This window comes from Typopeltis vanoorti, chromosome 13, assembly GCF_054136105.1.
Source record: "Typopeltis vanoorti isolate ZY-2024b chromosome 13, IOZ_Tvanoo_1.0, whole genome shotgun sequence".
Taxonomy (NCBI): Eukaryota; Metazoa; Arthropoda; class Arachnida; order Uropygi; family Thelyphonidae; genus Typopeltis; species Typopeltis vanoorti.
This window is the reverse complement of record NC_143561.1, coordinates 111990973-112279330: the sequence shown is the minus strand read 5'-3', so window position 1 is coordinate 112279330 and position 288358 is coordinate 111990973. Positions and strand designations below refer to the sequence as shown.

The 288358-nt window shown below is 35.7% G+C and overlaps 1 protein-coding gene and 1 non-coding gene across 2 annotated transcripts; both read left to right on the top strand.

Moving 5' to 3' along the window:
- Window positions 1-73378: 73378 nt before the first annotated feature.
- On the top strand, window positions 73379-250985 carry LOC150100475 (uncharacterized). The gene is made up of 8 exons (XM_090402662.1): window positions 73379-73424; window positions 94311-94516; window positions 136054-136189; window positions 169798-169931; window positions 213949-214162; window positions 233674-233822; window positions 248013-248241; window positions 250963-250985. Exons 1-8 carry the CDS (start codon window positions 73379-73381, stop codon window positions 250983-250985), a joined length of 1137 nt encoding a protein of 378 aa, XP_090258788.1.
- On the top strand, window positions 153356-153518 carry LOC150100476 (U1 spliceosomal RNA). Its single transcript, XR_016549317.1, has one exon. It is a non-coding gene; the product is annotated as a U1 spliceosomal RNA (small nuclear RNA).
- Window positions 250986-288358: the final 37373 nt, after the last annotated feature.

Below are 288358 nucleotides of genomic sequence, written 5' to 3'. Positions count from 1 at the left end.
TTAATCTATTTAATTTGTAGAGTGCACAGAAAGCATACGTTGTTATAGCGTATCTTAGTATATTTTGGCATAGTGCTTTGTATATTAGTGTTTTTAGGCGTATGGGAACTATGTCTTTTAACCTGTAGAGTTTGCCACTTATTGTTCGGAGTTTGTTGTGTAGATGGTTTATGTGGCTATTCCAGTTCATATCTGCATCGAAGTAAATTCCAAGGTATCGTATTGTTTCAACCTGAGTGATTGTAGTGGTTTTGCTGTTCTGTGTGTTTTTTATGTTGGAAAGTGGATGTTGGATGGTTATATATTTGTTATCAACTGGTCGAGTCAGTGGATTTCTGAATATCATTAATTTTGTCTTTTCTGAGTTTAGGTGTATTGGAGGTTTTCGTGATCCAGTCTATGATCAGATTTATATCATGTTGCATATTTGTTTGGACTATGCTTGCGTTGTTATGGATGGATATTATTACTGTATCGTCTGCGTATTGGAATATCTCACCTTTGAGTGGTAACTGATTAATATCGTGCGTGTAAATGTTGAATAGAGTTGGGGAGAGTACTGCTCCCTGTGGCACTCCACAGGTCACTGGTAGCTCTCTGCTTCGGTTTGACCCGATACGTGTGATATGCTTTCTATTTTGGAGGTAGTTTGTAAACCCCTGTGAAGAGGCCCGTCTATTCCAACATGCCTCAGCTTTTCTAACAAGGTTTGATGCGCAATTTTGTTTTTGTCTAAGACGGTATTAATTACGTCTGTAAAGTCTTCCAAGAGAGATGTTGTTCCCTTATTTTTCTGCAAACCATATTGTGTTTTGGGGATAATATGAAAGATCTCAGTTTATGCTGTGAGTTTCTTCAGTATGATCCGCTCCATAATTTGATTGATAATTGGTAATGTTGCTATGGGTCTGTAATTGCTGATTAAATTTCTTTTTCCTTGTTTGTATATGGGTGTGATTATGGCGGTCTTTAGCATACTTGGTATCTGTCCTGGTTTAAATATTTTATTTATTAGTTTTAGTAGGATAGGACTTAAACTAGTTGCATGTTGCTTTATATCTTTAGGTCTGATACCATCTATTCCTGGGCCTTTGTTTGGTTTGATTTGATGTATTGCTGAGAGAAGTTCTGCTTCTTTTATGGTTGGGAACCATAATGTCTGTTTTGAGTGTGGCCCAAGTAGAGGGTCTCGTTTTGTGATTGGGGGAATATTTCTATGCAGTTCTTGGATGGAGTCTGCAAAGTATTGGTTAAAGTCATTTGCTAGTTGTTGGATAGGTTTTGCGTCTTTCATGAAGCTGTGTTTTATGGTTTCGGAGGGGGGGAGGTGTTGGGAGCAAAATCTAGCATCTCATTGATCAGATGCCAGGTTTGTTTCATGTTGTTTTGTGCGGAGGTTAGTTTGTCTCTGTAGTAGCTTCATTTTGCATTTCTGATTTGTGTTGTAAGGCGATTCCTTGTTATTTTATATTTAGTTTTTAAAGCTGTGTTATTTGGATATCGCTTTAATTCTTTCCATAAAGTGTCCTTTCTTGTATTTCTAGGATTAAGTTTTGTGTTATCCAAGGATTTTGTGTTGTTTTTGAACGAATTCGGACTTTCTTTGTAGCTTTCTTATATATTTCCTCCAGTGTGAGTTTAATGTTGTTGTATAAGATATCTGCTGAATCTGATGCCAGGTGTTCCCAGTCTGTTTTTCTTATTTCGTGGTTGACTATTTCTTCGTCTATTATTGTTCATCATCATCATCATCATCATCAAATTCCTGTCATGTACCCTCAAGGGGTGTACAGGATATGACAGCACTACATGAAAAAAATTACATCATTACTAACTTCCTATCTACAATTTTCCTCCAAATCAGTCTGTTACTTGTCAAGACTCCAACATTATCAGATCTTATATTTCTATCGTCTAAGGCACTTTGTACCGTATTAATCCACCTATATCTTGGTCTTCCTCTGGGTCGTTTTCCTGCCAACCTGGCAGAGAACACTTGTTTTGCTAATCTTTCCTCTCCCATTCTATTTAAGTGACCATACCATCTGAGATTAGCTCTGCTAACGCATTCCTGGATGCTGACAATGTCAAGTTCTTTCCTAATATCCTCATTTTTAATATGATATTGCCATTGATGCCATCTGTTCACGCCTCTAATCTTTCTCAGGACTCTCATATCTGCGGTCTCTAGTCTTTGGTCAAGTGTTTTACTTCTGACCCAGCTCTCAGATCCATAAGTTAAAATTGGTTTGAACACAGTCTTGTATACAGCTAATTTAGTGTTCCGACTAATTTCTTTCTTATTCCATATGAATTTATTCAATTGACTTCCCACGATACCAGCTTTGCTTATTCTGTTGTCTATTTCTATATTTAGTTTACCATCTTCAGTAAAAATTGTGCCTAAGTAGCTGAAATGTTTTACTTGTTCCACAGGTTCTCCATTCACAACACAGTTGACATTTTCAATGATTCTGCCTATTTTCATTGTCTTTGTCTTTTTATTGCTGACCTTCATACCATATCTATTACAACAGCTATTCAATTTAGTCAGAGAATCTTGCAGACTTGTAGCGGATTTATTTAGAAGTATAACATCATCCGCATAAAGCAAAGAGCTGACATTAACATCTCCAATTTTGATATCAGGTTGAATACCACATTCCTTCATAATGTGATCCATATAGATAATGAATAACAGAGGGGATAATGTACATCCTTGTCTCACACCAGATTTAACATTAAACCATCTTCCTGTACTTCCTTCAATTCTAACTGCTGACTTGCAACTCAAATAAAGACTAAGTATTGCTTGGTATAATACCCCATTGACACCGTATAACTGCAGCGTTTTGAATAGCTTCTCTCTTGGCACCTTGTCATATGCCTTTTCCAAATCGACAAAACTTAAATACAGATCTTTGTTATATTCCCATGCTTTCTCGACTATTTGTCGTAAAGTGAAGATCTGATCCTGACAGCCTCTATTTGGCCTGAATCCAGCTTGTTCTTCACCAAGCTTTTCTTCCACAATTCTTCTCAACCGTTTCTCAAGTATACTTGCATAGATCTTGCCAGGAACACTCAGTAGGGAAATACCTCTGTAATTCTCACATTCAGTTTTATTTCCCTTTTTATATATGGGTACTATGAGAGCTCTACTCCAATCATCGGGAATTCGTCCCTCTGTCCAGGCTTTCTGAACTATGCAGTGCAGCCACTGTAAGACTCTTATACCACCATACTTCAGCATTTCTGGTCGAATATCATCTACTCCTGCTGCCTTTCCACATTTCAAGCCTTTGATGGCTTTTTCTACTTCAAGTATGGATATGTACTCCTGACTGCATGCCTGGTCAGTGTTTTTTACCACTGTGCTGTCATCACTGCTTGTTTCATTTAGCAGTTTTTCAAAGTAATTACTCCATACTTCAAGGATATCTTTTTCTCCTGTTTTCATTTCACCTTTATCATCTCTAATTCCTTTTACAGCACTCTTTCCTCCATTCCTAAGCTTCTTCAACAACCTCCAGAATATTTTGCCACCTTCTTGATATTTATTTTCTATATTCTTGCCAAAGTCCTCCCATGACTTTTGTTTAGCTAGTTTTACACACTGTTTAGCTTTCTTACATTTGTCTCTGTATTCTGTAAGAGTAAAAGCTGACTTATTTGCCAGGAACTTTTGATATGCTTTCTTCTTTTCCTTCACTGCCTCTTTGACTTCCTGTGTCCACCAGGGAGTTCTAATTTTTTTATCCTTGCACACAACCTCACCACATGCCTCTCTGGCAGAATCAATCAATGTTTCCTTCAGAGTTTGCCACTGAATCTCCAAGGTTTGATTCCTGTTCTCAAACTCTTTCATTTTCTTTTCAATAATATTTCTGTATTTTAGTCTACAGTTCACATCTGAGAGCTGCTCAACTTTTATTCGCTTTAAAACTTTCTTACATGTTATTCTTTTCAATATGAAATTCAATTTTATCCTGCTCAAGACTAAATAGTGATCACTTCCAATTTCAAATCCTCTGTACACTCTGGTATCCTGCACCAGGGAGAAAACATCACTATCAACAATAACATAGTCAATGAGACTTTTCTTATTCCTAGCCTCTTCTCTCCATGTGAATTTGTGCACATTTTTATGTTGGAACATGGTGTTAGTAATAACCAGTCCATGTCCTGAGCAGAAATCCAACAGATATTTGCCTATTATTGTTTTCTGTCGCTTTTCTTCTGTGGGACATTGCATTGATATTGTCTTGGTGTGCAGGTTTAGAACGGTGAAGTAATGGTCTGCTACTTTGCACTTTATGACTGATGCAGTGTAACTATTTGGTGGTGCTCGGACGTTTATATGATCTAGACAGGAGGCAGTGATAGTATTTCCGAATATTTCTTCTCTAGTACATGATGTTATTGTTGGTATTAGATTATACATGGAGAGTGTGTCTAGGTATTGTACAGTGTTGTTCTGGTTTTCATTTGCAATATTTATGTTTATGTCGCCAATTATCATTAGGTGTTCGGTTGAGCATATTTCTTGGCTTGAAAGCCAGCAATTGAGTTCGTGCAAGAATTTTATCATGTTTAGGTTTGGTGGTCTGTAAATAGCATTTAGTATTATAGGATGCCGTGTATTAGTGGTAGTAGTGATTTTGAGGCAGAGGGTTTCAGCATGCTCAAACTGATATGCCGTTTCTTTTGCTATTAATTTTTGTTTGATAAATATTATTATTCCACCCCCTCTTTTTGTTTGGCGGCATGATCTATGTTGTTGGAAGCCTGGAATTTGGAAAGCAGTCGCTTCGTCATTAGTTATGGATACTTCTGTAAGAATCAATATATCAATAATATCAGTGTAATTCCTCATATAAGCCTGTAATAATAACCAATGTTTTCGGATGCTTCTGATGTTAATATGCAAGATTGAGAGACCTCTCGCATGTACTGTGTTTTGTTTCCATGCATCAAGGGATTCGAAAGTACAATTACTGATGTATTCTGGTGTAATTGCATCTATCTGATGGTTCACATTCATTTTTGTTGTGTTGAGATCTTCTTATTGAACTAAGTTGGAGTCTTTTGTTTCACTCTGGCAACCTGTCTATATCTTCCGAGATTTTTATTTGTATAGACTTTGAAGTCTGTGACTTTCTCAAGAATATTTTGCCGTCTTTGATCCATAAAAATTGATACTTTTTTTCTGTTTTTTCTTTTCTTGCTTGGTACAAAAGATTCTGATTGAAAGATGTTAAATACTCAGATAGAAAGATTGGCGTATTGTCTTGCGATGCATTTAAATCCTTGACTACTGGTTTTTTCAGTCTGCTGGCTTTTATGAGATTGTCTCTTGTAGCCTTGCTTGTCAGACGAACTATGACTGGTGCGGGTCGTGGCGAGCCTTGTTTTCTTTTCTTCCTGGGAAACCGATTTATGGTCTGAATATCATTATGCTGTAGGGAATGTCAATTGCATGGCCTAACTTTAAAACTACGTCTCTGAGATTTTCTGTGGATTCGGTTTCTGTAAGACGACCGTTTATGACAACGTCTTCTTTTTGTTGTTGTTGTTGGTTTAAAACTTCGTACTGTAGTTTCAGCGAATTAAATTCTTGACGGAGTTCCGATGTGTCTTTTATCAATTTGTGCTGCCTGTCAATTAACACGTTAATGCTGATTTTAATGTCTTTTACTGTTTGTAAAACTTCTTCGACTTTTGAATTATTAAATTGAACAAACTCTTCATATTCGCTATTTTTTTTTGTTATTTCTTTATTCTGTTTATCAAATAGTTCTTGGACAAGATCTACCAAGCTGGCTTTTATAATTTCTAAACTTTTTTCTAGTAATAAATTTACGGAACTCAAATTATAAGACTCACTGGTATTTTGTTGTCTGTTCAGTTCATCGTCCGATTCTGCCTCCGGCGTAATCAGTTGCGTCGTGGGTGGTCTCGTTTCTTTGTTCTCTCTGCAGTTTAGGCACTTTCATTCTTCTCGTTTGGCATTGGATTTGCGTTGCCAGGTTGCTTCTGAAAGTCCGGAACATGTAAAGTGAAGATTCCTATGGCATTTCCTGCAGGTTATATAACATCCGTCGGAGACGGTAATTCCTTCTGACACTTGTTGTACTTCATGACTCACCTTTCTTCCTTTGGACAGCTGCAAAGATGGCGACGTCCTTTGTTCTATACACGTTAGCAACCGCGGTGTACGCTTCAATTTTTAGCACACTCAGATTTTGGATTCCACTTGGCCGATTTCGATGAATTATATGTCACTGTTTTCAGCGTGACAAGTACAGTATTTTTGTTTGCTTTATCGAATTTAATATCGTTTCAGTTCAAAAACGCCACGTCGTTTTAAAAGGCTTTTTTTCCTCGTAAGAAACCGAACGTACATAAATATATCCTAATTGGAATGAAGTTATAAGTATACTCTTGAATTATGAAATTAAATCTTTATCCCATATGATTTAAAGGCAGCATAATACAAATGGTACCGAATAAAATTCCTGAACTGGTGTTGGGTATAACACCGCCATGAAATTCATGTACGTATATTTTCTTCAGTTGATAAAAATCTTCGGGTATCGTTGGATATGCACTGGTTGATTCCCAGACTATGGTGTCTACTTTTTTGTTTTTCTTAGTAATGTTTTAAATTTGAATTATTTTCATCGCTAACATGAGAATATAAGTAAACACGATTTAAAAGACTATTTTAGTGAATTTGATTGCTTTACACAGTATTTATAATATGTGAAGTGTCGCTTTTAAAGCTAATGTAATTTAACGTCATTGTTCGAGATTCCTGCTTCAGTTCAGAAGGGCAATTATGCCGAATTTCTAATTATGTCAGTTGGAAACTGTGTGGTTGTAGAGTAAAACTAGAGCCGACTGCAGACATTCCTGAAAGCTGTGGTGCAAGACAGACATTAATATTCTCTACTTTGTTTGCCAAGCAGACAAAAATGTAATGAAACACGTGATGCTCTTACTGCAGAAAGAGCAACACATGATGCTCTTTCTGCTGTACTTACAGGACTTAAATTGAAACAAAAGTTTAGGAAAAGGTTCATCATTATTTTCATTATTCTGAGAGAGAGCATTAAACCTTGCAGGCATTTCTTTCTTCATCGTATGCTGGTATTCGAACAATTCAATCTCAGTGACTCTTCGAAATACCAGCATTACCTGCGCTCTGCTTCGAATTAGTATTTTAGAAAACAAGTAGACAGAAATTGACTTGAATAAAAAAATAATTTCTTAGAATTGAATCCAACTGAAGTTACCTTTTCATAATGCATAAATTTTCTCTTCGTTTACTTTTATTGATTTATGGGAGTTAATATTTCTAACTACGTCTTTCGAGAGCAACGTGCCATCTGTAAACCCCATCGTAATCTCCAGGTAACCAGTTTGTTACGTTGTTTCTTGGCTGTTTTATTTAGTACCCACTTTTTTACTTCTTGGCGATAGTAGTCAGCTCTCCTTCCCACCAGATGATCTATGAAGGCGCAGCGAGTGCTCGATAAACTTGCTGCGGCTGTTTCGGTCAGCGAATTTAAAAGTCCAAGGTTCAGTTTTGTTGTTTAACATAAAGTGCCTAGCGGATTCTGTGTTTTTATCCAGCATTATTGAACCATATTTCATATTTACTAAAATATAATTAAAATATCCCTACGTGTAAGATGTTTGATGTGCCTACATCATTTACTGACTAATAAGTACATTTTAATTAGGAAAACTACCAATGATTCATTCATCTTTCTCTTTGTAGAAAACGCATAAAGAAGTACATGTATGTGCATTACTTAGTGCATTCAAAAAGTAAAACAATTAGAATTTGCAGTAGAACGATGTAAATCAAGAACAGTCTTATTCTCTTTGCCTCATTTTGTATGGAAAGACTGAAAACATTCCAGCCAGATTGGAATCTCACATCTACCGCAGATGTATCTTGTTTTACTCTTGCAATGTCCTTCTCTGCAACGATTGTCATTAGCACTTGTCTTCTTTGGGAAGTGTTCACCGCCGTCAAAACGTTTCTCATGCGGCACAGGGTGAGTTTTGCGTTTCTTTATTGCTGGTGGTGTCTGACTTGAAGGGCGTCCTCGTTTCTTTGTACCTAGCCGAGCTAAACCTTGATATATATCAAAGCAGTTGCCACTCTCGATTTGAATTCCAACAAACACAATTTTTCTTTTTCTTCCTATTTCCAAATGATCCGTGCATTACAAACAAGTACGTTCAACATATGGTAAAAAAATTCTCATATACTATCGTTTGTTCCTGGTATCATTTCGATACAAAGCCACAAGAGAGTCCATAAGATCCACTCCACCCATGTTTGTTATAAACAGCTATGCTGCGAGGTAGTGGAATTTCAACCTACTTTTTTCCTTTTCGGCTGAACTTTTGACATACACTGACAGGCTCCCACATGTACTGAATTATCAACCCATCTAGTGACAGTAATGCCATCAGAGGACGTTGTAACTGACATATTTCCTCGTCCCATCTTCTGCAAATCCTTTTCATTTTTCAGTTTCTTGTCAGCACCTTGAAATCGATTTCTTCTGCATGCACCCACATAATAAATATCATCTTCCTTTAGTTTCTTAATTAGGGGGATGCTCGTGAAGAAGTTGTCTGCATATACCTTGAAGTTCTTACCATCAAGATCACGACAAAGCCTAAGAACTACATTTTCACTTGCCCTTAATGAGTCTGTATTTTGTCTTTCAGAATCTGCACCTACATAAAGATCAAAACAGTATACATAGCCTGAAATGCCTGCCCTCACCCACATTTATAAACCCAATTTTTTTGGTTTCTTAGGTAAGTATCGTTTGAGTTGTGAACGTCCCTTGAATGGAATCTTCATCTCATCTACACTCTGAATTCTTCTGGCTGACAGCAGCGTCGAATGTTTCATGTTTGCAGCACTGGTCTTGTATGTATTGCTTTGTCTTTATTGTTGGTAGGTGTTGTGTCTGAATGGACAAAATGCAAATATCACCTTATGTCCTCCCATCTGTTCACTGACATTGCATCAGCTATAACATCCATGCACAGTCCATGTTCAGAAGACCAATACTGCCTTACACGTGGGTATTTTATGTATTTATGACAAGCACAATTCCAAGGTAAATTTTGAGTTCAGTCACAGTAAGTGCTAAATTATCTTTGCCTTTACGGCATGCATACAGATTAGTTTGTTTCACAATTTCATCCATTAATTTACCTGGAAACAGCTGTGAAAAATAATCTACAGGGCTCTCTTGGTGTTTTCCTTTAAACTGTGGTTCAGTACCAGCAAATGGATTATCTTTCTCACAAAACCACACGGGTTGTCTCTGCAATGGCATACGACCAGCATCAGCTGTATTTTGCACACTAGCTGGATTTGAACGTCGTGAGTCTGACCAACAGGGGAAGGTCACTAACATCACTGTCTTCACTTGAACTGTTATTCTCTGTAGGATCATTTTGTGGCTTCGGGTATGTAGGATCATCATCAGAATCACTCAGCTCCAAACTATCTTCAGATTCCTCCAACAGTTTTTCAATCTCCTCTTCAGTCAGTCTCTTGTGGTAATAGGCCTGTTTTATGCCTAATAGACCTGGCTTTTGGTTATCCATCTGTAAAAGAGATGATAATACCAATTAACACACTTACTGTTCATTTATATTTACAAAAATAAAATAAATAAAATTATAAAAATATTGTACAAGAACTTTCTAACCTCAAACTATTTGCCGCATAGATTACCTTACAAACATATTGTCCTCATGTGAGGACAGATTGTTTTCAAGTTCGTTTTGTGAATATGTAATAAACATGAACAAATTAGATATTCACACTTCATCTGCAAGGTATAACAATATATACAACCATACTAACCTTTCCAGAAGACTCATAAAATCGCCAAATTCAAATCAACAAAACATCAGCTTCTCATTTCCTCTTGGATGCTACCATGTACTGCAGAGATATTGGTATTCCTGTAACTCTGTTGAAACTCCTGCCATCTGGTGTGATTTCTAAGAACACTTTGGTCTCCCCAGATGAGGACTACATGAATACAGTAGCACTAAATTATGAATGAATAATTATTATGAGGGAAAATATATGTGTCCTCATATGAGGCCCTTATGCATGAGAGGATTAATTGTTAAAATGCTATTAATTTAAATCATTCACGATGTAACTTACCAGAGTTGACAGTACTATTTTGGGAATACTTAGAGCCACTGCGAGTTCTCTTTAACAAGAATGTAATGAAAAATAGCAATGATAAACTTATAAAACTTGAATTTAAAAGCCATCTTAGAAAGACGATGACTTCTCCTTGTGCAACTGATATCTTGGACTTGCTAAAGCAATCTGAAAGTTATTCGTAAGTATTTTAGTGTCCATTGAATGTTTTTCGATTTCCGATTTGCGCTTAATATTACAATAGTAAGATATAGAAAGAAGAAGTAAAAGAAATCTTCTTACGGTACTGTTCGTTTATTTTTTCGCATCATTACTCTTGCGTCACTTCGATACTTCAGATAAATAAGCCAGATAATGCCGCAACTCTCATACGAAGTTTGATATAGGAGAGCGGGGACATATTTGATCGTGCTTTACAGCACCCGATGAAATATTTTAACTATAGACGAAAATAGATATAATGTATTATAGGTTCAGAACCTTTTCTAGCCAAATTTATAAAAATAGAAATAAAAAAATGATGTAAATAAAAATATATTCATTAATTAATAATAAATTAACTAGATATTTTATTTAAAATAATAAAAACGAAAATAAGCAAATACAGTAATAGAAAAAAGTATGTTAATTAAATATAAATGAACTAAATGATTGCAGTTATTGAGGAAATTTAGAATCGACCGTGAGATGCGGTGATTAATTAATACCCTTGGAGGGTAATGGATGGCAATGCTGTAGCCAATGGAGTTCTAACTGAGGCTCGGCTATTGCTGTTACCCTCCTGCCATGATCAGAGCTTTAATAGCTCAATAACACCTTATCCCTACACTGTCCTCTACAGATAACGGGAAAAATGAAAAGTATTCTTGTTTCGCCCCTTTAAGCCAGTCCTTATAAGGACTATAAGCAATTATTGTTGAGTGCATTTTGGTATGCAGTCTAGAGTCTAAACTTGGTCTATTGAATGCTCCAATCATAGTTGAAATAACTCGAAACATTCTTAACAGAGATAATAAATATATAATTTCGTAAAACTTCATTCAACTAGAGCACAATAACAATCGTTTCCAACCATTTGAAACACCAAAACGTCAGTCGGCTGAATTAATTTTACATAAATCCTAACAACAAATTTCATTCTATCAGAGTTTTTAATTTCTATTATTTTGAAACATTACCGAATTTTCTCTCAGCAAATGATCGCATTGAAACGGAAACAGTTATGGCCGGAAAAGTCTAAATTAGCATTCTTGTCATTGTAAATAATACTTAGAAATAAATCACTGAATCAGTCCGCTGTACTTTTATATTATAAGAAAATCGATGCCAGGAATTTAGCTGCAGTACTAATTCCGCTCATTGCCAATCTCGAGCGTGAAATCGATTTTAAAACGGTCCGAATTTTGCTTCCTTATACAAGTAAGCAAATATTTGGTGGTGCCACCAACTCGGTGCTGATCAGAAACTGAAGTAATAATTTCTTTTGGTTGTGCGCTACTTTTATTTCTGTACTCTGTGACGTGTCGGTTAAATATACATAACAGTATTTCCCTTTTTTATTGATCACTGCGCTTACTGCATTTTTCGTCCTGTTGAAGAGATGATCGAATACGTTGTATGAGTGACAACGTCTATTATTTCGCAGTTATTGTTTATTTTGTCAGTTTATTGACAGGTGCACAGGTGGAAGAAGCGAGTGGATTCTGAATACACCCTAACAGGTGGTTCGTCTTTATGTGAGCTGTTCTTTGTGTTTTACCGATAAGTGAACACGGGTTCGTATATATTAAAAAGGAATCCCTCCGATGTTCCACTGGATTTTTAGAAAGGTGGGGAGGTAAAGAGGAGGGGGGGTAGACAAGACACTATTCTGCTCAATGATGGATGTGTTTACCTTTAACTGGAAATGAGGAGACAATTGGCTTTGAAAAATATTAAACAAATGGGAAATCGTTAACACTTGAGAGTGAGTGACGTCGGTAGCAAAAGTCTATCTCTTCTTTATACTTAGATAAACATACCTGAATATTCTGCTAAGAGCTTCTTTAATAAGAAGATAAGATTTGCATTTAAAATTTCAAAACCATTCTGTTTTTCTAAAACTATGCAAAAAATCAGAATCATGTAAATTGCTAAAGCAATTGTTTATGTTAAATTCACTCGGAAAAGCGAATTTTTATTTTTTTGTGAAGCCGATTTTTAACGTGGGTTAAATTTCATTTGCATTCTCTTACATCGACACATTTTAATCAGCATATAATTCTTTAATTATTGCTATTAATTATGTTATTATTATTATTTTCTTTATTTTGGATATTGGTTTGATTCGATTAAAAAAATGTACTTATAACTGAGAGGGAAAAAGTTCCAGAGTTTATTTTTATTGTCTTAAGTATGGGTCCACAGACATACGAAGGATAGTACAGTTGTTACTGTGTTGGTAGAGTTTTGTTTGTGGCGAGTAGACAAGTCTGTAGGCAAAAAAAACGCCATTAGTGAACAATTTTTGTTGTCATCCCAACTATTTCGAATCTTAGAAAAACTTGAATTGAAATAAAGGCATACAAATCACAGCATAACTTCAAGCATAACATTTTAAGAACTCCCTTCCGGTCAGTTGCAAAATACAACGATTCTTCTCATGCCCTAAAATTAGAAGCACAAACGCTTGCTTTGTCTAGCAACCAGTTTCCGGATCAGATTTTCAAGCGTGTGACATCCTAATACGTGTTTTAAAATTGTATTTCAATGTTATGGAATTACTGATTACGTATTTTTATGCATTAAATCAATCAAATAAGCCTTGAGTTTTTTTGTTGTCGGTATATTAAGCAAGTGAAGATAAATTGTAAGTTAAAATAAACTAAAGATATTGAAGTGAAAGAGAGAGAGAGAGAGAACGGGATTAAGGTTTTTTATTACATTGCAATCAGCAGTTGCAAGAAAAGTGTTGCTAATAAACATTTTTTGTTTCTTATGCAGTTTGCAGTAAATTATATTCACTTACATGTGCAATGCTGTAGGTGATATCGATGCTTGTCTAAGTCAGTGTTTTTCAAACTTTTCTGACCGCCACCCACAGTAAAAATAAATTTTACTTCTCAACCCAGCGTACACTATACAATATATATTTTGGCCGAGAAGCGATATCACACGTTTATTATTATTATTATTATTCAGAGAGACCTCTAGGGAGTCAGGGACTCATCGAGGGAGGTCTCGATGAGTACATCACCAGCTATCATACTTATTCTTGAATTCATTCACACCGCGTGCACTCAAAACATCCAATGGCAATCCATTCCAATCACGCACGACCCTCTGAGAGAAAAATCTGGCCCTTACACCCTTCTTGGCAGCCTTCATTCTTAGCTTCCAAGGATGCCCTTTTGTCCTTTCCCCACCCTCCATAAATTGAAAACTTCCATCAATTGAAATCCGACATAACAATACCAGACGTTTGCAAGTCTCAATCATATCACCCCTCTTATGTTTTCTAGTGTCTGCAGTCAACAAATTCTCAATCTGTCTTCATAATCAGTGTATCACAATCCTGATATCATTTTTAACACTCTCCTTTGTACTGTCTCCTCTATATCAGAATCACAACGGAAACCAGGAGACCAGACCTGCGCACCATAGTCCAAGTGAGGTCTTATCAAGGCCTTGTAAAGAGGCAAAAATTGTATAATATATAATAAATATTCGTATGAGGTTTCTTCATCGTCCATTTGGGGAGGGAGGTGAGCTCTCCTAATGAGGGATTAAGTATATATATATATACTGTATATACATTTATTATGACTATAGATCCGCGTGTGATTATGGGGTTGGTTTACCTGTTCTGTGGGACGAAAAAACCCGAGTTTTCGAATGCAAAAACCTTATCTCGGTATGAGACCAGCTAACTCACCTTTAGACGAAAGATACCAGATAAAGTCCTCATGTCTTGGACGGGAATTGAACCCAGGTCTTTCCGATCAAAGGGCTTCGTTTATACCGACTGATCTATGAAGGCGCTACTATAATTGTATAATAGCAGGCAACTCACGGAAAACGTGAAGCAAGCCCAGAGAACTTAACCGCGTTTCAAAAATTAGGTTACACTCCTATCTTAGCCAAAAGTCCGAGAAGAGAAAAGTGCAGCATCTGTTCATATCAGTTTAATGTCTTCTATGGGCTATATCAGCCCCGAAGATATAAAACTGATTTTTGGAAGGCGGCTGTTTACACATAACTTACTCTACCTTCGCCACAAGTTGCACTACCTCTGTGGTCAGCTCCATCCATCTATATATATATATATATATATATATATATATATATATATATATATATATATATATATATATATATATATATATATATATATATCCTTTAGATACAACAGAAAAAATTAACAACAAACTGCGGATTCCCCATTAGCGGGTCGCAACCGCAGTTTGAAAAATACTGGTCTAAGCCATGCAACCGCATCTCCCGTGCTGTACTATTTTGGTGCTATTTTGTTGCCCTTAATATTAGTATAAACTATGCAGAAATTGAACTAACTGAATTGCTACTAATTATAAGAGCATGCATATAATATCACGCGAGAAGTAGGTTGGTTTCAAGCCACACCTATTTCAAATATTATACACAAATGTACTTATAAAACATACAACAATTGCTTTTACATTTCTCACTATACAGGCTTGATTTTTTGATTGTACGGATAGTAATAGTAATAGTAATATTTGAGATGGGGATTGGGAAAGGGAAACTTTTGAATAATATTTGCAGAACGGGTGTCTATATATTCAATGTCTATATATTCAATGTCTATATATTCAATGTATTCAATATATTGAATATATTTGGGAAATGAAGCAATTTGTTGAGGTCAACATATTCTAATAACCATTCCGTTGAGAAATGTCGTCAGAACAAGTTGTTTACACCGTTGCGCGCGCACACGCACATGTCGCATATACGTTAACCATTTATGTATTGTGAAAGCGATGGTATGATTTCGAGATATGCAGTTGAATTCTAGTAATAAGATTTTTTTTGTCTTTATCTTTCTCTCTTTCGTCAACAAAACTGAAAGCATTGTTTCAGTTTTGCAAGCAGACGAAATATGCTTGGCAAGTTTAAATAGACGTGAAGAATACTTCTTAACATTTGTTTGTGTTCGCATCTGCTGCGTTCACATTGATGTGTTCCGAAGCGGTTTTGGTGAGAAGGAAAGAATCAGTTCTGCTCTGTTTTAAGGAAATATCAACTATAAAACGGATGAGTAGCGAAAAGATTAAAATAGTTTCGCTCTTCCGAACGATTTTGTATCTGATCAGGAGTTCTGCGTACTTCTTAAATGTAGCTTGCTTTTCTTTTACAATAAAACAAACAAAAAAACTTGTTCATTTATTTATTCGAAATTTCTGACGAATGAATAGATTCACTGCAATTCTGAATAATGTAAGGGAAAATCAGGACTCTGCGAAATTGCCCATTGGCGCTGCACTGACTCTTATTTTGGCTTTTATTTAATTTGGATGAAGTTTAAATTTTAGAATAAAAAATGAAAAATTAATTGAAATTCTCCTACAGTGAGCATTTCTTACAAGAGAATTATGAGAAGATCCCAATTAATGAGGTTTTTGCTAGCTTGTTTACTTTCCTGGGAGAACTAGTGAAATTTAATTAAAAAATTAATATGAGGATCAACGAAGCTAAACAAAGGGAACCGGAGTTTGGTTCTAGTGAAAGATAACGCCTAAGAGTGTTATTATAAATTGTAATCTTTGGAATAATAAAGTGTAACTCAAATTTCAGAGAGGGCTGATTTGTTTATAATCCGGATGTTTGAGCACTTCCACTCTTTTAAAAAATTAATGTTCGGTATTCTTTTCGAGGTACTTCGGTAAAGACGCAGTGCCACCTGTAGGCGCACTTTTTAAGAGTTTATGAATAATTATTTATAATTTCATGTTCTTAATTTATAGTTTGGTGTTTTCTTAAATCTTTATAATAAATAATTTATTCTTAAAATACTTAAATTCTGTTCTTAAAAATAATTACTAATAATTCTTTCTCGACGATTTTATTAACAAACAATGAAAAAAGCCGAAAGTAGTGTATAAAATAATTTTAAAGTTTTAAACGATTCTATATTTATATAATTGATATTTTTTATTTAACCGAGTATGCGTCGTTTGATTCCACAGATCAATTATTATTATTATTATTATTATTCCTGACACCTCCAAGGAGTCCGAAGACTCATCGCGGGAGGACACCTACAACTGTCAACACCTACAACCACTACACCGAACCTCTACTACGAATCATCTCCATCAACACCATCTACCACCCACCTCCACCACCACCACAACTGGTATTCTATGTCTGTAAATTGCGTGTGTTCTGAAGGGCCGATTTGTCTGTATGCTGGATGAAAAACCCGAGTTTCCGGGAGAAAAACCCTGCTACCTCCGTATGAGATCGGCTAACTCACCTTCGATTGAAATCGTCCAGATAAAGATTCCTCCCGTCGCGACGAGAATTGAACTTAGGCCTATTCCAATCGAAGGTCGCAATGTACCGTCGATCTTCCAATTGCGCTTCGAATCATATAATACAGTAGCGAACAAATTAATACGAACAAGACGAATTTTCGTTAAGTGTTTGGTTTTTGTTTTAGTTCTGGTTTCAGTTTTACTTCACTATTTCGGTTGAGTGCTGCGAGTTTTGTCTCTGCGATGTTTATTAATGGTGTTGTGCGTTTTGAATAATGTACATAAGTTGACATTCGTGTCAACTTATTTACATTATAACTTAACATTACAACTTACAACTTTACATTTGCATTACAACTTAAGTGTTTTGTTCAATTTCTGTAGCTATAAAATGAATACATCTCCAAGAAAGCGTTCAAAAATATGTATTCTTTCTCAGCACATACGAATGACTAAATACGAATTGCTAGTGAGTGTTGGGTACAATTTGGAAGAGGTTTCGGGAGACAGGGGCCTTTTCTCCTGACAGAAAAGGAAAATATGGGCCAGAAAGGAAAACTACACTTACTCAAGATTGTTTACTAGCTAAGAAAAGCAAAATGAATCCAAGATTATTTGCTGTAGACTTAAATAGACTTGGCAGCTAGTGTGGTTAATGTTTCTGACATGACAGTTCGTTGAAGATTGTTGGAAGCAAGAAGAACTGACTAACCACAAAACAAAAAGGAAACAAAACTGTTGACGAAGGCTATGCAGAAAAAGAGGCTCCAGTGGGCAAAAGTGTACAACGACTAGACTGTTGAGAAGTGGAAGAAGGTCATATTCTCATATGAGATCCATTTCTTTCATCAAGGAGAGCGAGTACCCTATGTTCGCAAATCAGCGGCTGAGAAGACTTCCTGTCTATCTTCAACAAGCTACTAAACTTTACTTAGCTAAAAAGATGTTCTAGGGTTGTTTTACACATGAAGGTTTTACACATCATTTGTGCCTGTTGACGGTACGATAAAAAGTGACCAGTACATAAAAATGTTGGAGAAAAGAGTGGTCCCGCAGATCCAGAAAGAGAAAGAACTCATCTTCCAACAGGATCTCGCTCCATGCCGCACTTCAAAAAAAGTGAGAGTTCCTCAAAAATCACAACATCCAACTGCTTCGGGGAGCAGGTAACTCTCCTCGCATTAACCCAATAGAAAATATGTGGGCCATAGTGTAAAAGAGAGTTGAAAAATTAAATTGTGAGGCAGAGGATAACTTAACACCATCCAGTATAAAAGTATGGTTTCGAGATGCAGAAATAAGAAAAATGTGTCATACGTTGGTAGAATCCGTGCCTAAGCAAATTAATGAATTTATTAAGAACAGAGGAGCACATAAATTATTAGGTAAAGTTGGAGTTTAGTGTTTGTACTTATTTCTTGCGAAATTATAATTTTCCTTTAAAATGTGAGTGTTCGGATTAATTTGTTCGCTCCTGTACTAGCTGTAATTTATTTTTATTAACTTGTAACTTATACAAGAGCTCTCTCAACTAGGGACAAAACTGTACGCAGTTTACGTTTGCTTGTAACTTATAGGCTAAATGACCAGGATTTTTACCAAGTAGTCGTGCCGAAGACAACTCTTTGTATGCGCTACTGAATCCCTCTGAGGTGAACCCTGTTTTCATAATCTGTGCTACACCGATGCAAGCTTTCCCTGTGAAACACGAATGCTAAGAAAGACGACTGCGGGGGGTCTTTTCAGGTCCTTTCGTGTGCATTCTATTCAATTCGGTATTTCTTCTCACATTTTTCGGTAGTTCAGGAATACAGATGTACAGGAGTTGAATTAACGTGAGATAATCACTGGCATTTCGAAGTGGTTTTCACTTTCTTTCGGGAAAAAATGCATAAAAAACGAAACAAATTTTCTGAAGATAAGCTTTTTTTAAAAATATAATTTTTGTTTATCTTTAACGAAATAAAGAAAATAAATCGAATTACACCTAGCGGTCAGTTGAACAATATCTAACATAAGCATCTATTCACGGAACGTGAGCATTACTAACATTATTATTTATAAAACTAAAGTATCACCTTAAATATAAACCTGGATTTAATCCATTTCCCAAGTAAGCAAACAGACAAGTAAGTCAAGTTTGCGCCTGCACGTAGTGCCAGTCTAGGCAACTCGTGGTAAAGGTGGAATAAGATCTCATCACTATTTTTGATATTTACCCTTAATGCAAAACACATCTCCTTGAGGAGATGTATGATGCTATGCATTAAAGGCAAGGGGCCACTACCCAGACCGGTTTCGACCTTTATTGAGTTATCATCTGTGGGAGCCAGGCTTAGAAATACTAAGGTATTTCTAAACCTGGTATTTCTTAGTATATCATACTAAGGTATAATATATGTTAAAGATACCAAGCTACTTTAAATATAAACCTGGTTTTAATCCATTTCCCAAGTAAGCAAACAGACAAGAAAGTCAGGTTTGCGCCTGCCCAAGGTAAAAAAGTTTACCGAAGTTAAAAAACTTTCTATCTCTATCTTTCATCCGGAGATTTTTATTTAATAAGGTCAAATCACCTTATTGTAACTTGTTCTGGTAAAATACTTATAAGCTCTGTATTACTTAAACCTTGGTATTTTTAAGTAATACAGAGGCTCCCACTGATGAGAACTCAATAAAGGTCGAAACCGGTCTGGGTAGTGGCCCCTTGCCTTTAATGCATAGCATCATACATCTCCTGTAGGAGATGGACTTTGCATTAAGGGTAAATATCAAAAATAGTGATGAGAGCTTATTCCATCTTTACCACGAGTTGCCTAAGACTTGCACTACGTGCAGGCGCAAACTTGACTTACTTGTCTGTTTGCTTACTTGGGAAAAAGGATTAAAACCAGGTTTATATTTAAAATAGCTTGGTATGGTATCTTTAACGTATATTTTTTTACCAAAGGTAAAAAAACTTTCTAAAATATCACCTTTTGTCATTAATATTAAGTATCCATGATTTATAACACTAGTTATAAATCATGGATACAACTTGGATAAATTTATCCAAAATTTTCACTAGCATTTATCCAAATCATGGATAAATTCTACTGCACTATCAAACCATTCTCGGACAAGAAGAGAAACAGACCAAGACGTTTTTGCCTCAGTCTATTCGCAGCTATGAAACATCAGAATCGCCGGTGATGGGTTTAAGACTGCCCTTATAGCACAATACACAAGATTATCCACATTACTGTGCCCAAAATGTAAGAAATGCAGAATTGTTTACCATATTCGGTAATGTTAAAACTTAATTTTGATATTCAGAGAAAGATTTGAAAGAGGCGTTGTGATAGGATGCTTGTTGCAGGCCTGTCTGATCGGCAAATTGTTGACAAATTGATCATCTAATGAGATGGAAGCGCAGGGAGTCAACCGCAAACGCTACTCGCAGTGGAGATCACCACACTCACAACCTGACCGTATATACTACGAAGGATAATATGAAAAAGTCATTCGTCGGCAGGACACGTTGAAAATAGAGTTCCGGACATCGACTAGAACACGAATCTGCACAAAAACATTCGGAGCCGAGTCTCGCAAGATGGGTTTCCATGGTAGCGCTGCAACATTCGAACCCCACATTACCCGACCCAACATGCAGCGTCGTGTTCAGTGGTGCAAAGAACGTGTGCAGTGAGACGTGGAAGCTTAGAACGCTATGTTATGGAGCGACGAATCACGCTAAACCCTCTACCGAGCAGATGGATGGTGTGGGTGTGGCGGATGCCCGATGAACATCTCTTACCACAGTGCATAACCCCAACTATGAAATTTGGAGGTGGTGGTGGTGGGGTGGTATGGTCCTGCTTTTTCTGGTTTGGCCTTGGACCTGTGTTTGTGGTGCCACATTGAACTTCGAGAGGTATCTGATCATTCTAGACAATGCAATGCTCCTTACTTTGCGACATTTCTACGGAGCTGACCATTGTAACTTTCAGCAAGACATGCACTGTTTCATAGGGCTGCTGCTGTAACTGCGTGGTTTGTGGACACAACAATTGACTGGCCTTCACAGAGCCCTGATCTCAACCCTATTGAATACCATTGGGATGAACTTGAGGGCCGTGTAAAGTGAAGGGACGTCCGTCCCACAACAGTTCAGGACCTCGTTACATGCCTACAGGAAGAATGGTCCAAAATCCTCAACGATCGCTATCGCACGCTTGTGGCAAGTATTCCCCATAGGATTGTTGCAGTCATCGCAGCGAAAGGAGGTCCTACATCTTATTAGAGCCGATACCATGACTGTTTGTTCCTCACACTATGGTATCCGTTGACTTCTTTCCAAGTGGTGTGTTGCTATGGCATTATATTTCAAAGAAATCTACATTACACACGCCTGAAAAATTGTCGGTTCATCTTTTGTGCGTGCTGATCACGCTTTCCACTTTTCTACTCTTCGCCAATCTGTGAAAATATGGGTCAGATGATCTTCTTCAACATAACTACCCCTTTCCCCCAGTCCATGTGCTGTTACTGAACGCTCGGCTCTGATTCAGCAGACGAACGTCCGCTCAATTAGAGTAATACATTCGCAGTAGAGTTGTCCATCCTTGAGTGGAAGAACTGAAGTTTGTCCTAGAGTTGTTCTGCTGGATTGAGATCTGCGCTGCTGACTGCTATATTTAACTTATGCGCAGCTGCCCTTCCGTTCAAATCTTTAGCGTGCAGCCCTTTTTTAAGTGGTACCTTCATTACCAGAGGCGAATAATGTCGAGTACATTGAAAACCCATTAACTGATGTACATGAACTGAGACGGATGTACATTTGACTCGTAGGATTGTCTGTTTAGCCATAGGTGAAATGCCATAGACGTACACACAAATGCACAAAATGCTAATAGTTTTCTTAGTTTTCTTAATATTTACTTTTCTGATCTCTCCTTTATTTCCTTTTCACTTAAGAGGGCTTGTGTTAATTTATTGTTACAGAAAATCGAAAGAATAAATGGAAAACAGAAATTATAGTTGATATTCGTTGATTCTTCCGAATACCTGTAGGTTACTGCCGTAATAAATTAATACAAAACTTATTCTAGACAGTCATTGAAAAGTTCACCATCTAGTGTAAGCCGTAATCCTTTTAATTCGGTGCACCCTATCTGCGTGATTTGCATTTCATAACACTTTGCACGAACAGTATGGGGGTATCCGACGATATTAGGAATTCCCAAAGATGACTTCGGCTTTCTTACAATTCGTAATTATGTTGCGCAGAGTATACTTTTGACTTCTAAGAATCGTTCGAAGAAGGGAGAAAGTTTCATTTAGTTTCATAAGTATTTGGGAAATGATTTATAAAATTAATTCTTCGAAACTTGTTTCGTAGAAAGGATTCTTAGCCCTCCTGCAAAAGAGAGAAACATAAGAAATCAAAATCAATCTTTATTCCAAGTGGTTTCTTCCAGAGATTGAGCGTTTACAAGACTAAAATATATCTGAAGCCATTTTCAGGATCCTCTCCAGTAGGACTTTATTTTCCAATGGTGTTAACTCCCATGTGAAAATATTATATTTTAATCGAATTTTACGCATCGTTTTATCATAAATAATTTCACCGACTATTCTTTAGTATTACGTTGTACGCCCACAGTTCATAGAACCGGGGCTGGCAGATTGCCAAGAATAGTCAATTCAACTCTGTTGTGCAAGAAAAATAGTTACCACTTTAAAAACTAGAATTTTCATAAAAGAAAGCTAATTTTCCGACGTATAATAATAAACACTCATCCCAGGAAACACATTGATTACCCTATTGTCGGAATGGATTCGCCTTCTTCTGACATGCGCAGAAGTGTCAAAGGGTCACGCATCTGTTGGCGTACAGTATATTGGGTTAGCATGTTACTCTTCGCATATTATTTCTTCGGACGGAATTTGAACCAAACCAAATTTTCAGATGTTTTCAAGGATTTCTTTATAATCTAGAAAATTATACCCGTTTTTTTTTTTTTTTTTGTCTTCACGTTTCATTTATAACATATTTTCAATAGTATTATTGGCCAAGTGTTTCCACTTCTCAAAAAAAAAAAATATATATATATATATATATATATTTTAGGCCGTAACACTTTAAACTCGCAACTGTACATTACAAAATTAAGACAGTTTCTGCTTTTCTTAATTGATTTTTGATATTATTTACTGACGAAAAATCGTGAGTTCTCTACAGAGAATAATCGATCGTTCATTCTTAAGGTCTTTTATAGAAAGGAGAAAACAAGGAAGCAACCTGAACAATGGGGAGCACGCAAGAGAATCGATGAAACTCGCGCATTATTCAGGTGCGCTTTTAGGCAGGTGCTTGTAGCAAAAGGCCACCGAATTATCCAATATGTTATGCCCGACTCATCGTCGCACAGGCTTTGGAACTTTTTCGGGTCCCTTGGAGTGCACAAATGAGCCGTAGGAATGCGATGGTATCCTCACCCCTTATAAGAGAATCTCCCCGACAAGAAATGAGAGAATTCTTAAGGACTGCAATAACAACAAACCAAAGCTATTCACTTGGAAATTAACCTGAAATACCGGGATGTTGCTAAGCAGCAGAACAAGACGGTGTTCGCTCTGTTATTGTTTTCACCGAAACGTCTTAATAACAGTGATTTGCCACCCTCGTTCAAGTACTGTCCAGCGTAGAGTATCACTCGATAGACACTGATATTTCCTTTTTGGTCAGTACCAAAATTAAGATCTATAAAAGCAGAGGCGTAGCTAAACAGGGACGGTTCCCCCCCCCCCCAGGCGGCACTTTGAACCTTTTTTTTTTTTGAACTTTTGCAGTTAATTCTAAAATACAGTCTCGAGAACTCATTTCCAAATATTGTAATATTACTGCGAATTTTCCCCACAATTGCTGTAAGTATTGCTAGTTGTGAGAGGAGTTTTTCTAAATAAAATTGATTAAGAATTACCTACAGTACTATGAAATAGACTTCGCTAATGTCATCGGCGAATTTGCTAACAGAAAAGCAAGAAAAATAACATTTTAGAATGTTGGAATTAAAGTTTTACTTCAAAAATAAACACAGTGTTTTAATTTATTTCCTTATACGTCGTTTTTGACTTTTTGTAGTATTTTTGGTGTGTATTGAGAGAGGCTGCAAACTCAGGGACCGCCCCGGGCGGCAAAGCTCTAGCTACACCACTGTATAAAAGCTGCATAACATAAGCGCCGAAGGATATAGATCGTGCAGGATTCAGTTTAGCCAATTAGCATGCTGCGTAGTATGTTCGTTACCAATTTAAATATGCTGGTTCATAACCTCACGTATAACAAGAACTAGAAATAAAGAAAAGGGAGCTATTATATGTCCGCTTTTCACTTTTCGGCAAAAAAATACAGCAATATATATCGAATTCTAAGCCCAAGTGAAAAATCACAGTACCAATAGGTTAGTGGTGAGTTATGATGAGCATTTAAGTGATTGAACATTAAGCTATACTAGAATTCTATCGTACTTAATTCTTCAGTGTATTTAACACCCATAAAAATTTGCTGTATACTTTTCAGAGTAAATAAATATCTCCGTAACTAAAAGGATCACAATATTCGTGTTGGACATTAAGGAAATACATTTTCTAATCTGAAAACATGTCGTTACTTAGTGCAGCAAAACATATGGAATTTTCCCAAGCTCTGTTTTCTTTCTCTATCTTCCATTTTACGTATTAGCAGACCGGCACTAGTCCGTAATAGATTCTTGATCTCCCTGGGTGGAATTAATCCATCTCTCTCTCTCTCTCTCTCTCTCCACACACACACACACACATCGCATTCAAGATAGGAACCTTTATAAGAGCTTTAGAAGCGAATGTGAGTGAGGTGATCTTACAAGGAAGTAGAATAGTTCCCCCCTTCTGAAAACTTGAGTTTGACTTCCGCAAAACATTCAGACTGCTACTGAACATAGACAATTAACAACCATAATATACTTGCTTCGTTGTTGCTGCAATTGTTGTAACCGCAATGCCATAATTTACAATTAAAAAAAAAAACGGTATGTGAACTAACAAAGAAACTGTCTTGAGAAAGCATAATTGACAGACGTAAGAACGAATCGTGACTGTGGTTGCATTTTCTATTATTCAATTAACGGCAGTCACTGTCATTTTTGGCTCCATTGCGATTTGTGTGCATATTTCATCAACTGGTGGGAATAACAAATGCACGAGAATAAGAGAGGAAATGGACAAAAATGAGTGTTAAGGTTGCTTTCTTTAATCGAGCTACTTCGTTCCTTTAGTACTGTTCTGGGAATTCGGAATCTTCGACTATTAGCAGAACATGCAACTTCTGCACGTTCTGACGTGTGCCAGTTTTCTTATATATTTGCTATCAAAAACTCGGGTTTCTCATCCTGGAAACAGGTTAGACAAACACGTACAATTTACACACGTAATTCAATGGCTTCATAGTCTTATTCGCTTGGGCTGTAATTCCTAACCAACCAGCCTTGAGGGGAAAAATATTTAGATCTTCTACAGGACTTTCAATTTTTATATGAAATACTTAAAGAATAAATACTTCTCAAGCCTTCGGTCTCCAGTGTAGCTGTGCTACACACATGATATGTCTCCCAATTGATCCAGACACATTAATTTTTTTTTTTTAGTGCATTTATACAGTCATCTTCCTAAATTACACTTCACTATTGAAAAAATAAATAAAATAATTTTTCCTTCGTCGACTCGTTAGTCAGAAGTTTTTTCAATAGTTAATTATTTTTTGCTATTCATAGGAAGCCGACACACTCGTACACAGTGGAAGATGCCTCCATAAACAGTCACATCATCACACAGCCCAACAACAGATCCATAAAACCGAGACATAAAGCAAGGGCTGTTTGTTGCTAAGACACAGCTCTTGCATAGAAGAACACGGTCATTTGGGCCAGACTTATATTTTATTTTATTTTTACTTTTCGCCAGCAGCTATCACGCATAAGACAAATAAAATACCGTGCATCTCCCTCTCTTGACATACAGTTTACAGCAAACTATTCTCATTCTCTATAGCCAGGGTAGGTCCGAAAATATAGCCAAAGCACTAAATTAATATAATCTTCATACTACCTTTAAACCTCGCACCCAACAAACAATGATTATTCGCTCACGTGAATATTTTGACACATTCAGGCATGTCGAAAATGCCTTATGTTGGAAGAAATACAAACGAGGTTTCTTGAATAAGAAACCCTGCTGCCTACGCACGAAATCGGTTAATTCACCTTCAGTTGAAAAGTCGTTACAAAAATTCTTTATATCCTAGATGGGATGCAAACCCTTGTCTTTCCAACAAAAGAGCATTGTTGCTAGCGATTGAGCTATGGAGGCTCCACCATGCCTAAAATTTATCCTACTATGGACAGATAAGAATTATTAAGAACCCCCCATGAACATAAGAAATACATACGCTAAGTCTGACATAATTGCAGTCCACTTAAGGTGTATGCCCTCTCCTCCCAAGAATCTAAGACACTATTTTTGGATTAAGCATGCGATATCCTCAATAATTCTAGTCGCATTGAATTATTATGAAGTAAATGGATGCGGTTAATTTTAAGATCACCTAGAGTCATACGGCTGCAGATTATTTTGAATCTAGTCCTCGAAGTAGCATAAGATTTTTTTTCGTTTCAATTTTAATTGTTTGCACCAGTTGGTGCTTGTGACATGAGATTTTTTTGTTCTATTGTTGGGATGCTGGTTTTAAATCCAACGAAATAACAACAATGTAATAAATTATCATATTTATGTTATTCTTTTGGTGTTGTGAGTCGATACTGTTAAAAAAAAATGAATGACTCGTAGTAGCTTATTAAATTCAGTAATTCAAGGGTGAGAAAGCTGTTTCATATTTTTTTCTTCATTAGGTGAAATAAATATATTGTCACCTGACGATCCTTGCTTACCCAGTCCTAAAATCCTGTTGTTATTCAGGCATCCAAAGTTTAATGCTTATGTTATATTGAAATATGTCGTGACAAGACTGCTTCTTTACATGGAATGATTGGTGCATGTAATACACACCATAACATCGCAATTTATTCCCCATTCACTTTTATCAGTTTTTATTTATTTATTTTTATTATTTTCGAGTATGTAATTCATCACTTTGGTTATCCCCCGTGTTCGTAGAGGCGATATGAGGTGACGGTAGTCGTAGCCATACATCACTTTCTTGCGACGGCATTCGTCTTATATGACTTCGTTTTCCGCTTTTTCGCATGCTACAGAACAATTCTACACGCAAGGGGGTGTACAGCTTTGGACGTCAGTACAAATCCTTGTCACAGCTAACAGCAGAAGTCCTACATTAGAATCCTTCTTAGTTCGACATGTTTCGTAACTTTTTTTTATGTTTTTTAGTTGTTTCATCACTAAGCAATATATTAGATTTTGGCGTGGTCTCGCTGGCATAACATGCAGCCTTGCGTCCACGACACATGGAACACATGTACGGAGACCATGTTTACAGTAATGTTCTTTGTAGCACGTCATTGAACAGAGATTGTAGTTGAGCAAACACTAAATATTGTTTGCCATTTTTTTGAAACGAAATTCCATTATTATTGCCTTTTTGTCGAATTGAGCTGTGCGACAGCGTATGGAGGTATTTATAAATATTACTTTTCTACAGATCTAAGAAGATATATATATATATATATATATCTTCTTAGATCTTAAGGATTATTATCTACGGAGAACTTTTTCACAAGCCATTTCTGCTTCTGAAGGAAACGACCAGACTCTTATGCAATTCTGGAAAGCATTCAATATTTATCATGCTATTAAAAATATTGCTGTAGTTTGGGACGAAGTGACCTCTCAGTGTATGAGTGTGGCATATGGAAAAAGACATTAAAAAGGTTTGTGCACGATTTTGGAAGTTTTGAAAAAAATGAAAACCTTTGTAAATTGAGTGAAGAAATTGTTGGGCGTAGCAAACAATCTGAATCTCGAAGTGAATTGTGACGACATAGTTCAGCTCATAGGAGGTGCCCTTGAAGAGTTGACCAATGAAGAATTGGTCGAACTGGAGGAACGAAGTGTTGCAGAAGAGGAAGAACGAGAAAAGGAAGAGGGAAAAGAGAAACAAGGAGAGGTGGTTAAACAATTCTTAGTGATGGGTCTTGCAGAAATGGAAGACCCATCACAATTGTTCATTGCTAATGCAGAGAAATGTTCTCTGCATTAGCGATGTTCTCAAATTGGCGGAAATTTGTTTGCTTGCTATAAACAAATTTATGATGAAAAGAAGAAGAGGAATAAGCAAAGCACATTGGAGATTTTCATTAAAAAAAAAGAAAAGGATTACACCAGAAGAGCCACTGCCTGGTCATTCACATAGGGAAGGTAATGAAGATGTGATTGTGGAGGAAGATTTGGATGATTATTCTCCTGTTTTATAGCGGCAGTAACGCACAGTACACTTTTATAATAAGGCTTAAAAATTAAAACGACAGCATACTTATTACGGTGAAGTCCCTAACCCCTATAACTCTGTTGATTTAATGTATCGACTTATGTCCTGCCGGATGGAACGGAACCCCCGACGTAAGTCGAGGGATGGGGAAATCCAGCTTATTTGGTGGTGTATGGGAGTAAAGCGAGACGAACTGGAGATTCATCAGCGATTCATTCCATCATCAAGTCCGCGGCTTTACTGAGTTTATGAAACTGAAGGAAAAAATTTAATATTGCACATGTTTTGTAAGTTTTTTTTTTATTTCCAGTGAATAAAATACTCAAAGTTCACGCCTTAATAAAGTAGATTAGTAGCTTCATTTACTACTGATATCCACCTGGGTGAGTGTACAATATTGATTAAATTCCCATGTTCCATGGTGCGATGAATTCATACGTTTTGTCTTAAATACGAGTTAGTTCCTTATTTCTCTCCTATTTATAAATACTTATAAATAAGACTACTTATAAAGTAATTTATAAGTAGTTTCATTGCCTTTTTGTTTTCTTTGAATTATAATAATTTACCATTCATATCGTACGGTTGTCTATATTTGCATCGTTTTCTTTAAGTGTTTCTTCTGACCCTTCTAATTATATTTGGAAAAATTGAATTTTCACCTTTTTTTTTTTTTTTTTTTTAGTTTCATAATATTCCAGAATAGAACCTTATATTCACTACTGTGAACATAGCTATTCATATCAGACACTTTCCTTATATAACACTGCATCTGGAACACACTTCCAGGTGCAGTGTTATCTAAATGGTCGTATGTAGTGATTTAAAAAAAAAAAAAAAAAAACTTGTCTGAAACATTCATCAGAAACCGTGTACTGAGCCGATAGTCCCAAAGGGCACAATCGCTATTCAGGAGACTGAAGGCCTGTTTCTTTATGAAGATGAAGGAATATTATTAGATATTTATTTTTGCTTGTTTTGCACTACTTCAAAGATTCATCATAATCCAAAGTGTTCTATATTTAACGCTCATCCTTTAGATAGAGATGTTAAGTTGTCCTATAATGAAGATAACATATACATACATTTCCGTATATAATTGATATCTTATTGAGTATTAGCATAATCGCACCATCTCTCAACTACTCGTTCTCGCTTATATTAAAACTAACCGAATAAAAGTACTGTATTTGAATGTCTTACACAACCCACTGTTAACATCCAATGAAACATTGCCCACTGATATAAAATTCAAGTTCCCATTCAAGGACATCGCGAGCCATATTTATTTATTTTTTTAATTCTGAATCATTAACTTCCAAAACTAACATCTCCATCCTACTAAGCACAGTATCCTCAGCATCCAAACACTTCTTGACAATGTGATCCCCATTTCTTCCATCGGGTTCTCTACGGTTATTCTTTTAATACTCCCCACAGATTGTTAATTTGCCATTCATGTCCCTGATCTCTTTTTCTATTCACATGACGTCCATCATCACTGTTTTCTAAATAATAATAAAAATAAATAAATAAACTCCATCCAACCAACGGTTCTATTCCATGTTGAAAGTAGTTTTCCTTCCTGAAAATGGACGGAAGAGTTCTAATTTTTTGCATCTTTCATGCCACGACAGAACATTAGGTCTCTTTCGAAAATCGCAAGAAATCTAATCTGTTTGTCACATTCTTAACCTGAGCTCTTGGTACGACACACCGTAAGCCTCTGTATTTCTTGCGTAGAATCCTTTTCAGCTGCTCCGAAAGAAATGATTTCAATTTAATTATTGCCATCTGCTAACATACTTCATTATTAGATTTGTTATGTGAATGGTCGTTGTAATGAATAACTGTGTCTACTCTCAATGCAGAGAGATTTCTTTAGTTAACAACCTCCTTATTAGACACTCCACTTCCTACCATTTATCCGTAATTATTTTTTAAATAATTAGAGATATTTCAAGACTATTAGGGGCAATGTCCTTTCTTAATACGTAGTGTGCGAATAAATAGTTTTGTTGGCTTCCTCGATTGGGCAATTTCCCTTTTAACTTCATCTGAATTTAACAAGAGTTATTCGTTAAATAATAGCCACATTGTAAGATGAATGTCTGTAAATAGTTTAAGTAAATAATAACATATAATAACATAACCACCTACATATTTTATGATCAACTGACATGCGTTTACTGAAGTCACGCGATGAGTTGATATTTCACAAACTAGTTTAATTCCATAGTCTAACTGGTGTTGACACTGTTATACAGAGTGTCCCAAAATTCACGCAAGAAGTAATTTTGATAGAAAACACAGGTTTTTAATTAAAAATTGTAATTTCTTATTGATTCATAAAGTATACAGTATAGGGTTATGCATGGAATAGCATATCAGGTAAATGGCCTCCACGGCTTTGCTGGCACATACGCACTCTTTTTGTCGAAATTTTCCATGACCGTTTTGCATAAATGTGGCTGAATTTCGTTGATACAGCGCTCAATTTCCTCCTTCAAGGCGTGGGTGGTCGTGGGCTTGTTGGCATAAACCTTAGACTTCAAAAAACCCCAAAGAAAAAAGTCCAATGGCGTTAAGTCACATGATCTGGACGGCCAATTCTGATCACCAAAACGGGAAATTACACGACCAGGAAATGACTCATGCAGTAATTGAATTGTTTCTCGGGCTGTATGGCATGTGGCACCGTCTTGTTGAAACCACATGTCGTCCACATCCATATCTTGCAATTTAAGCACAAAAAAACTGGATTATCATGTCGCGATAGCGAGCACCATTAACTGTTATTGCCTTACCAGCCGGATTTTCGAAGAAGAATGGACCGATGATGCCCCCAGCCCAAAATCCGCACCAAACAGTGACACGTTGTGGATGCATTTGTTTCCCAACAATCACTCGTGGATTTTCTGAACCCCAAATGCGACAATTTTGTCGATTAACGAAGCCATCGAGATGAAAATGAGCCTCATCGCTGAAGATGATTTTGTTCGAAAAATAAACATCCACTGGTTGTTGTTCCATAATCCATTCAACGAACTCTACCCTGTTCAGGGTAGAGTTCGTTGAATGGAGTATGGACAACTGTCCGTTGTCACGCTGTCTTTTTTTCTCGTTGGCAACACTTTACCGCACAAATGGCACTAAATTTAAATCTTGCGTGAATTTTTGGGACACCCTGTATAAACTCAAAGCTGTTTAATTTCCGGATATTTAATATATAAAACAAAAGTTTTAATGTTTAATAATAAACATTAAAACATCACATCTTACACAATTGAACAATGTTACAATTGACATCTTACACTTTTTTTTTCAAAGGAGAAATTATCTTGAATGGTTGTCAGATGGTAGTCTTGCAGTGCAATTTGTTCACGTGTCTTGTAAAGCTCTTGAGCTATAATATACTGCTCCAAACAATTAGGGAAATTTATTTTATTGTAAATTGTAAAGTTATAAAAATAATTTACGAATGTAACACATTTATTTTAAAATATTCTTAATATACAACAGTGTAGAACACGCAACTGCATACAAAATCATGTTAAGACTTGTCGAAACGTTCTTAGCCGTATTAGCGTGTTATCACATACCACCCATTATTTTATTAAAAATGGCAGAGCAACATGATATCCCGGAAGAGCCATTGGCCGATTAGAAGCTGGACAAACGCAGCCAGTTGTCGCTCAAGCGTGCCATGTATCTCAAAGCGTAATTTTGCAACTTTGGAATCACTTTCTGGAGACGGGAAATGTTGGAAATCGTCTTCATGCCATAGGTTTATATGCTAGAAGACCAATGGGTTTGCATTCCACTTACTGCAAATAAAGAATTTGGGCACAGTAACACCGCAATTGGACAAATGAGGATTGGGCTCGTGTACTTTTTAGTGACGAGTCCAGGTTCAGTCTGCAACCAGATAACCGACGTATCTTGATATGGCGTGAAAGTGAAACAAGAAATAATCCCACAGTGTTCAGAAAAGACCCCGACATCAAGGTGGGAGTTCGATAGTATGGGCTGGAATAAGTATAGATGGCCATACTGATCTCAGTTTTATCAGAAACAGTTCCTTAATAGCCCAAAGGTATCGCGATGAGATTTTGGAATCTATAGTTCGTTCATATCCTGCTGCAATTGGCCAAGAATTAATTTTTATGGATGACAATGCTCGTCCACACCGTGCAAATTTGGTACCAGAGCGGTTTGAGGAAGAGGGTATTGAACGAATGCCTGCCTGTTTACCAGATTGTAATCCAATCGAACCTGCTTGAGATGCATTAGGTAGGTGTTTCTTCTCGACTGGTGCCACCACGATCGCTACAAAGAACTCGAAATTGCTCTCACGGAAGAGTGGGGAAATATCCCACAAGAAGTGTTTGATCATCTTATCCGGTCCATGCAATCAAGATGTACCGCTGTGTTTAATAGGGCGTATGGAGCCCTATTAAAAATTAAAAAAAGCGTTTTTCGCTATTCTTGTTGTTATTCTTGTTAAAATTATTTCACGCTAAAATGTATAATTTTAACAAGAATAACAACCTTTAAACAATATCTCATCAGTCCTATCCATAAGTAAGAAATATTTATTCGTGTATAAAGTCACAATAGTTATAATTATTTATACTTATCGAACAGAAACTAAAATATCCCCTAACTGTTTTGAGCAGTGTATTCTGTCGTTTATATGTTTGAAGGTGCTTACAAATTTCTTTTTATTGCATTGTGCTCAGTTCTAAAAGAGTACTGTGAGAGTATTTTATCTTATCGTTAAATAATTTTCTATTACGCTGTTCCCAGACCAGTCTGCCAGTAATACAATTTCATTTGATCCGATCTAATGCAGCGTGTCAAACTGATTGGACAAGATGTTGTGGCATACCTTAGTTATTTGTATTAAGCACCCCTCGGATGTTCTTCTCTGAATTCATTTAATGTACAGTGGAAGTTAATGAAGTTAATGGAAATAATAAAAAAAAAAAAAATGAAACGCGTCGCTTCATGTGTCTCTTACTGTGCATATTTGGGAGTTAGATGTCAGCCTCAGGTTTCTTAATAGTGGTTACTAGAAAAGTAAGTGTTCTACTTCTCGAAAGAGGATGCATTAATAAGCGTTTGTAGTGTCCGCCGTTTAGGAAGCAAACAAATAAAGAACATAATTAGAACAAACAAGAGAATTTTGCAGTCTCCCAAGATATTCAAGTTCATAAATTAGAACGCCAAGATTTTTCCAAAACGGTTCTTAAAAAAGTGCGTTCTAATCTTTTCTCTTTAAAGTACTCTTCCATGAGGTATGAGATAATTTAACCTTTCCCACGAAGTGACTAAAGGCACAATACACCCGACGAACCTGCAATTAAAGGTTATCATCCTCTCAACAACTAACACTGGATGCAGTTTCGATGCTAACGCCATAAATCCTGCACGTCTTACTGGGCAAATTTTCCGGGCATTTTTTAATTTTTGTTTTTTCCCCCCTACTTTGCAGCGACGCCAGTTTCTCTGAGTAGATTGATGCACACACTGCCTCGTGGCTACGATCTCGTGACTAGGCGTTATACTCTCGAGAGCACGAGAGGAAATGGACTAATAGGCATTCTGTATTCTGTAGCGGAAAAAGTGAAAATCTGCAGGTAATTATGCATTAGTTACGGTGCCGCGAGCGATGTGGCTATGTTAATGGAACGCTTATCCCTTTATTTATAACTTCGGGGTGGTCGTAAAGCTCACTAGGAGGGCACCATAAAGAATTCTTTCTTTAGCTAACAACGCTGCGGAGTTGTTTAAGGTGTGATCGTAAAGCTTGGTAAAACAGATCTGGGTCCATGTACTGTAAGGGGATGGATGGGTAGGGGTATCGTTGACACATCTCCAATAGTGTTCGACAAGGCACTGGAGTGATTAATGACTGGCCCTATTGAAAATGAATACTAAACCATTAATACCTCACGATAATTATTATTGTGCTGAAGCAGTGTCATTGTCATTCTTTGTCGAAGTTTTAGTAATAAACCATGCTAACTCCGACCTGGAGTGAAATACCAAATCCGACAAAAAAAATCCTTAAGAAAAATTGTGAAATATGTCTGTTTGTCACTTTGCAGTGAAAGCTATTCAGAATCAACAGCCTTCCTCCTACAGCAAAATAGACAACCCAGCCGAAAAATACGCTAAACTTCAACAGAGTATAACATTAAATCCTTTTTATGTCTAATGAACTAGTTAATGTACCTGCAAATGTACTACTTTATGAACTGGAGACACGTACACGCACTCTCTCACACGCACGCATGTTTTCGAGAACCAATGCTTTAGAACTGATTCTCTTTGAATATTTCATGTTTTTGATGCGGTTGTTCTCTGAGAGCCGAATTCCACAACATGGAATATTTTCATGAAAGATTTATGAAAACTTAAGTACACTTTAGAGCAGTCCCTTGGGAATTTAATTCTCAATGCAATGCATTCCTTTCCTCTTTGTCTATAACATAAGTAAATGGTGTCCAGTTTGCTTAATGTATAAATAAATTCATCAAATAATTTATTATCGTTAGAATGCGATATTGAAAGATCAAAATAAAACAATGCTTCTGTTGCAATATGATATTGTATAGTTTATACATATTTAGCTTATACATTATACAGAGATGTTAGTCCACTAATCTATCATCTTCATGTTAGGCAAACGTCGTGGATATTTGAGATGAAATCTTATGGGACTTTACAAATGCTGCGCTGACCAAATTCACTCGGTTTAATATTGTCGCTGTTGTTTCATAAATATATCAGACACCTCCATCGAATAGTTGGAAAAACGACCATGTCTCTTGGTTGGACAACCTGAATTCTAGTTTCATCTAGAACATCAAGAAAAGTAAAGATGAGTTACGCGATCTTATATTGAGGTGAAAGGTTTTTTAACATGCGATTAACAGACATGAGATAATCGCCTCATAGCCTTACTTTGCTTTCTAGTAATAATATAAAACAGCCTCACGTCCTGTCTGCGTATGACTGTTTAGTTCAGCTTTGCACATTTCTAGGTTAGAATACTCGTTTGAATCCACTGATTGTGTTCATTCTCCAAGTGTTAATAATTTCGCTCAGTGAAACCGACAAAACCGCGGTTGCTTTGAAAGATTTTTTTGGAATGCACTTCATATAAAAATTGAGTGATGATCAAGGATTCCTTATACACGCCCCCCCCCCATCTCTTGCTTTCGTTTGAGTTCCAGATAACACCCGCTATCAAGGATTTCGATTAAGAAAAAAAAAAAAAAAAAGACGAGCATTTAATTACGTTCGGTTCTTTAAACCTAACTTTTGTTTTAAGGTTTTCATATGAAATGACACTTCTTGATAAACATGTACCTATGTAAATGTCCGCGTGGTTAGCCTAGTGGCTGTGCGCTTCGCAACCATATGCCAGGGGAAGGAGTGTGCGTAGGTTCAATTCTCGTCGGTGACGTGAGGAGCTGAAGGATCTTCCTCAGCCATAGCCAAGTTAGCCGGTCTTGGGCGTGGGCAGCAGAGTTTTTCCTGAGTTTATCCTGGGGTTTTTCTTCCCGCAAAGCAGGATGAAACCGGCCTTGAAAACTCAACACTACAGGACATAGGATACACCGGGGCGTACGGCTAACCACCTTATCCTGTGAACGGTTTGAGGTCTGATGATTAACAAACCCTCGACACCGCAAGGTAAAAAGAAAAATGAGATGAATGAATGAGATATATATTTTTTTTTTTTTCGTCTGAAGTTTCATTTATTATTTTTTATATTCATTTTTACCGTTATGGAATTTGCGTGATTATTTTTTTCATTGTCCCTTTTCGGCATCTGTCCTACCTATCTTATTTCTTTCTTTTTAGTCATATTTATTTTAAGTGATAAAGAAATGATAATTAGTTTACATTATTCAGAATTGATTTGGAGTGTGAAGAGTTTTTGTTGTTGTTTGGTTTTGTTTTTGCAAGTGTTTGCGCTTATCTACTCGCAGTCTATCGTTATTTATATCTTCTAACGTTGCTATTGTGTACGATATCGCTTTCTAAAGTACTTCTGCCTGTATTTGGGAATGCATACCGTGTATATGCTACCGTTTTTTTTTCTCCTGATAATAATAAAAAAAATAAAAACGAAGAAATGACTATCCTTAGAGAGAAACCCTATCACTCTCGTAAGTCCTGTACGGAGAACATCAGTACGAAGAAACAATTGCATTCTTTCTTAATGCAACCAGAATGATGCTGATCTCCTTCGCTCTCTCTCCCTCTATTCTGCACATGTGACTACTCCACATCGTTGTACTAAGATAGCCGGTGTGAAGGGCTGATCATGTGAGAATTCTTTTTAGTTCTATTGTTTTATCGCTTTCAAGAGTAACATTTAGCACGTTAACTGTCCCATGAATCATATATGACACAGAAAGAGAGAGAAAGAATTCGATCGTGAGGTTCGTGTGTCATTTATAATTCACTCGAACAGTTTTATTCGCTGCAAGATTTTAAATAGAGACTCTCAGGTTAGTAGGTGAGAGCGCCTCAGCAGCGGCCTCGTAAGAAATGACATATAAACATAAGGTTGCTAAAAAAGGGGCGTAATGAATGTTTTAATTGTGTTTGCCAACTTAATTAAAACTATATTTATGAGGAGCATTGGACATATGCTGTTACGTCTGATGTAGTGGTCTTAATGTCGTGGTTCAAAGTTTAAAGCAATAGACAGCCAATCCATCCTAAGGATCTCCTGGCCAAATTCATGATGTCTACTGAATATAGTGACTTGCAGAAACCAGAATTTAGAAACATTAGCCCGACACTACGTCTTTGTTAATTAAATATTGAATGTATTAGTAAACCCAAATGCAATTATTTACCGGGAAAAAAATGTCGTGGTTGATATACTGTGGCTGTTTCAATCAGGAAGATAAAAATCCATTATTATTAAGGTACAAGTAAGGCAGGCATTGTGGGAAATTGGGGGGAGGGTAAATTATCTTAGGAGTGGTAGATACGAACTCTATCCAAGGGCTTGCTGTTTCTAACTTATTGAGGCTCATCAGAGACGCGTCTGGTTCATTTCTTCATTAAATATAGGGAATAATATTTGCTGTTTGTGATTTGAAATTACATATAAAAATGCATTTACCATTATTCTACAAGAATGACAGTAAGAATAATGGATGGAGGTAAGAATTTATAAATTTTTTTTAAGGTAGTCATTTGTCAATACTTTAACATTTTCATAAAAAGTAGCAATTGCTGAAAAAAAAATAGAAAAATATTGTTTAAAAATGAGTAAAAACAATTTTAATTATTTATCATAATCCAACAAATAAACTAATTAAATGTTATTTTAATCCAATATTTTGACTACAGTAACTGAGATATTTTCAAGGTAAATGATAACAAAGGTAAAAAAAAGAAAGCAGAATTATTAATTCTGCTTTGTTGATCTCCAGTTCATTTTCCTTTAATATAATAACCTATTTTGTGGTCTTCTTTATCTTTTTTCTAAATATATTTCAGTTTGTAATACAAAGCCTTGGAGGAATTTACTTCCTATAATTATACACCCGTCATATTTTACAATTTATAGACTTGTTTTCCGTATTCTTCTTTTGCCTACTTCCTTCTTTTGCTTTTACACCTCTCCCCTATATTATTAGGGTATTGTAGGGTAAGAGAGTGATTCATGCAACAGTATCCAAGAGACAAATCTGGTGGATTTAAGGTGGAGCATAACTGCTAGGTTCAGTTGCTACATTAATACCACCAGACCTTCCACTTGGATTCGCAATATACATTATTCAGTGAGGTTACAAAATACATTATCCGATGTATTTGCAAATATTATAATGCGTTTGCAAACTCATCGGATAATGAGCTGCGAAATGCATTGGATAATGCCAGTAAAGGGTATAATTGATATTATTCCCTAATATTAGCATTAGTATTAGCATAATTTTTATTAAATATGGAAACACTTAATGTTTAATAAAGAATGTGAAGCCTGAGTTGTACAAAGAAATTATTCAAATATAGCAACAAAATCAGTAATTAAATTTGCTGAGGATGTAAATCTGTTATCCGAACTAGCCTCTTTAAATAATTCAATTTCGCGAGGTTTCACCAGTGATTTCGAGATAATCTTGAATTTGATAGCCGTGAAAGCTGTTCCTAATTAAAGAATATTACCTTTACAACGAACTGTAGACGTCACTGGAGCATCGTCTAGTCTGGTGCATAATTAGTCACCGGATTCCCAGTTAATCGCCTTCTGCTTTTGTTGGTTTAGGTAGATAATCCTTGCACGTTTTTCATTTCCTTGTTAACGAAAGATGTGCAATCAAGGTAAGGATGTAATTTTTATTAAAGCATGCAAAGATACTAATCTTATCACTAATTGATTTGCTCGTAAAGAAATGCTAAAGCCAAGTAGGTTTAAACTTTCGAAGTAAATGGTAGAAGTAATTAGTTTAAAAGTTGTAGAAATGCGAATTAAATAAAACTAAATGAAGAATTCTGATTTTTTTATAAAGAAATTATTTTATATTAAACTTTGCGTGAGAGGTGGAAAACTAAATCAAATTTAATGTGTGACCTCCTACTTTATTATTTATCAAGGGGGGGGGGGGGAAGCTTACCGTAATCAAATTCTCTTTAATATGTACGTTTTTCGTAAGCCATGCACGCTCTCATATAGCTTTAACGAAGGATGCGATATTTCCGCTATAATGCCGTGGGTCATCTCTCAAAAGCAGTGTTCCCTAAAGGGAGATTTACAATGAAAAATTAATGTACCTGCTGCTTTTTGAAACCAAGAAAAATATTAGCACATTTCTATGTAACACTTATATGGAGCATATATATACCATGGCCAATAGCGATATATAATGGAGAAAAAGGGATCCATCCAGTAGAATCCCTTCTCGTCCCTGCTTACGCCTCACTGATGGAACTAGTTAGAGCCAATCGAATATTCCTTCGTCAAAATCTGTGTTTGTTTACGCTCGCACTTTTGTTAGGAATAACCCTGACTGAATTTGCATTCAGAAGAACAGCCAGCTCCTAACCTTACATTTAGGAAGACTTCGACTTAAATATTTGATTCATAATACGGGCACAAAAACATTTTTGGCAAAAATATTCTTATCTAAATGGATATTGAATCAATAATTGCACAATAATGCATTATGTCATGTTTCTTTTCTTTATTTCAAATTCAATCTACTTTTTTACTCAACAAAATATGTTTTTTTCAATACTTTTTTGTTTATGTGAAAGATTTTTTATTTTGTTTATTTAACAAATGACAAAGGAGTCCTTTGTGAAATACTCCTTGAGATATTTCAATATAATTTAGAAAATTATAGTTTAAGTTACAAAAATATAAATTGTTCCATACTTGATGAATAGTTTTAAGTAATAGTTTGGCATCGGAGAATAAGATTACATCTTGAACACACTTAGTCACGAATTATATTTTACGACAGTGTACAAACGCGTTTAAAATTTTACGAAAATAAACTAATACCGTATTTATAGGCGACGTGGATCGGACATTTTCGACCATGTTGGTCGAAAATGTCCGATCTGTTAAAATTGAGTGGATTAAATCTCACAAAATGTGGAGCGATGTAATTACCAGAAAATGTAACCTAAAAGGACAAATATCAGTAACATAAGGCAATATGATGCGGTCTGTTACGATTTGTACTGTATTTTGTGCAACTGTGCTTGTTGTTATAACTCATACTTGCTTGGTGTTTGCTTTTTACCGATTTAATATTAATACCAAAATAATCATGGCATTATGGCCATTCTCTTCCTTACCATTCTTCGATTAATAATTAGTTAAATGAAATCGATTAGGACTGTAAGATTTCAGATAAAAAATTATCTGGTGATATAATAGGTAGTCATTTTATAAGAAGTATTTTTATGACAGTATTAAACAATTGTAAAAAAAAAAAAGAGAGAGAAAAAAAACAAATTCGAGCACAAACTGCTATGCATCAGGTACGACGTATCCCAGCTAATTTCCTATTCCAGTTCCGGTTAGGTATGTGAGTAACGGATGTCTTTTTAGCAAAAGATCCCATTCATGTGCTGTCTGGAAGACATGAGCCCTCTCTTACCTCTTCAGTCAAGGATTTTCTACTTTGAAAAGTTTTTTAATGCGAATCCCACACAGAAAAGGTGGTAAAACTTTAGTGTATTAGTAGTGTCGGTGAGCTAATGGTTAGATAATCCAAATACCTACACTGAAACATTGAACATTTTAAGGTTACTACCGCCTCTTTTAAGCATCGGGCACGAAAATTGTCCATCGTCCTAAGGACATTCCCAAACTTTCATACCTAAGTGGCATTCGAACCCAAGTCTTGAGGATTGAAGAGCAGATATGCTATCCGCTGGGAAAAGAAAAAAAAAAAAAAAAACAGGCTGGCCTTTTTTTTTGTTATTGTTGAAGGAAAGACGACATTAAGGTACATCTCTAGAGATGGAGGTTTCTTGCTAAATGCATAGCGGAAATCATCATACAAATAAATATCGATTAATTAGATAGTTTAGGTTAGGTAAATTTGCATTATTAATTAAACTCTTTAGTTATACAAACCTGATTATCTCGCTTAATTAGTCCTTAACGATTTTCATCTTTTTTTTTTTGCTTTTTTTCCTGCACATTCTCCCCCCCCCCCCGCTAGAGAAATTCGTATCGAGAACACATCCTCTATTCGTATGAGAGTTACTTTAATATCATGCAATACCAAGGAAATTAAATTCCTGTGAAAAATCACGTTTCGTTCACTCATTCTGTTTTTATGCTATCGTTCAAAATCAAAACGATCCTCATCCAAAACGCTAAATACAGTAAATGTTTTTATAAAATTTTCACTGTGTGAACTTAAATAATAAGGAATTATGGAACTAGAAATCGGAAGTTTTTCTTTAAAAACTATGTTTTATTTTTGTTAGGAAGGTTATATGATCGAAATACAGCAGCTTGAATTAGATCGAACCTTTTCCCCATTTTTTTTCTCCTTCACGAGATCGAACCTTTTCCCCCTCCGTAGTTCAGTCATTAACAACGAAGCATTTTGGTTGCAAATACCTGAATTCGAATTCTACATGAGTCTCGAAGAACACTTTTTAAAAGCTTTTCAAGTAGTGAGTCACATAAGGAGGTGGTATGGCTTTTCATCCCGAAACGAAACGCGGTTCTTTCATCCCTCCAAGCAGATAAAACAGGCCGTAGAATTAAATCGACAGGCAGACCAGGCAATACAGACTGTCAGAGCATGAATAAGGTTTCTGTGAGGCCAATCACTTGGCCGTGTGCTTATTTGCAATTACGGCAGAAACAACCGAGACTGTGCGATCAGTTCAGTGAGAACCTGACAATTAGAAAACCGAATCTGTCTTTAACTGCGTGCATTCTTCTGGTAGATCTGCTTGTTTTTCTGAAAGAAAAACTCCGCCACTACCGTATGAGACCGGAAAAAACGTTCTTCGCATTCTAAGCGGACTTCAAATCCAGGTCTTTCTATCCGGATGTTAGGCTTAACATCCGTTAAGCCTAACATCCGTTACATCTCAGAAAACTTCGGTATCATCTTCCCTCATCTCTCGTCCCTTTCACGCTTCCATTCTAAAAGTTGTTTTGGAATCCTTCCGGCCATTGAATTAGAAACCATTTTGCGGATCTACGTAAATGAACATACGTCACTTACACAGCGTATAAGCAAAACACTTTGTCACGTGCGTCACCACGTGTTCCAGGCAACTAAGATGCTGCTCGTCAGTAATCGTCAACAGTGTTCATCACACTGAGAAAAACAAAAAGGATCTTTCTGGCTTATTGTGGGTGCCGTCTAGCTGAAGCCACGATTTGAAAACAGCAGAGCTAATTGGTTTCTCAAAGGGTGAGATATCCTGGGTGTTTAATCAGCGTAAAAATAACCCTTTGCTTGTCTCAGAAGCGTAATTGTGGTCCTAAGACAGTCTGTTAAAACGAGATCACCGTCGTCTGAGAAGGCTTGTACAAACAATGAGAACTTCTTGTGCGCAGCAATTGACCGAAGCATTTAAAGAAGGCTGTTCCCGACGCATATCTCACTGAACTGTGCGCAAGTAATTGAAGAGGATCGGTATTGGCAGTCGCATGACTATACGTAAAATAAAAGTTTCTAATTCACTGGCCGGTATGTGTAGTAGGTTTGTGTATGTGTTCATTTAACTCTTCCATAAGTGTGCATCCCCCCACACACACACACAGAGAGAGAGAGAGAGAGAGAGAGAGAGAATATTAAAACATTTGATTACGAATATTTCTGTGTTGTTCTTCGTTATAACTTAAACAGTATCCCAAATATTTAAAGCTTATCACTTGCTCCATCATTTCAATTATCTGAGCAGATTTTATGTTTTTTACGGGATCGTTTTCCTTAAAAACGTTTTTGGGATTTTCATATTAAAACAATTTGTTATTAAAAACACCTCTAACACATTTTAATTTTCAGAATGAGTAGAACGATCTCTTTAGCTAAGTGACTTTTGGAAATCGGTAGGCAGTACGTAACTACGGACTATTCTGAAACTACGAGTTCGACAAAACGGATAGTCAGTTTCCTTATTATTTGACTATATATTATATATGCAGAGTATAAAACACGAACACTGAGATCTGTGTAGTTGTTACAATAAATAATGCTTCGTTTCTCTAGCGTGGAATTATATTTGTGTTTTGCCAACTGTTTAGTGTTTTATTAGCCAGTTTGGTTGGCAGTAACCCGCTCTCCAACCAATAGGCTGCGGGTTTAAATCCCGCCTTGGGCATGGATGTTTGTGATTAGGAGATGAATGTCATCGCCCGGTGTGACACCACCGCCCTGCTTATTAGAAGTGGCTTGAAAAGTTCCATGCTTGGTCCTAGAGTAGAGTGTTCGGACTAGGTAAAAAATAAATAGTAAAAAAATATACAAAATTGATAAAAATCCTTAGCCCACCCACAGTAAGAAATGTACTATAGGTTTGCAACTAACTTTTCATGGATGGAAGCAACATTAAAAACAAAAAAAAAAAAAAAAAAAAACTTTTCTTGCCATGTCTTCTTTATTAAATTAGAAAATCGATTACAAAAATGCAAAAATGCGCTCGTTGACTCGAAAAGTTCCTGTTTTCAGTTCTTCATATAATTAAATTGCTAATTTTGATTTTTAAATTATTTCCGTAATTAATTTCTACGAAATTGTTCAATTTCATAGAAATTAATTTCATTACTGTACGAAATTTCACTCAAGGATGAAACCGATTTCTTTCTTTCTTTCTTTCTTTTTTTTTTTTTAATTTTTTTATTTCTGGTTAGGAAGCAAAATTTATAGCTTATGAAAAGTTTAATTGCAGAAGGTATTCTACCGTTTTGTAATAAATGACTCTCGGATTATAGGCCGTATCTGCAGAAGATAGCCGCGGCAACTTTCCTTTATAATGGTGATCCAAAACTGGGTAATACAGTTATCACTTAAAGCTGGTATAGGCAGCTTTACACAGAAGAATGACAAACACTGTATAAATTATGAACCCTACGCTGCAAGCTAGTCAACTAAGCGATATTTTAAATATACCTTTAAGACTTTAAACCGTCTTCCCTCATAACGGTTCTCTAGTGATCAGCATCCATCGCCTTTTGTATATTATCGACTTGAGTTGTTGCCTTTCAGCCCTGCTAAAGCGTTACACCCACAACAATGGGAGATGGATCGACTTATCCAAATGATTTATCGCTGGGGTTAACACAAGAGGTCGCCTTTTCAATAAAATGTATTGTTAGGGACTACAGCAAATGAGATGATAAACTTGCTTTTTTTCATATTTACATTGATTGTTTGGCGGGTTGTATCCAGTGCTCAACTATCTAAAGTACAAACATCGTATTTTGCTTAAATTTATTGATGTCCGTTTTTTTTTTTTTTGTTGTTGTTGCCATCAGAAACAACAACAAAAAAAGCTTGCTTCACCATCGTAATCAGATGCGATAAGTAAATAGTTAAGATATGAGAAGGAAGAGCTCTTTCAAGAATGCTCGGTTCGGACAACAGCAGGCTGCTTTTTGTTTTTAATTTATCTATTAATGTGTAATTTCTCTCATTACTCTAGAATCCTTACACCGGCATAAGCATTAATGTGGTACTAATCAGTACACACATTAAGGTCTATGACATCTGGAAATCTCTCATTAAATATTTCAACATCGCGGATTTCAATTTTGCCAACAATCATCTCCAGTCTTTACCTGATGATAGCCAACGCATGGCACGCGACTTCATATTCGTGTTTAGGATGAATTATTTATTTTTATTTTTTAACGAGTATATTGATCTCATATGCATGTCTTTAGTGATCAGCATCTATCGCCTTTTGTAATGATTTTTCAGAATTTGGACAATTTTGTTATTGTGTGTTTGTTTTTTTGTGCTTATTATACACTCTGAAGAAGCCACCAGTTTTATGTGAGCGACAGTTGTTAGTTATAAGTTTCAAATTAAAGATTAATAAAAAGGAAAAAAAAACTTCTTTAATCTTTAAATAACTAAAATAACAACTGAAATTATTCCTTTTATAGTGGCATCATATACGGTGGAAATTGATGAATTACTAAGATTAAAAAATAATACAAACTGCTCTAATTTTGTGAAGAAAAGAGTGCTGAAAATAAACTAAAAACTACTGGGGAGGAGGAGAAGAGCGAGAGAGATTAATTGTTTTGAACTATAAGAAACAATAACTGGAGAAAGACGTTTAAAACACAACTCCATTTTTGAATATGTAGAGAATAAGATGAACTCTCCTTGTTCCTTCATAGAGCATCAATCGCACAGAGATGGCTAAAAGAAAACTAGGAAAACCTACAATCAGATCGATTTGAAGTCATTATGAATTCTTGTTTTTTGAGATTGAGTGAAGGTACCAAAAGATCACCCAGTGTAATTAGCGAGTTGTGAGAATGCCTGTAAACCTTTATTCGCAATTATATCATTAAAATGACTTTCAGAAATAATATCGGTGATAAGAGATATTGACTGTGTCCTCCCCTTGACGCAGATTTTCATCACGAGGAGGCGACTGATCTCATGAGACTTGGGGAATGAGGAGTTTGCAGGCAGTTCCGATGGCAGTGCTAATAGAGCAAGTAACGGCTATTATTAAATTAATATAAGCCCAACTGTGTCACACTTCCATGTCTGGTGTAGGGTACGAATACATAGTTTTCCTTGCTTCTTCTCTTTGGTCTGCTGTGAAAGGAAAGTGCAATCTTGTGAACAATAAAAGTGATATTTGTTGGCACAGAACAGTCGACTAGAACGCCCAGAAGTAAAACCAAACGGAAAAAACAGGCTACTAGTAAAAAACCAATTCGTGAACTTTCTTCCCTTTGTTAACTAAAATCTTTATTTTAATTATTAATTGGTAGATAAACAAATATCATCGAAATTTCTGCAATTTATTTCCCAAATTCGAAAAATCACATTTTAACATAATAGATTTAATTATACAATTGAAAATTATAGAAATATCTATTTTTAGAAATAATTTAAGTAAGATTTACACGGACACCGGATGTACATAGCAATAACGATAATAACTTATTTTGGATTGTGCAAAATTGGAGACTTTAAACAGATAGTTGAACACTATATTACTTTATTTTGTGTTATAGATAATGAATTATTATATTATTTGTTGAATTTTTTACGAAGAAATTTTCATTAAAAATAACGATATCATATAATAATGGGTAGTATCGAGTGATTAACAACACATAATATAATTGAGGAGTTTAAAAATTCCGAGGATGTTCAACAGTAGATTAGTCAGTAATTCCAAAATCGAAATTTAGGTTTTCAAAAGAAACCCGAAAAATGACGTACATAAAGTTTCCTTCTTTAATGTCTTGATTATGCATTTCAAATAAGGATCATCGTTATATTGCACATTTTTCTTAGTTGTGTCATCTTAAATACATAACGTGAAGATAGAAATTAAATTTTCCTAAATAACCACCTTGCCGTTATTTGCATAGACACGCAACGCAGTTACGAGGGAGGGCGCTGTTGGAAGGTCTTTTGCTAAAATAGTTGCTTTCAAGTTGTGTCATAAAATGAACATTAGATATTTTCATACAAAAGACGTTTGTCAGGTAAACACTTCGACAACAATGTTTGTTTTAAAATCACGTTTTGAATAATGCATTTTACCAAACTTAGGTGTATTTATTAAGAAAATCTTAATAGAGTTGTCTACTGTGCTTTAAAACTATTAAACCACGAAAAGTGGAAATCACATAGATGTAAATATGTTCGGCAACGGAAGTAAAACAACAAGAAAAAAAAAAAAAACGAAAAATTTTAAATCTGGAAATGTCACGAAACGTACAGCAAACGCTTTAGCTCGTGAGAACGAGCACGTGTTTAATAACGTCGTATAAAAGCTGTGTTTTCGTCTGCTAGCATTTGAAGTTTTCTTTGCTGCTTTTCGAAAGAAGGGCTCATCCATTTTTAGGGGAAATTAAGCGTCTGCAGAGAGTAGGGTGAAGGAAAGAGGAGATGTGTTTAACTTAATGAGAAGCAATAAAAGCTTCGTTTTAATGACCTCGATAACTGAGACAATATTTTGGAAGAATATAATGATAGTAAACATTAATTTGTCACAAATGGTGTTTCTTTTTATTCCAGTCGTGGAAAAAGGAAATTACGGAACTGTTAAGGAAACTTAATGATCTGCCAGTGGTGTTGTGCTTGACAGCCTTAGAAGTTCAAATTAATAAGGCTTTCAATGAAGTTATAATTGAAGATCGATTTAAAGCAGGACTCATCTGCGCGATACCTATTTAAAGATATCGTTATTTCAACGCGTAATAGCTTTAAAAAAACACCTGAAATTTGGTAAAAATTGTTTGAGCCTCGATAAATGATGATTTGAATTGGCGTTTGTATTTATTATTTAAAATAATAATTTGAATTGATGTGAGTCCCTTCCAAAATGCTTCGGATTACAAGATTAGTTTCCATCTGAATGTCTTTTTTTTTTGTTTGTTTGTTTTGAAACCATTTATATATTAATGCTGAGAACAATTATTTTTGTAAGTCATCGGAGGTCGGTGTATTTTTCTGATAATTAAAGTTCGCATTAAAGTCCAATTTAAACTCCAAACTCCAAATTGATACCAGATAATGCAAACCAAGGCAACTCCTCATGCCGAAAGATCCAACTTCGAAATTTTTCGTTTCTTTTTATATTTGACTATAAAATGTAGATGGATCCGTAATATTGTCTCTTTTCTTTTCTTACCTTTATGCTACTAAAAGTTGTTTTGATCTAATTATTACCAGAAATAACACCTTTCTCGCAGTCATATATTTTGTATGAAATAAACTTTTAACCTACTTGTCCTGCGACGTTTATTTTGGTATCAAACCAAAATGAGCAGCTGTAGATCAGTTAGTTTCTAATTTCAAAATTCGAGTACCATTTGTGAAAAATTCGGACAGGAGGCACAAAACTCAGCCAGCAAGTTATACTCAACGCTAATTGGAAATTTTAACACCTATATCTCGAAATTTCTGCATTAGAACAGTCCTTTCGGGGAACTCTCGCTTCATAAAGTATCGATGCAAGCTAAAAAAGACAGAATTTAAATTTGTCTGACGCTGATATTTGTTTACCTGACTTCAGAATCAGCAAGTAATCCATTGAATAACGTAATGTTCTTAGACGGGGAAAACCCATGAAACTCTGGAGAGAGAAGGCCAATACAAGGCAGATTAATCTTGAGGGGAGGGTGGCTCTTCAAGTTCACGAGCGGCATGCAGGCCATGGCAATTCATACATCAAGAGGATGGAATAAATCAATCGATGATACTTTGTAAGTGGGGTCTCGGTTTAGACCTGTGATGTCCTTTTGAATAAACTGAATCGCTTCTGTAGATCAGTTAGTTTCAGTGATACCCATTGGATGGAAAGATCTCGGTTCGAATTCGGTCCTGGAGGACTTTTAACCTCGAGGAGTTGGCAAGTTTTTTTTCTCCAAAAAAATCGTTTTTTTCTCCGATGTCTTGGAGAAAAACCCCACAAACAGATACAAATACAAATTTAAAGCGTTACCAAGTCTACTGTTTTCCCTTTCTAGCCATTTCAAGTACCATTTCTCGACTTACATTTCTTAGAATCTGATGAAGATATCTGAGTGTTAAATAAGTATATTGGAAGTGGGGAAACAGTTGGTATAATAATAACCCAATTTCCCTCCCCCCCCTTCTTCTTCTTCCTGAAGTGCATAGCCGAAAGGCTTCAATTTTTGGCATAAGTAGGTTATTAACGCGAATAATATTATGGATTCAATCATGCTTTATATTCTGGTTGGATTCTTTCTAAATCCAACCAGATTTAGAAAGAAACTTAAAGAACGGTTTGAAACTTTGTCAGAGAGCTTATATTGATATAATTTTCGGCATCCAAATTGTTTTGGTTTGCACTGCTTGAAAGGAATGCAAACTGGTTTCACTGGCTTGACAGCTGTTTCGAGCTGTTAAGTCCCATCAGATAAAACAAAAACCTAAAATGTCTATCTTTTATGTTTCGTTTATTTAGTTTTGAAATTAGAAATATTTAATATCCTCATTACAAATTACCAATAAACTTTATCGTGCCTCGTTAAAAAAAAAAAAGAAAGAAAGAAAGAAAAAAAAACTCGAAGAGCCTGCTATTCCACCTACCAATGAAAGCGATGCGCTATTCAATGAAATCAACATTTCTCTTGAACCATAACATCGCTGTTATGGATGATAACTTGGAATCGAGTCAACATGATCGTTAGGCTAAATGACATTGAATTTGGTGAATTAAGAAGCCCAAAGCGGCTTTATACATTTTTCGGGAGCCGCATTACCATTTTAACTAAATCGGTTTTTATTATCTTTATGGAAAAACTCGCAGCACTCTCCTAATAGTTCCATCAGGAACTTCGACTAATTAAAGGAATGTGGACGGCAGGAGTTCCGGGAAGTGTTACAAGCCTCAGAGGTATCCTCTTGGGTTACTGCCAGTAATGGATCTACGGTGCTTGTTCCTCTTAAAAGAATCCCGTGCATTAGTTATAGAACTAATCTCTTTACTCGGTTTCTCCTGGGAGTAAGCTAATAATTTCTACTTTGAACCTTCACTGGACACACTCTTGACGACCTCCCTTGTAAACGTGGACAGGTCATTTATCAGAGGATAGAAGAAATCGAGATGCTCACTCATGTACGTGAGCGTTAGTTGGAGGGGTTGCAAACGCATAGACTCCTAATAAATAATGAACAGCAAACGTATAAAGATTGTCTACTTTCACAGCGGCAAGGCTGGAGCTTGTTTTAGGTGTGTCGTTAACTTTTGCCGAGCAGCATTTGATCAGAAGAAGTGTACGAGGCTGTCTATATTCCGATACAGGAGAAACCAGTGTAACCACTCTCTGAAATAAAAGCAGGTAAATTGCTTTGCGGTGTCTACCTGTAGCGTAAAAGTTTCTATTTCCAATTAAGACGTGGTCAAATTACTGTTCTTGGATGACTTAATTGTAAAAGTACAAGCATTGATCGAAAGATGAGGCTCAGGGTTGTCCATTAAACTACTTTTCACTTACTTCTCTTTCTTTAAAAATTACTAAGTGAAAATTAGGGAAAAAAAAGAACTATAACAATAAATATTTCATTCACTAATTGATTATTATAATATTATATTTCATTACAAATCCAAAACAAAGAAAGATAATAACAAATCAGACTGTTGCCAGAAGTAATTTTAGAACTATATTGTGAGAGTTGGATTTGGTCCGTCGTTCGTCAAAAGATGTTTTCTTTCATTTTAAATTGAATTTAGTTATAGTGTTGTCATGACTTTTCTCCTTGGGATATTAAAATGAGTGAAGAGAAATAAAATTTTTACAAGAAATCCACTTACGAGAGAATGTGAACTTGTAGCATATTTCGTGCTCGGGTGACCTTAGATATCTGCACTCAGAGGAACCTCTCTAAGAGACCAAAGAACTTTTTCAAGTCAGTCTAGGCTTCCAAAACACAGTGTAGCCATTTAACCTCTATGATGACAATCATCACTACCAATATACCGTCACGAACAACCATGCCATAGTAGGATTCCGACTTAACCTATGATTTGGAGGGCAGAGATGCTATCCACGAGGTAACCAGGCCAACACGTGGTAGTAAAATAGATTTTAGATTTTTGCGAAGATAATGTACGTGATGAGCAATTTATTCAGTGCATGGAAGCACTGATGATCGCTAGAATAAGAGAAATAATGGTACACGTAGGTGGGAATATAATTCTCTGTTGAAGAGGACCCTGGAAAGATTCAAGTGTGAACAAAAACGAAATTTAGAGTGAAACGGGATCAGTACAGAATCTATTACCACAAAAGAGTATCTTGGAAAAAGAAATGATATGCGAACAGTATTAAGAAATTTTTGGAATGAGTTAAGTTAAAAAAGACGTTTTGACTAGTATAAAGTGAAATTAGAAGGTGGAAATCAAAGAATGACACACACGCACGCACGCACCCACACACACAATCGATGATAAAAATGAATGTGAAAGGAAAGCAGGCGTAATCTAAGAGACACGTGATCGATAATTCTCAGGTGTACAACGAAAATGTGTGAAAAAGCATGTCTTCTTGGCATTAGACATTTCAAAGACTGCTGAAGAGAAACTATAATCGGTGTGATTGTGCTGGTTTCGGATGCAGGGTGAATTGTGCCATAGTAACTGAAAAGAAATGTAAGTGATGCAGAGAACTGTAAGAGGAAGGATGGTAATAAATAATATGACTTGATGTAAAGAAAGATTTGGATAAGTTTATGGTAAAACGTATGCCAGACTTTGCATTTGAGTGAGCCCTGCTGGAAACATTGCTATTTGCAGGAGAGTAATAGAGTGAGGGATTTGGGGTGAGTTTTCAAGTTGGATGGGAGGATAGTGTTGTGAAGAGGATAACATAGAGAAGGGATGACATCCGATGTATCAAAGGAGAACCAGATAGAAATTTTGTGCAAGAAAGCGAGGATATTACTAATAATAATTATCATTTTAAACTTTCAAGTCTAGCAAGCTTCTGTGCAAGCTTGGGCATTGTACAAATATTAAGAATACTGGGGGAGAGGTCGTGACATTAATTCATTTTTCTTTTACAAACATTGTCGGAATTAGTAAAACATGATGAACTGAGAATGATATGCCAAAAGACACAACGATCGAAGAATGCATCGTTTTTGGATATTAAAGAAAGTCATGAGTGCGAGACAAGCTATGCCAACCGAAATTACTTCAACCTGAGTTAAAAGAAGAAAAAATAATCACGTCAGGGGTTTGAAGATGTTTAGTACAAAGTAGAACTAAATGGTATATAGTGTACTGGTTCAACATTGCTATTGGCCTAGGAATGGGATTGACATTGACGCGTTAACTGGTCGGGATAATTATTTTATAGATCATGTGCTGAAAGCAATGCCACACAACTCTTAATGCAAGCTTTTCTAATTCTAAACTGCAGGTGTGTGGTGCGAGTCTTCCTCAGAGAGGACGTAGTGACGTCCCAGTAATTTCTGTCATAACTGGCAGCCGCAATATTATGTACACGGCACGTTACTTACAGCTCCTCGCTGATATTTATTCATGAATGTCATTTAAATTAATTATTTACGTTAAGATATCTTCGCGGAGATCACACCCTTTAAGTATTAAACTGTAAATCTATAAATTAATTAATTTATTACTTCGAATGCAGATTTTATAGAACAAAATGAAGCAGATCTCATCTTTTAGTGGATTTTTAAGAGGAATACGAGATGCATTCCCACTAGCTATGAACGGGCTCGAATGACCTGTCACAGCTAGTGATTTTTTAAAACTTATCCTGCTAATTTGAAAAGTTTTGGACACTGCTGAAAAATAATTTTATGAAAAAAATAATTTTACAGTTATGAGCGTTAACAGAAACACGCTTTGAAAGAGCCTGTAAGTTAAAATAGTTAAAATATATTTAATACATTTTGTTTGTATATACAGTATTTAATTACATATTTAAATATTCTAAGTGATCAATATGATTAGGCTTACTTGGTGGGCAATCACTCGAAATTAGGAGTCCCATCAGTTGGAAAAAATAGTTCGGCATACTTGGCAGTTTATGTGCGTGTGTGTGCGTGTGTGTGTGTTGGGGGGGGTGATATCTTTAATGTCCCGAAGAATTTTGCGTTAAGAACTTGCTTGTAGAATCTTATCTTACATCAATTCTTATCTATGAATCCAAAGATTCATTGGTTCCACACGCTGGGGGATTCAAAGGGTTTCACTATCATTTTGCAAGCAAATGATATGTGAAACCCTTTGAACTTCCCAGCTTTTTAAGAAATATCAAATAAATTATAAGAAAACAATAAATAGAGAGAATATATAACATTACAAGAAGAAAGTCATCATTAAAATATTAATACATTCGAATATACCTAAAAGAAGCCAAAATAAATAAAAACACAGAAAAAGAATAACAACTTAATAATGGTAATTTGTAAGGCATTCTCTGAAATACCTGGAAAGAAAAATAAAATATTAATAAATAAAAGGATTAAAAATCTGAAACATACTGACAATTATATAATAGAAAAACAATGAGGCAGAGCATTCCTTCAAAAACAAATAAGACATGCAAAAAAAATGCATGTATAGTTAAAACTTTGGTAAAGAAAACATCTCAAGATTACTGGGATTTATACAAAGAAGAGACAAAATATCCTACAAAATAATAAGGAAATTATTTAATGAAAACAGCGGTATAGCGAGACTAGAGAAGATCATGGACAGGACAATAAAAGAATTTATGGAATGTCCGAAATTTGCCAACTGAAAATAAGAGAGAAGATCTCAGTACATGTATAGAACCGATTAGATCGGAAAAACTGAAATTAGCAAAGTATCAAAAAATAGGAAATCAACTGACGTAGATACTCAGCTTTGGAAGAGGGGCGGAAAATATTAACGGAAGGCGTTTTGAGCTACAGTAGTTTGGAACAACTAGACTGAATAACGTCCGGAAGGTCATCGATCTAGCGCAACACTGGCGGATTCTGCTTCTTTCCACAAATATTCCATGGGATTCAAATCAGGAAAATTGCTTGGATATGCTCTTCGAACCATACTTGAACATTGCGAGCCTTGTGACACGGGATGTTGTCTGGCTGAAAGAGTCCAGGTCCATTCTTATCACGTAGGGCAATACCTGTTCCGAAACAATCCCTAGCTAAGAATCAGCAGTCAAGATGTGTTCACTGAGGAGATAAAAGTACTCGGTGGTGTCCACAAGAACAGTCCCCATACGAGGATACACCATCGGACTGTTTCTGGGAACGGTGCCGTCTGGTTGAGCGGAAACATGATGGCGGTGATAATGCTGTGCGATATTCGGGAAAACAGAGGCTGTGCGTTATTTCTTTGTGGTCTGTGTCCTGCCTGTTTGGCCTTTATTCCCATCGCCCGTTTCTTTTAAAATTATCGATATACTGACCGTAGACAAAACTAGAACCAGTTGCTATGTGTGCATCTTTTTGGTGTTTCTACGCTTAATTCACTTCATTTTGTCACAAGGTTACTTTGATTTAGGCGAAGAACCTTACATTTGTGCCTACTGCTTGATAACAGATAATACTCATTGCTGCTCATATGATATAAAAACCGACAGATTTATAATTTATTTATTATTCTCTGTTGCGAAGAATGTTCTACAGATCAGCAGAATTAATTTCAAATAGCAGAGTTGTTGCTGTTATGAAGGCAGCCACTTCATGAATATAATTTGGGCATGTTTTTCTCTTTAATTCAAATTTATATTATGAACCGCTACATAATATTCAGAATGTTCAAAATGCTAATGAAATTATCATCGCTGTTACATAATCACAACATAAAAGGTTTACAGCAGCAGCTTTATGCAAGCTAAAAATATTTTAATGTGATATTCGGCGCTATTTGCTCTATGAATATTCATTGCATCTGTTGAATATGTAACGTGTCAACAAGATGCTAGCAATGATCTTTTAATACTAATCGCGTTATTCTTCTCTCGAAACTGGCAATTTTTTTTTTTTAAAGCAGGTGCGGAAATGCATAACCTAGAAATAGGACAAACGCGTGTTCTTTCGTTCACAACTGAAGTCGTAGTGCTCTGAGAAAGGAACTATTTAATTATAGTTCTTTTCACGTCCGAGATACCAAATAGGTTGTATTTGTCCATTTAAAACGCGCGTGTGTGTGTGGTGCGCGCGCGCCCATGCTTAAACTTTCATGTATGTGTGCATTTCTATATACTCGTCTTCATGCACTTGTTTCAGTCTTTTGAATTAAAAAAAATCTCACGAGGCAAGTAACACCTCTAAGCGCATGTATACTTTTTCTTCCCATTTAAGAAAATTTGGGGGGAAAAAACAGCAAAAAAAAAAAAAAAAAATGAGCCAATCGCCAATGGTGTTCTTTTTGTATACGCTGTCTGTTACACTCAATTCCTCTATTAAACCGAAACAGTGCCGGCTTTAAAATCCATAAAAAGCCCGTTAGCAGACACAACGACTTTATTTGTGCAGAAAAAAGTTAATTTAAACTTCAGAAGAAAACACAAGAAAAACCATCACTGTATGTAAACCGTAAATGATGTTAAGGGGTTTAATCACCACTTTTTTCTGCGCGTAATGTCTCATTCCACGTGATAAAAATGGAAGCGCCTCGAGACTGAGAAAAATGCAACTTGGCGTTGTAAAGACACACACGATACTTAGTATCGGGTTGCTTTGCGCTACTTTGTTGCAATATTTGCATATTAATTTTCACATGAGGAACTCTGGGACATCCAACAGCTCCGAACAACTTTTGTAGATCGTTTTTATTTTCACGTTTCGTGAAGTAGATCGAATTAATCCGTTCCACGTGAAAAATGTGTAAGCTCATAGATAATTATGAAGAGCGAAAAATAAATGTGACTTATGTTAAACAACCCACTTTTGCGCAGAAGATTATAACATTTGCGCTGATCGCATTTCAAATGAATCTAGTTTTTATTTATTAATATTTATATTTGTTTTGTATTCTTTATTATACACTTTGTTTACCATACAAGAAATTATTACTAATACCGGTATTTAACCGAAATTGCAAAATCTGAAAACGAAACAAAGATATCATTTTAAATACGCGTGGATAGGCTTATGTGTTCATCAGACATGTTGTAATAGATTTCACGGTATGATATGAACACAGATGGATAAGAAAATAACTATTTATTAACTTAAACGCTAATATTTCGCTGGTATTATATCCAGCATCTTCAGAGCACACAACACAAAGTTTGTTACAAAGGCAAGACAACCACAATCCGGTGTAACAGTGGGGCTAGTATAAGTAATTGAAGCGTGCAACACAAGACTAAAGTCCTAATAGGGCGCCATCTACGTTGAAGGAAAAAAAAAAAGGTTGTTCAAAGTTTTGAAATAGTAGTCCAAATAACAGTCTTAGAAAGTTTGAAAAAAATAAAATAAAATAAAACAAAAAGTAATAAACATTAATTTGGTCTTAGTATGACTGTCTCCCAAATCTTTGGTAGATTTATACAGCCATACTTGTTAAGGTTTGGAGTATGTTTTAAGGCTTCTGTTGATTCCAGGAACAACCTCTCTGACTTGTAGAAGCTTCTGTGCAGTACTTTTGTTTTTTCCAATTGATCCTGTGTGCTGGGGTATCCAAAGCATGATCTGCCAGACCCGACTTGCCATAGCGAAAGTGTCGGATATATTTTTTGTGTTCACTGAGGCGGTGTCCACAGTTCTTCCTGTCTGTCCGTAGTAGGCTCGATGGCAAGAACAGGGCACTTCATAGACACCTGGATGTGATAAAGGAGTGCATTTGTCCTTAGGTGAACGGATGAGAGTTGCTAATGTTACATAAGGTTTAAATACTGTGCGTAGTTGGTGTTTGTTAAGCACCCTAGATATCTTTTCAGATGCGCCTTTAATGTATGGGATGGTGATAGTTTTGTTGTAGTCTTCTGTGTAGATAGAGGGGATTTCTGGGTAGCATTTAGTATGGGGATTATAACGCTTGGTTAAGAAGGTGTGACGTTGGTGAGAGAGTTCAGCAGTGAGAGCAATGTCATTGCAACAGATTGCTCTAACTCTATGGGTTAATGTTTTTAAGATACCGTATTGTTGAGAAAGATGATGGTGTGATTCTTTGTGTAAATATCTCCCTGTATGTGTGGGTTTTCTGTAAACCGAGAATGATAAGGAACCTTCTAGAAGACGTGTGATTAGTGTGTCCAGGAAGGGCAGGCAGTCATTGGCTTCTAGTTCCATTGTAAAGTGGATTTTAGGGTGGTGGCTATTTAGATACACTAAAAATGTATTCAATGTGTCTGGGCCATGTGGCCAAATAGCAAAACACATCATCAACATAGCGTAGCCAGAGACTAGGTTTGAGAGTGGGTGTGTCGATGGTTAGTTTTTCTAGATGTTCTATGTAGAAGTTGGCTGAGGGGAGGGGGGGAGAAAGGGGCGAACCCATAGCTGTTCCGTCTAATTGTTTGCATTTTTTCCTTTTCCATGTAAAATAACCTGCCTGTACTGTGAATTTAAATAGCTGAAATAGATCAGGGAGAAATTTTGAATTTAGTAAGTTAAGTGTTTCAATCAGTGGTACATTAGTGAATAATGAGGTGATATCAAAACTCACCATTAGGTCTGAACTATTTGAGGTGTGGTTTACTAAAATACTTTTTAGGTGGGTAGAATTTTTAACAAAAGAGGGAGAATTGTTTGTGTAAGTGGTTAGTAATTTGGCTAAATATTTAGCTAGTTTACATGTAGGACTGTTTATACTATCTACAATAGGACGCGAAGGTGTACCTTGTTTGTGTATTTCAGGAGAACCAAATATTCTGGGTGTTTTAACGTGCAAGGGTTTGAGTTTTTTGACAATTTCTTTTGGCCAGGAAGTGACTTTGTTCAGTAACTTGCACACCTTATTCTTTTGTGAGTTGGTGGGATCTCGATCTATGATTTGATATGTAGACCGGTCTTGGAGCAGTGCATGCATTTTGCTTTCATATTCTGTTGTACCCATTACTACAATGGCGTTTCCTTTGTCTGATTTGGTTATTGTAATGTGGTTATTATTGCGTAGTTCTTTTAGAGCTATTATTTCTTTATGTGGGATATTATTTTGGGGAGGCTTAGAATGGATTAGGATATTGGCCACGTCTAACCTAATATTATTGGCTATAGCTGGAGGCAAGTGGTAAATCCCGCGTTCAACGGAAGCCATTATTTTGGTTTTAGGCACATCTTTAGGAGTAACGGCAAAATTGTGTCCAAGACTTAATGCACTCGTGGCCTCTTTGGATAAGGTTGTCGATGATAGGTTCACAACAACGCCATCTTGATGAAATTACGGCCGCTGCGAAATGCGTTGCTGGAGGATTTCAAATTTTTTCCGGTGTCGGTTTTTAACTTTAGCAAATTCTTTATTGGCTGTCGAGTGGGAGATTCTATCCAAGATATCCCATAGCTCCGGGTTCAAAATGTCAGATAATATATCACGTAGTACACTGATGGAGGAATTTATTTTTGAAAGTTCTCGGCGAGTAGTGTATACTTGTTCTCGTAATAGTGCTAAATTCGCTCTTTTATAAATACGTTGGGCATTGGCCGAGTAAAACTTGTTCCTAATTTTTATACACTATTATTTGGACTACTATTTCAAAACTTTGAACTATCTTTTTTTTTAAACCCTAGATGGCGCCCTATTAGGACTTTAGTCTTGTCCTTATAGTCCTTATAAGGACTGGCTTAAAGGGGCGAAGCAAGAATGCTTTTCATCTTCCCCGTTATCTGTAGAGGACAGTGTAGGGATAAGGTGTTATTGAGCTATTAAAGCCCTGATCATGGCAAGAGGGTAACAGTAATAGCCGAGCCTCAGTTAGAACTTCATTGGCTACAGCATTGCCATCAATCACCCTCTATTGCACGCTTCAATTACGTATACTAGCCCCACTGTTACACTGGATTGTGGTTGGCTTGCATATTTGTAACAAGCTTTGTGTTGTGCGCTCTGAAGATGTTGGATATAATAGCAGTGAAATATTAGCTTTTAAGTTAATAAATAGTTATTTTCTTATCCATCTGTGTTCATATCAATACCGTTAAATCTATTACAACATCATTTTAAATATTTCATCATATTATTTTTAATAATATAATAGTGTTACTTCGTTCCACTAATTTAAAGATTAAAAGTTCACGAAGTAAGATAAAATAGCAGGTCATTATAAATAAAATTTTAAAGATAATTTACTAGAAATCTTCTTAAAATACTTAACAGCTAGAAAAATTTTATTAAATATTTTAAATATCAGATATTTCAAATTTTTTCTTACTAGAGCTTACTATATATAGCGATTTCCAGGATAATGGATGTCAATGGAAGAGGTTAGGGGATGAACACCTGATTCCCGGAAAAGTCCTTTTTAGGGCTTCCAGGCTAACAAATGGCAATGCTATAGCCAATGAAGTTTTAACTGCGGCTCGGCTAAGGCCGTTACCCAGCCATGACTAGAGTTATTAGCTCAATAACACCCCATCCACACAGATTTTATTCATTCAGATGACGGGATAAAGAGTCAAGGACTCAGTCCATCGCCCAGTTCTTTTAAGAACTTTAAGATGGATGCTGTAGCCAATGAAGTTTTAACAGAAGCTCTGGTCATGGCCGTAACCCCGCTATGACCAGAACTTATGGATAAATAACATCTCATCGATACATTTTCTTCAATCAGAAGAAGGGATATTTAGTCTAAAGTTTAGACCAATCTTGGGAAGGAAAAAATATATACACATGTATATATACATGTATATGTATATATGTATATGTATATATATATATATATATATATATATATATATATATATATATATATATATATATATATATATATATATATATATACACATGTATGTATATATATATATATATATTTTTTTTTTTTTTTTCCTTCACAAGAATCGTTTAGAGTCTAAACGATTCTTGTGAATGCATAGCAAAATATATTCAATGACTAACCCGGAGACAAAAATGACAAATATGTGTATCGATGTCGAATGATTGAGGTTTTGAAATATCGGTTTTTATAAAATTGGAATAAATAAATCTCGCTCTGAAGTGAATATCTTTGTGTTTTTGTTTCACATTGAAAAAATTATTGGAGAAAAATATCTATATATTTATTTGTTCACTTTCTGAAGAGCTAATATTTTTGTTTATTTAAAAAAATATGCAGTTAAGTTCAAATCTTAAAACTATAGCACCGACGGCATTACGCTGGTAATGGTTTGCTATTCTTTCACTGCCACTCTTGCACTTTAGTGTTCGCCAAGACTGGGACACTGATTGAATCTGTAATCTGAAATGAGAGTCGTATTATTCCTGCTACGTATATAATATAGTCCCATTTACAAAGCTATCAGGTAAGCCAAGGGACAATAACAACAGGAAACCGAAACAACCAGAGCAGTACAAATGTCTTTTTCCTTTCTCCTTAGCCCGCATCAGCTGACGTTACCTGGCAACTGGCGTCATCACATCCTTCGTGCTGGCGCACTTAGTATACTCAGTGTGGCGAAGTTTTTGTCACTACGAAACACTGCGATGGCAATTGCACCTCGGCATACGAAGTAATCACGAGCTAAAAGAAGATGAGAAAATTTTTTTCTGGGGGAGGATATTTCCCAACGTCTTGCCAGTTACGCGTACATGAAATGCTCTTGGCAAAAGGCGACGTGTGTTATTGAATGCGAACCCAATGCGAAGAGTTAGTACGTTGGGTCATCACGTACCCAGCACGACCTCGTGGATATAGAATATACAAATGCCATTGCACGAACTACAAAGTTTTCTGCTGTCCATCTGGGGAGCAACTGTTCGTTTCATTTCTTTTAGCCAGTACAGCGATCCCCCGCTAGTCCATCAGAAATGTTTATTTTTATTTGTATTTTATTTTTTGAGGAGCGCCATTTTCCTTTATCTGAATGTTATAGAGGCAACAGTTCACGTTCGCTACCGTCTCCCCTCGTAAGCAGCAGTAATATACAGCAAGCATATTTTCCATTTCGTCGTTTCTTTATCCTTCTTTATTTCCATTTCTTTCGGTGTGTGTGTGTGCGATGTTTCAGTAAGTTGAATATTTCCACTTCCCTCACAGGCATGCGATAAATAATGTAATCATTTGAAATACTCATTTTTATGTTCTTTTGAGCGAAATTAACATGAAATATTATCGTTTATAATATTTCATACTTGTAATGCGTTCATAGTTTTATCTGGAGTTTATTTAGAGAACTTTTGTTTGTTTGTTTTTTTAATTAATTTGGACTCACCAGTTTTAAGATTACGTTTAAGTGTGTCGGTGGAGTCGGAAATGCTTACGTGTAAACCATTTGAGCCTTATCTCAGAGAGGAGTATTTAAGATATATTTCTGTTTAACCATATTTTTTTAGCTGAGAAGCATGACGCACGCATATCATAAATGGGCGACCAATTCTAGACGACGCACATCACTGAATAGTTTCCTTGAAAATCTGTATGATTAAGAATGGTAATTAGGATGTTTATGTATAAATACACAGAGATTCAGGGAACACTAATGTTCCCTTATGACAACAGCCTACTTACATTAATAAATAGAAATAAAAATAATAATAAGTCTGAGCTCCTCCACTGGTATTTTGTAGACCTTTTTATATATCACATTTCTCTTCTCAGGCAAAATCTCAATATATTTAAATAAAAATTTTTTCCCCCTATACTCCTTTTGGGGGTTATTAAAGAGCCCATAATTATGCGTGGAGTATTGGCAGTTTGTTGATGGCCAAAAAATTTGGACCTAGGATTAAGCCGTCTGCCGATTTAGGATAAAATTCAAATTAAAAATAAATAATTTAAAAATAATATGAATACGTTAAAATTCATAAACACGACAGGAGGGAAAGTTTATTGATAATAATATAAACTTAAAAAAATTGCACATTTTATGATAATTTCTTTCACAATAAAAGCTCAAAACAAATTAAATAAATGTAAATAATTTAAATAAAGGGCGTTATTATGTAAATTTCTTAATATTCTTTCCATATCATGAGTGAATTTATTTGGCTAACCAGTCGAATTTAAACGGATTACTTTTTTTTTTTTTTTTTTTTTTTTTTTTGTAAATACCCTGCTCTGCCTGTTTACTGTGACAAGACAAAGTAATCTTACCAGAAGTCGAGTGGGAAGTACTAAAACGGCCAGCATTAATTTCTCATAAAGGCAGGTCTTGGGCTTTGAAGTATACGGAGGTGAGAGAGAGATTGTTGCCGTTGCATCCTAGACAGGATTGAGTTTCTTTCAATTGAAGGAAGGTTAGCTGGTCTTGTACGGAAGTACGAGGGTGTGCTGAAAAGTTGTGATAATCACCACGAGGGAATTACAAATTACAAATTATGACAATTTGATAAAACATGGGTTTTAAAGGGTTGTAAAACGTCCTTTCTTGTGGTTGCTTTAATATCATTTTTGTTCTAGGTGTTTATCAGAGCTTTTCAGTTTCCGCTCCCTCCCCCCCCCCCTTGTGAGTGGCAGTTTCTCTACAGAAACTCCTGTTTTTCATCCCAAAGAATGAGACATACCGGCTAAAAATAACAGAATTAATTAACGAACATCATACGCTGGCCTCATAGCCTTAGCTGCTTCGACCCTGATTTCAAAACAACTCAAGCCAAACGGCAAAACAAACAGACCAGTTGGAGAACAAAATGCTGTTATTAAGCGGTACCTACTCACCTAAATAGTTTTAGTAGCTTCTTTATAATCCTGAATATGTGTTCTCTGAGAATAAAAATCCCAGTTTTCTGGAGGAAAACCCTGCCATCCACTCCTGCATGAGACACTGGCTAACTCATTTTCAGTTCCAAAGTCCGTCTCTCATCCTAGATAAGATTCAGATCTTGTCTAGGATGAGAGGCGAGAGAAAATTATAGATTTTAAAAAAGTTCCTCTCATCCTAGACAAGATTTAGATCCAAGTCTTACATTAGATATGGCAACTGTCTAAGGTCTAAGGGTTATATAATCTGGAACTTCCGCTGTAGTGATTGAACTTTTTCAAGGTATTTCAGGTCGCCTCCAATCGGTAAGATGGTGATCGCACATCGGCTGAGGAAATCCCATCTACTAACAGACATTCACGTACCTCCATGTGTACGGTGATATTGGAACTTACTATTGGTTGCACAGGGCTACGCTAATCACTCGGCCAACCGGGCCGACAAATACACGTAGCGTTTGGTAAAATTCCTTTGTATTTCGTTATTAAGAAATATGTTGCATTCGATAAAGTTGATTTAAATGGCCGATTGAAATCATTAGGCTTAGCCAATGTTATGCTAATTATGTGGTTATCCTTTAAATAAAAAACAGGTTTTTGCATATTTTTTTAAATAAAAGTATTTAAGAAAAGCAGCTTAAATACGGATAATCGGTAAATGTCTTACAGACCATGCATGTTTCCTAACCTAACTTGTTCACTTTCACCGTGCAAAAACCTTCAATGTACGTAATCAATGTGATTGGTAGAGTGAGACTACGCTTAATTTGCTTGGAATAATAAGAAAAATATTAAAAATATTTCAGTAAAAAAATACGAAACGACAAGCAAAAAAAAAAAAAAAAACGAAATTGTGTGCATTGTGATATGAGCCACGTCCCCGTGGCTGATCTACGATCCGTGTGCCATTAAATTCTAAGGTGATCGAAGATTTCACCACAGCTTCCTTTATCAGGAGGTGGCTCACAGAAAATTTGACCTCACAGAGGAGGAACGTATTCATTTATGTGTAACGCATCAAGATAGCTTGAACGCTTTCCGAATCAGACTCCGTGACGCTTCTCGTAGTAACCTTACCTCCCCCCCCTAATTTTTTTTTCCCTAAGAAACTGAAGAAAATACTTTGTCAGATTTTCTCTGTGTCATACTCCGATATTGGTGACTGAGATACAATCTTTTGTTATGTTATCTATTTTAGGATTCCGCCAATGCATATCCCAGCCTCGCCGCATTGGACTCTTCCGTCTAATGTGGTAAAAAGTACGCAAAACAGTCCTTAAGATTTTCGTATTTTAATTGTTATTTTTAAAGCATATTTAATATAAATTCTTGTTCAATATTCATACTACCCATGAAGTTAGGGAAGGGGGGAGGTAAGGTTACTACGAGAAGCGTCATAAAAATCATAAAAAATAATTAAAATTTAAAAAATTGGAAGCGTGTCTAGTTCGTAAGATCGGTGCAAGAAAACGACTTTTAATCGTTTTGTTTTCTCTTTTTTGTTTTTGAAAATAACTGAACAGCAATGGAGGTACTTTTTTCTCCCAGTAAGTATGAGCTGTACTTGGTTGCAATTCAAACTATTTCTTTCATGAGTAATGTTGTAGCTGCAGCTTGCTTGCGAGCTCTGTTCTCTGTTAATTAAGCGAGCTTCGCCCGTTGAGAGGCTTTCATTTGCGAACAATATTAATGCACGTTCACACCATATTACACTCGCACAAATATGTGCGGTTTACAGTTGGCGCTCACCTCTTCTCCTGGGTTACGTTCCTGAAATAATTCGGCGATGGGAAAATCTGCGATGCTCAAATAAATGAGTGTATTGGGAAAAATGGAAAAGTTGAGGGAACAACCTGTTTCTACAATATTTGTTGTACATCTCTGAGTTGCGGGAGTTATCAGGCAAAGGCTCGTGTACGCGGGATTCCTCTGGATTGGCTGTGGTGTTGGGATGGGATTTTACCAACGAAGGAACTTTGCACTCCAGCCATCCCAGCTTCCGTTACTTCAATGGACCAGCCAGAAAGAGTAACCTATCGTATAGGCTCTGGTGTTTTATTTTTCTGTTAACATCTATTTGAATGTGTTGTCATGGGAAACTGGTGCTGAGAATAAATTCCATACCTTCGAATCTCATACGGAGGTATGAGATTCGATTTTCATCTCAGAAACTTGTTCTCTCCTCCCGCCCTTCATGTTCGTACCAAAACAAATAAGCGGGTGGGTTAACCGACACAATACACTCGCCTCATAAACATAGTCGTATTAGCGTGTTCTAAAACTGCAATCCTTCTTTTCTACCCCATCAAATAATTCTCCCAAGAACTGCAAAACTTCTTCCCTGCCGTCCGGTAACGTAATAAAGCAATCCATTGGATAACTCTGATTGTATAGCAGAGTAATTCTTTTTTCATAGTAAATTGGCTATCATTGGACTTTATGCATTTCGCCATATGCACCCTAAACAGACAATAGGGTGGAGATGATCTCTGACTGTTTTTGGTAAGAGAAGAGATGTACGCAAGATTTGTAAATGCTCACGAGTCTAGAAAGAGACTCGTGATAAAAGAGCCCATTCTTATCCATTCAAGAAGGGGCTGAGTCCAATAATTAGTTAGGAACTTAAGAAAATTTTAATGCAGCAGACTTGCCATTCTTCTGCTGCTCCTAAGGGCAAGTATTTATGTCTGTAGATCTGTGTGCTCACAGGGTGGTTTTGCCTGCTTCCAAGGAAGAAAAATCCGAGTTCCAGGAAGAAAAACCCTTCATCTCTGCATGAAATCAGCTAACTCACCAATTGATTGAAAAGTGTTAAAAGTTACCCTGATAAAAGTTACTCACGTCATACACTGGTTCGAACCCGGGGGGGGTTCGAACCAAAGGGCTCATCTGTACAAACGAACCAAACGGCTCATCTGTACCAACTTGAGCTCCCAGGCTCCATCTGTTGTTCACTTTTACATATTGCATATAAACACTATTGTGTGCATTTTACTTTCCAGCGATTACATTCCAGTTCATCCGTCTTTTAAAATGAGGTCAGTCAGTTGGTCATACGTAGGTAGCAGGAATGTACACCAAAGATTTTTCACTGAGAATATCAAAGAAAAACTAAATTCTTTTGATATTATCATAGAACCAAGGCCTAAGAAAAGAGTTCCACTTCAGAGAGAAAAACTCAGTGTACATTAGAGGGATGTGGACTATTTACATGTATATCCATTTGAAATGCCTACGTGCATTGGATATTTAAGTAGCTTATCCGTCTCTCTCTCTCTTTTCTTTGTTCCCACTTTCTAGATATCTGGGAGTTTATTTAATGGGCATTCCAACCACGGAAGATCATTGTGAAATCCTATAGAACCTTGAGTGGACTTAGGGATGTACCATACAGGACCTCTGTACTAATGAACAGATATACTTTTTTCCCCCAAGCTACTAGTTAGTGAGTTTTATTTTTTGCGGACCTTGAAGGATAAAACGAGTGTTTTATTCATATTATAAATATAACTACGAATAGTTTGTTTTCCCTAATTTTTTTATGTTTTTTAACTCCTTTAATAATTAACACTGCTGATTTCTAAATAAGATTGTCGACGAGCTTCTAGTTTTTTCTTTAACCACAGTACTGTTTATCAGCCCATCCTTCGCCAATAAGAACATACAGGGTGTTCGGGATAAATTTGACAGTTTCGTAAGGAAAAATAAAATCTTCTTTGTATCTATTAAATTTAATGAATTGACAAAAAAACATTACAGGCAGAGTTAATTACAATACTATCAACAAGATTTACTCAAAATAACCACCATTAGCATCGATCACAGCTTCAATTCTGCTTCGGAACCTCGAACAAGCTGATGCTACAGTCTCCCTGGGAAGGGCCGCAAAAACTGTTTTAATTTTATCCATTAACTGGGCTTTTGTATTACTGGAAGTGCGATTGGTGTCTTTTTCAACTGCGCCCCATACAAAATAATCCATGGGGTTAAGGTCTGGGGAGTTTGGAGGCCAAACATTTGGACTGGTGAAGTCGTAGAAATTTTCAGATAACCATTTTTGACTTTTCCCAGAGGTGTGGCAAGGGGCCGAATCCTGCTGCCATACATACGGCCTACCATTGGCTACCCTTGTTATCCAGGGCTTGACTACAGTTAGCAACTCCACGAACAAAGCCCGAATTCCAATGCCAGGGTTCTTCAACACCTGTTCCTGCAGATTTGCGAGGAATTCTGCTGTACGAACGCAATCAGATCGTCTGCTAGGGATCTTTCTTCTTGCTACATCCTCGTAGTCACCATTGCAAGTCTCTAGTTCATGCCTGATTGTTTTTACTGTATTCAGGGAGCATTGGGCAGCAGTCGTAATATCCTTATTTTGATGGCGGGCACGAATCAGCATGATACAAGTTATTCTCTTCCATGATTCAGGTGGGTTCCAGCTATCCATCCTTTCTGACATCTTGTATATGAATGAAGAAGGGTCCAAACTTTTAAATGAAGAGAAGTGTGTGTTAATACATGTAACTTACGGAAAAATATAATTAATTATAAATATGTCAAATTTATCCCGAACACCCTGTATATGCATTGGCGAATCACCTGAAATCTAAATTCATATGTTATATACTGGTTCGTTCACTCCGTAGAAGTCATAGCTCAATCGCACATCGGATGTTAGATTCCATAACAACCAGCGTGTGTCATGACGTTCCTTTTTCGCTTCTTGTTAAAAATCTCCCTCAAGTTATCATCCAGTCGTGCCATTGAAACCCATAACTATTGCAAGAGGAAGAACTTCTTTAAAGTGTGAGCCCAGGTGCATGCCGGTAGAGTGGATGCACAGTATATTATAAATGACCAGGCAGACAGATAAATCTTAGTGATTAATGGTAAACGGATACGCACAGTTTCAGAATCGATTTTCCACGTCATCGGGATATACTAGTGTCGCTTACAGGCACGTTCACTTAAAGTAATATACTATCCATTTTCCGCTTCATCTGAAACGTTATCTGCTACTTTTAAGGGATGCCACCGAAACAGGAAGAGTGAGAAAAGAAAATGGTGGGGAAAAAGAAAAACACACTTCCTTGCCCTTCTGCGAAAGGTAGAAATATCTGCTCAATTATTTTGCTATACTTTCGGGAAGAACGTTTTGATGGATGCCACCTATAAACCAATTTGAGCTCACCATAGCCTACCCGTAGAACTATCCACGTCATTTTAACAGTAGCCATGTTGCAAGTCATTGTGTCTGATGTTTATTTTCATCTCTACTGCATTTTACGTTCGTACGTCCCTTTATTATGTTTTCTGTGTGAAGAGAGGCTCGCCACCATAAATGGAAGTCTTTTTGTTCTCAAACTCAATTTTGTTTTTAAGAACATTGTTGATGCTATTCACAACTTCATGTATTAATTCACCATATCTCTCAAGTGAAAAGGACAGAGAGAGTCCATTAAAATGAATATAAAAAGGAATGCGATCTGTATATATGGATTGTGGAAGCTGTTGTGGAAGACTTTTATAAATTATTTGCGTTGACAACCTGAGAAGTGTCGCCTCTCTGCAGTACCTATAAGTTTCAAATGGAGTTTCGAATCCCACTGTTGTATAGATGTATATGAATTTGCCTTGAGGCGGAGTTAACCGGTCTCAGACGGACGTGGCAGGGACTTCTGTTGCTTTCGCCGTAATTCCAACAAACTGAACGTTATCTCATTTTAAATTGAAAATGCCTCTCCGAAGCTCAGTCGGTTTTGATGAGACACTTTGGTTGGACAGACCTACGTTGGAATCCAGTCAAGGACGCAGTGAACCTTTAAAGTGAAGTGAGTCAGCTGGTCTCACGGAGATATTTTTATAAGAAAATGTATTTAATTTTTATTATTGTGTTTATTTTAATCATGAATGCTATTTTAATCATCTGTGTGAATCCATCATGTGCAGATGCAATGATGTTGCCCAATTCCAAACTGGACCCAGTATCTGTTAATTATGAAAAGTACTGTGATCTCTCGCGCCTTACGCATTCCCAAAACACCTCTGAATATGAACATCTGGAATAACTTTCAAAACTTTTCACGTCTCATGACCTTGGTTCTTAGTTTGTGGGGGTTTTCTCTTCCCACTGAGGGAGAGAAATATTTCAGAACAAAACGAGTTTGCTTCAAAAGTTACACTTAGTTAAGCAATGATGAATTATTATCGAACCACTCGCAACTTGGAGTGTTCTGTGTGTGTTGCAACCTTTTATGAAACAGATTTGAATTTATGGAGGGGTATTTCAAAAGATAACTAGAATGAAAGCTACAAAGATTAAGAATCATTGCTTCTAAGAGAAAAAATGAAGAGCATAAGATTCTCCTCTCCCCAAAACGGAGAATTTATTGAGGCTGCACGGAGTCATCAAAACGTACGCAGCCACATTTCTGTAATATAAGAGAGATGTTCTATAGAATAACCTTTAATTCTAAATATCACTAGAAATATATTCAATAGAAAATTGCGTAACACTTTGAGACAGGCGTTAAGAAATTTAAAAAAAATTAAAATAATAAATTTGTAATTAAAAAGCTAAACAGGTTTTAGAAATTATTAATTTATTAATAAATTAATAATTTCTAAAACCTGACTGTCTCCGAGTATACCGGATCTTAACATATATCCAATCCAAGCAAGAGACGTCCCAAACCCATTGTAATACTTTGAATAACTTAATTCAAATTAATATATTTGTTAAAAGTACTTGAAATGTATGTTTCAATGCATTTTTTTCGCTCTCTTGTTATAGACGGAGTTTGATCTATCCACTATGACTCGTTTATAACACTACAGAACAAATAAAAGAGAGAAATAATCATTCCACTCTGCTTCTTAACTTACAGATTGTCGAGTCCCACGTGTGCTTGTTGGCGGCCTGAAACGCACATTCAAAAAGAAAACTCAAAGAGCTCTTCAGTGTGTGTAAGAGTAGGGTTCTAGAACTATCTGATTCTCTGTCCACTGATGCTAGAAATATGCCGTCTGTTACCAATTTCACCCAGAAGACTGTTGTGAAAAGCGAACGTTTTATTCTCTGCATAAGTTGTGCTTTTCATTTCCCCAAAACTAACCATAGAATACACGGTAGCAGTAATCGTGCTACTGTGTATTCGCACATTCCATAGGCAAGGACGTTTGTAGGCGATTTTAATCGCTCAGTATGAGACCACCCAATTTTGAAAACTGCTATTTTGGACCGTTAGAAATAGGGAACCGGATAAGTTTACAACCATTTCAGGTGTGAGCGGCATAAAATATAAATGAATAAAAATAAACAAAATAGGAACAATTAGAGTGAAAAAAAAAAGATAAAAAGAGAATTATGGAACAAAGAATTAAAATTAAAAAAAAATAAGATAAGCCATTCGCAAGTTTAACGACTGTGGAACGACTTCATTTTTCAGATATGTCTTTAACACGTGACTGTGTCTTGTGACGTTTTGAGGGTCGAGCGGGAACTTGCTGGACCACATCTCTTTTGCAAGAGCACATCTTTACGAACAGGCTAATATATGTGACACTTCAGTTTCAATTGTTCTTCTGTGGAATTCTTATGTAAAGCTGATATTTGTGAACAGTCTTAATACAATTATTAAGCCAGTTCCCCTTCAATTAACTCCTACAATATCGAAGCATCACTGTATATAATTATGAACCGAGAATTATAAACACACATAAACTATGTATCAAATAAAGTCATTGGCATACGTTTCGAAATGCCAGTTTTGAATTAAAAAACAAAAAAACTGTTATTTATTGAGCTAAAAGAATAGATGCATAAACTTTGAAAATTCTTGAAATAAGTTTTCCTATGAATTCGTTTGAGTTCAAAGAGTTATTATTATGAGTTAAAATGTAATTGACTACGAATATTTCTTTTAGAAAAGATAAAATTGTGAAATTATAAAAACACCTTTTTTTAATTTGACAACTGAAAAATGCTATGAATTCACTGAAAGTTGTATGGAAACAAATTGGCAATGCCAAGGAAGTTTCAACTGAAGCTGTTAACCCTGAGATGATGAGATGAGATGAGGGGCTCTGCTCGGGTGGGGTGAGCCTACCACTGGTAGAGCCAACGTCGAAAGTTCTTCTCGGTGACGGAGTGAGCCTTTTACTGAGTGGAACAACGCTGAGTTGGACGATCTTTCGATCACTAGTAGGGCGTGGTCCTGGGGATCGCCTAATTTTTTTAGAATAGCCCTTTACTTAAATATCGGCTATTGCTGTTACCTCGCCAAGACCAGAGCTTATAGCTCAATAACACTCCATCCTTACATTTTCTTCTACAGATAGAGATAAAGGGGAATATGAAAAGCATTCTTGCTTCACCATATAGCCAAAAAAAAAAGAGTTATATTTCAATTTCATTATCAAGTAAGACTTAATAATTTACTGTGCTATCCACGAAGTTATCAGACCCATCGAATTTGTAATATATACCCTGAAGGGGTGTACGAGTCCTGTGAATTTCGAATTTGGTAATCTATGAGTCTCGTATAACACATTCGTTCCGCCGTTATGATAAGGGTTAGATAATGTTTTAATGACTGTTACAACTTAAGCATAATTTGTTTTCTTTCTTCTTTTTTGGGGTGCAATAACTCAAAGATTCCATTAATGTTGTGAACTTGCTCCCATTACCGAGAGCACTTCCTTCATTCACACACAAAAGCTCCCAACAAACTTTGGCCTCCAATTTTAATCTCTTTTACTAGTCTTATGGTTGTTTCTGTTATTACAGTTTTATTCGATGGTGTATATTATCGTTAAACTTCTGAAATTATTTTTATTTCGCTTCCTTTTTTTACTCTTCATTTTATCGTCGACTGTTTTGTTTTCTTGTTCACCCTTTTATTTGTAGGTGGATGATGCACTATAAAAGTAAGACCGTCTGTTGCGGGTATGATATTTCATCCTGCCGGTGAGATGAATGAGAAAGTAGAGTAGAAAAAGAAATCCAATCTCTTTAAGATTGCGTTTTTAGTATGAAAAGCATGAAAGATACTGGCTTTGCAGATAAGATTTATATACTTATATTTGTCTAAGCCTTTGCTTTTGCTTATTCAAGGCACCTGGCTAAACCTAAAGTGTCTGTACGTGGAGTTATGTTAATATCTCATACCTCTAATATTTTTTCAAATAAATACTCGTTTTGTGGGTTCTCCTGAATAGAGTTTGACTGCTTTGAAGATGATGGTTTATTGGAGGTCACCCTGAAATGAGATTACATTTTCAGGATTTGTGAAATGCACATTTTCTCCCTTTTTTCCCCACCATAAAATGTCACATAACCACAACCTTACTCCAAATCAATTTAAAAATAAATCAATAAAATGAATTTTAAGATTTTTATAATGTAAGTCAATGCTTTTCTTGTCTGAAGAATTTTAAATTCTTCGGACACTCAAAATGTCTTGACTTTATGGTGTACATATTTCTAGATGACGCCTCTATAATTTCATTATATGGACAAATGAAATTTAGTATATGAACGAACATTTAGTATATTATCTAAATCCAAAATTTAGTATATGAACTAACTATGAAAATGTTATCGAGAATTTTAAGAAAAACAATTTCGTGTCACCAAGTCCTTGGCATGAACACATCACATCAATAGCATCCTCAGTCTCTAGAAAACTAGGCATTCTTTTTTTTTCCACTCAAGATGCTATTTTTCACCAATCCAGCTACTTATAGTATATAAATCCCAAGTTTGTCCATCTTTACAATACCGTTCACATGTTTGGGAGGGCGCGCTTAAAACATTCCTAAAACTTCTCGAAGGAGATCTATAAGCTAGAATGCTCATTGAGCAATATATAGCTCAGTGCATTTCTTCTTTCTCAATTCTCACCTGCACATTCTTGGCACTCATGTGCTATAGAATCTTCTACCTCTGGTGTATGGGATAATTATGAAAAAAAAGTTACAAATAAGCAGTTTAAAAATTTTTCAACACTTTGTACATTACTGCATTGTACAACTTGACAAAAATAATTTTCTATCTCAAAGTTGTTCATTCTATCTAAAATTTATCCACTTCAATCCAATAATCTGCATTCTTCTGAAAATGTTCAGTTTGTACCGATACTTGATTCCAAACGGGATGATCCGTAACACGAAAAAAAATATGTGCATATTTTAGATGAAGGAAATTTTCTTTACTAAAATAATCTTGTCAATATTATTTCAGCAGCGGAGAATTCATATTGGCTTACCGTGTGGTAAGGTTTGGTGTTCTTATATTCGCTAATTTTAGGTGATTTTAAATTGTTCTATTCTGTTGCCTCTCTTTCTCGTGACACTGCAATAGCACACATGAAAACGCATTAATTAAACATCAAGTCCCTCTCGAGCACAATATTTCAGGTGAGCACAATTGATTTGCCTATGACATATGCAAAGCGTGACAATATTATTCGTGATTTTCATACATTTGTCGTACTTTGTCTGGTCTGGTAGAAACTTTATTTTATTCATTTAAATATGCTTGAAGGACAAATTCGATAATAATAAATGAATTCGAGGATACCGTATCGAGGATAAGGCTAACCACCCTATCCTCGATACGATAACCACCCTATCCTCGATATAGTGAATAGAAAATCTTCGACACCGCAAGGTAAAAGAGGAGGAAAGGAATAATAATAAGAATAAACGAATTTATTAAGTAATTTATTAATTGATTTCTTAACCAACAACCATCACCTCATTTGTAATAGCGCTGATTTACGAAGTTGCTTCTGCATTGAGGTGAACGAATTTGCACTTGAATTCAATCCTGGTCGGTCAGATAGCTGGAACTATCGGCCCAACGGAACTGTGGGGTGTATCAATTACACGTGTGTGGAATGGAGGGGATATTAAGTCAATATCATACTTTGTTTAGGAAAGGCTGACTCATGCGGTAGCAACAGCGGCTGCAAAAGTAAAACTCCGAAAGTAAACAGCGGAGAGGGATTGCCTCACCCTCACCTCCCTGGAGCACACGGAAAGTATATCAAACAATACAAACTGCCTACAGTGCTCCAACCTTCCCTGCCTCTCCTCACTTCAGACTAGTCGACAATCCTATGAACGGATAAATGAAGACTAAGAGCATGGCGGGAGACTCATCACGAGGCACATCGCCTCCCTGCGGATATGGTAGTTCGAAAAAGTACGACACTAAGTAGCGTTCCAGCGTTTACTGACACTAGGCGATGAACTCCACGGAGGACTCTCTCCCCCTCTTCAATTCTAACAACTGGTTGGATCGACTTTTATTTAAGTTTTCGCCAGCGTCTCTCTCTCTCTCTCTCTTTCTCTCTGAGTCATTTTCCGATGTCTTTCTTTTGCGGTGTTAAGAATTCGATCATTCGTTGCCTACACCTCGCATATTCTTCCTTCAAGATTTCTGGCACCTATCAAGAAACTTATTAGGTGAATACTGCGATGCCGTAAAGAATCGTGCGTCTAGTTTGAGAAAGAAGAAAAACCCGGCGGCTGCATTAGAGATTTTTTTTTTTTTTTTGAAAATCCCAATTTTGCACATAAGTTATTAAGTAAATTTTATGTGGGAACAGAATAAGAACCTCAAACATGCTTAAAATAATGTATGTCGCTGAATTCGTGAAGGAATGAATTAATTACGATTGATTTTCTAAATGTAGCCTTAGCACCTTAATATTCAAAGAACGAAGGGTTGATATCATAAATTCAACCTTTTTTTGTACGACTCGTATCTGAACCCTTTCTTTCTTTCAGACTCAGTTGTATTTTTTTTAAAAATTCGTAATTATCTTTCGCATAACATTAAACCCAAGTGGGCTGTCGTGGTCTCCTACGACGTTGTTCTTTATGATTCGGCGTACTCTTCTCTTATTCCCATATCACTTCAAGATAATTTTTTGTTATTCCTAATGATCTATTTCTTGAGGTCAATTCATTCTTTCAGCTGAGGAAATATGTTTTATTTAATTTCTTATATCATCATCGCATTTTTTAAGCAATCAGCATTACAATCTGAAGTCTTCAAGAATTCTCAGTCCAGAAATTTTCATTTGTTTCTCATTTTCTTTATTGTCGTTTTTTTGATGCATTACGGAAGTTGATGAGTTCATTTGGATGGTTTAGCGATGGGAAAACAAAATAATTGAGACGAGTCTGTAAGGCATTACCAGAATAAAAATGCCGCAGGTTCAATATTAGTTGGGAAATGAAATGAGCAACTCCCTCAAGGGAATTACAATCCCTCAACTAATTTCGTGAATGCTACAAGCATACAGTTATAGAGTTTTGATACTTGCATAAAACTTGATATAAAGTAAATTCTGAATTGCCCTAACACGTGAAAAACAATAGCAAAATTCGGAAGACTCATTTAACGCATTCCTCTCTACATATGAAAAACATTTCTGACTTCTAGGCATGAAAGTGTCGATTAAAAAAATGGGCCATTTCATACCCCGAAAAGCTCTTCTCCACAGCATCATCACTCTTCGAGTACCTCGTTTTGTAGTTGACACGAAGTAGTTTTGCCTCACCTGACTACCGCAATATCCAAGTTCTCCCATCTGATGAAAATAGGCTATAGTGGAAGTCCTACCTCCCATTTTCTGTCGTTTAGAGTCGAGGTTATGTGTGCTAAGCGACAGTTCAAAGCACGAACATGTTAACTTCATAATAGTCAAGTCCATTTTAGTTCAGACTGAATGTAACGCGCATACGGACAACTTCTTTGTACGCATAGTTTCCTCAAATGCATTATTTGCATTACCTCTATTTTCCTCATGTGTGCATTATTACACATACTTTTTTATTCTTTTCATTTTTCGTGTATTTCCATTGTATTAGTGAGTTACTTTGCTAATGATTAAACTCAGTTTAAAAGTTTAAACTCAGTCGGCTTTGGTAACTGGCATCTAAATCTGTCTTCTGTACTAATAATGTAGTTAAAGAAGCAAAACGAAGCGTCAGAGAGAGAGAGCGAGAAGAGAGAAGAGAGAGAGAGAGAGAGAGAGAGAGAGAGAGATTTCTGTGAGGAAACAATTATTCCAGTCATGATCCAAAGTAGAATTAGTAAGGAAACGAGTGAATAATGGTTATTTTAAGGTTCCCACTTCTGTGTGGGTTAATTTCAAAATAAAAATAAAAAAGAAAAAGAAAAAAGACAAATCTGCTAGAAGAACGAACGAAATTAGCAGACATTGGCCTCATAGACTGAGTTATTTTGGGTGCAAAGCCCAAACAACCCAGTTTCAAATAAATAAATAAAAATAACGATCCAATTGAAATCAGAAGGTATTACTATTTAGCACATTCCCATGGGCATTTACAGGCCATGAGTTCTGCTTGCAAAGCTCGCAGTCTCTGACCGCCAATATTTAAAGGCCACCATCTGACACAATAGAATCGACGGGAAAGAACGATTAAATATTACAGAAACATTCCCACTTACTAGTCGTCCATTGGCTCTTCAATGATCTGTCCTGTATCTTTCCAAACTACAATTACGTCATGATCGGCAAGCAACCATGATGCAACAATAAAATACTGCGTGTTCAGACATGCGCACTTTAATAAGAATGATAGTTCGCAACCGACCTATTTCTAGAAAAAACTATTATAAAACCAAATGAATTCATTTTAATTATTTTTATTATATATATATATATATTATATATATATATATATATATATATATATATCGATCTCTGGCACGGGCAAGCGGGTTTTTCCTCCCGGAAACTCGGGTTTTTCGTCCTGTAAACTCAAGAAAATCGACCGCAGAACCCACAATATTTTCAGACATTAAATATATTGTGTTAAGGTTAGGGACCACGAGATGGCGGCACATTTGAGCCGTCTCTCTTCACTGTGTACCGCTTAATTAGTGATAGCCTTGGGCCATCTATCTCCGATTGGTACCAGTGGAGATTGAACTGCCCACTCAGTCTCCAAAAGTCAGATAGGGCTAAATGGCCTCGCCTACTCCCGTATACGGGAATAAAAAGGCGTTAGCTGATTTATATTATCACAAACGATTCGTGATAACGCTAACGAGAGATTCCATTGCAAAATTTTGATATTTTGATGAATCACATAATCTGATATTTTTAAGCACAGAGTAAAGTGAAAAGTAATTGTTCGGAATTTTAAATTTTCAAGAAACTTGCGGCATCTAATAATACACGCTAACGTGTAAAGAGGTGTGGATGTCACGCTTCTCCGTTAGAGTTAAATCGGGTTTTAGCGCGAAGTAAGCACATCTGTTCTAATCACTAGTCACTGATCAGGCGCGAAGTACACGAGGTGGTATAATGTGGACTGTTAGGATATCTTCCGTAGTCTGTCGGATGGCATTGTTATTGAATTCTCTAGCAAAACAGACATCGATAGGAGAACATACGCCATTAACAAACAGCATATGCTAGTTTCATGGCTTTGGCCATAATTACGATGTATCCGAACAGCACGTGAAACTAAAAAAAATCTCCTTACTTTTGGACGATAAACAAAGCTAAACACATTCGTTATCAACAGTATTTTTATTCTGTGGGGTTATTCTTAATTTTCGTAGGAAGGAAGCAGTATCATGCGGGGATTCAGACGAAATTTGTAAGGAGTTCTGAGTTTTCAGAGTGTCATGCTCTCTGAAGTGATAGCCCAAATCTTTTTGATACCGTGTTCTTTCAGTCACGCTTGCATTTACATTTCATTTGGGAGCTCGCTGAGTCACTCCGAGTAGTTGGTCATTCCAAGTTGGTGATTGGCATCTGCAATCGGTCTTTAGTTAGTATGCTGCACAGTCATCTTGTCGACAAGTTTCAATGAGGCTTGAAGCAAGAAGAGAGTAGATCCCTTGGTTTCTCGCTGTATTATAATAGTTGTTTGTTTAGCGTGTAAAAGAGGTTTTACATGACGCTTCCATGTTTCCATGGCAACGAGTTCGGTTTACGCAGTGAAGTAACCAGTGTATGTTTCACCTTCGGCAAACGAAGTGTTGTAGTATGATCACGTGCTCGCTGCTATTTTCAGATGTTCTGTACTTGATTACACTTTACACCACAAACAGCCTTTTGAACCAAAAATAGTAATAAACGATGTCTTGGTACTCCAAATGGGTAATTATTTATAATAAATGTTTATGCATTTGGTTCTCAAATAATATGTACGATCAAAATTGAAAATAATGCAGAACTGTATTTCCTTAAAACGCTTTCTAGAATATTATGATTAAAAGATTTGTAATTATCGTAATAATTACACAGATTTAATACACAATGCTTAGAAGTTATTAAGTCTCGGATCATTTCAGCGATTGTTGCATAAATCCGAAGTTTGAATTACCTTGTGTGGCCAAATAATACTTCTCCACTTTCCTATACTTTGTTTGCTATTATTCAAGATAAAAGTAAGTGGCCTGCCTCAATGGAAAGAATGCATCTTGAGTATAACTTCAAAGTCAAATCAAACACGCTAGATACTGCATTCATCAGATTCAAAAAAGAATAAAATTACCATTCCTGATCTCATAAAAATAAAATAATAAGTATGCAAAAACACAGAGAGTCAGCAAAGTTAATGTAGTCGACAAACAAAGAGATAGAAGAAACTCTCGAAAACAGAAGGGAGACTCTAGGGTAAACAGCCTAATTTATTCCGTTAGCTTTTCTGTTCGATAAAGAAATGAGATGCGGAAGGAATAGCAAAGAGATAAACTTCTGGCTTCTATCGAGAGAAAGAGAGAGAGATGAAAAAGGATAAAATATGCCACGTTGACATTTAGTGTCAATACATTATTTAAGAACAAAAAAGATCTTGAAAAATAAAATGACCGAGAATATAAAAAAGAGAGAAGACAGATGAGATAAGAATGGTCAATAAAAAAATAAATTTAATAAAAGATATGTTGAAATCTATGATATCTGACTGCACTGTCAAAGAGATCTTAATTACGCCATCATTATGAAAGAAAACAAAAGAACAAGATAGAAAATTGGAGAGAAAGAATGAAGCTTAACGGATAAAAATTGATAAGTGGAGTGAATGAAAAAAGAAAAGGCAGCTCCAGGTGATTTATTCTCTTTAATTCATGTTTTGCTGCACATGTTTAGATTAGCATATCAGATCCAATATAATGGTGTGTGAGATTCCCATTGGTTAGCTAAAGTTACATTTCGAAACTCCTATCTATAAACCAAACACTGAAGTTTTTCAAGCCTCCAATAAAGAGGGCAGTGATGGTCTCACGCCGGCGATGAAAATGCATCAATCACCTAAAGAATGTCACAAGCATTCATACAAACACGGGGATTCAAACCAATGATCCATTAGTTGGTGAGATGAAATGCTGTACACTCGAGCAACCAGGTCGGCAAACCCTGTACAAAGTAATTACGTTAGTAAAATTAAACCTGCCAATGAGCTGTGTCACTTCAACTTTACGCTCCACTCTGCGCATGCTTGTGCAGTTGTGAAATCGAATTCTGTTACCAAATGGTCTCGTGAAAATCATAGACATCCAAAAATGTTTCCAGCTGTACCCCAAAATGGCTAACGATATATTTTTCGTCATCATCATCATTATTATTTTATTTATTTTCCTTTATTATTCTGTCCTCACTCCATTCCAGTGTTGTTATCGGCTCCTAACCCACATTCCAAAACTTTTTAACTCGTTGTCCTATAGGACAATGCGCTTATTACGCTTCGTGCTCTTCATACAATCAGGAGTTTCAAATTAAATAAATCTAAACTGCTGCTACTTTGTGTATAAGAAAGAAGGAGTAAGATAGAGACATGATAAGGCTCTGGAGAGACTAAAATACTGAACATTAATAGAGTAGTTCACATTCTGGAAGAGGACATTGGTGCTATATTTTCATAAATGCTTGGGGGGGGGACACATGAAATCTCAAAATTAAACTTGGCAATATTATAACTGAAATAAAATCGGAGTCTCGTGCTAATAGTACCACCAGTTACAGAATTTCTTATAGATATACATCGTGTTCTGGGCTTTGAATTGGGCAGACTAGGGTAGAAAGACTTCAGCTTCTTGCTCCAAGGTATCCCTACAGGCCGCCCCGCTCCTGTGATTGTGCATGAATAGAAAGTCAGGGACATCTGCGTCAACATTTTTTTCTCCTGGAGAGAAAAAAAATGCACAATAGTAAGAAGATTGGTATCTCTATGCGAACTTCCGCGTTTTCTCAATCAAACTAGGTCTGTTCACTATCAAAGTCTTTTTCAGACTAGTATAGAACGTTCTTTACAAGGATGGAAAAGACTGGAAATGCTATCGTACTTGTCAATTTTTTAAAAAAAATTCTGGCTTAATTGTAAAGTTCAAATTTAAATTCACTTCTAAGTTAGAAAGATGATATGCATTGAATTGCAATAAAACAGACAACAGACTTTGGGGCGGGGGTGGGGGGGGGGTGACACATGGAATCTCAAAATTAAACCTTGGCAAATTATAACTGAAATAAATTCGGAGTCTCCACCAGTTACAGAATTTCTTATAGATATGCATCGTCTTCTGGGCTTTGAATTGGGCATATTAGGGTAGAAATACTGCAGTTTCTTGCTCCAAGGGAAAGTTTTCTCTTAATGTGGTAGTCAATTCTTGCACTCAGGAATCCTGCAGGCCACCCTGCTCCTGTGATAAGTACTTACTAATAATACAAACGCGACTGTATTATTTCGCTGTTAAATTCTTGGCTACAGATTGCATTCTGTTATGAATCTGAAACACACGGGTTTATTCTACGTAGCCATTATTTTGAGAAAAGTACATTAAAGTACAAATAACACCCACTAATGTATGAAATTACCTTGACTTCTTAGTTATAATGATGTTATAATATTATAATGACTGGAAAATTAACATATATAATGAATAAACAAACATTGAATTTGATAGTGCAGGATGAACAAGTGCAAAGAGTAAATCTCTCTCCTTAATTGAGATATGATTAAGAGGAGGTTCCGAAGTGATCTAGTTATTTCTTGTTAACTTTAATTACGCAATCACAATTGTGTAATTGTTCGGGAGGGGGGAAAAACTATGAAACACCAGCAGATGTTTCGTGCTCATTACGACTAAAATAAAAATAAATAAAATTTTCATGTCGACTGGAAATTATTTGGAAAACGTGTAACTCGTCGAAGAACCAAGAAGTTTAATTAATGAGTTTTTTATACTATATACCAGTATTTCTCAACCTGTGGTCCGCGACGATGGGACAGGTGGTTCGCAGGCAGATTTCAATTAATTAAATAAATATAGATTTTTTAGTTATCCAAACAAATTAAAATTGAATAAGTAAGTAAAAATTATTGAAATCAAATGGAGACTTTAAAAAACAACAAATAGCATCAGAATGTTCAAAGGCGGAAGCAACAAAACTGTATCGTTGTTCACTTCATCCCCTCTTTTATTACTCGTCATTCTGGTATTTCAATAATATGTAGCAGTAGAATGACGAATAATAAGAGGGGTGAAGTGAACAACAATATGGTTTTATTGCTTCCGCCTTCCCTTGCTGTTTTGTCAGATTTGAAACAAACATGTGTTATCCACATTTCAACCAATGGCTTGTTGTTTATTGATTTTTATTACTGAAGGTAATAAAAATCCTTCAACTTCAGAAGTGCTAAGTGATACTTGGACAAAGTGTGTCGTGAGTTAACCCCAGTATTCATATATTTATATATTATTCGGAAACTTTTTTTAATAACGGAAAAGTGGCTTAGAACTAGGACTTTGAAAAGAAGAGCAAATGAAACAGCTCATGCTTACCCTAATTGTGATACACGTGTTTATAACGGCGAGTAAATCTGATACTATTAAAGTAGAAGAAACAAGCAGTTCAACGAAAAATTACAGCAGGAAATATAACAGTTCATATTTGGAATTCGGGTTTACTTGGTGTGGAGATGAAAGTGGAATGAAACCTCGATGTGTTTTGTGTTATGAAGTGTGGTCGAACGAATGTATGAAACCTGCGAAACTCCGACATTTAGAAACTAAACATCATGATGTTATTTAAATTAAGGGGATATTAGATCCCGCATTATTTTAAAACCGAATAAGAAACTCAAAGATTGGAATCAAAGAGTTTCATGCTGATTATAGTATAAAAAACTATAAAAGTATCGGCGAATACTAGCGTGAACCAATGCAAGTAGTCCTAGAGCGTAGTACAAACACGGGCAACTCGTTGCAAAGGTGGGTAAAGTTCTGATCGCTATTCTTGGTATTTTCCATAATGTAAAAACACATTTCCTAGGAAATGTGTTTATATCGCCGAAATGAAGCCTGTTGGCTCTTTATATATATTTAAGCATCATGATGTGAAAAATAAGCAAATTAAAAAAAAAAAGCCAATTTCAGCGACATTAAATCATGGGAAAGATGTAGTTTCGGCCATGGGTTCGATTAATAGCAAGGCACTGGAAGTATCTATCTCTTAAGTTTGTGCATTGCGAAAACAGGGAAACCTCATCCTATCAGGGAAAATTTACTACTTCCAGCTATAAAAGATATGGTAAAAGCTGTGTTTGGCAACAAGTTACTAAAATATGTTGATTTGACTCCTCTTTCAATGACACTGTAGGTCGCAGAATTAATGATATTGGCAGGTGACGTAGAATCTCAGTTAATCGAAAGAGTTAAGAAGAGCGCTTATTATGCGTTACAAATAGACGAGCCTACTGTGTTACAGATGACGGGCAGTTAATATGCTACGTAAGATATGCGCATGATAACAACATTCATAACGATATTCTGTTTTGTAGAACTTTGTCATCCCGAACAACTGGAGAAGAAATATTTTACATTCTCAGTAATTACATAACACACAAAGGGATCCAGTGGGAAAAATGCATGGGCTTCTGTTTGGATGGAGCTCGCATCCCTTACAGGCAGACATAGTTGGGGTTGTTCATATGGTCAAGGAAGTGGCTCCGGATATGAGTCGTGTATATTGTTTCATACATAGGGAAGCGTTAGCCTCCAAAGGAATGCCACCAGAATTTAAAACTGTGCTATACAACGCTGTAAAGCTAGTTAATTTTATTAAGGCTCTACCGATGAAGAATAGGTTATTTTCAGTACTCTGCGATGAAATGGGCAGTGAATATACACAACTTTTGCGTCATTCTGAAATTCGCTGGCTTTCCAGGGGCAAAGCACTAACAAGATAATTTTAAAGCACGAAGTTTTATTATTTGTAAATGAACGTAATTCTGATTTTGCATCACTCCTTGTTGATGAAGCATGGTTATCAACACTATCCTATCTTTCAGACATTTTTTTCGAAATTAATGAACTAAATCTCTCCCTTCAGGGAAATTCTTTAACTGTTCTTGATGCCTACGAAAAAATAAAGGCATTCGAGAGGAAAAAAAAAACTGTTGTTGTGTTATGTAAAATTAGTTATGTAAAAGACAGATAATTTGCACTTTTTCCAACATCCGAATCCTTTTTAGTGGAAAATGATCTTTTTGTTGTTTCGGGATTTCTGGAATGGATTTGTGACAACCTCAAAACTCTGAAACAGAATTTTGAAACATATTTTCCGAATCACTTTTATAAGAAATTTCCGTGGGTTCGACATCTATTTCAGTCTTATAGTCACGAGAACGACCTTTCGTTATCGAAAAAAGAACAGCTAATTGAGCTTTCAAATGACAGTGGGCTTAAAATGCAATTCCGTGATCTTGGTTTGGCTCGATTCTGGTTCTCGCCTTCAGTGAGAAGTGAATTTCCCGAATTTTCTGAAGAAGCATTGAAAATCGTCATACAGTTTTCTACAACCTATCTCTGTGAGAAAGGACTTCTATCGGCTCCTTCAAATAAAAACAAAATACAGAAATCGTCTTCGTGTGTGTGCCGATCTTCGACTGAATCTCTGCAAACGCCGAGAAGCTGAACCATTTCATTAAAAATAAGTAGTAACATAATTAGATCATATTATTTATTTCGACTACAGTTTCCGATTATTCTCGTTACTGATTTTGGAATTAATCCATTTCCAAAATCAAAGATGAAGCGAAAGTTACGCAAAGTGACGTCACGGTGAGGCTCAGCTCTGCTGGCGAGGAGGATAGCTGCCCGCGTCCCGTTTAGCGAAGTTCCGTATCATGTACGGTCGCTAGCGGGAATATGCGGCCGAGCACACCGAATCCGTCGCATGCAGACGACAACATCCATACGGTCATGGATTGTACAGAAACACACTTGACAACGTAACGAAAGCAAGCAGCACACAGGATGGATATAAATAAAACCACCACACGATTAATGAATCTGCCAGATTTACGATGACCACTGTTGGCCTCTGGATAAAACAGGACGGATATAATTAAAATCACCATCATCATAACACGATTAGTACAAATCACATGCGTACGGTATATACGGCATACGGTCGCTGGCAGAAAAATGTGCCCGATCACGGAGATGGCACTTTGCGACTGACATCGTGGGTTGGACTCTTTATAGATATCGGGAATGACCTCACATAACAGGATGTTTGCTAGTCATGGAAAACTCGTCAGGGAAATAAGGCGATTCATATCGGCCCGGAAGTGTGTGTGTGTGTGTGTGTGTGTGTGTGTGTGTGTGTGTGTGTGTGTGTGTGTGTGTGTGTGTGTGTGTGTGTGTGTGTGTGTGTGTGAATGGATGGCGGGAAGGACATTAATAGCTTTGGGATGTTCTGAGTGAAATTTTTGGGTATATGCAGGGGATAGTTTGGACAGGACAAGGGATGTCATCCATGATGGAATTCATGGATGTCAAGTTCGTATTCAGTATTATGATGAAATGAGTAAGATCAGAACAGCATTTTCCCCTCGTCTCACAACGCACTTAGCGAATGGAACAGTTTACAAGGTCGAATCAGAGAGTGCATGAAGATAAAAGTTTTTGTTGGGCTAGCTTCATGACTATGGGCAGAAGAATGGGATGGCATATAAAATATAAAAATTGCTGTGGATAGATGAATGGGGATTAAAGATAAACATTATTGTGGGCAGATGAATGAAGGTCTCAGCGGGACGGTCTGACAATCCCCATTCATTTGCCCATGGTACCAACGGCGCTAAAAAAGTAGTTGTGGGGTGAGCTTAATGAGTGTGGGAAGATGAATGGGGATAACATATAAATTATAAAAGTTGCTGTGGGCAGATGAATGGGACTTTCAGCGGGCGGCGCTGACTTACCCATTCATTTGCCTACAGCAAATCGGAAACTGTTACCTTGATTTGTTGAATAAGAATTCAAACTTTGTTCAGTGATGATACACTTTTAATCGTTTACTTCCAACTTAATTATGTTTCCATATGCATTCTAAACATGCTTTTAGATTTATAATGTTATAAATGGCACAGTTTTTCCAAAATGTTGGTAATCCCCACATACATTAAAAAAAAAATACCTAGTGGTCCATAGAATTGTTTCAGGCATTTTACTGGTCCTTGGGCTTAGAAAGGTTGAAAACTCTATATACTAAACTAAATCTACAAGCAGGAGAAATTTTGGATTGGAATCTAAGGTATCTCAGAATTTACAAAATATTCCCTTTTATTTATTTACTTCCGCGAATAATTTACTAAAAACTTAAGTTGAATATCGTCTTTTGCAATAATGGCAAATAGAAATTTATTCGTTAATTCGTATTTTTTTAAATGCAGTTTCTAGTGATTTATCAAAACAGGAAAACTATCATCCTATTATATCCAAGCCTGCAGGGCCTTGTTTGTTTTCTAAACAACCTAAAATAAAATAGAAAGATAACTGAAATATCAATAAAGATTCCAGTATCAAACGAACATTAAAAGAGTTAAGAACTATCTTTATGTGGAAGAATAAACTCGAGAATTCACCTTGTTCATCCATCTAAAGTTTTGCTTGTTTGTAGTCTTTAAAGAAGTAATCTTCAGCCCTCGAGGCTGCTGCTGGATTTCCACAGTCTTCCTCATTCTTTCATTCTATCTTGCTGCCTCTTCCGTTTACTTCTGTAGTCTTTCTTTCCTAAGTACTTGTATAATTGGCCCCGAGAGTCGCGCTGACCTCAACCTTCCGACCGACCGCTGAAGACGTTCCATCAAAATCGATACAACTGCTGAATCGGATGCCGAAGAAAGCTTTTCATCGCTTATTCTGTGGGACCGTAACGATCTACAGACTAAAAAAATAAAAATAAATAAAAAAAATGCATTGCTATACATAATTTCGAAACTTGCTGTAAGATGGCGCTGTTTATCTACTGAAGATTGGTGCATTTAGAATAATGATCTGTTGCAAGAGGGTTCGTATTTCTGCAAAATAATATCGGGTATTGCTAACTGATTGGTTTTATTGATTACACCAGAAGAGCTTTGCTTTCACATGTAACCACGAAAACAAAAAAATCCCGATCCTACTTTAACTGAATAATAAATTTGGAATTATAGAAATATTTACGTTATCCTGCAGTGAAACCAATTGATAGAAATTCAATACCCAGTAGTAGTGCCGGATTAAACCCTTTGGAGGTCCCTAGGCAGTCGAAATCTCGGGTCCCCCTCGCAAATTATCTCCTAAGACGTTTTTAATTTGGCCAACCAGCAATTTTAATAAACCAATTTTATTACACAAAACAAACATTAACAATTATTAATGTTATTAAACAAATAAACATATGTTATTAAACAATAATTATTAAATATTATTAAACAAAAATAAGGAATTTTTAATTTTAATAGACAAACAAAACTTGTCGCGTTGTCGAGAGGCACCTAAACAGCGGGACTCATCCGTCACTTCGCAGTAGCCAAGTAAGAGAAATTAGATACCCAGTAGCTTTAAATCATTACTCAAAATGTGGTTAAATAACCGAGTTTTTTATCAGTATGATTACAGGGGGGGGTGAAATATGAAAAGAAGAAGAAGAAGAAGAAATGAAAGTGAAATGTATAGCGCAATCCGTAGCAAAAATCCGATTTTGTATTTGACTGTTACCAAAAACAGGATCGTTACTTTCGAGTTGTTTCTGAGTTAGGTTTTAGTTCGTGTCAGTAGTTTAGGGACCACCATCATTCTGAGTAACACGGGCCCAGTCTACCAATATACAGAGGTATACCTAACTTTTGCAAACTAGAAGGTTCAAGTTGGATTCATGGGAAAAGGTAGCAATATATATATATATCATAGAATTCAAAAAAGGACATGATCGTTGGGCTCGAGAGTTGGTCACCGCTAGTTTGAATACAGTCACATTATTGGTTGGTCCCGGTCCTCTCCTTAGGCAAAGATGAACTCAAGAGGAGAAATTACCTCCATTAAATTACCACATTTGTCGTCACAGAGAATGTAATCAAAACATTTGAAATGATGAAGGACATCATCTTCTATGAATAGAACTCCAGAGCCGAAGATCCACAGGATACCCTACCTCATATATATATATATATTCTCGAAATATATATATATATACACAGGGTGGTTCAAAATTCCACGTACAAACTTTGAGGGGAGGTAGAGAACATCAAAATCAACCATATTCACATAGGAAAGCATGGCCAGAAACGCCACCGGAAGGTACTAACAGGGACACAAAGATACAGAAATAACACAAGGCAGTAAGTAGTGTTAAAAAGTTTATTAGGCATAACTGAACAGTTCAATAGTAGTTGGATATGGTAAACGAGGTGCATGTCTGCTATCTCAGCGTTCGATAAATGACGCATGTTCTTTGTACGACGTCGAAAGCCTGAATGAGGAAGTCCCTAATTGCTCACCTGGAGCACTGGCGAACAGCACCACCTATCACTTTCGGGTGGCATTTCCGGTCATGCTTTCATATATGAATATATATGTACTGCACAGTAGAAATATTCGTGGATGGAAACATTCTTGGGCGTTATTACTCATTACTTATACAGTATATGTATACAGTGTTTGTTTACCACGATCGAAACTTTCGGTATAATTATTAACAACAGCTGAGGTCTCCAATGTTCGATGCTGCATGGATGATTTTAGCTACTTGTGAAAGATTTTAGGTGTATTTATGCTGAGATTGTTCCTTTCAAAATAGGTATACGTTCAGTTAATCCGAAAATAAGTCAGTGATGCTTAGAATACATATTATTCATTTGAACTGCTTTGTAGAACATCGGTGAGAATACATTAATTGGTAGGCAAATCTTAAGTTTCAGTTCCATCCACATTGCTGATGTTCTCAGCATTTAAAAGAAAAATGCTCAGAAAAATCTCAGAAACAGATAAACGTACTCATCCCATGTTCTAGAATGACGTAATTCTGCGTCTTCATTGGTTTGGCGCTAATCCAACACAACAACATCTTCAATCGAAGAAATCATTCTGTCTGGGAATGCGCTTATTTTGCAATATGATTTAATATTCGCACGGGAATTTCCAAAGAGTATTCCCTCACTTAAGCTGGTGACTGAAGTAACTTGAACCCTAGCGGCTGACATTGTCTGGATTTACAGATCTGCCTTGAAGACACACTTTCTCTATCTTTATTTGGTAGTGTAGTGTTTCTCGAAATAAAGAAAACATTTTATTATTCTTAAAAATTCAAGCCGAAATAATAAAAAAGATGTCATTGTGGTGGTCAGTTAATATTAAGTGATCCAATCATATTTTTTAATGTTAAAAAACAAAAGGACGTTTTTTTCTTTTTTAAGGGTTAATTATGTACAGTACACGGAGATTGTGTATAGTAAATCTTAATGAAGAATATGTATAAACAACACCCGAATGATTGTAAAGTTTGTGTAGTAAAAAAGGCAGACTTGAAAAGATAAGTGGTTGTCACCCATGATAAGCTGTGGTACGTCCCATAACTACTTTTTCATTAGTTTTAGTTCAGAAAAGCCACGTGTTCTTTGCATCTTCTCAGTAATTTTCCATCTGTGAAATTAATATCCTTTCAATGAAAAGATCAGAGTTAGTTTAAGTTATCAAAAGAGCGATAATTGTTTAAATTTTAAGAACATAAATATGTCGAAATGACGCCATTTTAATATTTTTAAATTTTTGTTTGATTTAGTTAATTTTTATACGAGAAGAAAAAACCAACTCAAATATTGTGTTATCAGGTGAAGTGTCGATTGCCTTAGTTATTCAAATGCTTAATTGAAATTAGTTAGTGATTAAACATTTCTTAGCAAACCTTTAATCATAATACTTTAAATAGATGTTTTCTTACGAATGAAAGATTTAGAGGATCCGCTGTATCCAAAACATTATTTTTAGGCATCGGAACCGATGTCGGAAAGTAGAAACAAACTTCTCGAAATAGAACAATAATAATAATTAAAAAAAAAAAAATAGAGAGGATTCATTTATCTTTCTCCATGTTAAATGTAAATGGAGATTAAATTCAAATTGATATTCGAAGTAAAAACTCGTTGTAACAATAATTCTGAGAAATTTTTGAAATTTTTAATATGAAGATCCATTTTATTACAGCATCATTTATTGTGAAGCATGCTTGAGCATTTATTTATAAGCTAAGTGTAGAATATTCATCTCCGATAGGATTTCTTCAATTTGAATAATCTTCATGGGGTTTTTATTTTACTTTATTTACTCTAAAATTATTAATAGAAAAGAGAAAAGAATTTCAAAAAGAAACACACGTGGCCTTTATTGATTATGAAAAAGCCTTTGACAAAATTAGTAGACAAAAATTGTTTAAAATATTAACCGATTTAAACATACCAAACCAACTTTTACAATCTATTCAAGAAATATATACAGGAAATAAAATAGCAGTTAAATTAGAACACACCTCAGAATGGAAAGATATATCAAGATGAGTACGACAAGGATGTACCCTCTCACCTCTGCTTTTCAATATATCTATTCTATATATATATAAAGATAAGCCGAAATTTGAAACGTCTTTTGTCTTATCAGCTTACTGGCTTACCAGCCCGGAACTCGGGGGGGGGGGGGGGGGTGCCAGAGGGGGCGGAGCCCTTCTAGTATATAAATAAAATTATAACAATCTGGAAATAGTATAACCCATTTGGTATAGAAATAACATCACAAATAGATACATTATTATTTGCAGATGATCAAATAGTATTAGTTACATCAGAAGATGATTTACAAAGATCATTAAAATCATTAAATGATATCTCAAAACAATATAATATGAAAATATATAAAGAAATAACAAAAAAAATGGCATTCAAAGGAGAAAACCCAAATAATAAAATATTAGAACAAGTAAATACTTTCAAATACTTGGGATGTGATTTATCATATCCCAAGTATACGAAGAAGAAAAAGACATAGACACTAAAATATCAAACTTTGTCCAAGTAAATGGCAGTATATATTTAAGCCACTCCTAGTACAAAAACACACTAGAATCAGACTATATTATGTCTTATTAAAACCATCTTTACTATACGGAAGTGAAACATGGACAATAAAAAGGAAAGATAAAAAACGAATTCAAACAGCAAAAAATGAAATTTCTCAGAAACACAGCTGGATATATCAAATGGGACCATAAAATAAATGAAGAAATTTTACAATTCCTGAATATAAAACCAGTTAATTACTACACAAGATAGTATTAAACAAAAATGGATAGAACATTTAAATCGAATGAACAACACCATACTACCGAGAATATGATATAAATATAAAATAAGTGGAAAAAGAAGAATCGGAAGACCAAGAAAGAGATGGCATGGGACCGGAACATGCCGCCTGGCCTAAAATCCTTGTTAGGAAGAAGAAGAAGAAGGTTTTTATTTTACAAGTTCCGTTCAAAAATTGCACGAGTGTATAAAACATTTTTACGATTAAGACTGAATCCACACCCTTTTGTAATATAACCGGTTTACTATCCTTCGGTTGAAATATTCAACTTCAGTCAAAGATGTGAAGAACCTTTGTGTTTCCTCATCAAAAGATGAGTTAATCAGTCTCCAATGATTGACCGTTCCCGAAACTAGTTTTTCCTCCTGCAAAACCAAACAAACCAGCTAGATGGATACACCCCAAGTTGCTTAAGTGCTTCGGCTGTAATTCTAAACAACATTAACCATAATCTGCTTACTCAGTTCATCGGTCTTGATGAACTATACATTAGTGTCCAAAAGCTAAGGACGAACTGCATTTTTACCTGTACATGAAAAAATTGTCATGACTACAGTCAAATGTGGGCATAAATTTATTGCCAGCATACTAATAAATTATATTACACAAAAATGTGTTGTTATAAATTTCGTACAAATTAAATAGCAATACGTTTATGGCAAGAGTTACAAATTTCCTAAGGACGTAGTTAAAGTATTAATGTACACGCTTACAGAAAACTATGCGGAGAGACATTTCAGTATAGAATATGTCCACCCCCGAACTGTGATGCAGCTTTCACACCGTCGTACCTGAAGCACCAAGTGATTCAGGAGTTCTTGAAGCAAACTGGCCCACTCTTCCTCCTTCAGAGCAAGGACAAGGCCTTGTTTGTTTTCTGGAGGGGAATTTCGAGCAGCAGTGCGTCTCTCTATTGCGTCCCAAAAAGTATCGCCACTGCTCTTATACGATGGTGTGGCACTGTCATCAATAAAAATGAATTCTTCGTCTACAGTACCACGGAACAGTCGAATATGACGTTGAAGAACCTCGTTGAATATCGTTCACCAGTCATAGTCCCTTTTTCCAGCACTTGTAGCTCGGTGCGTCCATTAAGCACAGTGCCGCCCCACACAATGATCGCCAGCACCACCTTATCTATCCCTTTCAAGAACATTCTCACGATAATAAGCAGTACCACTTTCACGCCAGATCAAGTGTCGTCTAGAATCAGAGGAAAGCCTAAAACGACTCTCATCTGTAAAAAAAGTATATTAGCCCATTGATGTCTTTTTCCAGTATTTATGGCTACAACACACCACAGAAAACATGCTCTACGATGAGCTGTGAATAAAGAGATGCAGATTACAGGCCTTCTGGCATATAGGCCTACTTGCTGCAGACGTCTTGCCACTGTTTGTCGAGACATCACCGTAGCTTTGTTTGAATGCAGGACTTGCAAGCTGACCTGACGAGTGTTGATTACTTTTTTGCTGTTATAACCAAACATCTGTCTCCATGCTCCGTGGTAGAGCGAAGGCCACCTCTTAGCAGACATCTGGAACACATTCCATCGGTTTGAATTGCTATGTGAGATTCAAACTCTCTGGCAATATCCATTATTCTGCGGCCTTCTTCGAGCTTTCCAATAATTCTTTCCCGCGTGAAATCATTCAGAGGATGCCTTTGAGACATTACAAGATATCGAAGTGTGTAACTTTATTCCTTCACAAAAAGAGCTTCCTTCAAAGCCAATTCACTTAGCGCAACCTTTTGTCTTTTATCCTGTTCAGCGCTACCACGTGACCACTTTGCTCACGCGAACATTTGAATGTGTATCCGCTTACTACTCGAAATCGTCAGTTCTACAAATTGCCACAAGAGCCGATGCTTCTGAATTTGCGATTGTAATCTTCAGAAATAGTGTTTGCTCTTAAGCTTTGGACACCAGAATACTAATAGGATGTGGATCCAAATCCCACTGGGTGGCAATGCTTCTGAAAGTCGTTATTATTGTTGTTGTTGCTATTGGGGATTAAGGCCAAAGCAGTTAAGGCTCCTAGGCCAGTGTGTATTACAGCTGTTAATTATAAGTGTTATTTGGGCTGGTTGCATGTTGTTTGAGGGATGAAAATTCAAGTTTCCGGGAGGGAAACCCTTCACCCACCGTATGAAGCCAGCTAACTCACCTTCACTTGAAATGTCTTAATGAAAGTTCTTCGCATTTTGTATGAGGTTTGAACTTAGATCCTTCCACTCAAAGAGCATTGTCGATACCAACTGAACTGCGAGAAAGTCTGAATAATACACAACGTTCTGTGTTCAGTATATGGTTCCCATCCTACTTATTGGTGAGTGAGCTGAAGCGACTTGAAAAAGTGTCATGTTTGGTTCCATACGTTGCTTATGTTCTCCAACCGATTTGACTATTTTGTCGAACGATAAACACGAGGTTTCACGATGATAAGCTATAAAAATTCAACCTTTAATAGACTGAAGTGTAAATAAAATGAATACATAAGTGCTAGTAACAAGATTTTTATTTTATTGTTAATATTTTATATTTATTTTCTTGCTCTTCATCTTGTATTCCATCCTTATAGTTACCAAACATTTTGACAACCATTGCTAACATCCGTGCTAATCGTCAAAATATCACGTAATCCACCTGCAGTGTGTGTTATGATGTTTGGTTATTCTGAATCTTCTACCCCATTGTTTAATTATAACGAAACGGAAATAGTTCAAGAAACTCGTGTTAAAGGAATCGTATTCAACATTTCATTCTGTTGAGTCAATACGAATCAATGGAACTGGTAAACGCTCGGTACGTTCCGTCTTATAATTTCATGCATAGAAAGAAGGCGAATGAAGCCAGCAAATGTCTATGCTTGTGACGTGCTGCACGCAGTCTTCTGAAGAAACGAATAACCGACGGTCTTATACTGAGCTGGCAGTGTCATTCTGCATAACAGACAAAGCAGCCATAGAACGCATGCAATTAAATGCATTAGAGCCTTACGTGTCTTGTCATAATTCCCAACACCCTTCTGTACAGTTGCCGTTTTATGCATCAGAAAAGCGTACTCAAGAATGCCCATCTTCCCTCCTCTATCTCTCACGCGCGCGAGCAGACAAACACACCTGTAACAAGGAAGAGCATTAACCACCTGTTTCTTCGATCTCAGAGGACTATTTTCTATCGCGGAATCCTGTGATGACGTCCATGCCGTTGTCTCCTAAGAGTTCTGAGTTTTAGAATGTCATCGTTGGCGATTTATGGATCTTTTGCACTTTCTTTTTCTTCTCGTTCATATTTCGCTTGCCTTATATGCATAATTTCTGCAAACATAAACGATATCACTGTTAAGTATCGTTGTTGGTTTTATAAGACGAAGAAGAACTAAAAATATCCGCCCCCATTCATCGCCAGACGTGACCTTTTACTCATGTGAAAACACGAGTGAAAGTCACTGCCTGAAAATTAGAAAGTTGAAGAATACTTTCTTTCTGTATTTTAATTTTATCATTTTATATGTAATCATTTAATTCTAAGGTTACAACTGAAGAAAACCCAAGTGGAAGGCAGTGGAATAATTTGCATATATTGATATGTATTGCAAAATTTAAAATCTTCCCACTGAAGTCTCTGTTGCAGTCGTTCTTCAATGTAAATTATGAAGGATTCCAAAGTGTTAAATATTTGACCTAAATTTATGATTAATTTAAATTGCTTTTTTTTTAAGTATGAAATTCCAATTAATGACAACTCTATGTTAAATTTTATCATACTGCTAGTTTTATTTTAATCTAGAGTCTTATTAGATTTCGGAATGATAAGAGATGAAATTGAAAAGTTTTTTTAAGTAATTTCAATATTAAATATATTAGAAAGAGCTTTCGTAAACCTGGGCATAAGTGTTATATTATCAAAGTGCTTAAAAGACACGACCTCCGAAGAATGCACCTTAACACAAAGTTGCGACTTTGTGTTAAGGTGCATTCTATGATATTATCTCGTTGTTTTGTAGTTAAATAATATTGAAATATGTGCAAATTTGGGATTAATGCAAAGAAACAAAAATACTTGTATTTCGGTATTGTGATACCTGCCCATTGTTTTATTTATCGTAATAAAAATCAGATATTGGCATTTTGGATTAATAAACGATAACATTTATCATGGGGAAATCATCGGGAAACAATAATAATGCTCGTATTATAATATGATGTCTGTTAATAAATGGTGTGTATCGTATTTTACGAGAACAAATGAAAATCACAAAGAGGAATTTTATTCTAAGGCATAAAATTGTAACGATTTTTGTTCCTTTTTATTTTTTTATTTATTTTTGAAACATGGAAATGCGCTATAATAACTAAACACCGAAACTAATTTGCGTTTTTTTTTTTTTATTTATTTATTGCAGGCACGGGAGCAGTCAGATTAATCAGTCTTCACGTTCCAGGTGCCGTTATCCACGGCGAATCTGTTTGGCTAAAGTGCGATTTTGACCTTGAAGGGGACGAACTCTATTCAGTAAAGTGGTACAAAAATAATGTTGAGTTTTATCGTTACCAGCCCCGGGATCGCCTCCATGGGCAGACGTATGATTTACTCGGTGTATACGTTGATGTAAGTGAGTTTTAAACTTTTTTATATATAAATATATAACTTATTTGGATGTTTTATGGAAGCTTATTTGAATGTTTATCGCAATAATGTTTTGGCTCGCTGCCAACGTGCTGCAGTCCTTTGCCGCCATAATAATAATGTCGTTCTTCCATCACTAGATGATTTTCAGATTAAGAAATATGGTTCTTTAAATTTCATGAAAAATATTATTAAATAACCAATCAGAAAAGCAAACAAAATGTTGAATATTTCAGATATACATTTCATATCGCTAAAGAGATTTTGGTGTTCCATTTGATTAAGGAGAAATTGAATATAGTACTGTGTTCTACTCACACCGAATGTAGTTAGATCGAATGTTGTAACAATGAAGAAATTGGCTGCACGAGAAACCTCGGCCTACACGTGAAAACGCTGAAGTGTCACATAGCACAAATACGAGGCAAAGTTTGAATACTGATTAGCATAGCATCTAAAAATATGAAATACATAACAGTTTCAATCCATGACGAAATCTTGCCGTGATAACCAATCGATGAAACAATAAATAAATATTTAATGATGTGTATGCAACGGATATGTTTTTTATATTATTATTTTTTTTTATTAATATGCTTCATTTCACCTATGCTTACATGCTCTGTCTAGTATTGCACCATAATAATGATTGCACCATAATAATAATGAAATAATAAAACTTCACCTGTTACTTACAAAATAAGGGTACTCACTAATACAATGGTCATAAATCGCTGCACTTTAAGTATAAGGTAAAAGAATATGTGATATAAAACTGATTATTTTCTAGTAGTAAAATGCAAAAATTAACATGCGAATAAGTTCCAAATTTAACTGCAACTTATACAACATGAAAAAAGTCTTTCGCAATTTTCAGTTAAATTACTATATCTTGCTAAAGAACTGAAGGTGTATTTTTGCCAAATATTTTTCATCATATCCACATTAAACGGTATTTTCTTTCAAAAATGATCTAATAAAACATGTTTAATAATTCTATAATTATACCAAAAGCATCATCTCGTTTATCTTATTTGCACAAATCCTACTAAGAACTGTATAAAAATAGTAGACTTTCTCCTCTACGATTTTCTTTTCTGATATAAATTATACGGAAGCGAGTACTTCTTAAATGAGTATCTACGACTGTAACAAGAAAACTGGATTACATATAATATTTAGGGAGAAGGAAAAAAAAACCTGTTATTGTGGAAATTAAACAGGGAAAAAATAAAAAACATTACTTAATTTAGCAGTTTTCTTCATAGTCTAATCAGACAATTTTTTATATAATTTGGAATGTGGTAAAAATTATGCAGTCAACTTATTGTCTTTGCTTCTATTTTGAAAACAATAAATCAACTTCCATCTCTCTTTCTCTTTCTTTCTCTCTCTCTCTCGCGCGCGATGCTTTCAAAGTATGTTGTTATAAAATTTGTTCACAGAATTTATCACAAACAAAATGCACCTCTGGCCACTTGAGGTGACACTTTGAAATACGACGCTGAGTATAATCCAATGTTTGCAAACAATCTGGAATGCTGTAGATGTGCAAGCTTGGTAGCCTGCAGGGTTTACTCCTTTTTTTTTTTCTTCATTTTTTGGGGAAGGGATAGTCTCTTTTTGTTGATTCTTTTTTTTTTCTTCTTTTACTCGTTTTATCGATCGATTTCACGATACACGACTAGACCTGCGGGGTCGAAGGTTGTACGTGTCTTAATGCCCTCCCAAATGAGACTCCGGTCCGTGTCGTCCTCGTGCTCTCGTTATACTCCCAGATGTACAACAACTTTCTTCTCCCTCCCCCATCCCCCAATGTTGCTACTAGTTTTCAATTTACTCAAGTTCTTAACGAATGGTGCTGCCCTCTAGGGAGAACATACAAGGAATGCATTCGCCGATATAATCTTACGAACGGCGGGAGGTAGACAGGGAAGAAACAGATTGGTTTCGTTTTCTTTTCGTCTTGAAAATTCCATCTTCTAAAGAGACAGGCCGAGCTTTTGTGGAAATGTTTGTAAAGATTGTAGCTCAGTGTTTGGAAACTAACCACTAATGTTTTCTTTCTTTGAAATCTCCAAACAAACTTCCACTGCTCACGGAATAATTGTAATAATAAAATCACGAATTAAACTTAACAAAATTGCTGACTACCATTTACGATTAGCGTCAAACAAATCTGTTTTGCTTGACAGAAAAATCTCAGCCCTCTATTAATATAAATTCTGAAAATATTTCGTCAAAATTTTATTTTTATATTTTCTTTTAAAAGAGACACACATATTTCTGTAAATATATAAACAGCCCAAAATTAAAAATAATATTGTTGTAATATTACATGGGACAAAATTACTACAGTATCCTGCTACTATTTCAGTACGTTACCTCGAATTAGCATTTATATTATCATAAACGTTAGCGTACAATAAACATCTGGCGCGCATGCTCTGTAGCATTTTTTTTCGAACCAGAACGGATGTTGTGATTTACGAAATAAATAGATGACTGACAATTTGATGATATGAAAAAGAGGCCTTTGGCAGTGGATTGTATGGAATGGAGTGTCCTCCTGCAATGAATCCTCGCAGGTGCCACGCAATAATAATAATAAATTGATTAAAAATTCCATCTTTCTGTGATCCGCACATTTTACATCACACTATATAAACAGTCAATAATGAAGAAATTTAGGCGTAGAGTATAGGAGATATATTCTAATCTTAAGCATCTTTGTTTTACTTACTGCATAAGTTATTAGAGCCTCTATGGTTCAGTCGGTATAGATGAGTCCGCCATGTAGTCGGAAACACCTGGATTTGAATCCGGTCTATGGCGTGGTTGGTCTCATAAGGAAGTGGAGTTATTATTATTTTTTTTCTCGGAAACTCGGGTTTGTCATCCTGTCCATCTTATTCTGCAATCACCATCCCCTAGTAGAATGGCATTGCTACTCCAAACAACCAATCTTCGAACTGAAGAAGCCAAAATAAACAATTTTAGTAAGTGATTTGTTTAAAATTCTAATTTACAGCGGATAGCATTTGATCTTCAAACTGTTGTGAGTGATTTTCTATCAGGCATTGAATTATTAAAATATCAGCTACTGAAACGCAGAATAAGGCTTTAAAGCAACATGAGTTTTACGACAATATTGCATTTTATGTAATTGATATCACCATCTAAATAAAGAGTAATTTACCATCTTTAAAACTGTAATTTATGAAATTTGTGTGCGTGTCTGCTTAGTTTTCTTCACAAGAAAAAAACGGAAGCAATTTTTCACCGCGGCAATCTGAGACGAAGCCAGAATTGAATAGAAAATGTTTCAGAAAAAACTTCTGTAAGATCAGAAGCCGGAACAAACGAGTGTCTTTTTATTTATTTTTTTCTTCTTTTGCTGTCAGCAGACATTTTAGCCAAGAGCCATTTTCATGTCAAAATCCCACATGTAAAACTTGTGAAATCGACTACATCCATAAGTTGGCCATATTTCATGCAACCAGCAGAATGCCGATGCAGTGGAAATCTACGTTTGGCCTACCATTTTTTTAAATTCATGAGCAACCTTAGTTTCACTATTCTGCCTTTCTTTCTTTTTCCTTCTCAATCTATTTTCCACAAGATGTAGGGCAGGTTATCATAGCTTAAATTCTGTTCTAACATACGTAGTCTTAGTTTATCAGTCATAAACCACGCACACTAAATAATGTATGTGTTTTTTGAAGAGTTCTTAAGGATTGAGGGTATTCCCATAATATCTTTGTGCCTTTTTCGTTGGTTGTGTTTAGGTTTGTAGAAAATTTGAGAACGTGTCAGGTGATAATACTATTTGGAGAATTAAACGAAAAAAGATCTTCATTTCAAAGGAGATTTTAGAAGTGACTTCTCAAACATTTACGGTGGTTTGTCCAACTACATCATCTCATTATAATTGTGGGTCGCGTTGTTTGAAATTTAAGAGATGAAGAGATTATATTTTCAATAAGGTATTGAAAGATGTTCGCCTATATCCCTATTTAAAAAAAAATGCATGGTAAAATTTCCTACTACTTTTAACAAGTTTCCCGTAGAATTAATTTACTTCTGCATACAGGAGCGTTTTCAGTTCTGTCAGTGATATTCACCTGCTGGAACAATTCCTGACGCACCGCTTCATTTCGTACCACAAGAGTTCAATTAGATTCAGGTCGGGCTCTGAGATAGCCTTAATGTCTATCGCAGAGTCAATTTATAGACCCTGATCTATATTTAATTGCTATCTTGAAACCAAAATAGACTTTTGCTGTGTGATAACAAGAATTATCTTTCTGGCACAAGTCTTCTCTTTACCATAGAAATCATTGTCGAAATGCGGTATACATGCTTTAATCTGGAACGATATCGTTGGGTCTGCCATGCTTCCAGTTGTCCCATTGGGTGAAAACAGACTGCTGATGGATTCACCGAATCCATTTCCTAGAGATAAATACTGTTATTGCGTTGTAACACACCGACTCTAGTTTTCCGAGTTTAATCACAATTATAATCAAAGCCGACCAATTAATATGAGCACCTTCTTAAAAACACTGTCTACTAATTTGCATAACTTCTATTTTACACGTTCTTTGCATGATGTACCTTCTTCTCGAGTATTGCGATACTTTTAACAAAACAATGCGAGCACATATTGAGTTGTGCTCCCTTACTCTGTGGTCAGCCAAGACTGCTAAACATTCATGCCATCATATTCATCTATAGATGGAGCTGTGGAAATAGAATAAACATTTAAACTATTTTTTTATATTATTTTTTTCTTATGAGCAACAAAATGTCTTCTAATTTGTTATTCTGTTCTTCGGTAACATTCTTCACCCATAGTCAACTGCTTGCTAATACCTAAGTTATGTTTTTTTAGAAATCATTAACCCTTCACCCTTCACCCTTAATGAAGAAATATATTCCCAAACTCGCTGTCCATCAAGTATTATGGTTATCTTCATTTAGTGTTTACTCAATGTAAAACTTCACACGGACAGCAAATATAAATACTTTATTCCGCTACCCCACAAAATTTCCAGAGAAATTCACCGCACTTCGTCATGCGACGAAGATTGATTATACAATGGTCATTTCTGAAATCTCTGAGGTACAAGTAATGCTGTGGTCTAGCTTAATCTAATTAACAGTTCATATTGAAACCCAAGTTAACTGTCGTTGCGTGCTGCACTGTTGCTTTGATTAGTTCACGTGTGGAATGGCTTGTGGAAAGCGCTCGGGGCCAGCAGTACCTGCCAGGTATCTGATAAATCGTATTCTGCATTGGCGGGTGTACAAGCTGAAATGATTTGGGTTCTTATGACCTTTATATCCTTCAGGGTCTTATTCCAATTGAGCAGGGGGGCACTAGGGCATTCGAATAAAGAAAGTTAATAAAATATTGTACTCTGCTGCTCAATAAAGGTAAGGAAAATTATTATATGTTTAGGAAGTCGTCCAGTTTATTTCGAGACGTCGCAAACAGTTAAACATGTTAAAACTATTTCGAAAAAGTGTAATTTGCAAAAAAAAAAAAAAAAAAAAAGCCAGACAAGGCCACATGTAGACCAAGGTTAGGTGTATATTTTTTGCTACGTTAGAAAGGGGTTACACCCCTTCTTCAGTAACTACTAGGCTTTACCAGAGGTGTCATTATATATTACGTTTCCCAATTCACCCATATTTACTAGTCAGGCGTTTCCTCTGTTTGTTTTTTTTTTAAAGCAATTTGTGGTAGATATGGAGTTTGTCGAAATATTAATCAATGAATGTTTTTAAAAATATTTCGACAAAGTCCATATGCATGTAACTGAAATCACATTAAAGCGTGAACAGAAACAGCAAAAGAACAGCCACTGATTAACCCGAACGTGGAACACATTCGAGATTTTCTTTCTTCATCGAAAACTACTTCGACGAAGACATTCACACGAACAGATACTGAAATTAGTTGAGTCTATTACTAAGCAAAAAGTTTTAACTGCGAATATTTGCGACACATGTCTAACCGCACGATGGTCGTAAGCCGTGTACTGTTACAATTTTAACATTTTTAAAACAAGTTACATTTTGGATACGTGCATCTATTTTCGGAGACGTGTGAACATACTGAAAGATTAGGGTCAAAATTTTTCAGTTCTGCAGATAAATATGTCACTTACAGAAAGAAATAAAAGCAAATAAACAAAATAATCTTCTAATGTTAATCCGATTAAATCAAAAGTAATTAAGCTGCTTGCAACCACAACGACAACATCATACGAGAATGAATTTAAGTAGTTATTTATTTTCATTTCTTTAATTTCTCTACAACGACTCCCACCCCCACCCCCCCCACTTACATTCGGTCTCTGTTGTTTTATTTTAATTTTCAAAGCACTTAATACCATTTAAATTATAAACGTGCAAACCATCTCTTTTTTTTTCCCATGTTTTTTTCTCTGATTTTATTAAAACACATCTGGTAAACGTATTCGTGTTCTAAATAGAGTGAGCTGCGAAAGTCCATATATATATATAATGTGTGTGTGTGTGTGTGTGTGTGTGTGTGTGTGTGTGTGTGTGTGTGTGTGTGTGTGTGTGTGTGTGTGTGTGTGTGTGTGTGTGTGTGTGTGTAGAAAGTTTTTTACCTTGGGTGTAATATATACGTTAAAGATACCAAGAAATTTTATACTTGGTTTTAATCCTTTTGCCAAGTAAGAAAAACAAAGTTTTCCGCGTGAAATATATTCTCAGAGCTACTTGTATATAGAGGGTAATGACTTCATATCACTTGCCTTAGTATGTATCCCATAATGCAAAGCACACCCCTTTCAGGAGTGTATAATGCAATGTGTTAATGGGAAGGGCCACTACCCAGACCGGTTTCAAGCTTTATTGAGGTCTCTTCAGTGGGAGCCAGACCCGGGAGAGATACCAAGGTTGAAGTAATGCAGAAATCATATATATCTCATATACAAGTGGACAAAAGGTTTGCTTGACCTTCTTAATAAAAATCTCTGGATGAGAGAAAGATGTAGAACTCATCTTTCTACATGAATATCTACATGAATATATTTCACGCACGAAACTTTGTTTTGCTTACTTGGGAAAAGGATTAAAACCAAGTATCTTTTAAAACATCTTTGAGATATAGATTTTATGTACTACAATATAATATAAAAAATTATTTTACTATCATTATATTATGCTATCTACAAAGACTTTGTACAGCATAACTTATATTGAGACAAAACGCGAAAAAAGATAAATTAAGTTATTGAGTCGGTCTGTCTGTGATACATAAATAGATTTGTTGGCTTTATTCCACTGATATCGCTATGTATTAAATGTTTTTTTTCTTTCTTTCCTCTTAACGTGTTACGCTGAAGAGCTTGTTTTGAACAAGTAGCTGGCAGCGTAGAAATTTAATGAATGCTATGCTAAGACAGTGAATCCTATTTGTAGAGACAGACACTTACATTGTGTGCTATGTAAGTGTCTGTCTGTTAATTAGAATATATTATATATATTATTATAATATATATTATAAATATTATATATTTATAATATAATAAATATATAATAAATATTATATATTTATTATATTATGTTCTGGGTGAATTTGTACCTCTTGAGAGATGAAAACTGAAATTTATGAAGGAAAAGTTTTTCCATTCTATACGAGACCGGCTAACTGAGTTTCAGTTTAAAAGTTGCCAAAGGACAGTGTTGAGTGGCTGTGGTAGATAATTCTTTTGTCAGATTATAACCAGAGCACAAATCTACCTGAGAAAAAACTTGTATAACATTAAAGTTTCAGACCAATGAGTTTGAAAAAGGGAGAAGTGGTTAAGAATATGATCTAGAGCTTTAAGATGTGATCTTGGGGATGGTATGTCTAATATTCCGGTCGGTAGCTGGACCATTTTGTTTTTTATCATTGGTTTACAACGAATACCTCATTTCTTCCAGCTTGGTTAGTCGAAATTGAAAGCCAGTGTTGGATCGTCCTTCCTGGCTTTTGATCCGCCATCTTGCTTTAGCGTTGTTCTTATTAAGGTTAATTAATTGTATGTTGATTACTAATCCAAATATAGGGAAATTTCTATTATACTGCGCCACCTTATATTCAGATTAGTCTATGCATAATAGTGTAATCAAATATTAATTAACTCAGCAGTCTAATGTTTATATATAAGCCGAATTTTACATTAACATTTAAGGTTCGCGCTAGGTCCGATAATTTTATGAACGGTGCAGTGGAAAAGAATCAGGCTAACAATAAATTGAAAGCCATAAAACAAAACATTTAATGCAAGGTTATATAAAATATACATAAGCATACTTTGAATACAAGATAATGCAAAATTAACTGAGTTCAACTACACATAACATTCACTTAACTTTTGGTATTAAACACTGAGCTTCAAAATCTAATTTCTCCTCAATAAGCAAAGATAGTTCTAAAGTTCTTTAACACTGAAATTCACAGCAAATATTTTAACAATAGTATTCTCTATCTATCCCTTATTAACCTTCTAGCTTCGGCTAATTTCGGCATAAACACCACAGTTAATGTTAGGATTTAACAGAAGGAGATAATTTCTTATAACTTCACTCTAAAATGCTATAAAGTACAACTGTTCTTACCGGAATAAATCTTTGCACATATTATTCACTGAGGCACACTTAAAATTTTAGATAATTATCACACTGGAGCTACACATTTCAAAAGTAATCTTCTTTAAATTAACTTAATCTTTAACTTCAGCACATCACAAATGCAGACACACTTGCACTAGAAAATTCACTTATTCCTCATATACTACTTTACAATAGAATCAGCTTTCATTTATCTTCCTTGAAAGCTCTGGAATACAACATTAACTTCAGGATTCCATATCAATATTCTGAGTTGTCAATTTACATTTCGATCCTTCGTAATCTGATCACAGCACTTAATTCTTTGTACTACAGCCTCTTATTTAACTCCGTGCTGCCAATAAATTATTTCCTCATCTCTATTTTACTGTTCTCAGTGCCATTAATGTGCTGAGTGCTCCAGTTGTACTCAGTCCCTAGTTCTAGTGCTAACTCTGCCGACCCACTGCTTTTGTTTATAGTCCTTATAAGGACTGGCTTAAAGGGGCGAAGCAAGAATGTTTTTCATCTTCCCCGTTATCTGTAGAGGACAGTGTAGGGATAAGGTGTTATTGAGCTATTAAAGCTCTGATCATGGCAAGAGGGTAACAGCAATAGCCACGCCTCAGTAAGAACTACAGCATTGCCATCCATTACCCTCCAAGGAAAAGAAAAAAAAAATTCCGTTTATATATTTTCACTCCGTTTTCCCGCCAAAACTTGTTCTCACCGTCTAGCTCATATCAATTCCATCTCACATTCCATAACTCACGCGCTACACTCTCGCGCCTTCTTTTTTTAACTCCGTCTCCATGACAACAATTAGAGCAATACATAAGCATAAGTATTACATAACATTATACCTTCACATACAGAAATAAAATAAAAGGATATTTTTCAATTCAAATAATATATAATTAAATATGATGAACACAAATTCTTCTATATTAATATAGGAATAAATAAAATAATCTGAACGTTATTTTTATACAGAGTCCTTTCCATTATTAATACATATCCTAGATTAAATAATAAAAATAAAAACTCAAAGATAATTATATGAATAATAGTTTATAATAAGAGATTTACATTAAATAATATCTACAAATGTGGCCTTTGATATGGTGGATTATGTTGGATTCTGAAAGGAGTATTAATAATTTTGATTTCTCTTCATTCAGAATCCAACACACCAGTTATAGTTGTGGGGATTAATGTAACCAAGAACGACTTCATTATTAAGGGAGTGGATTGCAAGAAATCAAGTTTAGGGATAAGAAGCCAAAGAGTTCAGAATGATGTTCAGAATTTGGGGCGCTGTAGAAACATCAGATGAATGTTGCAGAAAAGGACTAGAAAAGTTACAAAAAAAAAAAAAAAAAGATTTAATTATTCTGTATGATTTAACATTAGATTAATGTCTCCCATTCTCCTGGCTGAAGAAATTACACAGAATGTAGCATGAACAACTAAGATGTATCACGATTGCTTTAGCTACTCTTTGAGATCGAACTGATGCACATAAGTTTTGTTTCCATTTATTCCAAGACTGTTCACGCGGATGCTAAAGTTACTAATTAGTAAGGTTTATGTGTGTTTGTTCTTAGGGTCTGTCTTCACACCATCCCATCCTCCAATAAAGCGAAGAAACGTAATCAATTCGCTTGTCTTCTTTCTCGAAAAAATCGCTCTTATTGCTAACAATAATACCCATGCTCTCAAGCAACATCGGATGTCTCTGCTTAAACTAACATCTTTCATGCGGACACACGCCAGTCTGTTATATGGCCGATCTGTGATTTTCCGTTCGACGGCTCAGTCAGTGACGAAGATACGAAGATACCCTTTAGTAAGAAAGACCTGAGTTCGCATTCCGTCCAGGAAGCGAGCTGAACCCAGGTCCCAGACATGATTATAAGGATTTTTAACTGTAAGGGGGGTGGTTAGCTAGTCTCATAAAGAGGTGGCAGGGTTTCCTCCAAGAAAATGAAGTTATCATCCCACACACAACAAAATCAAAGAGCCAGAAAAGCACGTGCGGTTAACAGGTGCAATATACGGCCTCATTGCCTTAGATCAGGGGTCGGGAACCTTTTTGAACCAAAGAGCCATTCACCAAAAAAATTAAAACAAAATTTGGGAGCCGCAACTTCAATTCGATTTTTCCTGGTGACTCAAAGTTGCAGTTAGTTCAAACTTTGTAAATTTGTTTTTAATTCAGTACTTCCAGATATCAAATACCACTTTTATGTTTGCATATAAATTTTTTATATGTTCAATAAATAAAACAATATTCAGTTTTTAATCACAAAACATGTTTAAGTAAGTATAATATTGCAAAAAAGTCAGAATTTGTATTGCAAAAAGAATTAGTCCGAACAAAAATACAATATTATGTATTTCAATAGATATTTGATTGTTTTAATTTAAACTTCATTAATGAGACTTTTGATTTTGCATCTTCTCAGCCAATTTATTAAATCTGGATTGTATGTCGTGCACTTTAATAGTAATTCTGCTTTCAAACTTTCATCAGTCAGTTTGTTCCTATACTTATTTTTAATGTAATTCATTGAAGAGAAAAATTGTTCGCAATTGTACGTTGAACCGAAAAGAGTCAAAACCCCAAAAGCAAGTCGCCTGGCATTTGAATAATTAGTTTCCTCATTTTCTTCAATTTATGCTGCCATTTCCTGAAGTTTTTGTACCCAGATGCTTTTATTCTGAATTTCCAGAAGCTCCATTTGTAGTTCTGCAATTGATATTCCAGGAAAAGCTTCAATATCTATTAATTTTAAATTGCAATTTAACGGATGTAATATAAATTTCATCATCTCCTGATGTTTTTTAAAATCCTGAAATCTGCTTGTAAATGAATCTAAAATTACAGTAATCATTCCAGTGAATATTTTACAATCAACTTTTTCTTGATTTAAATTCAATCTATAATTTTTTAGATTTTCAAAATATATAAATTTTTTCTTCAGCAACATCTTCGAAAAACATTCTTAGTTTCTGTTCAAAGGTAAGGACTTCCTCTAGTAATTGTAAGGCTGTGTTTCCCTTCCCTTGCAACTTCAAATTTAACTTATTAAAATGTTCTGTCATATCAAGCAAAAAACAAAAATTTTGTATCCATTCGGAATTACTGAGAAGTTCCACATCATTTACGTTGTAATTTTTAGTGGTTAAGAAACCTATTACTTCTTTCAAGCACTGAAAAAAAAAAACGTTTTAATGCTTTTCCTCTTGATAACCATCGTACAGATGTAAATGTCGCTAAATCTTTATGTTGACTACCTAGTTCCTCTAAAAATGTGTCAAAAAGTCTGTGATTCAACGCCTGAAATCGGATGAAATTGATCATTGGCACAACGACATCCATCACTCTTTTTAGTTGTGGTAATAATCCCAAAGAATTTGCAACTAAAGCTTCTTGATGCAACATGCAATGAAATGAAATAACTCCATGCGGAATATGAGTGGAGAATAATTTAACAAATCCCTTATTTTTCACAATCATAGAAGGCGCGCCATCGGTCGCAATGCATACTATATTATTAATATTTATATTTTTATTCTGTAAATTTGTTAGAAGGTTTCTGAAATATCTTGACTTGTAGTGTGTCCTTTAAGTGTTAGCAGATCAAGACGTTCTTCTCGAATACCGGAAGATCTGATATATTTAACCAGCACATACCATTGTACCATATCGGAAATATCATTTGAATCATCAACCGCAATAGATATAAAATCGGCAGAATTAATAGCCATAATTTGCATATTTGAAACTTCTGCAGAAATTGTTACAATCCGTTCCTTGACAGTTAGTTCCAGCCGAAAGAGGTAAATCTTTTATTTTTTTACGTATCACGTCCTTCTTTTCCATATCCTTAAATAGAATTTCAGAGACATTATACATGCAATTTTTCAGAAATTCACCATCGGTAAAAGGTTTTCCCGCTTTCAAGAGGTAACAAAAAACTTGCTTCAGTAGTATTTGACGAAGATTTCGTCCAAGTTGAGAAATTTCTTTGCTGAAGCAATGTTTTCTATTGTAATTCTTCAGTATTTTTTTTCTATTATCACCCTCAGGATATTTTTTACTGAGGTCTAAATGTTTTCCTCGGAAATGTCGTTCGACATTACTTGATTTGTTATTTTGAAGTCGCAGATGACAAATTAAACATTACGGATCGCCATTTACTTCTATAAATGCAAATTTCTCTATCCACATTTTATTGAATCCTCTGTTTTCTTCGATTATTTTTCTTTTTCTTGAACTCATATTCGGAAGGTTATTATCACAAATTTACCTGCAAGTAAAAACACAAATTCAGCATAATAACATAATAAAAATTAATTTATATACCTGACACTAAATTAAACACCAGTTTAGTACCACAATAAATAAGTTAACTAACAGAATATTTATTTTGAAATATATATTATATTTCATACATACAGTTAAAACCCGTATGTATCTAAAAGCCGTGGTGTTTGACAGGACAGCCGATCAATTAGTTCAAATTTTCGCCGTGGCGCTAGTTACCTTAAGCATACGTAACATGCGCAACACACATCATATGCATAGTATCTGGCGCCACGAACAGGCAGTATCAAAAAACAATATTTAGTTGTTTGTATTAATTATGTATCTTTTAATTCAATATAAAAGAGCCGCACTTTGTTCAGCCAAGAGCCGCAGGTTCCCGACCCAAGCCTTAGATGCTTCCAAAAACCAGGCTTTTTCTTAGACGCGTGATCACTGTTTAATATAAAGGCCATCCAAAATCCTTCAACTTTCCTCTACACCCTTATAAACATTTAGCTTCAGCACCCTACACAGTTGTGTGTGATTAGACAGACCGGTCAGCAAATAATTCTACTGGCCAATGGAATATAATAATTCAGTTGATTCAAAATATTTCTCAGAGTGTTGTGTTATCATTAGTTTTGCTAATTTAGCAGATAAAACTAATTTATAATTAGTTTATCTGCTGAGTTAGTTTTTACCTGCTGCTTCCGTCAGTTTTATATTTTATTTGTTTTGTGTCCCGATTTCACACCATATGGAAATCAGTCATCATTCTTCCCCATCCCTTACTAGCATTTGATAGACACATCTTCCTAGAGCATAACTTTTCCTTACGAAAGTCAGTCAGTTCGGTTATCCTTCGAAAGAAAGAAATCCGAGTTTGAAACAGTTTGCAATCGCAGGTTTCAATTAAATATGCGATGAATTTTTAGAATGTTGCACTGAAAGATTAATCTCCAGTATTAAAATAATAATAATAATAATAATAATAATAATAATAATAATAATAATAATAATAATAATAATAATAACGATCTTTCTCTCCTTCTCTTTATCGCAGAAATTACAATTTCTTTTCAATGTAAATTAAAACCTGATGTTGCATCCTACCACCGCTGTATGGGAAACGTTGATATTTAGAATTTGAGTGAATTTTATTTATTCATTGTGGAGTTGTGGTAGAAAAAATAAGTACGCCGTGTTTAAAAAGCGATTATAATAGCGTGTATAAAACAGAAAAGTCATAAAATGATATGTCATTAACGAAAGTCGTTCGTATTTTGCATTGATTATTTGAAATATGACGATTCACATAAAAAATGTAACAATGCATTTTTATAATTAGAAAAAGAAATCCCTGTTTTGAGAGTTCTTTAAAACTTCTTGGATGTAATTTACTAAAGTACAGAGTCAAAAGGCTTCCCTTTGGCATGCTAAAATAAAATAGAAGATATTAATAGCCAAATGCAGAAGTAACTTAAGAATATGGATCCAGTCATATTTCATATCCAAATAGAAAAAACTTGGAAGAAAAGCTTCGAAAATTTACAAGAGAAAAAACCTTATGCATCGGATTACACTGCTTTTAGGATTTTAGCTGTTTAGCCCTAGTGCGAAAACTCTCAACTTAATAATAATAATAATAACATAATCCTTACAAGGACTGGCTTAAAGGGGCGAAGCAAGAATGCTTTTCACCTTCCCCGTTATCTGTAGAGGACAGTATAGGGATAAGGTGTTATTGAGCTATTAAAGCTCTGATCATGGGGAGGGTAACAGCAATAGCCGAGCCTCAGTTAGAACTTCATTGGCTACAGCAATGCCATCCGTAAAGGTAAAGCCGTCTCTAAAAATTCGGAGGACCCCTAGGCCACTCCTAGGCGAAAGACCGTCCATCTCAGCGTTGGCTCCACTTAGTGATGGCGGCACACACGCCACCACCGAGCAGAACTGCTCAAATTCCGAAGAAAAGCATTCACCGACAAAGCCCCTCAGCGGGCCGTGCCGGAGAACACTTTCCCTGGAGACTCAAATTGCTCACTTAAGGCAAAAACCTTAAGAGAGCGTACTCATAACTCTCTAATCTCAGCGCCCCAGGGGGTAACAGCAACAGCCGAACCTCAGTTAAACTTCATTGGCTACAGCATTGCCATCCGTAAAGGTAAAGCCGTCTCTAAAAATACGGACGATTCCTACACTCAATCGTGGGCGAAAGACCGTCCATCTCAGCGTTGGCTCTACTCAGTGATGGCCTTCCATCCACACGCACCACCGAGAAGAACCGCTCATATTCCGAAGAAAAGCATTCACCGACAAAGCCCCTCAGCGGGCCGTGCCGAAGAACACTTTCCCCGGAGACTCAAATTGCTCCCTTAAGGCAAAAACCTTAAGAGAGCGAACTCAAACTCTCGAATCTCTGCGCCCCAGGGGGTAACAGCAACAGCCGAGCCTCAGTTAAACTTCATTGGCACAGCATTGCCATCCATTACCCTCCCAGGGTTTCATCCATCACACCAATAATACCATAACCTTATACCTTATAAGGACTGGCTTAAAGGGGCGAAGCAAGAATGCTTTTCATCTTCCTCCTTATCTGTAGAGGACAGTGTAGGGAAAAGGTGTTACTGAGCTATTAAAGCTCTGATCATGGCCCTCAGTTAGAACTTCATTGGCTACAGCATTGCCATCCATTACTCTCCAAGGGTCAAATTAATATTAATAATAATAATACCATAACATAACATAAACATCATTGGCCAGAAGGGTGAAGCAAGATGCTTTTATTCCCCGTTGTCTGATAGGGAGGATGAATTGAAGGAAAGATTTATGAGCTGAGAGCTCGCCCTGGGGGGAGGGGAGGGCACGGAGATTAGTCATTGTTGGAAGTATTCAGGATGGCTTTTGGCCTCTTTTATTTGAAGAGGTCAGTTTCTTCATAGTTTGCTGCCTGTTTAACTAGATCGTTGAGGTGTGTAGAGATCTTTGAGAAGAATTTTTCTGCTGTAGTTAGTAGGAAGGAGTAGATGTAAGGGATGTTTGTATCTCTATGCAGTTGGACGTTCCTTGCAAACCACGGTGCATCCAATATCATGCGCAAACACCTATTTTGCACTCTCTGTAGCCTGAGGATGTTGGTGTTGGATGTGTGGCTCCAGGCTGGAGATGCAAATATCACCATGGGGCGGATCGTCAGCAGGTAGTGGAGCACTTTGATTCTGGTATTTAGTTTGCTTTTTCTATTTATTAGAGGGTAAAGTTGTGCAATGGTTTTAGATGCTTTCGCGCATAAGGCTTTGATGTGTGGGTTGAACGTTAATCTTTTGTCTAGAATTACTCCAAGATATTTTGTTTCTGTTTGCCAGGGGATTTTGGTGTTGAATAGATAAAGATCCCCCATGGGAGTTGCCAATCTTCTGGTGAAAAGTATCGCTACACTCTTTTGGGGATTCACTTGTAATCTCCATTTGGAGAACCATTGTTCTGGCTGTAGCAGGTTTTCTTGCAGTTTTTTAGTGACAAGATGTGGTCATAGAGATCTGTCAAGTACTGCTGTGTTATCCGCATAAAGTGCTAAGATGGATGACATTGAGTTGTGTGGGATGTCTGCCATATATATCGATATTAAGAATAAGATCGGTGCCAGTAGGGAACCTTGGGGAACTTCCGCAGAGATCCATTAATACCATAATTAAGTTCTTAAAAGAACTGGGAGATGGACTGAGTCCTTGACTCTTTATCCCGTCATCTGAATGAAGAAAATCTGTGTGGATGGAGTGTTGTTGAGCTAAAAAGCTCTAGTCATGGCTGGGTAACGGCAATAGAAGAGCCTCAGTTAAAACTTCATTGGCTACAACATTGCCATCCATTACCCTCGAAGGATATTGTCCTTAGAATTAATAGAATTAATACCATAATAATCGCATGTGGGTTAATTATATTTTTCATATGTGAACTCTTGATAGGTGCATATTCAAATTTATAAAATGTAGAATAAAATGAAGTAATTTAACAAAATAACTTAAGACAATATTATAGATTCAGTTATATTTTATAGCAAAATGTAGAAAAACTAAGTAAGTTTCGAAAATTTACTATAGATAAAATTATTACTGAGTAAAAACTTCTTGAATGTATGCTATGAATATTTGTGGATTAATGTTCTCTAAGGAATGAAACTTTAATTGTACCAAGGCTGAATACTTAATCATAAACGCTGTGATTCAGCACGCGATTCCCTCTCACTCTCTGTAAATAGAATATGAAATATAATGATTTATGAGATAGAACAACGCGAAATGAGAGAATGCTTATGTTATAAGGTGGAATGTTAGTAATTGTCAAGATGGCCATTACACATGAGAGAGTCTGCTGGCATGAAGCGTCTGTGGGCCTATGGGAAAGGCATGCACTTTACATCTAATTTATGCTACATTTACTACATGGTTTGTGGATAAAGAAAGTGCACGGAAACATGTTTGTTAACACGTAAGCATTAAATATTCTATTAATAAAACAGCTGAATGAAAAAACAAAGTGTATGTAGTGTGCGTTAATAGATTCAGCGTTAACAAGTTGTACAATTTAATCCTTTACATGTTTATCGTGTGTAATTAATAAATTATTATTACGGCAGGCACGGTTCACTGTATGTCACATAAATAAATCTTATTTCACGAATAGGGAAAAAAAGCGATTTAGTGTTTCAAATTGTCTGCGCATTTCTGAATATTGATTTTGTGGTTTTTCTGCTTGCTGAATATTCATTTGCATACTAACGTTTATAAATATGTTGATCTGTTGACGCAAAGAAAACATTTATAAAAATGTTTTTATAAATTACGCCAGCCTGGTTGGCCGAGTGGTTAGCGTATCCGCTCTCTATCCAAAAGGTTGCGGGTTGGAATCTCACCGTGAGCATGGATGTTGGTGATTGTCTATGAAAGAGGTGGTGGGCGGTAGATGGCGTTGGTGTAGTTGCAGTTCGTTGTAGTTGGAGGATTGTGTGAGTGGTGGAGACAAAGTGTTGTCGAGTAGGTGCCCTTCTTCGATTAGTCCTTAGACTCCCTGGTAGTGTCATGCAATAATAATAATAAATTACTATGCCAAAGGTAAAGTATGATGTTAAAATAAATAAATAAATATCACGCAGTCGTCATAATGGACATAGAGGGGTGTGTACGCACAAATTGGTGTCTGTTATCGACTTTAGTTCTGATTTACCATTGTGGTAAATCAGAACTAAAGTGACTTTTAAGTGCGAGTATATCTGCATAAAGGTTACCAGTATGTGTATAAATATTGCATTTGACAAGGCAACAGCGGCCACTCTGAAACATGTAGAAGTCAGTGATAAAACCTACTATGCATTAAAACCTTCAGTAAACAACTGATAGTAAAAGATTCTAAGGCTTGTATGTTCAGTGTCTGCAGTCAGGATTCTGCAATTTTTTTCTACCTGAAAAACGACTAAATATATTTAATTTTCAACAATTAACGACTTCGTTATCCACAGATTGCATTTTGTTTTCCTTTTTGAAATAAATATTATGAATTTTCCTTATCATAACATTATTAACCACAAAATTCTTGCTGTGTGTGTGTGTGTGTGTGTGTCACAGCTGCTTCGAACTCGCAGCCTGTTGGTTGGAGAGCGGATACATTAATCAACCAACCAGATAGACAGATTGTTGCAATAATTTCTGTGGCTCTCACTCGAGAAAGGTTTTTTTGTGAACATGTGGTACATTCGTACATTGGATGGGTTAAGGATTTTTCTATTTTTTATATCAATTTTATATCTTTTTTGTAATATTTTGAGATATTTTTACATAGTCAGAAACCTAGCGATATGGATCAGACATCTTTTTCAAGCCACTTCACGCCTCCAGTAAGCAGGATAATGGTCGCACACCGGACTATAAAATTGATCTCCCACCAAAAATATGACGTACTGTGCACATGCAAAATATTTGAAGTTGTATATATAAAATTTCAAATATATTTATTTTGTATGTATAATACTTCATATTGCGACAGTCTTCCTGTCTTGTCGACAGACTCACACATATGTACGTGTGCGTGTGTGTCACACTTGTTGGCCGATGGTTAACATCTCCAACCCCCTGATGGTTCGAATCCCGTCATGTAATGGAGGCTTGAAGTGGCTTGAAACAAAAAAAGTTCAACGTTTTGTCTCTAGAGCAGTCGAAATTTTCGACATAGCCGGGCTATGTCAAAAAATAAAATAAAAACTATTAAAAATACAAAATTGATAAAAAAAATTTAAAAAAATCTTTAGCCCGCCCACGGTTCTAACGTACTGTATGTTGCTAAAAATATTGAAAAATCCCATCAGACACGGACAAATGTGAAAAAAAAAAAAAAAATCGAGTAGATGGCGTCTAGGAAGATATGTATTTAAGGGAAACTGCTCAGAGATGGTTGCAGAAAATTCTAAACGGGTACTTCGGAACGATGACTCTCTACCGTCTATTTTTACCGGATGGATGAACCTGAAAATTGGTGGCAGCCCGGCGAACGCTACGAGCAAGACGCTTGTCCCAACTGTAAATCACAGGGATGCTACGGGGACGGGGATGTGTGGTATTAGTCCAGTCGTTCGTATCAGAACTACCAGAAATGGATTTGCGTCTCGACTTTTGGGATAACGTCTCACTCCTGCCATTACGTAATTATATAGTTGTCCCCCCCCCCTTGTACCGCAAAGGCTTGTATTTGAGGATAGCATTCGACTCTTCATATTTTTGAATCCTCTGATGGGATGAAAGACTCAGGAAGCTGTAACTGTAGTCATGAGAGGTCACATGACGTACTCTTTTTTTAACCCCACATCAGTATTTTACGATCAACACAATCCTAATCCTTTTACCTGCTGAAATGGTTTTGAAAAGTGCATTTGTCGTTGTTGCAGCTTGTTGCCATTGATCCCATTAGTAGTTTAATTGTTATGAATTGTATTTTTTTCACTTTTATTTGCACGATTTTAAAATTACACTCGACCTACATTTCAAACTTATAACTTGTTCAGGATTAGTTAATGATGCATATGCTTCTATTTAAATAAGCATGTATAATAAATATTCAACTTTATTAATTCTGAATATTAAATATCGTGATAAAACATGATAATTCATATTCAAAACAGTTTGTTTATCGTATTATAAACATATTTATTATGAAATGCGTATACCATTCTCCTGAAATTCTATCGACGCGAAGGAACTTTGGACTTGGAAAGATGAGCAACATTGACACATTAAAACACTGCACTCTGTATTATCCATGACGGGATTCGAACCCGGATCTTCCGGTGAATCGAAGGCGGCACACCACATTTTTAATTTATTATTATTGTTATTGTATACTCTTGAAACTCTCTCTCTCCTTCATTTCTCATCCTGACTCGAGTCTGAAATTTAAAGAAGCTGCTGAAATCTTCTCACAGGCGAGTAACAAGATATTGTTCTCCACAGCATCATTCGCTCTGCACTTAATTACAGACTGTCTAGCAACAAACTTAAGGCCAATACCTCTAACGTCTGAATTAATAATTCAATAATGTGCTTGGGCATTTTCCAGTGCTTTGAAATTATAACCGTTTCACAATTAAATCTCGTTTCGAATTCTCTCTTTATGATTTTGCACCCATTTGCTTTAGGATTTGCTTTGATATCGCTTTACAATAATAATACTCCGTCGTTTTAAATGCATTTTCGTATGTGGTCATTCGTGTCCTGTTCTCACTGCGTGGCCGAGTTTTGTTGAAAACAGAACACTTCATTACAATGACTTTTCGTCATTTGCTAATTTACGAAGGACCAGGTGTAAAGTTTACAAAGAGCTAATCGCATAGCAGAAGTCCATAAATTGTTAGCTGTGAAGTTTAACATTAAAAGCACAGTCTGCAGTGAGAAATGCAATCAAACGTTGAAATACAATATTGTGCTTTTATGTACAGTTGATTAGTTGTAGGCCGTCAGCTGCAACTGACAACTTTAAACACAAAGTTCAGTAATAAAAAAAAAAAAGAAATGTTCAGTTAACAATTAACATTAAGAATTATAATAACGTTTCCGAGGATCCTAGAGAATAATTATGAAATTAAAAACCATGATAATGCTCTAATTATTTTGCATTTTTAAAGACAGATGCAATTTCAGTAGAGAGAAAATCAATTATTTTTATGTTATTATTCAATTAAATAAAATCTTTTACTGATATTTAAAAAATCAATACATTAGTATATACACATTTCCACATTTACAAATATTTTCTGTCGTACAACATTCTCCTGAAACTTGAATTTTGTGTAATGAGAATATTAATAATGACATGGCTGGTCGAGTAGACAGCACATTCTCTCTCTCTCCTGTCAGTACGTCATGCATTCATTGTGTAAATAGCTGTCTGTGGATCTACATGACCACAACGTACGCTTGAAATAGGATGTAAAAGTTGCACGTTTGGTCTGTAGGGCGTAACATTTTTTATTTTTTGTAGAAGCTGTGAAACAAGGCTATTGAAACTACGCTATCGAATAATGACGATGATCCATACACAAAATATTATCAATCGTTAATTTGGAAGCTGTGACCTAGCTAAAAGATATTGTGCTCTTTTCCTGTTGGAAGCACGACAGAAACTTGAACAAATACGTGATTTTAGGATTTGTTAAAGAATATTTAACGTTGTAAATCATAACATGAATTAGAAAGTTAATTTCACTGTGGGATGCTAGATTGCGTGACGGCAAATCGCAGCAGATGATACGATGATATAATTAAAAAATATATATACTCCTAGAATGAAGTGGTTATATGGATTTAATCTGATTTCATTACGTTTATGCATTACCTTAAATTAAGTCGATATTCACATTCATAAGTTTGTTCATTCTACTCGTTTACTTCCTCTAATTTGCATCCACAAATCCCGAAATTTGCTCTTTCTTTATTTTTCCTTTTTTTTTATAAATCTTAGTTTCTGATTAAGACGTAAAACAATCACACGGAACATCTTTCTGTTTATTCTATATGAAGATATCTTATTACTAACATAAACATATTGGATATTTTTTTCTTTCATCCTCAATTTTCAAAGATGAGAATAATTTTTGATTTTTTTCTTGTTTACTTCATATAGAAAGTACTTGGCGTCGAAATATATCAGACTGCATTTTTTTTTTTTTTTTAGTCACCGACCGTGGGATGATCTGCAAATGTAATTTTTGCAGCGCACGGCAACAGTAACGATTTTCTGAGTTAATTTCTTGTAAATGATATTTTCGTGAAAAAAAAAAAAAAAAAAAAAAAGTGTGCGTGTAACACATTTACGAAATACGGAATATGCTGAAGAATGCCCACTTTTTTCATGGCTGAAATCCCAATTATCTCTTCGTTATTTTGTCATCAACTGTAATCTTGAACGTTGTTTATTTGGTGAGTTTTTGTACTGCATTTGCTGCTTCAGTTTTCGAGGAAAACAGAGGTCTCGAGTCTTGGGAAATTAAGGCCCGATTGCCTTTGCTTTCGGGGAGTTGTGATGATTTAAGTATTAACTGGGTTCTCTCAGGACACTCAATACAAACAGTTTCCCGTTCAAATCAAAAGCGTATTTCATTCGTGCACTCCGATTCCACAAATAGCTTATCCAGATTTCTTCTGGGGTATTCACAGTATTTACAGATTAATAACTTAAATACTGAAGAATAATGAAACTTATCCACTACCATTGTCATAAAGGTGTTTTGTTAGTTTTTTTAGGATGAAGTTACTTGGTCTGGGATTGCAGTGATCAGCTGATTTTGCCTTCCGCAAGCACCAGTTTATCGTTGAACACAAAATTTATCACAAGCCCATTTCGAAGCAGTATTATCTCTCTCTCTCTCTCTCTCTCTCTCTCTCTCTCTCTCTCACACACACACACACACACATGGCCTAAAGCCCTCTTTAAGAACGTATAGCATGTTAAGACGTCATATGGAAATTTGCAATATGGTTAGAACACAGAATTTACCTTTATAAATTAGTATAATTACTTTTGAATACTGTATTCTGAAGTCTGATTTGGTATGATTCAGTTGTTGTCGTTTAGCATTTTCCAGAAAAAAAAAAAAAGAAGCAGGAGCTAATATATACTGGTCAAAACAATTACGGGATATTTCTTGTTGTTATTCTTGTTAAAATTATTTCAAGCTAAAATGTATAACTTGTTAAATTTGTAATAAATATCGATTATTTAATCAATATCACCCTATTCATAAGTAAGAAATATTTATTCATGTATCTCATTTAACTCATCTTCCTTCCCCTTTCCCTTTATTCATGTATAAAGTACTCAATAGTTATAATTATTTGAAGAAATGTGTAATTATCTGACAGAAACTAAAATATCCCCTAATTGTTTTGACGTTGTAGTATCTACAGGGTGGCCATAAAATAACTTTCCCTCTTTGGAGGCATATGTATCTAAAACCAATAAACAGAATGAGAGACCAAATTTTATATTGAGACTTTGGAAGGCATGGGGAGATGATTTCCGCGAAAAAAATATTTAGTACCAAAAGTCGCCGATAGGGGAAATTTTGGCGCTGAAGGAGCCCAAAACAAGCGGATAATTACATTAAAGGCAGATAAAATGGAATAATAACATTTCGACGGTGCAAGCGACAGCCGTCACTCATTCCAGCTGGATATGTGGCGCGTTACAATGATAATAAGAATAATAATAATTAAACTAAAACAACAACTTGCGAGCGACACAGAAATTAATGTAGCGATTGAACTTACAGGAAATAATATTTTATTTCATCAGAATCAGGGTGTCCTGGACCACATACACGATTTTCAATGTGCTGATCTTTCTTGTGTACAACAAATTGCATTCGGTGTGCGACATGCTCTACAGCTGAGCGTAAGGAGTCGGATTGGATGTTCCTAACAGCCCGTTTTATGTTCTCTTTCAAGACATGCAAGCTGGGAACGCCACCAACATACACAACGGATTTCAAATACCCCCCCCCCACAGCCAAAAGTCACATGGAATGATGTCCGGTCCGGGGATCGAGGCGGCCATGCCGTCGGAAAGAACTGACTGATAACCCGACAGTCATTCGAATAACTACCTGAACGTTCCCAATCCCTTTTAACATGTTCATTGCCAATCACGCGATATCGCGCGGAGCGAGTTCTCACCGAGCGGACGATCACGCGTTATCGCGTGGACGTCGCTAACTAAATAAAAAAATATAAAAAATTTGGCCACCACACGAAATTCCAATTTTCAGCTTGGCAATGAAAGTGTTAAAGTGGAATTGGTGGCTCTGAATTGGTGAAATTCAGAGTGTGGCTCTGAAAACGCAGGTAAAATCCTTTTTACCTGCGTTTACTGCAAATATTTAACTGCTTTCGGCTCCACCAGCATCAAAATTTCCCCTATTGTCGACTTTTGGTACTAAATGTTTTTTTCGTGGAAATCATCTCCTCGTGCATTCCAAAGTCTCAATATAAAATTTGGTCTCATTCCGTTTATTGGTTTTAGCTACAGATGCCTCCAAAGAGGGAAAGTTATTTTATGGTCACCCTGTACTATGATTTGATATTGCTCACAATCGATTGTTGGCATATATTAAAACCACCTAAACGGCCACACTGATAAAATATATATAAAAAAAATACATGCTTCTTAACCATATTATTTCTATATTATCCATAGATTATATTGATTTCAATAGGCACTTCGCATCCGTGTCATCATGGACGTATATATATATATATATATATATATACACATACACGTCAAGGCCTGTATGGTGGTTAAATGCTGGAAAAGAGATTTGTTTTGGGACCCCACAAGAAAAGAAAACTAGGTGCTAATTTCCGGATTTGCCAGCTCAACATTGAAGGAATCAGCTTTGCTAAAAGTCAATATCTCTCAAAAATCCTTCGAGAAAATGATATAGACATAGCTGCCATTCAAGAGACGCACACATCTAATGAAACAATTGAAATGTAGAGGAAAAATTGCAGGGTACGATATACTAGGAGCTACACATTAGCAAGCTCATGGCTGTGCAACTTATGTACGCAATAATATAGAGAGTGCCCACTTAATATCAGCGAATATTAATCAGAATATACACACTATCATAGCCAAAATTGAAGATCTCACAGTGATTAACATCTATAAGCCTCCCCTGGTAGAATGGCCACCTGAAGTAATTCCCATATTTCCACATCCTACTATTTACATCGGAGATTTTAACAGCCATCACACCATGTGGAATTACAATGATAATGATGAAAATGGTGAAGCATTAACAAACTGGGCTGAGCAAAACAATCTTAGCTTAATATTTGATGCAAAGGACAAAGGAACCTTTAAGGCTGCAGCATGGAAGAGGGAATACAACTCAGACCTCTGCTTTGTTACCCAAAATTTGCAAAATCAACCGATAAACACAACAAGACAAGTCCTTGAAGATTTTCCACAGAGCCAACATCGCCCAGTATTGGTAGAAGTAGGAATACAAATACCAATAATACGGTCTATTCCACGACCAAGATGGAATTTTAGAAAAGCGAATCAATGGTGAACAACCTTGTAAAAATCTCACCAGGAATACTTTGTGGGAAATGCCTACAAAAGTCACGTACGGACGGAAACGACTGAAAAGGAAAACAAGGTCATTAAATATTAGTCAGAATAGCAAAATATATGACGTCTGACACTATGTACTCGCATAGACATTTGTAATTTTTCCGCCCTAGCAATTTGTGGTAATTGATCTTGTAAGTAATGTGCGCTTAAAATTGATATATTATAAGCGCAGCATTTTTGTGCATATGGATAACTTGGACTAAAGTTCAAAACTAAGGCAAGAACATATTTTTGTTTGCTTTAGACAATATGAGGTATGGCATTTTTAAAGATTCCAGGTTGATGCCACATTTGGTCTTTTTTTCCCCTTTTTTTGTATATATATTTCTTAGCATATCTTCGTTTAGCCATGGCGGTGAAGAAGCCACGGCTTTGTTAGCTGTCACTTTATTTATTTATTTATTGTATATACAAGGCATAAATGTGACGAAAGAGCCATATCATTCTTCCGGAATGTTGCATTGCACCATACGAAATTTATTACGTTATTTTATTCATTCACCGAGCCTCCTTAGCTCAGTTAGTTTAGTTGGCTGGTTTTTCTTAATGCAAAATAGGTCAAAATAACACACGCAATTAACAGACATAATTCATTAACCTCATAGTTTTAGTTTCTTCGGCTATAATTCCAATACAACATCAAACATCCTCTCTACAGGATTAAAGAGACTGCTGTTAAGCTAAATTTGAACCGTATATCTAAATAAGCTGTAGTTATATTTCATTCGGTGTGTAGAATGTTAGCATCTCCTTTCAGAGAGGTTTCTGGTTCCTTCAGATTTATGATTATTACAAAGATATTTGTAATAAGGTTTCAAGTAACATTCTTGCGTATTAGATTCTCTTTCCAAGAATCCCTTATTTACGATGTTGTGTGTCTATTCTTTCGCAAACATTAAGCTACATTTGTCTTGTCGTGAAGTCACCTGTTATGTGCGGGGTGATCTTTTCTTCTCTTCACGATTCGCCGACAAGATTTCATTTCTTCACTAGCATTTCAGTTTTCATAGATTTCGCAAATATTTGAATTACAGCCGGTTAAATTTTCTGCATCGTCTTCCGAAAATGCTTCTATTTGCACAGTTGGTTGTAAGCTAATTAAATCCAGCTTGTGTGCGATTCTTCCACTTTTGTTTTTAAATTCGTTATTTATTTAAACTCTTAGATCGTTTTCGTTCTTTATCTAGATTTATATATCAGTAGGCGATTCGATATTTTGCCATTCTCTACAGAATCGCAAAATTGAACATGTGATCTGAAAAAAAAAAAAAAATTAAAAAAATGATCAGCGTTTTATTGATTGTTACATATCTCTTCTTGCATTTTGCATTCGGTTGTCCTTTTTTTTTTTTCTCTCGGAGAATGTGAGAAAAAGGTGGAGTTTTGTTCTCTAATTCCTTTATCAATACCTCAAGCAACTCGTGGCTCTGCTCTTTCTCTCCATCGCTGAAAGCTTCCGGCTCATTCGGTCAACCACGCGACATTTGCGCTTTTAGAAAGACTTGAGTTTAAATCTTGTCTAGGACATGAAGCATGTTTAAAAGGACTTTTCAAATGAAGGTGACATATACAGAGGTAGTTTTTTCTTTAGAAACTGAAGTTTTTCATCTTAAAAGCAAGAATGAGCCGTACAACATACATTGTTAACGGACATACTGGCCTCATAGCGTTAGCTACGTCGAACTTCATTACAACAATAAACGAACATTATGGATATATCAAAGTTCCTTTTTTTTTACCGATTTCAAATCTCATTGCGTTCCTTTCAGATCAGAGTAAAGTATATAATTATGCAGATAATTTAAACCGTACAGTGTTAAAAAAGGGAAAAGATCAAGATATATACACCTTCTTTAAATTCCTATTTCGATACCATTCAGACTGGGATGTTTTTTTTAAAAAAATGGCGCCCACCTACGAAAGATTTTAGTGAACCTGTAGTATATTTGTATTGCGGGTGGATTAAAGTTAAAGATACCAAGCAATTTTATAAGCTAGGTTTAAATCCTTTTTCCCAAGTAAGCAAACAGACAAGTAGGTCAAGTTTGCGCCTGCACATAGTGCAAGTCTGAGGCAACTCGTGGTAAAGGTGGAGTAATCCGATCACTTTCCTTAGTATTTTCCCCTAATCCAAAGCACATTCCCTTGCGGAGATGTATGATGCTATGCATTAAAGGCAAGGATCACTACCGAGACCGGTTTCGATCTTTATTGAGGTCTCGCCAGTGGGAGCCAGACGTAAAAATGCCAAGGTTGATGTAATGCACAGCTTATAAATTTTACCTAAACAAGTTGCCTCAAGGTGCTTTGACCTTATTAAATAAAAATCTCAGGATGAGAGTAAGATGTAGACAGTTTTTTACCTTGGGTATATACCTTGTTTAAGATACCAAGCAATTTTATAAGCTAGGTAAAATTTATAAGCTCTGCATTACTTCCATCTTGGCATTTTTAGGTCTGACTCCCACTGGTGAGACCTCAATAAAGGTCAAAACCGATCTGGGTAGTGATCCTTGCCTTTAATGCATAGCATCATACATCTCCGCAAAGGGATGTGCTTTGCATTAGGGGAAAATGCTAAGGAAAGTGATCGGATTACTCCACCTTTACCACGAGTAGCCTCAGACTTGCACTACTTACAGGCTCAAACTTGACTTACTTGTCTGTTTGTTTACTTGGGAAAAAGGATTTAAAATCTAGCTTATAAAATTGCTTGGAATCTTAAACATAGCATATACCCAAGGTAAAAACTTTCTATATATGTATTTTTATTTACTTTTTTTTTTTTACATATCCGAAAACTCTTTTCTAGAGACCAAACATAGAATCTATTCAATCTGCTTTAGATCTCCAATTAACATCGTCTCCAGTTAACCTCTGTAATGTATTATTTCTATAACACACCGCATTAACTGTTCTCAGGCAAAACGTCCATTACTTTTTGGGGAATCTCGATAACCTCTAATGGACACTCTCTAGACGACTCCATAGAAATGACAGACTATGTATCATTCTGTGAAACAATTTTGTGAAAGTTTCATGCAAATTATTGCATGAAACTTTTTCTCTTTTAGTGATGGTCCCTTGTACAGGATTCCCCCCCACCTCTCTCTCTCTCTCTCTCTCTCTCTCTCTCTCACACACACACACGCACACACACACACACACACACACACACACACACACACACACACACACACACACACACACACACACACACACACACACACACACACACACACACACACACACACACACACACTTTAAAAAGCACAGTACATTAAAAGAGAACGCCTTCATGCATATTCCAGATGGTATGTTTTTAGTGACGTGCGCGGAGATAATTATTTCTCAAGATATCAATAATTAACATAATAATAATAATACCACTAACTGTGTTAAATACGCGTTTATTAATTTGTTGTTTTAATGTTTTTGAATTATTTGTTGTTTTAGTTGTTATTTTATTATTTTAATTAGCTGGCCCCTTCCCACAAAAAAGATCTGTTGGAAGGGACTAGCTAACAAAATTAGACCTATATAGTGACTTGCTATTTATGTTATTCATAAAGTTACATAACTTCACTGTTACATAAATAGCAACATGTTTCAGAATCATTCTGATAGTTTAATATTACATTTCATTTATTTTCAGTAAAAATGTTTAACAGTGGATGAATTCATATTTCATTAATACGAAGAAACGAACGGGGAAAAAAACGCACGCAGTGATGGATGCAACTCACATTTGAACACTGAAGAAGGAAAAAAATGTTACTCCTAACCCATAACGACTGTATGATTAATATCACGGATGTAATTGAGTGCCTTTTTAAGCAACGACTGTCTTCCACAAAAAAACACTGCGCTATATTATCATTAATTAAAAAAAAACGTACAGCTTATCCTTTTGAAACCGCAGTGTCCAATAGAAACGATCATTTGCTTTTGCGGTACCAAAACTAAGTTAGCATTTTTTAATAATTTTCTCTCTTTCAACACAGAAAATTAAAAATAAGCTATTTTTCTGCTGATGCTTTTTGTGTCCGCACAAGCGAACATCTGCTCCCACGAGGTTACATTTACCCCAATATGCTTACTGTGCTGTAGGAGGCGGTAGGAGCTTCACACCAATTACCTCTTCCCTCTAGTTTTCCTCTCTTCGTTCACTCCTTAGTGACGGCGATAAAATTAATATTTCACCAAGAATCATCACTCATGCAGAGACGTAGGCGGGCGCCCTTAATTTTTTCCCGTAATTACATATGAGAATAAATGGAGGACGATAATTTACGGCAGTGCAGCGGGGGAATTAAACTAGTATAACTTATCATCTCCGCCCTATCAACTCATCTTGTAATTCTGTGTACCGTTAAATTAACCACGGACGAGTTATTTTCCCTTACGTTTTTGTCGGGTTTAGATAACATAACCCTTAATATTTAATATACACGGAGTTAAATCAACTAGGATCAATCCCTTTTTCGCCCTCCCCTCTGCCTGCTTCTTCTTATTTTCCGCGTTTCATTTCTATTTGGTAACGTGCAATACTCGGCCACGTCCTTGATGATTTCATTAATTACCGCTGAGTGGCGTGGCAGCACTCGAGTGGTGTGTACATTTTTCGCTTTATTTGTTGCCTTTGCTTGTGATAACCTGTCCGCTGCCTTCTTCAAGATATTAATAATGAATACGATTTCATTTCTTTCCCAGAAACTTCACTCATTCAGCAACTGCCGTGGTGATGTTTGAAAACAGCACCGAGAGACAAGACGTTGAAAAAAAATTTAATTATATTACAGCATCTCATAATACCGATTTCAGTTTCACTTGAGGTTATTGCTTACACGGAAATAGACACATTCTTCTGAGTTATATTTGATGAATTTATTTCACAACGAAATGATGACATTTCTTTTTTTCCGGTAAAGATTCAAGGATTTTAGCGAACGTTTAAGGTTTACATCTTCCATGAAAGAACTTCGCCACGTTTGGGTACATTTATTTTAAAACTTGGCAATTTTTTAAATCTGTTTTATGTAACCTGCTGTCCAGAAGTGATATATCAGTACAGTCATTCATTTTAGTACATTCTGAAGCAATCGGCACCGATGAAGGTGGTGATTGCTTCAGAATGATCTGTTTGTCAGTCCATCCTTATCAACTAGCTTTACAAATAATGACTCGATTTTGATTAAACTGTAAATTTTACACTCGGAAGGAAATGTTTCTCTTGAATTTGTTCCGAAAAAAAAAAAAAAAACGATGACGAACTTGGAGTAATAAGGAATACCACTGTTTTTCCCCATAAAATGTAGCCTATAATCCTACCGGATTACTAGTAGAACTCCTTAATCTCCTTAATATACTAATTTATTCACATTTTCATTTTATCTTGCAAAAATCAAGTGGTATTGCATATTACTCAAAGTTCACTCCAACTAACACGCTGTTAATTCGAATCCTGCGATGGACGATGGCTTTCATTGTGAATTCAGTGGTAAGTGAACTTCATCATCCCATGTGACCCTGATTATTGTCCTTTTTTTTTTAATTCGCATTAAATATTACGTTATTTCCCACTATTGTAAATGATTGAAAAATTTATGCGAGGATATCAGATGCAACATTGCCAACGCTCTGCTATTATTACGTTGACTATAAGAGTGTCTTTCATATAAATATGACAGAAAATTTTACTTCAATGGCTGTCTTCAGTGTGATGCCTCATCTCTTAATGCCAAGATGAATTTCCCAGCACTCTGTGACTATACTTCTGTTTTTAAAAAGTATCATCCTCCTCCTTCGCACATAGTTTTCCGACGTATGACGTTCTACAACGTTTCTACTGCTTGATATCTCAGGCAATACACCTCGTCAAGCCTGAAACATTTCGAATAGCCTTCTTTTTATTACATAAATCCAGAAATAAGGAGGATAAAATCAGCTTCTAGTTGATCACGAGAGTTCAATATTCGCCACTTTCCTCGGCTGACACACATGAACTGAGGATGAAGACCAAAACAATGTGAAATGGAATATTTTAAAGCATACTCGCAACGAAAGGAACCAGAAACGAGGAAAGTACAACTCACTTTATCTGCCCACAGATAATTCTTATCGATTGATAGCTCAACAGAGAATATAAATTCTCTTTAAGATGCTTGTGCCTTCTCATTCTCTGGATGTTTGACAACGACAAAATGAGAAAGTGAATCGTCTATAAAGAAATAGCAAATATAGAAAATTTTGAAAAAAAAGTAAAAGAGGAACCTCCCCTACTTGGTCTATCCTTTCATCTTGATGTTCCTTTACTTGGAAGAGTATTCAACCTAACGGAATCGTTGATACCTATAGAAGTGGAAGTCCAGAGGCTCTGTGCTTCATCTTCTATAAGAATGCCGATAATTTGTTTAGCATAAGTGTAGAAATTAACTTTAGAAATTAACTGATGCCATTATTAGTGAATTGACTGATATGCAGAGATAAAATATACACTGTACGTATATATTTTATCCCCCACTGTTCATCTGTACTGCGCTATTATGATGTATGTCCTGAGGTGTTCCGTAATATCCATACAATTTGTGAATCTAATGAGGTTACATTCTTGCGTTATATGATGTGCTTTGTTAATTTTTTTTTTATTGAACAAACCATGATCTGATGATTAAAAACATAAAACGTGAATTAGAATTTTCCATCCACTTTGTGCGTATATTATTACTGTCTGTTAGTTGCAAAATCAGTTTAAGGATTATTATAGGTAACTCTTTCTCTTATAAATCATGGTTTTTTTTATTTTATTATTTTTTTAAAAGACTGTTTAATGTTCAAAATCCGTTTTTTAATTTCTTATCCCCCCACAAGATCATTTATTGTTGAAAATCTTTTTCTATTTTATTTTTTCTGAAATGTCTTTTAAAAAAATAGTTTAAACTCGCTTGCCTGCTTACGATCAGCTATCATTACTGCATATCTGTAAACAATGTAAATGCTGACTGGTTGGCGGACCAATTCTTTCGTTTCTAAAATCCAACCGTTTTATTATGAAAGTATTATTTTGAGCTTCAGATTATGCGAAATATTTTATTGTAGAGTATTGTCGTAAATGACCTACTATTCACAGAAAAGTAGATTAATAAAATGTGATCAGTTTAAAGTCAACACGCCTCTCAAGATGATATTGCGTCACTCATAAAAATATTCGAATTTTATAATGTAAATAATTCAACAGTTCAGTTCTCTACTGTTAAAGGCTGCAGCTAACTACACATTAGAATCACTAATTTCGATGGATTAAGTATCTTTCTGAGGGCTGAATAGAAATAATCAACACTTCCTTTATTAAATCATCTTTAAAAATAAAAATAAAAATGACGGGAGTGACAAGCAGCTGAATAAACGACGCCAGAGTAAGGGCATCCGTTTGGAGACCCCTTGGGATTAATTTATCCTGCTAAACTAATCATCAGGATTGATTTATCCTGACCATTCTATCCTATTATTGGTTTATCCAGTGCATCCTTAGTGCAGTTTGCAGAACAATAGACAAATGTGGCTTCGATTGGAAAAACCTGAGGTTGATCTCATTATGACGAATCTTTACGTGAGCTTTTTCAAATGATGGTGAATCAGTTGATTTCATAAGGAATCAGGGTTTTTCCTTAAGAAAAGTTAGTGAGCATACGCAATTGCATACAAAAAAAAAAGTGTTTTTCAAACTTTTTTGACAACGACGACAATAGTCAATATAATACAATAATAATACTAGGGCAACTCGTAGAGTGGAGAAAGCTCCGGGCACTTCGCATCTTTGCGGAAATTTATTTGATATCTTGGGCTCTGATTCCTCCAGATATTAAGTGATAAAAATATACTACTCGTTGATGCTAATGAAAAGAACCAGAAGTGAGAAGGATAGTACTGCTTTTATCAGCTTAATATGTGTTAATTACTTATAATTCAGCTTCGAATTTCTTAATCTCTTCTCTTTATTCTGTTTATCTCTATACTTTGCAACAGTCTTCCCTGTACAGTTTTCAGTAATGAACACAGCCTTCAGTAATTCAAGAAACACATTAGCAGATTCCTCTGTAAATAATTTGTGGATAAAAAAAAATAAAATAAAAATTATTATATTTAGCAAATAATTTCTTTTAAAACATCTCTGGACATACAAGGAAATCACAATCTGATAGTGGGCCTCGAGAGGAATACTCACACCAACGAATTTTTTCTACACACACACACACACACACACACACACTGGACAGTCGTTCCTAAAAGTAATTCATGTCACGCATTTGCTCATTACGAGCATTTCTAGGGCGATAAATTCTAGGGGAGTAGAATCCCCTAGAATTTATCGCTTCAATGGTACACCATAACTGTTGTTATGATGCTGTTCGAGGTTCTTGAGATCTGGTGGTTCCTCGTTCTAGTGATGAATTAGCAATTCCTCTATCTGCATTAAACGTCATCTGAAAATGCTTAATCGTTGTCGAAACCTATTATTTCTCTGGTATCGGAAGCACTACTGGAATTCTTTTTTTTTTTTTTTTTCAGATTATATTTTTAGATGTTATGACGCTCTCCCCCTCCTTCCATAGTCCTACTTGAGATCAAATATGGTCTGAATGTTGGTTCAGTTTAATCTTTGGTTTCTCGTTTTAATTTTTACCTGTCACTTGTTTTTTATTTTCAGTTGTTTAAGGATTCAAAGAAATGTTATAATCAAAGACGGGTTGACATACTGCAATACATACAGTGTGCGGAGAATGTAATCAGTAGGTTTTATTTGTTTATTTATTTAACCAAATTTACTATTTTTTTACGACTTTGCGCTTAAAAGAAACCGCATTTTGTTCGTACTTTATTAAAAACTAAGTTTTTTCTTGAAGTATTTTTTATCCAAGATTAGAATTTACTTTCAGAAATAACCACCTCCCCCCCCCTTATCTGCTGACGTATATAACCATGAGCAGACATGGATACAGCACGACTTGCTTTATCTTTTAAAATCAAATCTGTTCCTTCGACCTGCTCTTGTAATTCTACGACTCTGTGGAGGTATTCGTTCAAGGAGCTGATTAATATTTATGTGTAATATTCCCTTCTAGCAATGCCCAGACTTTCTCATTAATATTTATTGAGTTCTTATTAATGATATATTACTTCAGATAAAGCGGTTATGGGTCACATGCTACAATGTTAATCTAACGTATTTATCGTTAGGTCACCAAAATGCAGTGTATGATGTATACATGCCTGCTAGCTGTACAGGAGTCCGCAACTACTGCTACATCGGAAGTCGAATTTCCATAATTTCTTTAATATTTCAGAGTCAGCCGATCGGGTCAATGATTTTTGCGGTTGTTGCCTCCAGTTCAGATTTGATATGATTCATACTGGAAACGCCATTTCTATTCCTACAGAATGAGTCAGGAAGACAGAAACAGACATAAAATATAAACCTTCCAAAAGTTACAATTTTAGTTTATTATTATTATTTTATTATATTTTAATTCTAGAGCACAACTATTTCATTTGACTTCACTGTGATCTACGTATCATGAGTAATTGCTTTTGCAATTACTTATAATAGATCAAATAGTTGTCAAATTGACAAAATAATTGACTAATTTATACTTAAATTATTTCGTAAATTAAAAAATATATATTTTTTGAATTTCTTTTAATTATTTGAAGTGCACGTTTTATTCAGAATTTTAATTAAGTTAGTTTTATTAAATGTGTCTTTTACTTTGCTGCTGTGACAACAGATCGAAAAACGCACATTTAAGCTAAGTTGAATTATGTCGCCATTGCTCTGTGACCTAAAGCCTTATACAGTATGTCAGTAATTTATCTGTCTGATCACGAACTCTTCCTAAACAAGGAGCTAAGAGCGCCGTAGCATACAACTTTGTGTTAACTGAAAGTCTTAAGGCTTTGCCTGTGCTTCGAATGGGAAATAACATGTTTAGAAGAGGACAACACTGATAATAACGGATTACTGGATATATACAATCTTCTTTCTATAACAATGAACCATAGCGCAAAAACTTCAGCATGCTCTGCATTAAATGACTTTTTTTTTTTTTTAAAAAAAAGACATCTTATAAGGACTGGCTTGAAGGGGCGAAGCAAGAATGCTTTTCATCTTCCCCGTTATCTGTAGAGGACAGTGTAGGGATAAGGTGTTATTGAGCTGTTAAAGCTCTGATCATGGCAGGAGGGTAACAGCAATAGTCGAGCCTCAGTTAGAACTTCATTGGCTACAGCATTGCTATCCATTATCCTCCAAGGGTATTGGATTAATGAATCAATCACTGCATCTCACAGTCGATTGAACCCCCAATCCAAAAAACAACTTCTTATAGTGCTTATAAGAACTGGGCGATGGACTGAGTCCTTGACTCTTTATCCCGTCATCTGAATGAAGAAAATCTGTGGATGGAGTATTATTGAGCTAAAAAGCTCCAGTCATGGCTGGGTAACGGCAATAGCCGAGCCTCAGTTAAAACTTCATTGGCTACAACATTGCCATTTGTTATCCGGACTTATTCCTACCGCTTTAGTTCAAAAAAAAAAAAAAAAAAAAAATCATTGAGCTATACCTGTAGAGGATATCTATAGAGGACAGTGTAGGGATAAGGTATTATTGAGCTATTAAAGCTCTGATCATGGCAGGAGGGTAACAGCAATAGCTGAGCCTCAGTTAGAACTTCATTAGCTATAGCATTGCCATCAATTACCTTACCCTCCAAGGGTATTGGATTGAATGAATCAATCACCGCCTTCACCAAAAAAAAAAAAAAAAAAAAATCATAAAGATCCTCTGGAAAAATATAAATAGACTATACATTTTATAAGCTGGTGCTTAAAGCACTACAATAGAAATTATGGAAATAAAATTAAAGTTAACAAAAAATAATTTATGTTTACTTTAAATAATAATTGCCTGTATTATTATATATCTATTTCATGATTATCAGTTTGCATTTTTTATTTTTGTAATAAAAATTATGAATTTAAAATCATAACATTTATTAACCGTTAAGAAGTTCATTATATATAAAATAACTATGCTATACTTTTTTGTATTTAATTATTGTTGGAATTTTTGTCATTTTTATTTAATAAATTATCTATTCAATTCAATATATCAAATGAATTTTTCTGAAGGTCTTCCTGTCTTTTTTGTTTGTAAAAATTTGAGTACTGTTTAATTTATTTATGTTTGTTTAAACGGTGATCTATTTTAGATTAAATGCGAGGGTTGTTTCAAAACTTGCACTTTGTATTCCTGTTGTCAAAGGATTTTTTTTTTCTCCTCGCATCCAACCTTTTTTAACAACTTACATTTACAGGCTTTCAGTGTAATTTTCATTCGTCTTATCACGAATGACCAATGTTTGGACAAGTCTTGTATTCCTGTCAGCAAACCTTTTTTGCTGATATGTTTGACAAGTTGGGTCACTTCAGCAGAAAACGTCGTCGATAGGAAGAGAGCATTTTACACGGAGTACTTCTATCAACTTAAGGAGCAGATCTCGAGAGCGTATATCAGAACCGTGAGTGTGTGGGAGGGGGGAGTGCTTGCTATCCATACTTTTCCCATCAGATCGTATAGTTTACGAGAAACGTGGTCTCGCATTCAACCTAAGTTCAGAGTCTTCCTTCATTTTAAAGCCTTATTTAGCGGATTAAACGTTAAAAAACCGGTTTATTTTTATTTGAATTTGAAAAAACGGGTTTTTTCAAAGAATTTGACGAACAACTTTCGTGAAGGTGGAAATTATTACGTCATCACACTGGTACGCATGCATTGTTTACAGAATTTGGGAATTTGTGCTTATAATAATCCTCACTAATTGCAGCGTTGAGCGTATCTATCATTTTATTCATTCACTAAACCAGCGTTTCCCAGGTTTTTCCTGCGGCGGAACACGTCGCAAATTCTAAAATTTTCACGGAACACCTTGGTTATTTTGTAATGTATTAATAATTAATTAATCAATAATTAATAATTAATTATTATTATTTATTTAATAATTAAATATTGATATATTACAAAATTAATAATTAATTATGGCATAATCATAAAGAGTATTAATACATTTATGTATACGGTGTGACATGTTGACAAATATAAAATTGCATTTAAATTAATCACTGGACTAATGAAATCTTGTAGCGTATTGTAGTTTCATCAGGCCAACATCATTAAATTAATTGGTGCTGATTTTCATTGACATATCCCATTCTGATCACCAAAAATGTATAATATTATTATAAGTACTTACGAGTGAATGCAGACTTTTTCTCCTGTGTGCTGGTAGTTTTTCCCTCCTTTTGTACATCCTGGAGATCTTTGTAGGCTTGAGGTGGATGAATCACTATCGGTTGCGTCACAAACACCTCCAATAAGAGATTTCTTAATAACAAAATTAAACAAAGTGCCTTCTTCTATTCATATTAAAATTTAAATCTGCAGGCCTATTACTTTTAAAAAATCACGGCACTACGGTTACGAAACAAGCACTTTCATCCTACAATACGAACTTGCGAAGAAAGTACTCAGTATTACTAGATTTTGAGAACTGGATACAGACCACCTTGATCTTCAATTTCAGTGTAAAAATTTTCTTTATATTTCCTTGCTGATTGGTCACTAACATTTGCAACACAGGTGTTATTTCTTTCAGTTTTGAGAACAGAGGATACGCCGCCCATTGTTATAATCGGCTTGCAGGCAATTTTTATGATCGGTCATGAACAGCGGTATTCCCTTTCCCAAATGTTGAAAAGTTTCGATGTGTGAAAATTAACGATAATTCACGAATACTTCCACGTTTAAAAATACACGGCTTGGTCACTAACATTTGCTACACAGATGTTATTAGGCGTTCTGGGTCGGAGCTTTTCGATATATTCACGAATATTATTCTCCTCAGAATATTTCCACTATAAAACATGTATTCATGAAAAATGCTTAGAAAACTAAAATGACGAATTCCAGGTGAACTTCTCGCGGAACATTTATTCACCTTCCGCGGAACAGGGTGTTTACTTACCTTCCACATCATATTCATTTTATACAAAATGTTGAGCAGCATTAGTTGATTAAAATTCAAATGCTTCTTTATAGGCTGATTTAGAATCTTCGTCACAGCAGCTGAAGTTATGAAACAGTCTGTTATTTCGGTCAACTACATGCACGAAACAAACACATCCTCATGAGGAAGCATGTAGTTGACAGAAATAACAGACTGTTTCATAACTTTAGCTGCTGTGACGAAGATTCTAAATCAGCCTATAAAGAAGCATTTGAATTTTAATCAACTAATGCTGCTCAACATTTTGTATAAAATGAATATGATGTGGAAGGTAAGTAAACACCCTTAACATCCATAGGGTGGCGATCCTGATGATTTGTCATTCTATCCACACCCTGGGGAGGGGGGGGAGGTTAACGAATATCAGTGATCAAGTCTTTTGACTCTTGATTGAAGTGATTGATCCGATTTTAAAATATTCTGTCTAACATTATTATAACTGAATGGCTATAATTTGTGAGTATTCTTACAGACCTCTATATCGTATATTACACGTTAGAGTTGTACAAGTTAAACCACAGACTATCATCGCCCTAATTTCAAGTCTCTTATCCTTTTGCTTTTCCATTTAAGATGTCCGTTGAGCTGAATAGTAAAACCAGTTAAGTTGTTTATTTACTTTGTTTATTCATCTCTCTCTGTTTGCAGTCTCCTCATTGTCTCGGACTGCAGTCGACAAGTATTTCAATGCAGCATACTGAGGATCATCAAGATATAACTGGGAGCGTGGTCTTTCTCTGCTTTTGATGAATTATCAGCCGTCTGGCGGGGGAAATAATAATAATAATATTAAGAAGGAACATCAGTAATTTCATATCTAATGGAAAACAAATAAGAGTTACTTTAATGGAAAACTTTTTAAGACAGGAATGCATTAAAAGGCGACTACATTAGGATAATATTGCAGCAACGCATGAATGTCTGTAAAAACACACTCTCACTTAAGGCGAAGTTTCTGAAAAAAAAAATGAGAATGGCTGATGTTGAGTAACGACAAGTTGTCGCGAAAACTGCATAAGGAGCGCTACCAACAGGGGCGTTAAGCTGTAAGCAGCACCAGTTTGATTAAGCCGTTGGGCCGTCTGCGCCATCTATTACAGGTGACACCTTAGTAATTAGATCCGACATCCTAGTCTCACGCTCTTTAATGCTACTGGTCGCCAAACAATTGTGTTTCGCAAAGCAAAATTAAACTCTGTTGTTCACACCAATACGTCGCCAACAAGGGAGTTGCATTCTAGTTCCTCTTGCCATGGGCGAAACGCTGGTAAGAAGGGGAATGAAGTAAAAGGTTTGTATCGTTCGTTGTATGGAAGAGAAGAGGTTGGTTGAAGCATAATAATCTGTTTAAATGTAGCGGAAGTGTGAAAAAGAGGACACCTCATTTCGACAAGATTAATCCAGGGAATTGCTTGGTGAGGTCAAATTTCGCAGGTTTTCCGAATAAAGCGAAATTAAATAGCATTCTCAAGGATACGCATGCTGAAGTTATTTCGAAGTCTATTGTAAAACAAATTTCCGAAGTTAAATTCATTTCAGTCAGACTCTCAGTAAAACTAAGTAAAGAAATGAAAGCTTTTGAATCCACTTAATGAATAAATTAAACGCTACGTTCTGTAGACTGTTGTACTTTGTCAGGTTAACAAATCTTCAGACCTGCGTTTACTCAATAGATTGTTTACCATATTTTAAATCAGAAATATGTTGAAAATATGGGATTTATGTACTGCATTCAAAAAACAGTAGAAGAATGGGCACAAAGGAAGAATGAATCGAGGAGATGTGGTGATAAATCGTCAACATTCCAAATTTACATACAGAACTACTTGTTTTCATAATAATAGCAGCAGTCTCACAGTAGGTGATGAAATCACTTATCACCTTAAAGCATTCGTGTGGGTTCGAATCCCATGATGATATGCGATTCGAACCGTCGGAGGACATGAGCGATATCCGCTAGGCAAAACCGATTCGACTGCCTTTTTTTCCCCATTTTTGTAGTTTGAGTTGTTTACGTTTTTTTTTTTTTTTTGCTTTTTTTTTTTTTAGATTTTAAAGGTTCCTTCCCTTTTAAACGCGGATTTCGTTTTCAGACTGCAAGGCAGTTTTATGGATTCTGAAGTTATGAGTAAAAATATAAAATTATTTGTCTTTTTAGTAGTTTTTAATATTTTTCAATTTTTTTTTAATATTTGCAATTTAAAACACACACTCCCACTATTAATGAATGATTGTACAGTTATTTGCTGTGAAAAAAACTTAGAATATAGCAGATGCAACTTGTATGTGTGTATGTCCTATCATTAGCTCCTTATTTTCTTGTCGACAATCTTATCTTAGGTTCGCTGCCATTTCACGACCACATTGACCTGGCTTCGTAGAAACGTAATTAATGCTATGGTTAAGCTTGAGCTGTTTAGGACTTGTTGAATAAAAAGCCTGAGTTTCTATATAAAAAATAAAAAATAAAAAATAAAAATAAAACCTTCCATCTTCAAAAGGGATCAGGTAAGCCTGTCACGTCATAGACGAGTTTCGAAACAGACTTTTCTAGCACAGGATATGGGCAATACCAAAGGTGCTGTGGAGGGTCAAACTATACCTATTGTGTGATTCCATTAATGAATTAGATTTCATCTTGAAGCTAGTATATCTTTTTGACTTTCACTGCTGCTGCTTCTGTTATTGATTGGAAAATTAAGGTGTTATATTATTTATACTGATGCTCTTCGCATTATATTTTAATCGAGTTTTCTTTTCAGCTGTCCAGGTCAAATCTCAGCCACGTTTTCCTACACAGATCTGATCTTAACACAGAGGGTACGTATGGATGCGAGGTATCCACAGAAGCTCCTTCCTTTAAAACAGTTAAAGCAGAAAACGACTTGAGGGTTTATGGTAAGTTTTCGTTGTTTAGTATTTGTCACTGTGATTTGCTAATATGTAAACGTATACCAAGACAAGTAAATTATAATGATATATTTAATCTATTTATATATTATTTAATATATTAATTTATTATTTAATTTAATTCAATTTCAAATTTTAAACTTAGATTTAATTTAATTAAATATTAATTATTAGTATATTAATTAATATATTATTTAATATAATGATATATTTAATGTGCGATTTTTTATGCAATTGCGTGTTGGCAAATTTAAAAAAAAAAAAAAAATCTGGCCTCGTGAAAAAGGCAAATATAAGATATTTTGGTTACAATGTATTTTGTTTTACACAAAGTGGCGGCATGCATAGTCCATCTGAAGAAATTTCTTTAAAAAAATAAAATAAATAAGAGAAGATACCAGAGACCATCTCCCGGTAAATAACAGATCATCACTACGTTAAAAAACGTTTAATTTTCTTGACCAAAAAGCTCTGGAAAAACTTTTATTGGGATTATATTGATCAAGTGTATATAATAAACAACTAAGTTATACCAACTAGTTTCACCAACTAAGTCTGTTGGCATCTTCAGGGTACATAACTGATGTAAGGCACTAAAAAGTAAAAAACTGTTACAAACTAAAATCAACCGATTCCAATTATATTAAACAAAGAACAGAGTGCGTACAATACATTCATAGAGAGTGGATGATCTCACTTGTTATTTAGGAACGTTCTATAGTTGGCACTATAATTCAGTTCTGGCGAGAGTTGAAGGATCTGATAAGGGTCTTCCAGGTCACGGGCAAGATTAGTCCTTGGTTCCTGTTAAGGTTTTGTGTACAGCGAGCAACTGTTGTGGCCTCCTTAAAAATTCGGGAGCGGAAGTCCTCCTCCATGTAAGGAATTGTGCTTCTATCCCACTCATGGTTTGTTCTTGAGAAATGAAACGCTAACCCCGATTTTTCTTCTCTGTTATTATTGGCGTCACCTATATGTTCTTTTTGCCTAATTTCAAGCCTCCTTGAAGTTTGGCCGATGTAATTCAAGCCGCACGAGCATGGTATGTTATAAACTCCAGCATATTTGGAGAAAGGATGAAAGGAGAAAGGCCACTCTTATTTTATGTGGTCTAAGGAGTCTAGCAATCTTATTGGAAACTGTCCCTAAGTATGGAATGACGATGGTAGAAATATAACGTACATCATCTTGTTGTCTTTGTCGGGGTTCAGAGAAAAGTATCTTGTGGACGAGTCTTCGAGGAAATCCATTCATGGTAAGGTTGGTGGATGTCAGGGATAGTTCTTCCTGGAGGTCTTGTTGATCTGTTGTAAGGAGAGAGGCACGGTTCTTCAACATGTGTACAATACTAAGTTTCTGAGAAATGTGGTGTGAGGAAGTGAAATGTAAATAACGTCCTGTATTGGTAGGTTTGCGGTAAACTGAGAGGTTGATACCACCATTCGGAAGCTTCTTAAGGTACACAAAAATGGAATACCACTACGCCCGATTGTGGATGGAATCAATTCGCCAACTTATCTGTTATCTAAACACCTGGCAGGCCTCCTCAAACCTCACATCCATAATTCGGACACTTATATACGATATTCGCAACATTTCGTTGAGAAACTGAACAACATCTCTATCTCCAATACGGATTTACTCGCCAGCCTGGATGTTACATCTCTATTCACTAACATCCCTGTGGAGGAAGTGATCAATAAGGCAGTTTCCAATAAGATTGCTAGACTCCTTAGACCACATAAAATAAGAGTGGCCTTTAAACCCACAGAAACGATTAGACAATTCTTAAGATCCCCAAAAGATAGCCATCCTTTCTCCAAATATGCTGGAGTTTATAACATACCATGCTCGTGCGGCTTGAATTACATCGGCCAAACTTCAAGGAGGCTTGAAATTAGGCAAAAAGAACATATAGGTGACGCCAATAATAACAGAGAAGAAAAATCGGGGTTAGCGTTTCATTTCTCAAGAACAAACCATAGAGTGGGATAGAAGCACAATTCCTTACATGGAGGAGGACTTCCGCTCCCGAATTTTTAAGGAGGCCACAACAGTTGCCCGCTGTACACAAAACCTTAACAAGAACCAAGATCTAATCTTGCCCGTGATCTGGAAGACCCTTATCAGATCCTTCAACTCTCGCCAGAACTGAATTATAGTGCCAACTATAGAACGTTCCTAAATAACAAGTGAGATCATCCACTCTCTATGAATGTATTGTACGCACTCTGTTCTTTGTTTAATATAATTGGAATCGGTTGATTTTAGTTTGTAACAGTTTTTTTACTTTTTAGTGCCTTACATCAGTTATGTACCCTGAAGATGCCAACAGACTTAGTTGGTGAAACTAGTTGGTATAACTTAGTTGTTTATTATATACACTTTATCAATATAATCCCATTAAAAGTTTTTCCAGATCATCATTATGTACTGTTGAATCTGTCATTACTTAATAATATCACATGAACTGCGCAGATAATAGAAAAATTCGAAATTCGCATCAGTTATAATAAATTTGAAAATTACATAAAAATTATGAAATGTCTTAAAACAATATATAAAATGTAAATGAATTATATGAGGAATTTCTAAAAATGATTAAGTATGCAGACAGCAAATCGCAATATCATAAAAGAGTTACTATAAAAAGGATCTTCATACAAACTGGAAAACAGATGAAATAAAAAAAAGGACAAAAGAAAAACTATATTATAAGCATAGGAAGAATCCATACAATTTAATGTTTGGATTTTCTTTAATGCTTAAAGAAAAAAATTAAAGTGCGTAAAAGAACGCTAATCTGTTAAAACGAAATTTCTTTCCTGCATGAACGATAAAAGTAAACAGTGGAAGTTGGTAAACATGATAATTGGTAATACAAAGCAGAAAACACCAGAATTCCCAGATGGCAATGATGTCGCCATTGCACTTAACGAAATAAATAAACACTTTACAATCTATGACAGTTATGATTTTGATCCTACAGACAGGATCAAAATTAAGAATTAAGAATTGAATTCGATGTATCTATATGCAGTAAATGAGAACGAAGTAAAGAGTGTAGTAATCTGATCAAAAAAAAAAGAGAAAAAAAATGGGATGTGATCATATTAATGTTGAAAAACTACATATTATAATTGAACATAAGCTAAAGTTATTTACAGCTTCCATAGCTCAGTATATACAGACGAAGCCCTTTGGTCAGAAAGACCTGGGTTCGATTCTCTTCAGTTTCGTGAGGAACCTTTATTTGGTCTTTTTTGACCAAAGGGAAGTTAGCTGGTCTCATATGGAGGTAGGGGGTTTTTTCGCCCGGAAAATCGGGTTTATCGTCCCCCCAATAACAGGCAAACCGGCCCAGCGAACACACACGGACTCAGAATTATCCCCCATTAGGGGATCAGCAAGGAGTGGCAACCCTGTTGCATTAACCTTCTCGGTGGGGGAGAACTAACCCGTCCTAGGATAGGATGGACGAGTAGATATGATGATGATGAAAGTTGTTTACACAATTTATTAATAAATCTTTAGAACACTTAAAAGTTACTTCACTTCTTCCGTTATTTAAGGAGGTAACAGAAATGAAATCAGGAATTACAGACCAATATATATATTATCTATGGTCTCAAATGTTATTGAAATCCTAATGAAAAAAGAACGATTAAATAGCTATCAAATTCTATAATAAGCGCCTACGCTCCTAAGTGACGTCACAGGCGCTATCGACACGCCAAGTCCACTCCACCCCGCCTTAAAATACCCCACATCGAAAACAACGCCATCTCCCGTTTTCTCCAAAACATATACAGTAAGCCCCTTTTTAACGCTGATTCGCTATAACGCGGTTTTTTCCGGATCTCTAAAAAAGCGCTAAATATTCCATGATTCGATGTAACGCTGTTCTATTCGAACCCAAAAAAAGCACAATATTTACGCTGATTCAATTTATCGCTGTATTTCCCTTGATTCGTATAAATACGATTATTCCCGAATCAATCAGCGAAAGGTTGAAACAAAACAAAATATACGAAAAAGCGTTTCGCTCGAAATTAAAATGCAGGTGCTGAGGCAATTAGAAAAAGGTGAACGTCAAGTTGGCATTGGGGCCGCTTTAAATTTGTCTACTTCTACTATACGAACAGTTTTAAAAAACAAGGACAAAATTAAGTGTTTAGCAACCACATCGTCTTCTGCAACAAAGGTAACCCGATCCAGAAGCAGTGTTTTAGAGGAAATGGAGAACGTCTTTCCATTTGGATTGATGATGAAACCGAACGCAACATGCCATTAAGTCAGGCAATAATCATGGAAAAGACCAGAAGTATTTTTTAATCATATTCAAAAACAAAGAGAGGATACGAGCGAAAACTTTGCAGCTAGCAGAGGTTGGTTCGATAGATTTTTTTTTTTTTAAAACAACCTCTACAACATTCGAATCACCGGAGAAGCGGCGAATGCAGATACTTCAGCCTTTCCATCAACTTTAAGAGCCATAATTGAAAGAGGAAATTATCCTCCCGAACTAGTTTTTGATGTTGATGAAACGGGACTTTTCTGGAAGAGAATGCCAAAGCGTACATTTATATCGCACGAACAAAAGCGAGCACCAGGATTCAAAGCTACAAAAGACCGTTTAACCCTTCTTCTGGGCGGTAACGCCAATGGTGATTTCAAATTAAAACCGTTGCTTTTGTATCATTCCAAAACACGAAGATCCATGAAAGGAAAGTTCATATAAAAATAACTTAAAGTAATACTGGTTTATTCTTGGTCACGTGTCACCTTTTCCCAATTTATTGTGTGTTAAAATGACCCCGTTTAACGCTGTTTCGTTTAGCGCTTTGTCTTCTAGGAGCGCATCCTGAGCGTCAATCGAGGTATTCCTGTGCCCATCACCTCAAAAATCCACCCACCCTGGCCGCCACCTTATAAAACACACTACTGAACACACCTTTCACAACAAATTTCCAACACATATGTCCGCCTGACCAGTTCCTAACATAACACGTATAGACAATAATATTGTATTTACAAACCATTCATCTCAGTACAAGAGCTTAATAAAATTAATATTACAACCAAGTAATATTAAACTTCAAAACCGACACTAAAGAAAAGCACGAAAAAATATAATCCACTAAAAAAAAAAAAAAATCTGCATAATACTTCCTTTGATTCTGGAAGGTGACTCATTATATTTCTTAATCTTCCGCCTGGTGGCATGCATAAATCAGTTTTAACAATAACAACTTAAAATAAAAGCATAATAATTCCATACAACTCAGATAAAACGTATACTACATTGACTATCTTAGCCTAGAAGGGAAAAGTGTAGTATCTGTTCTTACCAGCCTATATCTGATACGGGCCAAGTTATTAACTGATTTGAAGACTGCAGTATTTTGCTGACAAAATTCACTTTATTTAAAATATCATACGAAATCTTTGGCGCCTTTACTATCTGGAGCCTGTGTGCGTCGCACACATTGCACATATGGTTGTGATTGTGAAGATTATTAAGCGAACTTTTCATTCTTACATTCTGTGATCGTTAGTACAATCACAAAAAAAGAAAAGAAAAGAAAAGAAATATATATATATACTGTATATATAAAATGACCCGCGTTGTTGACCCCTGAACAACACGGGTTTGAACTGCGTGGATCCACGTGTACGCGGATTTTTTTCAACAAATATAGTGCAAAACGTTTTGGAGATTTGCGACAATTTGAAAGAACTCGCCGACGAACTGCATAGCCTAAAAATGTTGAAAAAATTAAGAAAAAGTTAGATATATCACGAATGCATAAAATATATGTAGATACCAGTCTATTTTATCATTTATTACCATAAAATATGCACAAATCTTATGAAAAGTTAAGATTTATCAAAACTTACGCACACAAGCACTTACAGACCGTACGTGGCAATTTGCAGTCAAGAGAAATGTGAAAAAGATGCAGTATTAAATCATAACTGTTATTGATTAGCATAAAATAAAAAATTTTATAACGATTCATTCATTGATGTATAGGCTAGACTACCGCGAAGAAATCGTATCGATTGCACCAGGCTGCCATAAAGCAATCGTATTGCTGCTTCTTCATTATCATTGCATGAATCTTTATACTTGTAAATAAATATGAATTTCTTCTTCAAATTATGCTTTTATTTTTGATGTCTAGTGTTAGTAGGGCCACCAGGTGCATATGAGCCGCCTTTGTGCAAACGTTGAAAAACCGTCCCCCTTTGAAAGTCAATGAATTAAAAAATGAAACATTTTTCTAATAATGATAGATATTTATTACAGTAATAAGTACAAGAGTAATCACACAAACAAAACAAGAAAATCACATATGAAAAGTAAAGCATATAATTATATGTATAACAAAATAATTTTGGATCATGTATACATATGAAATAAGTCTCTAAATGACGTCATCTACCATCAAGTATATAATTTTTTGGTATCTTTAATTTAAACTGGTTCTACATCCAAATTATCTGCAATCTTTGCAGAATTAATAACACTTTCAAAATTTTGATCTGTCCTATAATCTGTTAATTATTTTGCCGTTTGTTTAACACATTCAATACATACATTACATTAGCCAGGCGCTATCAGCCCGGGGGGGGGCTTTTGGCCTCAAGCACCACATGTCGCCACTGGGCACGGTCCTCTGCGACTGTCCGCCACCTTCTGGTCTCCAGCCCGACAGCCTGCAGGGTCTTCCTTCTCCTGATCCGCCCATCTCTTTCTCGGTCTCCCTGATCGGAGTCGGGCCTCCCACGCTTGTCTCACAGTCCTTTCGGGGCCCATAGGGTACAGGTGCCCCAGCCACTGAAGATGCCGGGCTCGCAGCTCCATCAAGACGTTTGCCGAGTTGTATAAAGCGTGTATGGCAGCATTGGACCGCCTCCTCCAGCCTCCGTCTGCCATGACCCCTCCAGAGATACGTCGTAGCATCTTGTTCTCGAATACTCTCAGATGATCGGCTTGTCTCGCCGTGAGAGTCCACGCTTCTACACCGTAGAGGAGAACAGGCCTGATCAAAGTCTTGTATAGTCCCACCTTTGTAGTCCAAGACAGCAAGCGCGAGGCGAAAAGGGGACGCACTTGATAATAGGCCACATTCGCAGCATTTACCCGACTCTGGACATCAGCCTCAACTTTGTTGTCTTCAGTCACGAAAGAACCCAAGTACCTAAATACCTTCACCCTCTCAAACTGAGCAGCTCCATCTGGATCTTGAGCAGCATGGCGACTCATAAAAAGGTATTTTGTCTTCCCGGCATTTATTTTCAGGCCAACTTCTTCAATAGCAGTAACCAATGCCACCGCGTCGTCCCGTTGATGCGCCATAACGTTCAGGTCGTCAGCGTAGTCAAGAATCCTAACTTGCGCCCCCATGTCGACTCCACCTGCCACTTGCTGTGTGTTTCTAATTACTTTTTCTAACACTAGACTGAAGAGAATCGGAGAAAGCCCATCACCCTGCTTCACACCGGTCTGTACTTGAAACGGGTCCGAAAGGTCACGTTCTGCTTTCACTCTTGCTCTCGAACCAGCTACGCACACCTGCGCCATTTTTCGAAGTTTTCGAGGAATTTCCATCTCTTCTAACACCTGCCATATTTTTGGGCGTATCATTGAGTTATAGGCTTTAGAAAATTTAAAAATCCGGTTGTGTCTGCACCTATAACACCTTCAAGTTGTAGGTGTTGACGCTATCTCGATCTTCCTTCCTGATCAGCGTTTAACCCACAGGTAGGTCTAGTCCTTTCACAGTTGAAAGTTTTTCTGTCCCCAGGTTGGGGTTGACCTGAACAAACCCGGACTGCGAAGGCCAACATCGAGGTGGTCCCAAGCCCTTTTCAGGGCGGGGTCTTCCGGGCCAGGTCATCTCCCTTCTTTTCCTGGTTATACTGTTCTGGGTTTGCTCGGCAAACTCATTCCTCTATAGAATTGTCTTCCACATAGTCTTTAGATTTATTTACACTTGTTAAATTTGCTTAGTCTCTCCTTTTTTTTTCCTTTTCAGGATTTTTCCTTTTTAAAAGTGAAAAATCAACGACCGTTTTAGAAGCACCCCTGGGGGGTCAACAGCTAAAACAGGTCAGCTGAGGCCTCTTTCATCTACTCTACTACTATGCACTCTATCTTTATTTCCTCTCCTACTATCTGCTGAATCTCAGCCTATCTTACTCCACAGGCCAATGATGAGATACGTTGAACTCACAAAATTTATTTTTTTTTTTAATCCATTTCCCAAAGCAAACACACAAGTAAGTCAAGTTTGCTCCTGCAAGTAGTGCCAGTCTAACTGACCCATACGTAGTGCAAGTCTTAGGCAACTCGTGGTAAAGGTGGAATAAGCTCTGATCTCTATTCTTGATATTTACCTTTAATGCAAAGCCCATCTCCTACAGGAGATGTATGATGCTATGCATTAAAGGCAAGGGACCACTACCCAGACCAGTTTCGACCTTTATTGAGGTCTCATCAGTGGAAGCCAGGCTAAAAATACCAAGTTTTAAGTAATACAGAACTTATAAATATTTTACCAAAACAAGTTTCCATAAGGTGCTTTGACCTTATTATATAAAATTCTCAAGATGAGAGATAGATGTAGAAAGTTTTTTAACTTCGGTATAACCGAAGTTAAAAAACGATCAAGATGAGAGATAGATGTAGAAAGTTAAAAAACTTTCTACATCTATCTCTCATCTTGATCTTTCTCTCATCTTGATCTTTCTCATCTTGATCTATCTCTCATCTTGGTATCTTTAACGTATAATATACGTTAAAGATACCAAGCTATTTTAAATATAAACCTGGTTTTAATTACTTGGGAAATGGATTAAAACCAAGTTTATATTTAAAATAGCTTGATATCTTTAACGTATATTAATCCCGAATTTAAAAACTTTCTACACCTAGTGTTTTGTATCATATATGACAATACGAGTATTATCTTATATGTAGGAACTGACAGACATACGATGCATCTTGTAAACAGACGACGTGAACTTACGGTATCAATAAATACAGTATTTTCACTTCCTTATGATTTCCTATAACATTTTCTTTTCTCTAGCTTACTTTATTGTAAGAATATAGTACATAATATAATACATACTATATGATTTCCTATAACATTTTCTTTTCTCTAGCTTACTTTATTGTAAGAATATGGTACATAATATAATACATACTATATATTTGATAAGTCTTCCAATCAACAGTTGGCTCTTGGTGGTTGTTTTCGGGGAGTCCAGGGTTATACGCAGATCATCGCCTGCACGGGTTTAGGTACTCTTAGCCCATGAGTTGTTTACGGTGAACTTATTATATATTATATATTATATTATATTATATTATTATTATTATTATATCTTTGTTTGTTATAAATTATATTATATTATATTATAAATTTTATGTAAATTATAACTACTAGCAACATTCATAATGCTGCTGACTCGAGATGTATTCAAACATGGAATTAGGAAGCATTTCAGTCTTTTCCCGATATATATTTGAATGCATGTGTTTAATAAAAGAGGTGTATTAAAATATTAATAAAATTTAAAAATCTTTCTAGTTATATTTAATAATTACTTTTTATAATAATTTAGAATTTCACTTACATAATAGTTTTTAATGAATAATTAATATTTGCAGAAAATAGTAATGAGTTTTAACGCAAATATACGAAGTGAATAAGGAACTTATTACTCGATTACAGCGTTTCCTTAACTTGTTTAGTCACGGAATATTCTTCATCTCACGATATATTTATGGAACACTTATATTTAAATAATATTTAGAAATACTGATAATTACTAAAAATATTTATATAAGAAAGCGAGTTTAGTTAGTTATGCTTACTTGTTTTCCGCACTACCTACAGAGATAATTGCGTAATTCTGAAGACAGTCCTCACTGCGCAGCCAGTACTGTGTAAACAGGAAAGAAAGTATCAGGGACTTTCATCCAACCGATCATTTCTCCCCCCCCCCCCGCTCTCAACCCGTACTCCAAGCTAAATCGCATACGCATACTATATTAGACCTGCTACTTTATCGTGGGTCATCACCTCTATGGAGAGCCAGCCAAAATAAAGTGTTCCACGGCCTATTCGGTTATTAGTCTCTGCCAGTATATTAATAACTGAAAAAAATGTTAAAAATTACAATGATACAAAAATGATGTACCCTACAAATATTCAAAATATTTATTATTATTATTATTTTTTAATTATTAATTACGATTTTTCACGGAACATCATTATTCTGTTTAACAGTTTTTGAAACTACTATAGAATGACTACTTTCCTTTCGCATGTTATATAAAATTATGGCAGAAAAAATAATAATAATAAATCGTGTTATTTCATGAAGTTTATAATATACTATTTGGTTTCTAGAGAAGGATTTCCAATCATTTTAATTGTTTTCCTGCCCACTAAACGTATTGTCAATGTCAGTGTTGGGAGTATTTTTTTTTTTACTGAGATATTATTGCTTCTGCAAATCCATAAATAGAAATATATTAAATAATATTCATTATTCTTTATATTAGATATATTCTTAGCTTGTTAAAAACTATTATGTAGTCAATACGCCAATTCATATGCAAACTTAAATTAACTTTTGAATTTACTTTAAAGTTATCTATCTTTGTTAACGTTACTAATTTATAACACGATTACCAATATGAGAGGAAAAAGACATTTCTTAAAAAAATTTATATTTTTTAACATCTCTCTGTCAACATTATTATTATTCTTATAAAATACAAATGAGATATATAATAATTAATTTGTAAGTTATTTTGGTTTATTTTCAATTTACTTTACAGATATGTAGTTTGCTTATACACCCATTTTTGTAGTATATATGTTTAAATATAAGAGAAAAAAAAAGAATAACGTGTGCTTGAAAAAGTTCATGTTTGGGAACTTCTCTTGTCGGCGACATTATTGCAATGTTGCTAATACTAAACGTTAAAAAAAAGTAGTATTATTACAGGTTAAAACGTGATATACGTATTTCTGCCTTCAATAGACGGAAGTTACATCGCGTGTAATTGGTGCACATTTTGCTTTCGATTAGCTGAGTTGTATTTTATATTTTATTTTATATATTTTATTTATATATATTTTATTTATATATTATATATATATATATTTATAAATAAATATAAACGTTTTCTGGCACTACTAAAAGAGTCCAGTTTTAATTTTCTGAAAAAAATTTGACTCCACTTCTTACCTCTGATAATGATACATGGATCTCCAAAGCAAAAATTGATTTTCTATGAATTACGCAATTATGCTAGTTTCGCTATATTAGCTCCCCCCAGGGTTAAACCTCGTATATAAAGTCCCCCCCCTCCCCCACACACACACAGAACAACTCCATATAAATCGCATTAAATTTATAAGAGAACAATGGTATTTTAATATCTCGATGATATAACATAACCATATAACACATTGTATTGTAAAAGAAGAAAAAATAACTTATCAATATAATAAAATTATTATCATAAATAAAATATAATGAAACATATTTTATTTGTTGAATAAATAATAGGGTATGTATTTTATTAAATAAACACATAATCTATTTTTAAATGTAAATAAACTTATACATTCAGCAGTTTTTAATTTAAATTCAACGCTAAATTATTACATTTACTTGGTGTTGAATACATTTATTTAGATTAAGAACATCAGCTGTCATCAAACTGTGAATAGAATAAGAATGAAATATAACAAAAATACATTAATTCAGTTTAGATATTAAAATTTCGCGTTTTTGCTGAATTGTGATGTAGCTATAACTTCTATGTTCGAAAAATTGAATTAATAACTTATCGTGTGCGAGAATTAACATGCCATTGTTTACTTGGAATACACACGTGTGAGATTTCTATTTGTGGATAACATTTGGCAAAATTATTATTTTTATTTTAAAAATGAAATGGCTTAATTTACATCTACCTATTTTCCGATGAGTAAAGTGATTCACTTTGTTGATTAAATACGATTCATTTCGATTTTCGCTACCATCTTCAAAGTGTTTACATTCTTCTGAAGATGCAGTTAGTTTTCTTTACGAATCAGGATTTAATCACTTTTGTTTGAAGAAAAATATGTTATAAACAATTTGTTTTTCTAATTCTGCTCCGTTTCGAGAGTGTTTAGTATCATTAATATAATATAGCATTGCATATTATAACTGTTTCCCTCTTTTCTTTTTTTTTTATATTCAATTATTTCAAATAATTTATTCGGATATTTACCATAAATAAATAAATCAAGCAAACACACGTCGACAGATGATTTTTAATACTGAAAAAGTACATTTTACTTTTAACTTTAAACATTTTTACCGTAACAAATCTTAAAAAGAATCCATCTAACGACTCATGCAGAACAGCTAGAGACGAAGGCTAAGATTGGATTTTCCAATGAGCACAGGAGAATGGCGCGTGTTATTTCTAGCCACTAGGCCTAATCTGTACTAATTACTTGCATCTTTCACGCAGGATATTAGTGGTATGTACTGCTTCGTCTAGAATTAATACATTGGTAAATAGGAATGTTTCAGAGGTAAAAGCTGGATCCAATTAATTCGATGCTAATTGCCTCCAAGGTTAAACGATGCCACGATCCTAAAGGAGAGAATAATAAATGCGAGGAAATCAAGCCACCCCAGTACACCCCGGATAATTGAGATTGCCTTCTCCATTCTAGCGGTGCAGAATCAAACGTGTCATACATTCGCCGTAACTTTCGAGCTTTATATCAGCTCTCATGACCTAGTTTGACTCCACGTGACACAGTTTGCATTGCTTTCGGTTACAACGATCGATGGTGCACGATCGAATGTGGCTTCGTTAACTCAGTGACGTAGACAGCCGACACAAAGGACAGCGGCAGAGCATTGCAAGAGAACACTGTGCAAGATATTACGGATAAAATGGCGAATTCGACTCAGAGGCGTTTAAAAGCGATGATGAACTTTGTCATATGATTTCAATGAATATAGCTAGTTGTCGGATCAGTATCCGACAACTAAGATGAGGCTGGAATCTCTGGGAGTTTCGTGAGTATACTCAAAGAGGTCTGTGTGTTTTGCGAAAAAGAATCCCGTCACTGCTTAATTGGACTTAGTTTGCAAAGAGTAGAAAAGTTCTCTGATCATTAAAGCCTTTGAAACCTTCTGACACTGTTTATTAAGCTAAATCAGTGTGTTTCCAAACTGTGGATCACGATCCGTCGGACAGTGTCACATCCCGCGATTAACTTCTAGAGGTATATTTATGTCCCTTCCGCTTTGAGAAGGAGCATTTTGAGAAAGCCGTAAATACATACGGCATGCTAGTTCGAATCTTTTCGATTATATTTTTACATTAATTGTAAAATTAGTATTGTGTTCATGATGATGTATAGCTGTGGGAGGGAGAAGGATCTCTTTTTTCATTCCAGTGTCTTCAATTCACAGAAATTGTCGATACATATAGTACACAGACTCTAATTGTGTGCGTATTGTATTTAGTAGTACAATAAATCTACTTGTTTTTCTTACATTTGCAGCATGGTGTCTGTTGTAGGAAGGATACCGGGGCAACTCGTAACAATGCAAGCGACATGATCCTCCTCCTTTCAAGTATTTTAGGTCTAGTGACCTGTTACGTTTGTATTAGGCATGGCCTATTACGATTCGAAACCGAAACCTCTTCGAGGATAAGTGGTTAGCCTCCGGGGTATCCTATGTCTGTAGATGTGTGTGTGCGTGTTCACGGAACTCTCCTTTATCGGATCACATCTAGAAAGGCTCCTCACATCTTGGACGGGAATCGAACCCGGGTCATTCCAACCAAAGGGCTTCGTCTATACTGACTGAGCTACGGAGGCTCCAAAATCAGATGATATCATGTCAGATAATAGCAAAGCTTAGTAGTAATGAAGCTATCCAGTATTTCCATTACCTACAAGGCCTTGCTAGTTTTATTATCAGTTTAATATCTTAGGGACTGATGGGCCCCTTATAAGAACATATACCACACTCTTCGTTTTACTACGTTTTGGCTGAATCTAGTATTTCTTGTAAGCTTAATATCTAATACTGGCCACAAGATAACCTGTTTTCTGGAAGGATGTGAAGCGCTTGCTCCACCTTTTCTACGAGTTGCCCTGTATTGTACAACCTCATCCCTTCAGAGTATACCTTCTCGGTACCCCGAGAGTATTGATAACACACACACAATATGTATATTGTATGTGTGTATGTGTTGGGTCGAAATGTAAATGTATTTTTTATTGTGGATCGGCCAAGAATGTGTGAAAACACTGGGCTAAACGATTATGTCTCAAACTTGAACGTTCACCCACCTGTACTTTCTTGTAGTGTAATTTCGAATCACTGAGGGCATCACAGCAAATCAAGAAAGGAGTGCTTTGATATTCTGTTATATTCCTAATACGATAATAAAATAATCGCACACATCCCCCCCCCCCCAAATTGTATTAGCAAAGTCGTCTTTCACAGCAATTCATATCATTATGGGATGTTTTTGTCTTTGAAAACATGTGCCACGTGCTGGACCATTCCAAATAACAAATATAAAATAGCTTTAAATTGATTCCCGATATAATTTTTAATTAGCCTTTTTATTTATTTATTTTTATATTCTATCGAGAAATAGCGGTCTTTCATTATGCCATTTAGCTTTGTGACAATTTATAAATTTTTGCAAAGTTACACGGCATAACGGTAGCTACGTTTACACTTCGTCTAAACCTACTTTTACGTGGAGTGTAAACTTAGAATACAAACGTAGAATACACCTAAAATACTCTCGGACTAGAGTGAACAACTCGGTTTTTGAGACATAATACAATTATGCACATTCTCGGATATACGTTGAAAGAAGAATTAAGATATCAAATATGAAAGTAACTTTTTTTAAAAAACTATTCTGGTTCGTAACATTAACCAAAGCAAGGCTCATAATAAGAAGGTATTCCTGTACAATTCCCACGATTCTAACATTAAGTGTCTTATAAGACGACCACAAAAAAAAAAAAAAAAAAAAAAATTAAATTAAATTTTAAAAAAATCCTAATATTATTATACTCTTAATTAATTAATTTATTTTTTTATAAATGACTTCTATCCGGGAAAAATTGCAAAGCTATAGTACATTAATATCGTTCGTGTGCGGGCTTTGATTATGTTATTTATTTATTTAAATGGCAATTTTCGGTCACAGTTCAGAAAGCACTCCGTATAAAACATAATTAATGCTTTGTTAGAGCGATTAATCATATGATAGGGCGATCAATTTATAAATGTAGTATCCACATAGGATACTACGTTTATGAATGTGTCGATTATCTGGACGGTTTGTCTGTTTTTGAAAGGAGGAAAAAAACGACCATCTCTGTATGAGATCGTCACTTGAACTTGAAATATTCTTCGAGTTCGCAAGGAAACGCAGTTTTTTATTTTTATTTTATAATACGTAATAAATGATTTCAAATAAATTATGTATGTCAACACGACATCATTTAAAATAACAATCTTGTGGTTGTCTTTGTTTTCAAATGAAGAATGAAATCTGCTTTCTGGAATCGAATTGGACCAAATAATAAACTAGTTTTATGTTGATTCAATCACTATTTTTAACGCTCTTTATTTACTGCTAATACTTAAGTCTCATTGTGCCATGCAAATTTCCTTCAGCTTGTTCATTTTATGACAAGTATGGATTCGCCAGTTCGAGGTTTTCAGTTTTGAGATTTTTTCCATAGTTCTGAGTCTATTCTCATGCCCATCTTTATCATTTTGCAATGTTAAAAAGTATCCTAGGTACCTTGAGACATGCATAGATATTAAGGCAATGATTAAACATCTGTTTATATAATATTCAATATAATTTGACTTTAAACGTAATTATATATTTAATAGTTAAGATAAATTAATACTTCATTATTTATGACTTTATTATTAATACTTTATGGTTTAAGACTTAAGAGAATGCAAGGTATAATAAATAGCAATATTCCTATCTAGTACACGATTTATGCATTCACGCGCAGTATTGTTGAGCATACACCTGCAGTATTGTTGCATTCGTTAAATCCTATACAGACGATACCTGATATTAATTTTTGGTTTTTCCGACCATAGTCTTTTTTCCTCTCTTGTTGGATGATGGCGTATATAATTAGGAGAACCAAGGGAAAAGCGTGGAACGAATTCTCCTCTGTTCTCTTGAAGCCTGGGATTATATTTACGACCAAATGGAAATTAATAAACATTTCTTTTTTGTGGCAGTAATGAACTTTTTATATGCCATCCCCCTATCCATAGCTTTAGCTATTTCTGAGAAAACAATCCCTCGTTAATGATGCACTTAAGGAAGCATTTGTCAAACCTGGTTTCCAATAAAAAAAACGAGAAATGAATTTTGATATTCTTCTGGGTAAGAGAGCCCAAAAGCCTCGTTAGTCACACTTGCTAGAGTTGCGAAGAACTAATAAAAATATAAGAAAATAAGTAATTGCTCATTAAAGATTCATTGATGACGATGCACCGAAATTATGTAATGAATTACTATTTGATACGAAGCCCTTCTTTAAGTAGCTAAGGCAACTCGGGTGTTGCCGATGATTGTATTCTAGTAAGCTCTCAGGTCAACTTACCAAACTTTCATAGTTTCTAGAAACATTCGGCTTTGAAATAATGTTGGATCTAATATCCACTTTTCCGTCATTATCGATTTGCCGAATTATAAGTTGTTTATTTCCAGAATTTTCCATTTAATATCTTCAGACTAGGGTTGCCCGCGAATAACTGAAACCGCGGATAGCGAATCCGTGGATAAGGGAGAAATTACTGTATTTTATACTGCAAGCGAAAATCTAAACTAGCGCAATTTAATACGCTTTCCTTTTTAATTCTAAATTTAAAAATACTAATAAAATAATTTTTTAACTTTTAATATAAATAACATAAATGAAAAATTCTTACAAAACACAAAAAATAAAAAAAGAGAATGCTTTTTTCCTTTAAAACACCAATTTTTAATTTATATAATGTTTATAGTATAGGTGTAGTTCGGATACTTTTAGCATACTTACCTGGCGCTGGCAAAACTTTGATCTTCAAGGAAGTTTGCCCAGAAAGAGACTGACCCATTGCACACACGGGCTGGTTGACTTCTGCCACTTTCCCAAACTGGGATAGATGGAGTGTGGAATTTTTGGTAGTGGGGACTGCGTTCGCGCTATCCCTTCCATTGTAATCAAAAGATAGCATTATATTTTGACACTCGGGAGTTGAATTAGGTCATAAATAGCTGTCCATTGGTATGTTACGATATTCCGCACTTTTTTTTTTGCTGTCAGTTTGGTTTAACATGTTTTGTAAAGGTTTATGATGTTTAACAGTAAATGTTATCTGAAAGATACTGCGACCGCCGATGTCAGTATGGTATATTTTAGTTGTTTTTTATTCTTTGTTTAATAATTTCTAGATTGTAACTGAAAATAATTAAACCATCATGTATTACTGAAATAGCCAAAGGCTTATTTTTTTATCGTACATATCCTCTAGGACGGGGTTCGGCAAACTGCGGCTCTTTGGGTACCTACATGTGGCTCTGAAGTAAAATTGAAAATGAAAATAAATCTATCATAGTTTCATTTATAAAATTTTTAAAGGATTTTATTCACATAATGGTGATTTAATAAAGAATATAATTAATATTATAACTTGTTATATATTACTTTAAATTTTCCTTATTTGTAAAAATATATTTATGGCTCTCGAATAATTTTTAAATTGTTGTGAGGGACTGGTTTGGCTCTTCCGTCTGAAAAGTTTGCTGATCTAGGAGATGCGCTTTAGATTTATGGAAAATACTGATGACAGAGTTCTTCAGCTTGCTCCACCTTTGCTCCGAGTTGCCCAGTATGGCACTACTTATGCTTGCATTCGCTGAAACGTTTAGTTTCTATATATATATATATATATAGAAACTAAACGTTTATTATATATATATATAATATATATATTTTGTTAAAGATACCAAGCAATTTTAATATTTATATACCCAAGGTAAAAATACTTTCTACATATATATATTTTATATATATATAATTATTATTATATATATTATAATAATAATTTATATATATATATAATTATTATATATATATATAATATTATATTTCTATATATTTATATATAGAAACTAAATATTCGGCACGAAACTCTTGTAGTTTCTATATTCGGCTATGAAATAATGTTGGATTCAATATTCACTTAATTTGTGCCATCATGTATTATATTTGCAGTGTTTGTTCTTTATTTTTTTTTGCATTTTAACACATACTAGTAATGAATGTTATCTCTCAGATATAACGCGTCCAACACTGCAAAATTACCACCGCGACCTCCCGAGCGTTAACCATCGGGAGCTTGCAGCGTAGGTTGCAGTATATCTGAGAGATATATTCATTACTAGTATGTACATTACTAATAGTATCTGTTAGATCAGCTCGCAGCTGATCTGACCGATACTTCTTATATTTGCAGTGTTTGTTTATTTATTTTTTTGCATTTGAGCACATACTAGTAATGAATGTTATCTCTCAGATATAACGCGTCCTACGCTGCAAAATTCATTACTAGTATGTGCTAAAAGTATCTGTCAGATCAGCGAGGTAATTAACACTCGGGAGGTCGCGGTGGTAATTTTGCAGCGTAGGAAGCGGTATATCTGAGAAATACATTCATTACTAGTATGTGCTAAAATGCAAAACAAATAAAGAACAAACATTGCAAATATAATTCATGATGGTAAAAATTAAGTGAATATCGAATCCAACATTATTTCATAGCCGAATCTAGAAACTGCAAGAATTTGCCATAGGTTCGCTATCTATGTCCTAGAGCATAGATGGTGAACTTATGGCACGCGTGCCAGAGGTGGCACGTCCGAGAATTTTGCTGGCACGTCAACGATTTACAGGTGATATCCTTTTATACGCTTATAAATTATTCAACTTTTTTAATTATTACAATGCGTACAAGTTAAATTTTGTTTTACACGAATGAGCAGCTATGAAGACGTGCATATGATTGGTGCGGTAATAACAAAAGATCACGCGAACCAACGACAAAAGCAACCGACAAGTGTTGAGTTTAAATGCTAATTCTCTTCAACCGAATTCCATAACATCTGAAACTTTCATAAGGACATTCACTAAATATTTCCTAGTTTTAACACATTCACGACGCGGTGTTATATTTCCTAGTTTTAACACATTCACGACGCGGTGTTATGTTATTTATCGTTCCGACGGAACTTCTCATTACCAGCGTGCTGAACTTACACAAAGTTTCAACACTTGGTAAAATTTTATTCCTGCTTGTTTGCGTTTGAGCTGGCAAGCGAACTCACACGCGCAAAAGGACAAATCAGAAATTGTTTCATAATAAATTTTAAAAAAAGGTTGCGTTTATTTGTTTCACTAAAATTTTGATATGAACTTTTTTTTAATAAATCGGGTTTGTGTTTTAAAAATTCATAAAACTGTATTCAATTCATGTCAAAGTTCCATTTGGTAGAAATGCATGCTTTCAATGTTTCGATTTTTAATTGTTTTTTTTTTCCACTGGTCCACATATTTTTCTCTAATGAAAATACTTGTTCAATGGGGAGGCAATAGATCCAGGGGGGCATAAGCAAAATTCAACGATTTTTAAAATGTTTTTAAACGATACATATTTATCTGAAATATTTAAAATATTCAACCCTACTACACCATTGTATTATTAGACACCTCCAGGGAGTCCAAAGACTCATCGAGGGAGAGTGTGCCAACAGCATTGAACGATTGGTACCCTTCCAAATACTAACCTCGCTCAAACTTACTTAACTGAGCCCTTAGTAGTAGAGGCTCTACCAATCGACCAACCTTTGCCGCCATATTTGGTCTTTTCACTGGTGACATAACTTTTAATATACGAAACTTCATCAAATAGTTCGCCGTCATTTATATTTAAGTTCCAGTGACTGGATATGACCAAAACACTTTCCTCGATCTTCGCCCGCAGAGGGAAGGACCCATTCAAATACAGTAGATCCCCCCCCCCGTATCCGCGGAATTTGGTTCCATCGTCTTCCGCGGATTTTACGCACAGTAAGAGATTAACAACAATAACTAATAATAAAACATAACAGTTATAACAACATACTTTAATAAAGTTATCTGAATGTGAATGGAATCTTATCAACCTCAGAAGTGTGGAGCTTTTTCCACCTTTGCAACGAGTTGCCCTGGTGATGGACAATCTCTGCGATCAGCCGAACTGTCTATTACTAAAAGAAAGAGCGTACGGCTTCATTTCGGCGATGTAAAATTATATAAGCAAAGTGGATATTAGATCCAACATTATCAAAGCCGAATGTTTGTAGAGGCTATGAAAGTTTCGTAAGTCGGACCGGGATTGACGCGGATAAGTGGAACTGCGGATACGGAGGTCCTACTGTACTTCCATTTCCAAATTTATGAATTGCATCTTTAAATATGTTGGCATTAATATTCAATTTACCATTTCAATTCACAAAATAAAGGACAAATGGCCATTTTAGAAAAAATAAATCTAAAAGACAGAGCAGTGAAATAAAGGACTTCCTCTTAAATAAAAGTCGTTTGGTCACCGTAATTATATGGCATGTTTATTCGTGGTAGAATTTTATTTGAAGTTAGTTTTTGGGATCTGTCATAATGACATCGAGAATTTCAAATGTAATAAAACAAACACTTATTTCATGTAATTGAAAAATTGGACGTTTTTAGTTAGATACTGTGTTTCAGCGCAACATATGGTTGCACGGAAGCACGGTTGTTGACTTGAGTCTGTACAACAGACTCAAGTTTCTGTGGGAGGGAACAATAATAGTGCAATTAGAGACAGCTTAAATAAAAACAGCGCTAACTAATGAATCACACTATTTGTTGAGAAATATATTACACGGAATGCAAAAGCCTCTGTACCTTATTCAGGGATACAATAAAACTACACTTGTTTTTCTTGCATCTGCAGTATACTGGCTTTGGGGAGGGCGTGTTTTTAACCGAGGGGGGGGGGGAGTAAGTGACGCCTCGACGTGAACATGTTTGAACATTTTTCGTGTGTGAGATTATATGCAAAACTTTTTGATGTCTTTTTTTGTTAAGTAAAATCAGGGGTGTGAGTTATACGCCAGGGCAAGTTATATTCGAGTAAATACGGTAAGCATTTCGCCGACAAGTTGAGCTTCCCCTGCTCATCTAACTTATGGTGAGTTACAATGCTTAAATATTTTTCTCACTACCGTTTTTTTTTCAAGCCAACATTAAAATCAATTTAATAATACAATAATCAATTTTACACTGATAATATTATAAATTTATATATAAATAATTAATTTATAATAATTATAATATTTAATAGATTTTCTATTAATTTTTTCTCTACTAAAAACTTCACTTTGATCAGAGCTTTACCCGCCTTTACAACGAGTTGTCCTGGTGTTCCACTACCTTTAGACTTGAACTATGTTCAGACGCAAACTTAACTGTTTTGCTTACTTGGGAGAAGTCCAGAGATTTTTTTTTAATAAGGTTAAAACACCTTATGGTAACTTGTTTTGGTGAAATACTTACAAGCTCTGTATTACTAAATCTTGGTATTTCTAGCCTAGCTCCCACTGATGAGACCTCAATAAAGGTCGAAACCGGTCTGGGTAGTGGCCCCTTGCCTTTAATACAAAACATCATACATCCCCTTCTTGGAGATGTGTTTTGGCATTAAGGGTAAATATTAAGATTAGTGATCGGAGCTTGTTCCACCTTTGCCACGAGTTGCCCTGGTCTTGCACTACCTGTGGGATCAGTTAGACTTGCATCAATTGCAGGCGCAAACTTGACTTTTGGTCTGTTTGCTTACTTGGGAAATGGAGAAAAATCAGGTTTAAAATTGCTTGGTATCTTTAACATATATATATAGCTAGAGAATGGAGGGCATTGTGGACGCAGCCATATTTTTTACCTGAATATATAAATAGGAAGCAAAAAAAACAGTTCTTTTACCAACGAAAATTTTACCAACTTATAAACACTTTTGGCAATTCTGTTTCGAAGGGTAAATTCTTAGAGACGAGACAAAAGTCTAGTGAGTAAGAACACAATTTGATTCTAAGAGTGGCGCATCAATATATTACTAAAGTATAGAGTCAAAACGCGTCAATTTGATATAGCTATTTTATTATAATAAAGGATATTATGGACACAGTCATGTTTTATAGCCAAGTGCGAAACAAAATAGACACAAATAGCCGTTATGCCAATGAGACCTAATTTAAACACGAATTAAAAGTTTAAACCACTCTGATCTTAGGCAGAGTGGTTTTTTTTAAGTAGTGCAAACCAAGGCAACTCCAGAGCCTCAAAGTATATATTCGTAAGTTCCCTAATAAATTTCGAATATTTTAAAGCGTGTTCTCTACATTTAGCTATAAAATAAGACTGGATCCATAATATGCTTTATTTATTTTTGTCCGGCTGATACTTTAGGTATAATGCAAACATTGTTTTTAATTAATTGTTCCTGTAAACTCCACTTCTAGAACGTGTATTTCAGCTAGTACACAGCATTAGATTAGAAAAACACCTACTTATTTATAAAATTATTATTTAGTGATTCCAGGATATAAACCATCAAATGCAGTTTATATATATAGCTGACCACAAAAGTTAAAAATTACGCGATTTTTTTTTTTACGAAACTTTTATTTCTAAAAAACACTTTGTATTGGTTTCAAGATTTTGATCTTATCTCTTAACCCTCGGGGGCTCGCAGCTGATCTGACAGATACACAGATACATGCAAAATGTTTAATATAAATATTCTTACACAATTCAGTGAATAGCTTGGGGGTCAGGAGTAGCTGTGCATTCATATGTTACGAGTGATATTCCGCACTGTTTTTTGCTGCCAGTTTGGTTTAACACATGTCATGTAAAGGTTGGTGATATTTGACAGTAAATTGTATCTGAGAGATATACTGCGACCTCCTAATAAAAATAATAAACCAGTATATCAACATAAGAACTCAATAAAAATAATATTACAACCAAGTAATATTATCACTCGGGAGGTCGCATCTGATCTGACAGATACATGCTAATTGTTAACATGAATATTCTTTAACCTATCAGTTGTGTAGGTTGAAGGTCATGAGTAACTGTGCTTTCATATGTTACAAAAAAAAGTGCGGAATACGAGTGGTATTCCGCCCTTTTTTTTGCTGTCAGTTTGGTTTAACACATGTTATGCAAAGGTTTATGATGTTTGACAGTAAATGTCATCTGAGAGATGCTGCGACCTCCGATGCCAGTACAGCATAGTTTAGTTTTTTTTTTAATTCTTTGTTCAATAATTTCTAGATTGTAGCTGAAAATAAATAAACCATCATGTATTACTGAAATAGCCAAAGGCTTATTTTTATCATACACATCTTCTGGGACAGGCGTTCCCAACCCTATGCCCGCGTGCACCATGGCGCCCGTTAACCAATTTGTGTGTGCCCACCGCTGTTCAACCTTGTGCCATATAGTTTGAAATAATCACGTGCACATCACGCAACAATTAATGGCATGCTATATGACGCATGCGTTAATGACACATGACACAAAACAATAATACTAAAAAATCGTTAAACTTACTACTAATAGTCAAATAATTAATACAACTGTGGTATCATCTGTAGATAGCAGGATAACTACGCAATTTTTCTTCTCTAGTTGGGCTTGTGAACACTAGGATGTTCTACAAACAATGGCAATGATAAGAAGTAAGAGATTTACTCCCTAGTTTTAAAAAAAACATGACAGCTTTGCCACGGAATTATGTGAGTAAAGTCGCCCAATTTGCGCTACTCGCAAACCTAAGTTTACAGGATCTTTATAACGTCTTTGTCTATATTAGATATATGTTTAATTGATGAAAGAAAGTAATATTCTTTATCTTTAATGAATTACTTATTTTTTTTCCTATCGATATAAATAAAACTTTTTTGACGTACCCCCCTGGGGTACGCGTACCACACTTTGGAGACCACTGTCCTAGAACAGTGGTGGCGAACCTTTTTATGCGCGCGTGCCAAAAGTTTACAAATAGAGTTGTTGATTTGTAAACTTTTTTGTAAAGTTGCAACTTGTATAGGTAAAGTTGATAAGTCTCTGTATTACTAAAAACCTTGGTATTTCAGGGTCGAGCTGCTCACTGAGGAGACCTCAAAAAAGGTTGAAACCGGTCTGGGTAGTGACCCTCCCCCACCCGTAATGTATAACAGTATACATCTTCTAGTGAGATGTGTTTTACATTATGGGAAATAAGAAGAATAGTGATCAGAGCTTTACCCATCTTTACAACGAGTTTCACTGGTGTTGCACTACCTTCAGACTTGAACTATGTTCAAACACGAACTTAACTGTTTTGCTTACTTGGGAGTAATAATATATATATATATATATATATATATATATATATATATATATATATTTGATATACGAGATACGTAATATATATTTGATTATAGACGTGAACAAATTTAAGCACGAATTAAAATTTAGGTGAAAAATACGGCTCCGTCCACAATATTCTCTAGCTATATATATATATATATATATATATATTATTATTATTATTATTATTATTAAAAGAGACCTCCGGGGAGTCAGAGACTCATCAAGGGAGGCCACATACTACACACACACCAGCTATCATACTTATTCTTGAATTCATTCACACTGCTTACACTCACAACATCCAATAGCAATCCATTCCAATCACGCACCATCCTCTGAGAGAAAAAATCTGGCCCTTACACCCTTCTTGGCAGCCTTCATTCTCAGCTTCCAAGGATGCCCTCTCTTCCTTTCCCACCCTCCATAAATTGAAAAATCCCATCAATTGAAATCTTGTATGACCCTTTCAGCAGTTTGTAAGTCTCAATTCATATCACCCCCCTTTCTCCTGTTTGCTAGTGCCTGCAATCGACAAATTCTCAATCTGTCTTCATAATCAGTATTCCACAATCCTGATATCATTTTTAACACTCGCCTTTGTGCTCTCTCCAATATATCAGAATTACATCGGAAACCAGGAGACCAGACCTGCGCACAATAGTCCAAGTGAGGTCTTATCAAGGCCTTGTAAAGAGATAAAATAACATCCTTATCTTTACATGTGAACGTTCGCTTAAGCATTGCAATTATCTTTTCAGTTGTATTTGCAATCTTTGCCACATGGCCCCTGAACTTCAACTTCCTATCTATTAACACTTCAAGATCCCGAGCCTCATCGGTTTCTTCTAGCCTAATCCCACCAATATAATACGACATTGGATATCTAATCATGCCGAAGTGAATGACTTTACATTTACTGACATTGAACTGACCCATTCCCATGCCCACAATTCCAGCTTATTCAAATCATTCTGCAAAGACTGCATATCAGCAGCATTCATGAATACCCTGCCTATCTTATAACACATCTTCCCGATATCATTAATGTACAGATTGAATAACAGTGGACCAAGCACTGATCCTTGTGGCGCCACTTGTTACCTTAAACCTTGCAAACTCAGATCCCCCGTATACCACTTTTTGATATCTGTCAGTCAGCCATCCTCTTATCCATGCTAATATTCTATAACCCAAACCCATTTTCTCCAATTTATGTAGCAGTCTGTCATGTTGTATTCTGTCAAAAGCCTTAGCAAAATCCAAAAGTATCATGGTGTATCCATTCCCATGATACCACGATATATATATATATATATTTGATATACGTGATACGTATACACGTGAATAAATTTAAACACGAATTAAAAGCTTACATACGGGCTCCTAGGCAGAGCGGATTTTTTTAAGTAGTGCATACCAAGGCAACTCAACAGCCAAAAGTTATATATTCATACGTTCCCTAATAAATTTCGAATATTTTTAAAGCGTGTTGTCTATATATATTTGGTACACGTGATACGTATAGACGTGAATGTATTGCACTCGCAAAACTTTGTTTTGCTTACTTGCGAAAAGGATAAAAGCCAAGTATAAAATTTCTTGGTATCTTTAACACACACACACACACACACACACACACACACACACACACACACACACACACACACACACACACACACACACACACACACACACCATTAATTTGCGATGACTATTAATTATTAATAGTCATCGCAAAGGAAACGCAAAAATAAGATAAAATAAATTCAAATGGATAGAATATTTGGTTGGAATTAGCGGGAAATGCCGGTGAGGAAAACAAACACACATGACTTGATCACCACATGATCACACATCATTTGATGTGGATGCAGAGATCATGTGATCTCATCTTCAATGCAGCAGACGTTACACGAAGAAGTGAAGTTTACGATTCTGTGTTCCTCAGGAAATTGTGAGGAAGAATTCTATTTTGAACTTAGTCCTAGACTTCGTAAAATTAAAAGTGCATTCTGTAGTTTCCTTGAGCCCGACATATGTGACATATGTCGGGTTCAGTTCGTGTACGAAGCTCAGAAGAAGCGGGTGTTGCTGATTTTTTGCTAAAACTACATTTTAATACGCATCCACACATCCACTGCAACAACAACAAGTACAGTTTAGCGTTGCCTTAACTTAACCTCATCATTCTGTCTTCCTGGAGAGAGTCAGATAGGAAAAAAGATTATCCCGTCTTGTATGGTTCCTCGAATCACCAAAGTGTCTCGATTTCTTCCGTTTTAGATCGAGTCGAGAGACTAACTGTAACTTAAACAAAACAAACAAACAAAAAAAAAAAAATTAAGAAATGCGAAAACGTCAGTTGAGGACATGTGCCATCGAGATCCTCTAACATGAAGACAGAAAAAATAAATAAAAAAGGCGAGGAAGGCTAAGTAAAATCCTGAGTTGAAAACAGTTAGAAACTCTGTTAGAAAGTTAGTATTCTGCAATTAACTATTTATATTTAACACTCGTGTTATCTCATTTTCTCTTAATATAATATTAGGCCCGTGGTCTCTATCGACAAAGTTTTAGTAAGTAAACGATGTGTGTGGCTTGGAAATTTTCTACGCTTGGCTCTAAGCAAGAGTTTCGGGATTATCTAACACCTGCCTTAACCAGGTGTTAGGTAATCCCGACATGCATGGGCTACAGCCCCACTGTAGCCCATGCATGTCGTACGAGGCGACTCAAATGGGTACCCTGGGAGGGTAATGGATGGCATTGCTGTAGCCAATGAAGTTTTAACCGAGGCTCGGGTGTTGCTGTTACCCTCCTGCCATGAACAGAGCTTATAGCGCTATATTACCCTATCTATACATTTTCTTCTACAGATAACGTGGATTATGAAAAGCATTCTTGCTTCACCCATCTAGCCAAAAATAAAAAATAAATAAATAAATAAATAAAATAAAAAATAAAATAAAATAAATTAACCATCACGATTAAACATATACTGTATTGATATTAGATATTATATATTGATAAGCTTTTTCCCTACGCAAGATAATGGAAACTGTGCTTAATATGAGACATTTTCTTTGGATTTTATTGGACCATGATTTTTTATATAAATATATGAAATAAATATATATAAATATATATAAATATATATAAAATATATAAAAATATATATAAATAAATATATAAATATTTTTTATATAAATACAATCGTCAACTAGTTTCGCCAGCTTGGGCCTGTCTGGCTTCTTCAGGACGAGAATGGTCACATTAACATTAAATGCTACAACAGAAGAATGTAGTAACGACCTTAAAATCAGTTTTAAAAAATTGAAAAGGACGCGCGACATTACGAGCACAAAGCGTGGAGAATTAATCATTGTTAGTAGATCGCGTTTTATAATTTTTCGCGTAATTCAGTTCTGTTAAACACAGTGAATTTATTAAGCTTTTCCAAATGTCTTTTAATATCATGCCTTGATTTCTATTTGAGATTGTCTCCTGTGCGGAGTACCACTACAGCTTCTTTAAAGTTTCTACATCTGATATCTTCTTTAATGTACGGCATGGAGCTGTTGTCCCAATCTATGGAATGGTTAGAAATTGAGAAATGATGGGCTAATCCTGAGGTGTCTGTTCTGTTGTTGTTGACATCTCCGATATGTTTTTTTTCCGGATTTCTAAACTACGTGATGTTTGGCCTACATAGTTCAGTCCACAGGAACATATTGTATACTCCTGCGTATTTGTAGAAAGCGATTCTGTCCTTAGGAGATCTTAACATGTGCCGTGTAGTTAAAATAGGTTTAAAGGCAACCCTGATGTTGAAAGATTTCTTTATTTTGAATACCAAAACTTACATAATGAGGATCGATGCGTTAGTTTCTGACTCGTCTACCTATCATATATTAGATGTAGATCCAATAGATCCATAGAAAACCACAAAGAGACCAATCTCTTAATACGCAATATGACTAGATGGCCTCAAGAATTGCAAGGAAATTTAAAATCTCTGCATCCATTACCACCACGCCTATATGGTGTACCAAAAATCCATAAAGGCGGAGTTCCGCTTCGCCCGATCGTGGATGGCAGAAATTCTCTTACATACCTACTGGCCAAACACTTAGCCAATCTGTTGAAAGAGAAGATAAAGAAATCAGCCACATTCATAAAGAACTCTCAGCACTTCGTTGAAAAACTAAAAGGTATCAATATATCCAATACAGATATACTTGCAAGTCTAGACGTAGCGTCTTTATTCACGAACGTACCGGTCGAAGAAGTAATTAAGATCATAGAAGATCTCTTTCCAAACGACATTAAGCAGCTTTTCCGCCATTGCCTAAAATCAAAAAATTTTAAAGTAAACAACTTATTGTACCAACAACTTGGAAAGCTTAGCCATGGGCAGTCCCCTGTCACCACCGTGTGCGGATCTGTTCATGGAAAAATTAGAAAATGACATCCAATCAAAAATAACTCCGAAACCATCAGTCTGGTGGAGATATGTAGACGATGTGTTCATCGTTTGGAAAGACACGGAAAATGCCTTACACGAGTTCCTTCAAAAAATAAATTCTTTACACCAAAAAATTAAGTTCACATTAGAGTTAGAAACCAACCATCAATTACCTTTTTTGGAAGTCTTAGTAAAATAAACAGAATAATGCACAAATCATGCTCACAATCTACCGCAAACCTACAGAGCCTGGACGTTACTTCATTTTAAATCTACTTATCATTATGCACAAAAACGTAGCATCATTCATATGCTCAAAAACACGATAAATATCATCATAGAAGAAAAAGATCTACTTGATGAGCTCTCAATCATATCCAAAACTCTATCCAAAAATGATTATCCACAAAATATAATTCAAAAGATTCTCTATAGAAACAGCCCACAGCGACAACTTCAAGTGACACAGCACACATCGTCCATCGTCATACCCTATGCAGGCTCAGTCTCCAACATAATAGCAAAAAATCATCAAGTCTTTCAACATCAGGGTTGCCTTTAAACCTATTTTAATTACACGGCACATGTTAAGATCTCCTAAGGACAGCATCGCTTTCTACAAGATCTCCTAAGGACAGCATCGCTTTCTACAAGATCTCCTAAGGACAGCATCGCTTTCTACAAATACGCAGGAGTATACAACATGTTCCCGTGGACTGAACTATGTAGGCCAAACATCACGTAGCTTAGAAATCCGAAAAAAAACATATCGGAGATGTCAACAACAACAGAACAGACACCTCAGGATTAGCCCATCATTTCTCAATTTCTAACCATTCCATCGATTGGGACAACAGCTCCATGCCGTACATTAAAGAAGATATCAGATGTAGAAACTTTAAAGAAGCTGTAGTGGTACTCCGCACAGGAGACAATCTCAAATAGAAATCAAGGCATGATATTAAAAGACATTTGGAAAAGCTTAATAAATTCACTGTGTTTAACAGAACTGAATTACGCGAAAAACTATAAAACGCGATCTACTAACAATGATTAATTCTCCACGCTTTGTGCTCGTAATGTCGCGCGTCCTTTTCAATTTTTTAAAACTGATTTTAAGGTCGTTACTACATTCTTCTGTTGTAGCATTTAATGTTAATGTGACCATTCTCGTCCTGAAGAAGCCAGACAGGCCCAAGCTGGCGAAACTGGTTGACGATTGTATATATATATTTATATAAAAAATCACGGTCCAATAAAATCCAAAGAAAATGTCTCATATTTAGTAAAAAGGACCAAATATCAACAATCAAAAAGGAAACTGTGCTTATCAAATATTATATATTGATATTATATATTGATAAGCTTTTTCCCTACGCAAAATAATGGAAATTGTGCTTATCAAATAATATTAAATAATTTATCAAATTTCTTTTCAGTTGAATGTGTGGTGTTTGCCTAATTGTGATTCTTCTTCACTTTGCTGCAGAATGACTGGTGTGATTAAGAAAGATATGAAGGATATATTTTTATCCTTAAAAAAACGTGTATATTAAGTAAGATGTAACTTGAATTCATCCGAATTTTTTATACTATGGGATGAATGCAGACAATTTTATAGAAAGTAATATTGCTCGATCGTCATCTGCCTCATACGCTAACCATATCCCTGAGGACAAATAATAAACTGTCCCTCTGGAAATAAGTTTGAATTTAATATTTCTTCGAAAAAGAAATATTTTCTAGCTCATGGAAATGCGAATAGGTTTCTGTAGTGAAGGTCGGGTATTCCAGCAAATAGGAAGCATTTAAAAGGTTATCAATATAAAGAACTTTTTTCCTTAGGGCTGAGACAGCTTAACCGATCGAGCCCATTTCTGAAATCACACACGTCTCTTTGTGTCGGCAATACAAAGTGCTTAGAGGTTGTCATGTAAGATCAGCAGAACTACCAGGGGACTGCTCTGCTGATCTTGTTCGGAAAATGCTTGTTAGTATTTAAGAAAAGCTGTTTGAAGGTTTTCCCATACCTTGTATGTGTATTTATTTCAAATATATGTTTAAAGAAGGGAATTTTTTTTATTACTTCTTTGTGAATGGTTCTACTTTTCTGCTATGATTTATTACGACATACTAATCCACTCGCCTGAGTTCGATTTTTAATAAAAATTCTTTCCTATTCTTTCCTGGTGGAACAGTAGCGCGATGATCTGAATTTGAATTTTCCAAAATTTTAGTCTGTTGTCTCTTGGCGAACTGGATCATTTTTATGGATACAAATGCTTTCACTAAAACGTATATGTTGTAAAGGTGTCAGATAATAATAATAATATTTTTCTAAGCATATATTTTTAAACAATGCGCGTCTACTTCCATAACGCTAGATCTGCGGAAGATCATAGTTCAAACGATACTTACTGGTGCTACATCGGGAGCTCTTTTTAGATGAGCAACAGATAGTGGTAATCCAAAGTTCCTTAATATTAGTTTCGGTTCCTTGTTATTAAGTTACTCATAGATGAACTTCGAATATTAAGGAATACCACAGTTTCTCGCTTATAAAGTTTGGCAGCATACCGGACTACTGTAGAACTATTAACTCCTTTACCCCCCTCCCCAAACTTCGATGCCTGTGAGGTATTAGACTTGTTGGAGCAGACATTCTTTTACTCGTTTTCCGTGTTATGAAACTTTTTACAGGTCAGTTTTTCAATTTGTAATCGCGATTGTTTTCCACGTATGCTTAATCCTTGTCTATGTATAGAACAGGTTTCTTTTCGCCGACAGTTCATGTAATTTCAAAATAGGGTGTTGGCTGTTATGGAATAATTGGTATTTCATATGGAATTGGCTCATCTCAAATAACTAAAGATCATTGTACAGATCATTGTTTTAGATGACAAAAATAATAATAATTCCATATGACTCATACTATTCCGTATCACCCCCCAAAAATGTATTTTTAAAAATCTTTAAATAAACAAATGTACTCGAGATAAGAAATTTGTAACCAGCAATTGTCATAAAATATTGTGGGTTATATCTTAGCACAGAGAGATTTAGTTTTATAAATTAAGTGGATATTAAATCCAACATAATTTCAGAGCCGAATACAGAAGCTATAAAAGTTTCGTATTGAAAGTTGACCAGAGAGCTTGCGGGAATACACTCGCCGTCGTAGAAATTATGTTGGAAATAATATCCACTTAATTTATATAATTTTGCATCGCCGAATTGAATCCTTTTGGTTCTTTATTTTAGTAAAAATATTTAGTTTTATTTTTAACAGTATTCTTTATTGCCTGAAGTTCCTTTATTACTAATATTAACATGACAATATGAAAATAATTAAGACAAAACAAGACGAATTAAATGCAAATTACACCACACGTGATCGTATTTCCTAATCTGAATTTATTTCTGTTCGTTGCTAAGATGCCCTTTATATGTATGACTCATCTACTTTGTGACGTTTCTATTTAACGAGCCCTCCAGGGATTTCTGTAGGTGGAAATGTTTGGTAAGTTCCCAACACGTGTATAATGGTTTCCGCCAGTCTGACCGCAGCATACTGTAGCCGATGGGAGTATAATATGTATATACTGCCTACTATGTTGATAAATTGTGGGTAATACTAATAAGAATAGGTCACTTATAATATTTTACCATAACCCAGATTTTCCAGTTAGCTTTTAATTAATTAAAATATTCCGACGGCATCAAAACAGCAACGCGGTCTGATCTGTATATCATTAATATCTCTACCAGCTTTTTTTCCCCTTCCTGTCATAACATTTGATAAGTGGAGTTGTTAGGAATTAATCAAACCTTGGTTGCTCATTACTCAGCCTGTTTATTCGTTAGGCTATTTTCTGTATCATGTGATAGGATTACCGTGTGAATATGTGTGGGTGGGTGAATGTGCCAAACTCTTCAAATGTGGCATTCGTAGTGGTATAGCAATCTTTAAATACTAGATAGCATTAGTCAAAGTGAGGGAGATGAGCACTTTTGACAACTCGGAGAATAAAACTTTTTTCTTTCCCCTCTTTAAAATGAGACTATTGACAAAGAATTTTTAGATTAAGTAAAATTTGGAGAACTCTGTGGTTGGATTCGTATTAGTGACCGATGTTGTCAGCAACATTTCTCTGACAATATCGTCTGTCTTTGTTACAGTCATAATGTTTCTGGTGACCTTTTTTGTGTGCTTCATCTCTACTGGAATCTGACGTATAGATTTTCTCCTAATGTGATATTTTTCACGAATATATTCTATCACGTGTCCTATGATGACTAACAGAGAAACTTAGGTATGTTTGGAACTTTTCTGTGTGAAAAATTAGCATCTATGTATCCTGTTCCAGTTTTCGTGCTGTCGCTAACATGATAATTTTGTATTCGACTTTTTGTTTTTCTACGGTTACTATTCCATAAAATGCTTGAAAATATTTATGCTATAAATGTACATCGTGTTTAAGTTTACTTCTTTTATGGTTACCTTTTTTTTTTTTTTTACAATCTAGTGCTTCCTAAAGAAGCCCCTTTAATTGAAGGCGGAGACTCATTGTACCAAACTGGAGATAGGGTAAATGTTACGTGTAATTCTGGGCCGTCCAAGCCAGCTTCCACTCTTCGCTGGTATATCAACGGTGTACAGGTAAGATTAATTATGGTAATTAAACACTATTTTTTTCCGAATATTTCTTTATTTTTATGATGGCTGTTTTCTCTTCCAGTATCTTCCTTGAAATTTTTAAATTTTTTACTGATGGAAGTAATAAAGCGGAGATCTGTATTAAAATTCTCTCATCTGTGATACTGATGTCATGTGGGTTCTCTGTCTATTGAGAACTCGATCTTTTTTTTTTTTTTTTCTATTTAACTTCATCGAGTATGCAAAGATCTTTATGTGTAAATAAAGAACATTCAGTAGCTTTCGAAAATGCTTGAGATTCAACTGAAAGTCGATGTTAATGGGAATGCTGTCTATGACAAAGAACTCGGTGCTATGGACGAAGGGGAAAGAGTGTGAAGCCTGCTGTGATGTACGTAGAATGACAGCAATAGACAGAAAAAGAAAACGGAAACAGTGAGGAAGGGAAAACACACACAAAAAATAAAAATAAAAAGCATTAACTTGAATCTGTTCCAACATTTGCTGAGGCGCAAACTTCTCTGAGAAGGTTTAATATTTTGAAATACTCCATCGATTCACAACTCCCCCCCCCCACACACACACCACACACACACATCCGTATTCCAGTTCTTAGAACGTCATATTTTCTTTTGGTTGATATAATATAATAATTTATATTATTAATAAAAATTATAATAATTTCAACCAAAATTTTTAAATTTCTGTTACTGCAGGGCTGAAAATTCATACAGGGAAGATGGAAGGGGTTCTCCGTAGGCATTCTACAATTTATGCACCGGTAGAATGCTGTCTTTTCGATTTTTGTGACTTGAATCTTGTGGGATCAAGATTCCCAACAATGGTTCTCATCTTGATTACCAAGATGAGAACCATTGTTGGGTTATCTGGTTTCATTTTTCATTTGAAATTGAAAAGTGTGTGCCTTTTTTATGCTGCCTTGACAAAATTGGATGTCTGAAGCAAATTTAATTCTCGAACAAATGAATCAGAATATAAAGTATCTGATTTTGTGTAGATGGACAAAAATGCAAATCATTAAGTTTAAAAAAGTCTCCTTTTCGTAAGCATGGAAACAATCTGTTGAGGGAAATATGTAGCCACCAAAGAGTGACATTTATATCTCGATGAATGGGAAATAAAGAAAGAGAAATAAAAAGAAGAAAAAGAAATAAACAGGTAATATTTCAGCTGTGAGGACATTCAAGTGCAATCATTGGAATGAAATACAAAAAAAAAAAAAAAAAAAAAAAAAATACGATAGTGAATTTTATTTTCCAATCTGTGAGACAATGGGAACCGTGCGAAACCCCAGCATCCGACATAATGGGTGGAAGAAATATGTCATACTTATGGGACCTTTGTCCATTAGCGAGCAGTTCTCCTAAAATTAAAAACGAAATCCTTATTACGTCTAAATTGCATGTTTTATGCGGAATTACAGTTTTTCATAAGCTTGTTTTGCTCATTGCTAGTAAATTCGAATTACAGTCGAAACAACTATCTGGAGGTTCTCTATCTGCGGTTTCAGTTATCCGCGGTCAACCCCGGTCCTTAAGATATTAAATGGAAAATTCCAGAAATGAACAATTTACAATTAAATAGGCAAAGTATGTATTAGATCCAACATTATTTCAGAACCGAATGTTTGTAGAAACTGTGAAAGTTCCGTGAGTTGACCTGAGAGCTTACGAGAATACAAGCCTCGCCATCCCCGATTTGCCTTAGCTACTTAACACTCGAGAGGTCGCGGTGGTAATTTTGCAGCGTAGGACGCGTTGTATCTGAGAGATAACATTCATTACTAGTATGTGCTAAAATGCAAAAAAATATAAAGAACAAACACTACAAATATAATTAATGATGGTAAAAATTAAGTGAATATTGAATCCAACATTATTTCATAGCCGAATATAGAAACTACAAGAGTTTCGTGTCGAATATCGAAACTACAAGAGTTTTGTGCCGAATACATAGAAACTAAAAGTGTCGGCGGATGCAAGCATAAGTAGTGCCATACTGGGCAACTCGTAGCAAAGGTGGTGCAAGCTACACACATCTATCCTTAAGTCAAGTAGGCAACGCAACTCGGGATGCCGAGGCTTGTATTCTCGAAAGCTCTCAGGTAACTTACGAAACGTTCACAGTTTCTAGAAACATTTAGTTTTGAAATAATGTTGGATCTTTAATATCCACTTTGCCTATGTAATTTTATGTACCAAAATAAAGATGTATGACTCTTTATTTTAGTAATAGCCTATTCAGCTGATCCTAGAGGTAGTCCAACATCAGGGCAACTCGTTGCAAAGGTGGAGAAAGCTTCACGCTCCTTATAGACTCGGAAATCAGGAATTGCGCGCAGTTTGAGTAGTTCTCAGTTATCAGATCGACCGTCGCGGTATCGCAGTGCTTGTGTTCAAATAACCCTTATTTTACTTAATTGTGGCCCCAAAGTGCAAGAGCAGCGATGCTGGCAATTCGGATATACCAAAGAGAAGCGTAAAAAAAAAAAAAAAAATGTGCTAAGGTTACTATGATCCCATTCAGATAACTTAATATAAATTTACAGATAACTTTACATTATTTTGCTATAATTATTCTATTTTATTATTAGTTATTGCTGTTAATCTCTTACTGTGCCTAATTTATAAATTAAATATTATCATACATACATAGCTCATGGCAAAAACATGATGTTAAAAAAGAGAATCATGATGTCATTATATATTAACAGAATTGAAGAATTTAAAATATTTTAAGTTAAAACTTTGAAGGAAAATACAGATCTGATCCAAGAGTTGGAAAATTAAAATAAGAGTTAAAAGTAAAAGTCTTAATATGTTATAATAAGGAAAAGAAACATATATGTCATTATAAATTCAGATCTAAGTTCGTAATCCAGGTCACAGCTTCAGGAGCCGCTTGTAAAAAGGCATTCCATTCATTCTGATAAGCGCGGAAGGCGCATTCTTTTACAATATGTTGCACAGTTTGTCGTGGACAGTCACATTCTGGAGATGTTTGTCTGTTCCATTTATAGAGAGCATCTCCACATAGGCCATGATTTGTCCGAATTCTGTTTAGTACCGTCCATGTTTTGCGAGGTAGATCTGATCCTGTGATGATTTGATCACCTTTAAAGATGTTATGCAAAAGTTCTTTCGTATTTTCCTTCCATGTTTCTTCCCACTTTGAAAAAGGATTAAAATTATTTAGCACTAGTTCTTCTGCTGCTCGTAGTTATGGATGGCGAGATTTCAATCTATTGACGCTAACAGTTGGGAGATCCTGATGAATAGGTATACCAGCAATTTTTTTGGAATTCACGGACTAAAGAATTCAATCTACGTAGTTCTGTAGGAATAATGCCTGCTAAAAGAAGTAACCAATATGTTGGGGGTCGATCTAATAGTGCCTGTAATTAATCTTAAGGTATTGTTCACTTGAGAATTGATAATCCTTGTGTGAGGGCTATTTAGCCACACAGGAGCACAATATTCAGCACTTGAGAATATCAAAGCAAGGGCTGTTGTCCGAAGAGTAGAGGCTCTAGAACTCCAGGTAGTGCCACAGAGTCTGTAGGACAGTGCTTCCCAAACTTCTGGATGTCAGGGCCCCCTTTGCAAAAATTAAAATATTTCACTGCCCCCCCCTCGAAAGAAAATCGTAATAGAGAGATATATTATTATAATATTTATTGTATTTATATTCAATACAAAACATACACAGCGAATATTGCAAAAAACAAATGCAAATATTACATTTTTTGCCTCTTACCGTTTGGTTCTGAAGACGATGCGGGCTGTTCTGGTAAAATATGAAATACTGTCCTTTTTTTTTTTTTGAGTCTGTTTCTGCTTCTGATTGTTCGCGGGATTTTTTTTTATTTTTTATCAGCCACTTATCCATCTCAGGGTTAAATTTTTTTAACGTAGAACAGATCAAATAACATCACCACTTACCGATAGTGGCACACCACAGACTGATAACATGAAATTAGTGAATATTACCTGAATAAGGGAATCCCTAGACCAGGAACATTTTTCTTTTTTGTGACTTTTCTCCCTTTACGGCAATTAAGCCTAACGCGAAACAGACAGCAAAGGCAGTCTGTTTATTAAAACGTGCATATGATTGGTGCGGTATTAACAAAAGATCGCGCAACCGAAAGATAAAAGCATAGCTGACAATTCAGTTGAAATGCTAACTCTCTTCAACCGAATTCCATATGTGAAACTGCCATAACATTCATTATATATATATATATATATATATATATTACTTAGTTTTAACACTTTTACGAATTTTAACACGTTCGGTTGGATTTTATTGCTGCCTTGGGAAATCAAACTCACACACATCTAATTAATAACAATAGTTTTTAGTTAGATACTGTGTGTTTGCCCATGCAACATATGGTTTTGTTTCAGTCTATACAGCATAGTTTCTGTATGAGGGGACATGTGATTCATTAATTAGTGTGTTTTTATCTCAGTTGTCTCTAATTGCACTATTTGTTGAGAAATATATTACACAGACTCCTCATACCTTATTCACTGGCATAATAAAAGTACTTGTTTTTATTGCCTCTGCAGTATAGTGGCTGTCAGGGAGGGCGTGTTGTTTACCACTGCAAGGAGTTACTATCTCCCCACATGAACTTGTTTAAGCCTTTTTTCATGTGTGAAGTATATGCGAAACTTTTATTGGTAACAGAAAACTAGCTCGGATGACAGTGATAATATAAAACGAGTTTTGATATGTATATAAAGTCAATATCAACAGTCCCTGATTACGAGCGCGTGAGGAAAGGGACAGGAAAATTTGGAGCTTCCCCGGAGAGCATTCGAAGTAAATTCAATTAACCACTGCTTTGAAATGAAACATGAATAAGCAGTATTTACTAATATTCATTAAGCGCCGAAATACGCAGGAATTAAAGTTTGTGAACCGACACCAATGTGTGAATTTTTCTATTAAAATATAAAAAATAACAAAAAAAGAAATAATAAATAATAAAAGTTAAATACGTTTCTTTCAAAATAAAAAAATCTACTTAGTCTTAAAACATTTTAAATTTGTTTTCATTATTTCACGGCCCCCTCAACAAAACCTACGGCCCACAGTTTGGGAAGCGCTGCTGCTGTAGGATATTATTACGTGTCCTTAGTTTATATGCCAAGTTTTAGAGATGTTGCCTGAAAGTGAGAGAACGGTCAAGTGTGACTCCCAAGTACTTAGGGAATGTATTATATGGAAGTATAGTGTTGTTCAATTCAATTTTTAGTTTCACCTTTGCCAAGTTATTACTTAGATGAAAACAAGATATTACCGTTTTGCTCCTATTTAAACAGAGTCTCCATCTTTTAAAATATTCATCCAGAATAGTTAAGTAGCTTTTAGAATTTCTTCTGTACGACATGCATTTATGCTGTGTAGTTATTGCTATATCGTCGGCATAACAAAATTTCCTTGATGTAGTGACGGGAAGATCAGATATATACAGATTGAATAATAACGGAGATAAAACTGATCCCTGTGGCAGTCCATTATTTAACTTCCTTTCGCTGCTAGTTTTATTACCTATAGTCACTATAAATCTTCTTGTTAATATGCTAAGAGAATAGAAGTCTTCATACCAAATCGTGGGTGTTGTGACCAGGTTCTCTCTTTTGTTTTACATGGGATAATTTTATATAATTTATATAGAAGGCCTTGTCTCCAAACGGTGTCGAAGGCTGTTGACAAATTGATAAATGCTGCTGATGTTTTTAAACCTTTTTGAAAACCAGCTTCTATGTGAGTTACCAAAGAGAGAACCTGGTCACAACACCCACGATTTGGTCTGAAGCCAGCTTGTTCTATTGGGACATTTTTAAAAATTGTGGAGCTTATTCTATTATAAATAAGTATTTCAAAGAGTTTATAACAACAACTGAGGTAACTTTCCGGTTTATGATTAGGCTTACCAGGCTTTAAAATTGAAAGTACTTTTGCTTTTTTAAAAATAGTGGGAAGTTTACCAGTTATAAGAATGTCAATATAGAACTTTGTTAACCATAATCTTGCATTTCTTCCCAGATTAATCAAAAATTCTGGATTAATGTTATCAAAACCAGAGCCTTAGCAGGCTTTAATTCCTTTAAGGCTGCTTCAACTTCTTGCTGCGTAAAAGGGTGTGCAAAATTTGAAGTTAATAGGTGAAGACTTGCTAAATTCTTTCAATTTTCTCTTTATATATCTTGTATGCTTTTTATTGATTGGGATACGTGATATATTAACAATATGTATAGCTAGTTGATCTGGGGTGATTCTTGGTTGTTCTTTAATCAAAGGAGCACTACCACCTAGTTTCCTAAGAAGGCTCCAACCTTTACGGCTGGAATGAGTCAAGTCTATACCTTCAACTGTATTTACCCATTTTTTCCTTCGGGATAGATCGAAGTTTTCTAGGAGTTCGTCTGCTGTTTTTGGGTCATTGTTTATCTGATATTCATTATAAAGTAATTCACATTCTTCGTTCCAACCATGTATATAGTTATGTCTAATACCTCTAGGAATACTTTTCTTGGCAGCAAGCAGGAATACACTTATAAATCGTTGAAAATTACTACTTATTGGAGATATCCAGCGAATACATTTGTCGAGTTCATTTGTATTTATTCCAGTCAGCCTTTTTAAAATTCCAGCGTGGGATAGGCTTTGATCTTAAAAATGGAATGGAAATGCCAATGTCAATTAATACCGATCTATGTTGACTATGAGGAAAGTCAGTTAAGACCCTTCTCAGATTTTGCATAGGGTGACCTCAATTATTTTTGCTCACAAGACATAAATCAGGGTTATAGTCTCTTTTTCAGACCGCAGATCTAAAAGTGCCTTTGTCATCAAAGAATAAGTGAAGATTATTTAGTTCGATCCAATCAACCGGTTTTTCGCCACATTCGTTGTTTCGAGCATAACTCCACTGTTCATGGTGACTATTCAAGTCCCCAATATAAATTGCGGGATGTTCAGCAATAGGAATATTTTTTTCCGGCCAAGGGGATCCAAGTGGCTTATAAATATTTGCAATTGTAATATCTTTAACTTTTATCACTACTGTATGTATGTTTTCTACAATATTTTGAGATAGAAGAAAAACTTCTTTAAGACGATTTCGCACATACGTTGCTATTCCATATACTTCATGATAAGTTGCACCAATAGCAGTGCAACCTGGAATGCGACCTCATGTATACGAAAATACATTGTATATATAGGGTTCGGTACAATCAGCGGGATGTCTTGGAACGTATCCCCCGCTGCGGATGGGGGGGGGGACTACTGTATTCTGCCTGTAAAGTGCACGTGTTCTCAGACCGGCTTTACTGTTTTGCTGGATGAAAACTTTTTGTGCCTACACATAATTTATTCAGTGAACTATGGTGTGTGTGTGGGGGGGGGGGGGGTTATACCCGTATATACATCCTTTAGGCTATTAACTGAGTGTTTACCAGATGGATTACTTCAAGCTGTTATGAGACATAAATGAAAAAGATGAGACGCAAGTCGATGTTAAAATAACATGTCACCACAGTGACATTTCCAGAGAGGATTCGCCGCTGTTCCACTACATGTTTAATCGAATGTGAATGTTCATCAATAAAAGAAAAGATCAAAGTGTTATTAAAGAAGTTCTTGCTTTGCTTTCTTCATGTTGAAATTTCTTCGATATGTATCTGAAGATTCGCATATACTCTAAGATCCTACTTGTAATACTAAATAACACTTAATTTCTCTGTCGTGAGACTAGTCCAATCAGAGAAGATAAAATAAATATTTATTGGGTTAACTATTGATTTATTTGGGAAATTAGACACGTGTTTTGCAGAAACGTTTACGAAAAGCCAGTGAATACTGGCTTTGTAAAGATCTCTTGTACAATAATCCTGCTGAAACGTTCTATCAAGGATAATCTTATTTAATAGGATTACTTTAGAAATATAGTGCACTCACAATCGTATTATTCTCGGCCATCGTCCCTCAGATCTCTGTTTACTGGGCATAAATATCATTGTCTGCGTTTTCAACGCAATTTAGAACTCTCCAGGATGAAAACTGCACTTTCCCATCTGAGCTATTTCGGCTCAAGCTCAAATAGGAGAGCGAAGTTTTCATCTAGCAGGCCTGGTTGGATAGCATATCCGCTCTCTAGCCAATGGCTGGGGTTCGAATCCCGCCGTGGGCATGGATGTTTGGATTGTCTGCGGAAATACTAGTGGTGGTCGGCAGTAGATGGCTATGGTGTAGTTGCGGTCAGTTGGTGATTGAATAGTGGAGACGGAGTTGTAGAGCAGGTGCCCTCCCTCGATGAGTCCTTGGGCTCCCTGGAGGTGTCTAATAATAATAATAAAAATAATTGAATTCTGCTTAATGTTATAACATTATCAAACTATGTTTTCCATATTCGAAGTTACTCCTTTTCACGTAACTCGATTGATAATCAAAGTATTTACAACGTTTCGTATGACCTGGAGTAAAATCAGACTAAGCTTTTTCGTTGAGGTAGCTAATATATGCTGAGACGCATCAAGCAGTTATGCTTGTCAGTTAAATACCATGTTTTCCAATCGGTCCGGATACCCCCCCCCCCAAGACAAAATCCTCCAGGACATCTCTCCCTAAGACGTTAATATCACTGTGACTGAAGTGGAACTTATGCTTCCGATCACATCTTAGAAATCCCGTATGCACACCTGGCTTGCTCTCACCAGTCAGGATTAATTCATTATTAAATTTATTATTATTCATTTAATCTGCAGATGGAAAATTCAAATTTCCAGGAGAATCATGGGAGGCGTCCCTCTACTACAAATCAGAATGCAAAAATTTTGTGAATTTTCAGTTAAATTATATAACAAGAAAAATGTTAAAAATTATAATAAAGTACATGAAGTAAATTACATTAATAAATTAAGTTTTAAACATATAATAAACATTGCTCAATCCCCTCATCGAGACTAAATCCAAGATCTCTCCCCAGTTGTTCGACCAAACTACTCCGTTTTGTACAAAATCATGAATGTTTGCGATGTTATATTATAGTTTGAGGGAAGAGTCAGATGATAAAAAGCAAGGTTTCGGATTGGGGGAAGTGGAGGAAGGCGTAAATAGAATAAATGTTACCTGTCGGATGTCCTTCTCTGCTTATTACTGTGGCCTTGTCGAATGTCTGCAGCCAGCAGGCTTTAAATTCGAAGTCCACTGCGTCAAGGATGTTTGTGATAAATAATTTTTGTTGCTTCGCGAGAAGCCGCCATCCCGTTTACTGAAGACTTAAAGTGACTTCTTTTTTTTATCTCTTTTGTGCGTTTTATCGGTTTCATTTCAGTTGGGAAGAATGTTTCCATATACTTCTAAATCCACACATCATGTGACATGTGACAAAAAGCCGTTGTAAGTGAAAGATATAAGCGAGGTGTTGTAAAATTAAGAATCCAAAACGTGAAAGAAGCACAATGCTCACATTCATTCAAACTACATCTTTATTTTATGATTATATCAAAGGAAAAAAGCTATAGAATTTGATGAGTATTCATTCTTTATGAAGAAAGAGTAGTTATTTCTGAGACTCAATTTAGGCTGGCCATTTTATATCTCGGTTTGTGTTATAAAATATCCGTATTTATGCTAAAATCACTCAATGAAATTAGCAAATGAATCATTAAGTGCCAACTGGTTTCGAACCCTGATGACTGCTGTAAATAACATTTTTTTTTTTTTTTTTTGTCGAAAATAAAGTCAGAGGTACGCTAAATTAACTCGAGTGCACCAAAGATCCGTAGTAATGTATGCATTTTACAAGTAAATAATAGGATTAAAATAAATTTTAACGTGTCTGTTAATTAAGATATTTAATTATAACTCAACTTGCTGTAATTATTTCAAGTTAATCACGTCTTTTTATGTTTGCTGACGTTAACTCAAATACGTTTGGAAAAGAAATGTCCAAAATTTGTATGGGGATTAAAATTATGTAAACATTGAATAATAAAATCCGACATAAAAACATTCCGAATTTTTACGTTTTATAGATTGGGGGGAAAAAAAAGTGATATAAAAGGAACTCACAGTGATAATTCTTTACATAATTCAGCGTATTGAGCCTCCTTTCGTTCGATGAATTTTATCTGATGTAGTTACAGTTAATGCGTGAATTTAAATCTTTTCTGCCCTTCTTCATTTGAATTTATGACAATAAGATCTGTTTTGTTGAAAGTTGTCAGCTCAGACATGCAGTGAAAAGCCATCGTTGAGTGCGATTTTCTTAACGCGGGGACTGCATTTAAACCCTATGCTGTCGTGGTTGGATGACCACTGTAAAACAAATTACGTATAATTTGCCTCGAGTAGTCTCCCCCCCCCCCCCACCTTGGAGAAATGGCTTAAAAATTGTCGAATGGCTACAGGGAAGAAGTCAGCAAAGTTTCGTGTATAAATTTATTCTCGGCTGTTATGTCTTGAACTCTACTTAGGGCAGCCACTTTTCCAGCGCGGATTCCTTTTTAGTTAGTAATTTTTATGTCCGCATCGGATGCGTTAAAGATATACTTTAGAGATTTCACCTTTCAGCTGTTAGCGTTTGCTATCTCATTTCTTTAACGGTTCCGCTTCGTTTTTTTTTTTTTTTTTCGATTAAAATTGTCCTCGTTTTTGGTTTCGTACTTATCGGTTTTCGATTTTGTTTCTCTATCCTGCCTTTCGTCTTTTTCAGATTTAGCTCGGGAAATAATTTATTTCTGTCTGGCTGCCTCTTTCACCCATCAAATAATTCTTCTTTTGAAAAGCGAGCATTTTGTGTATTCTGTTTTCCTTTTTTTTTCGTCTGCCGATAAAATTGCAATTGTTACAAAATGCTTCATGGCAACAATCTAATTGTACAGTCTATTTGGATTTCACATCACATTAGCGATAATCCTTATCGTTATCTAATCAGGCTCTTCAGCCAAGCATGCGCTTTTCACTGAACTGTAGATTGTAATTAATTGTACATTTCCTTTGTTAAATAAGAAGGTTTGATATTTTGTTACGAATATTTTCGAATAAACGGGTTAAATATTGACAGTTATGATATATAATCATGTTTCTCAATTTCAAATTAATGCGTTTTTAAAAACAGGTCGGACATTGTTGTCATTGCTTTATATGATTTACTCATATTTTTAATTACTTATCGAGATTTGCTATTATATTATTTATTTTATTTTTGTCAAGAACAAATGCGCAGTAAAATAAACGTTTCTTTAGCAATTCATTTAGACGTTTAATGTTTCTACCCTAATATTTATCATTAATTATTTTTCTGCTTTAATTAACGTGATTAATTTTGTACATCACGCAATATGATGTAAATTTTTCCCACGAATCTGAAAATAAATGTGCGATAATTACTGATATTTTTATATTAATGCTAATCATAGTTTCGCTTAAAAGTTTGGAACGTAATAAATTAGTTAATCATATTACAATTCGTTTCATAAAAATATGAAAATGTTTTACGATAACAAGTTAATACTATTACTTAAATTAAGGGGATATTAAATCCCATATTGTCTTAAAACCGAATAAGAAACTCAAAGATTGGAATCAGAGAGTTTCATGCCGATTATAGTATAAAAAACTATAAAAGTATCGGCGAATACTACCCTAAGCTAAAGCACGTAGTCCAAGTACGTAGTACAAACTAGGGCAACTCGTAGCATAGGTGGAGAAGGTTCTGATCGCTATTCTTAGTATTTTCCATAATGTAAAACCCATCTCCTAGGATATGTATGATGCTATACATTATGGTGGGAGATCACTACCCAGACCGGTTTCGATCTTTATTGAGATCTCATCAGTGAGTAGTTAGACCAAATATAATACTAAGGGTATAGCGAAAAGAACTTATATACTCTGCTGTACGAGTTGTCAAAAAGGTGCACCCATAAATTATTTAAAATAAAGAGCCAATAGGCTTCATTAATTTAAATAATGTTTACATCGCCGAAATGAAGCCTATTGGCTCTTTATTTTAAATAGTTATAACTATTTTCAATTAGCCAACTTAATCCAAAGAAGTCCAAATCTTCAATCAACTTTCCCTCTATTTCTTCTTTTTTCTAAGTGTCGCCGTAACATTCGTCGGTAATGACGATACCATTTGGCTCGAAAGACCTGAATTCGATTCCGTCTAAGATTCGAATAATCTGAGGATATTCCAGCTAAAGATAAAGTTGAAGTCTTTTCATTTCGCACAAACCAGCCATAGAATTGGCCGGATAAACCGGCCATCAACTAGATTTCTATGATGTTATTACTTGGCCGTGGCCCGCTATTGAGTCTCATGGAAGAAATACATCCAGCTGAGTAACAAAGTTATCTGTTAACAGCTAAGTTTTTACGACCCTTTGGGAACTTCTCAACTAATAAAGAGGCACCACTATAAATATCGTATCTGTCGGTCAACAGGGAATCTGCTTGCATAAGATCTCATTTGATATTTAAATCATTTGATCAGAAAGCCCAGATTGACTTTCATAACCATACTTTTACGATAAGCCGGTTATTCTTATGCTTAAATATATATTATTGTATGTAAGTTGCTTGCGTTGTCCTACTCGGTTTGCTTTATTGTGGGAAACCAGTTTTCGTGCAGAAAAATCTTTCCATTCCCGTGTGAGACGAACGAACTCATAAGATTTCCTAAAATTTCTCCTAGTTTGAGAGAGTCCAACTAGGATCTCTTAACCTCTACTGCTTCACTCCTTTCCACGCTGTGTTTACATAAACGTTCAACTTCTGCTGCTCACATTATCTACAAATATTTTCATGGTTGCTGTTCTTGGGAATTGGCATCGATAATTCTCATATCCTGCAAATATAAATATGTGTAAAGCGCACTACTGTGTTTATCACATTTTATCGCTGTTAATATCTAATGACACATTCTTCCTTTTTGTTTTAAAAGTTCTAATTCAGATTTTCTAGGTTTCATGAAATTTATTTATACGACAAAATAACCTTGTAACGCCTTTCCATGCACCAGAAACATTTTTAGTTGTTTCGGAAATCGGTAGGCAACCTGTCCCCCTACTGTTGAATGCGTGCTTCTAATCAGTACTTATTTGCGTGTATTTACTTTACGTAAATTTCTTCCGGAAAGGATAAGGACAAGCAATGTGGGTTAGACAAGCTCTCGCCTCTTAGACAAGCCCACATTGCTTGTCTAAGAGGCGATAAGCTGGTTGCCAGGAACATGGCAATTGTGGGTCTAAAGCAGTCTGTCAGGAACGAGATTCTTCTACAAACCTAGCATGGTGGAATATATATATCAAATACCTATTGAATTTTATTTAGAAGTATCAACTATTTTAATCAATGTTTAGAACGACGTCGGAATAACAGAACAAATAAATCCAATGACGAGGAACTGTGTCCATTAACCACAGAAGCTCTGAGTTGCGTGAGCTTCACGACATTTGCCCTTTGATTGTAAAGACCAAGGCTCGATTCCATCTGGGGGGCAATGGATCCTTTATAAGAACATTTCAACTGAGCCGAGTCAACCGCTCTTCGTTTTTCATCACGTGACATAGACAAATTGGCATGAGAACACACGTAGTTAATAGATGTAGTGCACTGGCCTCATAGCCTTAATTGCTTCAAGTGTAACAGCTTCCAAATTGACCAACAGTCATCGGCTGCTGAAAACATAACAATCGGCATGGGGGTGTCAGAATTGTAACTTATAAAAGGTACGAACTCAGAGTCGTATACTGCCATTTATCAGTGCATTAATTTTTGAAAATCACGTGGAGCGCATGAGGGAGAGGAGATGAAATTTGATATCAAAGAATTCATGAATGACAGAATGATGCAAGAAACTGTTAAAAAAACTTGCTAAAAGCATTAATTTTGCAAAAGGTTGTTTTGTCGAACACTTCGTATCTTAGGGATACGAACATTTCACGAGCAAACTTAATTTGTGTAATTGGCATAAACAGAAATGGATGTTTTAATGTTCCTTTTTAGATTTAATCCGAAATGAAGCTTTGGTAACTTTTTTTTAAATTTTGTTTTTATACATTCATTTCAATTTCTTGTCATCCGTTATTTTAATAAAGGTTGTCTTTTTTTATTTTTAATCAGTAAAAAAAAATTAAAAAAGCAATCAGTTAATTCATGCATTAAATGTAAGTGGTGCTTAAGACTGATACAAATTGCAGGCTCATTGGATTATTTACATGAAGAGAAAACAAGAAAGAAACCAAATTAGGAGAGCGAGTTTTCTGACCTAATAGTCAAAGATAAAACGAGAGGAGAAGGACCAGAACGAATAGCGAAACCTAGCAACAAAATTAGTTTACACAGAACAACAAAACAGAACAACATTCACGACTTGTACATCAAGGACAAGCTGAGCATGATTGCGTAATTCCTCACATACATCAACATACGATATTGATACTTGAAAAGAAAATATACTCAAGAGGATGTGCTCTGGAGTAGAATTAGAAGTATCAACCTAAGAATTGCTTATTTGCTGTAGTTATAATTATTGCACTCTGCAAAACTTCAAAGGAATATTTTGAATTTGAAATTACAAAATTTTGTATTTCAAATGATGATATGGGATATCTTTACGGATTTTGCGATGAAAGTTGTTGCTATTTTTACCTGAAGACTAACGATGATTTCCAAATCATCGCCAGTGATGAGATCGCATTGAGAGAAGATGGGTGTTTAGCGGAGAATCGCCACATCTGAGAATCAAGAGTTTAATCAAGAAAACGTTAATTGGATTGTGTAGAAGAATCGTTGCGCATGTTCAGTACCAGAACCAGAAGATTATGACCAACGGTTGAAATTATGTGAATTGGTTGGCAGTCGTATTACTGCATCTTGTTTTGCGACGAAGGTCGAATCACGGGAGAGTTTCAACAACACACAATTCACGTCTACAGTCAGAAACAAATTCCGATGTGACGGCCACAAATAATTTTCGACATCGCTTCAATGCGGCTTGACATCCTTATAGATCGGTTCTTTTCGTCCATTTAACACAACGTCCAACACGATGAAGCTTCTCTGCATTTGTCGTGAAAATGCATTGACGATGGTTCCTCTGACCGGTTGGTTGGGTTTGATGGTCCATAAAATTATTGGCGCACTCTTTGTGTTTGGGGGAGGACGAAAGTGCTCGTACACCAGACAAAAACAGAACTTGAACATAAGATTGCTCTATTTCCATTTGTATGCTGCAATTCTTTAGGACAGTTGTAATCAACTAAATTGAACTTATGCGAGCTATAGCTCCGTATACAGACAAGCTGCATTGTGTATTCAGGCTGAGATTTTTAAGAACTTGTTTAAAAGTGCAAATTCTTGAATAAGCACTTCTCCGGTTATGCATATGCTGATTTTTAATTTTTATCATTGAAAAAAACGATAGTTTTTTTTTTTTTTTGAATCAGTCACAACTCTAAACGTTTAGTACCTTGTTCATATAAAAGTTAAAAAAAAAAAAAAACGGCAATAGCTGGAGAATATACACAAGTAATAGACACAGTATACAAGTGTCGTAGTAAGTAATTATAATACTGATATTAAAGTTTGTCATAGTTTAAGTGTAATTCTGTAACTCTGATAGTGTACTGAATAATTATGATTATGACCCATTTTGCCTAATGCACGTAAGAATCCAATGACTGGCAAACGGCCAGATTATTCCATTATCATCAAATAATGGTCCTTCTGATGGGTTTTTCTTTATCAAACCATTAAACTTTTGTTTCTTAATCTTACGATTTTTCCCTTTCACAATTGTGATGTCTTGATTGCTCCGAAAGTATAGAATATTAAGATTGTATAAAGAACATGGAATATTTATATTTATCTTTTTAAGTGGCGTTTATAATTAGGTTGTGAAAACAACATGGTTACACAATAGATGTAATTTAATTGACTTCAATTAATGAACAGTTCAAAGGACTGCTTACTTTATGGCGATAGCAAACTCATCTTCATTAATTTTCAGTTTTTAAGGTGATTAGAACTCTGAAAGGATCTGTCGCATGTGATGCTCTTCTATTAATTGAATAGGACATATTTTGAGACTATATTTTCTGGCCGTTTCGTATTCCAGTGTGCGGAGAAAAAAAGAAAGAAAGAGAGAGAGAGAGAGAGCTGACATAAGTATTTCCTAAGCGTCTTTTATTGTATTCCAAGATAACTTATATAATAACTAACCTTCGAAAGAGCAGACAGCGATAATTCTTTAATGTGGCGATTTGCTTGCTGACTTCTTCTATCTTCGTAGTCACATACGAGAATTAAAACTCGTATGTGACATATTTGTTTCCCTATTTTTACAAAATGTTTACATATTTTTTTCATATTCGTTGGAAGCGCTAATTATAATAGAAGAGATATTGTTAAAGGTGTGCTATATTTTGATGTCTTTTTCTCCTTGATTAAGATGACGGGTGAATTTCATTAACCAGCATAAGATCGCTACCACGAACATATTGGGGAGGCCTGATGTATCTTTAAAGCCTTCCATGTTTGGAATTAGTTCACGGTTTTCGCATTATACAATCCTTAGCTCGCCCATGATAGTAATGTGATATGGGATTGGGCCCTTTTGTGGATGGGATTCAGTTCCTGTATCTTCGTTGTCATCTACGTAGATATAAAACATAATGATTTGGAACTTTGCTGCTCAGTTCATTTAGTAAGGCAAATAAGTTGAATGTGTATCGAATTCTCTAGTTGCGATATTTCGATATTGATTACCGATTTTTATTCAAGATGAACACAACACGATATTTTTAAAAAGGTACGAGTTAATTAATCACTGGTTGATTGTCAGTTGAATCAGAGACTTTACGATCATATTCTGTAGATCATTGGATTACTACATAAGCATAATAATTCTGATTTCCTTGGAAGCATCTGCGCGAGTCTCACGGAAGTCGCACTATATCCGAAATATAAATTTACATCTTGCTCTCTTGCATACCTTCTTCATAATACTTGAGAAATTTCTTTAAATAATGAGTTCACATAAAGTACTATGAAAGTATTTTCTTCTCGAAAGAGAAATTGTCAGTATGTAGTTGATAGTTTAATGCAGTGGTGGCCAAAGTGGTCGCCCCCAGGGGTCGATATAACATTGTTAGGGGTCGATTGGGGGTCGATAGAAAAATATAAGACATCATTGTACGGGTAGTATTTAATTCGGTTAACTTGGATTACCGCCATGACAACGCAATTAAGAGTGAATCGTGGGAACAGTGACATGAATAGGACCTGTAAGATGGAGCGAGGTCATGGGAATAGTTACGGAGGCCAATCAAGTAGGCCAAAATGACGTATTTACCAATAAACGGATGTCGGTTGTTCCCTCCCAGCCGGCGCGTACATGGTTGAAGCTGGTTTCAGTCATGTTAATTCCATTTTAACAAAACAAAGAAATAAGCTAGATATAGAATTCCGTGGCGATTTAAGGCTGAAACTTACTAATTTTGAACTCAACATTTCTAATCTTGTCAAGAGTCACGAAGCACACCCTTCACATTGACAACGTTAGTAAATTGTATACTAAGTTAATAAAAGTCTAATTTTCATTATTTGAATGAAGGGGATATTAAATCCCACATTATTTCAAAGCCAAATAAGAACTCAAGATCGGAATCAAAGAGTTTCATGCCGAATCTGGAATTTAATATCCCCTTCATTTAAATAATGTTACATTGCCGAAGTCAAGCCCATTGGCTCTTTTATTCAAGTCTTATTTTCATATATATAAGGAAGATTGTATTATTGTTATTTTGTTATCTAAATTAAATTTTATATTTTACATATTATTTATCCCTCCTATCAAATATGTAATATTAAGAAGGACGTCATAAACAAAAACGTATCCCTTTGACGTTAAGCCAATATAATAATATATACTATATTATGCATACAACAAACACTGTAACTATAAAATAAACAATCTAAAAACTCACATAAGCGTCTTTTTTGCTTGTCCTATTATAATTACGTAATATTAAAATAGAGTGGGTCAATAAAAAGTCAAGAAACTCTTGAAGGGGTCGACGGTCAAAGAAGTTCGGCGACCCCTGGTTTAATGGATGGTAATATAACAATTTTTTTCCAAGATACATCCTTTCGGAAATTCATATCTTTGCCACCTATAATTATTAGATTTTTACGAATCCTTCCACTCACTCCCGTCTTGAAAATTTGTTGACCTATTTTCTTGTTGAACTGCGCAGTAGTAATACTGTGGGTGAATAAAGTTATAGAATAATTCATCGTTGATTCGGTATGATTCTAGTAATAGCCAATAGAGAGCCTTCCCTTCCCAGACAACTCTCCTACATATATCATCATCAAATTCCTGATATATATATATATATATATATATATATACCCTAAACCACTAGTAGATATAATATAAAGTACTATATGAAAACATTCCTAACATCCTTCCAGTTTTCCCCGCGTTAGTCTGTTATCGTCAGGAATATCGTCAGATCTTATATTTCGGTCTTCTATGGCACTTTTTAACTGCATCAATCCCCCTAAATATTGGTCTATCTCGCCTTTCTATCATCCTGACATCAACCTTACGTCTCCCATTCTTTATAAGCGACTGTACCCCCTAAGATTAGCTCTACTCTCACATTCATGAATGCTAACAATGTGAGATTCCTTCGAAATATCTTCATTTTTAATAGTATTTCGTTATTGATGGTACTCTTCCGTAATTTTTCTCAGAACTCTAATATCGGTGGTCTCCAGTCTTCGATGAAGTGTTTTTCCATAAATCAGATCCATAAATTAAAACTGGTTCGAGCACCATCTGCTTCAGTGTTTCACTAATTTTCTGTTATTCCATGTGAATTTATTAGTTTGACTTCCTACTATACGCGCTTTGCTAATTCAGTTGTCTGTTTTCATATTTAATTTAACCATCTTCACTAAAAATTGTGCCTAAATACCTGAAATCTTTTACTTTTTAAGGTTCTCTATTCAGGATACAGTTGATATTTTCAACTGCATCCTTACTTTACTATGCATCCTTACTATGTTTCATAGTAAGTGTCTTTTACTGCTGATTTTCATACTAAATATTATAACAGCGGTTATGCAATTTAGTCAACGAATCCTGCAGACTTATATTTAAATTAGTTAAAAATATAATTTATGCATGAAGTGAAGAGCCGAGTTGAATATTTTCATTTCTGATATCGGGTCTAATGTTGCTTTCTTCATAATGTGATCACATACGAGTAGATGAAGAATAAGAGTGGGGGTAATGTGCACCCTTGCCTCACATCTAATTTTATATCAGACCACCTTCATATATCTCTTTCAATTTAAACTCTTGAGTCATAATTCAAATGTCCACTATGTATTGCTCATAATGTCCCGTTTATTCCACAAGAGAGCAGTATTTTATTATATTTTTTTAAACAGCTTTACTCTTGACACCTTGTCGTATGCCTTTTCCAAATCTACAATCCAGATCCTTGTTATGGTCCTAATATTTATGAGCTGTCTGTTTTAAGTTGAAATTCTGATCCTGACATCCACTATTTCGCTTAAACCCGCCTTGTTATTCTCCAAGATTCCATTCCACAATTTTTCTTAGCTTCTTCAAGTGTGCTCCTATAAGTCGTACCTCATAATGTGATGGAATAATACTCAGTAAGAAAATTCTTCTGCAATTCTAACATTCAGTTGTTTCCTTTTTTATAGGTGGGCACTTGAGCTGCACTCCAATAATGTGGGATTCGAGTCATTGACCGAATCAGTCAATGTTTTCTTTAGTCTGCTACTTAGTATCCAAGGTCTGCTTCTTTTCAAACTCTCATTTTTTTCTTGAATAATATTTGTGTCTATAGTTTATTTCTGAAAGGTACCCAACTGATTCTTTTTTAAAACTTTCTTGCACATTCTTCTTTTCAGTATAATACTCAAATTATTCAAAACAAAATAATGACCACCTTCTGTTTCAGATCCTCTGTACATTCTTGTGCCCTAAGCCAGAATGAATATATTGCTATCAACAGTAATATAGTCAATAACATAGTCTGTGAGACTTTTCTTATTTCTTTTCTTCTTTCCATGCGAAGTTGTGCATATCTTTATGCTCGAACATAGGTTTAGTGATGACTAGTGCATATCCTGAACAGAAATCCAACAGGTATTTGTCATTATTATTAGCTTTGCTCTTTTCTCCAAATTTTTTATGATAATCCAATCCACAAAGTTCGGAAACCAATAACATTTGATATGCAGAAATCATGATCGAGAGATACCACGGAACGTTTCAGGCTATTAAAATGAAGGGTGTCATGGATCCATCTATCATTTATAGCCAAATGTATATATGGATGATATTCAACCTGTATCTACGCCACTACGAGGTAACGGTCTCTCCCATTGTGGGAGGGTGGGGTCTACTTCTTCCATGGTGACTTACACCATATTGGGAGTGTGTGTGTGTGTGTGTATTCATATATATATATATGCATGGAGGTTCATTTACTCGGTTGTTAAACATATTTTTTAAAAGAATTGAATGACATAAACCGAGAGAAAACGAAAAAGATTTAATAGTATCACACGACTAGTTTCGGCTTTTTACAGCCTTCTTCGGGTGTTTTTATATAAAAGAAAAGAAAAAACATTAAACATTGAAGATGAAAACTGTAAACAGCACAGGAAAGTCACTATGCATATTTAACGTGAAAATGTTGTAGTTAACATTTTCTACATAACTACATAACTACATTTCTACATAACTACAACATGAAAATGTTGTAGTTATTCAAAGCTGTTCCTTGGTTGGTCACATTGTTGGGTGAGTGCGTGCGTATAGCATCTCGTGAGCGCCAGTATTTGATCACAACAGAATGACAGTCTGGGAGGTTGTAGCTTAAATTATTATTTAAATATACAGGGTTGAGGATGAGTTCTCTAGATTCTACAATTTTTCTCTCCAATTCGCCATGGCAACGCAAAATGTTGTTAGATCTATCCCAAAGGATTGTATAACTATGGTTTTGATCATCAGAATCGCAGAAAAAAGGATATGACTGGATAAAGCACTAGCACGTGTTCTCTTGTAAGTGATGTCCCCCCTGTGCTCCTCCATACGCAATTCAATAGACTAATCCTTCTGGCAAAAGTAAGGAATGTCGCAATCACATGATATCTTGTACACACCTGCATATTTTAGATTATGATGGCTCACTAGAGAGCGGATCTTAGGAAGCGGAGTAAATAAAGTTCTAATGTTATATTTTTTGAAAACCTTGGCTAATTTTTGAGAGACTGAGCTTATGTATGGTATAGATATATTGTCTTTCACATTATTCATTTCTTCAGTATGGCGACTTAAAAAGGAATTTTTAAGTACTTTTTTGAGAATAACCATTCAGTCTGAAAGTAGATCTAAGAAAATTGATTCCTTTACGAAGTTCATCTGGGTCGTCAAGAAGATAGCGAGCTCTATGTCCTAAAGTAGAAATAATTCCAAGATATATATATATATATATATATGTATATATATATGTATATGTATATATATATATATGTATATGTATATATATATATATATATGTATATGTATATATGTATATGTCTATATATATATATATATGTATGTGTATATATATATATATATATATGTATATGTATATATGTATATGTGTATATATATATATATATATGTATGTGTGTGTATATATATATATATATATACACACATGTGTATGTATATATATATGTATATGTATATATATATATATATATATATATATATATATATATGTATATGTATATATATATATGTGTATATGCATATACATATGTATATGTATATATATATATGTGTATATGCATATATATATATATATGTATATACATATGAATGAATGTATGAAGGTGAAAGACGATCACAAGCCTCCATATCCTAGACGGAATTCGAATCTGCAGTCTTTTGCTAGAGAGTAGATATGTTAACCACTCGGCTATTTCAAAAGAAAATAAATTATGACATTTACTAGAGAGCCTACGAGAATATCACCTTCTGCTTCCAAATTGCCTTGGTGTAGACTAATAAAAGGACAGAAGCTCTGTCCAGGAGCTTGTATGTTTACCTTTTGGTTAGCGCGTAAATTAGATTTCACTGGCTTGACAACTGCTCGAACTGTTGCTTCTCATCAGAGACCAGGCAAGAAACTCAAGAGAGAAAAAACTGTTTTAATACCATTGCGATCTTTACATCAGAAAGTTAAATTCATTGGAAGTGAACTCTGTAGGCACATAATCAACTACTAAATTTTAGGTTTCTGGCTAGTCCCCAATGAGAACAACAGTTCGAAACAGCTGCGCTAGGGAAAACTAATTTAAGCACTAATTTAAGTGCCTTTTAAGGCAAAATGGCTGCTCCTGGGAAGTGCTTGTGCCGTTTAAGTAGTGTAAACCAAGTCAATTCCGAAGCCGGAGGTTACATTCGCATAAGCTTTCTGGTAAAATTTAAGTTTCTTTCTAGATTTGGATATCAATATGTATGGATGGATCCATAATATTCTTCATTTTAATATCTTACTTATGCCAAATTGAAACCTTTCGGCTCTATACTTTAATTACGAATTTCAGTCAATATGTAAGAAGGCACCCTCATACCGGGAAGAAATCGCCTTCCACATAAGGACTTGCACAAACATTCGTTACACTCTGGAATTCATACCTGCACGTTATATGTAGAAAACGGAATCTCCTTCCACTCTGCAGACGGGTGGCTTTAGATTCTCAACCTCACGGGAACCTTGCCCTCTACATTACAGCAGGAATCCGAGATACTTAGGCAGGTGTTTGTATCCTTTGATATTACTGTATTGAGACAGTTTTAGTCGAAGGTTGTATTTTCTCATATAAAATTGGAATACACATAAAATTTGAAACTCTTGGTAGTTTTACGTAAAAGCAGTTTGTAGTGAAGCAATGTGATCACCAAACAAACTCTCTCCGTCTCTCTCTTGTGTCGTTTTCGTACTAATAATTTCCTATTCTATAATGTGGTTCTTATATCTGTCTGCAATGAGCTTTCCCGCGTACTTTACATTCTAATTGGCCTGGAAACGAGAGACTGGAATCTAATTAATGCACTTATAAAAGTTTCATGGGTAAACTCGGCTTACTAATTGGAATACACATTAAAGGATATTCCAGTTACTTTTTGTTCCTCAGATACAAAACATGAAACATTTTGGCTTATTTTCTTTTAACTCAAACAAAACAAATGTTTATGTTATACAATCTCCCAACACAAGAATAGATAAAGTATATTTCTCATAAAAGCTTAGTATCAAAGACTGTATATTTTATAATTTAGCTTTAATAACCAACGAATATATTAAAATAAAGCCGATATTATTATTTAAATACTGAAAGTATAGAGTTAATGAAATGACAGAAAATATTATAGCTTTACGATGAGTGTTTCATTATCAAACTACCGTGTTTATTGAAACCCAGAAATGGCATAAAAATTCTTGGTATCCTGATCAGCCAAATTGGTCAGAGAACAGATGTAATTAATGGACAAAAATGACACTAGTGGACAGTACTTGTAGTAATTGGTGGATTATGTATATATTAGTGGGCGGTACATGACATAGGGTAGATGAGGGATTGCAGTGGAGTGTAGGTGAAGGATTCCTCTTCTTCAACCCATCCGTCTGTTAGGACCGGTAGAATACCCTGATTAGGGGGCTTTTCTAATTTAATTAATCCATCAAATATCTCATTTTCACCTTGAATTTGAATGTTCATAAAAGTTGATTCTTCACGTTATAGACAGGATTCGAACCAGGGTATTTCCAACCAAAGGTCTCGTCTATGCTAACTGACTATGGATAGCATCGTAAGGAGGTTGTTTGCATTGTTGAGGAATGATTGTGATGTACCATCTTGTTCAGCAAAACATGACATTTCTCTTTCTCAAGTTTATTATTATTGATTTATAAACGTTATGCAAATATACTTTTTAACTACAGCTTGATATTTTGATTAAAACATTTAAATTAAAAATCAAATTTCTTTGGAAATCAAAAACCAAACTAAGAATCATCTCAACTCCTACTGGACTTCTCTTATATTTTGTCAAAAATATCAGCATTCAGTTTACTTAGCTCAGAATTTTAATGCGAAGAAGCTCTTTAGATAATATTTACGACATAATTAACTTCCTAACCTAATTAACCTCTGTCTAATTTATACCGTTGTTTTAATTTTTCTCTTTCCATAAATTATTATGAAGTGTACTTTATCTCTACTTATTTTAACCAACCCATTATTTATTACCTCGAGTACTGTCGTGGAAGTTATGTATGCTTTTATAATTTAATTAATCCATCAAATATCTCGCTTTCACCGAGAATTTGAATGTTCATAAAAGTTGACAGCAAATAATATTCGGTGAGAATTCTTTGTAGTTGGGAATATTTTTCATGTAAGAATGCATATGCGAAACCGACCCGTCTTCCCCCTGTTGTCTCCTCGCAAAAGAGGAAATGGAAGCAAAAGTAATTCCCTCACCTTTCAAAAATACACGAGTATTAAGAAAATCTAGTGTCTCAAATATTTATTAGCTATTACTTTATTACGAGCTTAATAATATGAATTAATATAAATATTGTTTAATGGATGAACGAATGTAATCAGTGAAAACGATGCAAGAAATTATTTTCTACAAGAAACTCGCTCGCCCGTAAAGAGGGGGAACACAAATGTACGTTCACAGAAAGTGGGGGAGAAAGGCACAGAGGAGAAAGATATTTGCAGAATACTTCTTTCGAGCAGAAATAACTAAAGAGAACTGTATTTGCATCTCTCTCTCTCTCTCTCTCTCTTTCACACACATAGATAGAACAACAATCTGCTGGTACAAAACTCAGAAAAGTATAAATTAGTCATCTTATTGAGAAATGCTTTTTTACAGAATAAACAAAACAAAACAAGCACTTTTCGGTATTATTGTATATCAGTAGGCATAAAGGGGGGGGGGGGGAGAATACTTCTTTAAAGCTATCCCGACGTTCTCTTACGGAATACCTCAATGTCCAGGTGATCGGCATCATTCTATTTATAGTTTGCAGTATGATTTTCGCGTATAACTGTCTGGTGTATTGGTGAGCTGATAATTATTTTTATTACTTTTTTTCATGTGCTAGTTATGTCCATTCACATATCCATATATATTCCGTAACTATTAACTGCAATTCCCGTATACAATCTCATTAAGGATAACGCTACAAGAGATTATTTCCTTACATATTGATAGTTATATGCAGTTTACATTAAAGAAGATGGGCCGAAAATATATTTAAGCCATAATTTGATGATTAAATGAATCTGGAAGGAAGATTGAGAGTGAGTCAACAGTTCTAACAGCTTTTAAGGAGATCATCATATGTTGGGCGCAGCTTTAGTATTAGGTACTTGTAAATCCTAGAGAAGGATAGTCCAGAAAATCCCTACTGATTATAAAGTTATAGCGATTTGATAGAGAGAATATTCATTAGAGATGTGTATCTCGTAAATTACACGTATTTTCTATTTCTTTTAAAGAGTTAAAAGAAAGTGGTCTGTGATCTATTTGTTTCGGGAGGGGAGGGAAGACGACCGCGAAATTTACAGGGAATTTTCCTTCTGGTGAGTCGTCAAATAATTTTCATTTTCATTTGTGGGAAACTTAATGAGTCAGCTGTAAAACGTTTGAAATACACAAACCGGTTACTGAATTAGAAATTTTTAATCTCGTGTTTGGACCCCCCCCCCCCCTTCAACAACTGCCGTTACTTCAATTCCTTGCACATGGATCGGGAACAGTTCGTTAAATGTTTCGGTCAACTGTTGCACACAGGAAGTTCTGTGTGTCCGTACAAGCCTTCTCAGACGACGGCGATCTCGTTTATGACACTGTCTCGGAACACGTGATGAGGCACGTAAGGATTTTGCATATACGCTGCGTAAGTGATGTTTACGTACATCTTCATGAAGGTTTCTAATTTAGTGGGCCGTTTGTGTAGTTTAATTTCATTTCCTGGCTGTAAATTGTAGGGAAATTACTTTGCAGTATCAAGAAAATGAATCCAGTTATTATAGTGAAAATAATTATTAAAATATAAAAATAAGACGGACAAGTACGATGATAGGTGTTTTCCGTTTATTATTCGACTCAGACGAACACAATATTAGGTGTTAGTAAATGCATTTCTCAGGCTTCAAAATGGGCTTAAGGGCCACATATGATTCACACATTGGCGACTGAAGGTGTACTCTGTTGTTTTAAACAGCAGAATTTTTACAGCATTGACACACAATAACATTCTGACTACAGCCTCTTGTGAAACCTCCTGTTGTCTTTTGTTCTTGAGGACACAATTCCGGATGAGCTTGCTACGTGCAATAAAGGAGAATTTCTAGCAATTGGTAACGTAGATCAGTCGATGAAATACTCCTCTGTTTGTCAAGCATAACTCAATAAAAACATATGAATGAGGTCCGTGCGATATCAGTATGCACTTCCGAACTTTAGCCTCTTGTAAGCCGTAATAGGTCATTCTTATTTTAAACTTTTGCCTCCAGTTCTTCTTTTCCGCTTCCCATCGATCTACAACTTTCTGGCACTTTAAGTGTATTTGAGTTATGATCCATGTTTTAAGTTTCAATTAATTTGTTATAGTATTCTTCGTGTTTTGTGCTTAATTTTTTACTGTTAATTGCATCCACTTATTTTAGTGCAATTATTCTTGCCTCATCTTTCTTTCATTTTCCTGACTTCGCACCATTAGGTTGAATTATTAAGAGAATCAACAAAACTTCTTAACGATTAAAAGACGAACTGTTTATTCTCACAAACTTCAAAGAGCATCCTACGATACTGTATGCCTTATCATTAGTCATTTTAGACGCATTTGCAGATTAACTCATGAATATTACTACACCTGCTTCATTTAGAAATATTTTAATCTCATCCATTTTTTGTGTTTGCTTGCCAAGCCCATAGACGAGGTGTTTCATTCTGTGAATTATAATTACACGAAGCTTTGCTGCAAGCTAAGAGCAGTTCTTACTTGCACGAGAATATGCAGGTGTGGAATTGTGTTTTTTGCCGTTTTAAACCGATCGTGCGTATTCGACCTGTAACGGAACAGCATCGAGAAAGAGGAATAACACCCGTTATGTCAAGCTGAACTCAAAATTTTTACGTTTTTCGTTTGTCATACGTTTATTAGAGATGATCGCCTTTAAATATACATGATAAAGGAATATCTCATGTAGTAGAGACGAGATCTGCTTGTCTAAGGTTTACGAAGTAGAGTCGTTGACTTTCTACCAGAAAATTTACTTAGGCCTGCTTCATTGAAAGGCCATAATATATTTCGAATCAAATAGTTAACCACCCCTCTCTGGGTAACTTGACAACTTCGCCATTATATATTCGTATTTCATGTAGTTTATAAATTAGTGTATGTGTGTGCGCGCGCGCGCACCAAAAGTTACTTTTTTTCATTATTAGAGTGATCCAATTCTGGCCATAACGCCTCCATAACACAATATATCTGTTTGTTAATTGGCGATCATTTTTGAACTTCAGATGCATATCCTGTGGAAGTATTATATTGGGTTGATGCAAAATCAACGACCGTTTTTATTGATTCTAAATTTATTCAACAATACACCACCAAAGTACACCTCAAAACACGTTTAAATGATCATTCTGGGGCATAATCGCCATCTACTTCAATAACTGCTTCCCATTTGCTTGGGAAACGATAAATTCCACATGCAAAAAAGTGACGATCCGTGGACGCAATCTACGCTTTGACGTCAGCGACAAGATCGTCCAAATCATCGTAGACTTGTCCGTCTTTTTTCTTTCTTTGCGAATTTTTGAGCGAACGATTGACGTGATAGTCTCCAGGAGCTTCATGGGAGAATATGGTGGGTGCTCAAGCAGTTCCCATCCTTTGTCGTTGATTGATTGGATTACTCGATGTTCGACATGTGGCCTGGCGTTTCCATGGTGAAACACGATGTGGTTCTTCTTGCGAGGACGTTTGGCTTTGATAGCGGCTTCCAAGCGATCGAGTTGAGCCAGATAGATGTCGCTGTTAATATTGTGCAGCTTTTCCCCATTTCTGTCAGGAATATGCCATTCCTGACAGCTTGCAAAAGAGCTTGATCATCATCGTTCCACCTCTTGCAAAACAGCTTGATCATCAAAATCAAACGGATGACCTCTTCCTTCCTCATCCTCTAAGCTTGTGTTGCCGGATTTGAAATGATTGAACCATCGTCGGACTTGCCTTTCACCGATCATTGCTTTACCGAAGAGTAAGGTTGGGATCGCGAATCAGCGGCAGTGTGACCTTTCTTGAAGTGATAAAGCATGATATGACTAATATGAACTTGGTTATCGACACGCATTCTGATTAAAAGGAAGAAAGGGATATTATTCGGAAAAAAGATTGAGACAAAATGCTAAATTAGAAAGATTCTAAGGGGCACTGATAAAAACGGTCGTTAATTTTGCATCAACCCAATAGCTTTCATTACATGTGTTAATTTTGACGTATTATAGAAGATAAGTTATTTGATGGCTGTTTCCCATACCAGTAATGAAAGGGTCATCCACTTACGTAATCTCCTCAGCACAGGCCTTGAATAAGAATGTGCTGAGGTAGGAAAGGAAGCAGTTGGACAGAAGTTGTTTAAGGTCAAGTATTTGTCAAAATTAAAAACTTACACGGTCGAGTATATGGCCGAGTTTCGAAGAGGGTGTTATTTGAAGTTATTGATAAGGTTAAGAAAGCATTGTGGGATTATGCGGATTGCATTCAGAAACTTTGTGTTTATACAAAGAAAGGTTGCGTCGAAGTCTTCGTGACGGAGTTGTCCCGTAGTTTTTTCTTTCTTTCAGATGAGTCAGTATGTATCTGATTCAATCACTACAGTTGCGATAATTAGGACCCGTGTTGAAACTCATTCTGTCATTTTTGACCATGATGGTCTGGCCTGGCCCTTTACGTTTCAAGGCGAATTTTTTTTTCTTTAATGGGTATGAAAAAAAAAACGTGCTATTCTAACTCCACGTTCAGAGTACTCTGCACTGAACTTAAAGTACAGAAATACTCATCCCTTTCCTCTTAAAAAAGAAAATTCCCATATTCCTGTATCAGACAAATACATCTTGAGCTCCAGAGTGTGCTCCCGCACCTGCCTTGCGGAAGTCATCTTCGATATCAGCATTAATTATACAACTGATCGTGGTTACAATCTAATAACAATGCGTCATCGCAGAGAACAAAATCGGAATATAGAACCTTCAAGCTCATACATAATCACCCCCCTCCCTTTGCCAGTTTTCGCTCTCCTTCAGCAACTTCAAAACCTTCAACCATAGCGCTCTCAACATCCAAAACACGAAAGGGAAGAAGTTCCTCTGCATTTATTTTACTTCCATTTTCGTGAGACGATCGAGAAAAAGTTCGAAGTCCCTAGTCTAATAAAAGAAAAAAAACAATCTTCCAGAATTAGACTTCTTGCAGAACTGGCTTCCCACGTAGATCTCAACTTCTTCATTACTAACCTTCCCAAACTAACTTTTCCCCGTAAACAATATTCTTCTTCTAATGGACCTAAACACAAAATAGCCAAACACCAGAACCTGCAGCTACGAAATGAAACGAACTCTCATATCTTACCTACTCTTTTAGTATTAAAAAATCATCGTTTTGAGATCTCTTTTTTCTATTTCTATTTGTATTTCGTATAAACAGAAGCTTGCGGAGAGGCACACAGAAACTGAACTACATCCACATAACCAAGAGCCCCACACGTATGCTTGGTTTGCGCACATACGAGACATCCAATCGAAAATCATTAAGCTGTCTCAAAGTATAGATTTCTTTTCTCTCTCTTCAGTGGATTTATTTAACAATATTACCTATTGATAGCATATATGCGGTAAACCTGAATAATAATCGCGGTCAGATGTTTCTAGATCAGTAAGTTTCATTTTGATTTCTAGTTCTGAATGATTTGGATCAGTCAGGGTATTTCTCTGAACGATCTCCAATTCAGCAGATAATAAATATTATCTGAGTTCGTGCTTTCTGATATTAATAAAGGATTAAATATTTAGCAATATTAACACGGGATTAGAAACTGACTGCAGTTACCTGCACGTTCTAGAATGTTGACCGATCGTTTTTTGAACCGTGCTAGGATGGGATGACTTTACAATAGATTCGGAATTTGTCTGTCTTAGAGTGAAGTGTCATGCTTTTATTGTGAACATTTAGTTTTTATTCCACGCTAAACAAACAAATCACTCAGAACATAGGTAACATACTTGCCGTCGATACTTTGGTGGAATCGTAAAAACAAACTAGTAAAATTTTGTTCCTTGATTTGAATCGATGTCTGAATACAACAGCAGCGTTGTTGGTGACTACTTTAAATGATGTAGTCTGTTGTTTCAGTTTACTGAAGGACTAAAACATCTTCCGAAGCCTTTTTCATTCCCAGAGGGGGTAGCACTCTTTTAGCCCTAGCTTTTGGAAATCGGTTGGAGGTCAGCGACTCCGTCATCGAGGCATTTGAGTACATTCTTTATGAGCGACATCAAAATTAGCACACAGCCATATCATGTTCCAGATCCCAACTAGTATTATTCAAAACGTTTTCTGTCCAGTCATTATAAAAATAATAATAATAAAAAAAAACGCTTCTCTCTTTCTACAGTATATAACTATAAAAATTTTTAACGTAATCTAGCAGTAGTGAAATAAACAAATTCCCTTTGAAGAAAAAAAAAAAAAAAAACATCGAAAGCAGAAAATAGATTACGTCTGCCTGAAAATAAAATGCTCTGCAAGTTTTCAGTCAGGTTAACAAAAGTTCACCAGTAATTCGGTGTTAAAATGTTTATTGCTAGTGTAACCTCAATCTTTTTTATGCTTCTTGTTGTACGCAAACGTTATCTAATAAAACATTTTGTTCATTTAAAATAAGGCAATATTTTATTATTTTCTTCGATTTTTCACCATTAAAGAAAAGGAGTCCTTATTATGCTAATATTTTAGAGAAACGATATGTGATAGAATGCTTTCAAGAAACCAGTAAAGGAAGTTGTACTTAATTTTGCAGATAGTGAGAATGTTTCCACCCATTATTTACAAACTGTGGACTAAAGAAAAATGTAGGCTTGAAACCAAATTTTGCCAGACAGAAATGAAAGTGACCAGTTAAGGTAATAACTCTTCATGTATGAATTTTCACAGGAAATAAACGTGTAGTTTGCGAGTAACGAGAATGGTTTTTCGCAATCCAAAAGTCCTAATGTTTTAGTGACCTCATTTGAAGAAGGCATTACCATCAGGCATCTGTTGTCACAAGTACGAGGTAAACGAGAACCATTTTACAGGAGACAGTTAGCTCAGAAGGTCCAAATTTTCCAAAATGTATCTAAGGGTTATCTCCCTGTTTTTTGTTGTTTTTTTTTTGTAAAAAAAATATCTAAATCTGTACATAGAGCATCTGTAGCTCATAGAGCCTTATGGATGGAAAGATTTGGGTTCGAATCCCATCTTTATCAGAGATTTCTGATCAGAGGCGAGTTGGGCAATCTCCAATGGTGGTGGAGAGTTTATTCTTCTAGAAACTCGGGTTTTTGGCCTCATAAAACGGGCAAACAGGTCTTGTGAACACGCGCATATCTAAAGACAGAGAACACTAGTGAACAAATATTTTTATAATTTGAATGATGTAAAGAGTTCAGTTGTTTGCTTTTGATGCAAAGATGTGAAATGTAATCAGCAAATGTTAATAGACTTAAATTATTAAAAGAAAAATGAATGGTGATAGCGGTTCGGTGTTGAGTTAATGTACAAAGTGTTGCATCTTGGAAAATAAGGTTGGAAAGCTGCTCATTTTAGCAGAGGAAGTTCAGACTGTAAGATACGGGGGAAATCATGGATTTTTGCGGTTATTACTCTATATGGAATTGAACTTTGCACTGGCCAGATGGTTTCGTCGACTATCAGTGCTGTATTTTTGTATGTACTTGAATCTTCTGTATGTTTTGGGGCAGATTTTTGATAAATGAAATTTCACCTTCAAGACATCATTTAGGTTTCTTCAGTATATAATGATGTCTTGAGAGAGCCTGTTTTACTGTCCATAGGCTTTCATGAAATAAACATATATTCAGTTTGAGATCTCCTCACAATATTCATCTGCTATGAATGCATTCAGCTTTCATTTTTTTTTTAAAAAGCGGAAGATAAATTACATCATTATTTTACTTTACACTTTTGCATTTAAAAGTTAGATATATTATAAAACGTCGTAGGATTCCAAATGGAATATTAGGATTGTTAACAGTCACCTCCAAGGAGTGAGAGCTAATCGTGGGAAGGCCCTCCACTGCGCTATGCACATCTTACTGTTTCCTCTACTTAATCTGCCAACTACCATCAACAAGCATCGCCATACCACCACCAACAATTTTTTTAATCTGTAAATTGCGTGTATTCTCGTGGTCGACTTGCCTACATGCGTGATGAAAACCCAAGTTTCTGGTAGAAAAAACCTCGCCACCTAGGTGCGAAATCGACTCACTCTGATTCAATAGAAAATGCCCATATAAAGATTTTTCTCATCATGATGAAAATTGAGCTAAGGTGTTTTCAGTCGAAAGGCCCACGTCTCGTTGATCTTTCAATGTTACTTTTTACTCCAGCACCAGGTTATTTATCGTAATAAGGAATACATGAGATGATTGCTTTAATCATCTGTGTGCTATTATTTGAATGCCAACAGTAATCTGACCTTTCATATTTCACTTCATATAAAAAATACTGCCGCTTGGAAATCCCAAGAATTCTCGAAACTCTAGGTTTTCGTTTCGCAAGAGAGATAAACGAGCCGCAGAACACAGACAGCTGAAAACAGGGCAATAATTAGGTTTGTACGAAGCCAAGTTACTTGGCTATGACTGGACATTGAGCGTAATAACATGTAACGGAGACGAAGATAATCTCATTCGTTGACAAAGCTAACAAAGCATGACAAAGTTGAAAAAAAAAGAAGAGATTAGGGTAGATGATATATTCAATATAATGCGATCTTTTCCGACAATTCTTAATTACGATATTTTAACGATGATAAAAATAAATCTCTTCTTTCCTTTTTGATATTCATCGCAAAATCCTTTTCATAAGTGGATACAGTGGCTCAAACAATATCAGACATATTCCTTCAGAAAATACTTCTCGTTTGTCAGTACCCACTCGCAAATATTTGTGTCCTTTTTTATTTATTTTACTTGACTATCATCGAAAGTATCAGTAATTATATGGTATGACAAAAAAATGTAATGAACTTCAATAACCCCTTCCAGTACACATATCTCACATCGCGTGTACTGGAAGGGGTTGTTGAAGTTTAGTACATTTTAATGCATGCACATTAATAGACGAGCACATGTAGAGTCTACGCCATGACATTTATCCGTAGCAATGGTGTTAACATTGAAAGAAAAGACGTTTATTGTTGAGCATACGGAGTTAGTGGAACAAATGGTAAAGCAAAAACATTCCATTTCATGCTCAGGAATTCAACAGGATGGAGCAACCTGCCACACATCACGTGGTTCTAGAACCTATTTATCAGAACACTTCCCCGGGAGGTTCACAGAATTCACGTTCTCCTGATCTCACATCACTCGATGCCTTCGTTTGGGTATGTTGAAGGAATGGGTATTCCACCATGACACGCCTTCAAACTTTATAAATTACACGATATGTCCGACAGACGTCCCAGCCCTTGTTCTCCAAGATGACGGAGAACCTTCGCAAACGCTACGAAACCTGCCTTGAAAGACAAGGTGCCCATTTCGAGCACATAATCTACTATCGTTAATGCTTTATTAGACAAGATTCCACCGATAGTTGTGGGCGTACATATCATCATGTGTAAACATATATTTCTTTGTTAATAAATCCGTTTACGCTATAACACATCATTGTAGTTATCCAGCTTTTTTTGCGTCGAACGATATTTTATTAATAGTAATGTGTGATTGATGCTTTACTAGCACTGCTAGTAAATTGCTAGTAAAGTCTATTACTGCGCTAAAGGAAGGATTTAGTTTTTAGCGAAAGGGTAGTTAACTGGTTCCATGTAGATCTCATAGGGTGTTTCATTTCCTGCAAATTACGCAAACCGGCTATAGAACACAGAATTTACAAGACATAAATACAGTATACTTCTTTTATGCAGCAGAAGAAATGACAAGCTACAGAATCGGCATGAATATGCATTATAATACCTTTATCAGGAACTCACCCTGCAAATTGAAGGGGGGGGGTACATAAGCAGCTGTTTAAAATTGATTCATAACCTTTAGATATTTTTTACATGTTATCCCGATTAAGCAAGGAATCTTGTTTACTCCGGGTTGCAAGTGATATATCTTACCTTATATGATTTTACGCATTATCATCGGTATTTTAATTTAATAAATAAATAAAAAAACAGGCGAAAGGAAAATCACACGGATTTAACTATCGTTTAAAATCTTAACCTCACACACACACTCCTGATCTTAGCCAAAAGAATGAGGAGCGAAACCCCGGAAACAGCAATGAAGTTTTTGGAGCTTGGTCCACCTTTTCTCCGAGTTTCCCAACACTGCACTATCCCTCATGCGTTACCTTACTTCCTTCGAACAGCAAAGAAAACATAATATATATTATATACACACACTAAACCTGAACCAAAACTTTCACAGAACAACACGTGCCCTTACTACATGTAATAAAGTAAAATCAGAAACAAAGTTCATATCAAGCACGATTATATTAATATTTGAATACAACATAAAGAAAAAAATAAACCGTAAAAAACAGAAATAGGAAATATTTTATTTAATGCGACGGATGTGTGTGCCATAAAACATAGGATTCTCAATTTTGTTCTTTTTTTTTTTTTTTTTTTATGTTGCTCCCACCCACGAAAGATTATTTGAAAACCTGTAGTACACCAAACCTGTAATATTTCAAGCGCAGAACTTTGTTTTGCTTACTTGGGTAATGGGGGGTGGGGGGGGGGGGGGGTGGGGGGGGGGGGGGGTGGGGGGGGGGGGGGGTGGGGGGGGGGGGGGGTGGGGGGGGGGGGGGGTGGGGGGGGGGGGGGGTGGGGGGGGGGGGGGGTGGGGGGGGGGGGGGGTGGGGGGGGGGGGGGGTGGGGGGGGGGGGGGGTGGGGGGGGGGGGGGGTGGGGGGGGGGGGGGGTGGGGGGGGGGGGGGGTGGGGGGGGGGGGGGGTGGGGGGGGGGGGGGGTGGGGGGGGGGGGGGGTGGGGGGGGGGGGGGGTGGGGGGGGGGGGGGGTGGGGGGGGGGGGGGGTGGGGGGGGGGGGGGGTGGGGGGGGGGGGGGGTGGGGGGGGGGGGGGGTGGGGGGGGGGGGGGGTGGGGGGGGGGGGGGGTGGGGGGGGGGGGGGGTGGGGGGGGGGGGGGGTGGGGGGGGGGGGGGGTGGGGGGGGGGGGGGGTGGGGGGGGGGGGGGGTGGGGGGGGGGGGGGGTGGGGGGGGGGGGGAATTTTATTATACTGCACATTAAGAGGAAATCTCTCTCTCTCTCTCTCTCTGTAAAAAATATAGTTTATGATCCTTTTTCATTAACGTATGAATTTTTATTAGCTAAATGCTGCTATTTAGAATTTATGATCAGAGATGTTGAAGCCTAGATTAATATCATGGCTTTTAAGACGTCATTAAAAGAGTTTTTTTAAGGGGAAGGGGCGGAAAAATATGCTACTGCACGTGGCGACAAAATTTCTAGGGTTGGCCCTGTGGCCAGTCCTGGTGAATATGGTGTTTGAGGTAGATATTGAAATCCCAAGTCGTATATTGTCTGTTGGATTTCATAAGCAGGTGCATTGTCCTGCAAAAGCAACACGCCTCTGCTTACTTTCTCGAACCGATTTTCCTTCAGTACCTTCTTCAATTCCTTCAGGGCTGCTGTAACAGTTTCACCTTCTTGAGGTAAGGTAAGGATTACACCATCCATATCCTAAAAGACAATGGCAAGAAGTTTCCCTGATTACTGTTTGGTTCGAAACTTCTTTGGCCATGGAGAACCTTTCTGTCTCCACTCCATTGACTGTTGTTTGTTCTCTGGGTCATAGTGACGAAGCCATGTTTCATCAACGGTTAGAATATGAGCTAAAAATTTCACGAGGATGAAATCCCTTTATGAAATGTTCTTTTAACATCTCAACTATATCCGCCTCAGTGGCTATCATTCACTGCAACCAGTATGCCCCGCCAAAAAATTGCTTTCCGAACGAAGTAGGATAAATAGTAGTTATAAATAGTAGGATAATAAAAAGATATATACCTCTCAAAATAATCCAAAACAAACAAAAAAATAAATAAATGCACACATATCTTCGCCCCCACACGCCTTATAATTCATTTTTCGGTGAACTGTATTTTCGATGAATTGTGATTTTTCGATGAATTGTTGTTTTTCGATCAATTGCGCTTCGATGAATTGTCTTTTCGATTAACTGCTCATCGGTGAATTGCTTTTTCGGGGAATTGTCTTTCGATGAATTGCTTTTTCGATTAATTGTTGTTCGATAAACTGATTTTCGATGAATTGTTTATTCGGTGAATTGCTTTTTCGATGAATTGTTGTTCGATGAATTGCCTTCGATGAATTGTCTTTCGGTAAACTGTTTTTCGATGAACTCTCCGGATACCTTAAAACCACGTATAAAATTTCTTGGTATCTTTAATATATATATATATATATATAATTGATAAAAATAGAAGAAAAAATCCTTTAAAAATAGCTTTATTGTATCATTAATAATAAACGTTATGATATGTGGACAATTAGTCCGTGTACTATATATAGTGACAATTAGTGAAATTTGGAGACAGCCGGAAAGAAAAAGACCCTCCAAAATGAAATACAACTCCCCTTCTACAGACACGATACATGCAAGTAAAACAAGCTTTATTGTAGCGCATAGCACTTAACAACTAATAATCTGTTTCAAATTCAAATTATAAGTTGATGGAATTAAATGGTCGCATCTGTTCCTAATGCAGTTATTGCGATTTAGATCTAAGATATTGTGTAATTAAGGCAGTTCACCAATGCTAATTTTACAAACAAAATACATTCAAACTGGAATACTAAACTTTGTAAAATTTCGCCCTCTCGAAGCAGAAGGAACATGATATAACGTCAAGCGACTTGAAGCTAAATGCGCGGAATGTGTCATAGCTCGAAGTGAACGTGTTAACGCTGAGAAATCTGTGAGATCGATTATATTTTTTACTGTTTCTTTTTTGAGAAAAAAAGAAAAAAGAAAAATGTCGCAACCCGCTAAACTGATTCCACTATCGGTCGCAACCCCCATTTTTTTTTTTTTTAAATCACTGGTATAGAATAAAGAAGTGATGTCGTGCCATTCAAGCAGCCTATCTTGCAAAGTAATCATTTGCTTGTGTTGGCTTTTATAGTTGTCCTGAATTTTTCACATATTCGATAGGATTCATATCAAGGACGTGCCATTCGGGAGACATCTGGTGGGACAGAACTGAAATGACTGATTCCAATCCTGCAATATACCAGCTAGGATGATTCCACCACCTCACAGGTGTCGTCTCTCAAAATGACAGTGAAAGGCAAGCAAGGTTTCATAGAAATAAAATAATTAATTTAGCATCCTTATCCATGGAAGGCCGCCCAGGTCATGAGAAATTTGACTATTAGCTTGAACTGCAGGTAATATTGAATACTGAATCCAAGCTCTTCGTTTGTGATTATCTTCATACTCTGGTCGTATGAACGTCATGAATAGGATTAGCAGATATTTTGTTTGGATTGTACACATCTGCTCACGTAAATTCTCTATACTTGAGACCTTATTGGCTGCCATTTCCTGTTCCTGCGAGAGATATATTTCCGTGGATCCGCAAATGCAAATATCCTGTTTATGTGGTTCTTGACTCGATGTTCTCGTTGGAGTCACTAGCGATAACTTTGGTACCGTAGCGTGTTTATTTGCAGAGACAGTTCGCATACGATATGGTGATAATTCAGGAATTTCTTGTCCTGAGTTGTTACTAGGTCCTTTGGAATTTATCCAGGTATACAAGTTCCACAGATAAAACAGCTATAGACGTGAGCTTCTCTTAGGCTATTTCTAGCCTAGTGATGGATTGTTTCTGTGCAACTGTTTCTTATATAATCACGATACACACAAGTGACAGTCACTTGTGTATTATTATTATTAAGAGAGACCTCAAAGGAGGCAGAGACTCGTCGAGGGAGGCCACATATTACACACACACACACACGCACGCACGCACGCACGCACGCACGCACGCACCAGCTATCATACTTATTCTTGAATTCATTCACACTGCTTGCACTCACAACATCCAAAGGCAATCCATTCCAATCACGCACCACCCTCTGAGAGAAAAATATACCCCTCACACCCTTCTTGGTGGCCTTCATTCTCAGCTTCAATCCTGATCAGTTGAAATCCTGTATGACCCTTTAAGAAGTTTGTAAGTCCCAATCATATCAACACTCTTTCTCCTGTCTGCAGTCTACAAATTCTCAATCTGTCTTCATAATCAGTATTTCGCAATCCTGATATCATTTTTAACACTCTCTTTTGCAGTATCTCCAATATATCAGAATCACCACGGAAACTAGGAGACCAGACCTGCTCAGAATAGTCCAAGTGAGGTCTTATCAAAGCTTTGTAAAAAGGCAAAATGACATTCTTATCTTTACATGTAAACGTTCTTTTCAGCATTGCAATTATCTTTTGAGTTGTATTTGCAGTCTTTGCGACATGATCCCTGAAATTCAACTTCCTATCTATTAACACTCGAAGATCCCTATCCTCATCGTTTCTTCTAGCCTAATTCCACCAATATAATATGTTATTGGATATATAATCATGCCGAATTGAATGACTTTACATTTATTGATATTGAACTGACATCCATTTTCCCATGCCCACAATTCCAGCCTATTCAAATCATTCTGCAAAGACTGCATACCAGCAGCATTCCTGATTACCCTGCCTATCTTTGCATCATCAGCAAATAGCTGTATGTCGCTTGTGAAATCCTTCCCAATATCATTAATGTACAGATTGAATAACAGTGGACCAAGCACTGATCCTTGTGGTACACCACTTGTTACCTTAAACCTTGCAGACTCAGATATACCACTTTTTACACCCTCGTATACCATTTTGTGATATCTGTCAGTCAGCCATCCTCTTATCCATGTTAATATTCTATAACCCAAACCAATTTTCTCCAATTTATGCAACAGTCTCCCATGCTGTATTCTGTCAAAAGTCTCAGCAAAATCCAAAAGTATCATGGTGTATCCATTCCCCTTGTCTAGCTGAGTGGAAAATTGTTATGGAATGTGAGCAAGTTGCTAAAACATGACCTTCCCTTAGTAAACCCATGTTGTTCATTGCAAAGTAGAGATTCACTGTCAACCCATTTCTGAATGCGGGCCTTAACAAACTTTTCCAACATCTTCACCACCACCCCTGAGATACTTTAAAGTAAAATTTTATTATAAGTAAAAAGTATATTTTAAAGTAAAATAAGATGATGACACTGCTATATTTTATATTTTGCCACGATCCCTCTGAGTAGGGATCATGGTAAATTAATTAATACATGGGTACACCACTTCTCTGCTGCATCGCCTATGGACAAGTATTATGCCTGTAGACTTGTGTCTTCACAGGCCTGATTTGCCTGTTTTGAGGGGGGAAAACCGAGCTTCCGTGTGAAATCCCCCCAGCCCCACCGTCTCTGTATGAGGCTGGCTAACTCACTATTTGATTGAAAAGACCTGGTAAAGATTCTTCACGTCATAGACGGGATCAGTAGCGTATGGCATTACGGGATTATCTATGTATGACATATATATTCCGAATATATGGTAAGGCATTAGCATTTAATCATGCCTAAGTGAATCCCACCCAAGAAAGGCTGTTAACCTCATAGAGCATTGATATCGTGGTTGGAATAATGTTTGATAATACGGAAACCTTTCTCTAGAAACCAAACACGGAACTTGCTCTCGTGCGACTTAAGGCCACCGATAAGTAAGGTGGTATTGGTCCAACACTGATAGAATTCATCTGCTGTCATTCATGATGATTGTTTTTAAATCCGTTTTGTGATGCTACGAGAAACTTCCAATTTAACTAAATGTGGAGAATCGACTTTTAAATGTCAAATATTTATAGCTTAGTAAAACTCATTGTGGTTAAGGTGCGGAAATAAGACAGCTTTCATTTTGCATTGAATCACAGAAATTACTAATTGGTTTCAGAAAAACTTAAGCTGGAATTAAGCCAAAATATAAAAATGCTCTTCGTGGTTTTTAGAAGATTGAGTATAAATCAGATAGAGGTGATAGAACTTGGTTTTGTTTTCTTTGAAAGTCAAGATTTCTATTCCCAAAAAGATAAACCTCGCTGGCAGTATGCTACTAACTACATCACGTACTTACTCCCCGAATCTTTAGATATCTTGCAACAAATTCAACCAACTACAACATTAACCACTCCTCATTGGTCGCGGGGAGAAGACTGGATGGCTTGTTTGAAAAACAAAGGTGCGATTTTATTTTCTCTGTAGCGCCTCCTGGCGCTATAATACGGTACGCCATAAGTACGTAATTTCATTACGTACTTATGGCGTACCGTATATGAGCGTATTATCTTTGATCCCTCGTGAGAACGAAAAACGAAAGAGAATCAATTTATCCCCTCTGACTGATGCAGGATGGATAATTATAGGAAATGGAGTTATCAACTACTCGACATTTCAACTATTCCTTTCAGATCTTGTCATATTAATAAGTCCAAACAATCTCATTTACTTAAGAACTAACTGAAGAACAAAATATTACAATATTGAATAAAATAAGAATTTCATCATCATTGGTTAAAAGTGAAAAATAATTAACATAACACTGCACATTAAATCAGAAGTAACTTATAGAGGAGGGGAAAACAGAAAGGAAAGTGTGTGTGTGTGTGCACGTGAACACACACACACATACACACACACACACACACACACACACACACTGAAAAGTGGAATCGAATAAATATTTCATAATTCGACTTGTCAGTGGTCATTTTAGATAAATACAAATATGGAATATTTCAACTTATCTTTCTATATATAGAATAAAATTAAAATATATCAAATTAAATGAAAGTAAAGATTTTAAATAACATCAGATTGTATTAAATTTAGATGTAATACAGCAGTACAAAAGTGCATTTTATTAATTTTTATCATTTTTTTAAACTTAAATTCACTTATATGTGTTTGGTTCTAAAGTTTGTCGTTCACCATTCCAGTTCTGCAAAGAAAAAAACAAAAACAAAAACAGATCTTTCTTAGTTACTAACGAGTGACACTTTTTAAAAGCTTTCAGAATTCTTTGCGCTGTTATTGCAGATGTTTCTCTTGTTTAATTTGATTAATTTTAAGGGCATAATTGCTGTCGTCTTTCGTGGAAGACTGTAAATCTAAGCACATTACCACTATGGAGTGGGAACAAGGAAATGGTAATCCCTGAACCTTATTCCATCTTGCTCATGTATCTGCTTTGATTACATGCTAAAATAGTACTTTTTTCAAGTCAGTCACTGTAGTCCTACAGCATCTGAGTAGCAGACTCACAACTGGTGACAAAAATCATCAACCACTTAAAGACCGTCATATATATTCCTGCCAACATTCGAATCAAATGTTAAATATATATATATATATATATATATATATATATATATATATATAAGTATGATATACTACTACCTTGAGTAGGCTAAGGAATTTCTTTCTACTTTTTTAAAATTGATTTTTTGTTTCTGTCTTTTTTATTTATTACCTCGTCCGGAAACCAAACATGGAACTTCTGTTTTTTCAAGCCCCTTTAGGCCTCCAATAAGCGGGATAATGAAATCCATCTACCATCTAAACATAATCACACCATCCGTGCTCACGAGATTCGAACTCGCAGGATGATGAGCGGAAAAAAAAGTCAAAAGTAAATTAAATTTACTATTATGGAATGGTTTATAAATTCGTTAGAAGACCACGTGGCAACCAAGGCTGGTATAATTGAAGTTTTCATAACAGTATACCAGCGTAACAGTATATAATGATTCTGCTATTAGTTCTGATATCTTCCCTTGAACTAGATAACTTCTACCGTCAGTGGGTGTTTATTCCACTAAGCAACAAAAGTTGTGAACTTTTGTTGCTTTGTAGGATTTTAAGTCCCTCGGTAGTTTTTCTGTTTTGAGCGTTTCCGCATTTTGTTTCACAAGCGAAGATATTTTAAAGGAAAACGACCACAACTTTGATTTGAATTTCTGAATAATTCATTCCGCAGAAAAAGTTCCTCAGTCGCATGAAAACAAGGACTCGGTGTAAAGCTCATTGCAGAATATTCATTACGACATTCAAGTATAATGAGAGGAATTCTTTCAGTTTCTTTGAACGCCACATTATTTTTGATATCTCCCAGTTATCAAAACACTTTTATAACCACCCCAAGTATCGGAATGTAGAATTAAAATTCCCCATTACTAATAAAAATACGCATTTTCACGTTACAAAAGGAACTGGTCGGGAAAGAAATGAAACATTGTCGTAATATCGCACCAACTCAACGGGAAAAACAAGAAACCAAAGCGAGACCGAAAACATTCAAGAAAAGTGTACATATTTTGAAGGAAACCTTCCTGCCATTTACTCTGCTACAGATTTAGTAATTGTAATATATAAAACCACATTCCAGGTGCCATTTGTAAAACGACTAGCTTACCATTTTTCCCAAACGAGTCTGGAACTCTCAGTAATTTAAAACTTTTTCTCTTTCTGTGGTCATCATCATTGCAAGAAAGAAATATGTGCTGAGTCTAGCACCAAAATACCACATATTTAGACTGCGGAACCATTAAGTTTCGGTTACTCCTTTAAAATCTAGTGGCAGTTAAAAAGAATGGGAAGAAAATTTCAGAGAGAGAGACATAGGCTTCTTTTGAATAAGGAAATGTTGAATTAGATGTCAAGATCGATCGAGGGATGATTGCAAAAGGAATATGGGTAGAAAATGCAACGGTGTGATTTGTTTCATGCTTTTAATGCATTTTTATGCAGCAAATATTGCAGCAGCTAGAGGGCGCTTTATAAAAAGTGAGAATAGCCACTGTTAGTTTTGCATAATTCCATAATTAAATACAACGTCATTGTTCGTTTCATGTTTTCATTGCATTTATACATCGTAATATTGCAGGAGACAGAGGGCGCTTTATAAGAAGTGAGGACAGCCATTGTTAATTCTGCATGATTCCATAATTAAATACAACGGCATTATCTGTTTCATGTTTTTAATGCATTTTTATATCTTAATATTGCAGGAACTAGAGGGCGCTTTTCTACGAAGTGAGAACAGCTATTGTTATCTGCATGATTCCATGAATAAATAATGCAATTTGTAGCTACACATTACTCACAATATTCGTTATGAAAGCAACAATGATATTTATAAAAAATATGAGGATATTGATTTAAAAACTTAAACATCACTATAAAACTGATGTCTTAGATATACAGGTATAAACATTTTTGCATTCAAAATTTAAGTAGAATAAGGAAAACAATTAAAAACAATAATTAAACAGCTTTAAGAATTAAAAAAAAATAGTCATATGATGTAATCAATATGAACAAATGTTTCTAATTTCCGTAATTGAAATCCTGAATAATCGTATGCAGTCTAAATAAACTTCTTCTTTTCAGGCTCATCCGGCATATGAAAAACGCTATCCATCAATACGTCACTATAGCGGACTACAGAGTTCTCAGGTGGGATTGGAATTTCTCATCAGGTCGAACCACCTATGGCGAGGAGGGATGAAATTACGTTGCGTGGCTTCCATTTCACAGATCTACTCCAGTAGCAGCGAGGAACTCATCATTGGAGACCGGGGGCAATCCACAGGTCCTGATCATGGTAACAGCTTCCTCAGATAAGACATGCGCAATAAAACGTTTCTGTTGTTCTAAGAGTGGACATGCGCAAAGAACGTTTAGTATTGTTGTGGTCAGTAAAGTCCAATTCGTCACTGGAGTACATAGTTTAAGCAAAAATAAATTTTTGCATAGTGTATTGCTTTTCAGGAGAACAGATAAATCAAAATTGCATTATTTAGAGGGGGAGGTAGGGGAAATAGATACAGAGTATGCTGACCATATGGATAGGTAATAGAATATCAATTAAATTCTGATCTTAGCAAGTTACAATTTACGGATTAGACAGATAGGGTTATAGGATTAGTTTCTTCAAGTAACTGAATATTATATAATTTAATCACATTCATTTTATGTGGAGTATTCTATTAAAATGCCACAGATCGTTTGGCAGCACTTGAAAAAAAAAGTGGCTTCAAGAGTTTTATTATTCTGTGGATACTGTTACATGAAAAGAATTTCCACCACTTTTTCAAGATGTGGATAGTTTTTACTTACGTTATGAATCATTTTCTGGTAAATGCGATCCATATGCTGGTAATATATCTGCTCAAGACTTTGAACCTCTAACAGCAGTCAGTCGCATTTTTATGAGATGTGGATAGTTTTTATTTACGTTATGAATCATTTTCTGGTAAATGCGATCCATATGCTGGTAATATATCTGCTCAAGAATTTGAACCTCTAACAGCAGTCAGTCGCATTTTTATGAGATGTGGATAGTTTTTACTTACGTTATTATGGCCATCATTAAGCGAAATTAGGGGTGTCTTTCTGTACTGTAGAAATAACTTTTGCTATTTATTTATCTCTCTATTTATTTCATATTGTACTGCCATTTCGTTGCTATCGAAGTCATATAATAATCACCGATACTTTGTAATTCACCTTCGCTGACTGATTTTCCAGCTTTTCTTAGAGATTCTTCGTATTTTTGAGAACTTTTGCATTTAAAATTTGCTTATTCTTAAATCAGTAACAATTCGATTGGGATCTGTATTGTATTGTATTCTATTGTATTTCATTTCGTATATTTTATTTCGTCTATTGTATTTCAATAGACGGATAATTTAATATTCGTAAATTAGACTGTTTGTACAATAATAATTTGTCGCCACTGCAGATGCATGGTCATCTCTCTTTTGTCTTCCCCAACCCCTGTTTCTTAAACGTGAACGAAAAATAATGTCAACGTATAGTACAATGGCATCGTGATGTTCAGTAATAGTACTATTCACACGGCGCTTTTGCTGCACTCTTTTTTTAAAAGGAACCAAAGACGTGGAAATCAGAAAGTAGGATTGTGCTGATAGAAGTTGGCTGGAGAAATGATATCAGGTAGGTTTCAAAATGATTTTAATTTAACGTGTACATAATTTGAAGAAATTTCAGACCTTGGATGACTACGAAAGATACTTTAATGATGCACACTTCGCTCTGAATTAGCATAAAAATGGAAGCTGCATTGGCGATTCATCCTCACCATACGAATAGAAATTCTTTTGGAAATATTTTGAGATAAAAATCAAAAGATATAATTTGAAAAAATATCTTTTGAGGTACAACCTCGAAAATTTATCCTAACAATAATTATTATTTTAACCTGTCGTTCCCCTTGAAAATTGAGCCATACTAACGTTGTAATTCCCATTGTGACTCTTTCTGTACTGACCTGTAATTGCTCTCACCTCGAGCTACCAAGCGGACATCTGCAGTGGCCAGTAGAAGTTAGAAGCCTGACGACGGGTGACTTATCATTGGCGATGAACGCACATGCCGTAACTTCCCTGTGACAGCGTAAAGCGACGTCCCAACCGCGGTCTCGTTAACCGTACAAACGTGTAGAAGAAAAAGTTCAAATTTTATAATGTTGTTCAAAGTTTTAATGATTACTAATTATTATAATAAATATAGAAAAATGTAGTGTTAGTTGAAGTTTTTAATATCTATCGTATAATTTTGTTCTTTGTACACACATGATGTTGCTATCGTTCACTTTGTACAGCTAATTTTACAATTTTGTCGTTTCCGGACGAGAGGTGTATTCTTTCATTAGGCTCAGGTTCCACAAACAGTCGACTAACCTGTGACGTGCTAAATCGTCGCCTATTTCATGTTTATCCCACCACATTTCGATTAAAAGTAATTTTTGTTTCGTTACTTGGATTCGAGCGCAGAAATTTTGGAAGTCGTAGGCTTCGTAGAACTTGTCACTTGGCTATTAAATGAAGAACCTGGGGTTGCTATAGAAACATCACACCCCATCCATCTTTTTTTTTTTACGAAATGAAAATTTTATTACATAGAGCGCTAGACACGCGAACTTCATTCAGGGATTACGCCTTTTAGTTATAACACTCCATAGTGAGGCAACAGTTGCTGAAGAACGCCATTATTCCTAAGCCATACGAAACTATTCTAATTCTGTGGAAACTTTGTTCCGATTTTAAGGAGCTTTTTCGAGTGCTTCAATGCTTCAACGTAATTAAAAGTAAATCTTGTAATTACGGATTAATTTTTCCCTAATAACTAAAATTCGTCACGAATTTTTCAACGATCTCAGGTTGTTTTAAATAAGCACGCTATACGTTATTCTATGCCGGAGTAGAACTGACAATAAAGAGGTCAAACGTCATCTTTATGAACGAAATAGATCTTGATACAGGATTTCTTTCCATGTTTTAAGCTCGTTTTTAAATTCACTTAATGAATATTTCTTTTTCAAGATGCATTTGATGCATCTTGAAAAAGAAATATCAACAATGCATCTTGATTTTAACATGAATAAAGTTATCACCAAGCAATTAATTTGTTCTTGAACACGTAGCGATATTATTTATGGAATTTGGTTTAAAAAAATGCCTCGTTTTTTACAACCATTTGTTTTAATAATAAATATAATCCTTAACCCGTGCTCCTGTAGGACGGGTTAAGGATTACATAATCCTGAATGTCGATGGTAGCAAATACCTTAAAAGCAATAATCAGTGATACTTCAGGCCTTTTAAGGCCCACAACCTGTTCAACTAGTTTTCGTAACCATACCTTTACGATATGTGTTTTTATTTATTTTATTTTATTATTATCTGGTCGGTTTGCGTAGATATCGGATGAAAAAAATCCGAGTTTTCAAGAATAAACCGACCAGCACCACTATATGAGACCTGCAATATTTCTTTTCACCTTCAACTGAAAGGTCCATGTGAAGGCTGTTCGCGCATTCTACGGAATTCGAACCCAGGTCTTTCCAACAAAAGGACTTCGTTGAAATTCTTCAAATCTCTCGTGAACATTAGCACTGTTCCTGAGGTGAAGATCTTGTGCACTTTAAATGAAGTCGCTTAAAATAATGCAATTATTATTAAGGTTCACTTTCTTTAGCTCAATACCTCAAATTCCTAACATTTCCACAAAACGAAACGTTAGGACTTAATAGTTCGCTAGTGAGCTGAAGTTCGAATGGTAAACAAAATTTGTAATTCCCTGGGTAGAGCGTTAAAATTTGTACGAAATTGATTAAGAAAATTTAAGATACTATTTCTGATTAAATCACTACGACAGACATAAGAAACTGCAATATCTTAAATGAACTGTTGCCCATAGGATTCTTTCTAGCATTAAAAATGTATTGGGGTGAAGGAAAAAATAAATTATTTTATTCTTCTTTTGCGCCTCCATTAACTTTGTAGCTGCCGAATTCAAGGGATTTACAGGGACATTCAAATAGCTCGTGCCAACAATTAAATTGCTTGTGTGCTTAAAACTCGCCGCAACGCTACCTGTTCGCTGATAACTCAAGTTTGTGTTAGAAATAAAGAGGAGCCCTCCCCGCTCTCTGGTTACGCACCACTTCTAAGAAAGGTGTTCTCAGACAATGCAAACAGAATTAAGTAAGTTTTTAGTTAGAAATCTGATACTCTTAACAATGTTTATCGAAAGCATTACCTTCGTTTATTTTACAGCGATCTTATCTCGATTTTTTAGCGGTGTTACAACACAACCACATATTAAGTCAGTCCTCGGCAATTTGTTTTGTCGCTAGGTGGCATTGTAAATTTCTGGTGTCAGATAAAAGAAACTTGGTAGCATTTTAAATAAGTCAGTTTTGTTTTTCGTAAGCACTGTGTTCAAACAAACGACTCCTTCATGTTGATTTCCTTATTCAATGAAGAAATAGATGAATACGATTTCCATCCATATATTTCTGGTAGCTTTACGAAAATACTAAATTATATATATATATATGAACCGAATATGTTCATCAGCAAGCAGACAAATTCATTGATTTGATGGCCCACAACTTTTCATAAGCGATGGTGTTATGACATGGCGAGTGATATGCCTGCACATGATTTGTTTGGTTCTGACTGTTAATTTGCATCCAGCCAAATGTGACCTTAAGTGGCTTCTTATAATTTACAATTGAGTGTACAACTGACTTTCCACCTAAGCTGAATTTTTGTGTGACGCCCACGCACAAAAGTCTGTTTGCCTGTATTACATTAGCAGTAGTACCGTGGATGGGCTAAGGGCAACCTGGTTTCCTGGAATGTGCAAAACCTTGCACGTATTTTGTGGGGAAAATTACTTTCTTTCTATACTCAACAAATGAAGACGAGGACAGTAATATAAGAAATGAATTATTGTCTAACCTTAGAACTCAGGCTTCGAGGTAATTTTCAGACAAAGTATAAGGATCGCGAGAACGCTTTTTTTTCTTCCCCTCCTACTTGCAATACCTTCTTGTTCATTCCTGATCCCTTGAGCAGTATACTTTTGCCTATCCTACTAACGAATAATATTTCATCTACCTGTCTTATTTTTGCAAGCTTTTTTTAATATAAAACTCCGGTGATAAATTGTTTTACTGAGGAAGAAAGGCATATCCTTTTTGAAATGTTGGCTTCTCCGCATCGATACCAAAATATTTTCTCATAGTTAAACGCACTCACCAGAAAATCACCTTCCAGATCCGGAGAAAATTAATAATTTTATATTAGTTAGATTTAATACGTGTACACACACACAAAAAAAAACCCGTATACACACTTGTTAATAACTGCTATTTTTTTTTTAAAATTTAATTTAAAAGTTTATAATTAAGAGTAAATATTATCTTCCATTCTCATCAAGGCATTGCTCACATCGGCAAGAAATTGATCTGCAAACATCAAGTAATGTATCTGTCTGTAATGTGCGATAAATTCATTCAATTCTTTGCCCTGCCTGTTTCACTTTTGTGTTTCGTGGCATAAACTTCCTCTTTGAGGTATCTCCCCCCCCTTAAGTAATAAACTAGTATTATTAAAGTGAACGTGCAGGGTGCTCAACACTTGCTTTGCCGTCCTACATTTGGACATTTTGTTTCGGGCAAGTTTTATCAAGATAAGTCTTGATATCACGATGAAAATGGGGAGTGTCCCTTGTCGAATTCAGTATCATCCTCAAATAGCTGAAGAATTTGTCTTAATTGATTTTTGAATGTTGCGGTACAAGAGACAATAACTGTATGATAAAAAAAAAGTGCCTATATTACCTTAAGAAAATTCGTGGATTATTTAATTTTTGTTAAAAAGTAAGATTACTGGATTATTTCTTAAATTCAAATACGATTAATTTCTAAATCAATTAATTTCTTGCATAAAAATAGCTGTCATATGATTGCTGTAACATAAATTATGATGAAGGAAGATATGTACGTAGCAAGTAATTTTTAAGTGTAAAACCGATCCTCTTAACGTAATGCGATTGTTTCAGGTAGAAATAAAATAATAATAATAATAAAAAACAACACAGATGTCCGAACAATTTAATACCAAAAAATTACAAAGATTTATAACAAAAACTTTCTCTACTATTTTATTATTATATTTATCCCGAAACGCACGAAATGCAGAATACTTCTATAGCAAACAGATGCCGTGGGGTCAGAAATCTATTGATTACTGTATTTCTGACCCCAAGGCGAATCATTTCCATTAAACACCAACAACCGCCTTTCAAGTATCCTTGGATTTCGTAACCATAATCCCGAATAAGGTGGTCTACCATATGAGCACAGTAAGACCCCGATTAACACTGATTCGCTATAACGTGGTTTTTTTTAAGAACTATAAAAAAGCGCAAAATTTACGCTGATTCAATTTATCGCTGTATTTCCCTTGATTCGTATATAATACGATTATTCCCGAATCAACCAGCGAAAGCTTAAAACAAAACAAAACTGATACGAAAAAGCATTTCGCTGGACATTAAAATGCAGGTGCTGAGGCGTTTAGAAAAAGGTGAACGTAAAGTTCACTTTGGAGCCGCTTCAAATTTGTCTACTTCTACTATAAGAACGATTTTTTAAAAAAAGGACAAAATTAAATGTTCAGCAACCACAACGTCTTCTGCAACAAAGGTAACTCGATCCAGAAGCAGTGTTTTAGAGGAAATGGAGAACGTCTTTCCATTTGGATTGATGATGAAACCGAACGCAACATGCCATTAAGTCAGGCAATAATAATGGAAAAGGGCCAGAACTATTTTTAATCATATTCAAAAATAAAGAGAGGATACAAGCGAAACCTTTGCAGCTAGTAGAGGTTGGTTTGATAGATTTTAAAAAAAGAAGCAACCTCTACAACATTCGAATCACTGGAGAATGCAGATGCTGAAGCCTTTCCATCAACTTTAAGAGCCATAATTGAAAGAGGAAATTATCCTCCCGAACTAGTTTTTGATGTTGATGAAACTTGACTTTTCTGGAAGAGAATGCCAAAGCGCACATTTATATCGCGCAAACAAAAGCGAGCGCCAGGATTTACAGCTGAAAGACCGTTTAACCCTTCTTCTGGGCGGTAACGTTAGCCAATGGGGATTTCAAATTAAAATCGTTTGCTTGTGTATCATTTCAAAACATCAAGATCCATGAAATGAAAGTTCATATAAAATAACTTAAAATTAAAGTAACACTGGTTTATTCTTGATCGCGTGTTCCCCTCTCCCTATTTACTGTATTAAATGACCCCGTTTAACGCTGTTTCGTTTAGCACTTTGTCTTATAGGACCGCATCTCGAGCGTTAATCGAGGTATCATTGTATTATTTATCTCTGTAAGTTGCATGTGTTCTATATTAAATAATCTATATTAAAGGCCCCGATTTTAGAGTTAAAGTCTTCTGATTAAGGAGTTATTTTTTGCTACGAATGAGAGGTTAGTATGCAGTTTCTAACAACTAAGAAAGGCATTTCCTATGCATTGCACTTTCTTTTGTTTGCGAGCAGATTTTTAATATCAGTGATAATATTCTCAAACATACACTCAGCGAAATTCTCTTCTACAGAAAAAAAAGTTAATGCTATATAAACCTCTGCTTTAAATCTTTGTTATGCAACTGAATCCGGCGCACTCTTTCTTAAACAATACTCTTAAATTCTTTGGCTACGAATTTGACATCATACGAATAGTCTGTGCTCGCCGATTTATCCGAGCTCAGTCCAGGCCAAGAATTGTCACCACCTGGATTAAGAAATGACGGATATGGACTACAAATAACTATCGACCTTGTTCCCGGGATTCTTTGTTGAACTTTCTGTCAGTTCTTGAGCACATGACGTTGTTTTACAGTTCCGCGGTACAGCCAGCATATACATGCCTAGTAGAAAATGATATACTGTCTCTGTGCCTTTAACATCAGCCAGGGTAGTGGTAACAGAAAGAAATTCATTGACTTACAAATATTTTTCTCTATTTCGGTACTACCCGTCTAAAAATCTGTCGTAGCCACTCTAGAGTCTGCGGGATTTCCACTTTTTATATTTATATTATTCTTACTGCCCGCAGTGGTATTAGTAGTCAAGGAAACCTGAGTCAATCATTCATAAGTACACGCCGGGTGACATTTCATGGAATACAATAGAGACGGATCACTTGGAGCTTACCCCGAACTTTAAATAACTGCACGAGTCATTCTTGAAGCGTATTTTTTTCGTTGCTTAGAAAATACATTCAGTGCGCATACTTACATTAAGATCATAATAAATGACCGCATCCCTGGTTTGAGGACTATAATCTGGAAACCTGGACTAGCCCTTAATCGATCGAAATCCTTCCCCCTCAAATATTTGATGATATTAAAGTTATTGAAATAAAATGACATTAAAAAGTCATTCTTTCGTGACTAATAGTCGAAACTTTTAACTTTTAAATATGAGCTTTTTAATGACCAAAAAACATACAAGGACACAAATTTCGTTATCTGAGTTGCCTTGGTATTGCTTCTTTTCGCTTTTTTTAATTTAAATTCAACTTCTTTAGAAGAGGGTAGAAAGCTTTGGACTAAGGTAGTGAGGATCCGAGGTGTTTATACCTGCTAGAACGAACGAGAAACAATAACCAACAATATGCGCGTGATATTGCAGGTGGACGAGTACGTAAAAGTGGCATGTCCTGGCCAATCCGTGACGGAATCACGTAATTACTTTTTTTTTTTCGAATCAAAAATGTTTTATTGTAAGCTTCCTATAATAGTACAAAATTTTCACAATCATACCTAAGAGCAACAGCTCATCCAGGTTACGATATGCATAAAGTTACAAAGATATATGTAATGCATGTTCATTATATACATTCATATAATATACATATTATTATAATATAATTACATAATAAAATCGCAGATAAAATAAAATTTCATCATACAGAGAAAGTTGCACAACAATTAATTAGGAACAAAATAAAACAAAGCAGATAAATAGCATTTAAATTTTACGTTTTGCACATAAGACTGGATCTTTGAATACAAATATGCTAAAAACCAATAATAATTTGTACAATTATTTTGAACAAAGCTTCCTGATTTCTGTGGGAAAATAAATACTCTTTGATTAGAGTTTTGTATTTGTTTGGGGTTAGTTTCATTTCTTATAGTTAAAGGTAGTGTGTTGAATACGTTTGGCGCTAAATAAATATAATGTTTGTGTATTGCTTCTTTATTTGCTCTTGGAACTAAATATTTTAGGCCCTTATGTCTACTAAGGAAAGCATCTTGTTTGATATTTACGTATTCGTTTTCATTTTTTTATGAATAATAGTACCCTATAGGCATATAAATATCTAAGGGGTAGTATGTTTAGTATGGTGTATTTTTTACACATTGCAGCATCCTTATATTTGTTTCTAGTTAAGATTTTAATTATTTTATTCTGAGTCGAGACTAAAGGTTTCAGAGTAGTGCGATAGATTCCTCCCCAACTTAATATACCATATTGTAGTGTGCTTTGAATCCAGGCAGAATATAGTATTTTTAGCATATTTAAATTTAAAAATCTTTTTAGGTAGTCAAGTCTGTTTAACATAATCCTTACTTTCTTTACGACATCGGTAATATGCGGTTTCCAGCTTAAATTGCTATCAATTTTTAATCCCAAGTAAATTATTAAACTGACCTTTTCTGTTTTCTCGCAGTTGCAATTTGAATTTGTCCTGCAATTCCAATCATGCAAAATTAATTGTGCAGTGAAGTTCATTTTGCCAGTTGTATTACGCAAGTTAAAATTTACATATTTAGTTTTTGAGACATTCAGACTGAGTTTATTTGACTGGAACCAATTTGTTACTTTCAAATGATCAGCATTCACAATGGTTTTCATTTGTTCGGCTGTGTCTGTAGAGAAAATCAGTACTGTATCATCTGCAAAAATATTTATTTTACTGTTTAGCTTAAGATTGCAGAAGTCATCGATATAAATATTAAATAAAATTGGTCCCAAAACAGATCCTTGAGGTACAGCGCAGTCTACTGTTTTGGAGCTGCTCTAGCTGTTGTTTATTTTTACAATTTGTGATCTGGCATTTAAGTAATTTTTGAACCAGTTTAGGGCAATACCTCGTATTCCTATGACTTCTAATTTTTTTATTAAAATTTCATATGATATAGAGTCAAAAGCTTTGTGTATATCTAGAAACACTACTAATGTTAGTTTATGTTCGTTGAGGGAGGTATAAACTGTGTTTGTGAAGTTCAGTAAAGCATGTTCTGTGCTAAACTTTTGCGTGAACCCAAATTAATTCTTTGAAAAGAAGTTGTTTTTGTCCAAGAATTTCACGAGTCTAATTTTTACCAATTTCTCTAATATTTTCGAAAAGACCGGTAGAAGGGAGATCGGTCTGTAATTTAACAAGTTATTTTTGTTTCCCTTTTTTTAAATAGGTACAACTACGGCTTTCTTAAAATCTGATGGAAACGTGTCTGTCATCAGTGATAAGTTAAAAATGTACATTAGGGGTTCTATGATGTACATTTGACATTCTTTCACAATGTTTGTGTTAATACCATCATATCCTGAAGTTTTGGTTGTTTTTAGACTAGCTATAACATTTTTGATTTCGTTTTCACAAGTGGGGAAGAGATATATGGAGTTATCAAGTCTCTTGGGAGTGCAATTCTGAGGGGTGGGTTTAGCATTTTTCAGAATGCTTTCACTGACTGTGGCAAAATGGTTATTGAATTCTTCAGCTAATCCTCTGTCTCCATTTTCTCTATTCCTATCGATATCTTTAAGTATGGGGGGTTTTGTTTGTGTGTATCTTTACCGATTAATTTATTTACAAACTTCCATTGTTTTCTGGGATGTCCTTGGCATTTTAGGAATTCATTTCTGTAGTACTCGTTTTTACTTTCTTTTAATTTATGATGTATCAGATTCCTATAGTACTTGAAACTGTGTTCATAATATTGATTGTGCGGGTATTTTTTAAACTTTTTATACACTTTATCTCTAATTTTTATGTAGTGTCTGATTTCTTGTGTAATCCAGGGCTTTGTTTCTTTCATTTTGTCTATTATTTTAACTTTAATTGAGTGTTGTATTTTATTGTTCAATATTGCAATAAATTTATGATACGAGGTATCAACATTTGTTTCCGTCATCATATCTTCCCAGGAGACAGTGCTTAAGTTACGTTTCAATACTCTGGAGTCAACTGTTGTGTAGGGAATGTTTTCGGTTGTACTATCTTTGTACTGTGCTTGCAAATGCACTTTAATACTGATTGGAAAGTGATCCGTGAGAGGTTGGCGCAGAACTGCTGCTTGGATTTTGTTTCCACTTAATGTTCTCCCGAATACATTATCTAGACACATTCTACCACCAATGAATTCTCTCGTGGAGACATTAATATATTGGACATTAATATATTTTACTTCTATATTCCGAATCCTTTGATCCTTGAGCCGTATTTGTTCTTTACTTTTGCGCCTCCATTAGGAATGCTATTTATTGTATCAAGAATTAAGTCTTCAGGCAGTTCAAGTCCCCGGCAGCTAAGATATCATGTACTCTATAGCAATAATTCCCAGAGGTGTTAAAAATCCTTTTCTTGTTGGGAGCATAAATGTTGAGAAATATGGCTATCCCAGATCAGTCAACAGCTAATATCATTCCGTTAATGTGCTGTTATACTTTGAAAAATGATATGAGGATAGAAGAACATATTAGTGGGACGAGTTTATGCCTTCTGCAACCCACCAAATCCTCAGAATGATAATAGCGGGCAGCAACTTTATTGCCAGTTGCTGGCAATAAAGGCAAAATATAATGCGTTTCTTGTAGAAAAAGCACTCAGGTGTTTACACATAAATGTCTCCGTATTTGTTCTTGGCTTTGTTGAAGAAAAACCTCATCAGTGAAGCCTGGAAAAAGCCACACCAATGATTGTTCTAAAGCGGTTGGTTATACAGATGTTAACAAGAATGTGCAGAATGTCAAGCTTTGTTTGAAAAGCTTTCAAAATTCGCAGCTCTAAACCAGTACTTTCTAGATGCATTCAGAGAGGAGTCCTAAGTTACCGAATATTATCAGATTAACTCAACTCACTGGAACTTAAGATCATGAGGTCGCCTTGAAAGCGAAAAGGTTCATGTTTGTTTTTCTGGAATTAGTTCCAGGACTTTTTTTGTTCGCAGTTTGTCTGTTCTGTAGATGTTCAGTTCTTAAGTTATTTGGAGGCGCTTACGTTTAGGATTTTCCAGACTGGATGCATTTCTGAATCGTTTTCTTCGTCTCTTTTGTTTACCTCAGTTGCTGCTGCTGCTTTGAATGTGTAGCTCGTGAACATCATTTCGTCCCGCGGTGAATATGAGAAAGAACCCCTTAATTTATGTTTAACTCATTCGTATACGAAGGGAACATCCTCAGATGCAACACAGATTAGTTATGAGTCCCCAGTTGGTGTTGAAACTGTGTTGTGATGTAACTGCCTCTACCTGGTCTTGCTTCTAAGAATTCTTACCTAGAGATATTAACTTCATTTTGATGACTGACATCTGAGAAATGAGGTGTGGAAACCCAACATTCTACGATGTCATAATATCATTTGACTGAATAATCTTCATGACCGGTGGCAGTTGTGCGCATGTACGGTTGATCTTGCATGGTAATATATATATATATATATATATATATATATATATATTTTTTTTTTTTTTTTTTTCAAGGCATAGAACAATTAATGGTGATATGCCTCGTATTAATACAAACGAAGTACTTCACTTTGCCTCAGCTCGATACGATATGATGACTTGACGTACAATCATAAAGATTGCCTCTTTGCTCTAGGATAGTTGAGCATGACCTCACCCAACTTACTCAGTATCAGCAGCGCTTTTTAAACTTTTTTGATCACGACACACAGTTAAAAATGCATTTGACATCCTCTCTCTCTCTCTCTCTCACACACAGAAAACGTATATAAAGCCGAGAAGCGATACGTGTAGGAGATCCAGATTGTGCAATACCAAGCAACTCCGCGGCAAAGGCGAAGCAAACTCACACACTTCGCCGCCTTTCAAAAATCAGTTTACTATCTTGTGACCGTATCAGATAACTCAGTCGAAAGGTGGCGAAGTGAAAAGTGTAATATCTGTTCTATCGGTTTAATATTTGATAGGCCCTCTCGGCTCCAAGATATTCAACTGATTTCTGAATGGCTGCGAAGTACGTGAAACATACTCAACCTTTTCCCAAGTTGCCTGGTGTTGTACTACCTCTGGGGGGGGGGGGGATGAAAAACATACTGTACCGAGTGTGTGTATGTATGTGTGTGTGTATATATATATATATATATATATATATATATATATATTAAAGACCACTTCCTGATTGCATATAAAGATGGAAAAGTAAAACGTTAATATCAAACATGAATTTTATTAACGGCTAAATACAACGTAAAAAAAAAAAAAAACTCAAACCAAACAGAACTTACGAAAAATTTTATTTATGTAGGTGTGTTTGCCATAAAATATAGTAATTCATTTTTATTCGTAGGAATAAATAAAATTGCTCACGGCGACTTTCATTCGTCTTCCGAAACAATAATGTCCCTGTATAAGTGATAAATATTCCCTTACCCCCAACAGACACTTTACTGTAAAACGAGTAGTTTTATTATACCACTGAATAATAGTCCAGATGCAATTAGTCTAAGTAACATATGTAACAATAATGAGTGTAAATTGGAGACGATACAATATTACCGTTATTTTTGTTTTTATTTATTTTTGTACTCGCTGAACTTTGTTTACTGAGTAGTCATTTGGATAACACTTATTCCAACGCATAGAAACAGGAAAATCCATGAAAACGACACGATTCTAACAATACTAATTTTATAATTAAAATGTTATCCAAAAATAGCTTACTATTGGTTGTTGGAACTACCTGGCTCTCCCACTAAATACCAATTACACCCAATAAATTTTAATCATGTTAAAGGGTAGTTGAAAAAGATACAGCTAATTTTAGCAAGGTAGGGTGACGTATTTTGTAACCAAACATGAGCTGAAAAGTACAATAAAAGAAAAAGTTATTGGGAATGAAGCTGACTTATGTGAACTTACAAAAGTACATTCGAAATAGTAGGAAATGAAACATCAATGTATTCGGTTAATAAAAAATGAGGACGAATGGGATGGATTCTAGATTGTGAATTAAAATTATGACAATAAAAATTTGTAAAACAAAATATTAAAGAACAAAAGGAAACATATTAGCCAAGTAAAAACAGGACCAACAACATTACAATGTGTTGCCCTTTCGTGCGTCTTCAGATGGTGAATAGCACAAAACTGACTTCCTAGCAGTTCCAGATTATGTATTAAGAGGAGTGTGGCTAGGTCGAGATTAATGGCGAGTAACGTGGTTTATTCATAATTGCCAAGAGGGTAAGTAAGATTGGATCTTTTTGTGTTTATAGCATCCTGATTGGTTCTCATCGCTAGAGATTCAGAACAACACAAATTACAACAAATTTTGTTGTAATTTGTGTTGTCTGTTATAACGGTAACATCGTATCGCCTTTATCTGCTTTAATGAAATAATATTAAGGTTGTTTTTTAAAATTTGCATAGCTTGTATAAGACGAGAGGATAGATTTGTTTTGAAAGTATTTTACTATTCATGACATTGTTTATATTTTTTAAATATATATCCTTGTTGAGATAATTTTCAAGTTTACGTTGAGCTTCTGTTTATACTCTTTTTAGGAAAATGTTAAGGAAGCATTTTTAGTTTATTTTTGTACTCACTGAATATTGAGTTAGATCAGATATTCCAGTTTTTCGCTGATTCGCTTTTATATTGAGAAGTTGCTTGACAGATCTTCGATGTGATTTTTTGCATTACGACCGGTGGGTAGAATTTCTGGAAAACGAGATGCAATTACGATCTCAGATGGTGATGAAGTCAGATGTTTGACTTTTCAAAAGGTACTTTTTCTCTTCAATGGTCAGAAAGGGCGAAAGTGCAATAGAAAATGAGTAAAAAATTATTTAACGACTTCTGAAATTCATTACAGCAACAACAGTCAGATATCATTAATATCCTGGGGAGTGTCCTGGTAGAAATAATTAACACTAAAATAGTCAAATAGCACAATTTCATACGAAAAAAATGATGAACAGAAGCCATCAGATCTTTTTTTTTTAAAAATCGGGTGATTTTAGTGCGTCACAATCTGATTTTGTAGTATTTTTTTTCCAAACAGAAGAAAAAAGGTTCTGCAAGACCAAGACCGCTATAGGGATTCATGTTCCTTGTAGAATTTTTATCTTCCTTGTATGGAACACCAGCTGATTTTCCAGATTGGCTAAAATAGAAGTGCATTTTGGCCGCTCCTCAGTCGTAACAGACGATGGATTATATTTATTCCCTTGGTGGGAAATCGTGCTCCTTGCCTCTTCTGGTCTCAATATTTTTTTAAATATCGCGCACCTTTATTATCAAAATATTATTTAAATATCACACTACATTATTATCTGATCGTTCGGTTGAAACTCGTGATTTCAGTACAGCGCCATTGATTATTATTATGTACGATTATATTTGTATTCCAGTCAGTTTATGCTGAAGATGCCTGTGAAACAGGTGCAAATTATTAAAGCAATAATTAAGACTAAGAAAAGTATATTTACTTAATAAGAGGAACGTTCAGATGTATTTATGCAACACCGACATCAATGATCCGTCCATAATATTCGGCACAAAAATAGCACTGAGAATGGGCACGCTTCGCTGCCTATCTTCAAAGATAATAAACCAAAACATTTGATCACACAATATCGAACCAGGATATTGTTTACGTGTATGTTTCGGTTCCAAGTCATCCGCTAATTACTACCATATTAATCATTCATTTAAATCATCCGATAACCAGTGTTCGCCATGTGCTCAGATAATATACGTCGTCACCAAAATTGTGTTCGTTTTTTATTTGAATATGATATTAATAAAATCAGTAATTTCCATATGCTGTTGATGAGTTTGGATCAGTAATACTAAGATAAGTTGTACTGCATATACATGTGCAGTTGAATATAAAGTGGTAAATAAAATCTTTTCAGGGGTAAAAGAAGTAGTTTATAGTTTTATTGTGTGGGGGTGGGGAATGCATAACTTAGCATTTTTCTAACGCGCTTCTTAACAAGTATCATAGTTGAACAAGAAGAAAAGTATTATTATTAGTCTAAAATTGTATACCTAAAATAAAAGTATACTCATGCAGAAAATTCGGAATCTTTTGTATAAACCAGTTTAGATTTTCTATGTTTTTAGATATTCTATGTTTCATCATTTTCGTATTTTCTTTTATATAAAAATTACGTTCTAACGAGAGTGTTACAAATGAACAGACTATGGAATATTCATTATTGATTCAGGATTCAGGTATACACTTTTCCAAACAGAGGCGAGATTGTGACAAAAAGAACGCGAAATGTCAAAATAACAATACGGTGATATAATTTGCAGTTCTATGTATAACATGAATAATCGCTGCATTTCTTGGACAGTTTCACGTAAGTCATTTAAATTAAATCGATATTTCAGGATGTTTTATATTATTTATTTGCATTCTTTATTTTCTTATTTACTTTAACTAAGAAAGTCCAGGAAATTGGAATTTTCTAACTATAAGCATATAGTTATTTAGATACCTAAAGGATATTTATATACTTATATTATATAAGATATAACAGTAAGTTTTGCATCAATGTTCCGCAGGGATCTCTACTGGCTCCATTGCTGTTTTCTGTATACATGTCAGACATCCCACACAATCCGATGACGTCCATTTTAACACTGTATGCGGACGATACGGCAATACTAACCAGATCTCTCAGACCCCACTTCGTTACCAGAAAGCTTCAAGAAAATCTTCTAAAGCTGGAGGGTTGGTTCTCCAAGTGGAGATTGGAAGTCAACCCCCTGAAAAGCTCAGCGGTTCTCTTCTCAAAAAGGCCAATGTCTCCTGCAGGAGATGTATTACTATTCAATACTAAAATTCCCTGGCAGAAAGAAACAAATTACCTGGGTGTGATTCTCGACAAAAAGCTAACTTTCAACCAACATATCAAGTCTGCATGTGCAAAACCATCTAAAGCCATAGCTCAGATCTACCCGCTAATTAATAGAAATAGCAAACTCAGCATCAGAATCAAATTGCAGCTATACCAGGTGACGATTCGTCCTATAATCACCTATGCCTCTCCAGCCTGGAGCCACACCTCTAATACTAACATTATTAAGATACAGCGAGTGCAGAACAAGTGCTTGAGAATGATTTTGAACGCCCCGTGGTATGTCAGAAACAGCCAACTCCACAGAGACACAAATATTCCCTATATTCTCTCTTATCTACAATCCTTAGCTGCCAAATTTTTTTTTCTAAAGACGTCCACACATCCCAAAAATTTGGTTCAACAAGCTGCAGCATACGAGCCAACGGACATATTTAAATATAGAAGACCAAAAACTATATTAGCCTCCTATAGCGATACATGGGCATGGAGATTATCTCCATGCCCATTCAGGGCGAGCAAACTGCTCGTAAATTTTACCCTCACTGTAACCACGACAGATAGCTGGGAATATGAAAAGCATTTTGCTTCACCCTTAAAGAATAATTGTCAATTGTCAATTGCATCAATGTATGTTTAAATCAGGATGGCTGGCTATATCATAAGTCAGTAAAGTAATATCGTTATCTTCAGTCAATAATAAAAATATTGCATTTGCTATTTTAAACATAACTATTCCAATTGGGAGTTGTAATTACGGCATTAATTGCAAGACTGAGAATTTGTACGAATAAGAAGCTGTACTATGAGAAACTTTGCAATGAAAACAAACTCCCATATTAATAGATTTTTCAGTTCGGAAAATGATAAATTGATTGTTATGAATTTATATTATTCATATTATGTTGATTATTTAACAAATATATTAATTTATTAATGCATTTTAGATAAATTACTTACGATAATTATTTTGTAAGAAAGCGTTAGAGAATTATTTTGTTTATTTTTATAATTACTTGTTAAAATGATTTAATTCAAAGTGCGAAATAATGAAAATATCCTTAAGTACATGTCCCTAATACACAAAGTAAGATACTAAAGAATTGAAATGCTATTAATTGAAATGTGAAATAAATAAATTCGACATGAATTTTGATAAAAGAATGGATCCAACACAACGCATACATAAATTGTCTGATATATACGAGGATGGTCTGAAATGTTCTCGCCTCGACCATAGATGGCAACACTATCGGCAAGATTTTTTTTTCTAAGTTGGAATAGTAGACATCTGTCATAAGCATCCATGTGAAATTGCAAGTCATTCTATCAAGTAGTTTGTTTCATACAGCTGTCTGAAGCAAAAGTGTTGTCTGTATCCCTTGAAATGGATAAAATTGAGTATCGTGAGGGTATAAAATTCTTTCTAAAAGAAGGTTTAACTCCAAAGAAAATTCATTCGAAGTTCATAAAAGTTTACGGGCACTGTTCTAGTTCGTTTTCGGCAATTAAGAAATATGGGCCGTACCAGGCCTTAAAGATGATCCACGTGGAAGAAGTCCAAAAAGTGTAACAACACCAGAAATCATTGATTGAGTTCACGATATGGTATTGAATGATCGGCGAGTCAAATTGCGTGAAATTGCTGAGACTATAGGCATTTCAAAAGAACGTGTAGGATCTATTTTGCATGAAGAATTGAATATGAAAAAGCTTTGCGCAAGATCAGTGCCGCGCTTGTTCACAGCAGATCAAAAACGCACTCGCATGAACATTTCTGAACGTTTCTTGGAGCGTTTTAAGAAGAATAAAACTGATTTTGTGCGTCGATGTATTACTATGGATGAGACTTGGATTCACCATTACTCACCAGAATCCAAACAGCAGTGAAATGAATTGTTGAAACATCCACCCGATTCCCCAGATTTGGCTCCCTCTGACTTCTATCTCTTCCCCGAACTAAAACTCTTCCTCGCTGGTCAGCGTTTTTCTTTGAATGAAGAGGTGATTGCAGCTGTAGAGGGGTATTTTGCAGATCTTACTGAGAACCACTACAGGAACAGGATAATGACGCTGGAGCATCGCAGGAATAAATGTATTAGTCTTAATGGAGATTATGTTGAAAAATCAAAATAATTTTGAAATTAGCAATTCGTTTTTTCATTGTTAGGCCGAGAACTTTTCAGACCACCCTCGTGTATGTATATGTATATATATATTTAGGGAAAAAAAAAAAAAAACGTTTGTAGCTCAGTCTGTAACCACGATTCTCTTTAGTTCGAAAACTTGGGTTTCCAATTCCCGTCCAGTACGAGAACCTTTTTTAAACTTTTCAACTGAAGATGAATTAGACAATCTCATAAGGGGATGACGGGATTTTTTCCTACTGGGAAACTTGGGTTTTCCTTCTGCAGAATTCGTACCAGACACATGATTAAGCGACATTTTTTACTCTGCCTCATGGCCTTAGCTGCTTCGATTCCATTGTGTAGGGATGCTAACTACTGAAACAAAACTCTAAACCGAATAGCGTTTGAATAGTCTTAGTTGTAGAATAGTCTGCATGTGCCTTTCATAATAAACCCTAAAACAGTTTACAATACCGCGATGTGACTATTTAAGATTATTTATCTTTTAATTTTCTTTAATTCAGCAGTGCCTCTAGGTATTCCCGGACAAAATGGACCGAAGATTGACGGCGGTTTACCGCGATACGAGATTGGAGATATGGTGGATGTCAACTGCACCTCAACCAAATCGACCAGTCCAGCAGGCCTCAAATGGTATCTTAATGACAAAGAGGTAAACATTTCATTCAATAAATTTAAAAAAAGACATAAATCAAGTAGGTAAATGAATTTAAGTGGATTAGATTATCTAACTTATGACTTATCACTCGGATTGCCAGAAATAGTTTAGTTTTGTTTATTCTTTGTAAAACAGAATATTCGTGACTTGTAAAATATAATATTCATAACAACGATGGCCATGGATAGCTTCTCCGCATTCCAACCAACATCTTATGCATTTTATTCCTCCCGTCCTTAACTTACACACGGTTTTGGAGCGACACTTAAGCGACCAGCCAACGGTACCTCGTGTCTCTGCAGCCCATGAAAAGTTGTAAATCTTTTGACGAATTCCATTGGCATAAAAAAATAGATGATGATAATAATAATAGAAGAACAATATACAGTATATATAAAAAAACACACGAAACGTTCGTGCTTTAATGAATAAAGTATATTATTTCTCTCCTAAAACTAACGATTATTTTTTTTTTTGTAATAAATTGTAGTAACATGGAATGCATAGATTAATCTCCGGTTTCATTACTGTGAATATACGTTGAGAAACAAACAAACAAAAAATATTTGTGTCAGGTTTCTTATACCGACGTAAGTGACGCCTACTCTCGGACATAATTAACATGTGTTTGTACTTTTGATAATATCTTAAACTAGATTTTTTCACACATTAATATGGATATGTGTCAACTAAGATTTTTTCCAATGCACAATAACAAACAGCGGATGGTAAGACGAAAATATTCATACCAAGAAATGACAAGATATTAAAAAGTTCTCTTTCTTTCTTTCTGAGCATGTACTCTTTTTTTTTTTTTAATTATCATAATGATGAGGATTCGTTGAAAGAAATAAAACTTCTTTGAATATATTACACTGTAATGGAAAAGAGACATTTATTTAAGAGAGAAGGTTTGGTTAGCTTGTTTTGAATTATGGCCGAATCCACCGACACTATGGGGCTAAACTGTTAATTGTACTGTTTATTTTATTTGTATTTGTTCCTGTAAACTCGGAATTGAAATCCCGAGTTTACAGGAACAAATACACTATGTGCTCCGCACGAGAACAGTTAAATCACCTTTAAATGAAAAGCGCTTGTAATGTTTCTTTGTGTCCTTAGATACGAAGTCATGAGCCTCTATATACCACACACACACACACACACACACACACACACACACACACACACACAGGTATTCTTTAATTCATAGCCTCTTTTTAAAGAATTTCAGAATTAAATTATCTGAAGTCTACTATTTAATATCTTCATATGAAAAAAAAAAAAAATTGGCATTTATTGATATAGATGTTTATTAATAAATTAAAATTGTTTGGTTTATCTACATTTAATGCATTTATGCCATTTTCTGGCATCACGAAAAATAAGTTTAATACCTTCAAGAAGCTTTCTTCCACCATCTAATCGATATTAATCTTGTTGATAAATGCGAAAATAGAAGTCCGCCAATTACATTATGAGCGATATACAGATTACACTTGGAAACTTTCAAACATTTGAAAAAAAATTTAAATTAAGTATCATGAAACTGATAAACGGGTAATCACCGGGAGACAATCACTAGTGCATGTCTCTCATCTTGGCTAAAATTTGGAAGCCTTGAAAAGTAAAAAATGCTTTTATTAATAACCAAATACGAAAATAGTCTCCGTGGCTGAGCTCAGTCGGTATAGACGAATCCCTTGAGTTGGAAAGATCTGGGTCCCTAGGACGCGAGGAACCTTGAACACGGCTTTTCAGCTACAGATAAGTTAGTTGATCTCATACGGAGGTGGAAAAGTTCTTCATCTTGCAAACAGACAAACCAGCCCCGTGAACACACAAACATAATCTACAGAAAAAAAATACTGGCTCTTAGAGGGATTCAGCAGAGGAATGACAAACTAGCTGCATTCAAATACCTATAATTAGGAGGCTCTATCCCTCTTGGGCGAGAATTGGATGGGTTAACAAAATTAAATATTAATTTCTTATATACATTAAAAAAAAATTCTGTTAGGGTTAGGGACCACGAGATGGCGGCACTAGCTTGCCGCCTTCTTCACTGCGTACCGATGAATCAGTGATAGCCTTGGGCCAGCGATCTCTCTGATTGGCTACCAGTGGAGATTGAACTGCCCACTCAGTCTCCAAAAGTTAGATAGGGTCAACTGCCCCGCCTACTCCCTATACGGGAACAAATAGGCGTTAGCTGATTTTTTTTTTAAATATTTTGGTTGATAATTACTGTATATACTTCAGAGTACATAACAGTCAGCATAAAATGCATTTTTTCCAGTTGATTGAATATATGTAAAGCGTTTATCATGAATCTTTCAGATATTTCAAATGAACCTATTGCTGGATAATAAGAAATGTCTTTTACGCAAGTTAAAGGAAAAACAAAGCTTGCATTTTCTTTATGTGTGTGTGCATATATATATATATATATATATATATTTTTTTTTTTTTTTTTTTTTTTAAAGAATAAATATTTAATGACTTAAACCGAGATAAAATATTAAGTTTTAATTAAAATGATACAACTAGTTTCAGCCTTTTACAGCCTTCTTCAGGTATCCACTAAAGGTAGAACACAGTAATAAAAATTGAAGTTACACAAAAAACTGAGAATTGCAGGCAAAAAATGCAATACATAATTGACACAAAAACGTTGTATTTTTCAAGTTGTTCTATCTAACGCGCTATTGTTTGTTAAAGCGCGTTAGATAGAACAACTTTAAGTCATTAAATATCTATTAATGTACCATTACAACCGAGTAGAAGCTCAGGAATATATATATAATATAAAATGTGTGTGTGTGTGTTATAGATATCAAGAAATTTTGCTGGTTTTTAATCACTTTCCCAAGTAAGTAAAACAATGTTTTGCGCATGAAATTTATTCACGTCTGAGCTACTTGTATATAGAGGCTAATGACTTCGGATATATCACTCGCTTTAATATGTATCCAATAATGCAAAGCCCCACCCCCCCTTTAGGGCGTGTATAATGCAATGCATAATGGGAAGGGCCATTATGCATTGCATTATACAAGCCTCTCCCGAGTCTGGCTCTCACTGATGAGACCTCAATAAAGGTCGAAACCGGTCTGGGTAGTGGCCTTTCCAATTATGCATTGCATTATACACGCCCGAAAGCGGTGTGTGCTTTGCATTATGGGATACATACTAAGGTAAAAACTTTTCACACACACACACACACACACATATATATATATATATATATATATATATATATATATATATGTATATATATATATATATATATGTATATATATATATATATGTATATAAAAGAAACTGTCTTCAAGAAGCACCTCCTGAATTGACAAACTCAGTATATGATGATCTAGCAAAGCATTATATGGCAAAGGATTCTCATCCTATCTTTTCAATTTTGTGTTCATAACCAAAACAGAGTGAATGATCTCGGTACAAGATTACAAGCAGTGTATTTGAAAGACGAGCTTCCATTTATTTCCTACTGCAAATTGAATAAATATTTAATCTTACAGTCGATTGAGCACTTATGAATTCTGTCGAAGATTCATTAGAATACTTTTAGCCTTCAAGGCTTTAATTTGGATGCTTCAGTCAAAAAGAAATAATAAAATAAGACTCCAGTAGTCGATCAGCTCTGGAAAAGTTGTAGGTTAAATGCTGTGAAAGGATTTATCTTTTCCTTCAGGGATATTTAAATATTTAGATAAAGAAGCATTAGACCGAATTTCATAGTAAAAATGCATTATGAAACGAAATGGTTCCCAGCAGATTTATTTATTTTTCTTGAGTTGCCTCGGTATTGTATACTTGAGACAAGATTACAAGCAGTGTATTGTGTCTTTAATTAGTGAAGCGTGGAATACTTTTAAGTACTTTTCACATGCCAGCCTAGTTTGTAACTATCTTTAGGCTAGCGTTATACCCTTGCTTCACTACGGTATTTAACTATCGTAAATTCATTTTGACTCCAATAAACTTCCCTTCGATTCCCATGAACAGTTTTTAAATTTAGCACAACTACCGCATGCCAGGCAACATTCTGTAATTATTAAAAGTCATGGTTCCATCGAATGACATGACCAACACCCAAATCTATAGATGTTCGTTATTTAAAAGCAATCAAATTATAATACTTCTAGTATATAACATTTTTTATTTTATAAATTGTTATTTTTGTTTTTTGAATTGGTTTTGTGATATAATAGAATAGTCCCCGGGCTTCGTAAAGGTATTCACAAAAGTAAATGAAAACAAATAAAGAAAAAGTATACATAGTTTGAACAAGGCGAAGCGTGTTGATGCAGAAAAACGATGAACTGAAATTCGAAATATAACATTTGATGAAGAAATAAAAAAGAGAAGATTGTAACGAAAAAAATAACGCGAAAAATACGTACAATCTTTTTTCTCTACTTAAGGATCTCTTTGTAGACCACACCAGACTGCTGGGTGAACTCACTCTGGAGCAAGCCACGTAGAACCACCCACGTCAGAAGCAATCCTACCTCAAGTCAATGCTTGCCACCTTCAGCGACCGCCCTAGGATTTGTTGATGGTCATAACAAAGCAGACATTGAGGGGGAACTGCAGCCTCTTGAACTCGAAGGGGTACTTTGATGGTATGCGTAGTATCAACACCGACTCCCCCCGAGCCCAGCCGATGAACACTGCGGCCTCGAAGACGTTCCTGTAGAGGGCCTTCACTCACAGCCTGGTGCCATTGCAGAGTTTGGGCAGGTTCAGGTTCCGTAGCAACATCATTGGAGCCCCCACTTTGAGGAGGAGCTTGTGTTCTGGGAAGCCAGGAGGGTTGAGAGTGTTGAGGAACTTCATGGGGTAGTGGACCGCGTCATCCGTTGGCACCACCGAGTCCACAGACCTGAACTCCATTTTTGCACCTTCGAACGAATTACGTAGAGTGTCATTAATGACGGCAGCCTTGTTGTTCTTGAAGGTCAAGAATGGCACACTCGCACAGCCACTCCATGGACTTCTCCTTGATATCAGGTTATATCCTGGCTGTGAGGTCTGCTAGGGTCCTAACTACTGAGCCCAGGCCTGTAGGGATGGTCACCTTTCCCTCGGAGGCGGGATACACTCCGCTCTCAGCTGCACCTGATTGTTCCTAAAGTAGTTCAACCTCTCAGTCTTTATTTTGGTGTACATGTCAACCAAAAATTGACTGAAGAGGGAGCAGAAGTACACCATGCGGTTGACCTCCCCCCCCCTTGCCTGACCATGATGCGGTAGGAGTAGAAGCTCGCTGCAGAGACTGTTTTCTTGAGGGGCAACTTGGTCTCGGGTTCGCGCTGAGGCAGGGAAATGGATACCCATCTTCGCCACGGCAGAACAGGAGCGAGCACTGCAGGGCGTCTTACGATAGGTGGATCTTGCTGATACGCCGCAGTGTGTTGTCCTAGCTCTGCAACACGATGTCTCGTTGTTTGAATTGCTGACCAACAATCGCCAGAGCTACTTCATTTAGTATTGGTGCATTGAAGCGATCTCCATGAACGTCAGAGGGCTTTCTTTCTGCATGGATGATGACTTCGAACTTCTTGCAGCTTGGAGGTACCTTGTCCAGGGTGGTCTTCAGGCACTTTATGTAGTTGTTGACGTCGTGTAGCATCCTATGCAGTTGTTTGACGTCAGGAAAGTTGCTACCGCACCTGAAGCGCACTTCCCTTTCGTCCTCTCCGACGAAAGAGCTTTGCAGGAAGTGGGCTTCCTATTGAGGCGCTGGCAGCAGCCTTCCTACCAAGCGATACACTTTCCCCTGAACTTTGAAGTTCGGAATGAAGCGGTCTCGTAGAATCTGTTGGCCTCGAAAGATGAACACGTTGCATGAAGTGGACATGCTCGGGGTGGCTGTCCATCATCAGCCTGTAGAAAGGCTCGGGCAGAGGTTCGAAGGACGGAAGCTGTACCTTGCTAGCACTGCAGCACATTCCAGGGGCCTCCTTCCACTTGAGGGCATTGCAGTACTAGCACTTGTGGCTCATGGTATCCACAGCTACAGTGCTGTCTGCCTCATAAGCCACGTCAGGATCATAGGCCATGCCTGAGCAAGCCTTGACCTTCCACGGAAGTGCTCGCCTTTCTACTCGTCTTCCAGGATTGCTTTGCATATATCGAGGCTCTGGGCATATTTCTTTGCTTTATCCTTAAGTTGCTTCCTCCTTTCGGTGCTGAAGGATACCTCCTTACGGAGTGACCTTCAGCACAGAGACTCTCATAGAGCTCACCATTGCGGTAAACCTCGAAGACGAACTCGAACAATTGCCCAGCCGCCGCTAGCTCGCATAAATCACCGTAAGTAAAGGATCGGGACATGTGATCGAGGTACTCAGCGGAGCTGGTGTAGTTGAATCCCTCACTGTTGTGGGACATGATGGAGAACTCCTCCAAGTTGTCCACCATGTACTTCACAATTAGCTCACGCACATCCCTAGACATTAGCTGAGTGTGACATGAGATAGGAGAGGGACTGGAACAGGCAGGTCATACCGTCTCCAGTATGAAGCAGTATCTCCCCATTAACATTTAAAAACTCGATTGCCATACCGACTTAAAAAAAAAAAAATGCGCCAAATCGCACTAAAATGTGAAAAATAATCTTTTCTTAAATTTATGAATTTAAACTTTTTGGAATCGGCGCCAAATTTAAGGCAGATTAATTATATAAATTTTTAATCACAGGATAACCTATTTAACTGTTGTCGAATATTACTAAAAGTTCTGGAGAGAGCTGATTGAGAAGTATAGAAAAGTGACTGAAACAAGAAGTATTCCTAGGAACAAATAATTATTCACAGAATACTCATATGCATCCACGGATTTAGCCTGTCAGCCACTCATTCTTATTAAGACAAGTCACAACTTCTCTTGCGAGAGCTCTGTCACCTATGCCCCAAACGCGCTGTTACATGTCTACTCGCCACCTAGCGGATACAGGTGTAACTACAGAAAATAACGCACCTGTACTGTCATCCAGAATGAACATATTACTGAATGTATGAGGTAATGATTCGTAACTTTCAATACACATACTCACTTTTTTTGTTAATATAAGTACATATAGCTTGTGAACTATACTTTGGACAGCGTTACTTTGTTTGCTTTAAATTTGGTTCCGACTCCAAAAAATTTAAATTCATATATTTAAGAAAGGATTATTTTTCACTTTTTAGTGCGTTTTGTCCCTTTTTTTAAAGTTTTTAGCTTCGTTATTTCATTTTTATAGAGATATAGATAAGCCTACAAAAAACTTTAGAAACGTCTTCTTTCGAATAAAAAAATACCCCTTTAGGGGTGGAATTTTAAAAAACCGTTAAAACACTTTCTAAAGATTATGAAAAGAAAAAAGAATGTTATAACTCAACAAACATAGGAGATACGAAGGGTTCTATGATTCGCCCTTTAGGAGTTGATTTGATTAGGGCAAAATCCTGAATAATGTTTTTAAGCATTTGTATGGGACACCTTGTATGGGACCAGTGATATTAACATCAAAAGAAGAGTGAGACAAGGATGTGTGCTCTCACCACTCCTGTTCAACATTTATGCAGAGGTAATCTTTAAAAAAGCATTGGAAGAATGTCCAGAGGGAATCACAATAAATGGAAAGATTGTTAACAACCTACAATATGCAGATGACACCGTGCTAATTGCAGATAACATTACGGATCTCCAAAAACTCGTTGACAGAGTATACATAGAAAGCCAAAGAATGGGAATAAATATAAACATCAACAAGACAAAATACATGATCATCAGCAAACATCCAGCCTCATCAATGAAACTGACACTCAATGGGAAAAATATTGATCAAGTGTCAAGATATAAATATCTTGGTTGCTGGCTTAATGAACGGTGGGATCCAGAAATAGATATAAAGACAAGGATTGAAGTTGCACGGCAGTCCTTCATGAAAATGAGAACACTATTCTGCAATAAAGACCTAAACATGGAAGTCAGATGCCGAATGCTGAAATGTTACGTGTGGTCTATTCTGCTCTATGGAGTTGAAACATGGACATTGAAGGCGACAACCATCAAGAAAATCGAAGCCTTTGAGATGTGGCTATACAGAAGAATGCTAAAGATATCATGGACAGAAAAAATCACCAATGAAGATGTCTTAAAATCCATTGGCAAAGCTAAACATCTTGTACAAATAATCAAGAAACGAAAAACATCATATCTTGGACACATCATGAGAAACAGCAAATACCAACTTCTACAAACTATTTTGGTAGGAAGAATTGATTGCAAAGGAACTAGAGGAAGAAAAAGAATATCATGGTTTGACAACATCAAGACGTGGACAGGAAAGAGCAGTGCACAACTGCTCAGATTAGCACAAGAGCGCAGTTTGTTCGCCAAGATGGTCGCTGACCTTCGATAGAAGATAGAACAATAAGAAGAAGAATGGGACACCTTTGTAAGCAAAACTCTAGTCGATACTCATCAGGCATAAGAGAAACTGAGGAATCCGTGAAAACACATTTTATCCCCCCCTTTCATCCCCTTGGGGATCGAATTTCTAAAAATCCCTTCTTAGTGGATGCCTACGTCATGGAAGGAATATACTCCCCGAATTTCTAAGTCCAGATGTTTGGGCTGGGCGTTGATGAGTCAGTCAGGACATTTTATAGATTTGCAGGAGAGGCGGGGAGGAGGGATCGGGTTCATACTGCAAACTTTCCTTTGCCATTAAAGTGATTAATAATGTGCATCTTTATCCTGTTTTGCTATACGAACAGAAACGCTTTCAAAATAATGATACATTTGTACAGTATAATAATTCTTTTCTGAAACCTAAAATAAACCCAATTAAATTCTCAACATAATTGTAAGAAGGTGAAATATCGTTTAAATACAACGTATGAAGAACTATTCGGATAATAACTTTCTCAGAACCGGGGAACTTTCATACATTAATCTTATTCAAGTTTTGAAATCCGAAGTTTAGAAACTCTGATTTTCATCCTCAAATCAGGCGGTTGTTAATGTTTCTAATGTTTGTTATCGACTCATTAGAATTCTTTCGGTATGAATATTTTTACTCGAAATGAAAACCCAGAGAGTCCGGAGAAAAACACCTGCGACTAACTTATGAGGCTGGCTATCACACATTTACTTGAAAAGCCCTTAAAACTTCTTGACAAACCGGCAACAAATTGCCGTATTTCTGACATCCGTTTGGTCAACTAATATAAATTCGTTAGCTTCAGTTGTTACTCCAACTGGAATTTCAAAGAATAACTCGAACTGTAAATTTATTTCAATCCCAAAATAAGTTAGACGATGGGTTTTGTTTCCAGATATATAACCATCCACTCTAATATCTTTAACTCGTGGTCTGCTTGTACAGTAGAGTTGCCCCTGTTGACAATGAAACGATATTTACAACTTGAACAGTTCAATAGTCTTCATAAGTAGGCTTAGCCTGACAGTATAAATGGATTCACTGGTTTTACTACGGGCGATTCCCTTTTTCAGTCAATCCGAAGATGTCACTCCAGATATCTCTCAAAAACCTACAACAGTAGAGATAGTCTTTCTTTCTTTCTCTCTCTGTTTTGTCGTACGCATCGCTAGCATCCGTTTTGTTTGACTAGCAGAGAAAGCACAGCATCCGATATAAAAGTTTGTGTGATGTTTTTTTTTTCGTTTGTTTTTTTCTCTGATGTCTGAGGTCTTATGGAAAATAATGTCCACTATCAAAGGTACTATGTCTGGCTCAGAGTCAATGATGACCCATTTAGCCAAAGTAGCGGAAGGTTCCCCGAAGACCATTCAGTTGAATGGGTTCTCGAGCGCCTCAGAAATGGGACCTGCCAGGTGGTATATTAAGCTAAAGTGTAGCTAAAAGGAAGCATGTTACCTAGACATTGCGTGCAACTATAGTGACGGAGTGCCTCTCAACTTCTGAGCGCCTGTATGTTTGTATTAGAAAGAAAATAAGGTACAATGAGAGGCGACAGTCTTCCTTTTCTTTTGGTTTTTCGAAAAGAAAAGACAGACCGAACCAGGAAGTATGGGGGAGGAAATAAGAAATTATTTTTAAATCTACAGTATATCCATACTGTTGCGAATACCTCAGTTTTTCTCCTTCTTATTGTTCATCAGTATAAGATGTAGAAATGAATATTTTGGTTTCTAGAGAATCACCACGTGAATTTTTGCTTCATGCTGTCATACGAAATGCATACTAGAGAATTTCGGCAGTACTTAAAGATATTACTTAGCCTAGATGTTGAAGTTATAAAATCCAGTACAATACTAGTGATAAAAAAGTTGAAAACATTAACTGCATTCCACAATCAGCTGTGCTGTAGATAATAGAGGTCATAAAGCGATTGTTACTATTTCAGAAAAAAAAGTCGAAATAAAAACAGCACAAATCGCTGTCTTGAAGTTAAAGCGAAATCATGTGTTGCAGTTGCTTTTAATATAGGCTACGAGAGGGCGCAGTATTTCAATCTGCGTTATTTGCGAATAATTTTCACAATTTACAACCTTGTATATGCTTACGTTTCGGGGTTTCTTTCTTTCTTTTTTTTTATTTTTTAATCTTCATATTGCATAAAAGGTATTAAAAAAGAGAAGAAAGTTCAGCATGATTATTACTGACGCTTATATGAGATGGTGCTTACCCAGCGGTGAATTGAGACTAGTGACGTATATTTTATTCCAGCACATCGATGCTTATTGATGAAGGTCAGATGCTACCTGGTACGTCATGCAGTAAGTTCATTAGGAGCTCGTGGACAATCTACACAATATATTGTAATATAACTGCCTGCAGGGCACGCAATGTGCATTTGCATCTGCAAGTCTCTTTTACCATAATGTTTATTAACAATTAACCATAATGTTTCTCTGTCAATACTGTCAAATGCTTTAGCAAAATCTATCATACATAGATTTAATGGGCTTCTAGATTCTATCCTTTTTCATTGATTAAAAATGTGATGCACAGTACTCCCACCTGTTCTAAATCGCTTGTTCATGCCCTAATATCTACTCCACTTCATTTTTAATCATATTTATCAATACTGTACAGAAACATTTTGCAGGTACTGAGAGTAGGCTAATTCTCCTCCAGTTCTCACCACTTTTGAGATCTCTTTTTGGGGGATTATAATTATTATTGCTCCTTTCCACTGTTTATGTATCATTTCAATCTCTAGCATGTTGTTAAAGATCAGTTGCAGATTATCAGCAGCAGTTTCTTTAGTTGTCTTAAGCATTTTTACTGCAATATTATCATTGCCCGAAGCTTTTACACTTTTCATTCTCTCTATTACATTCGTTATTTCATTTTTAGATATCGATTCGTGACCATTGGAAGTCCCTCTTGCAGCTGCTGTCCCCACAACCCAATTAGGAAAGGTAGGCCTTGAAGATGGATGGATGGAGGTTCTGATGTTGTATTGAAATTTATGCTTACAGGAATTTCTTCCATTATTGAACTTCTAATCAAGTCAATTACTTGCTGTCTACATTTAGAATTTCATCAAAGTGTTTTTTCCATCTTCTAAAAATGTTCTGCTCTTCAGTTTAGCAGAAAATCACCTTTATCTCTTATAGATTTACTTGCTTCCTTTCTTCGGAGCATATTTTCCTTCTCATCTCATACATTCTTCCAATTGCGGCCGTTTCTTCTTTTGCCAAAGTATCCACATAATTCCTTTGATCCTCTCTTGCTGATAGCCAAACAGTGTTCTTTTCCTCTCCTTAGCACCCAGACTGTAATAATACCCAGTCTCTTGCAACCTCATTATATACCATATCAAAATGTTTCCATTGCATTTCACTCCTCCTGGGTTTTCTACTTTCTCACCTTCTAGCTTCTCATTTTCCAAAATATGAACTCGTCAATTCCTTATGCCCTTGAAACTCCACCAATGCATTATCCTCTTACCAAATTAAAGATTGGTCATCAGGAATCCTGCAGGCCGACACCAGGTGTACTGGTTTTCTAGGTGTTGGGTGTGTAGGCATGCAGGATTCCTGAGCATGGACTTTTTACGGCAAAGGGCGATTAGCTCTTTGCCCAGCCTTTTTCCTTTATTCCGCATGGGGGAAGACACATCTCCATCAAACCAGAGTTTAATAGCAGTAGACTATGCGAATTAAAAGATCTACACGTACAACTTTTAAATTAAAGATGTCCAGAAACTAAATTCTTCGTTTAATCCTTTATCCAAGTGTAAGCAAACAAAGTTTGCCCGTGAAGTATCCTCGACTAGGCTACTTGTATATTGAGATTAATGGCTTCAAATTATTGCCTTAATATCCCATAATGCAAAACACGCATTCTTTAGGATGTGTGTAATGCTAAGTATTATGGAAAGCTGTACAAATAATACTAAGCATTATTTCTGCAACTTTTAATTCTTCTTGTCATGTTTGTCTGATTTTTACTTTTCATACGCCGCGAACTCTCTTAGTTAAGTAATTGCGTTGATTTTGTTTGAGGATTTTGTGACTGTATAGTTTATCAGGTAGTGAAGCATGTTGAGCAGTATGTGTATGAGATGAACTCAAACAGTTGCAGCCTTTGAATCACTAGTGCTTGGCTGAAAGTTGTCTTTGATGAAGGTTGCTTTGTTGCAAGATGAAGCTTACCGAAAGAATTGTTTTTGATTGCTTTGTTGCAAGATGACCCTATTGAAATAATTGTTTTAATATGAGGAAGTAATGCCACATTTTTTATGTGTAAGTACAAGGAAGTGTATTATTGACAGATGTATTTTAGGTTATCCAAAAAAATCTTATGCAGCTTTTAATTTATTATGGTGAATAAAGTATTGTTTTATGTGCACATTGTCTAACAATGGCGCCCTAAGTGGACGACGTGTTTTGGTGATCTTTTGCATTACTAATGTTTGTTGAACTATCTTACTCTGATTTCCGAACTGTTTTAATACAAAATTATGTAAACTTTCATATTACAATATTATACTAGATGTTTTCGATTATTAACCAAGTAGTTAACTTTTACAATATCTATGGCCTATATATATATATATATATATATATATATATATATATATATATATATATATATATATATATATATATATATATATATATATATATATATATATGGGAATAAATTTTTAACTTGGGTATATTGCATAATTAGGATAACCAAGCAATTTTATATGCTTGGTTATTTTAGCTCCTAATCCCAAGTATGCAAACAATTAAGTTTTGCGCCTGAAACAAAGTTCAAGTCTAAAGATGGTACAACACCAGGGCAACTCATTGTAAAGGTGGTTAAAGCTTTGATCACTATTCTTAGTATTTTCCCATAATGTAAAGCACATCTCACTAGAAGATGTATATACTGCAATGCAATACATTATGGGAAAATACTAAGAATAGTGATCAAAGCTTTAACCACCTTTACAATGAGTTGCCCTGGTGTTGTACCATCTTTAGACTTGAACTTTGTTTCAGGCGCAAACTTAATTGTTTGCATACTTGGGATTAGGAGCTAAAATAACCAAGCATATAAAATTGCTTGGTTATCCTAATATGCAATATACCCAAGTTAAAAATTTATTCCCATCAATATCTCCTCCAGAGATTTTTATTAAAACTTAATACACCTTGTTGCAACTTATATAGGTAAAGTTGATAAGGCTTTGTATTACTAAAACCTTGGTATTTAGGGTCTAGCTACTCACTGAGGAGACCTCAAAAAAGGTCGAAACCGGTCTGGGTAGTGACCCCACCCATAATGCATTGCAGTATATACATCTTCTAGTGAGATGTGCTTTACATTATGGGAAAATACTAAGAATAGTGATCAAAGCTTTAACCACCTTTACAATGAGTTGCCCTGGTGTTGTACCATCTTTAGACTTGAACTTTGTTTCAGGCGCAAACTTAATTGTTTGCATACTTGGGATTAGGAGCTAAAATAACCAAGCATATAAAATTGCTTGGTTATCCCTAATATCCTAATATATATATATAATATATATATATATATATTTCAACTGTGTTTTGGTTTCTTTAGCTCTCAGAACTGATATCACACCGCATGAATACAGCATTACGAAAGGTTCTTGTAGCTAATTAAATTATTTTTCTGAAAATTTTTCAATCTTATTTATTGCTTTTGTTTGTCAACAGATACCCGATCGTACAATACCGTTCCCGTTAATACGTTATGCAGATAACCAAGTATCAACAATATTAGGACTTCGGTTTCGGATAGAACAGAAGTTATTCAAAAGTGACGAACTTCGGTTAAAATGTACAGCAACTTTGTCAAAAGTAATAAGTCTGTACAGCGAAAAAACAGTTATTGGAGGTAACCAGCAAAAATCGGGCTTTCACGTTTATGAAAACACGGCGTCAGGTAAGTGGAAGATAGTAATAAACATGTTAATCAGAATATTAATTATGTAATCGCACATAATTGGAATGTTCCTTTTTTTCTTGGTTCTGTGTTCTTGGAGATTTTCGATCTTTCTGCACGTTTATCATTTGAGATCGCGTGCAGGTTTCTTCTGATCTGTGGCAAACAAAATACACACACACACAAGTAGGATAATGGCCACTGAGCACACATGGAACAAATCGTATGGAAATAGCTCCAGGATCAGATCACTAGCGCCTCTGTAGCTCAGTCAGTCTAGATGAAGCCCTTTGATCGGTAAGACCTGTGTTCGATTCCCTTCCATCATGTGAGGAACCTTTATCTGGTTTCTTTCGACTAAAGGTGAGTTAGTCGGGCTCATGCTGGGGTTGAGGTTTTTTTCACCCAGAAACTGGGATGTTTCGTCCCTCAGAACTGGCAAACCGCCCCCGTGAACACACACACGAACCTACAGTCAAAAAAATACATATATTTAATCAATCATTAGGAGGGCTCAACCCGCCTCCCATGAAAGGTGGGGAAAATGGGGGGGGGGACCACATGCGAATAAATAACTAGAGCCTACACAATTTAAAGATTTAAAGTAGTCAAGCTTCTATATGAGGAGGCGGACGCGCCATTCTCGATAGGGTTGAATCCAAAGTCACTCTGAGGCAACTAGGAGATGCGATCAAGTCGGCGTGGTCCAACATTCCTATGGAACATTTCAGCTCTTGGTGGATTCCGAGCCATCATGAGTTTCTGACATCTATCCGACAAACTTGGGGGGGGGGGGGCAAAGCTTAATCGTTATTACGCAGGTATATATACTAAAACGTCCGCTCAGTGCATGTAACAGGACTATCCGGATCGTAAAGATTTAAGGCGTGCGTTAAATGAGATAGCGTGAATGCGATTGCTCTGATACACACAGAAAAGATATATTTTGCATTGGCATAAAAGAGTTAGAAAGAGTTATGCATAGAATTCATGCATTGACGTGAATGGCTTTCACCACTACTCCTTAAGTTCCTTTCTTCATTTCATCGTATCTCGATTTATTTAATTATGTATCACATAGTTTTGCTCTTCTATCACAGGGGTTGAGTTTGTCGGCACTGTTTTTTAAACAACACAGTCCGTTGTTAGTGCTTCAATGGCCATGGATTTTCTGAGCTTACTGACCGAATATGAACTATATATCATGCAGACGAGGTGATTCTTGTCTTCATTGTGAAGCACCGTATTTTCTGAATTCAGAGTTAACTCAAAATAATATGCATTTAAAGAGATGTCTAATTCTAGGAGCGTAGTTACGTAAAATACGTAACCATATTTATATTGTAGACATCTGTTGTTTCGAAATATACTTTTTGAGGCGGTTAGACGAAAGATCAGACAAAAGTTCCTTTTAAAAGGAACTTTGTCTGATACTAATGCTTTCGATTATAGCATCCCAATTTGGACTGATGTCATCGCCGAATGGGTTCTTGTTGGGTAGTTTATTTCACATTTCATAAAAATCCTTTCGCAATCTTTTAGCAATATTTGTTTTTCAGTAACTAAAATTGTTAAAATTGAAACTCACGCTGATTACAGAAAACTCGTGCGTGACTAAAGCTAAACTGTATTAACTATACACGGATTATGGTCAAACCCATTTAAAAAAACTTGCGTTATATGCTTGTATTCTTAATACTATTATGGCATAAATCGCAGTCCCATTTTCTGGCCCTTATATATTTGCTACAAAGTCATGTCTGGTTCGGTCTTTACCACTGAGTAATAATTTACATCGATATTACTTGAAGGGGGGGATGAATTTCTTCTACATTATGAATTATACATTCTGTAATTTTCAAACTCTATTTAGATATAAACCTGCCTCCTTCACCAGTATACGGAAATGAAATGCAAATTAATTGCTGGCCTGGTTAGCGTATCCACTCTCCAACCAACAGGCTGCGGATTCGAATCCAGCACCAGGCATGAGTGTGGGTGTGAATGTGATTATGTTTATGTGGTTGATGAATTTCATCTCACGGTGTGAGACCACCCTCCCTGTACTTATTGGAGGCCTAAAGGGCTTGAAAAAATTCCATGTTTGATCTCTAGAGCAATGTTTTCGGACCAGGTAAAAGTGAATAATTTAAACAAAAATACAAAAAATGGCCCTCCCATGGTAGTCATGTTATAACCGTTCATGGGAGGAAGTTACATAAAATAAAATAAATTTTGTAAGTGTTGACGAAAAGCTTTAATCAAGATATCGATGTAACCTGAGATGTGAATTACATTAGTCATCAGGTATAGCTCGATAGCACATACTGCTCAAATAGTTTTAAGCTAATAAAAATTAAACGAAATCCTTTTTTCCATGTAATTTTGTTTCTTCCTTTTTATACTGAAGAATACAAGCATAGTTTGCTGTTTGTTATCAAGTACACGTAAATTTGGTACACAGAGCCGTATTTATGCAGTCCCACGAGGATCTAGCTGGGGTCCCGAAAAATTAGGGACAATTTTAAGGGACCCAAACAATGAGAAACGGTCCCCGAGCTTTGTACGGCTAGACACTCCAACGCCTCGGAAAACGTGCTGCTCCTTCGGATTTCAAAGTTTTTAAATTTGCGTTTGCATTTGTAATATTATCAATGACACGAAACACACATTTTTTTCTATACTTTATTTTCTTCTTTTCTTTTTCTTTTTTTAATTTAGAATTAATTTACAGAAATACGTAAATGGGATGGTTGCGACCTCTTCACACTTTGGCGACTTCGGATAAATCTCTCAAGAAACGTTACATTTTCTTGACCGCCCTGAAGAAAAACTAATGTTTATCTAAAAAGAAAAAAAAAGGAAAAACTGATTAGCAATTTGAAATATGTTGTAGATGGTAAAGTGTTCATTAATTTCTGCCATTTACTTCTACACATTTCTCAATATAATCAGAATTACATAAATTATTATCACTTTACTTACTTGCGATGCATTTTAGTATTTATAGCCAAGTCCATAACCTCCGTAGCCAAGGGCTCCATGACCGAGTCCCCATCCACCATATCCAAGTCCACCGTATCCCCATCCACCATGGCCGAGTCCACCGTATCCCCATCCACCATGGCCGAGTCCACCGTATCCCCATCCACCATAGCCGAGTCCACCGTATCCCCAACCACCATAGCCAAGTCCACCCCAGCCTGCAGCTCTCTGGTTGTCGGCACTGTATACTACAGCTGCATCACCTCCAACAACAGCGCCACCAATAGCGCTGGCAAGAGCTGCACAAGCAGCAAAGAAAACGACAACAATCTGTGAAAAAAACAGAACATCAGAAATTCAATTATCTCCTCTTTCTATTCAAAAGCCATCTGTAATTTGATACAATGTGAATAATATTGGTGCTATATATTCATACAAAAATACAGTTTTAAACATTATCGTAATTGCAGTATTCAGATGAAAGTTTTTTCCCGAAACCTGAATTTTTAATCAATAAAAACAATCGTGGAACTCGCATTATTAGGCAGTCTTGCATTAACAATATAAATAATATATATATAAAGTAGTGTCAGGGTTTGAGAGCATTATTGACTGACAAGGGTTGAGGCGGCTTCCCATTGCTCTTCAAAACGTTTGGGCTAAACGGCCTCATCCCTATTCCCTTTGGGGAATAAATGACTAGCATGTTTTAAAGCAAATTACGTTGATCAGCACGGCTAGACATAAGTACTGTTTTTTGGAATGATTATAAACTCAATAATATTAAAAAAAATCCCTTCGCTACTCTGAAAAGACCGGCGATTATCTGTCCTTCCACCAATATACAGGTTTGTTTTTCTTTTATTTCATATCAGTATTCTTTTTAAAATAAACATTAATCTAAAAAACCACTTTCTGGATTAATTAGTTTTTTGGAAATTCATTAGCCTAGTGGAAATAGCAATTGGGGGCTTCTATTTCCACCAGGCTTTTATTAGACACGTTCATATTAATTTAAGTAGCTACAAGTAACTTAGTTTCGGAAATAAATGAGATTTCTTCTCTTGCTATTCGATATTTGGATTTCAGAGTGTCTGTATTAACACACACACATATGAATGACTGTTTTCGAAATATCAGAAAACAGATCAATATGCTCGTAAAAGAAAAACACAGAACTTTAAATTGCTTGGGAATGTTTTTAAGTTAAATAATTCCAACATCTTTTAGAAATCGGCATTCTTCTGTAAAATTTAACAATATTTAAACTAATAATTATTTATGATAAATAAGCACTACTCACCATGGTATTCATTGTGGAAGCGATGGTACACGAGGTGAATTGCTAGTCTCTGTGCTTAGATCAATTCCCTTTTATACCTCTCTTAGTTCCCCCTCCTATTTCCTTTTTATTTCACTGAAATTCTTAATACGTTGTTATACCGTATCGTTACCTTTCACAAGGTCAACCGCCGTGCTGTACCTGAATCTTTAAGGGTGTGGTAGTGAAAGGACACTTTGCAAACACGCTATTTAAGCAACAAGTGCTCGAGAAAAATCGAAGCACGTCGGTTAAAGAAATGAGATATGTGAAGGTCGTCCATATAGTTTCCTGACTGTCCTTCGCTCACGGATATCTGCACCGATTTTGGGTGGGTAAGGTGTTCAAGTTTTTGTTTGTTTGCTTTAAAACAGTAAGGAAACATAACTTGTGATTGTTTTGTACTCGCTGTGCTCGGCAAGCGAAGGTCCGTTCAAGTTTGAAAGAAGTATTGATTTTGTAGAACAGCTGTGGCTAAAACCGAAACAAGTGTAGCCTTACACACACACAGAGAGAGAGAGAGAGAGAGAGAGAGAGAGACAGAAAATCATACTGCTGATTTAATTACATAGGTTTTTATGCAGGCACTTTATGCATACATTTTCAAAACTGCAACAAACTCATTAGTTATAAAAATGTCACACCAATTTAATTAGAAACTATAATTTACATCTTTCCGTTTCTATAGATATTTTCAATTTTATTTCTTTCTGTTCAGTTTATGCTTATTCACCGGCAATGTACTGAGCATGATGAAATGGAATAGCCTCGTAATTGGAAAATATTTCAAGTTTCATGAGGAATGCAAGAGTATGCTGTAAAAATCAGTCTATGGTCGCTTCTTCCCCTTTTTTTTTGTTTTTTACTTCTGTCCTTTCCAGTTCATTTCTATATATATATATAATGTGTCCGCGCGGTTAACCTACTGGCTGTGCGCTTTGCAACCATATGCCTGGTTGCACGAGAACATAATAATAATAATTATTATAAATAGGGAAGTGGGGTAGAACATATGTGATTAATAGACATCATATTAATTTTCGTTTAAAATAATTGTAATAATTGGTGCCTCTGATAAGCTCCTTAATCACCATAGGCTTGTTCTGTGATTGATCAGGGAGAGCAGTTGTGTTAATGACCCATCTCTCAACATTTCAATGTGTCTTTTATATCGACATTTCATATTGACATTTCTGATTATTGACTAATAATTAGTATGGTATCAATAATATACCCACTCTCCTCTACATCATCCTTCATGCCGGATTTACATTCAACGTTAAATTTTGTTTTTTCTTTCTCCTCAGTTTCTTTTTATGCACGGACTAACACTGAGCATGGTGAAGTAGAGCAACCTCTCAGGTAAAAAAAAAAAAATCTAGTCTTAGAATAATTTATGAAATAAGTATGGGTATTCTTTTCCTTCTTAGTGCTTTAAACCGCTGAGTTAACTCATTTGAAGACAGAATTAGTAAGCGTCTTCCCACGGCTTCTGTCCTCACAAATTTTGAAAAGATATCCAGCTTTGGTATTTGTCTATTTAACGTGAATTCATATCAAATGCCCATTACTAGATTTATTACAGTTTAATTTATCATGAACTTTCATCAAATTCAGTCTTACAGATATACCTGGTCTTCAAATGATTGTTTAAAGACCAGGTATCGACATACAGGGTGGCCATAAAATAAATTCCCTCTTTGGAGGCATCTGTAGCTAAAACCAATGAACGGAATGAGACCAAATTTTATATTGAGACTTTTGAAGGCATGGGGAGATGATTTCCGCGAAAACAAAAAAGATTTAGTAAAAAAGTCACCGATAGGGGAAATTTTGGCGCTGATGGAGCCGAAAACAAGCAGATAATTACATTAAAGCAGATAAAATGGAATAATAACATTTCGACGGTGTAAGCGACAGCCGCGTCACTCATTTTCCAGCTGGATATGTGGCGCGTTACAATGATAATAAATTCCCGGATTCCCGATAAAGAATTTCTGAAGGGCCGCTACGGCATTGCACTGTTTAAGGTACAACAACTCAGCAAGAAAAGCACGCTGAGGCAAGGTAGGACGCATATTGAGCACAATTCGTCAGTCATTCGAATGACTGTCTGAACGTTCCCAATCCCTTTTTAAGTGGAATTGGGTGGCGCTACTATCACGTACGCACAGTAAAATTTGCATAATCCTTTTTACTTTCCTTTACTGCAAATATTTGACTGCTTTCGACTTCGCCAGCGCCAAAATTTACAAGTGTTTTTCCCCCTATCGGCGACTTTTGATACTAATTTTTTTTTTTTCCCCGGAATTCATCTCCCCATGCTTTCGAAAATCTCAATATAAAATCTGGTCTCATTCCGTGTATTAGTTTCAGCTTCCGATACCTTCAGATACCAAAGAGGGAAAGTTAATTTATGGCCACCCTGTATTTGTGTACAATACATTAGACAATAATTTTGATTTTGTCTAGATTTTTTTTAACTAGTGAGGTAGGCCTTATTCACTTAAATAATATATAATTCACTTAATATCTGGACTCCACTGTGATTGTCTACCTAGCACAGTTTCAAGGGCACTGGAACAGTTCTCCTTCGATTTAAAATACCTAGGTTCAATAGCCGGTCAAAGAACTTTTATGAGTTCTTTTCAACAGGAAATGAGTTACTTGATCTCACATGGAGGTGAAATTTTTCTTCACATAAACACGGGAACATACTAAAATAAATAAACAATTCCTATAACGTATTTTTTCCCCCAGATGAAGTGGGCAGAATTCCTTTTTGTCCTAACTAAATTTTTAGAAATCAGGAAATAAGGTTGCCCTCGGTTTCAAGACTAGGGGATGGTACGGCATACAATTGCCATCATATTATGTTCCTAACCCGAATCGGTATAACTGTACGAAACCGAGCCTTGTGTTGAATTTTTCTAAGACGCGAGATTAAAAACGAAATTTCATTTCTGTGAGTAACCTCTATTTGCATGCGCAAAAGATCAGCTAACTCACAAATAGCGGAGAAAGTCCTAGAAAAGTTACTATAGTCGGCAACGGGAATCGAACCTATAACAACTTCATTTTTGCCTCTGTAGCATTATTAAAGCTGAAGCGTTACCACAAGATACTCTGTCGCCCTGTCAAGTATACGTAGTTAGTCACCATAACATATTTATTGTTTTTGTGTTAATTCCAAACACACCAAATCTAGCTTTCGTTGTAATGATGGTCCCTTTTATGCAGTATCTTTTGTTTGTCGTTCCCACATTGTAGAACCTATAGCAAATCATGAAAATGCATATTATCTTTCTGAGCAGTATTTACAACATTACAACAACAAATTAAAAATAAATGCGATAATTTATTAAGCTACTGCTATTTCTTTAGATTTCTGACAGCATCGGAGTATAAAATACATTTATCAGAGTATGTTACATCGGACAGTGGAAAGAATTCGAACTTTTAACGCACAAAATAAAGTTATTAGACTGTAGTTTTTTTTGTTTTTAAATCCTATCCTGTGTCGAGGGATGTCCAACGCGTAGTTCTAATCCTGACTTGTCATGATCATGGTAGTGGATGTTTTTCGAAGTGGTTCTTACCACTTCATCCTGTTAATATCTGCACATAGTGAGCAAAGTTGCACACACAGCAAGGCACTCATGCCTTAATATATCAAAGGACGCTTTTGTTTGAAGGAGAATAAACAAGGTTAGCCATTTACGATGCGTAGTAGTGTGAGATTACATTTATTTCGCACTCTGTCTTTTCAGAAGTACACCGGATACAGCAGAATACAGTTTTGATGTTTTTAGGGCAAGGATGAGGAGGGAAATACGGTATATTACTATACGATCAATTTTACAAGTGTTTTAGTTATTAGCTAAAAATTGTCGCGTAGATAACTGAGTTCTGCTAAAGGAATACCATTAGAGCAAACAGCAACGAAACCACATGTTAGCGCTTTAAAGATGTCATTAGACTTAATGAGTACGACTGTTTAATGTATATTCCTGTGTGTGTGTGTGTGTGTGTGTGTGTGTGTGTGTGTGTGTGTGTGTGTGTGTGTGTGTGTGTGTGTGTTGACTTTCTGTGGTCAGTAATGTATCTAAGAAGGGTAGACTGTTATTTTCTTTATTTATTTTTCTGTAGAATACAATTCATTAAAGTTCTTACTCAACTCTACATCCTTTATCGCTAAACTCCACTGCACGACTCGGTTATCTCCTCCACACTACGGCTATCCATACAAATTCCATGTCCCCTCTCCGCCCATCCCTTTGCATACAACATCGAAGCAAATATAATACCATCCCCTATCCAGTGTGTATCTGAAAAGATACTCAACGTGTTAAGTGAATATCGCTTTTAAACTATTTTATACCAACTTTAAGCCACACATCAAAGTAATAATCCTTCTCTGCCCCTTATGAAAACAAAATTCATATGTTACCGGTTACATCGCGATCGGGTGGCTTTGAATTATCATTAGTATCGCTAACATATGACGTCGTCAACGCCCTCAGTCGAGGTCATAACTTTGCTACCGCACCCAGACAAGTACCTATTTTGAATAGTGAATACTGACCTTGGGATCAACCCTCTGTAGTTAAGAATGTAGTCCGTACCAAATCTAGACCTAGCATAAGCAAAAGATTATTATAAATAAAGCAGATAAGGTGATGATCTCATTAATAATGATTCAAACAGAATGCAATATCAAAGCGTAATCTTTCGAAAGATCATACAACTTACCAAATAATAGAATGAAAGTCTCATCAACAAACAAAGGTTAACAAAAAGTTATAATTTGTCATTAATTTCTATGGATGAATCGAGTAATTAATACCGTTTTTATGTGAATCCCACTCACAAAATGTTGTCACCTATCGCACATTTAGTACTACAATGGAAATATGGGTGGCCAAGGGTTAGATAAGTCACTTCCCCTGGCTGCTCTAGAATCAGGAGTCTGAGGAAATTATTTATTGATATGACACCTAATAGGGAGAGGCACGGAAACTAAATCATGTGGGAGAGGTGATGATGAGAGTCTATGCATAAGAGAGATGAATTAGTTATGCAACTCTATTAATAACACAAATACGCTTATTTATGGAGGTGATTATGATCAAAAGATGATGGTGCGCTCGTCTACTTCGGACTTATTAAGGATATCTATATACACTGCTTGGAAAGAAGTCAATGGACAATCCATGGGCAAAGTGCATCATGTCATGCAACGAGTCACGTGTTTGTAGCTGATATAAATTGGAGGAATATGATGTTCTCAAGTCAGTGCATCTGTGTCCGCCTGAAATCGCTATTTCTATTTCTGGCAGTGAGTAACAGGTCTGTGCTTTTCAGGTTAGATTTCTTTTTCATTTTCCTTTCGGTTTTTTACTAATTGTTCACTATTAACTTGCTAGCTCTAGTGGGATTTTTTTCTTTTTTTGTCCCCTAGAGCAGGATTTATTGCCATATGGGCTTTATTATGAAATTTCTACTAACTTTAAGTCGGCTGACTTTAGAGTTATTTTTTTGTCTTTAAAAAAAAAAAAACCCGCAAAGATAAACAAAGATGAGTAAAATGATTCCAGTCCATCTCAAGACTAGGAATAGAAGTGCCAGGATGTGACGAACCCAGAGTCCTCACAAAAGTTTTAAGAAGTCATCGAAGCACAAGACATATACTCCTTCACTCTCCATATGGGGGTGGAAAGTTTGTCGTGGTGAAAAATACAGATTTGAGAGATAAACTTCTAGAGAGTTTCTCTGTACAAGGACACCATACTACACTGGTCATGGTAGGTAGGTAGACAAGTGAGGACTCTTAAATTCAATAGTTTCCTGAGGAAGATCCCACTTGGTTCTTCGGAGAAGTACCCTTTACTATGGACTTGAGGTTACCTGTGTCTAACTTAGTTAACATCGGTACGGCACGAGTAATGGTAAACTACCCCGGAGTGCAGCGGCAATGCCCAGGTTTCGGCTCTGTCGAACATCTGAGCAAAGACCGTCCCCATCTGATTACAATGTCAGAGGGGGTTTCAGTTAAAGATGTGACTGTTCTGTCTGCTGTTGGTGAGAATGATCATGCTGTACTGACCTGGGAAGCGGCCAAGTATACAGCTATTCCATTCAGAGACCGTTACAAGCTGAACTCCAAAGCAGGAACTTTTCACCAACTAAGGAGTTTATTAGGTTCTGTTCTATGGTATCAGTTATTAGTTGGGAAGGATATTGGCATTTTATTGGTTGATTAGGTATTTATTGGCACAAGGACAGCAGACGTTATACTGCTCTAAGTTATCAGCAGTGCATGGGATACATTTAAAATACTTAAACGATGTAATACCAGAATGTGTCTCAAGAGTTCGAAGAATAAACAAGTTAAGAGTAAACTGGATGTGCAATTCTTATTAATCAAGAAATTCTTAAAAAAAGGTGATGTGAAAGGAATACTATGTGCAAAAGGATCTCAGTTATGAAAAATTACAGGGTTAAGTATGGAATACTAAGTGTACATGTTGAAGACAACCCAAAAGAAATTTGCCGCTATGCTGCATATGAACGACTCTATTAAATGCAGATGGCAGGCAGTTGACAGGTGCAGAAGAGATTGTTCAACTAATGAGTGCCCATTTTATACAAGCAACCTACTTTCTCTCAATGCTACTTCACTAGATGAAGAATCTCAGGTATTAGAGGTTCCATAAACGGGATAAGAATTCGCCAATAGAGACTGAGAAAATCGGCACAGATATAAAGGTGTGTTGAGATGAACTGGCTGGGCGTTTGAAAACGCTTCGGTTTCCACAAGAGTGGAAAACATCTATGACAATGTCATCGCATGTGGGTGGTGTAGAGACGGATGTATCTAACTATCGACCTATCATTATCTCTGCAGTTGCGAAGATTTTCGAAAAGTTGGTAAGAGCTTTTATTCAGAAATGGATAGATAGTGAACTGCAAATAGCAGTATTGGTTTGCTGAGAGAAGATCATGTTTGTAGAGTTTGCTCACATTTTATAATGAGGTTAACGTTGATATTGTAATGAATGATTATGATGATATGTAGCCTGTATTTTTGACACTTCTGGGCGAAGGCCTCTCCCATTACGGGAACGGTTGAGCCTACTTTTCCCATAGCGACCCAGTCCATCTTGTGAGAGATTGTCTGTGTATATAGGTATATATGAATGAAGATGAGATCCAATCAAACATCCATACCCAAGTTGGGATTCGAACCCGCAGCCTTTTGGCTGGAGAGCGGATGAGTTAGCCAATCGGCCAGCCAGGACGGCAGGAATGGATAAAACACTGATATTTATTGATATTTATGAAATGCTGATATAAACCCTGATAATGGATAAACCACTGACATCCAATATTTGCAGAATGATTTGAATAGGCTGGAATTGTGAGCATGGGAAAATGGCTATCGGTTCAATGTTAGAAATGTAAAGTTATGCTTTATGGTGTAATCAGATATCCAGTAGCAAGTTATATTGGTGAGATTAGGCTAGAAGAAACTGATCAGGGCTAAGGATCTTGGTCTTAGTAGAAGTTGAAGTTCAAGGGCCATAAGCAGAGATTGCAAATACAACTCAGAGCATAAGTGGGATGCCGAAACGAACATTGATGTGTAAGATCAAGGAAGTCATTTTGTCTCTTTATAAGGCATTGATATGGTCTTATCTTTATTGTGTGCAGATCTGGTTTCCTAAGTAATGCTGATTCAGTGGGGGGAGAGAGAGAGAGAGAGAGAGAGAGAGAGAGTGTGAAAGACGATATTGGAATTGCGAAATGTAGGTTATGATGACAGATTGAGAATGTATGGAGTGCATATACTAGCAAACAGGAGGACGAGAGAGTAATATGACAGAGACCTACAAACTTCTGAAAAGGTCATATGATGGGCATGGAGTGGACGAGAGGATATCCATGGATACATAAAATGAATGCAGTCAAGAAAGAGGTGATAGCTAGATTTTCCTCTCATGGAGAGTGGTCGTGCATTTGGTGTATTTTCTTTTCAGTATAAAATAACTAGCAAAAAGCGAATTGGAATAAGTCAAAAATGATGGGGAGGGGCAATAGGACTTAAGATCCAAAAGTTCTACGTATTATTTCTGGAACAGACAGGAGAAGCGAATTATCTTCTCAAAGGCAGACAAATGCGTTATTGCATTTGTCTGCCTTTGGAATGAGCAGTGCAGGTAGCGTGAATGAATTCAATAATGAGTATGACTGCTGGTGTGTGTGTGTGTGTGTGTGTGTGTGTGTGTGTGTGTGTGTGTGATATGAGACTACCGACGAGTCCTTTTTGTCTCTTCAACAAAAGAAGGTTTACAGGTCGTTATACGAATTTACTTCTTGGCCCAAAGTAATGAATAATCACCATACTATGCTAAATCATTCCGATATATGGCAATAAAAAATTTGCCAATCCAATTTCCGCCCCGCCTCCCACAGTTCTATCGATGAATCCCTCTTCCACAAAATGTTTTAAACCTATCGCACCTTTACTACCAGAATCGCAGTGTGGGTGGCTAACGGTAAGATAATTCGCTTCTGCTGTCTGTTCCAGGAATGATAAGTAGAACTTTTGGATCTTAAGTCCAATCCCCCCCCCCCCATCATTTTTGACTATTTCCAATTCGCTGTTTGCTAGTTATGTTATGTGCTGAAAAGAAAAATACACCAAATGCACCACCACTCTCTACAGTTTTCTTTTCCTGTTTTCCTTGATTTCTGCATGCAACACTTGGAGGACAAAGCTCTCAATGCAGCCACACACACACACACACACACACACACACATTGTAGCTGAACTATGTTAATAAGTAGGTTTTTTTTTTTTTATAAAGAGCCGATAGCTACAACTCCTGTAAAATAGGAGTCTACCTATTTTACAACCTATTAAACCGTATGTTCCGTCCAACCTCTCTCTTGACATAAAACATTTGTAAATTTGTCCCTACCCCTCTATAACAGGGAACCTCTATATCATAACGATGCTAAATAAATTTCACTTTTAAACCACCCATCAAAGTAGCGACCCCTCTCCGTTTTCCAGAGGACAAATATTTGCGACATCCAATGATGAATCGAGTGCCTTTGGACCGCATAATTATTCGATTTAATGCTGTGGAGCCAATATTGTTAAAAATATTATGCAAAATTGTCAATGCCTAAACCTTTCTGAAACAAGTTCTTAAAAATACTTTTTTATATAGAGTAATTAATTTGCTGATCGCTTTCTGCATTAATTTCTATAAACGTATTCTATCTTTTTATTAATTATTTATTAATTTACTGTATATGTTCATGTTTCGTATCTATTTTCAGACACATACCTGAAGCAATCAGTACTAATCTTTCCCGTTAATAATGGCATTTGTATTTTGAATAGCTTGGCGTTAATGGCCATTGTGTGCAAGGGGAGAGTTAAGTAGTAGGGGCGACCTTTTGAATCTTAAGTCCAACCCCCCCCCCCCCCATAATTTTTGACTTATTCCAATTCACAGTTTGCTAGTTATTTTATACTGAAAGGAAAAATACACCAAAAGTAAAGGCGGTCTCTACAGTTTTCCTTTTCTGTCAGATGTGTCCCGCGATGAGTTTTTGGACTCCTTGGAGGTGTCACGTAATAATAATAATAGCTTATACTGATATACTGATAATAATGTATAAGATATTTTATAAAAGTTTTCGTATAGAACTTGTATTTCCATTTAAGCTAAGGAATATTGCATCCCATATTGTTTCTCTAGCCGAATAAGAAACTCAAAGAGTTTCATGCCGAATATAGTAGAAACTATATAAAGTTCGGCGATTCCAAGCGTAAGCAAATACCTGGATACTGCAGCAACTGACCCATTGGTAGTGCAAGCTGAGGCAACTCATAGAAAGAGTGGAGCAAGCTCCTATCACTATTCTTGGTATTTACCCATAATGTGAAACCCAGCTCCTAGGAGCTGTATTACTGTTCTACATTATGAGAGAAGGTCACTACCCAGACCGGTTTCAACCTTATGTATAGGTGAAGCGGGCTCTAAAAATAAGACAATCCCGAAAGATCGCCCAACTCAGCGTTGTTCCACTCGATGACAGGCTCACTCCGTCACCGAGAAGAACTTTTCAGCATTGGCTCTACCCAGTGGCAGGCTCACCCCACCACCAAGCAGAGCCATAATCTCAGCGGTGGCCCCACTCAGAGACAGGCAAAACCTTACCTCCAAGTGGAGCCTCTCAAAGCCAGATCCTCCCCGCACCGGTTTCCACCCTCATTGGAGTCTCATCAGTGAGTAGGTAGACCTAGAAATACCAAGTTTGTAGCACACAGAACTTACATATACCCTACTATGAGAATTGCCAAGAAGGTGTCCTAATAAATTACTAATTATATGAAGAGCCAAAGGCTTCAATTCGGCCTGTCGCCGAATTGAAGTCTTTGGCTCTTCATATAATTAGTAATTGTACTTCAATGTTTAAATTTCCGTAGCTGTTGCAATGATTCATGTGCACCACACTGTCTGCTCGTCATCATAAATAACAGGAATCACCACAAAAAGCGCCACTATGGAAAGACTCATCGCGGAAGGGCACTCTACTCACACCGCTACACACATCCGATAGAAAAGGAAAACTGTAGAGACTGCTTTTACTTTTGGTGTATTTTTCCTTTCAGTATAAAATAAAGAGCAAACAGCGAATTGGAATAAGTCAAAAATGATGGGGGGGGGGGATTGGACCTCCATGACTGTCCTTGTTTATCCAGTTCATATTGTTTTCTCTGTACAAATGTACATTGTGTATACATTTGAACAGTATACAATATACATCTTGTATACTGAGTGTACAAAATGTATATTGTTTAAAGTGCCTCTGATAATGCTAGCTTGAGCTAGAGAAACGTCAGTTTGTAAATAATTAATGGTATTCAGTAATTTATTTATTTGCATTCAGTTTTAGGTTCAAGAAATATCGACATCATACAGTAGCGAACAAATTAATCCGAACACTTACATTTTAAAGAAAAAATTTAATTTCGAAAGAAAATAAGTACAAAAATTAAACTCCAACTTTACCTAATAATTTATGTGCTCCCCTGTTCCTAGTAAATTCATTAATTCGCTCAAGAATGGACGTGATCAAAGTAGAACACGTTTTTCTCATTTCTGCACCTGGAACCATACTTTTATAATGGATTGTATTAAGCTATCCTTTGTATCACAATTTAATTTTCCAGGTCTCTTTTTTTTTTCTTCACTGTGGCCCACAAAATTTCTATTGGGTTAGTGTCAGGAATGTTACCTGGCCACTGAAACAGTTGGATGTTGTTATTTTTAAGGAACTCTTTCACTTTTTTTAAATTCTGGAATGAAGCGAGATCCTGTTGGAAGAAGAGTTCTTTGTATTTCTGAATCTGTGGGACCACTCTTGTCTCCAATATTTTTATGTAGTGGTCACTTTTCATCATACCGGTAACAGGCCCAAGTTATCCTCGACCTTCATGTGTAAAAAAACAACCCCAGGACATCTTTTTAGCTGGATGTTTAGGAGCTTGTTGAAGGTGGGTGGGAAAAGTCTTCTCAGCCGCTGATTTGTGAATATAGGGTACTCACACTCCTTGGACAAAGGAATGGCTTTCATCTGAGAATATGACCTTCTTCCACTTCTCAACAGAAAATCTTTGTATACTTTTGCCCACTGGAGCCTCTTTTTCTGCATAGCCTTCAATAATTGCTTCTTTTTTTCCTTTTGGTCTGTGGGCAGCCCTCCCTGCTTCCAACAATCTTCGACGGACTGTCATCTCGGAAACATTAATCACACTAGCTGCTAAGTCTCTATTTGAGTTTACACCAGACAATCTTGGATTCACTTTGCTTTTCCTAACTAGTAAACGATCTTGAATAAGTGTGGTTTTCGCCCACATTTTCATTTTCTGTCAGGAGAGAAGGTACCTCCTGGCTCAATAAACCTATTTACCAGTAACCAAACGAATACCATATTCATTGGCAATTTGTCTTTGAGTCATGGATATGTGCTGAGTACGTATATATTTTTGAACGCTTTCTTGGAAATGTATCCAATTTATAGCTACACAAAATACACTATCTACCAATAATTGTCCGGACACTTGAGCAATTTACAACTGATACAGTAGGCGAACCTTAATATCGGGTATGTCCACCTTTGGCTTTGATCACCTCCTGCACTCTTTGAGGGAGGCTTTCCATCAATATGCGGCAGACATCAGGTGGAATTTATCTTCATTCCTCCATCAAAGCAGCACTGAGTTCAGCGACAGATGGAGGACGTGCTACTCTGGACTTCAATCGACGCTCCAGTTCGTTCCAAAAGTTCGATGCAGTTGAGGTCAGGACTCTGCTTAGGCCAGGACAGTCGTTTAACATCCATCTCTTCATACCATTCCCAAACAGGTGCAGCTTTGTGGCATGAGCCACTGTCGTCACGGATTCATTTCATAAAAATTGCACATTGTAGGCAGCACCTAATTATCCAGCATATCAAGGTACTGAGTTTCCTTCATGGAACCGCGGCCAACGACCAGTGGTCCCACTCCAAACCAGCTGAATGCACTCCACACCATTACTCCTCCACCACCAAACTTTACTGTAGGTACAACACACTGTGGCAACAAGCGTTCACCAGGCTTCATCTACACCCTCCATCAAACTGCAAAAGAGGTGAACCTTGACTCATCGTTCCAGAATACCATCTTCGACTGGTCAGTTGTCCTGTTCATATGCTTTTTGCACCAAACGAGTCGCCTTGTTCGTTGTTGTGATGTTCGGCTTGATGTGTCGCTGCTTTTCCGTGGAAACCCAGTAAATGGAATTCTTGTCGTATAGTATTAGTGCACGCCACTGTATTACTGGCGCTCTGGAACTCGTTGCGGATTACCTGTGCCGGTTTTTGCTTGCCACCCGTTTTAACACCCTCATGTCCGTGTCAGTTATTTTCGGCTTTCGCCCTGGGTGTTTTCCTGCACTAATGATACAAAAACGTCTCCATTTGTTGATTACCGCCAACCATTGATTTTGGATGCTCCAATTGAGCGGCAATGGCATGGACATGCCACGATGACACCTTTCTCGACGTCACTGAGTTCAGGTCGTTTGCCGTACCACATGCATTCAACTGCTACGATGAACTGCTGCTTCCTACTATCCGTATACCGGTTTTTATGTTATTAACAAACCTGGAATGTTAAATAACTGAGGTGTCCGGATAATTATTGGTAGATAATTTATATAAAAATACTACGAATGTCAACTTGTTTACACTATTAAAAAGACACAACATTATTAATAAACGTTGTAGAGAGACAGTTGAAACAGTTATAATGCAGCACTCAACCAAACTAGTGAACTGAAACCAAAACTAAAAACTTGATGAAAATTCAGTTTGTTTGGATTAATTTGTTCTCTAGACAATTTTAAATTTGCAGGCATACGAGTTGATACTGAAACCGTAGATGGTGCCAAGAAGAAAAAAAAATAACGCAATAATAATAATAATAAAAACTGTAGTGAATTCCCATGTGTCAGATAATCGTACTTACTACCGTTTGCTGCATTTATCCGCTAATTGAAGATTTAGTACAATACTAAACTAACAATGGTCGAGATGACTTGGTTTTCTCGACAACAATTATTTCAGCTTGAAATCCGCTGTTCAGAGAGATCTGGTAGTGGTGTATGTTTCGAAATTATTATCTGTTACTTACAAGTATATGGTATACGAAAACTTACAAGAGTCCATCATTATAAACCGGTTTTCTTTAAATAATTCCCCAGAATTTACCGAAAACTGAATAGGTCATGCGCGAAAAGGTTTTACGCGTTCATGCTAAAGTATATACGTCCGTTCAATTGAATGCATGTATAACTTAATTTTTTTTTTTAAGACTTAGATATTTGATCACTTTTTCCATCAGTTGTTAAACCATCACCCTGATTATCTGAGGCCAGAAGTGGATTGAAGGAAAAATATCTTTAGTCTACAGAGGACTTTCATTTTAGATTAGCTGTCATTATCTCTTGGAATGCACTTCTAGGTGTCCAACTTTTACAATTCAGATTCACGCAAAACTAATTACAACAACTGTAAATTTTGAAGTGCCATTTTTTAAAACATGACTGCTGTAAATTTTCGGGATGACCCTCGAGTTTTTCTCTCTGTTTTCGATTACAGCATTTCTTCTTCTGTTCGAAATCGTTTCAGGATCACAACTTATAATCATGTTTGATCCCAAGTTTCTCTCGCCCGCCGGTGATTTTAGTGAAATTTAAACTAAACGGATGGCAAATTGCCTACTTCAAATATCGGTTTCTCTATTGTCCAACTTCGAACGTTCGTTCAAAGTGTTTTATTATTTATTTTTTATTAATACAAACCCAAATCCTAAATATATCATCATCACCATCATCATCATCATCATCATCATGCTTGTCAAGGTTTTAGGCCTAAAGTGGCCTAAAAGTCACCGTTGAATTTCATAAGAGGACGTCTTGGTTTTCTTTTCCCTAATGGCTTGTATTTTAAGGCTGGTTTTGGTAATATTTCTGTTTACGTGTTCCATCTATTTATTTTATATTTTTTAACTTTTTCTATTACTGATTCCTGGTTTAATTCTTTCATAATTTCTTCGTTTCGTTTGTGATCAAATATACTTTGCAGTATACTTTGAGTATACTTTGCAGTTTTTCTCATAAACTTCATTTCATTTGTTATTAATCTTCGTTTTACTTTTTGTTTTATTGTCCAGATTTCATTTCCATACAATAGGACTGGTAGGACTAACTTATTGTATACTTTTAGTCTGGATTGTTTTTGAACTAGGTTTAGGCTTAAATACAGAATTAATTACACCTGCTATTTTTAGATATTTCGCAATCATATATCCAAGGTAGTTAAATAAATTCACATGTTCTAAAATCTTTTTATTTATTACTATTTTAGTTCTTACTGGATCTTGTCCTTTAAAGGCCATCGCTTTTGATTTTTCTGTTGATATTATCATACCATGATCTTCGACTAGCTCGTTTAAATTTAAAATATATTTATGTAAGTTATCTTCAGCATTTGCAATTGTTATTTGATCATCAGCAAAAAAGGTTTTAAGTTCCAGTAGGAGGAAAGTTTAATACCTTGATGGAAATTTCTTTTCCATTTTATTATTATTTCATTTAAGTAGATATTAAAAAGAGTTGCTAAGAGGGGACATCCCTGTTGAACCCCTTGGTTTATCTCTCTCGTATATAATAGCTCGTGATTTAATCTTATTTGTATTTGATTATTTTCATATATACTTATGATAGCTTTTAGAATATTATTTAGTATTTGTCTTTCTTTTAATATGTTAAATAAAATGCTTCTTTTCAAAGAAGCATTTTATTTAACATATTATAACATATTGTCAAACGTGTTTTCAAAGTCAATAAATGTAATATGTGTTTCTAAATTGTATTCTCTTCTTTTCGCTATTATTAATTTTAGGCAAAAGGCCAAGTCTATACATGATCGTCCTTTTCTAAATCCATTCGGTACTTCTAAAATAAAGTTTTCAGAATATTTTATTAGTTTGTTATTTAAAATTTGGCTATATATTTTGTAACAAGAATTTAGAATACTTATTCTGTTCCTATATAATTTTTAGGTCATCTCTACTACCTTTTTTAAAGATAGGGATCACAATTGCTTTTTTCATTCTGTTGGTGGGTTACGCGTTGAATGGATTTTATTTAAAAATAATAAGAGTCTTTCTTTGAATCTTGTTCATATTTATATAGTTCTGAACCTAGCTTATCTTCTCCAGGTGATTTTCCGTTTCTTGTTTCTTTGAGGCTGATTTCTAATTCTTCTTTAGTTATTTCATTTTCATTAAATTCTATATAAATTCTATCCACAATTCTGTATAAAAATTTAGAAATTCTAATTTCAATTCGGTATTTAATTTTACGTTTTCTTTAGTATCTGTACTTAAATGTTTCGAAATCTTATATACATTGGGTCTTATTTTATATAAATCATGTTCTAAATTAGAAACAAATTTGTTCCATGATTCTCTGTCTTTTTCTAACTTCTCTTTTAGCTATAGCTCTTATTCTTTTATATTCTATTTCATCTTCTAAACTTTTATTGCTTAACCATTTTTGATAGGTTTCTTTTATCATTTTGATTATTTCTTTGATTGTATCATCCCATATCTTCAGTTTTTTCTTTTATTAAATTTTTTGGTCTTTCCTAAGATTTCATTTGTTGCTGTATTTAATATCATTTTTTTATTAAGCCATTCTATTTCTATTTATGCATTTCGTTTTATTTTATCTAAATATTGATTAATTCTTTGTGGAGTGATATGATAGAGGTCTGTAAACTTTTGAATGGGTGTTATAGCATTTCAAATGATGAAAGTTTTCGTATATGGAAGACGGGGAGGGAACACGGGGTATCCATGGAAGTGAAGGTTGTTCCCATTCAAGAAAGGGGTAAGAGCTAGGTTTTTCCCCCAGAGAGCAGTGAGTGAGTGGAATAATTTGCCCTTAGTGGTAGTGAGTGCATCGCGTGTAAATGAATTTAAGGGAAGATATGATAGCTAGGTTGGGTAATTTACAACCTCCCTCGATGAGTCCTTGACTCCCTGGAGGTCTCAGATTTTTTTTTTTGTGAAGAGTAATTTTTATTATTATTATTATTATTACATATGATACGTACATTACATGCATTTGATTACAGAATTGATTAGATTTTTTTAAATTATTTTTTTTTAAATTAAAATCATGATTAATATTGTGATTACCTATTTACAACAGGTTTATTTCTGTTTTTTTTTTTTTTTTTTGTAACAATAAAATTCGTACAGATTTTTTTTCTTTCTTTTCTTTTTTTCCCTGTATAATGTATTATTATTATTTTTTATTTTATTTTATTTGTTTTTAATAATAATGATAATTTATGGATTGCTAAAATATTTATACATACAATAAACATCTTGTGTGACATTGCACCTTATAATTTTACAGAGTTCAGCACTAAGTGCTGCAATTTCTACATTGGATTTCAATTAAACATTTTTAATAATACTTTTTTGTCTTTATATTATGCATTTAAAACGCATGTTCTTCTAATATTAACAATGAAGATTATACAAAATTTTTTGTATAATTTTTTTTTCAAACTTTGAGAAATAGTGATTATACAAACAAATTTCTGCATTTGTTTATAAGGATTACTTGTAGATGAGTGAGGCAAGTTAATCCCACCTACTTCGAAGCTTGGGTTAGCTTTTATGAAGAGAGTGGGATTTAGCCTTCACTATTTATGTTGTTGCTGCTGTTTATGTATGGGATGTAGGCATTGGATGCAAGTGATTTGTGGTGTGTATGTTAATGGTATCTTAACTCTGTTGGTATATTTTCCAGAGTTCGTTTTTTAATGTTCTGTAGTTATCTGGGTGTTTTAAATTTCTTGGTAGGTTGTTGAGTTGCGTGGGTTTCTGATGTGATCTCACAAAAGAACCGTATGAGTTGTTGAAGGGTGTGGGGATGTAAAGAGTTGTTGTAGGTCGTGTTATACGATATGTGTCTCTGTTGTTTCGATAGGTGATGTTGAAGTAATTCCTTGTTAATGTCATGTAGTGTTTCAGTTTTTAATGCTCAGAATTCTGTGTATCGCCATGTGCTTGTCGCATATTGGTTGTTGCGTGTAAGGTGTCCAGATCACTGTTGACACGATTTTCCTGTGTAATGTTTCTAATTTTGTTAGGTGGCTGTTTGATGTATTTGCATAGACTGTTATTCCGTATCTGAGTAGGGATTCGCAGATACCGTGATATAGGAGTTTTTTTAATGTTGGATGGAACAATCTCTTTAACTTGGAAGAGTTTTGCTGCGATGATCTGGAGTTTGGTGTGTAGGTATTCTATATGTTTTGTCCATTTAAGGTGGGAATCTATATAGAGAGCGAGGTATTTTGCGTGTATTACAAGTTTGAATTCGGAACACTGGCAGGCATTTTTGTTGTTAATGCAGCGGTATGTGTGACAATGTATCGATAATGATGCGGGGCATATGATTCTTGGGTTGTGTATTATCAACATCTGTGTTTTGGTGCCGTTGATTAGAATTGCATTTTGGTGGAAGTATGTTGTGATTTCATTTAGATCTTGTTGTGCTTTGCAGAGAGCTGTGTTAATGTCTGTGTGGATTGCTAGTAGTGCAGTGTCATCTGCGTATTGAAATATTTGACTTCTTATGGATATGTTATGAACATCGTTAATGTTTATGTTGAATAGAGTGGGTGATAATATGGCACTTTGAGGTACATCGTGTTTTATTTGTATATTCCGACTGTGACATGTACCTATTTTTGTTACTTGTATTCTGTTTGAGAGGTAGTTCTTGAACGATGTATGCAGTGTTCCTCTTATACCTATTGAGTATAGTTTGGTGAGTAGTATGTCATGTTCAAGTGCTTTGGTTAGGTCCAACAGTATAAGACGGCGTACTTGTTTTTGTCGAGAGCTTTGTTTATTGTGTCGGCGATGTCTTCTAATAAAGTAATGGTGCTTTTTGTTTTCTGAAAGCCGTATTGGTTTTGTGAGATGAATAATAATAATAATATAGCCATTGTATATTTGTTTCCTTTCATAATCTAGTTTTATAAACAAATGTTTTAAATTTTCATTCTATTCTTGTTATTTGTAGCCATTTAGGTGATAATCTTAATTTTATTTTAAGGAGGAAGTGGTCACTACTTATTTCGTATCCTTTGTGAACTCTAACATCTAACGGAAACTTTGATGTCTTTTCATTTAAGATAAAATAATCTAATATTGATTTCCATCCTCTTGCTCCCCAAGTATATTTATGTATGTCTTTGAGTTTCTAGAAAGAATTCATTATTTTAAGGTTATTAATAAACTACAGAGTCGAACAATTTTTTACCATTCCTCTTTAGAGTATGGTCTCCAAATATTTTTATTAATTTTCGTGTTTCCAATTCTTGCATTTAAGTCTCCTGCTAATATTACATAATCATTTTTATTTATTATATACGTTCTGTAACTGATTACTGAATTCAATGTTATCATCTTCTCTTCTTATCTTATCATTCTAAATATATATGAAATTTAATTTTTCCACTTTCTGTCAATATCTGTAATGTGTTAATTCGTTTCGTACTTAAGAATAGGGTCTCGTTTCTTAGCTCTATTAATTCTCAAAAGCTTTTAGAAATACTGAGAGAAACTGACCGAGGGAAAAAAGGAGACATGTCTTAGAGGAACTTCTAGAATGAGCAAAACAGATAAAACAAATGACCAGTAAGTGAACACTTACACGTCTCCTGCCTTATCTACTGAATGTACGTGATTGAGCCACCATGTATCAGCACTGCAGCAACTCTGGCGATATTAATCAGCCGTACCGATAGTGTGGAGTAGTTCCTTTAAGACTTTTGCACATCGACAGAAGACCACGTACAGTTCTAAACAAGAAAGATCGTGTTTAGGGAGATTAAGGCGGAAATTAAAAAACAACAACAAAAACTTTCTGCAAAACTAAAAGATTTAGTTTATTATGGTAACCTTTATTAGATATAGCGGTATACTGAAAATGCTGACACCTAGGGGAAGTTTTACTTATTTTATTTATTTATTTATTCATTGTATCTTATCTTATCTAATGTACTCGTATATATGCAGACTTTTGTAAAAATTGTAAATATCTAAACACCTTTTGTCTGGATTTTTTTTTATTTATTCCGGATGAGTCTCTCTGCAGCTCAGCCGATTTCATTAAAATCTATTACTATCTATTTATTATATTGCTCTCATTCTCTCTCTCTCTTTATTGTTAGAGAAATACTGGAGAAATATCAGTTATCAGTTTAAAGTATCATTTTCTTCCTAGACGAATGCTAACTGTTCCAAAGAAAGTTTGAAAAAAAATTCCTACGTCATCCAAAAAAAAAAAAAAAAAATAAATAAATAAAATTCTTATGTTGTGTGTTTAGAATTCTTCTTCGTTTTGTTTGAAAACAAACGAATAAGATTTTCTCTTCCACACTGAATCTGAAAATTGCTTAATTACAATCAGATTATTGGAACTTTTCTTTTATTCTTCTCTTTTTGAGGTTGATGTACCGAAATAGCACCCATTCGTGCTCTCGAGGTCGAATGTTTTACCCTTGGTCTATCTACAGTAGGGAAAAGTCTTCCGATCCATTAGACCAGTTACAAGTTTGTTTGTTTTTCCTGTTTCCATGTTTATTGCTTGTTATGTATGAAGTAGAAAATTGTGTCTTTTTTGTATGTTTTTTTAAGTGTTGAGATGTTAATTGCTGCAAACAAAAGAAGTTAACAAAAAACGAAACCAAAAAAACTGTCATTAAACAAAATGTTTTGCTTAGTTTTTGAAGGATGCCAACCGCTGAGATACTTACTGGCATTCCATAAAAGAACACCTGTCATACTCCGAGTCCTTCTTTTTTCTTTTATTTTTTTTCTCCTGGCTAGTAGAGATTTTCTTTTCCATCGAAGATTTCCTAAGAGTAACGAAAATCGATTCAACCAATGCTCATGCATTCTGTGATTTCTGAAGGCAAACATAACATAAATGGTAGCTGCCCCTTTGGCTTTATACTTAAATATTTTCTGAGAATATAAACTGTCTGCTGCGTGGTCATTACTTTAGAACGATGGTTATCAATACAAATATATTTTTCGTTCGCTTACATTTCACAATAACACTGTGCTTCGCCTTTTTCGGTTATTCAGATTTAAAAAAAAAATCCATAATAAAAGAAAACGTTGCTTTTGACATGAAACATTATCATTCTCATGCTGTTTTCTGTCCATTATGAAACTAATTCCCTTTTCATAGATTCAGATTTAGAAGCAGCGTATACTGGCGTTCTATGACTGATGTCCAAAAAATAACTAAAAATTATTTCTTGCAAAAAGGAAACTTCAAATTAAATAATTTGAAAAACAAAATCAGCATTTATTAAAATAGGATGCCTGCATGGTGTCGCGGTAACTTTAATTACACAAGGACTGCAAAAGAGAGACCATAGGAGATAAAATGCCATTTGCTAAAGTACTTTTTTTTTCCCTTCTGGAAAAAAATAAGGGTGTTTTAAAAAGAATGTCCCGATTTGAAAATTGTATATCTCTGCAATCACAAATATATTATATATTTATATATACAGGGTGTTCGGGATAAATTTGACATATTTATAATTAATTATATTTTTCCGTAAGTTACATGTATTAACACACACTTCTCTTCATTTAAAAGTTTGGACCCTTCTTCATTCATATACAAGATGTCAGAAAGGATGGATAGCTGGAACCCACCTGAATCATGGAAGAGAATAACTTGTATCATGATGATTCGTGCCCGCCATCAAAATAAGGATATTACGACTGCTGCCCAATGCTCCCTGAATACAGTAAAAACAATCAGGCATGAACTAGAGACTTGCAATGGTGACTACGAGGATGTAGCAAGAAGAAAGATCCCTAGCAGACGATCTGATTGCGTTCGTACAGCAGAATTCCTCGCAAATCTGCAGGAACAGGTGTTGAATAACCTTGGCATTGGAATTCAGGCTTTGTTCGTGGAGTTGCTAACTGTAGTCAAGCCCTGGATAACAAGGGTAGCCAATGGTAGGCCGTATGTATGGCAGCAGGATTCGGCCCCTTGCCACACCTCTGGGAAAAGTCAAAAATGGTTGTCTGAAAATTTCTACGACTTCACCAGTCCAAATGTTTGGCCTCCAAACTCCCCAGACCTTAACCCCATGGATTATTTTGTATGGGGCGCAGTTGAAAAAGACACCAATCGCACTTCCAGTAATACAAAAGCCCAGTTAATGGATAAAATTAAAACAGTTTTTGCGGCCCTTCCCAGGGAGACTGTAGCATCAGCTTGTTCGAGGTTCCGAAGCAGAATTGAAGCTGTGATCGATGCTAATGGTGGTTATTTTGAGTAAATCTTGTTGATAGTATTGTAATTAACTCTGCCTGTAATGTTTTTTTGTCAATTCATTAAATTTAATAGATACAAAGAAGATTTTCTTTTTCCTTACGAAACTGTCAAATTTATCCCGAACACCCTGTATATATATATATATATATATATATATATACAAGGTGTTCGGGTGTACCATATTTTCATTATTAAATATAATTATTTGAAATCGGGTCATTCTTTTTTGAAACACCCTGTATTTTTAACCTAATATCTCAGCAGTATTGTGGAATGAATATATACACGAATACATACAAATAAATGTGGAATTACGAACATTGCATCGTCTAGGACTACGCATAAATGCACTGAACCATGGCTATGAAGAAAGGTGAGACTGGCTTGCTTACCGATGTAAAAAAAAAAAAAAAAACCCTTTAAGAGTAAAAACAGTGGCGACTATTCCCTTTTTAGGGATGTGAAAAGGCATTTTTCTAAAGGTTTTATTTCGTTTTATACATTTATTATTATCATTTGTATTGTAATTATTAAACTTCATAAATACATTTATTATCTTATACTACGATGCAAAATCATTTTTATTTTATTTTATGATGTAAAAACTTTAATAGTGTAAGTAATCTGGTAATTTTATCCTACATGCAAAAATAGGAAACACAATTATAAACACTTGACAACTTCGTAAATTGTAAAGAATGCAAAAAAATATTATTGAGAACTGATACATATTCTGTTTGGTAGATGGAGTGACGAAAATATAGCAGCCATGCCGAGCACGTTCTGTGTTAAGATTTTACAGGCAAATCGGTGATGAGAACACACGCAAATAACAAACAAAAAACTACTGTTGTCGATGGTAGTGGTGATGGGCGGTAGATGGCGTTGATGGTGGTGAAAGTATTGTTGTGCATAGTTGGAGAATAAAGTAATAGGGAAGAAGGTGAGATATGTGTAGCGGAGTAGAGTAGATTGCCCTATCGCGATGAGTCCTTCAGTTCCTTGGAAGTGTCACGCAGTAATAATAATAATAATAATAATAATAATAATAATAATAATGATAATAATAACAACAACAATAATAATGATGATGAACATGAAGGACGTTTTTATTGATAGCACAAACTTTTTCATATGTACAATAGATATCTCAGTAATATATATGTATATTTTTTTGCAAAATCGGAGAGGAGGTGCTGCATATTTCATGCTATACATTGAACGCAGTTTTTTGTCAATTTCATTTGTGATTTATTGTTTTTATTTCTTTAATTATATTAGTAATGAAGAAAACGTAATAAAAGATGTCTTAAGGGAGACTAAACAATGAAAATTAAGCAATGAAAATTTAATCAAGGTAAACAGAGAGTTAAAAACAGATACTATTTTTTATACTTACAAATCATACGTACAGGAAGAAAATATATGCCATAATTCATAATTATAAGTATGAAAGAAAAACGAGCTGGAGGAAAAGAAAAAAGGAGACAGAGTCGAAACGATAATGACAAAGAAAGCATAAAACTGAAATGAAATAACTTGAGACAATAAGATTAAGTTAAGGCAAGAAATAATTAACTTAATATTGACTTAGAAAATGATAATGATATACACAAATACAGTGAAGTAGATGTAACAGGAATACAAATAAGGCATTTCGCTCTTTTTGTGAATAGAGAATGAAGAATACGAAGCAAATATTTTTTTCTTGTGATGATGACATTTCTTATAAGAAGTGATTCGAGGCTTTTCTATTAAAGATGAGTTAATCAGTCTCCATAACCGGGGGCAAAGTTTTTCCCTCACAGAAACGGTAATGTGATAAGATTATGCTTAGTTTGGCGTTATAATCATACCGTCTTCGAATCTATATAAGTGGTGTATCAGCGTTTACTGTTTATGTGAGGGTGTGTGGTGTAAATTCCTTTGATCTCCTATTCAACTGACCTTGTTCAGCAGTGGCGCGCTGTCTTTGTTGAGAGCACTTCCATAGTTCCTGTTTTAGCTTTCGGTGATGATTGTTTAGGTGTTGTAGGTTGGAAAATGGAATGGAAAATCCTAAAAAAGCCCAAAGCTAGAGAGAAATGGAATGTAGAAATTTTAAAAGAAAAGGAATCTGAGATTGCACTGACAAACAGATAACAAGATGAAACCAACAGAACTGGGAACTACAGAACCACGCTCTGGAAAGACTTCGAAAGAATAATAATTGAAGCAGCAGAAGAATGCATCGGAAAAAATCACAAGAACTGAAAAAGCCACGGTTCACTACTGAAATATTAAGTAAAATGGGAGAAAGACGAAAATGGAAAAATATTAACACAAGAGAAGGACAAATGATCTATAAAAACTAAAAAAATGAAGTGGACAGAGAAGCTAAAGAAAATAAGTGGAATCAACAATTAAAGGAAATAGAGAAACTAGGAAGAAGTTATCTAACCTACAGGAAGATAAAGAATATCACCCGCCAACGCAGAAGTATAACCACTTTTGTGCTAAATGATAAACAGGGAAACCTAATAACAGATCCTGAGATAAAGACGAAAAGATGGCAAGGATATGTACAAGAACGGTATAAAGAAACAAAACCACTCCTGCAACTGCCAGAAAGGAAAAAGGAACTACCAGAGAAAGAAATATGGCAGGATGACTTTTTACGCTCTCTGATGGTACCATCCCTAAAAAGACTAAATCAATAGAATTAACCTACTACTGAACAATAAGCTTGGCAAGGCATACGCAAAAATATTCTTAAAATAATAAAAGACCGACTGGAATCAAAATCGGAAACCTATCTCGAAGAAAAGCAATTTGGTTTCAGAAAAGAACGAGGTACCCTGGAAGCAATTCTGGCCTTTAAGACATCTCGATGAACGTATGATAGAATAAGGACAACACCTGTATATATGCTTTATAGACTACGAAAAGGCATTTGACATAGTCTCATGGCATAAACTCTTCCCATTGTTTAGAGAGATAGGAGTAGAAGAACAAATAATAAAGTTGATCTGGCAGCGGTATAAACACCAAACTGCAGTAATGTCTTTACAAGAGGGGTGGTCAGAACCAGCTGAAAATGAAAGAGGTGTAAGACAAGCATGCCTACTCTTCCCCAATCCTTTTTAACATTGTTGAAGACAAAACGATGAGGGAAGCTTTAAACAACGGAATTGTGATAAATGGCAAAAGAGTAAATGCTATTAAATTCGCTGACGACCAATCAATAAGAGAAGGTTGTTCTAATGGACTGGAGAAAATGCTGAAAGGAATAAATAACAAGACATCCGAATATGGCAGCATCAGAATAAACTTCAAGAAAACAAAGACAATGATAATAGGAAAGAAACCCCCATACTGTGAACATCGGAATAGAAGATAAAGCCATTAAACAAGTAGCTTCCTTCCAATACTTGGGACAATTGATCACAGAAGATGCACGTTGCACAAAAGAAGTGAAATCAAAAATCGCACAGGCAAAGAAAGCATTTTACGATAAATATCACATACTCACATCAAAGCAAATTGACATCAAACTAAGAAAAAGACTGGTAAAGACCTTTGTCTGGCCAATCGCATTATCTGCGTCGGAAACCTGTACACTCCCTAAGCAAGATCAGAAATACCTCGAGTCCTTCGAGATGCGGTGCTGAAGAAAGTGAGTTGGATAGAAAAGAAAAGCAACGACGAAGTTCTCAAAGAAGTTGGCGAAGAAAGAAATATATTGGAAACCATAAAGAAGAGGCGACTCAAATGGATAGGACACCTCTTAAGGCATAACTATTTCCTCAAACAGTAATAGAAGGGAAATTCCTGGGTAAAAGAACGAAGGAAAGACCAATAATGAACTTCATCAAACAACTATGTGAGGATTCCGGAACAAGAAGATACGGGAAATGAAGCAAATCGCTGAAGAGAGGAGCAAATGGCGGGAACAGAGTGCTACAGCGAGCCAGTCCATGGAATGAAGGACCACACGATGACGAGGTTGGGAAGGAGGCTGTTCAGCAGGGAGGGTACGGCATGCTCTCTCACAACTCTGCGTATGAATTATTGTACTTATGTACAGGGATATGGTTAATGTAATTATATCGTCTCTCAGGTTTGATATGATTTAAAATTTTATGAGGCCATTGAAAAATTGGTCATTGAATCGTGTGTGTTGGGTCTGCAAAGTAGTGAGGATATTATTCTTCCTTGCAACGTTTTTCAATATCCACAAGTGTCTATTTGCAGCGTAAGCGTAGACTATTACTTCTTTACTAAGTTTTTGTTCTCAAATTCCATGATTGACAATTGTCTTAATGCTTAAAATTAACAGACAACCCCCCCCCACACACACACACAATGCGCAAGGTGCGCTGTGCTAAGTAACGAGTCACGTGTTTGTAGCCGGTATAAATCAGAGGAATATGATTCTCCCAAGTCCGTGCAACTGTGTCCAGGTGAAATGGCTGTGAGAAGGAAACTGACGGAGTTTGAAGGAGGTGTTGTGATAGGATGCCATCTTCCTTGCCTATCTGTTCGGCAAATTGTTGACAAATTGGGCCATCTCAGGTCAACAATCAGTGATACCATACTGAGATGGAAGCGTAGGGAGTCAAACTGTAAGTGCTATCCGCAGTGGACGACTCACCGAATTTGACCGGAGGGTGCTACCATGGATAATAAGTAAAAAACGCCATTCGTTGGCCGACGCCTTGGAAAACATTCAGAACTGAGGCTCACAAAATGGGTTTTCATGGTGGGACCGCAGTATGCAAATTCTACATTAACCAAACCATATGGGGGGAGTCATCTTCAGTAGTGCAAAGAACGTGTACAGTGGGACGTGGATCTTGGAAAGCTGTGATATGGAGCGATGAATCACGCTAAACATCCTCTACCGAGCAGATGGACGGGTGTGGATGTAACGGATGCCTAATGCATATCTCTTACCAAAGTGCATAACCACAACTATGAAATTCGGAGATGGCAGCGTGATGATATAGTCCTGTTTTTCCTGGTTATATTATTCCTGGATATCTCTTTGTGGTTCCACGAACATGGAACACCCAGGGACGCGCCGACCATATGTGCAATGTGTGGGACGCACACCGGAGCCAGATAGTGAAGGCGCCAAATATTTGCTATGATATTTTAAATCAAGTGAATTTTGTCAGCAAAATACTGCAGTCTTCATCTATGAATCTCCAACTTGCTTTAGATGCATTGAATGATCGAAATCAATTTTTAAATGATTACAGGTCTGATGTAACTTTCAAAGAAATTGTAGAAAGCTCAAAATAAATTGCAGAAAATTTTACAGAATCTGTATTTTATAATAGTAGACCACTAAAGCGACGTAAAAAGACAACACAATTTGATTACGAACATGAAAATTAAAATATAGTAGATCCTGAAATTTCATTTAAAGTAATTTTTTTCTCTGCCTAATAGATGAAACATTAGAATCTTTGCAGGAAAGATTTACTTTATTAAAAGAACATATGAATTCCTTTCAGTTTTTGTCTTGTTGTAAAAAGTTACGACAAAAATTAACACATGAGAATCATTCAGACATTGACGCAAACGATTTATGGGAAGAAATTTCACACTGTCAACCATTTATTTCTAATTTTAAAACCGATATATATCAGATAATTCAGTATATTTATTCAAACGACTTAATCACAGTTTATCGAAACTTTACAATTGCGCTTCGGATTCTTCTGTCATTACCGGTATCTGTAGCATCTGCGTTTATTAAAAGCTACTTGCGCTCCACAATGGTACAAGACAGACTTTCAAATCTTGCCATTATATCAATAGAGTCAGATATTTTGGATCAACTTGATCTACATGAGATTATTCGAGAATTTTCATTAATGAAAACTAGAAAAGTTCAATTCACAAAGCGATTTTTCTTTCTGCTTGAATATTTAACTGTTTCTTTACCCAATGTTTAATATGTTCCTATTTTATATACTTGTAAATTACTATTATTTATTTATTTTATTATTTATTTATTTACTTCATTTTTTTCCAAATTATTTTTGTTGTTTTTGTACCCTTCTTGTATGTTTATTGTTTTTATACCTTTTTTTTTGTAATTTCTGCTTTTTCTTCAATAAACTTATAATAAATATATTTCGTATTTCATATTTACTCACTGATACATTTTTATAAAGTGATTTTTTATTGGCAGGAGGGGTATAAGGGCGCCAACTAAAGTTTTGCACACAGACGCCGGACACTACTGGCGCGCCCCTGGGAACGCCAAGAAATATCTGAACATTCTGGACAATGCAATCCTTCCTTTGTGACGTGTCTACGGAACTGAGCATTCTCTTTCAGCAAGACAATGCACCTTGTAATAAGGCTGCTGCTGCTGTAACTGCGTGGTTTGTGGACATGAACGTCACCACACTTGACCGACCTGCACAGATCCCTGATCTCTACCCTATTAAACCTCTGTGGGATGAACGGGAGAGGTCAAGGGACATTCGCTCCACAACTGTTCAGTAACTCATTGCATGCATACGGAAAGAATGGACAAAAATTCCTGTTGATCACTATCGTACGCCTGCGGAAAGTATAATAAGATTGCTGCAGTCATCGCAGTGAAAGAAGTCCTACATCTTAAGTGCGCGCCGGGGTTGTATTTTTCCTTACACTATGGTGTCCTTCGACTTCTTTCCAAATACTCTGTGTGTGTGTATATATACACATACACTATGCTGCTCTTCGACCGAATATTAATGTCACCGACATTATATTTTTTCATTTATTCATGTTAAAGATTCCCCTAATTATTTAGGGGAATATTTAATGGGAAGTCTGTTTTCAGTCTTCGCGTGATTCCTAAAAGTAAACACAGTATACTAGTGCTTCATGAAGAGGACACTTTTCCACGCGTAAACATTGCATCACATTCGCGTCAAGAGCCCCGGCATGCGTTCAGATACATACACCTTTGAAAAGATGCATCTTGGCGCAGCGGGTCAGATTCTTAGCGTTCTAGTAGTTTTACTCGTAAACTGTTCAGAAGGCGAGTCAGGGTGAGCTCTGAGACAATAGCACCCAGGGGCTGTGGTTGGTTTTTGTGTCATCCAATCCAATTGCACGTTGTCATGAGTTGCTATTTTTTGTTATCTGAGTTTCATCTGTTTTTGGTTGTGAAGTGTGCACTGACGTAGTAGGTACATTTTTATAGATAATATAGACAAGTTTTTAAGATATAATATCGATAAATTTAAAACTTTTTTTACCCATATTTACAATGGGAAACAATACCGTACTCGAAGGAGGTAAGCCTCGTCCTCCTGTTACAAATTTTACACCTTTGAGTAATTCAAATATACCACCAAATATAGCATTCTCCTTCATTATTGTTTTCTAATATATCTTAAAACAAACACATTGTCCCCACTATGCGCAGATTTGGTTACAATTAATTGATAAATTAAAGCATTCAAAGTTATTCTAAAATTAGTTGCAGTGGAACAATTAAGATGAGCACGGATATGCTATACAATCTTAAACCTTTCATACATCGATAAAAATGCAATCATACGGACAAAGTGACGTGAAGTTTGTAGTGTGGGTTGCATAAGCCACGACAGCACACCCACCCAAAATGGGCACGAGAGCCACCGATACTTTGAGTAGACAGTGGCCTTGCTTGAGTATTATTTAATTTAATAATAACAGTTTAATGATAAAAAACTGATATAGTTGCATACTAACCTAAATATTGAATAGGTATTTAATAATACATATATATTTGTGCAAGCTAGTCTGAACTTCATTTGTACTTTTCTAGGTAAAAGTAAGCAATGTTTTAGCATCATTTATGGCTTCAAGGAAGAGTCTTTATCCTTTCTTAAAGGTTGCTTCCACTTTCTCATTTCTGAGCTCTCCCTTAAGAGAGCTAAAGATTGTTGGTGCCAGGAATGTGAAATGGCGCTTTAGGATCCTTTTCTTTCGCCTGAAGTAGCTTGAAAAGTAGACCTCCTGCATGAGAGTATGGTGCTGGTCACTGAGGCTAATCCAATCTTTATTATTATTATTATTACGTGACACCTCCTTGGAGTCTAAGGATTCATCGCCGGAGTGCCCTCTTCCATTCCGCTTCAAATATATCAGATCTACCTTCATAGCACATAAAGTTTTATCTGCCTGACTTTCAGGAGAAGAAAGTTAGTGTTGATAACTGCAGTAAGATTAGGACCGAAGAGTCAATTTAATATTTTGTTGTGCAGACTGTGTAATTTGCCAAGGATATTTAGTATGCTCCACCCCCACCCAGGTACAAATTCTGTATCTAATTCTTGAATATACCAATGCCTAATATGGTCTGTAAAAATTTAGGTGATACTATGTACGTAATATTTTGCACCTTAGTTTGTTTGTAAATACTTGGATATGCGTTTTCCATTTAGATTATGATCCACGTGTATGCCCAAATACTGGTAAGTGTGGACCCTCTGGATAGTTTCGCAACTATAACCACTTCTGGGGGTAGTGAGAAGGGGTACGATATTTGATTGGCGAGATTGGTTTCTACCCTTCAGCTCAAAGAGGATAAATTAAGTTTTCCGAATGCTAATTTTGACTTTGTTTTCCCTGAACCATGCATGCAGGCTTAATACATCAGACTTCATTTTTCGCTTTAAAATTGATATGTCGCTTGATGAGAAAAGTATTGCGGTATCATCAACAAAGCTGATTAGGTTCTTTTTCAATTCCACTGAACAGCGGTCGTTCATGTAGATCAGAAATCTGGTCATCTGTTTTCTAAATAAGTTTTAAAGCAAAGGCGACACTTTCCTCCAATTCATAGTATGCAGTTTTTTTTTTAATACTATAACATGACCGATCAAGTCAAATCTTCTGTACATCTCTATGAATAAAAGACTACTGTTTTTTTTTTTTTTTTTAATGATTAATATGAATGAGAACGCTCTTATATATAAGTTCAGAAAATTTTAGGCAGCTGGTTCAGTGTTACGATTTTCATGGAATCCTTATTGATTTTTACTGAAGAAGTTTACTGAAAAAAAATGAATGTCTTTTTATTTTTCATTGTGAGTTCAAGGATTTTTGAGAGAATTGGTCAATGGCTGCTTGTACATATGCACTGCAGCACCCCCCAATGAAAAAAAGTAATTTTTTTTTGTGTTTATAAATAAAAACAATGCTTACAACATTATATAAATGCGATACATGTTAAAGGTTACAGCTTATGTTTCGACATCCGTTGAATAGTTAATAATTGGATTTGTTCGATTAACGCTTTGCATTACGAAACAGATGCACTGCAATCTAACGCAGTGTCGGAATTATCGCGTTCGGCCAATTGCAGCTAGACTCGCCGATATTCATTTGCACTTATCACTGCACGTAACAAGTGAATCCGACACTACAGATAAATTGTACGCTTGCGCGGGTTATTTCTGTGAGATACGAAACTTTTATTATTGGTGTTTGTTCGTGGTGAGGGTAAAATATTTTTAACAAACCAATTTTTTAATATGTAAATTATTTATTAATAAATTGGTTACTGATTAGGAAAAAAATAATTTCTTTTTATTTTGTATACGCAGCCCCCCCCCCCCCCCACTTAAAATTTTCACCTGCCGCCACTGGAATTAGTAGAATATAGACTAGTCTGTAGTTTGTGTATTTGTTGATATCGCGTGTTTTTTATTAGATGGATATAACTATTGCTTTTTTAGTCTGTTATGAATTCACAAGTTTAAAAGGATTTGTTTATGATATGAAGAAGAAATCTTGGTTGGTGTTTAGTAAAGGTTTGTATCAATTTTACAGTTACGCCATCATATTCTGCAAAGGTGTTGGCGTTTAGTCTGTTTACCATTAGTTGTAGTTCATGTTACAAGATTTCTGACAGGAACACGAAGTTAACACCTCCTTTACAGCCTGCTGCCAAGGTCGTAGAGTTATTTATTTGACAATCTTCCGCCGCACAGGAACCGCTGTTTATAAAGAATGTGTTCATTTACTATAGTATTCTGGTCAGTGCAGCTTATATAGAAATGGTTCGTTGCTCCATTTCGCGAATTCAGTATAGAAGAATACTTCCTTTGTCTTTTTTATTTCGTTCTTCACAAGCTTGTTAAATAATCTACACTACGAGTATCTACCGATAATTGTACAAACACTTGTTATTTGAAGTTATGGAACATTCCAGATTTGTTAATAACATAAAAACCAGTGTTCAGATAGTAGGAAGCAATATTTCATCACAGCAATTGAATACGGGTAGTATGGCATCACGACGTGAAATCAGCGACTTCCAGAGAGGTGTCATCGTGGGCTGTCACATTGGTGGCATATCCATTGCCGCTCAACTAGAGTATCCAAATCAAAGGGTTGGCGATGTGATCAACAAATGGAGACGTTTTGGCATCATTAGTGTGCAGGAAAACGCCCAGGGCGGCCGCCGAAAATGACTGACAGGGACTGGAGGGTGTTAAAACGGGTGGCAAGCAAAACCCGGCTGCAATCGGCACAGACCATCCGTGCCGAGTTCCAAAGCTCCAGTAACACCATAGTGAGCACTAATACTGTACGAAAAGAACTCCATTTACCGGGTTTCCCACGGAAGAGCAGCGGCACACAAGCCGAGCATCATAACAATAAACAAGACGGCTCGTCTGGCCTGGTGCAAAGAGTGCACCAGGCCAGGTAATCAATTAATCGATGAAAAACTGTACACTGGCGCGATGAATCAAGGTTCACCTGTTTCCAGTCTGATGGCAGGGTGTGGGTATTGAGGGAGCCTGGTGAACGCTTATTGCCACAGTATGTTGTACCCACAGTAAAGTTTGGTGGTGGAGGAGTAATGGTGTGGAGTGCATTCAGCTGGTTTGGTGTGGGACCACTGGTAGTTGTCTGTGGTTCCATGAAGGCAACTCACTACCTTGATATTCTGGATAATCAGGTGCTTCCAACACAGTGGAGTTTTTGTGGAACGGACCCGTGTTACTATCAAGACGACAGTGTCCCATGCCACAAAGCTGCAGTTTTCATGGAATGGTATGAAGAGATGGATGTTAAACGACTGCCTGGCCTGCGCATAGTCCTGACCTCATCCACATCGAACACTTATGGGACGAATTGGAGCGGCGATTGAAGTCCAGAGCATCACGTCCTCCATCTGTCGCTGAACTCAGTGCTGCTTTGATGAAGGAATGGAGACAAATTCCACCTGATGTCTCCTGCACATAGGTGGAAAGCCTCCCTCAAAGGGTGCAGGAGGTGATCACAGCCGAAGGTGATCATACCCAATATTAAGGTTCACTTGCTGGTATCAACTGAAATTGCTAAAGTGTCCGGACAGTTATTGGTAGATAGTGTATATTCTCTCTCAATCTCTGCATTTCAGAGATTAGTTTTATGTTTCCTGCATAGCATTTCTTTTTTTGTTATTTAAATTAATTAAATCTCCAATTTCTCTTTGATGTCTCTATTTCTTAGCACATTATTTGGTGGAGTGATCTTTGAAATCAGCTCATTAGCGTTCGTTTGGTTAATAATTGAATTTGAGGCTCCTGCTATAGTGTTTTTCTGTAATCAATTGTTTCGCTACTGTCTTTGTTATCTGTAAGTACATCGCTGTGTTGATTGATTTTGGCTTTCTCTTTTATACAGGGTTTAATTTTGACTGTTATTGTGAAATGGTCTTTTATGTGGTATTCTCATATTCTGACTTCGTTACTTGTTCTCTCCATTGTGCGTCTTATGAAGACATGATGAATATAGTATCGAATACTTTGATTGAATGTAACAGTATAATGGACGAATATTTTTATTTTAATCAATAGCTTTGTTTATGGTGTCAGACATGTATTGCAATTCTGTAAGTGGTTTTTGTAAGGATCGCTTTCAAAAGTACCACATCTAGATGGTCTGAGTGCGTCATAAGGACCATCAACCTGATGCTGTGTACTCGTTGGATTGGTTTTGAGATTTAGTTGTGAGAGAGCATCTTTTACTTCGAGTTTAGCGGTGGATGGAAAGTACACAGATGCTTTCTGTTTAGCAGAAAATATAAAGCATCCCCTCAAGATTTTATCGCCAATAACTTCTACACACATGAAGCCACAAGGCCTAACAGAATTCTTCAACTTTGTAAATAACTTAATACTACCAAAAGAAACATCTGCCAAATCATGTACGCGTACAAGACCGAGTGATCACATGTGTCGGTAAGTTAATGGCGATAAAATCTTGAGGGGATGCTTTATGTTTTCTGCTAAACATAAAGAGTGTTGAGTATCGGTTATGTTTATTTCGTATTGGCGCTGCCTGCTGACAATTTCTTGAAGTAGTTTGCTTGACAGGCGTATTTTGGGTGTGAGTTGGTTTTGCCCGAAATAACAAAATATGTTTTTACTATGATAGCCGAATCAAGTTTGATTTGTAGGATTCTGTTATTCGTGTTTTCAGAGCAGTCGTCACTAGTGAACAGTTGTCACGGTTTCACTAGTGACAGTTTCAATAATGCAGTTGTCATTAGCATCTACTTTTCACTTTGAAAAGTAGATGCTATTTTAATGATTCGTGATTTTGTTGCTACCAATAATGTGTATGAGTTAGTGGTGCTCTTATGTTGATATGATCAACACATGATTTTGTACATGAGTTCGAGTATTCCGTCTCTTGATTGGTAGCATATACTTGAATCAATGCTATACAGACAGAGTATATCTAGGAGTATATTCATGACATAGGCATAAGGTCTGTGAATTGATATTATTATTGTTATTCCTCTCTACAGGCATTAATTCAAATAATCTTTTTGGTTAGTAGTTGACATTAAAACGTTCATTATTCACCAGGAAATCTTATTTTTTCATGGATGTGCGGTACTTATTACATAAGTGTTATTTATTCGTATTGATTAGCTAATCCTTGCTAGTAGCATGTCGAGATCAAACTGGAATGATATCTGAATATTTGATCAGTGTAACGTCTTGTGTTTATATACTCTGTAAGCAGTAGTAGAGGCCAACTCATTACTAAGTATAGATTCAATTTGAATAAAAATATGCATTCAATACTTGTATTACAATTCAATCTTAATTTCTTGTATATCAGATTTTATTATAAATGTTTAGCTAATAAACTATATATTTTTAAAATTAATAAACTATTATTTATTTTATGCCATTATTGTTTCTTAAATCTGTAGTTCTCTTTCCATTAATGTTGCCAAAACATATAATATAGTAATAAATAAAAATAAATAAAAAAGCATAAACTTTTAGATCCACTCACGTCAGTTATGCTCTAAGACAAAATAAATAAAATGCTGTTAATTAAATGTTACTTAATTAATTAAATTAATTAATTAATTACCAAACCTCTTTGAAGTTTTCCTTCTACTGATGTAAGTTTTGTTTCTGCGTGCAGATTTAGTGTGAAATACCACAGTTCAACTTGTATTTTACTGATAGTCCAGAGTACTGCAGCTTTTTATATTTCACTAACAGATTGCTGTTCTTACAAAAAAATAAATTTTAATAATTGAAATGTCTTAATTACTGTACTAATACGTTTTTTTCACTTCTCTCTCTATCTCTCTATCTTCCTTTCCTCCCTGCCTACTTCTCCTCTAGTACTGAACAGTGCTGTGAGCAAAGCCTTAAGATGGTGGCCAGTAGGGGCTGCTCTTATAGCTGTGGTTCTACTATAATCCGTCATCTTAAATGCTTCTTTCTATCTAATGGAGAGATTTGAAGGAAAAATTGATAATAAAAACCGCCTCTTACACGAG

Coding starts and splice junctions, on each gene's coding strand:
- LOC150100475 (XM_090402662.1), top strand. CDS start 73,379: ATGGCGGGAGACTCATCACGAGGCACATCGCCTCCCTGCGGATATG. Junction 136,190..169,797: donor AAACGACTTGAGGGTTTATG/GTAAGTTTTCGT, acceptor TTTACAATCTAG/TGCTTCCTAAAGAAGCCCCT. Junction 233,823..248,012: donor GGTATCTTAATGACAAAGAG/GTAAACATTTCA, acceptor GTTTGTCAACAG/ATACCCGATCGTACAATACC.